The sequence below is a fragment of the Zalophus californianus genome, chromosome 9 (genome assembly GCF_009762305.2).
Source record: "Zalophus californianus isolate mZalCal1 chromosome 9, mZalCal1.pri.v2, whole genome shotgun sequence".
In the NCBI taxonomy this organism is placed as follows: domain Eukaryota; kingdom Metazoa; phylum Chordata; class Mammalia; order Carnivora; family Otariidae; genus Zalophus; species Zalophus californianus.
The window spans coordinates 63,147,868-63,436,225 of record NC_045603.1 but is presented as its reverse complement, the minus strand read 5'-3'; the positions used below and the strand labels follow the sequence as shown (position 1 = coordinate 63,436,225).

At 38.9% G+C, this 288,358-nt stretch overlaps 4 protein-coding genes across 13 annotated transcripts in view; 2 read left to right on the top strand and 2 right to left on the bottom strand.

Annotated features, from left to right (window-relative positions):
* Positions 1–81,034, bottom strand: part of LIMA1 (LIM domain and actin binding 1) — a 92,109-nt gene extending 11,075 nt beyond the window's left edge. Inside the window, exons 1-9 of one of the 2 annotated variants that reach the window (XM_027594108.2) lie at positions 80,910–81,034; positions 47,805–47,944; positions 32,117–32,162; positions 23,403–23,867; positions 9,360–9,444; positions 8,339–8,487; positions 5,565–5,672; positions 2,317–2,374; positions 622–734 (exon numbers count right to left, since the gene is read on the bottom strand). In XM_027594108.2, the coding sequence (XP_027449909.1) occupies positions 622–734; positions 2,317–2,374; positions 5,565–5,672; positions 8,339–8,487; positions 9,360–9,444; positions 23,403–23,867; positions 32,117–32,162; positions 47,805–47,923 (1,143 nt within the window). In that variant the 5' untranslated portion in view covers positions 47,924–47,944; positions 80,910–81,034. The remainder of the gene's footprint in view (positions 1–621; positions 735–2,316; positions 2,375–5,564; positions 5,673–8,338; positions 8,488–9,359; positions 9,445–23,402; positions 23,868–32,116; positions 32,163–47,804; positions 47,945–80,909) is intronic. The other variant, XM_027594109.2, reaches the window with a different exon arrangement.
* A 38,894-nt stretch (positions 81,035–119,928) lies between these two features.
* LOC113922823 (40S ribosomal protein S10) lies at positions 119,929–120,514 on the top strand. Its single transcript, XM_027595145.2, has one exon. It carries the CDS (start codon positions 119,961–119,963, stop codon positions 120,456–120,458), a length of 498 nt encoding a protein of 165 aa, XP_027450946.2. The 5' UTR covers positions 119,929–119,960; the 3' UTR covers positions 120,459–120,514.
* A 7,173-nt stretch (positions 120,515–127,687) lies between these two features.
* LARP4 (La ribonucleoprotein 4) lies at positions 127,688–287,843 on the top strand. 9 transcript variants are annotated; one of them, XM_027592771.2, is made up of 17 exons: positions 127,688–127,815; positions 216,538–216,879; positions 240,026–240,173; positions 240,753–240,905; positions 243,152–243,227; positions 248,000–248,136; positions 249,753–249,856; positions 253,479–253,589; positions 254,818–254,871; positions 266,608–266,820; positions 267,419–267,522; positions 272,263–272,475; positions 273,116–273,164; positions 275,611–275,772; positions 281,548–281,672; positions 281,787–281,955; positions 283,531–287,843. In XM_027592771.2, the coding sequence occupies exons 2-17, from the start codon at positions 216,868–216,870 to the stop codon at positions 283,867–283,869; spliced, it is 2,169 nt and encodes a 722-aa protein (XP_027448572.1). In that variant the 5' UTR covers positions 127,688–127,815; positions 216,538–216,867; the 3' UTR covers positions 283,870–287,843. The 9 variants fall into 9 exon arrangements, with proteins under 9 accessions (XP_027448572.1, XP_027448575.1, XP_027448571.1 ...); XM_027592774.2 differs by lacking the exon at positions 127,688–127,815 and adding an exon at positions 214,682–214,799 and having other exon boundaries at positions 240,029–240,173; XM_027592770.2 differs by lacking the exon at positions 127,688–127,815 and adding an exon at positions 214,682–214,799.
* Positions 141,301–215,599, bottom strand: FAM186A (family with sequence similarity 186 member A). Its single transcript, XM_035729319.1, has 15 exons — positions 215,582–215,599; positions 214,240–214,443; positions 174,717–174,933; positions 173,627–173,797; positions 161,216–164,226; positions 159,884–160,567; positions 159,344–159,667; positions 158,660–158,983; positions 157,946–158,155; positions 156,399–157,747; positions 152,512–152,704; positions 149,734–149,885; positions 148,616–148,618; positions 148,334–148,516; positions 141,301–141,368 (listed from the first exon to the last, which is right to left on the bottom strand). The coding sequence occupies exons 1-15, from the start codon at positions 215,597–215,599 to the stop codon at positions 141,347–141,349; spliced, it is 7,065 nt and encodes a 2,354-aa protein (XP_035585212.1). The 3' UTR covers positions 141,301–141,346.
* Positions 287,844–288,358: the final 515 nt, after the last annotated feature.

Genomic DNA, 288,358 nt, shown 5'->3' with positions numbered 1-288,358 from the left:
GGATACAAAACTTTTGTACATTCCTTAACATCTAATATTATATACCCTAGTATAACTGTCACTTGAATGTCCGATTTTACAGCAAAGGGCTGGCCAACTCCCACTGCAATGTACACAGTCTTTCTTTAAAGAAGCTAACCACCAATCATGTTACAGTCAAGTTCTTCAGACCAGGGGGCCACTCTCTTTAAGTTGACATGCACATCCCCATCCAATGGGCTGATTTAGTTTGACAGATTTCTTGAATTTTCCACTTTGTCGTCTTTTGCCCATTCACAGATTTATGGACTTGGGCATTTTTTCCCCCTCAAACAAACAAACAAACACACACACACACAAAACCCACGTCATTTTCTTTAATTTTGGGTTTCCTTAAAACTTCCATGAATTTTCCAGATTTCAAACTGAGAGCTATTAGTGAACCTCTCTCCTCCTGGCTCAAACATCTGAGCAGAAGAGACAAGATTTCCAGGGAAAGTGACTGGCTTAAGTATGCCCTTACTTGGCGTTTTCATCCCCACAAAAGCAAAAACGGGTTATAATGAACATAATGATATAAGGTGCAATGAGATCTACTTGAAAACTAATGTCTAAAGGTTCTGAGAGAAATTGCCATCATACCTTCACTGCTTTGGGAGGAGAACTTTCAGAGAGGCTGGAGGCTCTCGCATCTGGATTTAGTGGTTTAGGATGGACAGGCTGCTGGACCTCACTCTTGACCTGGGAGTTACCTGCTTGAATTATGAAAGGAAGACATTTTATAGTATCAGGGGAAGTCTCAGAAATGGTTCATCCCCAAAGCAAAGCTTTGGCACCTCTACAATGGACAGGTCTTTTCAACACCAGGGAAAACACAGCTCTTCTAATGCTAAAAGCTATGCTCTTAGGTTCTGAGCTGGGAGGTTTTTTCACACTTTGCCACACACAGCAAGGATCCAAATCATTCTATCTGAAGAACTTTCTGCTCCCCCCCGCCCCGCCGTGGTATTTGTCACTTTTAAAGGCTGTTTGTAGCAATGTGATGTAATGAGCACTGGGCATTATGTAAGACTGATGAATCACTGAACTCTACCTCTGAAACTAATAATACACTATATGTTAATTAATTGAATTTAAATTAAGAAAATAAAGGCTGTTTGTAGATGATTTTTTTTGGTAGTTAGCACCCCCAATAACTCCTCCTGGAGTGCTTGAAGGAATGTGAGGGTATAAATTTCCTATTGCACATGCACACCCACTGGGTGTGGGTGTGTATGTAATTTGACAGTCTTTTTGGTCAGTCCTATAGCAGATATCCATGGATGGAGATTATGGAAAAAGGCTCCATGAAGTTTTTTTCATAATCATTGATGTGTCACCTGCATAAGTTAATTTTCTGCCAATATAGTTACTGTGTGGAAAACTCTGAGCAGACACAGAAAAGTGCTACTAAGGAACCATAAAAGAATTCCTTAAAATCTAGAGTTAAGTCAACAAAGTACTAAAAGATTAAGGCTTATTTTTCAAATGTTTTGCAAACCTAGTCAAAACTCAGAAAAATTTCTAGTACAAGCAAAATGACTACAAAAGGAATATTCTTGGATTCAAACAGCAAATTTCTCTCTAAAATTTTAAGGTAGGATTTACTAGAGATTTGTTAAATTCATCTTTCTACTTTAGTTGCTGAGTTTTCAATGTCTAGTAAAGTAATTAACCTGGAGAGAAGCTAGAAATCCACATATGTTTTAAAAAAATACTGAAAATTAGAATCAAAAGTGGATATAGTAAGAAAAAAAAAAACAAACGTTTTTGTTTTTGGTAGAACTGAGGCTTGAAATGGATGAAAAGCTGATAAAATTCAGTGCCAAAAGGAAAATCTCTAGAAATCTGGCTAGAAGGTGGACTATGGTTCACATATAGATAAGCAGAGAAAGATATTTTTAAAAGGTTACTCAAATACCAATTCTTTATCCCTGTAAATGAATAAAATCCTTCTTGGCCAAACTCCTATTAAAATGAAACTTCAAAATTAGTTTTTATAGCTTGAACCCTGAAAAGGTTTGATACAAAAGGCAGGGTACATTCAATGAGAGAAGCACCACAAGTATTCAGTTTGCCCCAAGTTAATCACACTGAGTTTAATTTCTCCCTAAGCCAGGGAACGTGTGAAGGGTAAGCAAGCATCAGTCCTTAAAACCTAGTGAAAGATTTGATCACCTAAGTTGCTGGGTTTAATATGTTACATTCTCAGCACTGACAGCAGTGGGGACATTCCCGGACGAAATACAGAATACAGAACAAGAACCTCATCCTCCAGATCTAAGAACAAACGCTTACGGGAATCATCTTCAGCAGGGGTGGAACGGACTGCCAGGCTATTCTCAGTTGCAGAAACCTACAAAAGGGGGGGATTAAGAATCACATTAAAAATAAAAGAACACACTGCTGTTAATGCCATAAAAACCTGCTGACTCTAGTCAGTCACTGGCTGCCTGGGGGAAATAACGGGCCCCGGAACAGCTGAGCATTTAAACAAGAGGCAGCAAAATGTCTTTTATGAGGATATTAACATGCCTCTCAATTACACAGTAATGGGAGAAACAGACTGCACTCAACTGCCAAAAGTGTGCATCATCTCCCTTTATAAAAGAACTTCTAAACCACATCTTTCTGTCAATAAATAAATAAATAAATAAATAAATAAATAAAGGCAAAACAAAACCCTCTATCAGAGAGAACAAAGCTTCTTACCATAGAACTATAACACACTCAAAGGCAAGATGAAGTCTTTACATTAGGAACTATTCTTATTCCTTTATCTTCCTAATTCCTTATTTCCCAACCACATACATTCTGCTGAAACAAGCTGGCCAATACAGAGGATCTTTTGATAGCTAAAAGACAAATTGACCAAAAACCAAACTCTGGTGTTATCTTCAAGTCGGTTTTCCGTTTTAATCCCAGTCTCAAAATGGCAGTGTTTAACAAAATGGCAGATCTTATGTATCGGTGCAAATCTCTTCCCCAGAAGCCATCAAATTTAAATAAAAACTTTCTACTTTCTCTCTCTCTCTCTCTCTCTCTCTCCTTTTTAGTGGCCCCTAGGCCTTCCCGGTATCCTCTATCACACTCAAAATCAGGAAGGGTCAATAGGTGACCCAATGTGTAGTCTTCATGTAACAGTCTTTCATTCAGGGGCACCTGGGTGGCTCAGTCATTAAGTGTCTGCCTTTGGCTCAGGTCATGATCCCAGCGTCCTGAGATTGAGCCCCGTCAGGTTCCCTGCTCAGCATGAAGCCTGCTTCTCCGTCTCCCACTCCCCCTGCTTGTGTTCCCTCTCTCGCTGTCTCTCTCTCTCTGTCAACAAAATAAATAAAATCTTAAAAAAAAAAAGTCTTTCATTCAGCTGTCAGGGATTTTATGGGCAATGCTGAGTGTTTCTATCAGGATGTCTAATGTACTGAATAAATGTACAATGGAGATTAAGTCATTGGCTGACTGCACCTGAATTTTTGCATGGTTGTTTTTTCTCATTACTCTCTCTCTCTTTTTTTTTTACAAGTAGGCTCCACACCCAACATGGGGCCAAATGCAGGGCTTGAACTTACGACCCTGAGATCAAGACCTGAACTGAGACCAAGTTGGACACTTAACCAGCTGAGCCACCCAGGCGCCCCTACTCTCTTTTCATTACAGGAATTCTGACATGGCATAGAACAAACCAGTATAATAACAGCCAACATTTACTCAGTGTTTAGTATGTGCCAGGTATTGGAATGATCACTCTAAATACATTATTTCATTTAATGATAGGAAAGAAATTAAAAGCTCTTCAATTCTTGTTAATTAGTAGGTGCATCCATCGCAGGATATTCCTCTCTCACCTCTAATTTTGGTCACCTTGAACCTGCAGGGTAAACTTACTGCCAATCATGACATCATTGCACATGCCCAACCAGCTGACCTCACTGCAGGAGCCGCCAGGAGAGAGCACGTGAGATTTTGCTTGAACATTTTATTAAAGGAAAGCGCAAATTCATTTACAAGAGGAGAAAGGGAAGAACAATACCTTGACAAAATATTCTATTTCAGGCAAGTTTACCCTAGCATTAATGTCCCCTTGTAACAAGCTGAAGTTCAAATAGTTCTTGGGTATCGGTTAACAAAAGCTAGGCAAATAGATGAAAGGATAATTGAAGCTCTGAAAAATTTTACGAATTTGAAGGCAGCCCCAGCTTTATGAACCTGCAGTATGTACCTTAAGACTATGTACTGTCTTTATCTCCTTTCTTCCCCGCCCACTCCTCAACTCATGGTTTAGTTGCACAGATGCCCTTTTAGGCTGTAATTACAGTGTTCTGATACTCCAGTTCAACTCAGAGGTCCAGTTTCAAATCAGTGTGAAGATAATCGAGAAAGAAACACAAAATTAGATTAGGGACAATCCAGGTATTATTTTCTAGATGATCATTTCTGAAACTATGCTCCTAGGATAGATGAGGAGATTTCAATGCTGGGAATATTTTTCTCTTAAGTTTCTTTTTTATAGTATGTAACATTTTAACTCAGTTCTTCTTCTTTTTTTTTTTTAAAGATTTTATATTTAAGTAATCTGTACACCCAACGTGGAGCTTGAACTCACAACCCCACAATCAAGAGTCGCACACTCCACTGACTAAGCCAGCAAGGCACCCTAACTCAGTTTACTCTTTCTTTTTTTTTTTTAATATTTTATTTATTTATTTGACAGAGAGAGACACAGCGAGAGCAGGAACACAAGCAGGGGGAGTGGGAGAGGGAGAAGCAGGCTTCCCGCCGAGCAGGGAGCCTGATGCGGGGCTTGATCCCAGAACCCTGAGATCATGATCTGAGCCGTAGGCAGACACTTAACGACTGAGCCACCCAGGCGCCCCCTCAGTTTATTCTCAAGACACAATCTCCCACTTAAAAATGGGAAAACCAGGTAGTCTAATAAGAGAATTCACCTGATACATGGCATGTGACTCATGGGACTAATGCGTGAGCCCACTGTTGCCAGGACATATGTAATTTATTGGATGATTTTATGATTATGAAACACATGGATGCCAAGTATTTTGTCTTATTATTTCAACATATACTTGCAATATGTTTTTGTAAAATAAAGAGATCTAATTTTTCTGGAACATGAGGAATAGCATGGAGGACATTAGGAGAAGGAAGGGAAAGATGAAGGGGCAGAATTGGAGGGGGAGACGAACCATGAGACTATGGACTCTGAGAAACAAACTGAGGGAATTCAAGGAATTCCTTGAAGATATCATCTCTAATCAAAACAGATTTTTAAAAATCACTTTAGCTCTACACCCTCTGAGCATCTGCCGAGCAAAAGAATTTTCCAGTGAAGGTTCATTATTTGGTCAGCTATAAGTCGCAGAGTTCCCCAACTGAAATTATGTGACCTGCAAAAATGACAATCTGTCCTGGCAGCTGTTACCAAATTCCCAGACACTCTGCAGCCTAGAGTGAGAGTGGTTTCTAATTTTAAGCATCTAATTTAGAACACATGCTTCCTTGGCAACTGGACATCAGATTTTTCAACCCACCTTCTCTCCAACCTGATGGGAGATGCAGACCTCAGGATCTGGGGGCACATTCTCCTTTTGCTCCAATTTATGAGTTCTAATTTCACCGCCACTGGCTCTCAAGTCATTCTACAAAATAAAAATAAATCTGTGAACTAAAATAAAAAAAGCTTACTATTCTGTGCTCTTCATAGCACATCCATTAAATAAATTTGGAACGGTAAAAGAAAAGTTCTTTTAAGAAGCCTCGGGTCAAATCAACCCCCTAATTCTCACAAGCAAAACCCATTGACTAGTGAAATGACAAAAGCGGCTTTGTGGACACACACCTCAGAGTTAAATATTTGTACACTAGTCTAAAACTGGATGCTCATTAGAATACAGGCATATCAACACAGACACACAGAGAAACCACCCCCAGCATACAATGTTCTTGTGATTCACTCCTCTAGCAGCAGAGCTTGTGGGAATGCAAAGCCTGTGAGTTTTATCAGAAAAGACCATTCTGGAGCAGGGGAAAGGAGATGCCAAGTGCCAATAATCAAGAAAATATACTGACCATATATATAAATGCTCGGCCTGGAAAGAGAGACAGGGATGATGCATACATATAAAAACTGAAATTATATTTAATGATACCATAAAACAACCTTTTTTTTGGTGAGACTTTCAAAAACATGCTTCTTTTTGCATAAAACTCAGACATTGTACTAAAGACATACCTTATTCTACTTTCTCAGAACAGAATCTCCACATAAAAAAGCAGGCATTAATACTGTCATAAGGAGTAAGCATAATCACATTTTTTTTCCTTGCAAAGAACACTTGGGGCAAAATATTAAAATTAACTTTATCTACTAGATCCAAAATCAATATAGTGGTAGATGAATATGGACATTTCCTACCTTTAGTTTGCTATCTTTCTAAAAGTCTGGTACCTTTCTGTTCTCTGTGATTCTTTAGGCAGGGCGAGAAAACAAGCCATGTATGGCCACAGGGCCAGGGTTAAGTATGCTGACTGAGGTGTGGGATCCCAGACTAAGGGACAAGGCTCTGGAGGAGCATCGGTGAGGGAGAGCAGGCAGCGAGTGCTGCAGAACACAACAGGACAGCTGAAGGACTCACTCCTGACCCCAACTTGAAGCCTGGCCTCCAGAATCACGCCAGAGCGTGTGCTCCTTGTTACAGCCATCCTCTGTAAGGGGCCTGAGAAATTCTTTTGGGATGAGATAAAATGTACTTTTTACAAGAATTCCTAAAGACTTTTCAACTCTTAAAATTTACAGAGCAGGAGAACTGCAATGCTGAAACTCTATTAGGAGTTAAAAAAAAAAAGTCACTGAACAGGTTTTTCCACTTAGGGAGTCACCTGGTTGGAATGTTTATAGCAGGAGGGCACAGAGAAGCAGCAAAATCTTGAAACAAGGGAAATAAGCTCCAAAGATCACCTGTTTGCTCTACCTCCTGACCTCCTTCTAAGAGAAGTCTAACTTTGCTCACTTTCATGCTGTCGGTGAATAATCAGCCTGTGGTGTTTCACTTTATGACTGAGTTATACACATCATCTCTTCTTAAAACCACAGCGAAAACTCAGGACAAAATTATTCATTGCCCAGACTTAGTCCACCAATAAGTACTATTGGAGAATGCATACTTAATAATGTGAGGAAAAGAAGGCTCAACTCCTGGAATACAAGTTATGATTTCTAATAGGTACTCGTTTCAGTCTGCCTGGGCACAAATAAAAATCAATACTATCTTCCAACAAAAACATAGGACACCTAGAGATTCGCGGCTTGTATTCTGAAATCTCAGAAGGAACAAATGTTTGAGAGATCCATATCTATGTATATGTAGAGTGTTTATATGCATGTGTAGGTATGAATAAATGGTATTTAAAAGGTATCTTTGGTTAAGCAGTTCTGTAGTGTCAGCCTGCCAGGTAAGCCTAGGAAAATCTAAAATGGAAAGACCCTCCATTTGATTTAGAATATCACATTTTTATGCTTACTGAGCATGTCATCTTCCTATTATTTCTCCCTCCCCTTTATCTATCCATTATTCTATTTCTTTAGAAAATCATTACATCGTAAGAAGTAAGGATTAAGTAGGCCATATATTGTATGATTCATTTATATAAAATGTCCAGAATAGGTAAGTCCATAAAGACAGAAAGCAGATTAGTGGTTGCCAAGGGATGAGGGGAGGGGAACTAGTGACTGCACAGGTATGGGGTTTCCTTTTGGGGTGATGGAAATGTTCTGGAATTAGACAGTGATGACGGTGGCATGACCTTATGAATACACTAAAAATCACTGAATTACATGTGAAAGTGGTCATTTTACATCATGTGAATTCTATATCAAGAAAAAACTGCAAGAAACCTCCCCATCCCACATTAATGTCGAATATATCCTATATTTCTTGCCAGTATTCTCTCCTCCTTTCCTCAAAAACAAAAACAAGTGTTTCTGTTAAAACTAACAGACTATAACTTTTTTAGCAACAACAACAACAAAATTAAGCAGAAGAGGCAGGAACACTCTCCATGATATTACTGGATGATAACATCACCAACGAAGGAGTGGGGTGGGAATGAGGACTAGGAAAGCAAAGTCAAGATTAGAACATGATAAGGATTCTGAATGAAGCTAGGGTAGGATTTACGTGGAAGGAGAATGGCTAGGGACCAGGGAGAGAGCAGGGCTCTCCGGTCAGGGTCTGGGAGACATCTCTTGTCTCCGTGTTCAGTGACCACTGGCTGGATGAGTGAATGGATGATGCAGAACACATACTGTGGAGCTGCTGGAGTTGCTCTGCTTGGACACAGCTGCCTGGTACTTGGCCATTCGATCCTTTATGGAGGTTTCTGACAGGCGCGGTAAGTCCAGATTTCGCCTGCTCTCGCTTTTCTCTGCGTTGAACGTAGAAGATGTCGACTCACCTGGAAACACACAAATAATGTGTTCTATCAGAAGATAAAATGTGATTTGAATGGTTTCAAGATTCTAAATTTGGGGGGCGCCTGGGTGGCTCAGTCATTAAGCGTCTGCCTTCGGCTCAGGTCACGATCCCGGGGTCCTGGGATCGAGCCCCGCATCGGGCTCCCTGCTTGGCGGGAAGCCTGCTTCTCCCTCTCCCACTCCCCCTGCTTGTGTTCCCTTTCTCGTTGTGTCTCTGTCAAATACATAAATAAAATCTTAAAAAAAAAAAAAGAAAAGTTTCTAAATTTGGGGCTGTTGGAATCAGATGTAATCCATTTCTTCTATGAAGGGTACAAAGAAGGAAATCAGGAACATAACTGTCACTTAGTAGGTAATAGTTACTCACTTTCCCAACTTTAAAAGGAGAACCTTTAGCATAAATGAGTATTATATATTTAAACATTTTGGCTTACTTAACATTGGAAAAAACTAGATCTCAGTGCCATTTTAATTTGCATTTCTTTACCAGGAGGCTGATGATTTTCCTGTTAATTTTATTTTTTGTTTTGTGAAATGCCTGTATAGGCCCCCTTCCAAACATAATAATTATGCTCTCAAGGTGTTATGTTACCATTGGTAATACAGGATAACCAATCTTGACAGAGGACACTGCCACCTACCCATGGCAGCCCTCAAGCCCCAGATGACCTTAGAGCCAAAACTGTGGGCAGTCTTCCCTCGTCATCCCACAAGGGGACCCCTGGGCTGTCACAAATATAGTTTCTTTTAATTTGTGCCACTCTTCCTCTAAAAGCATCGGCTTTGAGGCCAAAAGGTACTGCTACTAATGAGTACTTCCTAGGGAACCTCACACACACGGAATGCTGCTTACCTGGGCCTATTTCCAAATCATCCAGAGAATAGCTGTTTTCAGAGATCCTCCTTCCACCTGCACTCCGACTTTGGGACCGAAGAATCTGTTCGGGAAAACAAAATTCAGCCATAAGCTTTACATGGAAGGTGGGAAATCCTGATGAATGTTCAGAGAAGAGGTCTGCAAATTTCCTTTATTAATAAAATCCACAAGACATTAGATTTTGTATTAGTTTTTACATTCCACAGAATGTGTTTTTAGCATTATAAATATGAAGCACTACATATTCACAGGTGCCCAGGCAGAAATAAGTAACTCTATAGAGGTAATTCTCTCTGGTAATAATCACTGCCTAACCAGCTTAACCAGAGAACTAAGCACTTTAACCAGCCATGGAGGGGAATCCTCATGTCCCAGACGACAGGGACATGTCTCCTTGAACGTCAAGTCTGGATGACAGTTATCTGCCGTTTGTTTCCCTTTTCCCTCCCACTTCATCCCCACTGTTACAGCCTTGGTTCACATCTTTATCTTTTCCCTGGACTATTGTATTACATTTCTTATTGGTTCCTCTCTACCTTCCAATCAAGTCTCTATGATGCTGCCATTATCCCACATCATGTAATTATTCCCCAATATAAAGCTATATTACTCACTTGTTCAAAATGCTTGGAAAATTCCTATAATCATTCCCTGAACTAAATCTAAAGTGCTTAGTATGTTACAGAAGACCAGTTCTACATCTAGTAGGGACCCCTCCCTGAGTATTCCCTTCCATCCCTTACCTTCTAGTAAAAGCAAACTTCTGGGAGGTCCATGAGCTTGTAAATGAGTTCCTTTCCCCCATCCCCCTTTCATCCTTCTATTTGTTCTTTCAAGACTCAGTGGAGGCTGAGCAACATTCTCTCTGTGAAGTCCACCTTAGCTCTCCTACATAAATCTAAGTAGTCCTTCCTCTGTTTCCAAGGTACCTGGTCACACTTACACTACAATGCTTATTGTGTGTCCCTCTACTGGACTGGAAGCCTGCTGAAGGCAGGGACCATGTTTTTGTTTTTTAAATAGAAACATGGATGGTACAGATTTTTTGAATAAATTATTTTGTGAGTCCTGTAAACTACTACATTTATATCTCTCATATCTAGGGTAGATCTCTAATTAAAGTTACAAATTATAATTTTTAAGACTGGAAAAGTAACTTAAGAGAAGGCCATTTAGTATCACAGAAAGTTCCCAGAAAATAGTACACAGAGTATGTCATGTTTATTCAGCTTGTAATGAGAGCCTTCAATCAGATCTTATCATTCAAATCTCAATTTATTTCCAGATAACTTGAAGTGCAAAAGATATCTGAAATCCAGTAGAACAGAAGAGTAAAACACTTAGCACCCTTCTGAACTCAACATTAGCAAATAGTTATTAAACCTTTAAGTTCAATGGACTAATCAACTCAACAGTAAAGTTTAAGACTGAACTTTTTCAAGTCCTCCCCCACCCCCCACCCTCCCACTCCCCGAGAGAGAAAACATGCCACTTCAGAAATCAGAGCCAAGGCCTGGTTTGTTTGTACCATACCAACAATAGTTTCTTGCAAATTCAATATACATTTCATATAATTTATCTCCAGTCAGCTTTGCTAATTACATTATTAACTGATAAAAAAATAAAATAAGCTGTAGCAACTCTAACCTTGCCACATTATGCTCAGGTCAGGGCACCAACATCAACCACATCCACATGACTCACATGATGCAACAAACTCTTGCTCTGAGAGCAGCCCCCCATCTAGAAATGAAGATCACCAGCCAAAACAAAAAGATAAATTTGACAGGACACCCTCCCCATCCACATTTTTTTATTTTCAAAACATTTTTCATTTGCAGATAATTAAAGTAAAGGAAATTCCAAAGACTTATTCCAAATGCTGCTTGACTGTAGGATGATTACTATAAAAATTAAGAATTTTCTGGGCTCAAAAAAGGGAGAAAGCCTGGAAATACGTTTTTGTTTTTTTGTAACCAAAGGAGAACGGGTTCTGCATCCTTAATAATGAAGCAATATTTCAAATATTTACATTCTGTTAAAGGTAAAGTTCAGCTATGATTCCAAGAGTATGCGTTATGTGTCACAACCTGCAGATAGCTCGGTCTTCTGTCTGTACTTGTAGTCAAATCCCTCTCTGTCTCATGCAGAGTCCCTGCACTGGCATTATTGGGAGCAAGCCCATTTAGAACCAGAATATATGCCTTGCTAGAGCAGAGGCTTACTTTCGTTTTATTTATTTATTTTTAAAGATTTTTATTTATTTATTTGACAGAGAGAGGGAACACAAGCAGGGGAGAGGGAGAAGCAGGCTCCCCGCTGAGCAGGGAGCTGAAGCAGGGCTCGATCCCAGGACCCTGGGAGAGGGAGAAGCAGGCTCCCCGCTGAGCAGGGAGCTGAAGCAGGGCTCGATCCCAGGACCCTGGGATCATGACCTGAGCCAAAGGCAGACGCTTAACTACTGAGCCACCCAGGCGCCCCTTACTTTGGTTTTAGATACATAAAATTCTCCATCTTTGCTAGCTTTCAATTTAAACCTTCAGGTTAAATAAAGTTAAGAGCCTTTTTCTTTTTTAAAGCCTTCTGGTACATGAGGGCATCAGGACTCCAAATTCTTTTCTTCCAAGTACTAAAAAAGTGAATGTGCAAAGCCATTTGGTCTTCAAGAAAAATAGAAATGTCTCTGGAAATCAAAGTTATACTGACACTGGTTCTGAGGAAGAACACAGCTCTGAGATGGGAGATCTTTTAATGAGATCCCAGATGAAGCACTAAGCATTTCTTTCAATACTGGTTCACCTCCAAATCACTCAAATATTAAGAATAACAAGAACTCGGACTACATCAATAACTAATGATGTAATATATGGTGATTAACATAACAATAAAAAATAAAAAAAAAGAAGAATAACAAGAACTCGGGCGCTTGGGCGGCTCAGTCGTTAAGCGTCTGCCTTCAGCTCAGGTCATGATCCCAGGGTCCTGGGATCGAGCCCCGCATTGGGCTCCCTGCTCAGTGGGAAGCCTGCTTCTCCCTCTCCCACTCCCCCTGCTTGTGTTCCCTCTCTTGCTGTCTCTCTCTCTCTCTGTTGAAAAATAAAATCTTAAAAAAAAAAAAAAGAATAACAAGAACTCAAATGCATTTACAATGAATTTTGTGATCCTCATTTTACAAGTGGTAATCTGAGGTACAGGAAGAAGGAGGAGTTTCCTCTAATATTTCTCAAGGAAGTAGAAGAACACAAAAAGAAAAAAAACAAACAGGAATTCTTATACTGAAATACTCTTCTGTAACACATTTTTATCACATTTCAGCCCTGTTTACTCAGATGCCTGAGGGAGCCTGTTAAGAGAAAAGACAAGACACTTCAAGACTTTCTGGAATTTCCTAAGACTTGGCCTCACCCCACCCCACAAGTCCTCCTTCCTGTCAGCTGACTGTAATAACTCTCATTAGTGGGACAGCCCCTTGCAATACTCTCTGAGAATCCATAAACTAAATGCATCAACACATACCAATAAGAGAAAAAAGAGTTTAGAGCCTTTCGCCAGTAGTCTGTAAAATTTCTTTCCTCTGCAAAATTATCTTTTCTTTCTTTTTAAGATTTTATTTATTTATTTGAGAGAGAGAGAGAGAGAGAGCAGAAGAGGGGGGGCACGGGCACAGGGAGAGGAAGAGCAGGGAGCCAGATGCAGGGCTCAATCCCAAGACCCTGAGATCATGACCTGAGCCAAAGGCAGACTGTTAACCAACTGAGCCACCCAGGAGCCCCTCTGGAGAATTTTCTTAAAGGAATAAAGTGAGGTCCCAAATATCAAGTAAAAAGCAGGATTTCCTGTCCCCCCTAATTTTTAGGAAAAATTCTAAAAGTTGATTCTCAATACCTTAATTTACCTCATACCTCTCTCAGCCACTTCCTTCAACCTTTCAACTTTGACCTTCCTTCTGACTCTCATCCCTCCAAAGTCAAGGGTAGAGGATGACCTTTAGGGAAAATGGGACTTTGCTGAACTGTGCATAGGGTGTAGATAAAACCTAGCCTTAATTTCTCAAAGTACTGAAAGACAACATTTCCTTCTCCAGGTAGAAGAAAACAGAAAAAAATGGAGCTCTTTTAAGTAAAATAATACATATAGAAGGAGCTCTTTATATCCAGCTTGTGGGATTTCTTTATATTTTCTGTATTTCTAAGCATTCTATAAAAATTATGTGTTACACTTAAAATTAGGAAAAAAAGAAAAGAAAGGATGGGGCACCTGGGTGGCTCAGTCAGTTAAGTGTCTGCCTTCGGCTCAGGTCATGATTTTAGGATCCTGGGATCCAGTCCCATCGGGCTCCCCGCTCAGCAAGGAGTCGGCCTCTCCCTCTGCCCCTCCCCCTGCTTGTGCTCTCTCTCTTTCTCTCTAAAATAAATAAAATCTTAAAAAAGAAAGGAAAGGCAATACGTATTTATTAATACAAATAGATAAAAATGATAAAAACCAAATGCTGAGAAGGTGCTGGAAAATTAAATATGTCCTTAGATTGCGCTACTGTTATAAAGTAGTATAATTTTTTTTAAAGTTTTTCTATTAAGATTTTATTTATTTATTTGAGAGAGAGAAAGAGATAGAGAGAGAGCATGAGAAGGGGGAGGGTCAGAGGGAGAAGCAGACTCCCTGCTGAGCAGGAAGCCCGACGCGGGACTCAATCCCAGCCAGGACTCCAGGATCATGACCTGAGCCAAAGGCAGTCGCTTAACCAACTGAGCCACCCAGGCACCCCAAATGGTATAATTTTTGAGAACCAGCTGAAAATATATAAGAACATGGTTTTTTGTTTTTTTTTTTAAGATTTTTTTATGTATTCACTTGAGAGAGAGATAGGGAGAGAGAGGGAGAGCAAGAGCAGGGGGGAGGGGCAGAGGGAAAGGGAGAAGCAGACTTTGCGCTAAGCAGGGAGCCCGATGTGGGGCTTGATCCCAGGACTCTGGGATCATGACCTGAGCCCAAGGCAGACACAACAGACTGAGCCACCCAGGCACCCACAGAAGAACGTTTAATGAATTATGGCTTTTGATCATGAGAACATCACTTCAGTAATATTGCCCTTCCCCCCAAATAACTAAAAACAAAATGTTTCTTAGCCAAGATGCTTAGAGCTTTTTATTAGATTAGAAAAATATCTAATTACTGGGGCATGATTAAACCATAATGAAATACTATATTGCCATAAAAGGATAACCACATGAACTGGGAAAATACACAGAAAGGTCTATATAAAAAAGACCAAACAAAAGATAAAGCACACAAAAAGAGTGAGCACACAGGGACGATAACCATGTAAAAATGAATTATGCAATGATAGGATATCATTGTGCACAGTTGTTTTATTCTTTTTTCCTGGTGGAAGTTACTGGTTTTTCCTGGTTTACTTGGCTTTTTCTTTTCTTTTCTGGTTTACTGTGTGTGGCAGGGGAGGGAGGAGGGACAAGCTTCTAACTCAAGGGTTTTAGTACAAATCTCTTGCATTCCAATGTATTTCTTCTCTTCACTGCCCTGATGCTTTTAATTCAGTTATAAGACTATAAAATGTGGAAAGAGGGAAGACAGAGAGCTAAAGTCTTTGAGAATACGATTGTTGATATGTTTAAAAATTTTCCCAGTTTCCTTAGATTTCAGATAAGGAAGGCCATGGCCAGTTGTTTTTACCTAATACACAGTTATTACAATATTAATGAAGACACTGTTCCATGGTAGAGACAGGGTATTAAACAATTTCAGTCCTTGTTCTGGTATTAATTAACCAATCACATTGGGCATGTCAGTTAACTTCTCTGACCTCAGTTGTTTCCACCTGTAAATTAGGAATTTTTTTTTTTTTTAAGATTTTATTTATTTGACAGAGAGAAACATAGCAAGAGAGGGAACACAAGCAGGGGGAGTGGGAGAGGGAGAAGCAGGCTTCCCGCTGAGCAGGTAGCCCGATGCGGGGCTCGATCCCAGGACCCCAGGATCATGACCTGAGCCGAAGGCAGATGCTTAACAACTGAGCCACCCAGGCACCCCTAAATTAGGGATTTTAATATCCTGTCTGAGGATATTAAATAATAATAAATAACCTTACAGTCCTGTACAGTTTTTAGGATTTATGTCAAAGATATTGATAGGGATTTTTCACTCATTGTAACTCACTGATGAGTTAGAAGACTAGAGGAAATGACTAATATACTCATCTGGATATACACCCCTATGTTGTCTAATCCAGGAGTGAGTCTGATTCCAGAAAGATAAAGGCGGTCATACTTGAGGGGGTAAGTGAAGTCTTTCTGGCCACTCCAAACTCTAATGGAGCCAAACTTGCTTACAGAATGTTCCAGTCATCTGACATTCCTTTTCTTTGTTTGTTTTCTTTCTTTTTTCTTTCTTTCTTTCAGATTTTATTTATTTGAGAAAGAGAGAGAACGAGTGGTGGGGAGCAGCAGAGGGAGAGAGAGAGAAGCAGAAGCCCAATGCGGGGCTCAATCCCAGGACCCAGAGATCATGACCTGAGCCCAAGGCAGAGGCTTAACCAACTAAGCCACCCAGGCGCCACTCTGACATTTCTTTTTAACATGTTTTTGTTTTGGTTTTGTTTTTAACTTTTCAACATGTTTTATTGTAATGAAACCAGCTAAGAACCAATAAGTAGTTAAGTTGGCCTGAAAGTAAACAGAAGAGACATGACTGGTCTCCAGTTGATACATCAAGAGCAGCCATTTAGGGCAACAAACAGTGAGAAATATCAGAATTCCTTGACCTACAGCTCTACACCTGGATCCATTATTACCTTACCAGAAAAGACAAAAGAATTACTCAGTTACTAATTAAGGGTAAATAAAACTTAATTTATACTGGTATGACGTCTTTACCAGAAATGATCTGCTAGAGACAGGTCAGTCAAAATAACACTGACAACAGTGTACTTACATTTTAAAATTATAGAAGAAGCTATAAATCATGGATGAATATAATAAATCATCAAAAAAAATTACTTTTAGGGCCCCTGGGTGGCTCAGTTGTTAAGCATCTGCCTTCGGCTCAGGTTATGATCCCAGGGTTCTGGGATCGAGCCCCGCATCAGGCTCCCTGCTCAGCGGGAAGCCTGCTTCTCCCTCTCCCACTCCCCCTGCTTGTGTTCCCTCTCTCACTGTGTCTCTCTCTGTCAAAATAAATAAATAAATAAATAAAATCTTAAAAAAAAAAAAAAGCCTTTAGCAGGATATATGAAAAAGATGGCATTGATAGAAAAATCAAAGATAATTATTGTGTTTATTTAACAAAACCAGTTACTGTATCCATATTTAAAGCTCTAGTAATGTATCTATTGGATGTTTAATGTTGGGTCAATTTAAGATTTATGATTTGCTGATAAGCAAACTAAAGATATACTCTCCTACATTAAGATGAATATATTAGGGGTGCCTGGGTGGGTCAGTCAGTTCAGCATCTGACTTTGGCTCAGGTCGTGATCTCAGAGTCCTGGGACAAGCCCCACATCCCAGGAGTCCCACATCCCAGGGCCTCACATCCCACATCGGGCTCCCTGCTCAGTGGGGAGTCTGCCTCTCCCTCTTGTGCTTTCTCTCAAAAAAAAAAAAAAAGACTACATTAGACCCTACAGTGATGTTGACAGTTATTCAAGTCCCTTTCCTCCCTAAGTCCATCTTAAAATTATGGCTTAAAAATATGCAATTAATACCAATTATGAACATCCTCGGAATTTTATTCTTCTTGGAATATAATTTCAAATGACTTATTTAAGACATTAAGGAAGCAGAAGAAAAATGTTATTAAGATACATTAAGTGTATAAGAGAACACATGTAGTTGTTAATCAAGAAAGGAGAAAATAGGGCGCCTGGGTGGCTCAGTTGGTTAAGCGACTGCCTTCGGCTCAGGTCATGATCCTGGGGTCCCGGGATCGAGTCCCACATCGGGCTCCCTGCTTGGCGGGGAGTCTGCTTCTCCCTCTGACCCTCTTCCCTCTCGTGCTCTCTATCTCTCATTCTCTCTCTCAAATAAATAAAATATTTAAAAAAAAAAGAAAGGAGAAAATAAAATGTCATGGATAATTTTATAACAATGTACAGATTCCCTATGGACACCTACCCATTCTTCAAGAAGGCAAAATTAAATTGTTTCCTTGATGTAGATTACAGATTGGTTGGCTATGGATAAAATATCTAATGAACACAGATCAGACTTCAGCTTGGTTGCCTTATTTTCTCAAGGGCTTACTCCAGGACACCAACACGTATACACTGTTCTGTACGAGTTACAGAAAGCTGAACAAAATACCAAATGTCACTTCCAGGAAATTACACAAAGAAAAACCACAAAAATTTTGGACTGTTTGAAGAAGGATGGTTTTACTCTCATATTAACAAGTATGGCTTTTGTTGGTGTTTTGGTGCTAGCCACTCATATAATGATCCTGGTGACAAGAGGAACAGTTATCCTAAGGGAAGGTTTTTTTTTTTTTTTTTTTAAGATTTTATTTATTTAGTAGGGAGAGAGAGAGGAAGCACAAGCAGGGGGAGTGGCAGGCTGAGGGAGAAGCAGGCTCCTCTCCGAGCAGGGAGCCTGATGTGGGACTCGATCCCAGGACCCTGAGATTATGACCTGAGCCAAAGGCAGATGCTTAACCAACTGAGCCACTCAGGCGTCCCAATTCTAAGGGAAGTTTAAGGGCTTAGAAGTCTAAGGGAAGAAAAGTAGCAAACAAGTGAAAAGGGGGCTGGGACAAGGGAAACTTCCATTTTTATTTTAGATACTTCTATTTTAGCTGAATGTACTGTTTCGCCTTGGTAATACAGGACAAGTTAATACAATTAAAATATGACTAACTGGAAGCATTAAAATATATCATGAATAATGGGGGGAAAAGGAGAAAGAAAAAAAATTCTAAATAGTTTAATTCTTTTCACTTATGGACAAACTTACTATTTTCTCATTGCGACTTCCCATCCATGGTTAGTCTCCAAAGAATGAGCAAATGAGTGAGCTTATGTGTTTTAGGAAACAGTGATTTTTGGTGAGGAGGTACTCTCTCCTCTACTCTATCAAACTCCTCTCCTAGAAATTGGAAACATTTCATGGTAGAAGAAGTACTACACATCTGTATCAAAGTAACAACGGATATCCACAGTCTACTCTTATTTTCTTGCATTACACCCAAGTTGTTCAATCTTGACCCACCAGAAGACAAGAACTGAAATAGGTTATGAAGGCAGAAATATGTCACCCAAATATTCAGTCTTTATTCTCCCATCCAAGGATTTGTGTGAACCAAATATGTTAGGAACCAAACAGAAAGAAGTGAGACTGAATGAGCCTGTCACATGCTCCTTATATGCTCCTGGTCATTCCAGGGCATAAAAGAAGAGGTACTTAATTTTTTGAATAACCACATCCTGGTTTTGAAGATTATGGATTCAAATGTCAACATGATGATAACTGAATGTTGCTTATGACTAGTTAGCAGCTATCTTTTTCATAAGCAGAATAGTTACCTCAGCTACCTAAAATCCAGATCAACATATACATGAAGTTAGGATTGCTAGACCACCTCAGTATATGCCACTAGGGGTGGGGGGGGAAATGTTTCTTTTTCCCAGTAATGATGGTAGGTTATATTAATCCACCCACTGCTCATTTGCTCATAGGAATTAGAGCCATCATGTTCAACTAAACTATCTGACCTGAATAATGTATCTATTCACTAAAGGTAGAGAATAAGTGAGGAAGAGCATTTAATCGATTCTTACTATTTATAAGCTATTTGAACTCTAAGCTTTGTTTCTTCCTTTTATTATGTAAGCGCTAAGAGCTAAGTCCTTGTATTAACCATTGGGGAAGAAAAACATCACTTTGAAAGAAATTAGACTTCGGGAGTATACAAATTTTCCAAAAAAGATTTTATTTATTTTTTAGAGCTAGAGAGTGGGGCTGGGGGGCTGGGAGGGGAGGAAGAGCAGAGTGGAAAGCAGAACCCAGCCCCCTGCCCCAGCGCAGAGCCCAACAGGGGGCTCAATCCCACAACCCTGAGATCATGACCTGAGCCAAAAGCAAGAGTCAGATGCTTAACCGACTGAACTACCCAGGTGCCCCAGGAGTATACTAATTTACACATGATTATTAAGGGAAGCATGATATAAATGCCCAAACAGAAGTAAAAGGAAAATTCTATAGGTATAGGAGAGTAAGAAGGGTTAATTTATCTCAGAGAAGCTGAGGTAAGGTCTCACGGTTTTGACAGACCTTGAGGAGAAAGATTTCAGAAGACAGTAACTGGGGATAAGCATGAATGATTTAGAGAGTAAGGAGTGATCCAGGGTTTAAGTATAAGACTGGCTCTGAGATTGAAAGGTAGGTTGAGCTCAGACTGTGGAAGACCCAAATATTGAATATGGATTAATTCTGAGGCATCAAATTTTCTTAAAGATTTATTTATTTATTTGAGAGAGAATGAGTGGGAGGGGCAGAGGGAGAGAGAATCTTAAGCAGATTCTGCACTGAGCATGGAGCCCTACATGGAGCTCTATCTCATGACCTCAGATCAGGACCTGAACAGAAATCAAGAGTCAGAAGCATTTAACTGACTGCCTGGGTGGTGCCCTGGGTCATCAAAAGTTTCTGAGTAAACTAATTTACAACTCTATTTAGAAAAATAAATAGCAACAGTGTAGAGGATGCATGGGAAGAAAGAAAAGATGCTGATGGGGGAGGTCATAGCAATACTATGGGACCAGACAGAATGGTCCATACTTGAGAGATGTGTAGAGGGCAGGCTTGCTTGCTTGCTTATTTATTTATTTATTTATTTATTTAAAGATTTTATTTACTTATTTGAGAGACAGAGAGAGTACGAGTGGCGGAAGAGGGAGAAGCACTCCTTGCTGAGCGGGAAGCCCGATATGGCGCTTGATCCCAGGACCCTGGGACCAGGATCCGAGCTGAAAGCAGATGCCCAACTGATAACTGAGCCACCCAGACGTCCTGAGGGTAGGCTTATTTAGATGGCTCAGTAAGTGACTGACTGGGAAGAGGAGGCGGGCAGAAGGAAGAACTGATTCCAAGTTTTACGGACAAGAAGATTTGGTGCATGGTAATGCATGAAGGGAACTGGGGTAAAGCAGGTGTTTGGTTGGAAAGACAATGGATTCTTTTTTAGCCTTCTTGAATGTGAGTGCCTAAGGGATATTCAAAGAGAGATGTCTGATCTGGCAGGCAACCAAAAGTATGAGGCTGAAGCTTGGGTTAAGAACTGAGAATTAGGGCGCCTAGGTGGCTCAGTTGGTTAAGCGACTGCCTTCGGCTCAGGTCATGATCCTGGAGTCCCGGGATCGAGTCCCACATCGGGCTCCCTGCTCAGTGGGGGGGTCTGCTTCTCCCTCTGACCCTCTTCCCTCTCGTGCTCTCTCTCTCTCATTCTCTCTCTCAAATAAATAAATAAAATCTTAAAAAAAAAAGAACTGAGAATTAAAATCTAGTTTGGGGGTTCACCTCTTAGAGTCATGGAAAGAGGTGAGATTTCACAATGAGAGAGAAAAAAACAGGAGGGCAGAGATCAGGAAGAAAAGTGGACAAGAACAGAACCATCTCAGGCAAAAGGGAGCAAGAGAGACTAACAAAAGTGGAACTCAAGCCAATTAACTTTGTCTCCTGTAAATAACTGAGAAAAAGATTTAAGAGGACACAGCATTAGAGCATTATTTCCATTATCTATGTGCTCCCTGACCCTGCCCAGCTAGTTAGTTGAGATTCAGTCCAGTTCTCTAAAATTTAATTACGGAACCAAAGATTCACACAATTTGTAACTACTATATTTACTTGTCTTACGGAGGTACTAATTTGTTAGCTCTGAAGTATACACTCTTTCTTGTAGACTCTTGCTCCTAAAGCGATTTCTAGCATCCCTTCCATATTTCTCAGAGCTTCCTTCCAAAGATCCAACTATGTAACTTCCCGATTAAAGCCTTATCCCTGTTAAAGCTGAAATTATGTTAACGATAACTGTTACGTAGTTTTCAAACTAATTTTGTTATTCCTTAAGCTAAAGTAGACAAAACCTTTTAACATTTTTTGAAAATATTAGACAAAACTTTTTAATAAACTATTCATGTTTCTAATATGGATAAAGGATGGTTATTTAGAAACAGCTATAAAACCAAGGGCAGCTCTGTTTTACTAAGCAGTCCATTAAGTGACAAATGACTATTTAATTAGGAAGTTTTAAAGGGCACCTAAAAAAGCCCAGGTCAATCTTAGACACTCCCCCTCCACCCCCCATCTTCCTATACCATTAACAATCAGGCTGCCTGCCCTGTGCTATTAGAGATCTAGAAGGATCTTTCTTTATATGAGGAGTCTTTCTCTACTCTGACCAGCCACAAAGTGATAGGCTTGTTCTGACCCATCTCCCGCCAGACATTTATGAGAAAAAAGTCTCTCACCAGATCCTTACACATAATCAGCATTTTTGTTTGCTGCAATCCCAGTCATTTCCTACCTTAGGCCAGTTTCGACATGCACCAGGCTTTTGCACTGAATCGACATTGTGTGTGCTGGCATGACATCAGCCGTCCTGCCCCTAACAGGGTCTCTGAGGAGGAATCTTACAATGGTGCTTTGAGTCACAACAAAACCCCTTCCTCTCTATTTAGGATTTCTGACATTTTTTCCCTTCCACTTAAAATTCTTCTTCCCATTTAAATTAAAAAAAAAATTTTTTTTTATTAAGACCATAAAGGATAAAGAGGGAGTTGGCAGGCCTAGAGGACTAAAAATTGAGAGGGATGAGAGTTTAAGGAAAGTCATAAAACTGCTTTGTGGTTACATCTTTTGCCAACTGGTTTCAATGTTAAAATAGAGCTAAAACTCATGCACAGGAAAGGCTTCTAGGTTTGCAAACCTTTACAAATTCTTACTACATCCTTCACATAGATGATCCTTTAAACACCCAAGAACTTTTCTAGGTTGGAAAGCTCCAGCCACTGCAAGTTACGGGAAAAGATAAACTAAGTCACGTCAAACATAACTGAAGATTATAGGACGAGTTATCGAATTTTTCTCTCAGAAAGAAGGTCTTATACCATTACTTCATACATGCAGGGATTTGGGCCAAATATTTAGCTTAAAAAATTTCAGCTTTCCCATCTAGATGGAATCTAGAGAAAATGATGGCTTTGCTTCCTGTCAGATCTGTTTATTTCATTATAATGACTGTTGTAACAAACCATCCCCACGTACAAAGCCAGATACGCAGGAAAGTATGAGAAAACTGGAAAAATTTACCAGTTCTGCCGCCCCTGGATTGTGTTATAAGTCGCCAGCATATGTAACTCATTTTCTAGTTAAGTAATTCCCTCTGGGTACCCAGTCTGCAATCCACACGAAGGATCAAATTTCATTAGCAGTTGTAGGAAAATGCAACCCTGAGCATTTGCAAGTCAAAACTCCTGAAGGCTACAGCTAATCTGGCTATCCTCATTGATTTTTCCTGGGAGAGGATTTTAGCTGATAGAAAACATTTGTTGGAAGGCACAGATGAGGAAGTTGAGAAGAGAAGGAGTCAGCTAGCAGAGACAACTAAGTCTCAGTCTTAATGTTAAACTCTGGCCTTAACACAGCCTGCAGCTGTGTCCAAGCAGAGAGAGATTCAGCAGTAATCCCACCCCCCAAAGCTACAAATGACAAAAGGCACAGGAAGACAAATTAAAAGGGCAAGCGTATAAAAACACAAAATCTAATCGGCACCAAACTCTTCATTTCTAGATATTAACCTGAATTCCAGTGTGTGCTTGATTTCACGTGAAACTGGGTCACAGATCTGCAAAATCTTAGCATCTATGTAAATAATTCGAGACCTCTCGTTAATTCATTTAATTTTGAATTAAAAGACATTCTGGCCACCACTCAAACTGTCTAGATCAGAAAAACAGCTTTGTTTAATCGCTTGAATCGGCTTTCTCAAGCCTGCCACTGGCCCAGTCCTTACCTTGGTTTGAGTTGGTTCACCTTTCTCAAACATCATCTTAAGCCTGTTCAGCGGAACATTGTATTTCTCTATTTTGTTTGCGGCTTCTGTGTTTTCACTGATTTCAGGCTTTCCTACTTCATGCCTGGATTCTCCTAGACAATTTTCCATTTTTTTACTTTCTTTCGAGTGGTCTTTAAGATGCTCGCTGCCCTCAATGCGGAGATTCGGCCACTGAGTAAGGGCTTCAGAAGGTGATCCGAGCCTAGGTCTGGGGTGGACTTTTTCTTCCTGGTCAGCTTCGGCCTCAGGGGCAGAGCTTCTAGCCACTTCACCGGCAGGATGGTTGCCTCCGTTTCTGACCTCAGAGCTGCCGTTTCGCAGGGAGTCTGTGTGAGACTCTGTTCCCGGGGCTGGGTTCTCCCACTTCTTCTTTAACACAGTCAGGATCCCCCTCCTGCAGTGCTGGGGGAGATTTTCAGTGTTCTAGAAGAGCAAGAAGTAAGTGCCAGTTATAACTTGCCTGTTGAAACATTCAAACATGTTGTTCTTTGTAAAATGAAAGTTAAAACTCTAAGCTGCTCCTGGTCCACGGGCGTTTCAGACAGCTGTGAACAGTTACAGCCCTGCCACATGGAGAAAGCATCCACCCCGGGAGAGGGGAAGAGAGACAAAGTCAGGAGCTGAAGCAGGAAGTGATAAAACAGGATAGCCTTATAAGGACAAAATGAGGAGAAAAGAGAGCCCAGATCTAATGATAGTTACATTGGAGACAAGGGATTTTTATCCAAAGATTAATAAGGAAAAGAAAGAGGAAGCAAAATACTAGGTACTTTAAACACCGCAGATATGCACTAATACAAGTTCATCATTACATACCACAAAATTACATGGGGAATCCTGCTGGGGTTTTTTTTCTTTTAAATACGACAAAGACACAGTATAGCTGAAACTATGCAATACCGTAATTGTGGATAGTATCATCAAGGATTGAAAGTATTTGTAGAAATTTAGAGAACTCACCAGACTTTTACATGTATTTACATAAATGATAACTCATCATACCTGCCATAATCTACATGCATATGAACAAGTTTTATTTTTACATAAGAACCTACTCCTCTTTTTTTCTTCTGCTCTTCTCTACACGTTTGTCCATGTGTAAATTCTCAGTTATCAGAAAATTTACTATTTCACAGATCCTCTGGTAGAAAAATATCCAGGCTTCATATGAAAACACTACCACTCACTTTCTTGATTGAAGGACACACATTTATACATCTAAGAGAGGTCACTTTCACCTGGGTCAAAACAGAATTAATTTATACATATATGATTGCAAACAACCTGGAACCTGCCACTACTATTCCACAATAACAGAGGAAACATGCTTGATGAAGTAAAATTCAATGTCCCATACTCTGAAAGCGTTCCTATAAATAAGCTGAGCAGCACCAACTCCCAACAAGCCACGAACTCCAATACCTTCGTGCCCTCCGTTCCTGTGGTCTGTGACTCACCCGTCTTTCAACTAAGAAAGAAAGGACAAACCACCTAGGACTGAAAGACTTCCGGGAATTAAACAGGATTAGCAGCTATATTGGGAATTAAGTCTCTCACCCTATTACTCTTCGCTGAATTCCCCTGAATACATAGCACCAAGGTCTGAAAAAAAAACTTACAGAGGACAACTGCTTGATTTTAGTATTTAAATCTTTACTGACAAGATGATTCACTGGTGGAAGAATGAATGGATCAGATACAAGAAGCATGAAAAGTTTTCTTGCTAGAAAAGAATTAAACTGCTCTGGACGCTGGTGCTGCCTTATCGCTGGCAGCATGCTTTGCTGGATGCTACCTCCTGCCACACAATAGATGAGTCATCTGGGTCTCCAACTGCACCTGCCCTGCCCTTGCCCAGCCTAAACAGGAGCCTGACACTCTAAGTGGCATTTTGCCTTGGTAACTGGTCACTACTTTTCTCAGTAATTGTGTGATCCAAGTATATTGACATGGGAAGATGCTCATAAGATACTTTTGAGGGGAAAAAGCAAATTTTAAGACCACAGGGATGCCTGGGTGGCTCAGTTGGTTAAGCGTCTGCCTTTGGCTCAGGCCATGATCCTGGAGTCCTGGGATGGAGCCCTGCATTGGCATCGGGTTCCCTGCTCAGCGGGAGCCTGCTTCTCTCTCTGCTGCCGCTCCCCCTGCTTGTGCTCTCTCTGACAAATAAATAAAATCTTTAAAAAAAATTTTAAGACCACATAATCCCATTTTATAATACAAATGTATATTTATAAGCACAGAAAAGTAGTCTGGAAGAAAAGACATCAGGATGTTAACATTACCTTTGGATCGTGGATTATGGGCATCTACATTTTTTTTCTTCCTTCTTACAATAAGTGTATATTCATTATATAACACAAATGAATAAAAAATAGAACTATACATCATCTTCCTATCACAAAAATCTACAGAATATTAAAACATTCTGATGTTACTATAAGCAGCTGGAAAATGATCATTTCTACTTTACTTGTGATGACCAGGAAGAGAGGGATCTGTGGAATGGAGTACCGGCAGTGACCAAAAAAGGGCCTGGGTGGAGGAAATCCCTTAGGGGGCATTGTAACAAGGAGTAAGTGTGCTCTTTTATTCAGAAGAGTTCTTAAGGGTACATGTTCAAAAGTGTTTAAGTGGGGACAAAAAGGGCTGTCCAGCCTGACAGCATGAAATGCCCCACACCCTGCAATCACTCCTGGCAGCATCCCCAGGCAATGCCAGGCGTGCAGGGCTTTAGGACCCAAGGAGAGAAAAATGGGGAAGCAGTGATTCCAGTCCTTCTGGGGAAGGAAAAGCAAGAAGGTACAGAACCAAAGCAATAGCTAAAAGCAGTCTGGACCACAAAGTGGCAGGAGTATTATATTGACATGGCCTGGGTTATCATTGGAGAAGGGATTACAAGCCACTTCTATTTTCTACAATGAACATGTGTTACTCGTCTACTCCAGCCCCACCCAGACAAGTGACCTTTGGGCAAGTTTAATTTCTGGAACCTACCATACTTGGCTATTGTGGAGAACAGATGTGCCTATATTAAAGCATGTAGTGTAGTATTTGACATAAATAGGCACCCAGTAAGTGGTGACAATTAATATTAAGTGGGTAGTCCTCCCTACTCCTCCAGCCACACCTCATGATGATCAACCACAGTACCCAGTCATCTCTCAAATCCTGAACTTGGGTTACAGTCTCTTCCTGCTCTTTCTAGCCTCTCTATAGTCTCCACTGTTCCAGAGTGGGGGTGTAGGGCACACAATAAGGTGAAATTCTAGTTGGTTTTAACTTTTTCCCAAGTATTTTCCTAGAAGAGGCATGGGAAGTCATGGAGGCTGCAAGTTTTCAAGGGCCCCATTGGTTGGTACACGACCACAGCCTCCTCTCAAACGTGACATCCAGCACACTGTTTGTTCTTCCCAGCAAGGCTGGGAATCTTGGCAGATTTGCCTCTGGACCATAACTGGCTTCCTGAATCCAGATTAGATACAACCTGGAAATGCAACACTATGTCTTTTCTGCAGGAGCACTTAACTTGGAGTTGGGATGTGTCCCAGCACTGTCCATCTGATATGTATGACCATGGATAAGTTCTTTCCTCTCTTTGGGTCTCTGTTATTCCACCATTAAAATGTAGAGGCTGGGTCAAATGAGCTTTAGTGCTGAAATCTTGGCCAGGGGTATCTTCATCTTAAAAGCTGAGGATGTTGGGTAGGAGACAGCAGTGCAGCTGCAAACATGGACTACTGGGATGTACAGCCCCCAAGGAAGGGAAGAGCTTCTCAGAAAAGTGGTAGCCAGTCATTACAGAGATGAGTGCCCAAATTGTACAGATTTCAAGAAGTGGCATATTGCATGCTTGGAAAGGAACCTGAAAATATAACTGATGGCAGTATTCATGGTCTGTGTTTCTGTTTCCTAGATATAAGTGGAAGAGGAAGAAAAAGGGAAAAGTAAATTTCTGGAAAACTACGCTACCATGTAACCCGATCCCACTATTTACTGAAGGAATAAATGTACCCACTTGCTTCTGAATGTTTCTCTAACTTGCTTTCCATGGCAGAATGTAGTATTTCATCTGGTCAGTCACTTTTTTTTTTTTTTTAAGATTTTATTTATTTATTTGACAGAGAGAGAGAGCACAAGCAGGGGAAACGGTAGGCAGAGGGAGAGGGAGAAGCAGGCTCCGCAAGGAGCAGGGAGCCTGATGTGGGGCTCGATCCCAGGACCCTGGGATCATGACCTGAGCAGAAGGCAGTCGCTTAACCAACTGAGCCACCCAGGCGCCCCCTGGTCAGTCACTTCTATAAATTTATATGGATATTTCTCCCTGTTCTTCAGGAGACAATTCAGGCTTCTGGTGGATCTTAAAAGCAACCCTCTGTCATTAGTGGAAAAATGGTGGATCTGAATAAATTCTATAGTTTAGTTAACAGCATTGCACCAGTTAATTTCTTAGTTTTGATAAATGTTTGAGAGTTATGCAAGATAGTACCATTAGGGGGAGGTAGGTGGAGATCCATGGGACTGTCTGTACTACCTTAAGAACTCTACTGTAGATCCGGAATTATTTCAAAATAAAAAGTTTGCTAAAAAAAAGTAATGCTCCCTCAACTTTGTATGTTCCTCTAGCTATTGTTGTCTCTTGCATTTTATAGTTAAGGGTCTTGAAAGCACTGTCTGTATTTGCTGTTTCCACTTGCTTGCTCTCCATTCATGCTAACTCTACCGCCCCAACATTTCTGAAGTAGCTCTAGTCAAGATCACCCATTACCTCTTTAATGTTTTCATTTTATTATCTTATTTTTAACTTACTATTTTCTCAATTACAAAAGTAATAAAAGGGGTGCCTGGGTAGCTCAGTCTGTTAAGCATCTGACTCTTGATTTCGGCTCAGGTCATGATCTCAGGGTTTTGGGATTGAGCCCAGAGTCAGGCCTTGCGCTGGGCATGGAGCCTGCTTGAGACTCTCTCTCTTCCCTCTGCCTTTCATCCCCCCTCAGTCACTCTCAGTCTTAAAAAAAAAAAAAAAGTAATTAAAAAACTTACTGGGGGGAAGAAAAGTCACAATCAATATAGGAATGTATACATGCCTTGAATATAATTTTCCCTATTTGACTTCCCTAACCCTTCCCATCAAGATACCCACTGTCATCAGTTTGGTGCATACACTCTCAACTTTTTCCCCCTTTTTTATATACTATATGTATATTTTTTAGATATTATAAATATATATATATTTACATGGGAAGATATAAAAAAGCACATTTTGTGTTTAAAAGCAAGATTCAGAACAGTATAGTATGGTTACTATACCGTCACTACCAGTGTATGAGAGTTCATATTTCCTCACATACTGAATATTAGCTAATAAAAAAATCTGCCAACTGTTTAGATTACAACTTATATCTCATGGTTACTTTAATTTACATTTTTTTATTATTAGCGAGACTAAGCATTTTTTCCTACGTGTATTATTTCTTCTTTAATTACCTGTTCACATCCTTTTACCTCAACTCGCAAATGCAATGGACACTTCTGCTTTATTTTATTTGCTATCTCTATAGCATTTGACGCTACTGACCACCCCCCCTTTTAAAAATTCCTTCCTTTCATGGTTACTGTGAGATACCCCCTTTTTTCTAGATTTCTTCCCATTTCTTTGGCCACTCCTCAATCTTCTTTACAGGTTTCTCTTCCTCTGTTCCCCCCTCCCCCTGCCCCACATGCTGGGGTCCCTCAAGTTTCCATCTTAAGTCCTCTTTGCTCACTTACCTATTCCCTGTAGATGATGTCATCTACCTTCTGGTTTTACCCACCAGTTGCCTATTGATGACTCATACGCTGTAAGTCTAGGTAGATCTCTCTCCTTACTTGGAATTCCACCTGGGAATCCTACAGGCATCTTCAACTCATCCTTGTCTAAGGCTGAAGTCTCCTTTCTCCTCTTTTTACCCCTCACCCTTTAATCTGTTTCTTTTCCTGAGTCTTCCATCTTGGTGAATGTGACAATTATCTTTTCAAACATCAAATGTGCCTGTTCTCATGTCTCCACGCTGTGCATGTGTTACTTCCTCTGCCACTTCTTTGCTTCCTTTGCTTAGTTAATTCCCACCTGTCCTTTGGATTTAGTCAGGTACTAAATCCTTGACATGGCATAGTCCAGGTTATGAGTTCCTCCTAAATCCTCCCCCAGCACCACAAGTATTTCTCCAACATGGTACTAATTGCACTGGGATTATAGACTCTATTTTCCAAACTCTAAACAGTCCCTTGAAGGCAAGGACCACATCTTATTCTCTTTGTGTCTTCAGTACCTGGCACCTAAGAGATGCTCCACACTCGTAGAAATCTATCTACACTGTCTTGAACCTACTCCAGTCAGGCCTTTATTCCACCACTCCCAAACAGCAAAAGATGACCAATGACCTTCATCTTGCCAAATCCAGTGGTCAGTTCCCAGCTTCTCTGTGTGTTTGACTCTGCTAATAACTCTCCTTTTAGAAGCATTTTCTTCATTTGGCTTCCAGCACCCATTCTCTTGTTTCTACTGCTGTTTCACCAGTTGCTCCTGCCCAGGCTCTTTTGCTGGTTCTTTCTTGTCTATCTAACTTTGAATCAAGGTGCTCCTGAACTCAGTCCTCAGATCTCTTCTCTTCTATCTACATTCACTCCCTAAGTGATCTCATACATCTCATGTCTTTAAATACCACTGATCCTTTGATACACACACATCTTATCGCTAGCCCACATCTCTTCCAGTTCCAGATTTATATATACAAGTTCTTTTTTTTTTAAAGATTTTATTTATTTATTTGAGAGAGAGAATGAGAGAGAGAGCACATGAGAGGGGGGAGGGTTAGAGGGAGAAGCAGACTCCCTGCGGAGCAGGGAGCCCGATGCAGGACGCGATCCAGGGACTCCAGGATCATGACCTGAGCCGAAGGCAGTAGCTTAACCAACTGAGCCACCCAGGAGCCCTATACAAGTTCTTATATAACATCTCTACTTGGATGTCTTTAAGGCATTTCATTTTTAACATGCTCCAAACTGAGCTGCTACCATGTCCCTTCTCTAAACCTGCTTTTACTATACCCTTCTCCATTTCAATTAATGGCATTTTTCCAGGTGTTTGAGCACAAACCACCGTTGCCATTCATGGTCCTTCTCTTTTTCTACTTTCACTATAAATCCTGACCACTTCTCATCACCTATATATCTACTACTCCAGTCCAATCCATTATCATCTCTTGCCTAAACACTGAAATTGTCTTGTAATTTGTCTCCATGTTTCTGCCATTGTTCCTATAGTCTCTTCCTCCTCTTTTTAAAATTTAAGTCAGATCACATCACTCCTTTGCACACAAACCCTCCAAAGGCGCCCCTGTGATCAGAGTTAAAGCCCAGGTCCTCATAGTGGCTCTCTATGACTTTGCTTTTCCTACTCCTCAAACACATTAAGAATGTACCTGCCTCAGGGCATTTGCATATTCCACCTGAATCATTCTTCTCCCTGGTTCATATCCTCAGATCTCTGCTCCAACGTCCTCTCATCAGAGGCTTTTCTGAGGCTTTTCTGGACCACCCTACATTCTATCCCTCTTACTCGCTTTACCTTGTTTCTTAGCACTAATCACTGACACGATTTCTTTATTGTTCATCTGTCCCACTATCATGTAAACTCCATGACGGCCAAAATGTAGTCTGTATTCGTGCCTAAAACAGTGCTTGGCGCATTGTAGGTGATCTGTGAATACTCGCTAAATGAATAAATGAAAGAAGGAAGGAGGAAAGGAGGCAGGGGAAAAATAACAGGAGACAGAGGAGGAGAAAAGAAAAGAAACCAACCTTTGAGTGAAATGATGGTAGCTTTTGCTTACAGTGTGCCAGAGGGGATCCATTTTTTAATTATAGGACAATTAAGCCAAAGACCTGGTCAGCATTACCCCCTTAGAGAGAACAAATTGACAGGGGCATGTTATGTACTAATTTAAATAGGCTGGATACTAAAAACTGCCAGGAGATTTTTGCAATGCCAGTCAAACTAAAGAATTCTTACCCAAATACATGAGTTTCTTTCCCTCATAAGATTAAATCAAGTAAGATTTCAAAAGAAATACACTCTCCTGCCCAGCTGGAGGCTAGCCAGAGGGGAGAGTACAGAATGGTTACGAGTGGAGAACTTGTTCTAAGGTTTTAGCCTTCGATGGATCCTGCAGCTGAGAAATTTGCTAACTAGAGTGGGTCAAGAAGTGTGCTTTAAACAAAGAACCCAGAGGATGACAACAGCTGCACAGCTGCTACCATTTAAATGCAGAAATATAGAAATTCTGGTTGTTTGGTTTGGAACAAGGGCTGAAGCCTAGGAGACCCTGTATTCTAACGTGAGCAGAAGTAGTAAGCCATTTTACTAACCTCAGGCAAAGCACTTGGCCTTCTATCTTTCACTCAACTCAGGGAAGAAAGAAAGGGTTCAAGAGGAGAGCTTCGGTGGAAAAATAAGATTCCTTGCACCCGAGCCACATTCTCCTGAGTAAATGGCGCACAAATCAGAGCAGCTGACACCCATGCCCAGCTCAGCTGACATGGAGCCCAAGCCCCATGGAGGCTGCAGGTGGCTGGGCCACACAGGCTCCGCTTGGGAAGCTCCACAGGCCCTGGGGCTTCTCAATACTTACACTTCTCCTCTTTTCCATGTTTGCTTCTTCAGCTGCTTTCTGGTACCTTCAGAGAAGAGGGGGAGAGAATGTCCTCAAATTAAATTTATATTTTTACTTCTTAAACCTTTAAGAAAACCACTTCTGCCTACATATTTCTGCCAGCAAGTGTCTTTAATCAACTCTATCAGAAGAAACACAAAATCAGAGTGGCTCTCACTTCCGGCACTGTTCCAGTCATCTGGTCTATCGGAAAGGTCCAAGGCGAGGAGGCCAAATGCTGGGAAATAACTAGGTAGAGCAGAAAGTCTGGGGTTTAAGTCCTACTTTAATCACTCATTAACTGTGATCTCTGGCAAGTCTCAGTTTCTTTATCTAGAAAATGGCTTTATATGTTTACTTTCCAGGTTGCTGTGAAGACTGAGATCACATGTATAAAAATGCTTTGGAATTAGTCAAAAGATATAACATTGCATTGATCCGAGGATGCACATTTCCCCCACACTAATACCTCTGTAATCTTGTAAATCTTGCCAAATGAAGGAGAGGTAGTCATACTGCCTGGTCATGTGTGAATTTAATCTAAGTTGTTGGTATTGTCACTTTAGCTCCATGTATTTGATGGTATTGCATGTTTTAAATGCCACTTAAAATGTCTTTAAAGAAATTACACTATGATTTGGTATTTAAAGAAAAACTGTTTTACTGTGTTAGGTATGTATAAGGGTGATGCATGAGAAAAGTTTATGTGCTAAGCAAGCATCAGTCCTTTTAATTGGCAGCATTTTTTCTTAGTGACACATAAAATACTGGCAAGGCTACAGTGGATGGCATCTTAGATTTGATAAACAGGCATGTATGATGTATTTGTTTTTAAAGATTTTATTTTATTTTTTGACAGAGAGACAGCGAGAGAGGGAACACAAGCAGGGGGAGTGGGAAAGGGAGAAGCAGGCTTCCCATGGAGCAGGGAGCCCGATGCGGGGCTCGCTCTCAGGACCCTGGGATCATGACCTGAGCCGAAGGCAGATGCTTAATGAGACTGAGCCACCCAGGTGCCCTGGCATGTATGATTTAATTATTTTAATTTTATTATTACTTTTATCATTTTTATTACTTGGATCAGAAGATCCCTGAGAAACAACTGAAGTCCCAGAGGTTTTCAGGGGTGATCAGGTTTTCTCCATTTGAAGCTAAAGATGGGCTGGGAGGTCTAGACTGTAGCAAATCCCCAGACCACCCAGAATAACCTTCACCTGGCTTCCTCAGGGCCTCTGAGTCAAGCAAGGAAAGGGCCATCACCCAGAGAATCCCCACCCCATGACTCTCCTTGAGCCTATGTGCCTACAACTCAGCACCAATCCTACCCTAGAAGAGGGCCATTTGTTCTTTATCTTAGGGTAGAAGTTCTGAATTCACAAGACATTTGGGGAAGGAAAAGGAGGTGAAACAAAAAGATAAAAAACAGAATGGAGAAGGGCCCATGCCTCTACCAAAACCAACTTTCAATTCAAAAATACCTTCGTAAGGGCGCCTGGGTGGCTCAGTTGGTTAAGCGACTGCCTTCAGCTCAGGTCATAATCCAGGAGTCCCTGTATCGAGTCTCGCATCGGGCTCCCTGCTCGGCGGAGAGTCTGCTTCTCCCTCTGACCCTCCCCCCTCTCATGTGCTCTCTCTCTCTCTCTCATTCTCTCTGTCTCAAATAAATAAATTAAAAAAAATCTTTAAATAAAAAAATACCTTCGTAAGTTCAGAACTTTCTTAGTGTGTGTTAAATAGAATAACCTTATTCAAAATGAAGGCCAGAAAAATGCCCTGGTTCTGGCGCATATATATATTTCAAATATAGTCAAAGGCTTCTCAACAAGGGTGCCACCACTGCTTACCTGCTATGTAACCTGGGTTATATGACTCCATTTACTTGGGCCTCATCTATGAAATTAAATGACTATGTGAGAAGATTTCTAAGGTCTCTTCCAGTTCTGTCACTGTTTAAATTTTAACAATCAGATACTAATAAGCTGGGAATCACTCTGCAACTAAGCAGAGCTTTCTAATAAAGTAGGTTGAAAGACGTCCTTTTTTTTTTTTTTAAAGATTTTTTACTTATTTATTTGACAGAGAGAGACACATTGAGAGAGGGAACACAAGCAGGGGGAGTGGGAGAGGGAGAAGCAGGCTTCCTGCTGAGCAGGGAGCCTGATGGGGGGCTGATCCCAGGACCCTGAGATCATGACCTGAGCTGAAGGTAGATGCTTAACGACTGAGCCACCCAGAAGCCCCAGGTGAAAGACTTCCAAAAATCTCTGGTATTTCATTGACCATAAATAGGTTATGGAAGATAATGGGCAAGTGACAAGCTGGAAAGATACCTTGCAACTTATATTACAGACCAAAGGCTAATTTTCCTAAATTAAAAAGAACTCTTATAAATCAATAAGAAAACCACAAACAACTTAATAAAAAATTGGCCCAGATACAAACATACAGTTCACAAAAAGGATATCAAATGGCTCTTAAACAAAAAAGATGTTCAATTTCAAAATGAAAATTCAAACACTAAAATTCTTTACCTATGAAGTAGGAAAATATTTTTTTTTTTTTTTAAGGCTAATATACTGAGATACCTGGGTGGCTCAGTTGGTTGAGCATCTGCCTTCAGCTTGGCTCATGATCCCAGGGTCCTGGGATCAAGTCCTACATCAGGCTCCTTGCTCAGCAGGGAGCCTGCTTCTCCCTCTGCCTGCCACTCTCCCTGCTTGTGCGTGTGCTCTTGCTCTGACAAATAAAATCTAAAAAAAAAAGCTAATATCCTGAGGGTAAATTAATAAAATATCTATGGAAGGCATTTGGTCAATTTTACAAAAAATCACAAAAGTACAAATGTTGTGATTCATCAATTTTGTTTCAGAATTTGTCCTGTAGATATATTCACACAAACAAAAATGACTTTTATGTTAGATTATTTGTCATAGCATTAATTGTAATAACAAAAGACTGAAAACAAGCTGAATGTCCATTAGCAGAGGATTGGTAAAGAAATGACAATGTAGGGGCGCCTGGGTGGCTCAGTTGGTTAAGCGACTGCCTTCGGCTCAGGTCATGATCCTGAAGTCCTGGGATTGAGTCCCGTGTCGGGCTCCCTGCTCAGCAGGGAGTCTGCTTCTCCCTCTGACCTTCCCCCCCTCTCATCCTCTATCTCATTCTCTCTCTCAAATAAATAAATAAAAATCTTAAAAAAAAAAAAAGAAATGACAATGTATTCCTGTATGGAATACTATGCAGCTATAAAAAGAAAAAGGGATGGTGGTGACGGCCGCAAAACAATATGAATGTTCTTAATGCACTGAATTGTATACTTAAAAATGGTTAAAATGATAAATCATATGTTATGTATATTTTGCCACAATTTAAAAAACACAACAAAACAGTGTGATATTGGCATACAGACAGGCATATAGATCAATGGAATGGAACAGAGCCCAGAAATAAACCTTCACATGTATAGTCAAAGGCTTCTCAACAAAGGTGCCAAGACCATCTAACAGGGAAAGGACAGTCTTTTCAACAAGCGATGCTGGGAAAACTGGATATCCAGATGCAAAAAAAAAAATGAAGTTGGACCCTTACCTAACACCATATGCAAAATTAAGTTAAAATGGATTAAAGACCTAAGTGTAAGAACTAAAACTATAAAACTCTTAGAAGAAAATAGAGACAAAAAAAAAAAAGAAGAAGAAAATAGAGACCAAGCTTCATGACACTGACTTTGGCAATGATTTCTTGGAATAAAAGCAGAGGCAACAAAAGAAAAAGTACACAAACTCAACTTTAACAAAGTCTGTGCATCAAAGGAAACCATCAACAGAGTGAAATGGCAATCCATGGAATGAAAGAAAATATTCGTGAATCGTATATCTGATAAGGGATTAACATCCAAAATACACAAATTTTTAAAAAATAACAAATATGGGGGGCACCTGGGTGGCTCAGTCATTAGGCGTCTGCCTTTGGCTCAGGTCGTGGTCCCAGGGTCCTGGGATCGAGCCCCACATCAGGCTCTCTGCTCAGCGGGAAGCCTGCCTCTCCCTCTCCCACTCCCCCTGCTTGTGTTCCCTCTCACGCTGTCTCTCTGTCAAATAAATAAAATCTTTAAAATAAAAATATGGGATAATATTATACATACTATTCTTTTTTATATACTCTTCTTTTTTTTAAAGACTTATTTATTTTAGTGGGGGAGGGGCAGAGGAAGAGGGAGAGAACCTCAAGCAGACTCCTGCTGAGCATGGAGCCCAACACAGGGCTTGATCCCAGGACCCTGAGATTGTGACCTGACCCAAAACCAAGAGTCCAGTGCTCAACCGACTGAGGCACCCAGGCACCCCTGTACATACTATTCTGCATCTCCCTTTCTCCAGTTTAGAACAGCTGAATTTTCATTCAAGCAATATGTTCTAAGCACTAGGAGAAAAGTAGTAAAAGAAATAACCCAAAGAGATACAGTTCCTGCTCTCAGACAGCTTATAGTTTAGACATTAAACACATAAGCACATGAATATATATATATATACACACACGCACATACACATATATGTGTACACATATATAACAGTCCTTCAAAGAAAAAGAACACAGTATTATGAAACAACCTAACAAAGGAACCAAATTGAGAAGGCAGTGGGTAGGGTGTGTGTGTGTGTGTGTGTGTGTGTGTGTGTGTTGTTAAGTATGAAGGAAAGTCTTGTTGAAAAAATGACCTTTAGACTGAGATCCAGTTTGACCAGAGGAGTTAGCCAGGCAAAACAAGGAGGGAAAAGCATTCCAGGCACAGAAAACTAGCACATGCAAAGGCCCCAAGGCAAGAACGTGTCTCAGGTGTATAAGGTACACAAAGAACTCCAGTGTTGCTGGAGCACAGTGAGAAAGGGAGAGGGCAAGAGATGGTGCGGGGAGGCAGGGGCTTTGCGGGCCATGGTGAGCATTTTGAATATAATCCTAGGTACAAGGAATAGTCACTGATCCAATTCATGTTTTTAAAAGAGTGCTCCACAAAAATAAACTCAAAATGTCTGAAAGCCCTAAATGTGAGACAGGAATTCATCAAAATCCTAGAAGAGAACACAGGCAGCAACCTCTCTGACCTCGGCGCAGCAACTTCTTGCTAGACACATCTCCAAAGGCAAGAGAAACAAAAGCAAAAATGAACTATTGGGACTTCATCAAGATAAAAAGCTTCTGCACAGCAAAGTAAACAGTCAACAAAACTAAAAGGCAGCCTACGGAATGGGAGAAGATTTTTGTCTTATCAGATAAAGGGCTAGTATCCAAAATCTAAAAAGAACTTATCAAACTCAACACCCAAGAGACAAATAATCCAATCAAGAAATGGGCAGAAGACATAAACAGACATTTCTCCAAGGAAGACATACAAATGGCCAATGGACACATGAAAAAGTGCTCAATATCACCTGGCACCAGGGAAATACAAATCAAAACCATAGTGAGATACCACCCCACACCCGTCAGAATGGCTACAATTAACAAGTCAGGAAACAACAAATGTTGGTGAGGATGCAGAGAAAGAGGAACCCTCCTACACTGTTGGTGGGAATGCAAGCTGGTGCAGGCACTCTGGAAAACAGTATGGAGGTTCCTTAAATTTAAAAATAGAGCTACCCTACGACCCAGCAATTATACTACTAGGGATTTATCCAAAGGATACAAACATAGTGATTCAAAGGGGCACATGCACCCCAATGTTTATAGCAGCAATGTCCACAATAGCCAAACTATAGAAGAGCCAAGATGTCCCTCAACAGATGAATGGATAAAGAAGATGTGGTATACATATACAATGGAATATTATTAAACCATCAAAAAGAATGAAATCTTGCCATTTGCAATGATGTGGATGGAACGAAATAAGTGAAATAAGTCAGTCAGAGAGACAAATACCATATGGTTTCACTAATAGGTGAAATTTAAGAAACAAAACAGATGAACATAGGGAAGGGAAGGAAAAATAAAATAAGATAAAAATTGAGATGGAGGCAAACCATAAGGGACTCTTAATCACAGGAAACAAACAGGGTTGCGGGAGGGGAGGGGTAGGGGGAAGGGATAATTGGGTGATGGGCATTAAGGAGTGGACTTGATGTAATGAACACTGGGGGCTATATGCAGCTGATGAATCTAAGTTCCTCCTCTGAAACTAATAAAAGTAAAATATAAGAAATTAGCCTAAGATAAAATAAAAATACAAGAGTGCTCCAGAGACTGTGTGGAGAATGGACTGGAGGGGCTGAGAAAGGAGGCGGCATTAGTGGGAGGTGATGCTGGCCTGGCCCAGGGTGGTGGCCTTGGAGAGAAAGAAAAGTGACTCGACTTGAGATGTATTTCAGAAGTGGAATCAGCAGGACTGGTCATGAGGGCAGGGGGCAGAAGCGGTCAAGAGGGGAGGGGGCAGAAGCGGTCAAGAGGGAAGGGGGCAGAAGCGGTCATGAGGGCAGGGGGCAGAAGCAGTCAAGAGGGGAGGGGGCAGAAGCAGTCAAGAGCGATTCCCATGCGTCTGGCAGCTGAGTCCATGAAATCACTATTTCCTGGGCTGGGGAATTCTGCAAGAGGAGCAAATTTGGGGATGGGAAAGATAAAGAGTTCAGTGTTAGCCATGTTAACTGAAACATCCATTTGGTGGTAGCAGTGATTGGATACATGTGTCTCAAGCTCAGAAGAGAGATCTGAGCTAGCAATATAAATTGAGGACTTGTCTGTCCACAGATGGTAAAGCCATGGGAGTATATGAATGATGTCATCTACGAAGAGGGTGTCGTGCGAGAAGAAGTCCTAGAGACTCTACATTTAGAAGTCAGAAGAGGAGAAGGAGGTGATGAGAGAGAACAACAAGGGACAGACAGAGAGGTGGTAGGAAAACCAGGAAATCGTCAGAGAAAGCCAAGAGAAGGAAAAATGTGGGAAGGACAAGTGCTGAGAAGTCACGCAAGACAAAGGCTACAAGCACAGAAGGCACCCTGGCAATCCTCTTCCATCATAAATATAATGAATTCACCCATACTCCTTTTATTGTATTTATTTATTCATTTTTAAAGATTGTATTTATTTGACAGAGAGACACAGCGAGAGAGGGAACACAAGCAGGGGGAGGGGCAGAGGGAGAAGCAGGCTTCCCGCGGAGCAGGGAGCCCGATGTGGGGCTCGATCCCAGGACCCTGGGATCATGACCTGAGCTGAAGGCAGACGCTTAACGACTGAGCCACCCAGGCGCCCCACCCATACTCCTTTTAATGCGCATTTGGCTTGTTTCCGGTTTTCTACCATTACAAATAGCACTCTGGTGAATGTTCTTGTACATCTATTTTTCCCCCACTTGTACTAATACATCCGTCTGACAGTCCCTAAAAATGTAAATGCAGGGGAAAAAGTGGATTATAGAGGGAAAGGAACTTACAGTTGGCCTCGAACCTTGTTTCCACACTCCTCATCTACAATATACTACAGCAACAATATGATATATGAGGCAGAACCAATCAGCAGACAGGTTTATTCTCACTCAATTGTTCTCCAAGGCAAAGGATTTACACTGTGGTTAGTTGAGTCAATAAGCTCAAAGGCTCCCTTCCCTTTACTGTCTTAACAGAAACATAGATTTAAAGTAAGAAGACCTGAATAGTTTTCATCTTCAATCCTGTCCTTTCAGCACTGAGGCAAGACACAGGTGTATATGCTGGTAGCTGTCTTGAATTATGTTTTGAAACTCCCACACCAATCTCCTCACCCTTTGTTTATAATGAGGTATTGCGAAATAGTAGATACACAGGGAGGAAAGGTTGCATACCTCTGCTTTCTTCCAAGTCAACGCCTTGGTGCTTTTACATTTTGTACTCCCAGGATGCTAAGAGACGCTGAGGTCCCGTCCTTCGGAATTCAGTGTTAGACTAGGATTCAGGCCTCAGACTTTCCTCAAAGGCACTTAGGGCAACTAGCATTATTCTGACTACAAAATGGGAAGGTTGCTGATTTGGCAGGGGTAGAGGAGGGGAAAGGTATTTTGAAGATGTAAATTTGAGGTAAAAAATATATTTTTTAAAGATTTTATTTATTCATTTGAGAGAGAGAATGAGAGAGAGTACATGAGAGGGGGGAAGGTCAGAGGGAGAAGCAGACTCCCCGCTGAGCAGGGAGCCCGATGCGGGACTCGATCCCGGGACTCCAGGATCATGACCTGAGCTGAAGGCAGTCGCTCAACCAACTGAGCCACCCAGGCGCCCCTGAGGTAAAAAATATTTGCAGTGAGGGACGCCTGGGTGGCTCAGTTGGTTGAGCGGCTGCCTTTGGCTCAGGTCATGATCCTGGAGTCCCGGGATCGAGTCCCATATCGGCTCCTTGCTCGGCGGGGAGCCTGCTTCTCCCTCTGCCTGCCTCTCCCCCTGCTTGTGTTCTGCCTCTCTCTCTGACAAATAAATAAAAAAATCTTAAAAAAAATATTTGCAGTGACATTTCTATAATTAAAATCTCATTCCTCTTCCCTTCCCAGATTGTCTTGTCCTCCAGTCTCCTTCACACACACAATTTAATCTTGCAACTGCTCATTAACGCTCAGCTGTGAGGCAGGCAGCTGATGGAGGATGCTAAAATTATCTTGGGAGTAATAACAGTGCTTCAAACTTTTCTAAAGCCAGAATAGAGTTCCTGAGCTATGACTCTTGCTTGTATGCCCTAAAACAGAGCAAAGGGAAAATGGAAACTCCCAAGTTTTGGCAATGTATTTTCCTCTGGAACTATTTCACCACTAAACTATTACAGAGAAGCAAAAATGGAGGGAAAAAAAAAAAGAGGAAGTTAGCCTGGGAGATCTGAGGGTCAATTTTTTCTTAATGAAGGAAGAACAGTCAGAGAAAACTAAATATAAACCATGTTCTTCAGACTATGTTACGGGGAAAGTTATAACTAGAGTGGGAGGAACTGTGACACGGGGGAAAGATGATGGGGGGCAGGGATCTGTGTGCTGAATTCAGCTTTGCCACTATCTTGGGGTGTGAACTTCAGTCATAATGGCTGGATATCAAGTTCCTTGTCTGTCAGAGGAATGGGGCAAATGTTAGCCAGATCAGTGGTTTTAAAACTTTTTACTGCAGAATCCTCTCTTCAAATGATATCTTCTTTAGAAACCTAACATAAAAAGAGATCCAAGCAGGACGGCTGGTGTGGAAGGTCTCAGGCTCAGCCCTTTAGATCTTCCCACCTTCCCAGAACTGGCCCCTGAGGTTCCTCTGAAGAACTCAATTAATGATGTAATGTAGGGTGATTAACATAACATTAAAAAAAAAAAAGGTTGAAAACCACTGAGCTAGATTCCCTTTACTTCCAAAAATGTAAGCGTCAAAAGGAGTCTTCTGCAAAGAAACCAAATTCCACCAAAAGAGTAACATTTTAATCAAGCAAAGGATTATGTCATGCTGGTTAATGGTGAGTAAAACCAAAGCCAGCCGTTTAAATGGACTCATTAATAGGACCTTTCTTACCTCAAATTTAATGATTTGTATAGTATAGAGGTTCAGTAAAAGAAATAAGTCTGGAGCTATAAAGAACTCATGAGAGTTCTAGCTCTGACGCTAGAAAAATTACTCTTACGTACAAATACATGTAAACCGTTAGAAAGCCCCGCTAATTCTACAAACATGAGCCAGATTAAGCTTCCCCCAAATACCACTTTTACATTAATCTCTGATCAGAAACCTCCTAAGGTTTCCTACAGTCTCTTAAGTAGGCTTGTGCAGGATTTACTAATTCTAAACCCTGTAATTGGGAGTGTTTGCAAATAAGAGAAAATCAGGTCACCAGGTATTGGAAGTAGAAATTAGTATTTGCTTTGTGGAACCCAGCCCTACAATCTGCTTTGGGAATCTATGGTGAGTGAACCCTAAAAGCCATAAGCAATATCACCAATGTCAATTCAGGGTCTCTACTGAGCATGAAACAGAGAAGAGGTCCAGGCTGGGTCTCTGGTTTTTACTGTCCTAAGAGCACATCACACCCTGTACTACTTCTGTGCCTTCCACCTCCTGCTGTTCTCTGCAATGTCACCACCATCCTCTCAGCCTATCAAACACAATTCTCTTCATTCCTCAAAACCTGTTCAATATGTCAGAGTCAGACGAAAAATAACAGACAGAAACAAATCCACATATTCCCTGTGTTCTCAGCTATAAAACAGGCCTAAGGTGTCCCCCCCATGCAGTTTTTGTTAGGATTAGAAATAGTATCTGTTTCTGGGGCGCCCGGGTGGCTCAGATGGTTAAGCGTCTGCCTTTGGCTCAGGTCATTGGTCCCAGGGTCCTGGGATCGAGCCCCACATCGGGCTCCCTGCTCAGCGGGAGGCCTGCTTCTCCCTCTCCCACTCCCCCTGCTTGTGTTCCCTCTCTCGCGGTGTCTCTCTCTGTCAAATAAATAAATAAAATATTAAAAAAAAAAGAAATAGTATCTGTTTCTATTAAGAATCTAGCATGGTTGCAGCGCCTGGTGGCTCAGATGGTTAAGCGTCTGCTTCAGCTCAGGTCATGATCCCAGGGTCCTGGGATCGAGCCCCGCATCGGGCTCCCTGCTTGGCAGGGAGCCTGCTTCTCCCTCACCCTCCAGCTGTTCCCCCAGCTTGTGCTCTCTTGCTCTCTCTGTCAAATAAATAAATAAAATCTTAAAAAAAAAAAAAAGAAGAATCTAGCATGGTGCCTGGCACACTGATTCTGTTAATGAGTTTGAGACTTATAGTTTGTCATCTGCCCTTATAACCTTCATGGAGAAAAGACAGTCACCCTCCTATGCTATGAGAAGCTGACCTCTAAGATCGCTTTGTACTTTCTCTCTGCAAGATTAAGAAGGCCCCTAAGATGAATTGCTTTTTCCAACTTCCTAACTCTCATCAGTGCTACAAGACCCAATTCCTCTATCTTGAGAACTGGCTTTCGGGGGAGGGGGATGACAGAATAAAGGGGTGGGAAAGGAACTGAGGAAGGGGTGAGAGTTGCACTGAAGCAACCAACCAAGGTAGGCAGGGAAGGAAGTGAAGCCAGGAAGGAGACTGACATCCAGGGCCTGGGTGTCCTGTTTTGGCCCAAGAGCAGCATCAGTGGGAATAAAAGAGTGGAACAGTATTAGGACAGGAGGCTGCAATCAGAGAGGGTATTCCACATGCACGTTCCAGAGATGGATTCTGTATGATGATAAGGCTGGGACTGGATGCAAGGTCATGGGAGACAACGTGCAGGTTGAAGAAGTAGGGAGGATCAAGAAATTAAGAGTCCAGAGTATGAGACAGGTCCAGTGGACCAGTGATTCTTCACTGGGGCCCTACTGGCCCTGGGGGATATTTGGAAATGTGTGAGGGAATCTTATTGGGGCTTCCCTTCCATCCCATTTTTCTTTTTTGGATGCCACAATGTCACGGGGGTACTACTAGCATTTGGAGGAAGGCAAGATGATGAACATCCTGCAGAAGGAAGGTCTGCCTCCTCAAAATGGTCAGAGCACCCTCACTGAAAGACACTGAGAAGAGAATGAAGCTGGAAGCTAGTGTCCCCAGTGAAGGTAAGGAGCTTGGCCAGGCCGCTGGCACACCACTGCAATGAAGGGGAGGATAAAAAGTGTCTAGTGAGGGGCGCCCGGGTGGCTCAGTTGTTGGGTGTCTGCCTTCAGCTCAGGTCATGGTCCCAGGGTCCTGGGATCGAGTTCCGCGTCAAGCTCCCTGCTCAGTGGGGAGCCTGCTTCTCCGTCTCCCACTCCCCCTGCTTGTGTTTCCTCTCTCGCTGTGTCTCTCTCTGTCAAATAAATAAATAAAATCTTAAAAAAAAAAAAAATCTAGTGAGACGTGAGCCTCAAAGCCCAGGTTTAGAACTTCAGAACAAGGAGTGAAACACAATGGATGGGAAACAGTAGGAGAGATGTAGGAGAGCAGCAACCTTGACTCCTGGCCCCAAAATATTTCGGGGAAGCATGTGCAGAAAGGCAGGTGGCCCCTGCTCAGAGACCAAATGCAGTGGGAAAGCCAAGTTCGGCTAAAGAGAGGTGGGGCTAGCCAGGGTGAAAAGGGTAAGAATGTGGAGAAGTCTCTCTGAAGAACAGGGAGTTTCCAAATCCCATTAATCACATCTCAACAATGTCTCAATTCCTTGTCTTCCTCTCCATCCTTGCTGCCCTCCACCCTCAAGAGCTTTCACTTGGGCTGTCAAGAGAGCCTTACTGCTTGTCTCTATGTTATCAATCTCTCATCTTGCCAGCCTACCTTTTACACCGTTGCCAGAAACATCTTTCTAAAATACAAGTCTGATCATGTCATTCTCTGCATGAAAACCTTCAACTGTTCCCATTGTTCATCTAACTAAATCCTAAACTTAGGATGGCATTCAAGGCCTTCTATCACCCAGCCTAAACTGAACTGTACCAGTCACTTCTCCCTTCTTTTGTGTATCTCCATGCCAGACTGCTTGCTTTCCTATTCCCTTTATTCATGGTCAGTTTCCACGATCCTCTGTTGGAACCTATCCGAAACTGTATTCATTTTGCTTTATGTTCAAGTTCACCGCTGTGAGTTCACAAGTCTATCTCTTCCACTACCAGTGCTTTCTTATCTTTCCCTGAAGGTAAAATTCACCTGGGATACTTGCTGAAAACACAAATTCCTAGGCCCCATCCCAGACACATGGAATCAGAATCTTTTTTTTTTTCTCCAGTTAGGTTAGTGCAAGGACTTTCTTTTACTGTCGATGAGAACAGCCACTAGAGAGTTTTGAAAAATAATGGATGTGATCTGTTTTATGTTCTTGAAGGTCCCCTTGTCTGTATCATGGATAATTAACTGTATAGCAGCAAAAGTGAAGTAGTGAGGACATTCAGGAAGGAAATGAAGGGAAGGAGGAGGTAGCCTGGACTTACCGTGATAGCTGTGGAGGTGCTGAGAAGTGGTCAGATGGAAGCTTCATCTCAATGTAAAGCTGACATGCTGCTAGACAGTTAAGACTGAAATTTGCCTATGAAATTTTAGTGTTAGTCACCTACATAATTGCTCTTTGTTAGTGTGAGTGTGTGTATTTATAAAACTTCTTTCTTAATATTATGTTGCCAGACCTTGCTAAAGAAGACCAGGGCACTACCTGTATAAAATATTTGATAATGCCCCAGAATGCTGGATGGACTACTCTAGAAAAGAAGAAATTATTTCTAAAATAGCATCGTGCATTGTGTAACATGGAATCAGAATCTTTAGGGGAGGGGCCGGGGAAGCCATATAGGATGGTTTTTAAAACATGTCCAAAAAAATCTTTGACATTCCTCCCATTAAAAAGTACAGTCAGAGGGGCACCTGGGTGGCTCAGTTGTTAAGTGTCTGCCTTCGGCTCGGGTCATGATCCCAGGGTCCTGGGATCGAGCCCTGCATCGGGCTCCTTGCTCAGCAGGAAGCCTGCTTCTCCCTCTCCCACTCCCCCTGCCTGTGTTCCCTCTCAGCTTAACCGACTGAGCCACCCAGGAGCCCCACCCCATGTGATTTTTTTTTTTAAATCTACTTTTCTTTTTTATTTTTTTAAAGGTTTTATTTATTTATTTGACAGACAGGCAGCGAGAGAGGGAACACAAGCAGGGGGAGTGGGAGAGAGAGAAGCAGGCCTCCCGCGGGGCAGGGAGCCCAATGCGGGGCTCGATCCCAGGACCCTGGGATCATGACCCGAGCCAAAGGCAGACACTTAACAACTGAGCCACCCAGGCGCCCCTACTTTTATTTTTTTTTAATATTTTATTTATTTATTTGACAGAGAGAGACACAGTGAGAGAAGGAATACAAGCAAGCAGAGTGAGAGAGGGAGAAGCAGGCTTCCTGCTGAGCAGGGAACCCGATGTGGAGCTCGATCCCAGGACCCTGGGATCATGACCTGAGTCGAAGGCAGACACTTAATGACTGAGCCACCCAGGTGCCCACACCCCATGTGATTCTTTAGATGAAGGAAGTGAAGGGACTTCATCTACTATATAAACTATACTAACCTATACCATTAATTTCCTTGAGGTTAGGGATTAAATCTTAAGAGCTTTCCAGATCTCTATCCCTTTTTTCTGAAATATCTTTATTGATTTTCTTGTTTTGATAAGAATAATACATATTGGGGCGCCTGGGTGGCTCAGCTGGTTAAGCAACTGCCTTCGGCTCAGGTCATGATCCTGGAGTCCCTGGATTGAGTCCCACATCAGGCTCCCTGCTCGGCAGGGAGTCTGCTTCTCCCTCTGACCCTCCCCCCTCTCATGTGCTCTCTCTCTCTCTCTCATTCTCTCTGTCTCAAATAAATAAATAAAATCTTTAAAAAAAAGAATAATAAATATTTGCTATAAAGTTACAGTAATACAAAATGCATAATGTGGAAAGGAAAAGGGTTCTCAGTCTCCCTCCACCTTCACTCTACCTTAAACAGTAATCAAGGTTAATAGTTTGGAAGGGCAATGTTTTCCACAGAGCAAGTGCGTGACCCATCTGTTATTGAAGAAAAGGGGACATTGTAGATTACAGATACTTACTTCCTATTGGTATTTAGCTGTATCCTAGATACAGCTCCCAGAATCATTTTCTTCAGATCTTGACCATCTTTTTTCTCTTAAATGTATAATAGCTTCCTATTAATTAACAAACTCTACTCGTGAGTTAAACCTACCATCTGTCCTAAGCTCCTCCCAGTAGGGCATTTCTATTTGAGTGAAGTCAATGTGTTTGCAGTCCCTGGTATATTATTTATATATACCATCCCTTCTACTCTGTTGAGTGCCTACTATATTCCAGTCACTGTGCTATACACTTCTATACACGTGCTAGGCATATAAATTAAGCAAGAAAGAGACCCTCATATCAAAGAACTCAGGGTCCAAGCAGGGGGTCAGCAAACTTTTTCTTAAAGGATCAGATAATAAATATTTTAGACTTTGAGGCCATATGGTCTCTGGTCTCTGCTGCTGTAGCATGGAAGCAGCCATAGACAATGCACAAATGGATGTGGCCATGTTCCAATAAACCTTTATTTACTAAAACAGGCAGCCAGTAGGCCATAGTTTGCTCACACAGTTTGCACTGCATTCTGTTCAACAGAATGTTATGAAATGGTGAAATGTTTCTGTGATCTCCAATATGGTAGCCACCAGCTACATGTAGCTATTGGACGCTTGAAATGTGGCTAGTACAGCTGATGAACTGAATTAATTAAATTTAAATAGGCACATATGTAGTGGCTCCCATATTAGATAATGCAGATACAGAGTATACCTAACACTCCATTCAACTACATCAAAACTTGCCTCAAAACTCATCTCAACTTTGGAAAGCCTCCCTGACTAGCTTCTGCCCATGATGGTCACTTTCTCTCTCTTACTCTGTTTCTAGTCCTTATTCCCATTCATTTTGGACTTGCTGACACTTTGCGTAAGAATTACATGTTTTATAATTAACTTTCGTGTTTGTAACTTTTTCTATTCCCAACTAAAAAATAATTCCAGGATAGAGAATGTGTCTCCTGGTTACTATCATCCTTCTCCACAGTGTCTAAATTTCAGAAGGTGCTCAATAAAGCCATTTTACACCATGTACTTCCTTTACTTATTTCCCTAACAGGTGGTAATGTTTGCTCAAGACAGATGGTCGTTTTGGACCAGGATCAGCACTTACTTGGAGAATATTTCTACAATAGCCGATGACTTGTTCTTGTTGACAAGAGAAAGTTCTTTGGCTGTTACCCTCAATGATACTGAAGTCCATTGCCGTCTATTAAATGGAGATGATTCCATCGTCTACAGATACTGAAACACCTATGCAATAAAGAAAGTCAGAATATTAGACACAGACGAGGATTCTCCAGCATCCAAGGACTGGCAGTGGTGTGCCATGACAGAATAGAAAGCCCTAGACCAGCAGAACCACACTCCTCTACCAGTTCTTTCAAAACCTGTAACCTTGGTCAAATGATTCAATATCTGGGTTGTAGTTTCCTTTAAAATAAGAAGGTTAGACCAGATGATCTCTAAGGTCCCTTCCAGTTCCATCATTTTATGACTGACCTCAGTGTGCAAACATCAGTTGGCCTTCCCCTGAACTTAAGTCTGTTCCAAAGTCACATTTGGAGTGAAATGTTCCACTCTTCTGAGTTATATCCCAGGAGAAGTACTTTGGCATCTCTGTAGATTCAGGTCCAAATTAGGTTCTACCTGTATCCAAGTTTCTTTTGGCTGCTCTCTCTCCCCAAACTCTGCAACACTGATCACTTGGTTTGGAGAGAGAGCTGGGGACACTGTATGGTATCATATAAAGAGCAAGGGCTTTAAGTTGAGATAGACTTTACTTGAAATCATAACTTTTGTTACCATTTTTTAAAAAAGATTTTATTTATTTATTTGATGGAGAGAGACACAGTGAGAGAGGGAACACAAGCAGGGGGAGTGGGAGAGGGAGAAGCAAGCTTCCTGCTGAGCAGGGAGCCCGATGTGGGGCTTGATCCCAGGACCCTGGAATCATGACCTGAGCCGAAGGCAGACGCTTAATGACTGAGCCACCCAGGTGCCCCATAACTTCTGTTACCTTGAACTATATAATCTTTTCAGTTTTACTTTCTTCAGCTGAAAAATGAGAATAATACCTTCCATTATAGGTGTTTTGATATGGATTTAAGAAGAGAATATATTTTAAATCAAAGTACATTATACTATACTATACAAAATACTTATACTAGTATTAAGAACATTTTAAGTATAATATATTAGAATTGGCTTTTGTTAGAATTCTTATTATTTTTACATTTTAACAATCTTAACTGGGGGAAGTATAATGCACTTTATTTTTTGATTTATTTATTTATTTATTTGACAGAGACAGAGAGAGAGAGAGACAGAGAGAGAGCACAAGCAGGGGGAGCGACAGAGGGAGAGGGAGGAGCAGGGTCTCCGCTGAGCAGGGAGCTCAACACGGGGCTCAATCCTAGGACTCTGGGATCATAACCTGAGCCGAGGGCACACGCTTAACTGAATGAGCCACCCAGGCGCCCTGGTATAATGTACTTTAAATTCAGAGGACAAAACCTCTATTCTGAAATTCCTTTCTAAAATCCCTTAAAGTCAAAGAATACATAAAGCCATGCCCCCGAAATCATCTAGTCCCTATCCATTAATCTGGATTGTTTGTTTTTTGTCCCAGAAATTACCAAAGGAGTTTTTGCCTTAGTAATTACCAAAGAAGTTCCAACCTTTGTCCAGAAGAGGTAAGACTAGAAATGAGCCAATAGTTTCCTTATTTGAAGAGTGAAAAATACTACTTGCAGGTCTCTTGACAACCACAAAGCATAACTGACCTGGCAGAATGCAGGGTTCATCAGGTACTGCTTCTAACAACCTTGACAACAATGGAACACACGGTGTGCTTACCTAAGCAGCTTGGGCCACCATTTCACACTAAAAGTCCTCTTATTCAAAGTAAGTGATAAGCAACCCTAAAAGACCACACTACTTTTCCACCTGTAGTACTCGTTCTTCCAACTAAAGCATTGTCTGAAAACAGTGCTAATTTTATTGTTTTTGTTTACTTGTTAATCCCCATGTTGGAAGGTAACATAGAAGCCTCTCATGGTAAGGAGGTCTGGCATTAGAGACAGATGCATCCCTAAAACTTAGGTTTCTCATCCATAACAATAGTACTTCATAATATCCTTATGAGGAATAAATAAGAAAAAGAAGAAAAAGACCCTGACACAGAATAAGTAATAAATGTTGGGTTTTTTTAATAATATCTCTTTTCCTGGATAAAATAATCTTAATTCTACGTTTGTTTTTTTTTAAGATTTTATTTACTTATTTTGAGAAAGAGCGTGCAAGCAGGGGGTGGGGCAGAGGCAGAGGAAGAGAGAGAATCTCAAGCAGACTCCATGCTGTGTGCAAAGCCCAATGTGGGGCTCGATTTCATGAGCCTGAGATCATGACCTGAGCCAAAATAAAGAGTCAGATGCTCAACCAACCAGCCACCCAGGTGTTCCTCTACATATGTTCTTTGAAGTAAACTTGAATGTATCAAATAACGTATATTTGTCTATCTGCTTTCCAGTTTGTATCTGACCCACCTAACATTGTCAGCCCTTATTCTAATGAGAAGAAGACAAAGAAACAACAAACAATTCAGCTAAACTTAGTCATGTAAAACCACAATAATGGCCTTTGGGCCAAGTTTAGGAAATACTGAACAACACTTTAAGACTGTTTGGTACAATTGTGCTTCCAATGTAATTGTGGGTATAAATGCTGTCAGTCCTCCTACAGCAATCAATTCTGGATCAAAGAAAAAAAATATAGAAGATATGTTCTCAAATTTATTTATAAAAAGGAAAAATTATTCATTATTTGAGGGACTGAGTATGGTTAAAAAAAATTAATTCCCAAATCTAATTCCACGGTGTTGATTAATCTTGGCCAGAAATCCAAGAAAAGTTAGAATATCTATCTTGGTATATAAGGCTAGGATAAGCATGCTTTATATTCAAGGAATGAAGTAGCTCACACCCTGACCACACTTCTCTTTACAGAAGCAATACTACTAATTTCTTAACAATGTGATTAGCACCCTATGAAACAGATAAAGGTAAGGATCAGTATATGATTTTTTTTCTTCCAATATTTTATTTATTTATTTGACAGAGAGAGACACAGCAAGAGAGGGAACACAAGCAGGGGGAGTGGGAGAGGGAGAAGCAGGCTTCCCGCCGAGCAGGGAGCCCGATGTGGGGCTCGATCCCAGGACCCTGGGATCATGACCCGAGCCGAAGGCAGCCGCCCAACTGACTTAGCCACCTAGGAGCCCCAGTATATGATTTTTGATAGACTCCGGTATCAGGTTACTGAGTAACTAGCTACTTTCTATAAGGTTTAGGGAGAGGGCCCTGCCCAAATAGAGTGTAAAATATATTGACTTGGAGCGGGTTCCCTGCTCAGCAGGGAGTCTGCTTCTCCCTCTCTCTCTGCCCTTCCCCTGTACATGTTCTTTCTCTCTCTCAAATAATAGAAATCTTTATAAAAAATCTGTTGGCTTGGGACGCCTGGGTGGCTCAGTCGGTTAAGTGTCTGCCTTCGGCTCAGGTCATAATCCCAGGGTCCTGGGATCGAGTCCCACATCGGGCTCCCTGCTCTGTGGGGAGCCTGCTTCTCCCTCTGCCTCTGCCTCTCTCTCCGTCTCTCATGAATAAATAAATAAAATCTTTATTAAAAAAAACCTGTTGGCTTGCTGACATGGACACAAATAATTATAGCACAAAGCAGAATGTGGTTAGAGGTAATGCAAGGTCTAGGAGTAGGGGATCTGATTTTCTGGCTTGATGGGAGGGAAGGGAAGAGACATCAGATTGACTTAAGACTTACGGATGGGCAGAATTTCATCAACTGAGGGCAAGAGGAGGAAAGTGCATCTCAGGTAGAGAGAATAGCTTTACACTCTTAGGGAGCTGAAATAGCACAGTATACTTAGATGGAGTTGACCGTAGGTACATGAGTAGTTGAAGATAAGGTAGGGAAATAATGGGGCCAGGATGGGAAAAACCTTGAAAACCATGTTAAGGAGTCTGGGCCATATTCCAATAGCAGAAAGAACTAGTCTTGTGAGTGAGCAAAGATAAGTACTAGTCTTAACATGCCACTCCCTAGCAGAGGTGTGACCTTCTTGGCAAATCAAAAATGTAAGTTCCCTGAGCCCAACACCCACATCTGTAAGATAAGAGTTTTATAGTGGATCACCCATAGTCTCTATGGTGGAACATGGCAAGTTTCTGAAAAAGCAAGTAACATAATGGAAAGCATGTTTTAAAGCTGATTCTGCAGCAGTGTATAACTTGGTAAGAAGGGAAAAGACTGGAGTCTAATTTACTTGTCAAAAAGATCCTAAAACTGTCGAAGTGAGAGGTAATCAAGGTTTACATTAGGATAGGGGGGAATGGTAAGGTGGGAAAAGAGAATTGACAGTTCTTAGAATAAAATGGACTTAGGGATAGAGAAGGAATCAACTCTGGCATCATCAAACTTGAATAATTAGAAGATTGTTGATGTCTTAACAGAAACAGTAAATACAGGAAGAATGGGAGAATGATGAGTTTTGCTTTACACGTGTTGAAATATAGACATCTACAAGAAAAATCCTAGTGATACACTATAGGAAGCTAAAGATTCAAGGCTACGGGATGCCTGGGTGGCTCAGTTGGTTAAGCATCTGCCTTCGGCTCAGGTCATGATCCCAGGGTCCTGGGATCAAGTCCTGCATCGGGCTCCTTGCTCAGCGGGGAGCCTGATTCTCCCTCTGCTGCCACTCCCCCTGCTTGTGCTTTCTCTCTCTCTAATAAATAAATAAAATCTTTACGAAAAAAATAAAAATAAAAATTCAAGGCTAAGGTTAAAAGACTCTTGGAAAGAAACATTTTACAACACCTACTTACATGAAGTACATATCTCACTTAATTCTCAGAACCACTTTACAAAATTAGTTTTATTGTCTTATATAGATGAAAAACTAAAATTCAGAGATATTAAATAACTTTACGATGATCTCTTAGTTATATAAAGTAGCAGAGCTGGGATTCAAATCCATAATCTCTTTGATTTCCAAAGTCAATTTTCTTTCCATTACAAGTAATGAATAATGATTAAAACCATCACCTTTAGCCATGGTAGAAAATTGGGTAGCAAAATTTTTGAACACCTAGCTGCAAACCCATACAAATTATCTCTCAGTAAGAGTGTAGTAGCAATGATCTTCTCAGAATGGTCAACATCAGAGATAATCATTTGTTCTTTCAGTGAAACTTAGAGTTATCTTGGGCCTACTTGAAATACTCTCCATTTTTAATATTTTTACTTTCACGGGCTTGATTTAAAAGTGTGATAGCTCTCCCTATTTACCCACACTCCCTAAGATGGGAATCCCATTCTCAGACTTTAGGACAATTTCCTTAAGTCTAGAAATCTTGTTAAGAGTGAGAGGCGAAAAAAAGGGGGGAGGAGAGTGCCTGGGTGGCTCAGTCAGTTAAGTGTCCAACTCTTGATTTCAGCTCAGGTCATGATCTCAGGGTTGTGAGATCCAGCCCTGCACTGGGTTCTGTGCTGGGTGTGCAGCCTGTTTAAGGATTCTCTCTATCCCTCCCCTCTGTCCCTCTCTACCCTCATTTTCTCAAAAAAAAAAAAAAAAAAAAAAGAAAAAGAAAAAGAAAAGAAAAAAGAATGAGAAAGGCATGTACTGGAAAGACCCATCTAGAAGGAGGTATTCAGTTTGGGCTCCAGTATCTTTTAATTATTTTTTTTTCCAGAGGCCCATTTGACTTTAAGATCCAATCCACTGCATTACTATGTACAAATAATAAAAAGCGCTATCATTTGCTAACTCATTTAATCCTTACAACAACCCTGGAGTTAGTGTTATTTCCATTAAAACAAACAACCCCCCCCCCAAAAAAAAGCCCCAAAGAACTGGTCCATTGAGGCTGAGTAATTTGCCAGAGGTCACATAGCTAATATATGGCCCAGGCAGAAGTCAGTGTTCAGACTCTAAAACCCAACCTCTTCGGTCAAATGCATTCTACTGCCACTTCAACTGTGATGGAAGAATTGCTGGATTGGTTGTCAGTTGTGTGCAGGAGTGAAAGGAAATGGATATAACAAAAATAACTCTAAGATTTTTAGCCTCAGAGACTGCAAGGACAGTGGTATAACAAATAATAACGGGATAAAAGGTAACTGTTTCCTAAGAAGGAAGATGCCTTCAGTTTTAGATGCAAAGGACAGAGTTTAACATCAAGAGGGAACCTTGGAAATCAAGTAACCAAGTACCCCCTTTTACAGTAAGAGAACTGAGCCACATAAAGGTCCAATAATTTTCCCCAACTCACCAACTAGTTCATATGAGAGCCAGAGTTCTACTTCCCAGTTCAAAGTTCTTTTATCTCATCTGGTAGCTTGAGGTAGAGCTAAATGTCCTACGGGGGAGTGGTAGCCTAGAGATAAAAATCTTTTAAACAAAGGTCCTTTAAAGTTTAAGGGTTGGGCAATGACTCACTGGGAAATTTGGCCCCGGGTATCTGCTTCCTTGAGCTACTGCTGAGGGTGAGGCCTGTAGCTGCTCCAGGAAACCTACTTTAATAAATTCATTTATAGACTTAACCTAACTAAGCAAATTTTCTTGTAGAAACCATGCTTGGAAGAAAGCAAATGAGCTGCCACTAATACAATCCTGTTCTTATAAATCTAATCTAATCTCATCATATCTTTCTCTCTCCCTCTCACTCTCTGCCTCCCCCACCCCCAGGAGATAGTTACTTGTGCAAGAGGCATAGTTGCCTGAACATAGCCTCAAAAAAATGAGAGAACAAAGTACAAACTCACTTGTTAAAAGAAAATGTTATTTTAAGAAACAGATTGTAGGGGCGCCTGGGTGGCTCAGTTGGTTAAGCGACTGCCTTCGGCTCAGGTCATGATCCCATGCTTGTGGGATCGAGCCCCGCATCGGCCCCGCATCGGCCCCACATCGCCCCGCATCGGCCCCACATCGCCCCGCATCGGGCTCCCTGCTCGGCGGGAAGCCTGCTTCTCCCTCTCCCTCTGCCTGCCCCTCCCTTCTTGAGCACACTCTGTCAGTTAAATAAGTAAATAAAATCTTTTCTTAAAAAAAAGAAAGAAACAGATTGTACAGTTTTAAATTTTTTTTTTACTTTCCTTTTTTTTTTTTAAATCAAGAAATCTTTGTGATCTGTCAGAGAGCAACTAAATTAAATGGAAAAAAACAACCTAAAGAACTTCAAGGTGCAAAGGGAAATTTTAAACAAAGGCAACATGAAATATGTTCCCACATAATGTTTTTTTAGGATATAAACTACATTTCTTTCTTTTTAAGTAGGCTCCATGCCCAGCATGGAGCCCAAAGTGGGGTTTGAACTCATGACCCTGAGATCAAGACCTGAGTCAAGAGTCAGATACTTAACTGAGCCATCCAGGCACCCCTACATTTATTTCTAAGGGTGTGGTTTTTTGTTTTTTACAAAAACAGTGACTAAATTCACATACTTGAAAAAGCTTTTGAAAGTTAATAGTTTTAACTTACCTATGATTTTTAGATTTACACGAGTTGCAAACATGGTACAAAAGTTCCCATGTAACTTTCACATAGCTTTATCTTATATTATCACAGCACAACTATCAAAATTAAGAATTTCCACTAAAGTCTTCTTTCTGTTCCAGGATCCTACAGTACATTTATTTTTTTTTTTTTTAAAGATTTTTCATTTATTTATTTGACAGACGGAGACAGCGAGAGGGAACACAAGCTGGAGGAGTGGGAGAGGGAGAAGCAGGCTTCCCGCGGAGCAGGGAGCCCGATGCGGGGCTCAATCCCAGGACCCTGGGATCATGACCTGAGCCAAAGACAGACACTTAACGACTGAGCCACCCAGGCGCCCCCTCCGACACTACATTTAATGGTCATGTCTTCTTAAGTCTCTTCCAATCTCTACAACAGCTCCTCTGTTTTTCCTTGTCTTTCATGAGCAGGATACTTTTGAAGAGTACTGGTTAGGTATTATGTAGAATGACCCTCAATTCGGGTTTCTTGGTTCCTCTGATAAAAAAAAACCTGGGCTTGGGGCGCCTGGGTGGCTCAGTCGTTAAGCATCTGCCTTTGGCTCAGGTCATGATCCCAGGGATGGAGCCCTGCATCGGGCTCCCTGCTCTGCCGGAAGCCTGCTTCTCCCTCACTCACTCCCCCTGCTTGTGTTCCCTCTCTCGCTGTGTCTCTGTCAAATAAATAAATAAAATCTTTAAAAAAAAAAAAACAAAAAACCTGGTATCCTTGAAGAAGTAGTTGATTCCAGAGCTGGGGCGGGGCAAATACCAGATGAACCTGGGACATCGCGCAATCCTCAAAAAAAAAAAAAAAAAAAAAGGTTTTTCCTTTTTAAAACATGATGCTTTCTCAGATTAGATTGAAGTTATAGAATTTTGGGAAGAATACTACAGAGCTGACGTGCCTTCTTCCTCAGTGTATCCTATCAGAAGGCATGTGATGCTGATGTCTTGTTACTGGATCATTTGGTTACAGTGGTGTCTGCCAGGTTTCACCACTGTAAAGTTAACTATGCTTCCCTTTAGAATTCATAACTATTTGCGGGGAGATACTTTAATCCTACTCCTTCTTAAACTTTTATTCATTAATTTTAGCATTCATGGGCTGATCTTGCTTTCAGCAATTATGATGTTCTAATGGTGACTTTCTACTGTCTTCATTTCTTCTGCATTTATTAATTGGAGTTCTATAAGGAAGAATTGTCCCTTCCCTCTTGTTTATTTATTCAATCATTTATTTATATTAGGATAGACTCATGGATATTTATTTTATTCCCTGGGTTATAATAATTCTTGGATTATTTTATTCCCTGGCTAATTTTATTTTTTTGCTCAAATTATTCCCAGCTTTGGTCACTTGGAGCTCCTTCAGCTTGGCTCTAGTGTCCATTCAACGTGCCACCATTTTTTTTTTAAGCACAGTTTTACTTTTTAGCACTATAAGATGTTCCAAACTCGTTTTGTATTTGCCCGGCCCCAGTCCTGAGATCAACCACTTCTCCAAGGAGTCCTGATTCCTTTTATTGGAGAAACCAAATCTGGGCACTACATGTGCTCATTACTACTGAGATGTCACTGCTTCTAGGCTCTTTGGGGGACAGAACCAGGAATATATGTATGTGTATTAACCCATATATATAGCACACATATATATTTCTATTTTCATCTCTATATCTCTCTGTGTCTTGGTATCTATACACACACACACATAATCTAGCACCACAAGATTCATTCTAGCATTCCTCTTATTTGTAACTTCCTTCTCTGATAGGGAGAAGCCTAATGTCATAGAATTTTGACATGAAAAAAGAATCTCCAAAATTATGCTATTACCAGTTTCTGCTCCTTTGACATACCATACATTTTTTCACCCCACCTCGAATGTGATCCCTTCTTCTTTTTTAATTTTTTTAAAGATTTTGTTTATTTATTTGACAGAGAGAGAGACACAGCAAGAGAGGGAACACAAGCAGGGGGAGTGCAAGAGGGAGAAGCAGGCTTCCCGCAGAGCGGGGAGCCCGATGAGGGGCTCGATCCCAGGACCCTGGGATCATGACCTGAGCTGAAGGCAGACCCTTAATGACTGAGCCACCCAGGCACCCCTGATCCCTTCTTCAATCTATTCATCTTTCAAGACTCCAGGAAAGACTACCTCCTCAAAGAACCCTTTCCTGAACTGCCCTAGTCCTGTTCCCAATCAGTATAGGTCACGCCCTTTATTTTACCATAATTTTGTAAATTCTACTCAGTAGAAAGATTCTTGAGATTAGGGGACAGGTCTACTTTGCCTCTTGCCCTCTTGGCATCTAGTATATTGCTTTCTAAATAGAAGGAACTTTATGCATGTTTTGAATGAAATTGCATGAAGCCTTAAATTTTATCCAAAACACTATCAGTACAACAAAATGAATGCTTATTATGTAGTCTTAAGTCTAGTTTTTGAGAAAGTACATATCATTTTTCAGAACTGTGAATTAGCAATTTTAGCTTATTCAAACTTTGAGATAAAATCAAGGGATATGAAAAAAAGAATGGGACCAGTAAATAACTTCAAATACTGTACATAAAAGCCTCACCGCTCTATTATTCAGCAATACTGTGTTAGGCAAGTCTAACGAGTCTGTTAGAATTATCATTGCTACTGTTCTTGGAAGAGTTTTAGCCAGGTCTCTGTAGAAACATGTATCCAGGGCGCCTGGGTGGCTCAGTCGGTTGAGCGACTGCCTTCGGCTCAGGTCATGATCCTGGAGTCCCGGGATCGAGTCCCGCATCGGGCCCCCGCTCGGCGGGGAGTCTGCCTCTCCCTCTGACCCTCTTCCCTCTTGTGCTCTCCATCTCTCATTCTCTCTTTCTCAAATAAATAAATAAAATCTTTAAAAAAAAAAAAAAAAAGAAACATGTATCCAGGACAATAAGAAAATTGTAACAATGATCAAATTCCCAGGGGTCAACAAGGATGTAGATGTTTGCATCAAGACAAAAATCACTTTAGTAACATTTTGTCTCTTTTTAAAAAATCTCCTTTTAAGGATATTTTGTTCTTAAAAAACACTATGATGCAGAGCCCAAGTAATGAAAAGGAGGTTGTGTAATTCTGAGAAGCAATTTTACTTCTGGAAACTGCTCACCAAAGAATCAGAGCCACTTTCACTGGGCGCATACAAAATTCACCCTTAGTGATTCACACTTCACCACTCCAGAGAGAAAAGAAGAAAAGAAAGCACACTTAGATATCACCTTTCCCTCCCTTCACCTATGTCTGGGGGAAAATAACTGTCACGACAGTCTATCTGAGTTTCCAACCTTTCCCTTCTGTCTTTCCAAAACTTCCATTTCACCCCTGCCTCTGACTTTGCCCTCTCCACCTAAATACATGCTCACATTTTTTTAGGGGTGGGAGGGGAGAGGGAGAGGGAGAGAGAGAGAATCTTAAGAAGGCTACACACCCAGCGTGTGAGCCCGACAGGGTAGGGCTCCATCTCACAACCCTGAGATCTTCCCCGAGCCATATCAAGAGTAAGATGCTTAACCTACTAAGCCACCCAGGCGCTCTCATGCTCACCTTTCTGACGTGTGTGTTTGTGTATACACATCTGAAATTTGTACATACAGATTATATAATCCTTTTTTCTCATAAGCCTTTTTCCCCCTCAATCTATCTCCTACCTTCACAGCCAAACCTCAGTCTCCAGATGCTCATTGTTTCCATTTCCTCATCTTCCATTCATCCCTCTGACCACTTGGGTCTGGCTTCTACTTCTACCATCCTACAGATGTTACTCTCCTAAAGATCTCTTGCTATCAAAACCATGGACTATGTCTCAGTTTTTATCATTCTCTGTTGCCATATTAATTGTTGATTAGTCTCTCATTTCTGACATTGTATTTTCTTAACTGGAACTCTCCTGCTTCCTTTCCTATCTTTCAAATCAATTTCAATTTCACTCTTCCTCCACTCACCTCTGTTCCTAGGCATTACCAAAGGGTCAGTTTCTCTCCTCTCTCTGGGTGAGCTCAGCCACTCTCAAGTCATCAAAGGTCACTTACACCAGACGATTCCGAAAGTCTCTTGACTTCCAGCCCTAGGATTTCTACTGCATGCTGAATAGCTTCATATGTCCCATAAATCAACAACATAACACAGTCCAAATCACATGTGTCATCCTCTTATTTCTACTCCTCGAATTAAGTTTATTTCACCACAAATAATTTTTCTCCCAAGATGAGCTGGCATATACATTTTTGCTTTTATTGAATAACATCATACAACATGAAGTATAGTATGATATAACAAAACACGCACAAGTTCTGAAGTTAAAAAGAGGATTTACAGGCTCTTACTCTGCCTCTTTCTAATTGTGTTGACCACTGGCAATTTAGTCACCTTTCAGAGTATCCCACCACCCAACTTAGCTCATCAAATGTTCTACATAAAATGTCTAACACAGTGACATACAGAGGAGAGAAAAAGGCAGAGAAACTAAGAGTATAGGCAATTGAGTAGAATCTAGCTGTTGAAATCTCACACCACTTACTAGCTGTGTGATCTTGGGCAAGTTTTTGTACTTTGTCACAGTTTCCTCATCTGCAAACTGGGGATAAAAGAACCTACTTCACAGCTTTGTTTTGAGCATTAAAACATGTTCTTATATGTCAAGTATGAACAACACTACCTAGCACCTAATAAATGCTCAAAATGTTTATTACTATTATTAATTAATAAGCATTATTTTACATGCACCCTTTCTTTCATATGTGGACTTTGTATAGACCTTTTCTCACATCTTTAGGCAGGCTCAACTTATCTCTCTTGATCCCTTGCCTTTCTTTATACATATTCCCCACTCCGTCTAAAAATGTTTTAGACCCTCCCTGGCCTTATGCTACCAGTCCCAGCTCAAATGACACTTCCTTCCAAATATCTTTCCTGACCACCCAAGCCTAGGAGGTTCCTCTTAAGTCCCCAAAGTACAGACCTATCCCTGACACTGATTACATTGTATTTTTTTTTTTATCACACTATATTTTACTCTCAGAACAGTGCCTGGCACATGGTGAGTACTCAAGTATTTGTAAAATAAAGGGAGGAATACCATTTGAAATTTGAAATCATTTGTTGGATTCAACTATTTTTATAGATTAGTACTTTGGGGGGAAAAATGAAACAGCAGCTGTGTTTATTTATTCCAAGACAAATTATTCCAAATTATAGGAAATCAGTGGATATAGTCATCAAAAAATGGTTTCTAGCACCAAACTCAGGTAGAATAATACTGAGCCCTATCAATACAGATTGTTTTAGTTAACTCCCTTTATTGCCATAATTAGGGTGTTTCTTAAAAATGCTATTTCTGGGGCATCTGGGTGGCTCAGTCGTTAAGCATCTGCCTTCGGCTCAGGTCATGATCCCAGCATCCTGGGATCGAGCCCCACATCGTGCTCCCTGCTCAGCAGGAAGCCTGCTTCTCCCTCACCCACTGCCCCTGCTTGTGTTCCTGCTCTCGCTGTCTCTCTCTGTCAAATAAATAAATAAAATCTTCAAAAATATATAAAAAATAAATAAAAATGCTATTTCTTACAAATAACTATTTGGCTTTTGAAATCCTTAATTTAGGGGCACCGGGTGGCTCAGTTGTTAAGCGTCTGCCTTACGTTCAGGTCATGATCCCAGGGTCCTGGGATTGAGCCCCGCATCCGGCTCCCTGCTCAGCGGGAAGCCTGCTTCTCCCTCTCCCACTCCCCCTGCTTGCGTTCCTTCTCTCGCTGTGTCTCTCTCTGTCAAATAAATAAATAAAATCTTAAAAAAAAAAAGAAAGAAAGAAACCCTTAATTTAGTAGGTCACAACCTTGAGTAAAATAAGAATCACCTAGGAAGCTTGTTTTATTTTTTTCAAGTTTGATATTAATTTTATTCTATTTTCTGTGTAACTTTAAGTACATAAATGTTTATTTCCACAGGCCTCAGGAAATGGATAGAAGTCACAGGACAATCTCTCTTCCCACCAAAAATGTTGCATATTTTGGTAAGTGTCCTAGAGAGAAAAACTGTAACTTATATTAGCAATGCTGTGCAAGATTCTTTTTTTTTTTTTTAAGATTTTATTTATTTATTTGACAGAGAGAACACAAGCAGGGGGAGCGGCAGGCAGTGGGAGAGGGAGAAGCAGGCTCCCTGCTGAGCAAGGAGCCTGACATGGGGCTGGATCCCAGGACCCTGTGATCATGACCTGAGCCGAACAGACAGACACTTAACCGACTGAGCCACCCAGGCGCCCTGCTGTGCAAGATTCTTATATAAGACATAAAACCAGGTTGCAATGGAGATTTTAGTCCTCTGTTCAGGTGCCTGGATAGAAACCAAAAGCAGTTGAGCATGACAGGGCAAAGGAGGTGGTGAAGATGGAGGATAGGCATGGAAAGAGGAAGGAATTCCAGATTCCTTGAAACGGTATATTTTCTTTTTCTTTTTTTCCCTTGTTTAAGTCATCTCTGTAGGAAGGTGCTGGGCAGGGACCCCAGGGAAAGAAAAGGTCCAAGACTCCTTTAACTGGCCTGGGTGCAGGGCACTGCCACAGCAGCTGATACAGGAGAACCTCCTCTCTCTGGTTCAGGCAGACCGAAGATGGAATGCAAAATAAAAGGAATGCTTAGAAGGAAACAATTTTCCTTGGAATGCTAGCTGGCCAAGCTTCAGCCTTTGGTCCAGTGCAACCCCTGCCTCACTTGTCAACAGTGAAAAGAGTCTGGTTAGAAGAACCAGCTAGAATCACACCAGCCTCTGCTACCTTCATGCTCATTGCTAGAAAAAGATGAACTCATGTGAATATTCTGATCTGCTGATTCCTGGGGACTGCCTGATTCTTCCCCAAACACTGTTTTTTGGTCAGATAACCCCCAAAGGCTGAAAGCTAAAACACACCAGTCTGGTGTACAGGTCCTTAAGAATGGACTGGCGGTGTGGTGGAGCTGATAGGGAAAAGCTGCACCTTCCAGGGGAAGATCAGCTGACTTGCTGTCCCACCCTAACTTTCAGCCTGAGGTATATTTTAGTGAGGGCAGATAGCTGTGCTTCTCAAAGCAGAGAAGCAGTTTAAGAGCAGAAAGGTAGAGGAAATCTAAAAAAGAACCGTCTTGATACAGATTTATCCTATGGTACGAAGGAAAGAACCCAGTGGCACTTTGCTTATCCAGCAATTTTTGTCAATGTGGTGACCAACTTCTGCCCATTTCAAAGGGTCTTGAACTTCTCAGGGACTGGGAATTCATTAAAGTCACCACCTTCTGTAGGAATGAGGACCTTCATCTCAGATTTGGCTCTGGCTGTCTCAACCCAGGGAATTCTTGCTCAGGTAAACGTGGCAACCCTGTTTTATTGATGGAAATGGCTGACCCTTTACCCATGACCTGAACTTTGACATCCCTACTATTGATTATCTCCACAATGCCCACCACGTCATTGAGCACCAGAGCAAGTTTCTGACAGTGACCTACTACAATGGAGTTAATTTTGCCCTTGATTTGCAATGACATAGATACACTTGTATATGTAAGCCACCTGTTTCAGCTGTGTCATCCATCACCAGGTTGGAAACATTGTCTTGATTTTCCATTCTCCAGGGAAGTTTGTTTTAAATGCTGATTTCCAGGTCCCATCTCCCATCCCACAATTCTGACTCATTAGGTCTGGAGTAGGGCCTGGGAAGACCACATTTTAACAAGAGCCTTAAAGTGATTCTAGTGTCAGAGTTTACCCCATCACATGTTGGAAAACACTGAAATAAAAGGGTTTAAGACCCATATGTATTCCAAGAAAAATAGAAAAACAGAAGCATAAAAGATTTTTATATTGCTTACTTTCAAATATTGCCATTCAAGGGGCGCCTGGCTGGCTCAGTGGGTTGAGCATCTGACTCCTGATTTCAGCTCAGGCCATGATCTCAGGGTTGTGAGATGGAGCCCTGCGTCAGGCTCTGTGCTCAATGAGGAGTCTGCTTAAAGATTCCTCTGACCCTCCCTCCACTCTCCCTTCCTCCCTCTCTCTCACAAATAAATAAAATCTTCATTAAAAAAACAAAACAAAAAACAAAACAAACACAAAAAAAGCTTGTCTGCCCAGCAAGCACAAAATTACTCTGTAGACTTATGACTCATGATAATAAAACTGTGTTCTTTTTGTTCTTTTTTTCTCCAGCTTGATTTGTTGCTGAATTTGAAGTGCTGCTTGAGAAAAGTATACAGAATTTTTAAACGGTATCTGAGCAGAAATTCCAATTTATTTTTACCTACCGCATATGAGGGCAACTAAATTTGAGATGTCAAAAGTTAAAGCAGGAAGCCAACAGACTTGGGCTCTAATCTTTAATCTGCAACTAATTAGCAGTATCATCTGCTAAGAAGTCATCTCTCAGGGCCTCAATTTCCCCTTGTGTAAAATGAAGGGGTTAAAATAGCCTAGTATTTTTCTAACTGCAGGTCACAATTAGTGAGTTGTGAAATCAGTTTTAACGGGTCAGAACCAAGATGTTTGTGCCAAAGAAAAAGAATAGAATGAAACACAAAATGTCAGGCTGCATCACACAGAGTTTAAGTATTCTTTTATAAAGCTTTTGTTTCAGTTATTTGTGTGTGTATAAACTGGGTAAGAATGTAAAATATTTCTTACTGTGGGATGTGGTTAAAAAAATTATAGTTTGACAACTGTTGGCAAGGATGTAGAGAAACTGAAACTCATATACACTGCTGACGAGAATGTAAAATAATGCAGTTGCTTTGGGAAATAGTTGGCAGCTTAGAGGGTTAAACACACCATTATCATATGATCCTGCCATTCCACTCCTAGAGGGGTACACACAGAGAGAAGTGAAAAAAGAACACATGTTCACACAAAAAGTTGTACAAGACTGTGTATAATACCATTATTCACAACAGCCCCAAAGTGGAAACATTCCAAATGTTCCTCAGCTGATAAGCAGATAAACAAAATGTGGGCGATCCATATAAAGGTACACTATTTGGCCATGAAAAGGACTGAAGTAGCAATATATGCTACAACATGGATGAACCTTGAAAAACTTATGCCAAGTAAAAGAAACCAGTCACCAAGATCACATATTGTATGATTCCATTTATATGAAATGTCTAGAATGGGCATACCTATGGAAGCAGAAAGTTGATCATGGTTGCTTAGCCCTGGCAGGTGGGTTGAAGGGGACCGGACTGACTGCTAGAGGGTATGGGGTTTTTCTGGGAGGTGATGAAAGCATCGTAAAATTGACTGTGGTGGTGGCTGCACAACTCTGCGCATATACCACTGAACTGCACACTTTAAATAGGTAAATCGTATGGTATATGAGTATTTCAATAAAACTGTTATTTTAAAAATTATAGTTTGAAAGTCACTAGACTAGATGAGCGATGATCACTGAGGAACCTGAGAATTCTTAGTGTGCCCCCACCCAGGGCTCACATCACTTATCTTCATATCTTGCTTATTTGGAGGCAGAGCAGTGCCACGGGGATACCAGCTGATTCCAGTGCTGAGTCCAGGGCTAACCAGATGCAAGGCCACCTCTCTGTGCTACACTTTCCTTCTGTGTAAAATGAGGATGACACACCTAAGCTACAGGGTGGTTCTAAAAATAAAAGGAGATAATAAATGCAAAACAGTGCCTGGCACATTGCTTGAGGTCAGAACCAAATCTTGTCGGTCTTTTTGGATGCCCCTGTGTCTAAGACACTGAATAAACATTATTCTAAAGGTTTAGTTAACAGATTACATATTTGGGTTTAGCTAGTTTATATGTCATATTGTCTTAACAAGGCCTATGTCATAAGGCTTTGATTAAAATAATTCATAAACTTAACACAGTCTTCAGCCATTTGACTTTTTTTAGTGCAAAATTTACTCTAGTATTATATAATGGAGGTAGTAATACTAGTTGAAAAGAAATTAGTAGGGCGCCTGGGTGGCTCAGATGGTTAAGCGTCTGCCTTCGGCTCAGGTCATGATCCCAGACTCCTGGGATCGGGTCCCGCATCGGGCTCCCTGCTCCTTGGGAGCCTGCTTCTCCCTCTGCCTCTCTCTCTCTCTCTGTCTCTGTCTCTCATGAATAAATAAATAAAATCTTTAAAAAAAAAAAAAGAAATTAGTAGTCTCTTTAAAACATCAAAATTTTTATTTCACAATTATTAGGAAAATTACCTATCCCTCTTAAATGTTTGTTTTAGACACGTGAGCAATTAGTTTTTATAGCTTTTGCCCAAAAGTCAAATTAAGCATGAATCACTTTTTTAGTATAAATGTAACTAAATTGCAAAAAGGAAAAGTCCAGATATAAATGTGGGGGCACCTTCATAAGGTTCTTGAGCAATTTAAAAATTTTCGATCTTTGATTAAGTCAGTGGTTTCCAAAAAGTGTTTCAGCAGCCAAGGTGGAACTCCCAAGCATCCCTCACATCTCCCCACACCACCACCCTCTTTCAGCCTCCTTCCTTCCTTTGGGGAAACCTCTCCTTCAGTTCTCAACAAGCACTCCAAACTGGGGCTGCCCATTTGTTCGTTGCTTAGCTTCCTTGTCAAGAGTGACTGGTCAAGCGATGGGCCTGCTTATCATAAACAACTACATGGACACATACAATATAAGAAACCAAAGTCTCTGCCTGCTCTTGTATACTCCTTCCCCCAAGACCATTTGACTTGCCAAAGATAACCTCTGTCACACTTTGGAGTATAAACTTTCGCATATTGCCTATACGTGATAATAATAGCAAATGCACAGCACAATAGGTCAGTCACTGTCCTAAGCATTCTACTTATATTATTTTATTCTCACAACAACTCATGAGATACTATAGTGATGCCTATTTTACAAATGAGGAAACTGTGAGGCACAGAGGTGTTAACATCAACATATAAACACATACATTTAAAAAAAATTACAGGGGCACTGGGTGGCTCAGTTGGTTAAGTGTCTGCCTTCAGCTCAGGTGATGGTCCCAGGGTCCGGGGATCGAGTCCCACATCGGGCTCCCTGCTCAGTGGGCAGTCTGCTTGTCCCTCTGCCTGCCACTTCCCCTGCTTATATGTTCTCTGTCTCACTCACCCTCTCGCTCTCAAATAAATAAAATCTTTAAAAAAAATTACAGTGATTTTATGTTAATGTGCTATTCAGCAATTATTTACTTCCTGTTGGACATCTTCCCACACACAAGAGGAGGACATATAGGAAAGGACACATAGGGGCGCCTGGGTGGCTCAGTCAGTTAAGCGTCTGCCTTAGGCTCAGGTCATGATCCCAGGGTCCTGGGATCGAGTCCCGCATTGGGCTCCCTGCTCAGCGGGGAGTCTGCTTCTCCCTCTGCTTGTGCTCTCTTTCTCTCTCTGTCAAATAAATAAATAAAATCTTAAAAAAAAAAAGAAAGAAAGAAAGGAAAGGACATGTAGATGGAGGAAGACATATAGATCTACCTCAGCCTTTCAGTATCAAATACTATTTCACTCTGCAATAGTCTATAACTTATTTAACCTGGCCCTGTCAATGAATATATAGGTTGCTGGAGGTTCTTCATAATTAAGAACAAGATTGCAATGAACATCTTTCTACTATTGCCTACTTGGAGGTGTGTGCATCTATGGTGTAAATTCCTGGAAGCAGCATTTCTAGTTTAAAAGGCCTATGCATTAAAAATTTTAAAATATACTCCCAAATTTTCCTCCAAAAAAGTTGCATCGATTTATATTCATTTTTTGCATCAATTTATATTTGACCCACTAGCTACATGAGAAAGACTATTTTCCACATCCTTGTGAATACTGAGCACGATTAATCCTTTTTATTTTTTCCAATCTGCTAGATGTGTGAAAAATGGTACATAATTGTTTAGTTTTCATTCCTTTAATCATGGGGAAGGTTGAACATATTTTCAAATGTGTGCTGGCCCCTCAATACATTTATTTTTTGAAACTACATTTACTTTTTAAACATTTATAAGTTATTTATTATATCTACAACTTAATTACTTTTTAAAGTTGCCCAAGGACTTTCTTAATATCATGTGTAACTCCTTGTACAATTCAAATTGCCTCTCACAGCAGCTGTCCTTTCCTGGTGTCTGATTCCTATCCAGACCTCATTAATATTCTTTCCAAACAGAAATGTTGCTTGACTATACAGATGAGATCGCTTCTGTAGAGTTCCCTTCTGTAGGGGACCCACCCCTTGACTGTTCATTAATATTCCCACCAGAGCACAGTCCTGTGAGAAGCCTGACTGACACCGACAATCCAAGCATTAAGATCACTGTCTGGGGTTGTGCTTCACCTGCTACCCTTAACTAGCCAATCTAATGCTTCTCAGTTGCGCAGGGGTGGGGGGTGGGTGGAGGGGGTGGTGACGGAGGGATTGAGGAGGGTGGTCTGAATATCTGGATCATCTCTGGAATCTGAATCTCTCATGTGGAGTCCAAACACTTCTAATTTTTCTTAAAAGAGTCCCCTACGATTCCAACATAAAAACAGCTTTGGGAGTTTAGAGTTGGTTTAACCCCAGAGTTATTGGGCCTCAGCAGGGAGGAAGACACTGGCCCTAATCACCCACCATCTAGATGGACTGTGTCAGAATCAGGTAAAAAATCTAGGCCACCTTAGCATAAGCCTGGGGATCGGTTATTGAGCACTGGTTATATGCAAGGTAATTCATTCCATTTGATTTTACTCCCTTAGTCCTTATGATACCGTGAAACAAATATTATTCTCATCTCACAGAGAAAGAAACTGAGGCTCAGAAAGGTTAAATAATTTGCTCAAGATCAAAAAACTAGTTAGTCTGACAAATGCCCATGGCCATGCTCTAATGACTTACTGCAAAACACATGTTCCTGGTATCCGGGGGTGGTCTGGGCCAGTCTCATCCTAAGTGTCTTGAAACTAGACAGGCTAGTTCAAATGCCCCAGCCTGTTCCACATCTAAGCCCACTCTGTCCCGGGTTCCTTTCTGCTCAAGTCGACATCTTCAGTCTACCACTTACTTATTAGATAACACTAGGAAAATTACTCTAAGCCTTAGTCCCATCATCTCTAAAAATGTTCCTTTAGCTCAGTGCTAAAATAAGTGCTTAATAAAGTGACAGTGGTAGTGGTAATAAAAATAGCGAACATTGGGACACCTGGCTGCCTTCAGCTTAGGTCATGATCCCGGGTCCTAGGATAGAGTCCTGCATCAGGCTCCTTGCTCAGTGGGGAGCCAGCTTCTCCCTCTGCCTGCCACTCCCCCTGCTTGTGTTCTCTCTCTCTCTCTGACAAATTAAAAAAAAAAAATCTTAAAAAAAATAAGCAAACATTTACTGAACACTTACCACGTGTCAGATACTATTTTAATTGTTTTGCATATATTTTTTTTTAAATTTTATTTATTTATTTGACAGAGACACAGCAAGAGAGGGAACAGAAGCAGAGGGAGTGGGAGAGGGAGAAGCAGGCTTCCCGCAGAGCAGGGAGCCCAACATGGGGCTCGATCCCAGGACCCCGGGATCATGACCTGAGCCGAAGGCAGACGCTTAATGACTAAGCCACCCAGGCGCCCCCATATATGTTTCTTAAGTTCCTCACAGTAACACACTTGGAATATTATTGTCCCACTTTACAGATGAAGAAACTGAGGCCCAGAAAGGTCAAATAAATGTTAACATACTCATTTTTTAGAAGGCTGGGATGAAAATAAAATGATCTCTAGCACAGAGAATCAACCAGAAATGCCATTCTAGTGTACACTGTATTTCAGGGTCAACTTATTTTTGTTAAATCAGCAATAAGAAAAGAGGATCTTTAATGTCATCTCAGAGAAACTGGCAATGACCACCAGGAACACCAGATCTTCTTAAAACCCTGATACCATTTCTCTGCACCCAAAAGCCTAAATCTCTCTCAAATCTCTCTCTTTCACTGTGTAAGGGCCACATTTTAGGTGTTCTCAATATCTCTGTGAAACTCTACATAGAAAATGATCTATAACTATTAACGTCCTACATGGCTTCTATTACATTATTCATCAGTTTGAATATCTTATCTTCTTGCACTTTTGAAACCCAAATTAGCTTTTTACATAATTGTGGTAACCTTCACATATCTTATCTAGACAGGTAAAAGAGTAACCTCCAATTACAGCCTTTAAAAACTGACTTTGGTCTAAAATTTTTAGGTCACAAAGAACCACCCAAGAACCTTCCTAATCTTTTTTTTCTAATTTTTTAAAAAAAGATTTTATTTATTTATTTGACAGAGAGAGACACAGCGAGAGAGGGAACACAAGCGGGGAGAGTGGGAGAGGGAGAAGCAGGCTTCCCGCCGAGCAGGGAGCCCGATGTGGGGCTTGATGCCAGGACCCTGGGATCATGACCTGAGCCGAAGGTAGACGCTTAATGACTGAGCCACCCAGGCGCCCCTTTTTTTTCTTCTTTAAATTAAAAATTACCCAATATACACCAAGTTTGATTCTACCTCTCAAATCTAATTTGTTATTTATTTGCTTGGTTCTTCTTCCTCCTCTCCCTGCCCAGTTGATAATTAACTTATAGTAAGGGCAAACATAATCCAGTGGATTGAGTTTTTTTCAGTATTATTCACACATAGTAAGGAAAATCTTTATCAGTAAGTAGAAAAACAGATAATTATGTCAGTAACTTCAAATTTAAAGTGAAAAGTAGAGAAAGGCATAGTTAATAGGAAAAAGAATGTGGAAATTTATAGTCGACTAAGACTATTACAGAAAGCATAGGTTTACTCTGAATAGTCTGTTTCTCCTTCAACCTTTGCACCATTCCATGCTTTAACATCAGATGAATCAAATATCAGTGCCTGGTACAGTGTAGAGGCTCAATAAAAATCTGTCATATGAATAAAAAACAGTATTATGTTAGTTCTCAGTTGCCACAGCTTGTGTTACTATTGTTAGTGTTTTAAATACACTTTAATATTTACCTTCTAAAAATTACATCAAATGATGATGCTGTTTTAAAAAGTTTTTGAGAGGGCGCCTGGGTGGCTCAGTCGGTTAAGCGACTGCCTTCAGCTCAGGTCATGATCCTGGAGTCCTGGGATCGAGGCCCACGTCGGGCTCCCTGCTCGGCGGGGAGTCTGCTTCTCCCTCTGACCCTTCTCCCCTCTCATGTGCTCTTTCTCTATCTCATTCTCTCTCTCAAATAAATAAATAAAATCTTTAAAAAAAAAAGTTTTTGAGAGGTATTTATCGAGTAGTGATCTTTTAGTTGGCATGGGAAAGTCAATCAACTTCTTTGGATCTCTGTTTCTTCAACTCAGAAACATATTCACAAGGGATGGCTGTGAGGATTACCAGTTTTTTGTTGTTTTGTTTTATTTTTTAGAGAGGGAGAGAGAGAATCTTAAGCAGACTCCACGCCCAGTGCAGGGCCAGATGATGAAGGGCTCAGTCTCACAACCTTGAGAACATGACCTGAGCCGAAATCAAGAGTTGAACACTTAACCCACTGAGCCACGCAGGCGCCCTGGGATGGTTATGAAGATTAAATGAGAGAATAAAAGTAAAGTACTTTGAGGGCGCCTGGGTGGCTCAGTTGGTTAAGCGACTGCCTTCGGCTCAGGTCATGATCCTGGAGTCCCAGGAGCGAGTCCCGCATTGGGCTCCCTGCTCGGCAGGGAGTCTGCTTCTCCCTCTGACCCTCCCCCCCATCATGTGCTTTCACTCTCTCTCATTCTCTATCTCTCTCAAATAAATAAATAAAATCTTTTAAAAAAAAGTACTTTGAAAACTATAAGATGCCATGAAACTATTGTAATTTTTAATAAAATTTCAAGGCAGTTTCAAGAAAAAATAGAATTAAAGAATAAGTCTACCCAGGGTGCCTGGGTGGCTCAGTCAATTAAGTGTCTGCCTTCAGCTCAGGTCATGATCTCAGGGTCCTGGGATCGAGCCCCGAGTCAGGCTCTGTGTTCAGCAGGGAGTCAGCTTTTCCCTCTCTCTCTGCTTCCCCCTCCGCCCAACTTGTGCTGTCTTTCTTAAATAAATAAATATTAAAAAAAAAAAAGAAGTCTACCCAATGAAGAGAAATTGGAAGAAATTAGAACTGATGATTTCAATTGTCTGGTTCAACTAGATGTTAACAAGAAACCCCTTGTCTGAAGCTGCTGTTAAAAATCTTCCAAATCGATAGGCATGTAGTAAGTATAATGAAAATAATTTCATCTTTCCTTGAGGATTCTAGGTAGCTTTCTTGTTTTTCTTCTAGAAAAGAAAAGCAAAAGAAAACTTTTTGTTGCTTGAGGATTCTAGTTGGTTGGATTCTGGTTTTGCCGTAAGTTGTCTAGTCAGTTGGATTCCAATTTTGCTTGTTTTTTAAAAATGCAGTGAGAGCTAAAGGACTAGTACTGGGCAGCAGTAACAACCCTGGAAATAGATGCTGACAGTGGTAGTAAAATAGTGGCCTTGTCCTGGGAACACCTTGGAAAATCTGCACTCAGACAGAACTGAATCCTGGAGGGGCACCTGGGTGGCTCAGCAGTTAAGTGTCTGCCTTCGGCTCAGGTCATGGTCCCATGGTCCTGGGATGGAGCCCTGCATCGGGCTCTGTGCTTGGCAAGCCTGCTTCTCCCTCTGCCTCCTGCTCTCCCTGCTGTGTTCTCTCTCAAATAAATAAATAAATAAAATATTAAAAAAAAAAAAAAAAAGAACTAAATCCTGGTGATCCCAGCCTCGCTTTGTCCTGTTCCTTCAGAAATCCTCAGAGGCTGCTACCTGTTTTGAACACTGACAGAACTACCTCAGCTGTTGTCTAATAAACAACAACAACAACAACAACAAAACCTTTGGATTGCAAACCAAAACAAGACTTGTTAAAATGACAAGTCTATCTTCAAAGGCTTATTCATGCATTCAACAAATACTTGAGGACTTACCATGTGTCAAGCAGTGCTCTATTTGTTAAAGGTATAATGTTAAAAGTGACAGACAAGGTCTCTGCTCTCATGAAGCTTCCATTCTACCGGGGAAACAGGACAATTAAATACTGTGATTAGTGCAGTGAAGGAAATACAAAAAGAGTAACTGGAGTGGTGGTAGAAAAAGGCGCAGATGCTTTAGACAGCGGTCTGGGGAAGGCCTCTTTGGAAGAATGACATTTGAGCTGAAACCTGAATAATGCAGAGGACACAGGCAGCCAGTCAGGTAAAGAGATGTGGGAGTTTTCAGGATGGAAGAAATAGCAAATGCAAAGGCCCTGAGGCAGGAATAATATGGCTAGGGAGTGAATGAAAAGTATGAGATGATGACAGAGCTGAGCAGCAGCCAGATTAAATAAGGATTTATAAGCAGTGGTAAAAGATCTTAATTTTATTCTAGGTGTGAGGCAAATCCAAACATTTTTATGTAATAGTGCTTACAAGAAGAGATATATTTCATATACTTTATGATATTTAGTTGCCTATTATACGTATAATGGCTACCAAATAGGAAAGGCAGAATTCTCAAACTTAGAAGACTTATAATCTTTAATTTAAGGAAGCAATGATTCATAAATAGTGACAGTATTGAGGTAAAGAAATGAAATAAAAATAAAGTGCTAAGTGAAGACTGGGGAGGGAGCCACTGATTAAAATAGAAGAAATTAGAAAAGGCTTTATTTTTTATTTTATTTTTTTAAAGATTTTATTTATTTATTTGACAGAGAGAGATATTGCCAGAGAGGGAACACAAGCAGGGGGAGAGGGAGAAGCAGGCTTCCAGTTGAGCAGGGAGCCCAATGAGGGGCTCAATCCCAGGACCCTGGGATCATGACCTGAGCTGAAGGCAGAGGCCCAACGACTGAGCTACCCCGGTGCCCCAAGGCTTTATTTTTTTAAAAGGAGCATTTTATTTGAACTCGTAAGGAAAAGGATTTAAGCAGGAGTGGGAGGAGGGAGAGGAGCCTGAGGCTGTGGGAACTGCATGAGCAAAGGCACAGAGGCAGGAAGGGACAGGGTGGGTCCAGGAAACTGTGACTCACCGTGTGGCTACAATGCCAGGTGGGTGGATGGTGATGTGGGAGATAAGCCTGGAAAAATAGGCTGTCAGGGTGTGGAAGTGGGGGTCCTGAATGGCATCCAGAGAAATTTAGATTTAATTTACTTGGACTTTGCTTCCCCTTAAGTGTGTAAATGAATCTCCTGAGGTACTTGTTAATACTGCAGATTCCCAGGCCCCATTCTCCCAAATATATTGATGTGTAAGTCTAGTGGGACCTGGAAACCTACCTTTTTTAACCAACACCCCAGGAGATTCTAAAACAGGTAATCAAGGGAACCATACTTTGAAAACCGGTGTTCTATTATTTTTATGACAACTCTGGACTAAAAGGGAAAAACTGAAACCAATTCTGAGGACTTTAGCAAAAAAGGGGGGTATGAATTAGAACAATGACAAAGAGCCATTATCACTGTTGGGGTAGAATCAACCAAACATGGTGATTGATTAAATGTGGGAAAAGAGGACTGGGGCGCCTGGGTGGCTCAGTCACTTAAGATCTGCCTTCAGCTCAGGTCATGATCTCAGGGTCCTGGGATCGAGTCCCTCATCGGGCTCCCTGCTCAGCAGGGAGTCTGCTTCTCCCTCTCCTACTCCCCCTGCTACTCCCCCCTGTTCGTGCACACACACCCTCTTTTTCTCTCTCTCTCAAAAAAATAGTCTTAAAAAAAAAAAAGAAAAGAGAAGGAATGAAGCATTCAAGACAACTTCAAGCTTTCTCCTTAGGGAACGAGGTGGAAACGTGTCTGGTACATAGGGATATCTACATAGTCTGCCAAGTGGTTGGAAATATGGATCTTGAGCTCAGAAGATATGCCTGCTTTGGTACTCTTAAGTAAATTCAAGACAAATTAAAAAATGTATTATAAAAAGTAAAAATCATAAAAATTAGTAGGCAATCAAAGTGGATACTTAACCCATCTTCAGATGGCAAAAGGCTTCACAACATAAAAGCAACAAAAGAAATCCCAAAGAAAAAGATCTATAGATAAATAATTTACCATATATAAAATTAAAAGGCAAATAACTAGTTAAAACATTTGACCACAGTGCAAATAATTAATATTCTTAAAATGAAGAGCTGGGCACCTGGGTGGCTCGGTTAAATGTCTGCCTTCAGCTCAAGTCATGGGATCGAGCCCTGTGCCAGGCTCCCTGCTCCGCGGGTAGTCTGTTTCTCCCTCTTCTTCTGCCCCTCCCATTCCTGCTCATGCTCTCTCTCTCGCTCTCACCCTCTCTCTCAAATAAATAAATAAAATCTTTAAAAAAATTTAAAATGAAGAGCTTATACAAATGACAAAGAAAAACCCCCACTAAGTATAGCTCCTGTATGGAATAGTGGAAGTTGTTAAATAACCTGGCTTGGCAACTTAAACCTCTTGTCATAAAATGAGATTTGTTGTACATCCATTAGAGATGATGGGGCTTTGTGACATAGATCAGCAGGGCTTTTATGATTTATGTAACTAGGCTGCCAAGTGTCAATCTATGGGAGTGACTCAAAAATGCCAGTCTTTCCAACTTCCATTGTTCTGAGGGCATAAACACATTAAAGTGCCTCTAGGTTCCATTAAGCCTTGCTCCCCCTATGAAAATTGCCTTCACTGAATGCAGTCTTTCTCCCTGGGCTCTATATAACTAAACTGGGTGAAGGGTTAGGGATGGGACAAAAAATAATTTCACAATGTCTAGAGAGCGGTGGCTTGTAAAGCATCCTTTCAGCAGAGAGGTTGTATGGTCTTTGGGATCAATAACCCAACCCATCCATTTTACAGAGAGGATGAATGACTTGCCCAAGATCACCTCAGTGGTTGGTTCCCAACACGAGGTTGGGAATCCTGACTTTCAGGTCAACACCCTTTCCATTTGCCAGCGCTGCTCCAACAATCACAAGCTCTGGCTTCTCACACCAACAGGAATTTAAAATGCCACAATTTCAACTTGTGTACACTTTCTACTTCATCACTCCACTCATTAGATTTGGCCTAATAAAAATCTGTACTCCCTCCCCCAAGGCCCCAAATAAATGAAAGAACCCCAAACAAAAAGCAACATAATTAAAATTTTAAGACCCAAAAATGGAATGGATTAACCAAAAGACAACAATGCACAGAAGAAACTGAAATGGAAATGAACATATGAAAAATGTTTGCTCTCACTAATAATAAAATACAAATTAAATCACTTTTGCTTAACAAATTAATAAAGATTAAAAAATAAGATCCAATATTAAAAAATAAGATGGGCACTCAACAATCACTGCAGGTGAGAATATTAATTTAATCAGTCTAATCTTTATGAAAAGCAATTTGACAGCAGGTTTAGTGTTTTTTAATTTTTATTCCCTATGACCTGATAATTCAGCTTCTGGGAATCTAACCTAAGGAAATAGTGAGTGATTTTTTTTTTTAAGATTTTATTTATTTATTTGACAGAGAGAGACACACAGTGAGAGAGGGAACACAAGCAGGGGGAGTGGGAGAGGGAGAAGCAGGCTTCCCACCCAGCAGGGAGCCCGATGCGGGGCTCGATCCCAGGACCCTGGGATCACGACCTGAGCCAAAAGCAGACGCTTAACAACTGAGCCACCCAGGTGCCCCAATAGTGAGTGATTTGTACAAAGATTTATGCATAAATTTATTCTCAAGTTTTTCACTTGTTAATAATGTAACAATCATAATACCCAAGTATAGAGTTAAATTATGTAGTATCAGTACAATAGGATATTGAACACCCATTATAATTGTTTTCAAATAATTTTGATACCATGGAAAATTATGACATAATGTAAAGAGAAAAAGCATATACAAAACTATATCTACTGTAACAGGATGAGCCCAATTACCTGTGTGTATGTGTGCGTGTGTATGTGTGTGTGTGTATCAAAGGGGGAAAAAAAAAAAGACTGAAAGGAAATATACCAAATAGTTCTCTCTGGAACAGATTATGGAATATTTTGCCTTCTTTATAATTTATTTTTCCTCAAGTTTTCATAATAAGCATATGTAATTCTTATCTTCTAAATGGGTATGCATGTTTGTATATGTGAAAATAAAACAAGAATTATATATATAATATGAAAAGAGGTTTAAAAATAATCTGCAAATCACTCACATGGAGATGTTAGTTGAAGCCATGGAAATAGATCAGACTGCACAGGGAGAGTATAATAAGAACAGGATGCTGGACCATGGCAAACATCCACACTTGAGGGGCAAAAAGACTGTGAGTCAGTGAAGAGGCATCAGAGGAAGTGTTAGATCAGAAGATGGACAACCAGGTAAAGTCATGCCAAGAAAGCCAAATAAAAGAAAGAACCAAAAAAGATGCTCACTTGGTCAAATGTTGCCAAGTGGTTAGGAGGAGGGCAGTGACAGGGCCATTATAGGGAAATCACTGGGTACAATGCAAGGGCAGACAGGTTTCCTATCTAATGCTGGAGGTGGAAGCCAAATCTGAAAATTACCTGTTCAGTGAAACTGACTATGAGGAAAAGAAGTCCTGGGCCATTTGCTTAAATTTCAGTTTATGGGGAAAAAAAAGATTGTGGAAATCTAAAACCAAGTAAAAATATATCAGGATTACTAATCTATGGGTAATGAACCAAAAATTGGCAAGAAAAACATGTTTGAGGGATTGTAAAGTTTTCCATATAGTAAGCTCTGTTATAGGACAAATAAGAGAAAAAATAGCCCCATGCTTGTCATCAGAAATACAAAAAGTAAATCTTTATAAAAGGGTGGGGGGCACCTGGCTGGCTCAGTTGGTAAAGCATGTGACTCTTAGTCTCAGGGTCGTGAGTTTGAGCCCCATGTTCAGTGGAAAGATTACTTAAAAATAAAATCTTTAAAAAAAAAGTACAAAAAGTTGCATCTTTTTCCCCTTAAAGATGGAAGTTCTTAGTTTCATTGTAGCATTACGAAGAAATTCTTTAAAAGCAAATAAAATGAATGTAATATATCATGGTACCTTATTAACTTCTCATGATTGCACATGTGAGGTTTCTAGAAACATTTTCAAGTATAAAGAAATCATTTGACGTGCTAAATAACGGATTGCTTGTTGGGTCAAATCTTGTCCTTTTATAAAAAAAGATCTGCATTTGCACAATAACTTGACTGAGTCTCAAGGACTTTGCATTCAGCCACACAATAAACATAGCAGTATGTTCCTAGGAAGAGTACCATTTACCATAGAATCTCAAGTCCACCATCATTAAGTAAGAAACTACTCAATTTACAACCACTCATTTGTTACTAAAGAACCTTGAGAATCTGTTTTAAGTAATTTAACATCACCTGGAGATTACTATACACAATCCAAAATAAAGTACTGTAACTTCCTATCACAAAACACCCAGTGAAAGACCATAGTAACCTTAAGAAAAAACAAGTCTTTTCTTATGGAAATTCCTGACAAGTCACAAATTTTCCTATCTGCAGAAAGAGTACAATTCCAATCCAAATAAAAGTCACCTATTTCTGAGAGTATGGAATTAAGAATGCCTGAAAACTAGTTTTATTATCAACACAAACAGTGACAAATTCTCTCAATTTGTGGTTAGATGGCCTTTTATGGCAGAGATGTCTAATGATCTCCTATACTCTCAACCTTCTTTTGTGTCTGGGTGTATATGTCTTTGATGAACCTTTCTGGTACAGAAGCCCTAAGTTAATTACAGATGATTGTCAAAAAATATCAGCGGAAAGTCACAAACTTGAAACCCTAAGAAGAACAATCATTAAAATTGTACTTGAAAACTTTTTAAGGAAACAACATAATCATTTTAGATACCCAAAATACATGCAAATACTGACTGCCTTTCCAAAAATTCCCAGTGAAGATCACTTTCCTAAGGTGTAAACAAAAAGAAAAGAGGTAAGTAATGTCAAAGAAATGTGTTCATCAAGTACCATGGCTCAAATTACCGAATGAGACAACCACCATCTGTTTTATTAACTCAGAATCTCCATTTAAAAAATGAAAACAGGTGTCTGGGTGGCTTAGTCGGTTGAGTGTCCAAATCTCGGTCTCAGCTCAGGTCTTGATCTCAGGGTCATGAATTCAAGACTGGCAATGGGCTCCATGCTGTGCATGGAGCCTATGCATAAACAAACAAACAAACAAGAAAAATGAAAAACAATCACATAGAAGGGACTGTGTCATGTTCATCCTCTGTATACTAGATCACTGGCACACAGTAGGCAATTAATAAAAACCTGCAGTTACATGAAGAGTGCTTAAGACTACTACAGACTTCAGGGGCGCCTGGGTGGCTCAGCCGTTAAGAGTCTGCCTTCGGCTCAGGTCATGATCCCAGCGTCCCGGGACGCGTGCCGCATCAGGCTCCCTGCTCTGCGGGAAGCCTGCTTCTCCCTCTCCCACTTCCCCTGCTTGTGCTCCCTCTCTCGCTGTGTCTCTCTCTGTCAAATAAATAAATAAAATCTTTTAAAAATTAAAAAAAAGACTACCATAGACTTCAGATCATCAAAAATGCAAAGAATCTTCAAATACTTCTGACCCCTTCCTCCTTCACTCATTTATCCATCCTGTCCCCCCTTCAAAAAAAAAAAAGAGACATTTTGAAGGCACCTTAGCAAGAAAAAGTGTCCTCTGTCATCAAGATGTGCTGTTAAAGAACTGTTTTCACTTCTAAAGCTTTCTCTTCTTAGAATTATTATAAAGTTGAAAGTTTGCCCACCTTTAACCAGAGTCCGGGACAAAACTTGAATGTAGCAAGTTAAACAAAGTTGCACAAAGAAGCAATTTTACAAAATGGCATTGTTTTCCTAATATTGCCAATACCCTATTCTATTCCCAGAAGCTCTACAGTTCAGGGACTACATGATAACAACTTTGAGGCCCAATACAGAACAGTGAAAAATGGCTCCACCAACTATTTACTGAACTGACACAGAATTAGGGACAGGTCCTTATCCTATCTTCAAAAAGACCGTACCATTGGCAAAACACCCCATAAGGAATATGGGAGATACAAATATATGAAGAAAATAATTCACTATTACTCAAAGTTTTTCGTTATTGTTTATTTTGTTTTGTTTTTAAGGAAAAGTAGAAGAAAAGTCCCTCTTTTTTTTTTTTTAAGTAGGCTCCATGCCCAATGTGGGGCCCAAACTGGACCCTGAAATCAAGACAGCAGAGTCTGTCTCAACTGACTGAACCACCCAGGCATCCCAAAGAGGGACATTTTTTTAAACTGCATTTTCCATGCTTCCACAGCTCTCTGGGCTGATGTCTAGTACACACTGATCTCACCAAACCTGTAAGTTGTAGCTGCTGATTCTGCCTAACCCACTTGATTTTAAATAAGCTTTTTTAGAGTAGGGATGTTCGGAACTTTGAATCCACAATAGGACTGACAAAACAAGAGGCACTCAATAAATGTTTTGTCCAGAAAATGAAATAAGTTCCTAATTACCTAATACCATGTTATGTACTGTTCTGTCAATGCAAAACAAGGAAATATACGTGCATGCAAACCTTTTTTTTTCTTAACCTTCTTTCCTGCTAAATCTGTAACTTTTTGAAGGTCTACCTAAGACACAATCATCCTTCATCCAGTCTATAACTCCACAGAAACTTAAAAAATGCTTGTTGAGGGTCTTTTGTGTCTACATCAGACCTCAGAAGAAAGTGTTATTTCCTGATTCCTAAAATATTTATCATTGTGAATAGTATTAGTAACCATGCGGACAAAAAGTATTCTGTTTAACCACTTCAATCAACAGCAAAAGAAAGAATACTTAACGCAAAGGCCACTCCCCTAAAGGTATTGTCTTAAGGCTGATAACTCCCTAAGTACCTTCGACTAACTCGACAAGCCAAGTCAGTAGAACCAACTGGATTAGGCAGACTTTGGAAAGCTGGAATTAGGTGAAAGACAATAGTAGTTCAAATATCTCTTACCAGGATCAGCTAAACTCCTTGTTGTAAGCACAAGGAAGGACGCCAGATGGTTGGCACCTAGCACCTACAACTTCAAAATTAGTAGGTGTAGCCACGGGTGTACAGTTACCTTATATTAACACCTACGTATGCTGGTGACAGGTGCCAGTGATATATACACTATAGCGATTCGAAGATGACACACCCAGCTGCAAGGACTGCTATATCAACATGCCTCAAAGGGCTGTAGTGTCTTAGAGTTCAGTTGGCAGAACGGAAGGGGGGGGGGAATCGAAGAGGGAGGGAATAGCTTTAAATGAAGATGGGAAAAGAGAAGTTGAATATCAGAATATTTCCCTAGGAGATTATTTTGAATTTTTATGAACTGCCGCGTTCCTCCACCGCACCAAAAATGTATATAGTTAGAAAGGAGTGTTTCCGATGGAAGAGGTGGTCCCTATCAGCTCCCGCCCTCAGGCAGCAAAGGTTCGGCCCTGCATAATTACTCCCAAGCCCAGCGCAGTACCCAGAAGTGAGGAAAGAGCAGAGGATCAGAGGTTCCTCTACTCTCTCTCTCGGGGGGGGAGGGGGAGGGGTTCACCCTCCTTGTGCTCCCCCTGCCCCAGAAGTCGCTGGAGAAAGAGACTGTGGAGGGAAGCCGGGGTCTCGCGCACTCTCCAGCTGTGGAGGATGTGGAGAGAGAAGGCGCTTACCTGGATAAAATCGGTGTTTCGTCTGTGCTGCTACCAGCCCTGCCACGGGTCCTAGGCGCTCTGCCTCGCGCACCTGTCCCGACCCAGCTGCAACACCTACAGCTCCTGCGGCCCCGCCCCGGTCAGGCTCAGAGCCCCGCCCCGCCCCGCCCCGCCCCCCGCTGCGGGGACGCGCACGCCGGCCTCCCGCGCGGCCTCTGGGCGGGCGTGCGCGCCGCCGGGGGCGTGCCCTGCGTTCTCGGCTGTTCGTGTTGCTCCGCCGCGCGCAGCGTTTGGCGTCGTGAGAGGCGTGGCTGCTTTTCCAAGGGCTGCCTCTGATGCTCCCCGCTTCTTTGTGCGGGAGCCACGCTCATTTAATGAAACCTTGAGCTTTGTTCTTCTTTACTTTGGCCTTAACTCTGACCCAGAGTTTCCGCAGTTTGACTTAGGAACGACTGGGCTGTTTGACCTCGGTTCAACTGTGGGTCAGTCCCCAACCAGGTTCCTGGTGCTTTCGGGGTAAGTTTGTGCAGAGAGGGTGTTTTAGAGGAGGCCGTGTGGTGTAGTGGAAAGAGCTACAAATGAATCCTGACTGTACTGCTTGACGTTCATCAGGTCGCTTCACCTCACTAGGGCTGTGTTTTCTTGTAAAAACGAAGTGGTTGGACAGGGCAGATCTAGTTCTACAACAGCTCTAACCGTTATTATTCCTACACCTAGAATTGGAGCTGTGTGAAAGATTAAGTCAAGAGGCCTACCAGTTGGCCGCCCTGTCCCCAAATTCTTGCCCCAGTTCCGTGAGGCAGCATGAGTACCCTCTGATAGTGTCCTTACTTTTCCTGCACCGCAAATGTAGTAAGGTTTCAGATAAGTTTTCTGAAGGTTTTTGGAATTCATGTAGCTTGGTAAGTACTCCAGGGGGCTTCTGGTACTAAATGCCTATACTATACTTCTGGTACTAATGCCTTCCTGAAGCAATTAAGGAAAAAAAAATATATTTTAATTATTTATTTGACAGAGAGAGAGACAGCAAGAGAGGGAACACAGCTGGGGGGATGGGAGAGGGAGAAGCAGGCTTCCGGCTGAGCAGGGAGCCCGACGCGGGGCTCGATTTCAGGACCCTCGGATCATGACCTGAGCCAAAGGCAGACGCTTAACGACTGAGCCACCCTAGGCGCCCCAAGGAAAATATTTAATAGAGAAATTTCCAACAGCAGATGGATAGACCAATCCGTTCCCTTCTTCCTTCAAATACCCAGCCTAAACTGATTTCTGAATAGGTACCAAGCATCAAGACTAGCAAACTGGCAGGAAGCATAGGAATGTAAAAGAGTATGAATATAGGATGGTACTCCAGAAAATGCATTCCCTTGCAGGCTTAGTTTCCTCAATAGATGTCACAAACACACTCAATTTGTAAAAAATAAGCCAATAATGGCCCTTATGCTCCACCAAGAAGGCTAAGAAGCCTAACCTGGGTCAGAGTTTTAGACCTACATTTGAATCTTGACCCAGCCACTTACCAACTAGGCAAATTACTCCAAAATTCTCCCTTAGTGTCCTTTTGAAAATAGAGCTAGAAGTACCTCACAGCTGACTTTTACCAGTTTGCAAGGCTGATTGCTAAATTGGGGGGATTTTATGAGCCAGTTGTTAAACGTAACCACTGTTAAAAATCAAAATTATAAACTTTACAATTAAATATGTTAAAATCAGATAATAAATTACTCAAGACTCATCACTTTTTTTTTCAAAAGATTTTATTTATTTGACAGAGACATAGCGAGAGAGGGAACACAAGCAGGGGGTGTGGGAGAGGGAGAAGCAGGCTTCCCACTGAGCAGGGAGCCCGATGTGGGGCTTGATCCCAGTCCCCTGGAATCACAACCTGAGCTGAAGGCAGACGCTTAACAACTGAGCCACCCGGGAGCCCCTCATCACTTTTTTAAAACTTAGTTTCACTAAGACCTCTGCCCCTGAGGTTGTGTATTTTATCTGTATGATGGGAATATATGCATCTCTTCCCAACTCTGGTCAGAGGGGTCATTATTTGTAGTTTGAAATTGGCTGCAATAGGGATATTTACACCGTGGAGGTTGGCAAATGCTGCAAATAAGGGTTTGGTTTATTGTTTTGTTGGTTTTCCAGGCCCAAGTATCTGCAACTTTTTCTGTAAACAAATAGGCTTTCTAGTACATATGGTCTTTGTCACAACTACTCAACTGTTACATTTAAAATGGATGTGGCCATGTTCCAGCAAAGCTTTATTTACAAAGCAGTCGGTAGGCTGGTAGAGAAAATGTTGATAATGCAGAATTAAAGTTAGTGTATCACATTCCTGGCCTTGACATTGTGAACAGCAGAAAAAATTGAAGTATTCGTTCAGGATTCAGGAACTGTTATCCAATTCAGCAAAGAAATTGCTAATGTCATTGATAAATGAGTGAAGTTTGGACACACCTCTTCGCTGTTTTACTTTTTTTTGTCAAAGAGAGACACACACACACACACACACAGCACAAGCAGGGGGAGAGGCAGGCAGAGGGAGAAGCAGGCTCCCCGCCGAGCAAGGTGATGCGGGACTCAATGCGGGACTCGATCCCAGGTCCCCAGGATCACGACACGAGCCCAAGGCAGCCGCTTAACTGACTGAGCCACCCAGGCATCCCCACTATTTTACTTTTGTCTTACTGGTTAACTTAAGTGAAAGTATCAGCCAACATCCATGTCTGAACTACATACACTTCTTTGACAGTGATGTAAGCATCCTTTTTGCTGAATCAAATTATAATCAAGCATTTGTTCATAGTCTGGTTCATAGTCTGATTTTGTGAGATATTGTTCGAAAAAGTGAATCAAAACTGATGGATTTTCAAGAAATAGCAGGTCACACAAGGTACAGATATAGTCCAAAAAGCAAAGTAAGTATTTTAGTTTAAAATCCTGCCAAAGACTCCATCAAAAAAACCATGAGAACTAATAAATGAATTCAAGAAAGTTGTAGAATACAAAATCAATACACAAAAATCTGTTCTCAGCACTAATAACAAACTATCAGAAAAATAAAAGAATCCCATTTACAATTTCATCAAAAGGAACAAAATACCTACGAATAAATTTAACCAAGGAGGTAAAAGATCTGTATATTGAAAACTGTAAGACAGTGGGCGCCTGGGTGGCTCAGTTGGTTAAGCGACTGCCTTCGGCTCAGGTCATGATCCTGGAGTCCCGGGATCGAGTCCCGCATCGGGCTCCCTGCTCAGCAGGGGGTCTGCTTCTCCCTCTGACCCTCTTCCCTCTCGTGCTCTCTCTATCTCATTCTCTCTCTCAAATAAATAAATAAAATCTTTAAAAAAAAAAACTGTAAGACAGTAATGAAAGAAATTGAAGAGGACACAAATGGAAAGATGTTCTGTGCTTATAGATTGGAAGAATCAATATTATTAAAATGGTCTTACTACCCAAAGCAATCTACGGTTTCAGTGCAATCCCTATCAAAATTTCAATGGCATTTCTCAAAGAAATAGAACAAATAATCCTAAAATTTGTATGGGACTACAAAAAACCTCAAGTAGCCGAAGCAATCTTGAGAAAGAACAAAGCTGGAAGTATGCATCCTGATTTTAAACTATATAACATTTACTATATTATATTTAAAATAGTATGGTAAGGGTATAAAAACAGACACATAAATCAATGGAACAGAATAGAGAGCCCAGGAATAAACCCAAGCATATATAGCCAATCAATGTACAACAAAGGAGTCAAAGGGCACCTGGGCATCTGCTTTCGGCTCAGGTCGTGATCCCGGCGTCCTGGGATCATGCCTCAAATCAGGCTCCCCGCTCAGTGGGGAGTCTGCTTCTCCCTCTGCCCCTGGCCTTGCTTGTGCTCTCTCCCTCCCTCTCTCTCAAAAAATAAATAAAATATTAAAAAAGGAGTAAAAAATACATAATGAGCAAAGGATAGTCTCTTCAAAGAATGGTGTTGGGAAAATTGGACAGCCACATGTGAATGAATGAATAAAACTCTACCACTACTTTACACCATACACAAAAATTAACTCAAAATGGATTAAAGACTTGAATGTAAGATTTGAAACCATAAAACTCATAGAAAAAAACATAGGCAGTAAGCTCTCTGACATAGATCTTGGCAACATATTTTTTTAAGATTTCATTTATTTATTTGAGGGAGAGTACATGTGAAAGAGCACAAGATGGGGGGAGGGGGATGATATTCAGATCTTCCTATTTTTATAATTTTTTTCTTTTTTTTCTTTTTTATTTATTTATTTATTTATTTATTTATTTATTTATTTGAGAGAGAGAGAATGAGAGATAGAGAGCACGAGAGGGAAGAGGGTCAGAGGGAGAAGCAGACTCCCCGCTGAGCAGGGAGCCCGATGCGGGACTCGATCCCGGGACTCCAGGATCATGACCTGAGCCGAAGGCAGTCGCTTAACCAACTGAGCCACCCAGGCGCCCTATAATTTTTTTCAAGATTTATTTGAGAGAGAGAGTGTGGGGGAGGGAGAAGCAGGCTCCCCACCGAGCAGGGAGCCCAAAATGGGGCTCAGTCCCAGGACCCTGGAATCATGACCTGACCTGAAGGCAGATGCTTAACTGACTGAGCCACCCAGGTGCCCCTTGGCAATATTTTTTTGAATATGATACCAAAAGCAAAAGCAACAAAAGCAAGAATAAATAAGTGGAACTACATCATACTAAAATCTTCTGCAAAGCATAGGAAACCATCAACAAAATGGAAAGTCAACCTACTGAATGGGAGAAAATATTTGCCAATTAAGTATCTGATAAGAGCTAATATCCAAATAAAGAACTCATAGAACAAAATAGCAAACAAGCAAACAATCCAATTTAAAAATAGGCAGAAGGGGGCACCTGAGTGGCTCAGTCGGTTAAATGTTCAACTCTTGATTTGGGCTCAGGTCATGATCCTGGGATCCTGAGAACCAGCCCCACATCAGACCTGCTCAGTGAAGGGGTCTGCTTGAGATTCTCTCTCTCCCTCTCCCTCTGCCCACCCCACTCTCTTTGTCTCTCTCTCAAATAAATAAAATCTTTGAAAAATGTATAAAAAATAGGCAGAAGATCTGAATAAACATTTTTCCAAAAGGACATGCTTGAAAAGATAATGTCATTAATCATAGGAAATGCAAATCAAAACCACAATGAGATGTCATTTCACACCTGTTAGAATGGCTATTATCAAAAATACAGGAAATAACAAGAGTTTACAAGGATGTGGAGAAGAGGGAACCATTGTGCACTGATGATGGGAATGTAAATTGGTGCAGCTACTATGGCAAACAGTATGATGTTCTTCACAATATATAAAAATAGAACTCCATATGATCCAGTAATTCCACTTCTGCATATGTACCCAAAGAAGACAAGAACACTAACTCAGAAAGATCTCTATGTTCATTGCAGCATTATTTGCAATAGCTAAGATGTGGAAACAACCTAAGTGTCCACCAATGGATTAATGGATAAAGAAATCATGAATATATGAAATACAATTTATTTTATATAATGGAATATTATTTAGCCATTAAAAAGAATAAAATCTTGCCGTTTGAGACAGCATAGGTGAATCTTGAGCTCATTATACTAAGTGAAATAAGTCAGAGAATGACAAATACAGTATGATTTCTTATACAGAATCTTAAAAACAACAACATAAAACAAGCTCATAGATACAGAAAAGAAATTGGTGGTTTCTAGAGGTGAGAAGTAAGAGAAATGGGTGAAGGGAGTCAAAGGTTAAAAAAATGTAGTTGAGGGGTGCCTGGCTGGCTCAGTTGATAGAGTATGCGACTGGATCTTAAGGTCTTGAGTTTGAGCCCCACATTGGGCATAGACATTCTTTTTTTTTTTAAGATTTTATTTATTTATTTGACAGAGAGAGAGTGAGAGCAGGAACACAAGCAGGGTGAGTGGGAGAGGGAGAAGCAGGCTTCCTGCTGAGCAAGGAGCCTGATGTGGGGCTTAATCCCAGGATGCTGGGATCATGACCTGAGCTGAAGGCAGATGCTTAATGACTGAGCTACCCAGGCGCCCCTGGGCATAGATATTCTTGGGGGAAAAATGTAGTTGATATAAAAGAGACATAGAAATTTTGAATTGTATTCAAAATGTTGACTGTGTGTGTGTGTATATATACATATATATACACACACACATATATATTTATGTGTTTGCTAATATATATAACATTTCCATATCTTAGCTATTGCAATATAAGGTATATTATATGTAATATATTAAAACACTGCTGCATACCTATTATTCCTATTATATACCTATTTCTATATACCTCTTATTTCAAAATAATGAAAGTAAAATAGCACATTCTAAATCTTTAAGATGAAACTAAATATTAGCATATTCTTAGAAATTCGCATTAAAATATTTAAAACCAAAAGCCAAGCAAATCATCTATGACTTATTTTTACCCAACTCTCCAATAATAAGCAGAGTAAAAAAATACTGGTTTAGCTAATTACAATGTAGTAAATATTTTTTTCTACTTAAAAAGTGAAATTTATGCTTTTTCCAAAGGTATATTAAAATTATTATTTTTAAAAGATTTTATTCACTTATTTGACGCAGAGAGAGAGAGTACAAGAAGGGGGAGTGCCAGAGGGGGAGGGAGAAGCAGGCTCTCCGCTGAGCAGGGAGCCCGATGCAGGGCTCAAACCCAGGACCCTGGGATCATGACCTGAGCTAAAGGCAGACGCTTAACTGACTGAGCCACCCAGGTGTCCCAGGCACATTAAAATTATTAACAAAAATTTGGTATTAATTCCCAAGTTGTATTCTGAATTTTACTAACATAACAAAATTATTTTTCAGATTCTGATCCCTAAAATGCCAAGGTAACAGAGTGACTTATTTTTTTAAATCTGAAGAATATATACATTTTTTAATCTGAAGAAGTTTAAAATAGACACAGAAAATGATAGAAGTGAAAACTGTGGGATACCTAAGCTAATGGAAAATTTCAAAATTGTTGAGTGACCCAATCATTGAAGAAACCGTCATGTTCATCAAAGGAAGAAATAGATAACCTTGTGCTTCCAGATTGTTGGAATGAAAAACAAGTGTTTGTTTTTGGAACAGTACAAATGGTTTGAAATAAAAGAAGGTGAACTAGGATGTACGGATGGTTTGATAGTTCAGCACCTAGTAGTGACAGCAGAAAAGTATGTCCATGATCCAGCAAATAGAGGGCATATTTAGTAATCCCAATGGTACTAATAAAACTAGACAGACATTCCTACAAAAAAAAAATAAAGAAAGAAGAAAAAAAGAGAGAATAGCATTTTTCTAATGACTGTACTAAAATCCAAGATTTGTTAGAATCAACTGGCTCAATTTCTAGTGTAAAACTAAGTAATAAAGATATTGATACTATCATAGAAGTTTTTTTTAAGATTTTATTTATTTATTTGACATACACAGCAAGAGAGGGAACACAAGCAGGGGGAGTGGGAGAGGGAGAAGCAGGCTCTCTGCTGAGCAGGGAAACCGACGTGGGGCTCGATCCCAGAACCCTGAGATCATGACCTGAGCCAAAGGCAGCCACTTAACCGACTGAGCCACCCAGGCGCCCCTATCATAGCAGTTTTTAATAGTCTTTACAGTTTAGCGAAACATAATAGGCCTTTATCTGATAGTGAGTAAGGCAATAAAATTAAGAGGAAAAAATGGAGTAGATATAAGTAATTGTTTACATACCCAAATACAGTGCAACAAGAACAACAGGACATATTGCAAAAGAAATTATATGAAGATATTTAGCAATATTGTAGAAGAGAATTTCAAATAAGTGTTATAATTGACTAGGCATCTACACTTCTGAAGAAATGTACCTAGTGAATTATCTGCAGTACACAATTGAATCAGGTTTTGTACTGCTAATATTTGCTGCTTTAAAAGACTTGGTGTCAGTCACAAAGGAGTGTATTTCTGATATGTTATTGTCTACTTCAGATGATTGTGGCTTTGATAATGAATGTTTGAAAGAGAACTTAATTATATTTTGTTCTAATGGTATTTGTACAATAGTGGGAAGGAAGTCTGGAGTCAAGCTATAAATTTGTTAGAAAATTCTGAAGTCATCATTTGGCACTAAGTCATCAATTACAATTCAATATCTGAAATAAAATAAGTCAGTCATTTAAAAATATCCTGGATAAAATTTAGTCTTTTTATCACCAATCCAATACAATTAAAATTGAGTTAGAAACTATAAAGAACTTGAAATTATTAAAACTGGTCAAATACTGAGGTAAGATGGATAGCATGTGGTTTACAAACTGCCACCACTGTGTATTAGGCATATCCTTCACTATATTGCATTTTTCTCATTCTTTTTATTCTGGTTTAGCAAAGAGATTAGCTAACATTAATTTCTTGCAAGACCTTGCTTTAATGATTGATGTTCTTGAAGAATTTTCATTATTTTCAATTGCATTGCAGTCAAGATCAACTAACATTCAGAAAATAAAAAATTAAGTGTACTATAAAAGGTTTGGAAAATTTTAAATTGGTATTAGAAAGCATGAATCTCATGTTAAAGATTTAAGTCAAATATGTTTAAAGACATTCCACTTAATAAATTTGAAGCTCTGTCTAGGAATATATTACTAAAGAGTAATAAATTTATGTCTTTTATTATGTCTTTATTAAAAACAAAGCATCTTTTATTTATTTGTTTGTTTAAGTAGTCTCCACACCCAACATGGAGCTGGAACTCACAACCCTGAGATCAAGAGTCCCATGCTCTACTGACTGAGCCAGCCAGGTGCCTCAGAAACAAAGCTTCTTAATTATTTTGATTTATTAATGCTATCTCCTTGGATTTATGGAGAATTAACTTCACCATGAATAGCTGGTAGGGGAAAATTGTATCATCAAAATAAAAAATTTTTTTAAAGATTTTATTTATTTATTCATGAGAGACAGAGAGAGCGGAGGGGAGAGAGAGGCAGAGGGAGAAGCAGGCTCCCAAGGAGCAGGGAGCCCGATGCGGAACTTGATCCCAGAACCCTGGGATCATGACCTGAGCCAAAGGCAGACGCTTAGCCATCTGAGCCACCCAGGTGCCCATCAAAATAAAATTTTAAAACATGAAATAATTTGAATTTTTCTCCAGAATTTGTAGATAACAATGTAGAATCACACAATGTTACAATCCCTGTAACTATACAGAAAGTTAAAAAAAAAAATAGCACTATTGTAGTCAGGAGTGCTAAAGCTGAAAGTTGTTTTTTTCTTTTTAATTTTTTTATTGTTATGTTAATCACCATATATTACATCATTAGTTTTTGGTGCGAAAGTTGTTTTATTTTAATGGTATTTGCACTGGGTGAGAAATGGTAGCTTAATAGTAGATCACATATCAAACTTAATTACATAAAATTTATTGGAAAAAGCAGATTGGGATCATCAAGTGATGGTTACACCATTACTTTGCTTTTCTCCTGTGTTGGGTCCTATATTTCTTTACTCCTGATTTCTCAACATTGGCACTAATTCACTTTTTTTTCTTCAGCTTTTTTGGTGTTTTATTTAGAAAATGTAACATTCCTGGGTACTTGGGTGGCTCAGTCAGTTAAGTATCTGACTCTTGTTTTCAGCTCAGGTCATGATCTCTTGGGTGGTGGGAGGTGTCTGCTTGAAGATTCTCTTCCTCTGCCCCTCCCCCCACTCACTCTTTCACGCTCTCTCTAAAATAAATCTTTTTAAAAAAGAAAAGAAAATGTAACATTCCATTAGCATGTATCTTTGAGAAATAAGTAGGATAGTTGAGAAATAACTTAGCCTCAGAGAAATGTGCCCATTCTGACGTTTACATCTTGAGCCTCTAACTGTCACATCTCAGAAGGTAAGGTTGAATCATTTTAGCTTGAACTGCTTTGTCCAGTGGGTAACACCGCACTATGAAGTTAAGGAAGTTCTTAACTAAAAAAAATGGTAGCAAGAATGGATATTCTTAGGGCGCCTGGGTGGCTCAGATGGTTAAGCGTCTGCCTTCGGCTCAGGTCATGATCCCAGGGTCCTGGGATCGAGTTCCGCATCAGGCTCCCTGCTCCTTGGGAGCCTGCTTCTCCCTCTGCCTCTCTTTCTGTCTCTCATGAATAAATAAATAAAATCTTTAATAAATTATCCAAAAGAAAAAAAAAGAATGGATATTCTTAGAAAGCTATTGATTTAAAATGCTTCCCCTGGGGCACCTGGGTGTCTCAGTTGGTTAAGTGTCCTACTCTTGATTTTGGCTCATAATAATGATCTCAACCGCTCTGCGCTCAGCAAGGAGTCTGTTTGAGCTTCTTTCCCTCTGCCCCTCCCCTGGTTTATTCTTGCATGCATGCTCTGTCTCTCTAAAATAAATAAATCTTTAAAATGCTTCCCCTTCTCCAATTGTGTTAAAGCCCTTATAAGATTTTTTTTTAAGAGCAGTTTTTAGTTCAGAGCAAAATTAAGAGGATGGTACAGAAATTTCTCATATACTCCTTGCCCCCATATAGGTACAGCCTGCCCTATTAAAATCCCCCACCAGAATGGTACATTAAAAACATTTTTTGGGGGGTGCCTGGATGGCTAAGTTGTTAAGTGTCTGCCTTCGGCTCAGGTCATGATCCCAGGGTTCTGGGATTGAGCCCCACATCGGGCTCCCTGTTCAGCGGGGAGCCTGCCTCTCCCTCTCCCACTCCCCCTGCTTATGTTCCCTCTCTCGCTGTGTCTCTCTCTGTCAAATAAATAAATAAAATCTTCGGGGCACCTGGGTGGCTCAGTCGTTAAGCGTCTGCCTTCGGCTCAGGTCATGGTTCCAGGGTCCTGGGATCGAGCCCCGCATCGGGCTCCCTGCTCCGTGGGAAGCCTGCTTCTCCCTCGCCCACTCCCTCTGCTTGTGTTCCCTCTCTCGCTGTGTCTCTCTCTGTCAAATAAATAAAATCTTTTTAAAAAATAAATAAATAAATAAATACAATCTTCAAAAAAAAACCCCAAAAAACATTTTTTTAAAATTTGAGTATAGTTGACACATAATGTTACGTTACTTTCAGGTGAATAGAATGGTATTTTTTTTTTTCATTTTTTACCAAGGATGAACTTAAGTTAACATGTCATGATCATCCAAAGTCCATAGTTTACACTAGGGTTCACTTTTGGTGTTGCTTATTTTTAGTTTATACCAATGTACAGTGGCATATATCCATCACTATAGCATCATTCAGAGTATTTTCACTGCCCTAAAAATCCTCTGTGCTCCACCTATTCATTCCTCCTTCCACTTCAACCCTGGCAACCACTGATCTTTGTTTTTCTTTTTTTAAAGATTTATTTATTTATTTGAGAGAGAGAGGTTGGGCAGGGGGCGGGGGACAAAAGGAGAGGGAAAGAGAGAATCTTGAGCAGACTTCCTGCTGAGTGCAGAGCCTGATGTGGGGCTCAGTCCCATGCACAGCCCTGCGATCATGACCTGAGCCGAAATCAAGAGTCAGTTGCTTAACCCAACCACTGATCTTTTTGCTGTGTCCATAGTTTTGCCTTTTTCTAAGAATATCATGTACTTGGGATCATATAATATGTAGCCTTTTCAGATTGGCTTCTTGTACTCAGTAATATGCATTTAAATTTCCTTCATGTCTTTTCATAGGTTCAAAATTTTGTGGTTTTTTTTGTTTTTTTTTTTTAAGATTTTATTTATTTATTAGAGAGAGAGAGAGAATGAGAGGTAGAGAGCAGGAGAGGGAAGAGGGTCAGAGGGAGAAGCAGACTTCCTGCTGAGCAGGGAGCCCGATGTGGGACTTGATCCCAGGACTCCAGGATCATGATCTGAGCCGAAGGCAGTCGCTTAACCGACTGAGCCACCCAGGTGCCCCCCATAGGTTCAAAATTTTGTAAGAAACTGCCAAACTACTTTTAAAAATGGCTGTACCATTTTTTAGTCCCACCAGCAAAGAATGAGAGTTCCTATTGCTCCACATCCTCATCAGCATTTGGTATTGTCATTGTCCCAGATTTTGTCCATTCTAATAAGGATGTAGTGGTATCTCATTGTTTTAATTTCCATTTCCCTTCTGACATATGATGTGGAACATCTTGTCATATGCTTATTCAGCATTTGTGTATCTTTGGTGAGAGGCCTGTTCAGGTCTTTGGGCCATTTTGTAATTAGATTGTTTTCTTATCGTGGAGTTTTAAGAGTTTTTTTAATATTTTGGATAATACTCCTTTATTGGCTGTGTCTTTTGCAAATACCTTCTCCCAGTCTGTAATCTTCTCATTTTCTTGACATTGTCTTTCACATAGCAGAAGTTTTTAATTTTATTGAAGTTCAGATTATCCATATTTCTTTCATGGATAGTACTTTTGGTGTTGTGTCTAAAACATCATTGCCATTCCCAAGGTCATCTAGGTTTTCTCCTATGTTATCTTCTTGGAGTTTTATAGTTTTACATTTTACACTTAGGTTTATGATCCATTTTCAGTTAATTTTTGTGAAGTGTATAATGTCTGTGTCTAGAGTATTTTCATTGTGAATGTTCAGTTGTTCCAGCACCATTGGTTGAAAAGACTATCTTTGCCCATTGTAGTGCCTTTTCTCCTTTGTCAAAGTTCAGTTAACCATATTTATGTGAGTCTATTTCTGGGCTCTCTATTCAGTTCCATTGATCAATCTGTCTGTTTTTCATCAATACGACACTGTCTTGATTACTGTAGCTCTATAGTAAGTCTTGAAGTTAGTGTCTATTCTCCAAATTTGTTCAGCTTTTTCAATATTGTGTTGGCTATTTGTGGTCTTTTGCTTCTCCATATAAACTTTAGAATCAGTTTATATATATCCACAAAATAACTTGCTGGGATTTTTATTGGGATTGCATTGAATCTATAGATCAGTTTGGAAAGAACTGACATCTTGACAATAGTGACTCTTCTTATCTGTGAACATGCAGTATTTTTCCATTTTAGTTCTTTGATTTCGATTATCAGAGTTTTGAGGTTTTCCTCAGATAGATCTTGTAATGCTTTATTCTTTATTGTGGGAGACTATCCATATTCATATGTGTGACTCTAGTTCATGCTTTGAAGTGTTCTATTGACACATCTGCCACTGCTGATGGATATTTAGATTATTTCCATTTTTTCACTATTATAAACAGTGTTAAAAAGACATTCTTATATTTGTATGCTGGAGTTTCTATGTACATACCTCCAGTTTACCCTTTTATCTACAGTGTGAGATCTCATTTCTCTACATCTTTGCCAAAAGTTGGTATTATCAGACTTAAATATTCATAAGTTTGATAGGTATGGAATGAAAATATCGTTTTAATTTGCATTTGTTTAATTGAAAATGAGAATAAATATCTTTTTTTGATGTTTATTGGCCATTTGGATTTCTTTGTTTGAATTACTTACTCAAATCCTTTGTTCATTTTCCTCCTTGTTCATTTACTGTGTGGTTATTTTTCTATAGTCTCTCCTGGTACTTGTTCATTGATATACATATTTTATGCTGCATAAATACAGTTTTTCATTATCTTTCCCTTACCTTAATTCATACTTCTAAGTAAAAGTCGTTCATTTTGTTATTCAATTAATATATGCCAGGTACAGTGCCAAGCACTGGGGTATTCACTGGAGAACAAGATAGTGATTTAGTGGGACAAATAAGTAAGTTAGTAGAATGCTTTAGATAAGTACTATGATAGAGGAAAATACAGGAGACTATGGTAGATCTTAGAAGGGGTACTTAACTCAGACTTGGAAATCAGAAATCTTCTAGAGGAATTCATGTCTAACCTGAATAGTAAATAGGAATTAGCAAGGAAGAAGAGTGTATTTGTGTGGTTGGTTAGCTGGAAGAGATAGATGGATAGGGTAGGATCAAAGGGGGAAAAAATGCATGGTAGGGCTATGCTTACTTTAAAAAGTGGGGAGTTCAGTATACTTTAAGCCAAGGGTATAAGAGGTGGTAGTCGCTGATGAAGCTAGAAAGGTAAGCGGGGGCCAAATTTTACAAGACATTGGAAGGCATATTAAGGAGTTTGAATTCTACTGTAGGACAACTGGGGAACCGTTAAACATTGTACCTTAAAGTATGGATTACCTACATCAGAATCATATAGGAATCTTGTTAAAAATGACCATTCCCATATTCTACCCCAGACCTATTGAATCAAAATCACTGGGGTAAAGTCCCCAAATCTGTATCTTTTAACAATACTGCCAAGTAATGTCTTATGCATCTTGAAGTTTGTACAGTAAAGTACTTGAGTTAGGGAATGATGTGATCAAGTGTGTATTCTACAGAGATAACTTTGGTTGCAATATGAATAGTTTGGAAGGTGGTAAAACTGGAGACCAGGCAACCCATTAGGTGGCTGTTGGAATAATTGGAATAATTGGGTGAGAGAAGTTGATGGCCTGAACTAGAGTAGGACTGGAGTTGGAGAGAAGTAGATGAACTAGAGAGAGGTGAAAGTCTTTGGAAGATGAATTGTCAAGACTTCATGGTTTGTTTTGATATGGAGGTAACTTCTGCAACTGGATGATGCTATTTCCTAATCTGGAGAATGTAGGAAAACTAGCAACTTCCTGGGGATAGTGGTGGGAGTAGGAAGGAGAGACACCAAGTTCAACTGTGGGCCTATTAGTTTTAAGGGGGACTTAAAAGTAGAGATATCCAGTGGGCAGATGGAGGATAGTTCTACAGTCACTAAAAGAAATATCTGGCGGCTGGGGCGGGCGGTTGGGAGGCCCACCTGGGTGGCTCAGTTGGTTGAGTGTCCAACTCTTGATTTTGGCTCAGGTCATGATCTCAGTGTTGTGAGATCGAGCCCTGCATCAGGCTCCATGCTCAGTGAGGAGTCTGCTTGAGATTCTCTCTCTCTCCCTCTCCTTCTGCCCCTCCCCCCACTCATGCGTGCATGTGCGCACATGCTCGCTCTCAAATAAATAAGTACATCTTAAAAAAAAAAGAAATATCTGGGTTTAATATATAGCTATAGCAGAGGTAATTTGCTGTGAAGCTGATGAAGTTAAACTTCAGGCCTATCTTGTGAATGTCCTTTTCAAGGCCCTGAGACAAGGGATGCCTGAGTGGCTCAGTCAGTTAAGTGTCTGCCTTTGACTCAGGTGATGACCCCAGGGTCTTGGAATCGAGTCCCGAATCGGGCTCCCTGCTCAGCAAGGAGCCTGCTTCTCCCTCTGCCTGCCACTCCCCCTGCTTGTGCTTGCTCCCTCTGACAAATAAATAAATAAAATCTTAAAAAAAAACATTAATTTTGGGGGCATCTGGGTGGTTCAGTGGATATCTACTTTCAGGTCAGGTTTTGATGCCAGCATCCTGGAATCGAGCCCCACATTGAAGCAGGGAGTCTGCTTGTCCCTCTCCCTCTGCAGCTCCCCCTGCTTATGCTCTCTCACGCTCTATCAAATAAATAAATAAAATCTTAAAAAGGTCCTGAGACAGACCCTAAAAATTCTGTATTTGAAGAGCTATATTAATTTTCTTTTTTTCTTTAAAGATTTTATTTATTTATTTGACAGCGAGAGAGGGAACACAAGCAGGGGGAGTGGGAGAGGGAGAAGCAGGCTTCCCGCTGAGCAGGGAGCCAGATGTGGGGCTCCATATAGGGCTCAATGCCGGAATCGATCATGACCTGAGTGGAAGGCAGATGCTTAACGACTGAGCTACCCAGGTGACCCAAGCTATATTAATTTTTTTAAGAAGGTCTCCCTAATTGTTTAAGCTTCAGTCCTCAGAAAACTTTGGATTTGCCTCTGAGCTATATGTCAAAATCATCAGCATAAAAATGGTAACAAAGGACCCTGGAAAGGATGAGATTGCCTTAGGAGAATATATAGAGCAAAAAACAACAGGGGTTTTATTATATTATAGATTATCTTCCAACCATGACTATTATTTTAAGTTAGGTATAGAGAAAAATCAGGGGAAAACATCTAAAAAGCAAGGTAAGAAAGAGTTTGTGACCACAAAAATACACCATAGTTTAACTTGAAAGCGTTATATATTTATATTAAACTATTAGGTAAATTTGCCTTTTTGGGTAGGCCCATAAGGAATCATTTTGATAACTGTATGAAAATGAAAAAATTAAACTCTGTGTATTTAAAAAAAATTTTTTTTAAAGTAGGTTCTATGCCCAGTGTGGAGCCCAACACAGGGCTTGAATTCATGACCCTGAGATCAAGACCTGAGCTGAAACCAAGAGTTGGACGCTTAACCGACTGAGCCACCAGGTGCCCCTATTTTTTTAAATCGTAATAGAGGGATGAAAATTTAATTTGAGAAGCTTTGTGGTTCTTATCTAAATTCTTTTAGAATTGCATATTTACTATGTATTATATTATATATATATAACATATATGTAATGCATTTATCAGATACTTTTGCCTCAAAAAAAATCTAGTTCAAAAAATGGCGTTCCCTTCTTTATCTTAAAAACTGTAAGGAAAGGATATTATTGAATCTTTAATAATGTCACATGATCAGAAATATGTCTATTCTGAATCTCTGATTCTCACAAAGGAAAAGGACCATTTTAAAAAAATAAGCTTCATAAAAAAATAAGCTTTATTGAGGCATGCTTTACATACTATAAGATTCATCAGTTTTTAAGTATACAGTTTCATATGTTTTTGACAAATGTGTACAGCAGTGTAACCATCAGGACAATTCAGATATACAATATTTCTGTCACCCCCAAATTTTCACTTGTGCTCCTTTTTCATCAATCTCCTCCCCTAATCTCTCACTCCTGCCCCAGACAACCACTGATCTGCTTTTTGTCATCACAATTTTGACTTCACTAGAATTTCATATAAATGTTTGTAGTCTTTTGTGTCTGGCTGTGGCTTCTTTCACTTAGTATAATGCTTTTGAGATTATCCAGGTTGTTTTATGTAACAATAGTTCATTCCTTTTCAGTTGTAAGTAGTACATTCCATTATGTGGACATATCATAATTTATCAATTTACCAGTTGATGGACATTTGAGCAGTTTTAATAATAATAGTTTGGGACTATTATTAACAAAGCTGCTGTGAACATTTACATAACCAGTCTTAATATGGACATCTGTTTTCATTTCTCTGGAGTAAATATTTAGGAGTGGGATTACACTGTAACATGCATTTAACTTTAAAAAATTGCCAGAGTTTTACAAAGTGAGTGTACAAAATATTCCTACCAGCGATATATAAGAGTTCTAGTTGCTCCCCATTCTCCACTGTACTTAGTATTGTTGGTCTTTTAAGCATTAGCCATTCTAATGGGTGCTGTGATATCTCATTGTGGTTAATTTGCATTTCCCTAATAACTAAGGAAGCTGCACATCTTTTCATGTGCTTATTTGCCTTTCATATCTTTTTTTGGTGGGGTATCTGATAAAGTCTTTTGCCTATTTATTAAGTGGATTATTTGTCATTATTGAGTTGTAAATATTGTTTACATATTCTGGATATAATTTTTTATTAGATACATGCTTTGAAAGTATTTTCTCCCAGTATATGATCTGTTTCTTTTTTTTTTTAAGGTTTTATTTTATTTGAGAGAGAGAGGTAGAGAGAGGGAGCATGAGTAGGGGGGAGGAGGCAGAGGGAGAAGATTCCCCACTGAGGAGGGAGCCCGATGTAGGGCTTGATCCCAGGACCCTGAGATCATGTATGGTGATTCTTAATTTTTCTTAATAGTATGTTTCAAAAAATAGTTTTAAGTTTTGATGAAGTACACTTTATCAATTTTTTCTTTTATGGCTTGTGCTTTTTGCATTCTAAGAAATCTTTGTCTTACCCAATGTTGTAAAGATTTTCACTTATGTTTTATAGTTTTAGAAGTTTTATAGTTTTAGCTTTTACCTATAGGTCTCTGATCCATTTCAAGTTAATATTTTGGCATATGGTGTGAGGTAAGGGTCAAGGCTTTTTTCCATATGGATACCGAGTTGTTCTAGCACCATTTATTGAAAAGGCTATCTGTCCCCCATTAAATTACTTTTGTAATTCATTTGTATATTAAATGAATATATTTTTGTTGGTCTATTTTATTTTATTTCTTTTTTAATTTTTAATTTTTTTTTTAGATTTTTATTTATTTATTTGATAGAGACAGACACTGCGAGAGAGGGAACACAAGAAGGGGGAGTGGGAGAGGGAGAAGCAGGCTTCCCTCTGAGCAGGGAGCCTGATGTGGGACTTGATCCCAGGACCCTGGGATCATGAACTGAGCTGAATGCAGACGCTTAATGACTGAGCCACCCAGGCACCCTCTTTTTAAATTTTTTTAAGGAGGCTCTACACCCAATGTGGGGCTTGAACTCACAACCCTGAGACCAAGTGTTGCATGCTGTACTGACTGAGTCAGCCAGGCGCCCTGTGTTGATCTATTTTTGGACATTCTATTCTATTCCATTGAACTATATGTCAACAACAATCGTTCAGTAATGAAAATAATTTATTTTACTTTTGTAAAAAGTATTCTGAAGTTATTCTTGGGTATTATGGAAAAAGGCTGAATCCTATACCTGTGAACAATTTGCATTCTTCCCAACTATTACTCAAACCAGAAATGTATATGTGTATTAAAGGTATTTTCCCATAAGTAATTCCTAGGATAGTAACTTATCATTGTAGGGAATATACATTTTTTTTAAGTAATCTCTATACCCAACGTGGGGCTTAAACTCAAAACCCCAAGCTCAGGAGTCACATGCTTTGCAGACTAAGCCAGCCAGGTGCCCCTGGAATATACATTTTTTAATGTATAAGAAGTAATTAGGCATCCTTTGTTTGCTTATAGCTTCATTTTCTCAGAATGTAGAAGAGGGAGTAAAATAAACTCTTGACATGAAGAAATCTTTAAAGCAACCAAAACTATGTTCTATTAGTGAAGAATGAAAAAAATATTGAAATTTTCAGAGGATAAAACAGAATAAATTCTGTTCTTTGGGAATAACAACCATGAATACCACAAATCAAGGAAGGGGATTTCCTGACTTCTGCTTCCAAGCAATTTCCAATAAATGAAGGAGGAAGTGATTTTCCTTTTTAAAAAACTTATTGTTGGCAGATTAGTATACTTCCTTTCAATCTTTTAGGATTTTAAATACGTGTATACTAAAATTCCTGAACTTCATAAACCTTTGGGTTTTTGTCAAATTCTTAGTTTGCAGGATGTTAAATTGTTTCAGTAAAAAGTTGCTCTGTTGTAGAAATGTTACAGAACCAGGGAGATGATGCATTATTAAGAGGGAGGGAAACACCCATGCATTAACACTTAGCTAGGAGTAATTCCTTGCTCTCCTGCTGGAGCATAGGCTTTGGAGTCAGAATTCATTTGCATTTCATCTCTGACATCTTAATATGAGTCAAGGGGCAAGTTTCTTAGCTTCTCTAAATCTCAGCTTCTACCTTGGCAATAATAATACTTGGGTGACAGTGTTGTCATGAAGATTAAATTAAATGACACCTAGTACTCTGCTTAGCATATAATACACTGAGTAAATATTAGATTCCTTTTCCATTTCACCCAGTCCTTCCTCCTATAGACTTAATTTTCTGGAGGTAACTTGCATACCCCACAGCAGAAGCTGATCTGTTGGTTCTTCCTGTTTCTTTTAGTAACAAAATGATAGAAGTTGGTAGAGTACTGGAAAACAGGAGAACATCTGAGCTCAGGGATCAGACTCTAGGATAAGAAACTAGTTCAGCAGGAAGTATGCACTGTCAACCCCTTAAGGATCATATGCTCAAGGTGTCCAATCCTATCTCACATGTTTAATACCTCAAATGTCACTTGATGGTAGAAGACTCTCTAGGGAACTCTGTGAGAACAGTACTCAGCTGTAGTGGAAGGCTGACCTGAGAACACCCTTTAGACTTTCTCTACCCTTCTTTGTCCTTGTGTAATTTAATTATGTTCTCTCTTGCTGTAGCTTTTAAATTCAAAGACACGTTTTATTAGTGCCTGTCACCTTAAATTACCAGATTCTGGCCCTCTTTACCTTCTCCCACCTTTATCCTGTGAAAGAGATAGTGGTACTGCTTAATTTAAGAGATATTTGCTTCTGGTTCCGCCTCCCTGCTCCCCAACATACCTGCCCTTTCACAATTAACTTCATTCTTAAAGGCAGAAAAAACTTTTTAAAATGTTCTAGCTATTTATTGAGAAGATCTGGACATCACTATTAGCAAACAACAGATTCTCAGTTATGTGTACAATTATCTTAATGTACGTTTGGGATATTGCAGAAAAATTACCAATTCCTATTTTAAGACTATCTGCCAAAACACAAAATACTCTGAATCAATCAGACTGATCATACTAACTTTATTATGTGTGTATCAGTATTCCTATTCTAATGAAGAACAGACTTTCTATAAATTGTTTATGTGCTGTGTGAGCCCCTGAGAATACAAAAGTACAGGATTTGGACCTTAATACTTTAGTCATAAGGAAAGCAAGCTAGGATTAGAACTCAAAGTCACTAATTCTGTTTTTTCACATGTACCAAAATTTAATTGTATAGTGCATTGGAAATCTATCTCAGACACAAAAATATACAGAATTCTTCCTCTGATTCTCTATATAAAATATATTCCCATTTATGTATTTATGTTTAACTTAGACTATAACACCTATCAAATATTTTATTGTTTGATTTTCAAAAGTTCATTCCTTACTCTCCTTTGGTTCATGTACAAATTTGAGCCTGCTCAGTTGGATATACAAACGTTTTACACTTTCTGTTATAGTATCACTCATATGCAACACCCTCAAGAGTAAGAAAAACACTCAGTTGTTAACACTTTTTTCTAGAGAGAGTTCTAGTTAGAAGAAATAATTAAATATCTTTATTGTTTAAGCCGTTGTTATATGGATATTCTGGTATTTGCTGCTGAAAGCACCATTAAATAAATTCAGTCAGTGATTAAAGCACCTGACTTAATCAGAGAAAGACATGTATCATATGACCTCACTGATATGAGGAATTTTTAATCTCAGGAAACAAACTGAGGGTTGCTGGGGTGGTGGGGGGTGGGAGGGAGGGGATGGCTGGGTGATAGACATCGGGGAGGGTATGTGCTATGGTGAGTGCTGTGAATTGTGCAAGACTGTTGAATCAGAGATCTGTACTTCTGAAACAAATAATGCAATATATGTTAAAAAAAAAGAAGAAGATAGCAGGAGGGGAAGAATGAAGGGGAGTAAGTCGGAGGGGGAGACGAACCATGAGAGACGATGGACTCTGAGAAACAAACTGAGGGTTCTAGAGGGGAGGGGGGTGGGGGGATGGGTTAGCCTGGTGATGGGTATTAAAGAGGGCACATTCTGCGTGGAGCACTGGGTGTTATGCACAAACAATGAATCATGGAACACTGCATCAAAAACTAATGATGTATGGTGATTAACATAACAATAAAAATAAAAAATAAAAAAAATAAAGCTTATCTAAGTCAGGTGCTTTTTATTGTTATGTTAATCACCATACATCATTAGGTTTTGTTTTTTTTTAAGATTTTATTTATTTATTTGACAGAGAGAGAGACAGCGAGAGCAGGAACACAAGCAGGGGGAGTGGGAGAGGGAGAAGCAGGCTTCCCGCAGAGCAGGGAGCCCGATGTGGGGCTCGATCCCAGGACCCTGGGATCATGACCTGAGCCGAAGGCAGACGCTTAACGACTGAGCCACCCAGGCGCCCCATCATTAGTTTTTGATGCAGTGTTCCATGATTCATTGTTTGTGCATAACACCCAGTGCTCCACGCAGAATGTGCCCTCTTTAATACCCATCACCAGGCTAACCCATCCCCCCACCCCCCTCCCCTCTAGAACCCTCAGTTTGTTTCTCAGAGTCCATCGTCTCTCATGGTTCGTCTCCCCCTCCGACTTACTCCCCTTCATTCTTCCCCTCCTGCTATCTTCTTCTTTCTTTAGATAGCTTTATTTAGGTGTTTTTCCATAGTTTCAAAGACTAACTTCTTACCTATAATTTATTTATGTATTTATGTATTTATTTTCAAAGACTAGCTTAGTTAAATCTTATGTAAACTTTTCTAGAACATAGGAAAAGTAGAAATATTTACCAACTCTTTACATAAAACTATGATAGCCTTGATACCAAAACCAGATAGGGAGAGAAAGAAAATTACAGGCCAATCTCATTATCACAGACAGAAAAATTCTAAGTAAATTATTAGTAAACTGAATCCAACAGTGTATTAAATAGATAATACACAGGGTCTAGTTGAGTTTATTCCAGGAATGCAAGGGTGCTTTAACATTCAAAACAAAACAAACTTTCAATGTAAATTATCACATTAACAGAGTAATAGGGAAAAAGCTATGATCATCTCGATAGAGGTAGAATAAGCATTTGAATTCAGTACCCATTCATTTTTTTAAATTTAACTTTTTATTTCTTTGTAATATTTTTCAGTTTATTTCTAATTGAAGTGTAGTTGATATACAATGTTATATTAGTTTCAGGTATACAAACATAGTGATTCAACTCTTACATGCATTACAAATGCTTACCACAGTAAGTGTAATTACCATCTATCACCAAAGTTACTACAATATTATTGACTATATTCCCTATGCTATACTTTATATCCTGTGACTTATTTATTTTATAACTGCAAGTTTGTACCTCTTAATCCCTTTTACCTATTTCACCCATGTCCCCATTGCCCCTCCCCTCCGACAACCACCCGTTTCTTCTCTGTATTTATGAGTATTTCTGGGTTTTTTCCCTACATATATGTGAAATCATATGGTATTTGTCTTTCTCTGACTTATTCACTTAGCATACTACCCTTTAGATCTATCCATGTTGTCACAAATGGCAAGATTTCATTCCTTTTTTATGGTTGAGTAATATTCGTGTGTGTGTGTATACACCATATCTTCTTTATCCATTTATATATCTGTGGACATTTAGATTGCTTTGATATCTTGGCTATTATAAATAATGCTGCAGTGGGGCGCCTGGGTGGCGTCATTAAGCGTCTGCCTTTGGCTCAGGTCATGATCCCAGGGTCCTGGGATTGAGACCCACATCGGGCTCCCTGCTCCGCGGGAAGCCTGCTTCTCCCTCTCACACTCCCCTTACTTGTGTTCCCTCTCTCGCTGTCTCTCTTTGTCAAATAAATAAATAAAATCTTTAAAAAATAATAATAATGCTGCAGTGAACATAGGAGTGAATATATCTTTTTGGATTGGTGTTTTCATTTTCTTCAGGTGAATACCCAGAAGTGTAATTGCTGGATTATATAGTAGTTCCATTTGTTTTTATTTTTATTTTTTTGAGAGGGAGAGGGGGGTAGGGGCAGAGAGAGAGGGAGAGAGAGTTTTAAGAAGGCTCCGTACCCAGCGTGGAGCCCCACACAGGACTTGATCTCATAACCCTGAGATCATGACCTGAGCTGAAATTAAGAGTTGGATGCTTAACTGACTGAGCCACCCAGGCACCCCAGTAGTTCTATTTTTAATATTTGAGGAATCTCCACACTTTTCCATAGTGGCTGCTCCCAATTTACATTCCCACCAATAGTGCACAAGGGTTCCCTTTTCTCCATATCCTTGCCAGCATTTGCTATTTTTTGTATTTTGATAATAGCCATTCTGACAGGTATGAGGTGGTATCTCATTGTAGTTTTGATTTGCATCTCCCTGATGATTAATAATGTTGAACATCTTTTCATGTACCTTTTGGCCATCTGTATGTCTTCTTTGGAAAAGTGTTTATTCAGGCCCTCTGCCCATTTTTAAATTGGATTGTCTGGTTTTTCTTGGTGTTGAATTTTAGGAGTTCTTTATATATTTTGGATATCAACCCCTTATCAGAAATATCATTTGCCGATATCTTCTCTCATTCAGTAGGTTGCCTTTTCATTTGCTTGATGGATTCCTTTGCTGTGCAAAAGAGTTTTAGTTTAATGTAGTCCCAATTGTTTATTTTTGCTTTTGTTGCCATGTGTGAGGAGGCAGATCCAAAAAATTATTGCTAAAACCAATGTCCATGAGTTTACTGCCTGTGTTTTCTTTTAGGAGTTTTATGGTTTCAGGTCTTACATTTAGGTGTTTCATCCATTTTGTGTTTATCTTTGTATATGGTGTGAGAAAAGTGATCAAGTTTCATTCTTTTGCATGTAGCTGTCAGGTTTTCCAAACACCATTTATTGAAACTGTGTTTTCTCTATTGTATGTGCTTGCCTCCTTTGTCATAGATAATTGAATTAATTGAACATATAAGCATGGGTTTATTTCTGGGTTCTCTTTTCAGTTCCATTGATATATGTATCTATTTTTGCGCCAACACCATACTGTTTTGATTACTATAGCTTTGTAGTATAGTTTGACATGTTGGCATGTGTTTCCTGCATGTTTTTCTTTCTCACATTTGCTTTGGCTATTCAGGGTCTTCTGTAGTTTCATACAAATTTTACTGTTATTTGTTCTAGTTCTGTGAAAAATGCTATTGGTATGTTCATAGGGATTACACTGAATCTGTAGATCACTTTGGGAAGTATGGACATTTTAACAATATTAATTTTTCTAATCCCTGAGCATGGTATATCTTTCCATTTATTTGTGTCATCCTCAGTTTCTTTCATCAATGCATCAATTATTGTTTTCAGAGTGTAGGTCTTTTCACCTCTTTGGTTAAATTTTTTTTTAAATTTTTTTATTGTTATGTTAATCACCATATATTACATACTTTGTTTTGGTGTACTGTTCCATGATTCATTGTTTGTTCATAACACCCAGTGCTCCATGCAGAATGTGCCCTCCTCAATACCCATCACCAGGCTAACCCATCCCCCCACCCTCCTCCCCTCCAGAAACCTCAGTTTGTTTTTCAGAGTCCATCATCTCTCCTGGTTCGTCTCCCCCTCTGACTTACTCCCCTTCATTCTTCCTCTTCTGCTATCTTCTTCTTTTCCTTTTTTCTTAAAATATGTTGCGTTATTTGTTTCAGAAGTACAGATCTGTGATTCAAAAGTCTTACACAATTCACAGCGTTCACCATAGCACATATCTTCCCCAATGTCCATCACCCAGCCACCCCATCCCTCCCACCCCCGACCACTCCAGCAACCCTCAGTTTGTTCCTGAGATTAAGAATTCCTCATATCAGTGAGGTCATATGATACATGTCTTTCTCTGATTGACTTATTTCACTCAGCATAATACCCTCCAGTTCCATCCACGTCGTTGCAAATGGCAAGATCTCATTCCTTTTGATGGCTGCATAATATTCCATTGTGTATATATACCACATCTTCTTTATCCATTCATCTCCCTCGATGGACAGCTTGGCTCTTTCCACAGTTTGGCTATTGTGGACATTGCTGCTATAAACATTGGGGTGCACGTACCCCTTCGGATCCCTACATTTGTATCTTTGGGGTAAATAACCAGTAGTGCAATTGCTGGATTGAATGGTAGCTCTAATTTAAACTGTTTGAGGAACCTCCATACTGTTTTCCAGAGGGGTTGCACCCGCTTGCATTCCCACCAACAGTGTAGGAGGGTTCCCCTTTCTCCACATCCCCGCCAACATCTGTCGTTCCCTGACTTGTTAATTTTAGCCATTCTGACGGGTGTGAGGTGGTATCTCATTGAGGTTTTGATTTGGATTTCCCTGATGCTGAGCGATGTTGAGCACTTTTTCATGTGCCTGTTGGCCATTTGGATGTCTTCTTTGGAAAAATGTCTGTTCATGTCTTCTGCCCATTTCTTGATTGGATTATTTGTTCTTTGGGTGTTGAGTTTGATAAGTTCTTTATAGATTTTGGATACTAACCCTTTATCTGATATGTCATTTGCAAATATCTTCTCCCATTCTGTCGGTTGTCTTTTGGTTTTGTGGACTGTTTCTTTTGCTGTGCAAAAGCTTTTTATCTTGATGAAATCCCAATAGTTCATTTTTGCCCTGGCTTCCTGTGCCTTTGGTGATGTTTCTAGGAAGAAGTTGCTGCGGCTGAGGTCGAAGAGGTTGCTACCTGTGTTCTCCTTTAGGATTTGGATGGACTCCTGTCTCACGTTTAGGTCTTTCAACGATTTGGAGTCTATTTTTGTGTGTGGTGTAAGGAAATGGTCCAGTTTCATTCTTCTGCATGTGGCTGTCCAATTTTCCCAACACCATTTGTTGAAGAGACTGTCTTTTTTCCACTGGACATTCTTTCCTGCTTTGTCAAAGATAAGTTGACCATAGAGTTGAGGGTCCATTTCTGGGCTCTCGATTCTGTTCCATTGATCTATGTGTCTGTTTTTGTGCCAGTACCATACTGTATTGATGATGACAGCTTTGTAATAGAGCTGGAAGTCTCTTTGGTTAAATTTATGCCTAGGTATTTTATTCTTTTTGATGCAATTATAAATGGGATTATTTTTTCTCTTTCTGATACTTTTTTATTAGCGTATAAAAATGCAACTTATTTCTATATATTAATTATTCTAATAGTTTTTTGCTGGTATCATTAGGATTTCTTCTGTATAGTATCATGTCATCTGCACAGTGAATTTTACTTCTTCCTTATCAATCTGGATGCCTTTTATTTCTTTTTCTTATCTGATTGCTGTGGCTAGGACTCCCAGTACTATGTTGAATAAAAGTGGCAAGAGGGGCATCCTTGTCTTGTTCCTGATCTTAAAAGAAAAGATTTTTTTTTATTGTTGAGGATAATGTTATCCGTGGGTTTGTCATATATGGCTTTTATTATGTTAACATATGTTCCCTCTAAACCCACTTTGTTGAGAATTTTTATCATGAATGGATGGTGAATTTTGTCAAATGCTTCTCCTGCATTTAGGAATGACATAATCATATGATTGGTATCCATCAGTGTGTTAATGTTGTTTGATTGATTTGCAGAGAGTAAGCCATCATTGCATTCCTGGAATAAATCCCATTTGATTGTGGTAAATGTATTTAATTTTAATGTATTGTTGAATTTGGTTTCCTAATATTTTGTTGAGTATTTTTGCATCCATGTTCATCAGGGATATTGGCTTATAACTTTCTTTTTCTTTCTTTCGTTTTCTTTTTTTGTAGTGTCCCAAACATTTTGGACTGTTGTCTTTACAGTTTCATTTGTTTCAAGGTAGTTTTTAATTTCTTTCTGATTTCTTCATTAACCCATTGGTTGATATGAACATGTTGTTTAGCCACCACATATTTGTGTTTTTTCCAGTTTTTCTTCTTTTAATTGATTTCCAGTTTCATACCACTATAGTAGGAAAAAATGCTTGATGTGATTTCAGTCTTTCTAAATTTACTGAAATTTGTCTTGTGGCCTAATATGTGATCTTTCCTGTAGAATGTGCCATGTGCACTTGAAAAAAAATGTGTATTCTGATGTTTTTTGGATGGCAAGTATATATCTGTTAAGTCCATCTGGTCTAACATGTCACTTAAAGCCACTGTTTCCTTGTTGATTTTCTGTCTGGATTATCTATCCATTGATATAAGTGGGGGTATTAAAATCCCCTACTATTATTGTATTAAGTCATTTCTCCCCTTATGTCTGTTAATATTTGCTTTAGATATTTAGGTGCTCCTATGTTGGGTATATATTTATAATTGTTATATTCTCTTGTTGGATTGATCCTTTTATCATATGCAATGCCTTCTTTGTCTCTTTTTATCATCTTTGACTGATTGATTGATTTTTAAGTAGCTTCCACACAGGGCTCCAACATAGCGTTTGAACTCACAACCCTGAGATCAAGACCTGAGCTTAGATCAAGAGCTGGATGCTCAAATAACTGAGTGTTTTTTGCATTTGCATGGAATATCTTTTTTTATTTCTTCACTTTCAGTCTGTATGTGTCTTTATTTTTTTTTTAAGATTTTATTTATTTATTTGAGACAGACAAAGAGAGAGAGAGCACGAGAGGGGGGAGGGTCAGAGGGAGAAGCAGAATCCCCGCCGAGCAGGGAGTCCGATGTGGGACTCGATCCCGGGACTCCAGGATCATGACCTGAGCCGAAGGCAGTCGCTCAACCAACTGAGCCACCCAGGCACCCTGTATGTGTCTTTAGGTCTGAAGTGAGTCTCTTTTAGGAAGCATATGTAGATGGGTCTTCCATTGTTATCCATTCCATCCCCCCATATCTTTTTTTCTTACCAGTTCTTTTCCAGTATTTTTAAATTTTTGTTTGAGTATAGTTAACATACAGTGTTATATTAGTTTAAGGTGTACAATTTAGTGAATCAACAATTCTATACATTACTCAATGCTTATCATGATAGTTATACTCTAATCCCCATGACCTATTTCACCCATCCCCCCCACTCTCATTCCCTCTGGTAACCATCTGTTTGTTGTCTATAGTTAAGGGGCTGTTTCTTGATTTGTCTCTCTCTGCCTCTTTTTTCCTTTGCTCACTTGTTTTTTTTTTCTTAAATTCCACATATGATTGAAATCATATGGTATTTGTCTTTTCCTGACTGACATCTCACTTAGCATTATACTCTCTAGCTCCATCCATGTCATTGCAAATGGCGAAATTTCATTCCTTTTTATGGCTGAATAATATTCCAGTGTGTGTGTATATATATATATATATATATATATATATATATAGCACATCTCCTTTATCCATTCACCTATTTTTTTTTAAGGTTTTATTTATTTATTTGGCAGAGAGAGAGAACAAGTAGGCAGAGAGGCAGGCAGAGGGAGAGGGAGAAGCAGGCTCTCCGCCGAACAGGGAGCCCGATGCGGGGCTCGATCCCAGGACCCTGGGACTATGACCTGAGCCGAAGGCAGCCACTTAACCAACTGAGCCACCCAGGTGCCCCTCCATTCACCTATTTTTTTTTATTTATTTATTTGAGAGAGAGAGAATGAGAGAGAGAGAGAGCACGAGAGGGAAGAGGGTCAGAGGGAGAAGCGGACTCCCAGCCGAGCAGGGAGCCCGATGCGGGACTCGATCCCAGGACTCCAGGATCATGACCTGAGCCGAAGGCAGTCGCTTAACCAGCTGAGCCACCCAGACGCCCTCACCTATTTTTTAAAAAAAGATTTTATTTATTTATTTGACAGAGAGAGAGAGAGTATAAGCAGGGGGAGCAGCAGGCAGAGGGAGAGGGAGAAGCAGGCTTCCTGCTGAATGGGAAGCCCAACATAGGGCTCAATCCCAGGACCCTGGGATCATGACCTGAGCCAAAGGCAGGTGCTCAACCAACTGAGCGACCCAGGCACCCCTCCATTCATCTTTTGATGGACACTTCGAATGCTTCCATAGTTTGGCTATTGTAAATATTGCTGCAATAAACATAGCAGTGCATGTGTCCCTTTGAATTAGTGTTTTTGTATTCTTTGGGTCAATACCCAGTAGTGTGGGATGACTGGGTGGCTCAGTTGGTTAAACGTCTGCCTTCAGCTCAGGTCATGATCTCAGGGTCCTGGGATCAAGCCCCACATCAGGCTCCCTGCTCACTGGGGAGCCTACTTCTCCCTCTTCCTCCCCCTCTCCCTCTGCCTGCTACTCCCCCTGCTTGTGCTATCTCTGTCAAATAAATAAATAAATAAAATCTTTTTAAAAATACCCAGTAGTGTGATTAATGGATCATAGAGTAGTTCTATTTTCTTTTTAAGATTTTATTTATTCATTTTATTTTTTTTAAGATTGTATTTATTTGTTCATGAGAGACAGAGAGACAGAGAGACAGAGAGAGAGAGGGGCAGAGGGAGAAGCAGACTCCCAAGGAGCAGGGAGCCCGAGGTGGGACTCAGTCCCAGGATCCTGGGATCACGACCTGAGCCGAAGGCAGATGCTTAACCATCTGAGCCACCCAGGTGCCCAAGATTTTATTTATTCATTTTATTTTATTTATTTTTTAAAGACTTTATTTATTTGAGAGAGAGAGAATGAGAGATAGAGAGCACGAGAGGGAAGAGGGTCAGAGGAAGAAGCAGAGCCCAATGTGGGACTCGATCCCAGGACTTCAGGATCATGACCTGAGCCGAAGGCAGTCACTTAACCAACTGAGCCACCCAGGCGCCCTATTTATTTATTTATTTATTTATTTTTTTTTTAAGATTTTATTTATTTATTTGAGAGAGAGAGAATGAGAGATAGAGAGCACGAGAGGGAAGAGGGTCAGAGGGAGAAACAGACTCCCTGCCGAGGAGGGAGCCCAATGTGGGACTCGATCCAGGGACTCCAGGATCATGACCTGAGCCGAAGGCAGTCGCTTAACCAACTGAGCCACCCAGGCGCCCCAGGCGCCCTATTTATTCATTTTAGAGAGAGAGAGTGTACATGAGCAGGGAGGGGCAAAGAGAGGGGGAGGGAGTAAGAATCTGAAGGAGACTCTGCACTGAGTGCAGACCCCGACTTGGGGCTCAATCCCACAACCATGAGATTATGACCTGAGCCAAAACCAAGAGTTGGATGGCTCAACCGACTGAGCCACTCAGACACCCCTAGGGTAGTTCTGTTTTTAATTTTTTGAGGAACCTCCATCCTCTTTTCCACAGTAGCTGCACCAGTCTGCATTCCCACCACCAGTGCAACAAGGGTTCCTTTTTCTCCACATCTTTGCCACCACTTGTTTCTTGTATTTTTGATTTTAGCCATTCTGACAGGTATGAGGTGATAGCTCATTGTAATTTTGATTTGCATTTCTCTGGTGATCAGTGATGATGAGCATCTTTTCATGTCTGTTGTCCATCTGGATGTCTTTTTGGGGAAATGTCTGTTCATGTCTTCTGCCCATTTTTTGATTGGATTATTTGTTTTTTTGGGTGTTGAGTTTTATAAGTTCTTTATGTATTTTGGATACTAACCCTTTATCAGATAATGTCATTTGCAAATATCTTCTCCCATTTAATAACTTGCCTTTTAGTTTTGTTGATTGTTCCTTTGCTATGCAAAAGCTTTTTTTTTTTTTAATTTTTTTTTAAAGATTTGATTTATTTATTCATGAGAGACAGACAGACAGAGAGAGAGGCAGAGGGAGAAGCAGGCTCCCAAGGAGCAGGGAGCCCGATGCAGGACCCGATCCCAGGACCCCGGGACTATGACCCGAGCCGAAGGCAGACGCCTAACCATCCGAGCCACCCAGGCGCCCTATGCAAAAGCTTTTTATTTTGATGTAGTCCTAATAGTTTATTTTTGCTTTTATTTCCTTTGCCTCAGGAGACATATATAGAAAAATGTTGCTATGGCAAATGTCAGAGAAATTATTGCCTTCAAGGATTTTTATGGTTTCAGGCCTCACATTTAGGTCTTTAATCCATTTTGAGTTTATTTTTGTGTATGGTGTAAGAAGGTGGTCCAGTTCCATTCTTTTGCATGTAGCTGTCCAGTTTTCCCAACACCACTTTTTTTTTTTTTTTTAAGATTTTTCATCTATTTATTTGAGAGAAAGAGGGAGAGAGCACATGAGTTGGGGGAGGAGCAGAGGGGGAGAGAGATGGATAAGCAGACTCTGTGCTCAGCATGGAGCTGGGCGCAGGGCCTGATCCCAGAACCCTGAGATCATGATCTGAGTAGAAACCAAGAGTCGGACACCCAACCGACTGAGGCACCCAAGTGTCCCATCCAACACCACTTTTTGAAGAGACTTGTCTTTTTTTCATTGTGTATTCTTTCCTCCTTTGTCAAAGATTAATTGACCATATAATTGTGGGTTTATTTCTGGGTTTTCTATCCTGTTCCATTGATACATGTTTCTATTTTTGTGCCAGCACCATCTTATTTTGACTACTACAGCTTTGTAATATAACTTGAAGTCTGGAATTGTGATACATCTGATTTTGTTTTTTCTTTCTCAAGACTGCTTTGGCTTGGGCGCCTGGGTGGCTCAGTTGGTTAAGCGACTGCCTTCAGCTCAGGTCATGATCCTGGAGTCCCAGGATTGAGTCCCGCATCGGGCTCCCTGCTCAGCAGGGAGTCTGCTTCTCCCTCTGACCTTCCCCCCTCTCATGTGCTCTTTCTCTCTCAAATAAATAAATAAAATCTTGAAAAAAAAAAAGACTGCTTTGGCTATTCAGAGTCTTTTGTGATTCTATACAAATTTTAGGATTGTCTGTTCTAGTTCTGTTTAAAATGCTGTTCTATTTTGATAGGGATTGCATTAAATGTGTAGATTTCTTTGGGTAGTATAGACATTTTAACATTTATTCTTCCAACCCTTTTTTATTTTGTGTATCCCTTAACTAATTACTCTGAATATAGTTAATTTTACTACTTTTGTCTTTTAACCTTTATAGTAGCTTTATAAGTGATTGATCTACTACTTTTACTATATGTTTATTTTTACCAGTGAAATTTTTTCTTTCATAATTTTCTACTTCTAGGTATGACCTTTTCTTTTCCACTTAAAGAAGTTCCTGTATTTCCTGTAAGGCTGGTTTAGTGGTGATGAACTTCTTTAACTTTTGTTTGTCGGAGAAACTCTTTTCCTCTCCAATTCTGAATGATAACCTTGCTAGGTAGAGTATCCTTGGTTGTAGGTGTTTTTTCTTTCAGCACTTTGAATATATTATGCCACTCTCTTCTGGACTGCAAAGTTTCAGCTGAATAATCAGCAGTCTTTTGGGTGTTCCCCTGTATGTAACTAGTTGCTGTTCTCTTGCATTTAAGATTCTGCCTTTAAGTTTTGACATTTTAATTAGTATGTGTCTTTCTTTGTGTGGACCTCTTTGGGTTCATCTTGTTTGGGGTTCTCTGTGTGTCCTGGACCTAGATGTTTGTTTCTTTCCCAAGTTAGGGAAATTTTTAGCTATTATTTCTTCAAATAGGTTTTGTACCTCTTTCTCTCTCTCTTTCATCCTTCTGAGACCCCCTATAAGGCAAATGTCAGTGTGTTTAATATTGCCCTAGAGGTCCCTTAACCTATTATCATTTAAATTTTTTCTTTTTGCTAGTCAGCATGGATGATTTTCAGTACCCTGTGTTCCAGATTGCTAATTTGGTCTTCTGCATCCTCTAATCTACTTCCCTTATGTATTTTTCATTTTAGTCATTGTATTCTTCAGCTGTGATTTCTTTTTTACATTTTTCTATCTGTTTGTTGAAGTTCTTACTGAGTTTATCCACTCTCCCCCAAGTTCAATGAACATTTTTATGATCATTACTTCAAACTCATTATCAGGTAGTTGGCTTATCTGTATCTCGTTTAGTTCTTTTTCTGGGGCTATGTCTTGTTCTTTTGTTTGTAACATATTCCTTGGTCTCCTCATTTTGTGTGACTATCTGTGGTTAGCTACATCTCCTGGTCTTGAAGGTAGTGGCCTTCTGTAGAAGGCATCCTGTGAGGTTTGGAAGTGCAGTCCTTTCTGATCACCAGAACCAGGCACTCCAGGTATGTCCTCTGTGTGGGCTGCACTGTGACTGGGCTATAACTGCTGTGGGCTTGCTGGTGGGTGGAACTGACTTTTGGCCTGGCTGGCTACAATGCCTAGCTGCAACTATTGTAGGCATGCTGGTGGTCAGGGCTGGCTCCCAGCAAGGCTCTCTAAGAGGCTCAGTTGTAACTATTGCCAGCATGCTGGTGGGTAGGGTTAGCACTTGGTGTGGTTGGCTGCAAGGCCCTTTAGGACTGTTGCAGGTGTGCTGGTAAGTGGGACTGGCTCCCCTGCCCCCAGGCAGCAGTCATTTTGGAGGTGCACTGGTCCCTACGGAGGGTGCCTAATGGGGTAGGTGGGTTGGGCAGTGTGGGTCTGCAGGGGAATGCCAGTTCAGAGCCAGCCTTGCTAGCAAGGTAGATGAAGACTGTCAGAACTGGCACCCACCAGTGTCAGGCCAGCTAGGCTGAAGGAGAGCAAGAAAAATGGCACCTGCCAGCATTTCGGTTCCTAGAGAAATTTCCTACAGATTCCTGTCCCTCTTGCCCAGGACCTAAAATTAGCCAGTAAATCTCCTTCATATATAGCACAGGTACTTTTTTTTTTTTTAAGATTTTATTTATTTGTCAGAGAGAGAGAGTTAAAGAGAGAGCACAAGTAGGCAGAATGGCAGGCAGAGGGAGAAGCAGGCTCCCCACTGAGCAGGGAGCCCAACACAGAACTCAATCCCAGGACTCTGGGATCATGACCTAAGCTGAAGTCAGCCGCTTAACCAACTGAGCCACCCAGGCATCCCTGGCCCAGGTACTTTTCAAACTGCTGCCTCTATGCTGGGTCACAGACAGAGTGAATTTGTGTGTGGGCCTTTTAGGAATGGAGTCTCATTTTCCTATACCTCTCTAACCCTCCCATAGTTAAGCTCTGCTGAATTTCAAAGCCAGACATTATGGGGGCTTGTCTTCCTGGTACAGATCCCCAGGGTGGAGGGTATCCAGTGTTGGGCTTGAACCCCTCACTCCTCAAGCAGGACTTCCATGCCTATGATAGCCCTCCTGCTTGTGGGTTGTGCTAGGTACTTTTGCAACTGCTGTTTTTTCACATGGTCTTGGGTTGAGTGAAACTGCAGGCAAGCCCTCCAGTGGGAAATCTTAGTTTCCTGGAGCACTTTGGGACCCTGGACATCAGCTCCATTGGTTTTCCAAGCCAGATGTTCTAGGGGTTTGTCTCTCCAGTGCAGATCTCAGGCCCCTGAGTGACCAATATAGGGCACCAACCCTTTGCACCCCCAGGAGAAGTGCCTGTCTGGTGAGGTCCCTTTGTTGTGTGTTGCTGCACTGGGGTTGGGGTGTTTTACAAGAATGTGTCTCTGTCTCTCCTACCCATCTCAATGTGGTCCTTTTCATAGCAGTTCATCTAGTTTTTAAATCTTTTTCTGGGGGAAATTATCCAAATGTAACTATAGATCTGGTGTGTCTGTGGGAAGAGGTGAGTTCCTCTTCTTATGGTACCATCTTGGACCGCCTCCCCTCAGTACCCATTCATGATAAAAGCTTTTAGCAAACTAAAAAGGAAACTTTCCTAATTTGTTAAAGGATATCTATAAAAAACTTAAAGTGAACATTATTCTCAACATTAAAACATTAGACGAATTCTCTATAAACACCAGGAACAAAATAAGAATGTCTACTATTACCACTTTTTAATTTTTTTAAAAGATTTTATTTTTGTTTATTTGACAGAGAGAGACACAGTGAGAGAGGGAACACACAGGGGGAGTGGGAGAGGGAGAAGCAGGCTTCCCGTGGAGCAGGCTCATGACCTGAGCTGAAGGCAGACCCTTAATGACTGAGCCACCCAGGCGCCCCTATTACCACCTTTTAAAAAAAAATTTTGTTTATTTGAGAGAGAAAGCACAAGGGGGGGGGCGGGAATGGGAGGAGCAAAGGGAGAGGGACAAGCAGACTCCCCACTGAGCAGTGAGCCTGATGCAGGACTCTATCCCAGAACCCCAGGCTCATGACCTGAGCTGAAGGCAGACTCTTAGCCTACTGAACCCCTGAGGCACCCCTTTTTTCTTTTTTTTTTAATATTTTATTTATGTGAGAGAGAGATTACACGTGAGAGAACACGAGCAGGAGTGGGAGCAGCAGAGGGAGAAACAGACTCTCCACTGAGCAGAGAGTCCGACCTTTCAACCTCTTGGGCTTGATCCCAGGACCCTGGGATCATGACCAGAGCAAAAAGCAGACGCTTAACAGACTGAGCCACCCAGTCACCCTTTACCACTTCTAAACAGGATTTTACAGGAAGTCCTAGACAGGACAATAAGTCAAGGAAAAGAAAAAAGATATAAGAATGGAAAAGGAAGAATAATTGACAGTAATATACTTATCCTCATAGAGGCCGCCAAAGTATATAATCATAAATTATTAGAAATGATAATTGAGGGCGCCTGGGTGGCTCAGTTGGTTAAGCGACTGCCTTTGGCTCAGGTCATGATCCTGGAGTCCCGGGATCGAGTCCCACATCAGGCTCCCTGCTCAGCAGGGGGTCCGCTTCTCCCTCTGACCCTCTTCCCTCTCGTGCTCTCTCTCTCTTTCTCTTTCTCAAATAAATAAAATCTTTAAAAAAAAAGAAATGATAATTGAGTTTAGCAAGGTGGCTGGATATAAGATCAATATACAGGATCAAATAACTTTCTGTACTTCAGCCACAAACGGTAAGAAAACAATTTAAAATGCCATCTATAGTAACATTACAAATAATGTATGTAGGAATAAATCTAACAAAATATATATAAGATGTGAGGAGAAATTTTAAATTTTATTGAAAAACATTTAAAAAGATATGAATGAATAGAGAAATATACCATATTGTGTATAGGAGAACTGAATATCAAAAATATCTATTTTCCACACACATAAAAAAAAATCTATTTTCCCAAATTTATCTATAAATTCAATGCAATCCAATCAAAATCCCAACAGTATTTTTCCAAGAACTTGACAAGTGATTCTAAAAGTCAAAGAAAGAGGGGAGCCCAATATGGCAGAGGAGTAGGAGACCTTAATTTCCTCTTGTCCCAGGAATTCAGCGAGATTGTTATCAAATCATTCTGAACACCTGTGAACTCAACAGGAGATTGAAGAAAAGAATAGATGCAACTCTACAAATAGAAAAGCGACTACTTTCTGCAACAATGACAAGATGGAAAAACACCTCAAAAAAGAGAACAAGAGGCAGTACTGACTGCCAGGGACTTAATCAATAAGGACATTAGTAAGATGTCAGAGCTAGAGTTTAGAATAACAATTATAAAGATACTAGATGGGCTTGAAAAAAGCATAGAAGACACTAGAGAATCCCTTTCTGGAGAAATAGAAGGACTAAAATCTAACCAAGTCGAAATCGAAAAGGCTATTAATGAGATACAATAAAAATGGAGGCTCTAACTGCTAGGATAAATGAGGCAGAAGAGAGAATTAGTGATATAGAAGACCAAATGATGGAGAATAAAGAAGCTGAGAAAAAGAGAGATAACTACTGGATCATGAGGGTAGAATTCAAGAGATACCATAAGTGATACCATAAAGCGAAACAATATTAGAATAATTGGGGTCCCAGAAGAAGAGGAGAGAGAGAGGGGGGCAGAAGGTACAAATTATAGTGGAGAATTTCCCTAATCTGGGGAAGGAAACAGGCATCAAAATCTAGGAGGCACAGAGAACCCTCCTCAAAATCAGTAAAAATAGGTCAACATCCAGACATATAATAGTGAAACTTACAAATCTCAGACACAAAGAGAAAATCCTGAAAGCAGCTCAAGACAAGAGGTCTGTAAGCTATAAGGGTAGAAACATTAGATTGGCAACAGACCTATCCACAGAGACCTGGCAGGCCAGAAAGGACTGGCATGATATATTCAGGGTTCTAAATGAGAAAAATATGCAGCCAGGAATACTTTATCCAGCTAGGATATCATTCAAAATAGAAGGAGTGATAAAAAGCTTCCAGGACAAACAGAAAGTAAAAGAATTTGTGATTACCAAACCAGCCCTACAAGAAATATTAAAAGGGGTCCTTTAAGCAAAGAGAGAGTCCAAAAGTAACATAGACCAGAAAGGAACAGAGACAATATACAGTAACAGTCACTTTACAGGCAATTACAATGGCACTAAACTCATATCTTTCAGTGGTTGCTCTGAATGTAAATGGGCTAAATGCCCCAAATAAAAGACCCAGGGTATCAGATTGGATAAAAAAGGAAGACCCATTGATATGCTGTCTGCAAGATACTCATTTTAGACCTAAAGATACCTCCAGATTTAAAGTGAGGGGGTGGAAAACCATTTATCATACTAATGGACATCAAAAGAAAGCTGGGGTGGTAATCCTTATATCAGACAAATTAGATTTTAAACCAAAGACTAATAAGAGATGAGGAAGGACACTATATCATAATTAAAGGGTCTTTCCAACAAGAAGATCTAATAATTATAAATATTTATGCCCCTAACATGAGAGCAGCCAATTATATAAGCTATTTAATAACAAAATCAAAGAAACACATCAATAATAATACAATAATAGTAGGGGATTTTAACACCCCGCCCCCTCACTGCAATGGATAGATCATCTAAGCAGAAGATCAACAAGGAAATAAGGGCTTTGAATGACACACTGGACCAGATGGATTTCACAGATACATTCAGAACATTTGATCCCAAAGCAACAGAATACACATTCTTCTTGAGTGCACACGGAACATTCTCCAGAATAGATCACATCTTGGGTCACAAATCGGTCTCAGCCATCACCAAAAGTTGGCATCATTCCCTGCATATTTTCAGACCACGATGCTTTGAAACTTGAACTCAATCACAAGAGGAAAGTTGGAAAGAACTCAAATACATGGAGGCTAAAGAACATCCTACTAAAGAATGAATGGGTCAACCAGGAAATTAAAGAAGAATTTAAAAAATTCATGGGAACAAATAAAAATGAACACTGTTCATTTTTATGACATTTTATGAACATTTTAAGAACTGTTCAAAATCTTTGGGATGCAGCAAAGGAGGACCTAAGAGGGAAGTATATAGTACTACAAGCCTTTCTCAAGAAAAGAGAAAGGTCTCAAATACATAACCTAACCCTACACCTAAAGGAGCTGGAGAAAGAACAACAAATAAAGCCTAAACCCTGCAAGAGAAGAGAAATAATAAAGATTAGAGCAGAAATCAATGAAATAGAAACCAAAAGAACAGTAGAACAGATCAACAAAACTAGGAGCTGGTTATTTGAAAGAATTAATAAGATGGATAAACCCTTAGACCTATCAAAAAGAAAAGAGAAAGGACCCAAATAAATAAAATCGAAATGAAAGAGGAGCAATCAAAACCAACACTGAAGAAATACAAACAATTATAAGAACATATTATGAGCAACTATATGCCAACAAATCAGGCAATCTGGAAGAAATGGATGCGTTCCTAGAGATGTATAAACTACCAAAATTGAACCAGAAAGAAATAGAAAACCTGAACAGACCCATAACCACTAAGGAAATTGAAGCAGTAATCAAAAATCTCCCAACAAACAAGAGCCCAGGGCCAGATGGCTTCCCAGGGGAATTCTACCAAACATTTAAAGAATTAATACCTCCTTTCCAGCTCCGGCCCCGGACATAGAAGCTGCCGAGATGTTGATGCCCAAGAAGAACCGAATTGCCATTTATGAACTCCTTTTCAAGGAGGGAGTGATGGTGGCCAAGAAGGATGTCCACATGCCCAAACATCCTGAGCTGGCAGACAAGAATGTGCCCAACCTTCACGTCATGAAAGCCATGCAGTCTCTCAAATCACGAGGGTACGTAAAGGAACAGTTTGCCTGGAGACATTTCTACTGGTACCTTACCAACGAGGGCATCCAGTATCTCCGTGATTACCTCCACCTGCCCCCCGAGATTGTGCCTGCTACTCTGCGCCGCAGCCGCCCTGAGACTGGCCGACCACGGCCCAAAGGTCTGGAGGGAGAGCGACCTGCAAGACTCACACGAGGGGAAGCTGACAGAGACACCTACAGACGAAGCGCTGTGCCCCCTGGTGCCGACAAGAAAGCTGAGGCTGGGGCTGGGTCAGCAACTGAGTTCCAGTTTAGAGGCGGATTTGGTCGCGGACGTGGTCAGCCACCTCAGTAAAGTTGGAGATGTTTTGTGTTGAATAAATTTGTAGCCAGAAAAAAAAAAAAAAAAAAGAATTAATACCTACTCTTTTGAAGGTGTTTCAGAAAATCAAAATGGACAGAAAACTTCCAAACTCTTTCTATGAGGCCAGCATTACCTTGATTCCAAAACCAGACAAAGACCCCATCAAAAAGAATTACAGACCAATATCCCTGATGAACATGGATGCAAAAATTCTCACCAAAATACTAGACAATAAGAACCAACAGTAAGTTAAAAGGATTATTCACCACGACCAAGTGGGATTTATTCCTGGGCTGCAGGGTTAGTTCAACATCTGCAATCAATCAATGTGATACACTACATTAATAAAGGAAAGGATAAGAACCATATGATCCTCTCAATAGATTCAGAAAAAGCATTTGACAAAGTACAGCATCCTTTCTTGATTAAAACACTTCAGAGTATAGGGATAGAGGTTACATACCTCAATATCATAAAAACCATCTATGAAAAACCCACAGTGAATATCGTTCTCAATGGGGAAAAGCTGAGAGCTTTCCCCCTAAGGTCAGGAACACGGCAGGGATGTCCACTATCACCACTGCTATTTAACACAGTACTAGAAGTCCTAGCCTCAGCAATCAGACAACAAAAAGAAATAAAAGGCATTTGAATCAGCAAGGAAGAAGTCAAACTCTTACTCTTTGCAGATGACATGATACTCTATGTGGAAAACCGAAAAAACTCCACCCCAAAATTGCTAGAACTCATATGGGAATTCAGTGAAGTGGCAAGATATAAAATCAATGCACAGAAATCAGTTGCATTCCTATACAGCAACAATGAGACAGAAGAAAAAGAAATTAAGGAGTTGATCCCATTTACAATTGCACCCAAAACCATAAGATACCTAGGAATAAACCTAACCAGAGAGACAAAGGATCTGTACTCAGGAAACTATAGAATACTCATGAAGGAAATTGAAGAAGACAAAAAGAAATGGAAAAACATTCCATGCTCATGGATTGGAAGAACAAATATTGTTAAAATGTCTGTGTTACCTAGAGCAATCTACACAATGCAATCCCTAACAAAATACCATCAACTTTTTTCACAGAACTGGAACAAATAATCCTAAAATTTGTATGGAACCAGAAAAGATCCCAAATAGCCAAAGGAATGTTGAAAAAGAAAACCAAAACTGGTGGCATCACAATTCCAGACTTTAGTTCTATTACAAAGCTGTAATCATCAAGACAGTATGGTACTGGCAAAAAAAAGACACAGAGATCAATGGAACAGAATAGAGAACCCAGAAACGGACCCTCAACTCTATGGTCAACTAATCTTCAACAAATCAGGAAAGAATATCCAATGGAAAAAAGACAGTCTCTTCAACAAATGGTGTTGGGAAAATTGGACAGCCACATGCAGAAGAATAAAACTGGACCATTTCCTCACACCATACACAAAAATAGACTCAAAATGGATGAAAGACCTCAATGTGAGACAGGAATCCATCAAAATCCCAGAGGAGAACACAGGCAGCAACCTCTTCGACCTCAGCTGCAGCAACTTCTTGCTAGACAGGTCTCCAAATGCAAGGGAAACAAAGGTAAAAATGAACCATTGGGACTTCCTCAAGATAAAAAGGTTTTGCACAGCAAAGGAAACAGTCAACAAAACTAAAAGGCAACCCCCAGAATGGGAAAAGATATTTGCAAATGTCTTATCAGATAAAGGGCTAGTATGCAAAGTTTATAAAGAACTTATCAAACTCAACACACAAAGAACAAATAATCCAATCAAGAAATGGGCAAAAGACACGAACAGATATTTCTCCAAAGAAGACATCCAAATGGCCAACAGACACATGAAAAAGTGCCCAACATCACTTGGCATTAGGGAAATACAAATCAAAACCACAATGAGATACCACCTCACACCAGTCAGAATGGCTAAAATTAACAAATCAGGAAACAACAGATGTTGGCAATGATGTGGAGAAAGGGGAACCCTCCTAGACTGTTGGTGGGAATGCAAGCGGGTGCAGCCACTCTGGAAAACAGTATGGAGGTTCCTCAAAAAGTTGAAAATAGAGCTACCCTACAACCCAGCAACTGCCCTGCTAGGGATTTACCCCAAAGATACAAATGTAGTGATCTGAGAGGTACGTGCACCCCAATGTTTATAGCAACAATGTCCACAATAGCCAAACTGTGGAAAGAGCCTAGATGTCCATCGACAGATGAATGGATAAAGAAGATGTGGTATATATAGACAATGGAATATTATGCAGCCATAAAAAATGCAATTTTGCCATTTGCAATGATGTGGATGGAACTAGAGAGTATTATGCTAAGTGCAGTAAGTCAATCAGAGAAAGACAATTATCATATGATCTCACTGATATGTGGAACTTAAGAAACAAAGCAGAGGATCATAGGGGAAGAGAGGAAAAAAATGAAACAAGACAAAACCAGAGAGGGAAGGGCGCCTGGGTGGCTCAGTCATTAAGCGTCTGCCTTCGGCTCAGGTCATGATCCCGGGGTCCTAGTATTGAGCCCCGCATCGGGCTCCCTGCTCGGCGGGAAGCCTGCTTCTCCCTCTCCCACTCCACCTGCTTGTGTTCCCTCTCTTGCTGTGTCTCTCTCTGTCAAATAAATAAATAAAATCTTAAAAACAAAACAAAACCAGAGATGGGGACAAACCATAAGAGACTCTTAATCATAGGAAACAAACAGGGTTGCTGGAGGGGAGGGTGGTGGAGGGATGGGGTAAATAGGTGATGGACATTGTGGAGGGTATGTGTTGTAATGAGCACTGGGTATTATATAAGACTGATGAATCACGGACCTGTACCCCTGAAACAAATAATACATTGTATGGTAATTAATTGGATTTAAATTTTAAATATCAGGAAAAAATAATCAATAAAGGATTCGGGCATAAAGTAAATAAAAGTCATAGTAATATACAATATGGTATTATTGGTACTAATGTGGGTAAATCAATGAAACAGAAAATAGGTCCTTTTCTACCTTTAAGGATTCATTTGATATAAGATTATAGATGACATTTCAGATCACTGGCTGATGAGTTATTCAGTAAGGAGTGTTGGGACAACTGGCTGTTCAAATGGAAAAATAGGAAATACCATCCCTATCTCATATCAAATAAATTCCAGATTTAGTAAAGTTCTCCTGCAGACAGCACCACAAAGCTAACTATAGAAGGATTTGGCGGGGGCGGGGAGGATTTGGAGCTGAGAGAGAATAACTCAGTAGTTGGTATAGTATGCTCTACTTGGTACCAGCTGGTACCAGTACATTCCATTCTCACATGGGTTAGGCATGCCCAACTTCATTTGTTAGTTTTTCTGTCTTGTCCTCTCCAATCCATTCTCTATACCACTAGAGTACGTGCTCTAAGATGAAAATTCTATTCTTATTCCTCAACTTAAAATCTATCCACAGCTTCTCATTCTCAGTATAAAATTTAAAACCCTTAATATGACCTGATGCCTGTATACATCTCTAGCCTCATTTCTTAGTTCTCTACCTTCACTCCCACTTCCCTACGAGGTAGGTCTCAGCACTTGACCTTTAGATTTTTTCTTTTCTTTTTTTTTTTAAGATTTTATTTATTCATTTGACAGAGAGAGAGAGATACAGCGAGAGAGGGAACACAAGCAGGGGGAGCGGCAGGCAGAGGGAGAAGCAGACTACCTGCAGAGCAGGGAGCCCAATGCGGGACTTGATCCCAGGATTCTGGGATCATGATCTGAGCTGAAGGCAGACGCTTAACGACTGAGCCACCCAGGCACCCTGACCTTTAGATTTGCAAGTACACAATGCTCTATATGGCCTCTGAATCTTTGCATGAAAGTCTCTTAAACTGTAATAATTTTTTCTTCCCTTATTTCATTTGATTAATTCCTTTTCCTCATTCACCATCCTGGTGGTCATTCCTTTGGAAATCTTCCTTTCACACCCCTTCTGTAATCTCTCATTACCCTGTAAATGTACCCATTATTATTGAATTTATCAAAAAATACTATAATTGCAAAGTAAAAGAGACAAATACCATATGATTTCACTCATATGTGGAATTTAAGAAACAAGACAGATGAGATTATGGGAGGAGGAAGTGAGAGAGAAGGAAACAAACCCTAAGAGACTTTTAATGACAGAGAACAAACTGAGGTGGGTGGGGGATGGGCTAGATGGGTGATGGGTATTAAGGAGGGCACTTGTGGGGTGCCTGGGTGGCTCAGTCGTTAAGCGTCTGCCTTCAGCTCAGGTCGTGATCCCAGGGTTCTGGGATCGAGCCCCGCATCGGGCTCCCTGCTCAGCTGGGAGTCTGCTTCTCCCCCTCCCACTCCCCCTGCTTGTGTCCCCTCTCTCACTCTTGCTGTCTCTCTTTCAAATAAATAAAAAAAATATTATTAAGGAGGGCGCTTGTTATGATAAGCACTGGGTATTGTATGTAAGTGATGAATCACTTAATTCTCTCCTGAAACCAATATTGTACTGTATATTAACTAGAATTTAAATAAAAATTTTTAAAAATATGGTAATTTCTTATTTATCTCCCTTACTACTTTCTTCCAATCCATGACAGCAGGGATTATCTGATTGTTCACTATTATATCACCAGTGCTTAGCACATGTGTAGATATTCAAATATTTATTGAATGAATTATCTCAAATACAATTTCCTCATTCTTTTTCCCCTTTAACTGCCCATAGTATGGCTTTGAAGTATATACATCTTAATTATTATATACACACACACGCACACACACACATTTTTATGTTTCAAGTTTTTATTTAAATTCTAGTAACATATAGTGTAATATTGGTTTCAGGAGAATTCATTGATTCATCACTTATGTATAACACCCAGTGCTCATCACAACCAGTGCTCTCCTTAATAGCTATCACCCATTTAGGTCATCCCCCACCCACTTCCCCCCTCAGTTTGTTCTCTATAGTTAATAGTCTCTTATGGTTTGTTTCCTTCTCTTTTCTTTCTTTTAAGATTTTATTCATTTATTTGAGAGAGAGAATGAGAGAGATCATGAGATGTGGGAGGGTCAGAGGCAGAAGCAGACTCCCTGCTGAGCAGGGAGCCCAATAAGGGACTCGATCCCAGGACTCCAGGATCATGACCTGAGGCAAAAGCGGTCGCTCAACCAACTGAGCCACCGAGGCACCCCTTTTATTTTTTCTTCTTCCTTCTCATGTTAATCTGTTTTGTTTCTTAAATTCCACGTATGAATGAAATCATATGGTATTTGTCTTATAATTATATTTATTGAAAAAATATTATTTCTAGAAATGTTTTCATGATAGCCGAGTCCAGTAGAACATAGGTGTCAGCAAGCTATTTATGTAAAGGGCCAATTTACAGTAAATATTTTTGGCTCTGTGGGCTGCATTCCGTTTTTGTTGCTTCTCCTTCCTCTTTTTCTTACCTGTAGCATTCTTTAAAATGTAAAAACTAGGGGTTCCTGGGTGGCTCAGTCGTTAAGCGTCTGCCTTTGGCTCAGGTCATGATCCCAGGGTCCTGGGATCCAGCCCCATATTGGGCTCCCTGCTCCGCGGGAAGCCTGCTTCTCCCTCTCCCACTCCCCCTGCTTGTGTTCCTGCTCTCGTTATCTCTGTCAAATAAATACATAAATAAATCTTTAAAAAACAAAATATGTATAATGCTTTCCCAAGGAGTGAGAAAAGGTCAACAAGCTCATCCAGTCTATAACCATATGGGAGTGACCTCATCTCCAAAGCAAACTGTTTATTCAAATCATTTAAATGTGATAAGAAGCTTGTAGTAATTGTGCTCTGGTTCTAAATAGTAATCCACAGAATCTTTACCCTGAAAGTAGTCCCAGATGTGCTCAATCTCCTCTCTCTGGGAGATTTTTTCATTTGATTTATTAGAGAAGTATAGAATTGTTTTAGGGTTGCTTGATTGATTTTGCTCTTTAAGTATTAGAGAATGCCAGGATCTGGTAAACTTTAGTTTGTTTGTTTGCTTTTTTTTTTAAGATTTATTTATTTCAGAGAGTGTGTGAGCAAGGAAGGGGCAGAGGGAGAGAAGCAGATTACCTGCTGAATAAGGAGCCCAATGCAGGTCTCAATCCCAGGGCCCTGAGATAATGATCTGAGCCAAAATCAAGAGTCAAATGCTTAACCGACTGAGCGATCCAGGTGCCCGTAAACCTGAGTTTTTTAATAGAAGGTCAATAGAATTAGAACTATGAACTCCAGTAGCTATTTACCTAGCAGAATTGGAAGCCAGGGCTTTAGTTCAACACTTGTAATTATAAATTGGTACTTGAAATGAAGGTTGACCATGTTTCTTTATCTTGGTATCTATTAGGTAGTTCATTTATTGAACAGGTAAACTAGATAGAAAAGAATGATAAGGTCTTTCATAAGTAGCTTTTATCCTAGTTGGAAATGATCACCACATACATACAAAAAAGACTTAATATTTTATATATATCCTCTTATGCTGTCCTCTGCTTGAGGCTCTTGATCAAGGCAAAGTCCTTTAAACTGAAGCAGGACCAGGTCCAAATCCTTAAATTGCACTGTTCTTAAAAGGTCTTTGTCTTCCAAACAAGTCAGATAATGTTGGAGCATTCCCATTAGTGAGTCATGCTGACCAAACATAGTTTCTGTGTATTTCTTGCTGTAACTTTTTATCTTCCCACTCTTCCTTTCTTACACCTGTTGAATGACTACTGTGAATGCACGACTCAAAAGTTAACAGGTTCTTAAAAAAAAAAGTTAACAGGCCCTGTGGTAGAGTATTTTTGTGATTTAAGAAACTTCTGTTATCTCGGTATTGACAGTAGACTATATATCCAAAAATCAATTTTTTTATTTCGTTAGAAAAACAATCCAAATACTTTTGGTAGGTACATCATCTGTGGTGGTTTTAAAACATAATTGATGAATTCTTTGGTATTCCTCCCTTCAAAAGGTGGAGCTCCTCCCCTTGAACATGGATAGTACTTAGGGACTTGCTTCTAATGAACAGAATGTGGCAAAAATGACAGTGTGGCACTTTTGAGACTAGGTCATAAAAAGGCATTGTGGCTTCATCCTTTCTGTCTCTCTTGGATCATTTGTGATACTCCCTTGAGTATCACATATCTAGAAGCTCTTTGGAGATGTCTGTATGGCCTTTAGCCAAAAACTACGTGCCTGAGCCAATTTGGAAGCAGATCCTCCAGCCACAGTCAAGCCCTCAGATGACTGCAACCCCATCCAACCTCTTGACTGCGACCTCATGAGAGACCTTAAGCCAGAACCATCCAGTCAAGCCAGTACTGAACTCCTGACCCACAGAAATTGTGAGATCATATATGTGTGTTGTTTTAAGCCACTAAATTTTGGAGGTAATTTGTTATGCAGCAATAGATGACTGATATACCATCATGTAATATTTTATAGTAAAACTGATAAACTTTTATCTGTCTTATAAGACTTGTCTTATAAGACTGTCTGTCTTACAGACCAACATTGTTTAGTTTTCCTAATTCTTACTTTTTTTGTTGCTATTATTTCTTGGATTGTCTTGGACTGAGAGAGATGTATGAAAGTCATGCATTTTCTATTTCTCTAATCTTCTGTAGTTACTACTTTACAAAAGTTGTTGCTATATTATTTATTGCACAGATATTCATGACTCATATCTTCATAGTGAATTGTAGCTTTTAGTACTATAAAGTGTCCTTCTTTGTCTCATTTAATACTTTTTTGCTTGAATGTTACCTTGCCTGATATTGCTCTTTTTAAAATTTGCATTTGCCCAATACATCTTTATTCATTCTTTTTTTAAAGATTTTATTTATTTATTTGAGAGAGAGCGAGTGAGAGAGCACATGAGCAGAGGGAGAGGAAGAGGGAGAAGCAGACCTTCCCGCTGAGCAGGGAGCCTGAGGTGGGGCTTGATCCCAGAACCCTGGGATCATGACCTGAGCCAAAGGCAGATGCTTTACTGACTGAGCCACCCAGGCACCCCTTGTTCATTCTTTTATTTTAGGCTCTCTTATGTAGAGTCCAGAGTTGGGTTTCATTTTGTGAGTGAGTGTGAAAATCTTTTAATAAGTGACTTAAGACCACTTATATGTATATATTTATAGAACTGCTGTTTGATCTCAATTATGTCATCTTTATATATCCAAAACAATGCATGGTCTTCCACTGACTATGTGTTCGGTTTCCTTTGCTCTTTGTTATTTTATTTGTGTGTATTTTTCTTTGTATGTGTGTGTATTTTTCTTAGTGATTACAGAAATTTATATTTTTGTTCTAAATTTCCTTTATAGCAATATTCACATAATACCTTGGTCCTCTTTTTCTTTATACATTGACTATTGATTTCCTACTCATTGTAATAATGAAAGAACTTGACAACACTTCCTTCTCTCTCTCTTCTGTGCCCTCTACCATTCAATTTTAGTTAACAGTACTCTTTTTCTTAATGTTGATTCTTGTCCTGAATATGTTTTGGATTACAGTCTGTTGGCTTTAAATGACCGACTTTAACTCTCACTTTTTACCTGTTAGTGAGCTGTTCCACCTGTTTCTCTCTCCCCACTTCACTCATTTTTTTTTGTTATTACTACACTGTCAGAGCACAGAAAATTTATATGCTATTCTTACTCCCGCTTTTGTTTTAGTCTTAGATGTGTAGCTAGGTGTATTCAGTGCATACCACCAGTATCTTTGGTGAAGTTTTCTAGGTCCTCTCTTAATTGGGTACAGTTTGTCCTCAGGAAAGACTCATGAGTATAATAATCCCAGGTGTTTATCATACTGAAAAATTGCTACTTACAGGATGGTTTGTCTGCCTTTAGAAGTCTTTTCCTTTGATTATATTATAAATGTTGCTTTACTGTTTTTTGGCTTTGAAAATAGCTGGGAACTCTGATGTAAACTGAGACTTGATCTTTTTGACAGAAAGCACAGGTAATTTTTTTCCTTTATATTAAAGTGTAATTTTCTAAGATAAATCTGTGTTGACTAATCTGGCTCTTAGTACATCATGTGCTCTTTCAGTATGTACATTCATGTCTTCTTTCCCTCCACCCTTACAAAAGAAATGTTATTGAATTATAGTTGTAAATATTAATTCTATTTTATTATTTTGATTGCCTTTCTCAGTGCATCCAGAAGTATGTATGTTGGATGTTGGGTGTCTGATTTTTATATTATTTTCTCCTCGATTGTTTTCATCTCTTTATTTCATTTTTCTTGGCTTTTCTTATATCCATCCTCTGTGTCCTATATGATACATTGATCCTAGCTATTCTTTGTCATTTTAGGTTGCATTCTCTGGGACACAGTCTGAGACAGATAATTGTGTGCATGAGGTTTATTAGAGATTGTCTTGGGATCAACACTTATGATGCGAAGGAAGGAGGATTGGATAAAAGGAGATGCTGAACTGTAATTAGTGTTATGCTGCTAAATTTTTAATAACCAATTCTCAGAGGGATAAAAAGCTCTAATTTGTAACATTTTCCAGCATATAAATACTTCCATCCTAGCCAATTTTAAGCTACAAACATGACATCACTGAACATGGATCTGGAAAGAAATGCATAGTAACACCCATACAGAAACAATAGTCGTTACCTCAAGGGCATAGATAATAATAAATGTAGTAAAATAATTAGGAAGTGATGAGTATTTGTTACCTTGGTTTTGAGTAGAATTTATTTAATTTTGAGTTTATATAATTTAAATTCTAGTAGTAGCTATGTTTAACAACCTGCTTGCAAAAATTCTTTAAAGATTTATTCATTTATGAGAAAGGGAGAGAGAGCACAAGCAGGGGGAGGGGCAGCAGGAGAGAATGAGAGAAAATCTCAGACTTCCCGCTGAGCATGGAGGCTGACATGGGCTCCATCCCACAACTCTGAGATCATGATCTGAGCCAAAACCAAGAGTTGGATGCTTAACTGACTAAGCCACCCAGGTGCACCCTGCTTGCAAAATTTTTAAAAATGTTAACAGTTGGCTCTCATGGGCCAGTAGGAGCCAACTCCAGATACCATTGACTGTGATCAATCACAACAAAGGTCAAAAGTCTCAGCTCATCCCATGAATTTTGAAATTGGGATGGCCCTTTAGAATCGTCCCACTTGCTTTTGGGGGACAACAATGGAAAGAGTCTTTGGAGCTGCATCCCCCCCCCAAGCCAGAGCTGTCGCGTCCCCTCCTCTTTCGCTTCCTATTGCAAACTATTAATAAAGGCCGTTCCTACCCTAAAAAAAAAAAAAAAGAATTGTCCCGCCTTGAGGCAAGGCCCTCAGATATCTTGGCATGAACAAGTCATGGGATACAGGTAGACATTGGGAAGAGGGTTTGACCTTGGGTGAAGGAATTTTTTTTGGCTAAAGGAAATTCCCAGAGAAGAACTCAGCCACCAACATTCAAGCAACTTGGAGTATGCGTGCTTCAGTCCTGAAGAGGGTATCGGGAGAGGATTCCACAGGACCTTCTACACTTATGTATCTCCTAGTTTAGTCTTGGTTTCTGCTTTGAGACAGCATTTTTTCTGGTATGCTTTCATCTATCAAAACTCGTGATTGTGTGCGTTTTCTTATAGTAACTTTGTGTGGATACTGAATTTTCGTTGTTATTGTTATTCATCCTTGAACATGCTGGATTTTTCTGAGTTAGTTTTTAACAGATGGATCTTTCAAAGGAGAATGGACAGGATTTCAAGGGCCTCCCTGGTTTTTTTTCAGCTCAAGGGCTCCCTCTTCTGTTGCTATAGTGAAAAGCAGTTTTCTTAAGTGGCTTTTTTTACGGTCAGATTTCGGATTCTATTTGTTTTTTCAGTGGGGTACTTATTACCAGTTACTTCTTTTCTTTCTTTTGTTTACCACTGGCTGCTGTCTTCAAGGAACAATGACTACTTTCCAAAGTGCCTGTTTCTCCTGAAGGTGGCACTTTCCCAAAACTGTACCCTTGTTCCTATTGACTTTTCCAAGCCCATATATTTTTACTCCTGTTGCCAGGGCCAGTCTGCCAGATTTCAGGCCAGCTCTCAGCTGTTCCCACTAATGGCTGGGTAATTTCCTTCTGGGAGCAAACCGTTTTTGATGTTACCAGCAAACCCTTGTTGATGTTACGAACACTAAGACTACATATTCTCCACTCTTTTCAAGCAGATTCTGTGACCTTGACACACTTGGGGGGTTCTGGATGGTCTCTACTTTATCTTTCCCAACTTGCATTTAAATTAGGCATTGTAGGGGAGGCTCAGTACGTTAAGTGTCTGCCTTCAGCTTAGGTCATGACCTCAGGGTCCTGGGATCCGGCCCCATGTCAGGCTCTCTGCTCAGTGTGGAGTCAGCTTCTCCCTCTCACTCTCCCTCTGTGCTCTCTCTCTGTCTCTTTCAAATAAATAAATAAAATCTTTAAAAAAAATAAATTAGAGACTAGGATTTTTTCCCCGCATTTTAGTATCAGTTGTAGGAATTTTTATTTGCTTTCTTTTTTCCTGTGTGTACTTTTTAGTAAGAGCTATGGGAAGAGGTGTGGGAATAATACGTACAAAGGTGTGTATTTGTTTTTAATATGTATGAATAATTTTATGCTTTAAATATCCTTCTATTTTTTTCTCTTTTAACTTATGGGATTAAAATCTACCTGTGCACTATATGTACACCTAGTTTGTTGCTTTTAGTTGCTGCATTTCTTCCATAGTCTGCATCCACCCTCTTTCATGTAACTGTTCCTCTGGTTAAAATGCCTGGATTGCTTTTACCTCCTACTATCTTGAAAAAAGTTGGATGAACTTTTGTATATGTTCCCATGATAACCCACATGACATTTTCTTCTAGGACATATACCAAGAGATGGGATCTTGGGATTCCAAGGCACACACACACTTCAATAAATATTTTCATGTTGCTTCCCAGAATGGCTAAGGCAGCTTACACTTCCACATCCTATGCACAAGAGGCCAGTCTCCCCACACATTTTGCCAAGATTTGGTATTATTAAATTTTGCCATCCTGGCAAATAATCCATCAAGTTTTGGCCTTAAGTTTCATTTTGTTTTTGTTTTAATTTCAGCTTTATTGAGATATAATTGAGGGATAAGTTAAAAAGATATTTTCCTACATTTTCTTCCATTAGCTTGATAGTTTTATTTTTTTATTATATCTTTAAGCCATCTGACGTTCTTTGTATTCAGTGTAAGGTAGGGATCTAACTTAATTTTTCTTCACATATCAACATAATTTCTAAGCAATCTGTTCTTTCCTCATGAAGATGGCTTTGCCACCTTTGTGATGCCACCTTTTTCATATGTCAGGTTCTGTGTATCATGGGTCTATTTATGAGCTTTCTGTTTGTTCGTTTATTGGTTTATTTGTTCTCATGTCTCTATCTTGCTGCTGTTGTTTTTTAAAATTTCTATAGTATGCCAGCTCTTAATAGTTGTATTATCATGCCCTTTTTCATTTTCTTTTTCAGAATTGATTCATCTTTTCATGGGCTACTATTCCATATACATTTTAGAATGAGTTTCTCAAGTTTCTAAAAAAGTTCCTGCTAACGTTTTAAAATAAGATTTGAGGGCGCCTGGGTGGCTCAGTCGTTAAGCGTCTGCCTTCGGCTCAGGTCATGATCCCAGGGTCCTGGGATCGAGCCCCACATCGGGCTCCCTGCTCTGCGGGAAGCCTGCTTCTCCCTCTCCCACTCCCCCTGCTTGTGTTCCTGCTCTCACTGTCTCTCACTCTGTCAAATAAATAAATAAAATCTTTAAAAAAATAAAATAAAATAAAATAAGATTTGAACTTATAGATTAATTTTTGAAGAGCTGACATCCTTACTAAGCTAAGCTGTCTTATCTAAGAATGTACTTTATCAATTTTCTCAGATCTTCTTTTATGTCCTTTAATAGAATTTAAAAATTTCAGGGTAAAGGTGTTGTGCCATGTTTGTGAATTAATTGTTAAATATCTTATAATTTTTGGTGCTATTGTGAATGGTATTGCCATTTCTGGTTTATTATTGCTAGTATAGAGAATTAATATTCCTGTGTTTCTGAAGATATTGTAAATATAAATGTGTAACTTTATCAAGTGCTTTCTACTGCAACTCTTGGAATGATTATGCGATTTTTCTCCTTTAATCTATAAATATAGTCAATAACATTGACAGTTTTCTCATGTTAAGCTATTCTTGCGTTCCTGGAAGAATACCTTGGCTGTTGAATTCAGTTGGATAATATTTCTTTTCATTCATTTATTTTTTTATTTATTTAAAGATTTTATTTATTTGAGAGAGAGAGAGAGAAAATGAAAGAGAGAGCACAAGAGGGGGTAGAGTCAGAGGGAGAAGCAGACTCCCCACTGAGCAGGGAGCCCTATGCAGGACTTGATCCCAGGACTCTAGGATCATTACCTGAGCCGAAGGCAGTTGCTTGACTGACTGAGCCACCCAGGTGCTCTCTTTGCATTTATTTTTTAAAATCTATTTTCATCAGTGACATGGTTTATGATTCTCTCTTCTTGTACTATCTGATTTTGGAAAAATCATCAGGCAGCTTTTTCCCTTTTCCTGTTTTCTGGAGCAATTTAATTGATAAAGGTATTATTTTGTCCCTTGAAAGCTTGGTAAAACTCACTGTAAAACCATAAAGCCTAAGGCTTTTTTTTTCTGGGGGAAAGGTTTTCAATTGCTATTCAATATATTTATAGGTATTTGGTCTGTTCATATTTTTAATTTCTTCTGCCAGTTTTTAAATTTTATAGTTTTCCAAAAATCATCTATTTCATCTAAGTTATTTAGTGTATTAGCTTATAATTGACCGTCATATTCTTTTCTTCTTTTTTTAAAGATTTTATTTATTTATTTGAGAGAGAGAGAGCATGAGCAGGGGGAGGGGCAGAGGGAGAGAGAGAGGCAGACTCCCCACTGAAGCAGGGAGCCTAATACGGGGCTCTATCCCAAGACCCCAAGATCAAACGCTCGCTTCGGCAGCACATATACCAAGACCTCAAGATCATGACTTGAGCTGAAGGCAGATGCTTAACCAACTGAGCCACCCAGGCACCCCAGAGATAGTTTTCTATCTCTGTTGTATCTGTAGCTAGTTCTCATAATTTCATTATATGATTTGATTATTTGAATCTTCTTTTCCTAATTAGCTCTTAGAGAGTTGTCCATCCTATTCATCTTTATAAGATGGCAAAAATAAGTCCCAATATAACTGGAATTACAATAAATGTTAATCAGTTAACTCCATCAATGAGAAGGCAGAAACTCAGGTTGGATCTCAGACTGGATTTCAAAATTAAAGTCTAGCAATATATTATCTATTATAAGACACACTTAAAAGATTGTGGACAAGCTATGAAAGAGATATAAGTAGGTATTCCAGGCTAATATGAACAGAAACACCAAAAACAAAACAAAATGAAAAACAGATAGCTATTTTATATAAGATAAATTGAAGCTGCAAATTCAAGGCAAAAAGTATCATCAGGGACTGGGCTAGTGCTGTCAGGAGCTCAGCTGAGTGAAGATATCAAGTGGATAGTTGTGTATATAGGACGAAAATTCAGGGGCAAAGTTTGGAGGAAAGTCGAAGCTGAGATATAAATTTGGAATCATCAGCATATATATAGTATTTAAAGCCATAAGACTGAGTGAGACCATCAACGGAGTATAGACAAGACAAGAGGTCCAAGAAGTAAACTCTGAATTACTCCAACATTTTGGGGTCAGAGAGATGAAAAGGAACCAGCAAAAAAGATGTAGAGGTGGCCAGAAAGTTAGGAGGCAAACCAGGAGAGTATAATGTCCTGGAACCCATGTGAAACAATTATTTCAAAGAAACAGAGTGATCGGTAGTTTAAAATGTTGGCTGATAGGTCAAGTAAGAGGACTGAAAATTGACCATTGGATTTAACAGTCTGAAGGTTGTTGGTGACCTTGCCAGCAGCAAGTTTGATGATGGAGTAGGAACAAAGACCTAATTAGAGTGGGTTCAGGAGAGGAGAGAAATTAGAGACAGTTTACATAACTTTTTTTTTTTTTAAAGATTTTATTTGACAGAGAGAGAGAGACAGCGAGAGAGGGAACACAAGCAGGGGGAGTGGGAGAGGGAGAAGCAGGCTTCCCGCGGAGCAGGGAGCCCGATATGGGGCCTGATCCCAGGACCCTGGGATCATGACCTGAGCTGAAGGCAGACGCTTAACGACTGAGCCACCCAGGCGCCCCCCCCTTTTTTTGGTAAAGACCCTATTTATTAGTTTACATAATTTTTAAAAGGAACTTTGGTATGAAAGGAAGGGGGAGAAATGGGGCAGTAAGTGGTGGAGGAAGTGGGCCTAAGAGAATTGTTTGGTTTTGTGGGGTTTTTTTTCAAAGTTGAGAAAAACAACATCATGTTATAGAGAGGGAAAAAATGATGATACAGAAGGAGATGGGAGAATTGCTGAAGCAATGTCCTTGAATAGAAGAGAAGAGATAGGATCTAGTGTTCAAGGGAGGGGCTGGCATTAGATAAGAGTCAGATACTTTATCCACAGGTAACAAGAAAGAAAGTAGATATGAGAGGGAGATGTGGTGGTAGAAGTATGTGGAGTTAATAATCATTGCTTCCATTTTCTCATTGTAAAAAGGAATGTAGTCATCAGCCAAGAAAAGATGAAAGAGAAGACCTCAGAAATTTGAGGAGATAGGAGAAAATATAAAATTGCTGTCCAGGAAAGTCAGAGTAAATGGATTAGGGAAATACAGTATGTTTGCCAGGCAGCATTATGGGGCCAGTTGAGGTTAATGATTATTTAATGTAAGACTAGTCAGCAAGTTTGAATGTTTTTCTGAAGATACATTCAGCTTCCAGGGTACAGGAATGGAGTAGGCTGAGAAAATTTGGATTTAAGCTGGGCTGTGGTCAACCAAGGAGTACTCTGGAGCAAGAAGAGGAGCAAGTGAGTTTGAGTTGAGCGCATATGCAAGGGACAGATTATCTATCATTTAAAGTAGATTACAAAGGAATTGAGGACATGAAAGGGTGAGGGGCACTATGAAGGTGGTAGCATCAATGAAGTACAAGGTCTCTGTAGAGATCAAAGGATTGTTAGAGTTGGGGTACTAGCTGGGGTGATCTGTAAAGAGGTGATATTTGGAGAATGAGTTATTTGAAACTGGATTATGGAATGGTTGCAGGGGTTTTTTTTTGTTTTATTTTGTTTTTACAATGACAAAGTCAAGGGTATTACTAAATGGCTAGAGGATTAAGTCACCGAAGGAGAACAGATCAAAACATTGCAAGGCCTGGTGTTGGAAAGAACTAAATGAATATTGAAATTGCTAGGGATTATGACAGAAGTACTGGATAGGGTGACAGTAAGCAAGGAGCAGGCAAGAGACTACAACAGAGAAGGCAATGGGCGGTATACAGTGTTATGACAGGAGATTTAAAGTTGAGTATTATTAGAGAGTAGGGAAGAATGATCTAGAAGTAGAATTGAGGAGTGAGGAAGACCCCCACCTCATTTCCAGGCCAACTGATGAGGGGGGTATAGGAGTTAAGATAGACATCATTTTAAGGATGTCCGCCTGGGTGGTTCACTCGGTTAAGCATCCAAGTCTTGGTTTCTGCTCAGGTCATGATCTCAGGGTTGTGAGATTGAGCCGTGCATTGGGCTCTGTGTTGGGCATGGAGTCTGCTTAAGATTCTTTCTTCCTCTCCCTTGGCCCCTCCTCCTGCTCTAAAAAAATAGACATCATTTTAGAGGGCTGCAGGGAGAGCCAGGGGTCAGTTACTATTTTGTATATTTTGAAGTTATATTGTAATAAGCATCTACGTTAATATAGATGCATTATATTTTCTGTATATTACATGTTCTTTATCTATTGTCTCTCCTTGCCCTTAATGATGCTTTTTGCCTTGAATTCTATTTTTGGTCTGATATTAGACATCTGCTTGGCTTTCTTTTGGTTCATAGTTGCCTTTTCCCATCTTTTTGTTCTAACTTGTCCAACCTTTCTTTTAAATGTGTCTCATATAGACATTATACTGCTAGATTTTGTTTTTTAATCCAATCTGAGAATTTTATCTTTTCTTTGGTGTGTTTAACTAATATATTAAATTACTTCTATGTTAGAACTGTTTAAATTTTCTCTTTTGCTTCTTGTTCATTTCCTTGGATAAATCAGTTTTATCTATGGGTTTGAAAGGCATGCATTTTATATTTGTTTTTCATTGGTTATCCCTAACTTGTTAAGGGATTTACTTGTATTTTTTCCCCTAATTTATGAAATTTATCAATACCTATCTGTATCTTCCTCCTTAGTAGGATAAATACGTTAACACATGGACTCTTCCCTATCTCTGGATATTGCATTCTGTGCCCTACTTTGTTATATCTGGGGTGTGTATGTATGTGTATAAAATGCCTTTTTTTAAAAAGATTTTATTTATTGAGAGAGAGAGAGTGAGTGAGAGAGCTCGAGAGCTTGAGAGCTCGAGAGCGCATGGATGGGGGAGGGGCAGAGGGAGAAGCAGCCTTCCCACTGAGCTGGAAGCCCAATGTGGGGCTCGATCCCAGGGCCCTGGGATCATGACCTGAGCTGAAGGTGGATGCTTAACAGACTGAGTCACCCAGGTGCCCCTAAAATGACTTTTTAAAAAAATATTTATTTATTTGAGAGAGAGAGAGCACCAGCAGGAAGACGGGCAGAGGGTGTGGGAGAGAGAAAACCCCAAGCCAACTCCCCACTGAGGGCAGAGCCTTATGTGGGACTCAATCCCAGGACCTGAGATCATGACCTGAGCTGAAATCAAGAGTCAGCAGGTTAACCGACTGAGCCACCCAGGAGCCCCCTGCTTTTTTTTTTTTTTTTAAGATTTATTCATCCATTCCAGAGAGAGAGGAAGAGAGAGCACAAGTCGGAGGAGGGGCAGAGAGAAAGGGAGAGAGAAAATTTCAAGCAGACTCCCTGCTGAGCATGGAGCCCAATGCAGGGCTCAATCCCATAGCCCGAGATCACAACCTGAGCTGAAAACAAGAGTCTGACAGTTAACTGACTGAGCCACCCAGATAATATTTTTTTTATTTTTAGACAATAAACTTCAGGAAGTTATTTTCTCATCTTATATTTTATAGCATTTCCTAAAATTTTTGATAGATTACTTCCTCCAGGAATATTTTCATAGGGTCTTTATGATGATCTGCTGAGACCTTGAAGGTCTGAGAATATATTTATTGTACCTTCACATTTAATTGATAGTTCAGCTGAATATAAAATTTTAGAGTCAAAGTTTCTGTTTTTAGGGATGCCTGGGTGGCTCAGTTGGTTAAGTGTCTGCCTTTGGCTCAGGTCATGATCCCAGAGTCCTGGGATTGAGTCCTACATCAGGCTCCTTGCTCAGCAGGGAGCCTGCTTCTCCCTCTGCCTGCCACTCCCCCTGCTTGTGCTCTCAGTCTCTCTCTCTCTCTCTCTCTCTCTCTCTCTCAGACAAATAAATAAATAAATAAAATCTTTAAAAAGTTTCCATTTTTAATATTTTGAAAATATTTCTTCATTGCTTTCTTGTTCCTAATGTTGCTCTTGAGAAGTCTGACACATTCTGATTGATTTTCTTTATTGGTGAGCTGCTCTTCTTAGAAAGGTTTTACAATTTTCTCTTTGCCTTTGGAGTTCTTAAATTTCATTAAAATATCAGTAAGTATTCATTTTCCCATATCAACCCTATTTATCACCCCGTATACCCTTTCAGTATCAATCTTTCTTTGGAAGTCCTCACTTTTTTTCATGTATCATCTTCCCTCCATTTACTTTTTTCTCTCCTGTTAGCACTCCTATTATAGAAATGCTGATATTTCTATGTCTAGCCTCTATATTTCTTAATTTTTATATTTTTCATCTCTAATTCCTTCTCAATGTCTTCTGGAAACTTTTTTTTTTAAGATTTTATTTATTTGACAGAGAGAGCACAAGCAGAGGGAGAGAGAGGGAGAAGCAGGTTCCCTGCTGGGCAAGGAGCCTGATGTGGGACTCAGATCCTGGGATCATGACCTGGGCTGAAGGCAGCCGCTTAACCGACTTAGCCACCCAGGTGTCCCTTCTGGAAACATTTCTTGACCTGATCTTGGGCTCTGTCCATTTTGCTGTTTATGTCATCTAATGAGTTTATTTCAACAGTGTTTTGAATATTCAGTAATCCTACCTGTTTCTTTATAATTGTGTCTGCTTCATTATCAGTATCCTCTTTAGGGACATTTATTTGGCATGTATTCTATTAATTCTTGTCATCTAGAGTAGGTTATTTAGTTTATTGCCTTTCTAATTTTCTAGTTATTTTTCCCTGTGAAGTCATTTTCCCTCATGGGTATCAATTATCAGTCATCTTGGTAGGTAATGGATGGAGAAAGGAGTGGGAGGAATCAAAACCTAAGCCTTAGCTGTGCCACCCCTGGTGAGCAGTGTTCCGACTTTGAACATCCTCATTCTCATCAGGAGGCTTTGCCCTTTAGCGAACCTCCCTGTATCTTACCCTAGGCTTTTTCTTTTCTAAGAATGTATCATCTAGTCCTCTGGATGAAAAGAAGGTCTGTGGGTTGGGTGAGGTAGGAGGAAGTCCTTTGATGCTTATTGGTTAAGTCAGCGTTTACTGTGCTTGTTTTACTCTACATCCCAATACTGTTCCCCTATGAATCTGCTTTCCACTCTTGTGGTAGGGCTGATAGGGAAGGCGGTGATCTGAGTCTGGGCAATGTTGAGGGGTAGAGCCCAACTCAAAATTTCTCTGCAAATTCACTCCCCCTGTTTGGAGCCTGGCTTTCCTCTGTACAGGGCTACTATTTCCCTTCTTTACCAAATCACAATCACCTTCTGACCCTGCAGGGGTTTCTGCTGGTTTTCTTCTCTCTCTCTTTTTTTTTTTAATTTTTTTTAAAAGATTTTATCCATTTATTTGACAGAGAGAGACACAGTGAGAGAAGGAACACAAGCAGGGGGAGTGGGAGAGGGAGAAGCAGGCTTCCCGCGGAGCAGGGAGCCCGATGCGGGGCTCGATCCCAGGACCCTGGGATCATGGCCTGAGCCGAAGGCAGACGCTTAACGACTGAGCCACCCAGGCGCCCCTCTTTTTTTTTTAAAGATTTTATTTATTTATTTGACAGAAAGAGAGCACAAGTAGGCAGAGTGGTAGGGAGAGGGAGAAGCAGGCTCTCTGCTGAGCAGGGAGAGAGACATGGGGCTTGATCCCAGGACCCTGGGATCACGACCTGAGTCAAAGGCAGCCACTTAGCTGACTGAACCACCCAGGCACCCCTCTCTCTCTCTTTTTTTTAATATCCATTCATTTCTTATTTCTGAGGCATCTTTGGGTTTAGGTTCTGGGAGGTAGACTGTGCCACTTTGCCATCATGTCAGTGGCCATATTATGTCCCTTTTATGACAGCCTACCACAGTGTTTGTTGTTTTGTGTTTCTAATAATCTAGAGCAAACAATATTCTTTCTTGAGTGCTCATATTAATAGTCTGGAAATGAAGATGTTTAACCTAGAGAACAATAGGCAGAATGTAAAAGCACAGCATAGGCAAAGCAGTTGGGGGTGCCTGGGTGACTCAGTTGGTTAAGCATCTAGCTTTTGGCTTTGGCTGGGGTCTTGGTCTTGGGGTCCTGGGATAGAGTCCTGTATCAGGCTCCCTGCTCAGTGGGGAGTCTTCCTCTCCCTCTGCCTCTCTTCCTGCTCATGCCCTCTCTCTCTCAAATAAATAAATAGAATCTTAAAAAAAAATAGGCAAAGCAATGCATATACATGAAAGAGCAAAATAGGAATTTTACTGCAACACTGAAATTTACTTTCAACATGCTTGTGTTTAATTTTACAGTCACTTGGGAATCTTCTTAAACCTGGAAACAAGACAAGAAAATTAATCTTATTACAAATTGCGCTTAAACACATTTGTAGGAATATAAATGATTCATATGGAAAATAAGAGTGCCTCCAGAACTCACAAAGTTAAACTAGTAAAATTGATGTGTAATCTCTATTTATAAAAATCACCTTATTAAGGCAGAATATCTCCCAGGAAGAGCAGGGCTTGGCAATAGCTTATTATTTATTAGACAGTCTTCTTAAACCTAATGTTAGAACATGACCAAATATTGACAATGGTTATTTCTGGTCACGGACTTCTCTGTATTTTTCAAATTTTCTATGATGAACATGCCTTACTTTTGTAATTGGAAAAAAATTAATATTATTTTAATGGAATTTTCATGGGGAAATCACCATATAAGTATACAAACTTATGCAAGGATATTTGCTGCAGCATTGTTTGTAATATTGAAAAATGTGAAACTTCTATCAGTAGGACAGTTCAATAAATTGTGATAGAACTATACAATGAATATCATGCCGTCAATAAAAATGATGATGTAAGTCTATATTACCATAGAAAAATTTTAAAGATGTACTGTCAAGTGAAATACTTAAGCAGGTTAAAAAACATGTTCCATAGGAGCACAGTTTTGCAACCAAAAAGCAAGTGCACAGAAATCTTTTGAAAAATACATGCAAGAAGTTGCTACTCCATCCTAACAACATGTAAAAAGTTGAACAAACTGAAAACTAGCAACTTCTTAGATCCTTCAGAGAAGGGAGGCCACAGGACAAACCATTGCTCCCCAGATTGGAGAGATAGACAGGCGATACAGAGAATCACAGCTTCCTGGAACAGAAACCCAGGAGCAGACACTTCTGCAGGAACCAGTGCCTGGTAGAAAACTTACACTTTTTTTTTTTTTTTTAATTTTATTTATTTGAGAGAGAGCACAAGCAGGGGGGAGAGAGAGGGAGAAGGAGGCCCCCTGCTGAGCAGGGAACCCAATGGGGGCTCGATCCCAGGACTCTGGGATCATGACCTGAGCCAAAGGCAGATGCTCAACCAAATGAGCCACCCAAGTGCCCTGAAAACTTACACTTTAATTGATGAATTGCAGGAGGCTCAGTATGAACAAGTCTGAGAGTTCAAAACTCCAGGGGTCCCAGTCAAAGGGATCTCTAGATCAGGTCCTCATAGTGAAGACTGGAGAAAAATTCCCTCATGTTTCTCTCAGGAGAAAGGGGAAAGTAACCATTTTGAAAAATACCAGACCATACTGTTCTTCTTAAGTTCTGCCCTCAAGAGAAACTGTTTTACCAAAGTCTAACCTATGGGGGTTTCATTAGGGCCTGACTTATTTGAAAGAAGGTAAATACCTCAACTCTAGCCTTCTATGTGACAGAAGAGAAATACCCGATTCCAGCTTCCTCTAGCCATCTTGTGCCACCAAAGGTGGGAGTGGGGGATATTGAGAAGCACTGGTGAAGTTCACAGACTAGATGCATATGCTCTTCAAAAGACTTGAGACCTTATCATAGGACTATACAATGTTTCCCCTTCTCCCATACCTTACACCACACCATTAAAGGCTTATTTGCCAGAGTTCCTTTCACCTAGTACATCATGTCTGGATTTTAACAAGAATTACAAGCATACCAAAAGGCAGAAAACATAGTTTGAGGAGACTGAACAAGCATCAGAACCAGAGTCAGATATGGTAGGGATGTTGGAATTATCATACTGGGAATTTAAAATGACTATGATTAATAGGCTTAGGACTTTGATGGAAAAAGTGGACAACATAAAGGAACAGATAAATAATGTAAGTGGAGAGATGGATATTCTAAGAAACAAACAAAAAGAAATGCTAGAGATCAAGAACACTAACAAATGAAGAATGCCTTTGATGGCCTCATTATTAGACTGGCTATGGCTAAGAAAGAATCTCTGAGCTTGAGGATATGGTAATAGAAACTTCCAAAACTGAAAAGCAAAGAAAAAAAAAAGGCTGAAGAAAACAAATATCCAAGAACTGCAGAAAATGGAATTATAAAATCTCAATTAAAACTACAAAATACAGAAAAAGTGTGAAAGACAAAAGAACAAGGGCAGTAAATAGAAAACAATAACAAATATGGTAGATATTAATCCAAATATATCAATAATCACCTTAAACGATAATGATCTAAGTACACCAATTAAAAGTGATTATCGGAGTGTATCCAAAACCAAGACCTAAATATATGTTGTCTACAAGAAACTGACTTTATATATAAAGAGGGGTGTCTGGGTGGCTCAGTCATTTAAGTGTCTGACTTTTGTTTTTGACTCAGGTCATGGTGTTGTGAGTTGTGGGATGGAGCCCCGAAGCAGGCTCCATGCTCAGTGCAGAGTCTACTTAAAGATTCTCTCCTCTGCCCCACCCTCCATCTATGTGCTCTTTCTCTCTCTCTCTCTCATAAATAAATAAAATCTTAAAAATAAATAAATATAGAGACACGTAGAATAAATGGATAGGAAAAAAATACCATGATAACACTAATCAAAAGAAAGGAGTAGTTATATTAATTTCAGACAGAGTAGGCTTCAGAGCAGGGAAAGTTATCAGGGATAAAGAAGGGTATCTAATAATGATAAAGGGGTCAATACTCCAAGATGACATAATAATCCTTAATGTTTTGTCTAACGATAGAGCATCAAACTACAGGAGGCAAAAACTGATAGAACTGCAAGGAGAAACAGGTGAATCCTCTGTTATAGTTGGAGACTTTAACACTCAATAGGAAGTGGACAGATACAGCAGGCAGAAAATTATTAAGGATATAGTTAAATTCAACAGCACCATCAATCAACTGGATATAATTGACATCTCTGGACTACTTTATCCAACAATAGCAGGTTACAGGGGTGCCTGGGTGGCTCAGTCAGTTAAGCGTGTGCCTTTGGCTCAGGTCATGATCCCAGGGTCCTGGGATTGAGTCCTGCATTGTGCTCCTTGCTTAGCAGGGAGCCTGCTTCTCCCTCTGCCTGCTGCTCCCCCTGCTCGTGCTCTCCCTCTCTGTCCCTGTCTCTTTCTCTCTCAAGTGAATAAATAAAAAAATCTTAAAAAAAATAGCAGGTTACACATTCTTTTCAAGCTCACATGACTATAGGTAGCCCTGGTGTATTGTAATCACCTGCTAATCACTGTAATCCCTGACTAAGAATGGTTGCAAATAAGGCCGTTTATTGCTCACTTAACAAAAGCCTAGAGAGGCAGGTATACTCAGGGTTGTTCTAGCAATTTGATGTGGATCAAGGGCAGGGTTTTATTTATTTTCCTTCTCTGTATTCCTGGTGTATTGTCTTATTATCCTGTGGTTATCACCTCAGGATTACCAAAGATTGCAGTAGCTCCAAGCAGTAATTCCAGGCCGGAAGAGAAATTTTAGTTCCAGTCACCTCTGTTGGAAATAGGAAGAAGGGGAACTGAGCAATAGGGGGAGGTATTGTTTATTTTAGTTTTGTTTTTGTTTTTGTTTTAGGAGATAAACGAAGCAATATGCTATTGGCCCTGGATCTTTACATATATTTTTTCCTTCTGCCTGGCATCTATGATCTCCTAAACCCTTCCCACATATTGTATCTCAGTGCCTAGTTGTAGTACCTGGTACATACTAAGTAGTCAGTAAATATTTTTGAAAGGAAAGCAGGCAGAGCAAAAGTAGAGTCAGTTCAACAAAACTAATCTCTAAAACATATTGTCTAAAATCAGGGCAGGTAAGTAATGAGGCAATCACAATATAGAATGGTAAGTGCTAGGATACTGTTAATTACAAGATACTGTGGGAGCATATAGGGAGGCGTTAGCTCAGAATAATTGAGATCTAAAGGATGGTAGAAATAACTAAACCCAGAAGGAAAGAAAGTCTCTTGGTTTATACTTTAACTTCCATAAAGTAAAACAAATATAATCCTTTTTGAGGGAGGAAGACCTTGAAGAGATTCTAGTGGGGAAAAAAAGGGGAGGATGGCAAATAGTAATTGATCATATAGTGCCCATTATTACTAATTTAAGATGTCTTAAGACTGCATATTTTCTGTTTCTATTTTTAGTGAAAAAATAGCAAAAATCCAAGACTTCAGTTCTCCTATTTTCTATAATGTCTTAATTTTTTCACTGTTTTTACCATCTCCTACTCTGAAAGTTTTCAGGCATCTAACTATACAAGTTGGAAACTCCTAATACATATTTTGTATGTAGTAGCACATGAAAACGTTTTGACAAGCACAATGGAAAGGTTGCCAGATTAAATACAGGATGCCTGGTTAAATTTGAATGTTAGATAAACAACAAATAAGTTTTTAGTATAAGTATAAAATTGCATGGACCATAGTTATGCTAAATCACTTCTGTTTTTTAAAAAAAATACTTTATTTGAGTGAGAGAGAGAGCACGTGCACATGTGCATGAGTTGGGGGAGGGGCCGAGGGACAAGCAGACTCCCTGCCAAGTGGGGACCCCAACACGGGGCTTGGTCCCAGGACCCTGAAATCATGACCTGAGCTGAAGTTAGATGCCTAACTGACTGAGCCACCCAGGTGCCCCTAAATCATTTTTGTTTATCTGCAATTCAGATTTACCTGGGTGTCCTATATTTTTATTTGCTAAATCTGGAAACCCTAACAATAGATACCAGATTTCAAAGAGGAGTGCTAAACTGGGATTTACAAAGTAATTGACTCTTTTTTTAAAAGATTTTATTTATTTATTTGACAGAGGGAGAGATAGTGAGAGAAAGTACAAGTGGGAAAGAGTGGGAGAAGCAGGCTACCTGCAAGCAGGGAGCCCAATGCGGGGCTCGATCCCAGGACCCTGGGATCATGACCAGAGTTGAAGGCAATTGCTTAACGGACTGATCCACCCAGGTGCCCACAAAGTAATTGACTCTTAATCTTTTAACTCATTCTCAGAGTATGAAATGGTCAAGGAGAAGATTTTAAGAGCACTCCTATCCTTTCTCTACCCTAAGAATTTACCACAGGCCCCTGCATTTTGGAGGCCCATAGAATGGGGCCTGATTCAATCCCTAAAAAAGGCTAACGCAGTGATTGATTGGCTAGCTGCACTAACAGTAGAAACAAAGAAGAGGCTGCTGCTGCATTGGGATAAGCTTTCAACCTCAGAGTTTACCGGGACAAAGTAAGCTCCACTGTTTCCTGTAGACTAGATGTGGGCCATAGATATACATCTACCCAAGAAAGATGGCATAGGGTTGTCATGGATTCTGTCCAGAAAAGCTGTATAAATATGCAAACACATCTCAGCAGACTCAGCAGAGAAAAGCTGGAGGTATCACAAATGTCAACAACCAGTTGGAATAGAAATTATATATATATATATGTAATTATATATATATATATATTTTAGAGAGTGAGTGCAACTGCGGGAGGAGGAGAGGGAACGGAGAGAGAAGCATGGAGCCTGATGTGGGGCTCGATCTCACAACTCTGAGATCATGACCTGAACTGAAATCAAGAGTTGGATGCTTGACTGAGCCACCTAGACGCCCCAGAATAGAAATATATTTGACAATATCAAGAAATTTGCAGATAAGAGATCTCCAGTGATGGCAATCTCCAAGGAACTGACCAAAGTACCTCATGAAAGAGTCAGCTTTAGAAATCTGCCACATCCAGGAAAAAATGGTGTTAGAAAACACAACAGTAATAGTCAATAAGAACTTTCCATTTCTCTCTCTTCTCCAGAGCTCTAATCCCTAAAGGGTCCCATAGTAGCAAGCTAGAAAAGTAGGAACAGAAGCAGTAGGCCAGAAAAAAGAAGGTGTTCATATCCTCCTTCTCTGACTATAAGTTTTAATAGTCTTAGCTGGAAGATAGAAGCCTCAACTTTATTTATTTATTTTTTTAAAGATTTTATTTATTTATTTGAGAGAGAGAGAATGAGAGATAGAGAGCACGAGAAGGAAGAGGGTCAGAGGGAGAAGCAGACTCCCTGCTGAGCAGGGAGCCCGATGTGGGACTCGATTCCGGGACTCCAGGATCATGACCTGAGCCGAAGGCAGTCGCTTAACCAACTGAGCCACCCAGGCGCCCTAGAAGCCTCAACTTTAAAACAAAACAAAGTTTTACTTACACATGGTTCTGGACATTTTACTAACCAGATAAACATATTACTGTGAAGTTGTCAGAAATGTCACAGAACCAACTAAGTTTTCATTCAGAGGCAGGGCAAGAACTAGCCCTGCTGAATAAATGTAGAGATGAAACGTCACTTTGGAAAATAGCTTGGCAATTTCTTATAAAAGTTAAACATAACACTTATCTAACCCATCAGTCTCACTCCTGGGTGTTTATCGAAGAGAAGTGAAAACTTACATTTATCCCCAAACCTGTTTATATGGTGCCTGGGTGGCTCAGTCAGTTAAGCATCTGCCTTCGGCTCAGGTCATGATCTCAGAGTCCTGGGATCAAGCCCCACATTGGGCTCCCTGCTCAGCAGGGAGCCTGCTTCTCCCTCTCCCTGTGCCTGCTGCTCCCCCTGCTTGTGCTCTCTCCCTCGCTTGCTCTCTCTCTCAAATAAATAAATAAAATCTTAAAAAAAAAACACCTGGAATTTTTATAGCAGTTTTATTTATAATTGCCCAACCCTGAAAACAACTTAAATGTCTTTCACTCGGTAAATGGATGAAAATATGTGGTACAGCCATACAATGGAATAGTATCAGTCAGTAAATAAAAAGGAATGAATTAGTGATACATATATAGCTGAATCTCACAGGAGTTACGCTAAGTGAAAAAAGCCAGATTCGAAAGGTTACATACTGTATACTTCTATTTATATGGCATCTGGAAAAGGTAATGTCTAACTTCATACCAAGCACCTGCTTTTGGTCACTCCCTGGTGCTGTAAGGTAAGGTCAAGTTAGGGAAACAGAAGGTATATGACCAAAGGCCCCCTTACCAAAGTGCTCCCATCCCTTTACTTACTGTGATTTAATGGATGCAAGAGATTTTCTGAAGGTAGACTGAACATCTAACTGGAGTAGCATAGGAATATCTGGGTACCCACCCAGCTGGGCCCAGAGTGAATTTATTGATATCTTCTCTGTTATTGGGTAGCTTGAAGTTGACAGATCAGCATTCCAGATAGCTCCTATTTGGTCTTCTTGTCTAGAGAATCAGAGACACTAATTGAAAGTGCCAAACTCTCCTGAACTCCATATCCAATTAAAATGTATGAATCTTATTTTCCCCTTTTCTCTTCCCCACTGTCTTGTCCTATAATGTCCTCTCTGGCACTGAAGAACATTAGCTATGTCCCCTTTGACTGAGAGATGGATTAAAATAGCAGAATTTGCTGAAAAAAGTTTTTTTCTTCCCTGAAAGCTGCATTTTCATGACTTCACCTAGTAATCTATTTTAAACTATCTTCTTAGCTTTATAGACCATATCTAGACTGTTTTTTTTCCCAGAAATGTTCTTTTCCCCTTCCTTCCCAAAGCTCCTACCTTCTGTTTTTTAAAACAGGAAAAAAGTAATGTTTCTAAGTTTCTTCATTCAGTTAAAATAATTTGTTTCATGGTAGGGAAAATCAGTTTAATTTTTTTTTTACAAGACCAGGTTTATTTTTTAATTTATTTAATTTTTTTGAAGTTGAACTAATTTATTAATTGAGCAAAAGTAAAACAATTCAAATTCAAATAGAATATAACATATTAATAAATGTTCCACAAATCTATAAATGTATGTCCTCATATGATTAATGAAATTAATCTTTCATCTGGAAAAAATCTATTGACACTAGTTATGATTCAGTTAGATATAAGTTCAAAAGTGTGATAAAAGAATTCTAATACTTTATTCAAAAAGTTCTGCCTGGTCGAACCGTTTATTTGAAGTCTTTAGCATTCACGATTAATGACATGGAAAAATAGATACCTAGGTGAATCTTTGGGGTAAGCCCCTGCATGTGAGATGAAGCACCCAAGACACATTATAAGGAAGGGATGTCATCAGCTTATCTCCCTCCAGGACCATAATTGTCATGTCACCTGTAGGAACAAGAGAGCCCCTGTCTTGGGAATGTTACAAAGAGGAGCTAGCCACTAAAGGGAAAACTGGACTTACATCATTCCTGGAAAAGAGCAGACAAGGAGCAGACCAGCATCATTTTTTTTTAAAGGAACTCAAAATTAGATGTTAAAGTAGAAATATACATAAATAAGCTTCTTGTTAAATTGGCTAAGAAAATCTATGCTGCTTTAGACTCTCTACTGCACCATATCATAATTGTGGGGAAGGGGAAACTCTTGGGCAGGAAAAAACCAGTATTAGGTCCAACATATCCTCCAAAGAAGGTTTAGTATCAGTCTTTTTCAAGCACATACCGAAATTTCTTGAATGTGTCAGACTTTCTCTCATCTTCTATTAGCAGCTCTAGGAATGGCTGTTGGACAAATTTGGTAGAGGCAGGTATCTGCTTATTATCGATGATCAAAGGGATAGGTTGACTAAGATTCAATTTATACATCCCTTGAAGCTAAAAATAAATAAATCAGAAAAGGAAACCATGGGGAGAAAAAGGTCAGAGTCTTTAGGAAGATCTGAGCTGGCGCTAGCTAAACTATGACTCTTTATTTTCCATGGACTTGCAAATCCTTTTTCTCCATCCTCTTTCTCTCTTCCTCCAATCATACTTCCACTTCCAATACACAATTTCAGAGGTGCCACTATGTTATATAAAAACACTGGTCCTGGGGAGCCTCGGTGGCACAGTCGGTTAAGCATCTGACTCTTGGTTTTGGCTCAGGTCATGATCTCAGTGTTGTGGGATCAAGCCCTGGGTAGGGCCCTGCACTCAGCATAGAGTCTGCTTAAGATGCCCTCTCCCTCTGCCCCTCTCCCCCACACTCTCCTGCTTGCTCTCTCTCTCTCAAATAAATAAATAAATCTTCAAAAAACAAACAAACAGAAAAACCCATTGGTCTTGCATAAGCTGTAGTTCTAGTCCTCTCATTTCCTGTGACTTTGCGGTAGTTGCTAATTTTATCTGCACCTTTCTCCTCATTTCTTTTCTTTTCTTTTTTTTTTAAGATTTTATTTATTTAACAGAGAGAGACAGCGAGAGAGGGAACACAAGCAGGGGGAGGAGTGGGAGAGAGAGAAGCAGGCTTCCCGCTGAGCAGAGAGCCCGATGCGGGGCTCGATCCCAGAACCCTGGGATCATGACCCGAGCCAAAGGCAGATGCCCAACGACTGAGCCACCCAGGCGCCCCTCTCCTCATTTCTAAAACAAGGATAATAACACAGGGTTGTTGTGAGTGTTGGATAAGATAATATATATGGAAGCACCTCATAAATTGTGAAGCACTATGCAAATCTAATGATAGCTAACACTTACTGAATACATGCTGAATGTTACATGCTTTTTATATATTAATTCATTTGGTATTTACAGCAATCTTAATAGGTGGGTACTGTTATTATCCTCATCTTACATTTGGAGATCTGAAGCTCAGAAAAAATTTAGACCTTCCCCAAGGTCTCTTAGCTAATATGTGGCAAAGCTAATTTGAACCCACACAATCTGGTAGGAGAACCAACCTCTTGACCAGTGTAAGGTATTTATTTATTTCTACCCTCTTCTCCCTTTTGCTTTTTCCTCTCCCTTCTTATGCCTTGATAACCACTTCATCATCTAGATTGTGGATCCCCTGACCCCAGACCCTTATTCATCCTCTGAAATGTCCTAGATATGTGATTCCTGTTAGTTCATGACACTGCCAATTCAGCTTACTTTATTCCACATACATTGGCCATATTTTCCAAACCAAAACCTCAAAAATATCCTTTTTTTGGTCAAAGAGCTTTAATATTTGAAATATAACTATTGTGGAAAATTCAGAGTATGTCTGATTTGGATCAGCTACGATAAGAAATCTCTTTGTACCTTCTAAAGCTTCAAGTAATTTTATAAATTAATTTAGTGAAAGAAAAGGATATATAGATATAAAATATTCCTAGAACACCAAGAATGTTCTAGAACTCCATGCTGGAGAATGTAATGGGAGCATGTAATCCCATAGCAAAGAACTCTAATCTCAGCTTTATAAGTTTTTAGAAGGTCACTGTCACTCCCAAAAGCATACTAATGGTTATCTCAGACGAGCTCTGGGACATAATGAGTGGATGTCAGAGTTTAACAGGATCTTCCATGCCTGGTGCTATGTAAGCAAGTTAAATAAACTTTTAACTCCTTTATTGTAAACTCATTCTATTAAATTTTGCTTTCTGATGGTTTGTTTTTTTAAGATTTTTATTTATTTATTTGAAGAGAGAGAGACAGCAAGAGAGGGAACACAAGCAGGGAGAGGGTGAGAGGGAGAAGCAGGCTTCCTACTGAGCAGTGAGCCTGATGTGGGGCTCGATCCCAGGACCCTGGGATCATGACCTGAGCCAAAGGCAGACGCTTAACGACTGAGCCACCTAGGCGCCCTGGGTTTTTTGTTTTGTTTTGTTTTGTTTTTTTAAGATTTTATTTCTTAGTGATCGCCAGACCCAATGTGGGGCTTGAACCCACAACCCTAAGATCAAGAGTCGCATCCTCCACTGACTGAGACAGCCAGGTACCCTACTTGGTGAACTCCTCTAAAGATATGTTTCCCAGAATCTATGAATGTGATCTCATTTGGGGAAAGGGTCTTTATAGATGTAATTAAGGATCTCAAGATGAGATCATCCTGGATTAAACAGGTGGGTCCTATATCCAATGACACATGGCTTTATAAGAGACAGAAGAGAAGACATAAGACACATAGGGAAGAAGGCCAGGGGAAGGACAGAGGCAAAGGCTGGAGTCATGCAGCTACAAGCCAAGGAATGCCAAGGATTGTCGGCAGCTACCAGAGTCCAGGAGAGAGGCATGAAACAAATTTCTCCTTCAGAGCTTCCAGGAGGAAACAACCCTGCCAACACCTTGATTTCATGAACAGGCCTCCAGAACTGCAAGAGAATATATTTGTGTTGTCTTAAGCCATCAGGTTTGTGGTAATTTGTTACAGCAGCCCTAGGAGACTAATAAAAATGGTAGCTCCAGGTAAATGTTATTTTCCAAGCTTACCACTTTCATTTTTCTTACAAGGGAGGGGCAATAGAAAACAAGTTACCTGGCTAAATAAGAACATCATTTTCCCCAGGCACTGATTCCGTTTCTGCTCTAAAGACTTCTGCTTGTTGGTCCAGACCTGCATCATCTTTTTCTGGTAGTCATCAATTCTGCTCAGCATTATGAAGAGTTTCTGGGTCTCATAACCTTTCCCAGTGTTTTGGATGGCTTGTAATCGTCTGATTATGTTGTTTCTTGAAAAAAATTAACAAGAAAGAGATTGATATAACGACTGACCCTAACTCAGCAAACCTGGGCCTAGTTACTTTCAGTTCTCATCCTTAGTAAGTAGAGTGGGATGTGATAGGGGTGGGAGGCTTGCTTAATGAGGCCTTAATCTAGTTTCTTATATGACTAAACTTTCAAAAATCTTTATGACTGTAAAGTTTTCATTAATGTTAGAGTTTTTTAGTGTTATAATAGTGTTGCTTATTATTTTAATAGTTTTATATTTTAATATATTTATTAATATAATATAAATCTATTTAATATATACTTTAATATTAAAATTTTGGTATTGATATGTATAAGACATATAGAAAGCACTTAATACAATTGTGAAAAAGGTATTGTCCTTGCCTTCAAAGCACTTACAAGCCAGAAAAGGAGACTAATACATTAACTATGTCAAAGAGAATGAAATAAATGCTAAATAGAAATATAAACATGCTGTTGGAGCAAAAAGAGCATAATTCATACTAACAAGAAGAATAAAGAAGGCCTCATAGGAAGATGTTGCATAGGATCTTGAGGAACAATCATAAAAATATACTCTCTCTCTTCACAATAATATATACCACCATGTTTAAGCCTTCTGAACAGATAGTGTTTTGCCATCTTTGTTCTACAGGAGAGGAAAAGGAATCTGAGCAAAGGTAAGTAATTTTCTGAAGTTACATAATTAATAAATATCAGATTTTGAAGCAAACCTAAATCTTCTCTATTTCTACAATACCAGCATTTCTCAAAATGTGGACCCTGATCACCTGGACTGAATCATCTGGGCAGGGGTGATGGGGTGGTGATGGTGCTTACTGAAAATGCGGATTCCAGTGAAAGTACAACTTTCTCAGAAAGAAGAATATAAATCTCAGTGGCTAACAACAAAATTTTACTTGTTGCTCATACTACAAATCCATCATGGTTCATTAGGGAGTGAGCTTCATTGTATACTCTCAAGGACACAGTCTATCTTAACAGACATCACCTTGAACAATGTGGGTTATGTCAGAGGAAAAGGAGACTCTGGAGGGTCTCAAACTAACAATGACAAGCTCAACACAGAAATGACATATATCAATTCTGCTTAAATTTCATTGAAAAGTCCTGGCAAATAGCACTAATGACTATCACAAAGATTCCACATCATAATAATAAAACTACAATGAATAATAAAAAATAGAAATGACTCATCTCTATGCAATCAACAAAAAATAATGGAAAGTCTATATATGGACCTAAATGATACAAGAATCTGTGATGAAGGTACATTCAAACCGTAGGGGAAAAGGTAGATTATTTTGTAAGTAGTGATGGGGCAACTGGGTAGCCATGTGGAAAAAAGTCACATCCATATCTCTCAACAGGAAGTTGTGAATCAGAGACTTAAATGTAAAACAAAAAAACTAATAACCAACCATAAAAGTACCAAAAGAAACCTAGAATTTTTTTTATATTTCTCAGAGTGGAGAGGGCCTTTCTAAATAAGGTACAAAATATTATTAAAAATAATGAACCTGGGGTGTCTAGCTGGCTCGTTGGTAGAGCATGTGACTCTCAATCTCAGGACTGTGAGTTTAAGCCCCACATTGGGCATGGAGCCCACTTAAAAAAAATAACAAACCCCAAAACAAATAATCTCATTAAAAAATGGGCAGAAGACATGAATAGACATTTTTCCAAAGAAGACATCCAAATGGCTAACAGACATAGGACAAGATGCTCAACGTCACTCATCATCAGGGAAATGCAAATCAAAACTACAATTAGATATCATCTTCACCTGTCAGAATGGCTAAAATGAACAATTCAGGAAACAATAGATGTTGGTGAGGATACGGAGAAAGGGAAACCCTCTTGTACTCTTGGTGGGAATTGCAAACTGGTGCAGCCACTCTGGAAAACAGTATAAAAGTTTCTCAAAAAGTTAAGAATAGAACTACCCTACAACCCAGCAATTGCACTACTAGGCACTTACCCAAAGGATAAAAAATAGTGATTCAAAGGGTCAGATGCCATGTTTATTGCCACATTATCACAATAGCCAAATTACGGAAAAAGCCCAAATGTCCATCAATTGATGAATGGATAAAGAAGATGTGGGGTGTGTGTGTGTGTGTGTGTGTGTGTGTGTGTGTGTGTGTGTGTCATGGAATATTACCCAGCCATCAAAAAGAATGAAATCTAGCCATTTGCAACTATGTGGATGGAACTAGAGTGTGTTATGCTAAGCAAAGTAAGTCAGTCAGAGAAAGAAAAATACCATAAGATTTTACTTATATGCGGAATTTAAGAAACAAAACAGATGAACATAGGGGAAGGGAAGGAAAAATAAGATACAGAGAGGGAGGCAAACCATAAGAGATACTTAAATATAGGGAATAAACTGAGGGGAGGTGGGTGGGGAGCATGGAGTAATTGGGTGATGGGCATTAATGAGAGCACTTGATATAATGAGCCCTGGGTGTTGTATGTAACTGATGAATGACTAAATTCTACCTTTAAACTAATACTACGCTATATGTGAACTAACTTGAATTCAAATAAAATTTTGAAAGAATGAATAATTAATAAATAAATGTTTTGATTATATCTTGAATAAGTCTGTTTTGTACCTTGTTCTAGACCTTAGTTCCCAAATTAATTCAGTCCTCAAAAATGTAAATTTCATGAGCACTCTAATACAATACTTGCCACATTCAATAAATGTTTGTTGAATAAATGATATAAGTTGTTCCTATAATTAATGATCTATAAATAATAATAAATAATATTAATGATAACCTTTTCTAGTATAGGTTTTTGTTTGGCATCTTACAATTTTAGGTAAAAGATAGCCCCCAAATAATAGGTTGGTAACCTCAAACATAAGTGCTAAGGGTAGCAGGACAATTGTCACTTTCCCTATTTCTGCAATTTTTAAAAATCAAGACCAGGACCTATATCCTCCATGTCAGTTCAGCAACGGAGTTGCCATGGCAACACCTTGTATATAACCTGCCGTCCCATTTTAAGAATCATACATCTTGTGGCGAATCCAAGAAGATTAAAGAAATTTAGAATACTTAGAAATTTTTCAAAAACTATGTACTATACAGTGACTAACTGAACATAATAAAAAAAAGAAACAGCTAAAAAAAAGAATACTTAGAAGTTTAGAATAATTGGAGGGCGCCTGGGTGGCTCAGTTGGTTAAGCGACTGCCTTCGGCTCAGGTCATGATCCTGGAGTCCCGGGATCGAGTTCCACATCGGGCTCCCTGCTCAGCGGGGAGTCTGCTTCTCCCTCTGACCCTCCCCCCTCTCATGCTCTCTCTCTCTATCTCATTCTCTCTCAAATAAATAAATAAAATCTTAAAAAAAAAAGTTTAGAATAATTGGAAGCAAGCTTTTAAAGTTGGTATTTTGGAGATCAACCATGATCCACAAAATACATCTTAGCTAGAGATATAAATTGATGAAATAGATCATGTTATATGACATTTTTTATTTCTGAAAAAGTTTATCTCCTTTTGGTATCTTAAATAGGCTTCATACCACAGACCTTCTATAAGATAATATTTTAGAACATCTAATATGACAGAGATGTATATACTTATAGGACAATGAAGAGAGGATATTTGAAATCAGGACTAAACCAGAAAACTGGACATTCAATATTTACATCTACCTTGCTCGCTGGATCAGCCTGTAAGCAATGTACTTGCGAAATAGGTATCCCAGCCGAACTATGTCCATATGAAGTGTTTCAATTATGAGATTCCTAGCTGTTGCGTGTAGCTGTGAAGGCAGTCTAGAAGATTTTGTGGCCTGATTCAAGAGTATCAGGTTCTTTCTCTGAGCTTCCACATCAACAAAATACCTCTGTTCTTTGAGCTCTTGGGGAGAGGAAGGGGACACCATCATCTTAGGTTTCTTGGTAACTGAATCTGAAGTCAGTATCCAGGACTTGTCTATAGGGGGGAACTGGGTTTTCTGATCCCATTCGGAAGATGAAATTTGTGACGTTTTGGGTAGTTTCATAGTAAGAGGCTTCATGAGAGGGGGAAGGGCCCTCCCACCAATGTAAGGGGTTTGTGATACTGGTGTCCTGTAATCGGTGAGATAGGACTGAAATGTTCTAAATTGTTCCATGGCAATAGGATCATGGCATGTCTGGATTTCTTCAGAAGTGTCAGAGACCTCTGATATTTGGAAGTCCTTAGCAGTAAAAGGGACTGATTTAGACTTCAGAGAAGAAATAATTGCCAATCTTTCCTTACTTTTCTTAGATATAGAAGAAGACACATCTTTCTGGGGCTTCCCAGGGGTTGGGGAGGTCCATAGTGTTGGAGGATGCCCAGGGGTGGGAGGGATCCACAGTGGGGAAGCATGATGCTGCCCAAGAGTAGAAGGAACTTGTAGATAGAGAGATTGCTCATAGGTAGGAGGGGGCTGGAATGCCTGGGGCTGCTCAGAGAGTGTTAAGGGTCTAGATTCCAGGATAGAAGAGGTCCCAGAAACCAAGGGCTTCCTAGGGGAAAGAGGAGCCAAGAGACTGGGAATCTGTGCAGAGGAGAGTGGGACTCCAGATATAAGAGGCTGCCTGGGGGCCAGAGGGGCCTCTGATATCAGAGGTAGCTGAGGGGTCCAAGAGTCTCTTAAGAACTTTCTAGAACTAAGAAGGGTCTCCAGTGCAAACTTCCCAGGGGACAGAGGGACCTCTGGTGCTACAAACTGAACAGAGGTGGATTGACCTTCAGAAACCAGGATCTGTTTAGAGGAAGGAAAAGTCTGTGGTGCCAGGAGCTTCCCAGGGTCAGAAAGAATTCTCATTCCTAGCAATTTCCCAGGGTCTTGGGAAAGAGGAGACCCTGATATCTGCAAAGGAGTAGAAGAGACCTCCAATACAGAGGACTTCTCAGCAATAGGAACAGATGCTGGGGCTTGCCTAGGGCTTGATGTAATGGATTTCCCAGGGAGGACAGAAGCCTTCAATCTTTGAAATGATCTAAGACTGGAAGGGGCCAATGTGGGGAACTGTTTAGAAATGTGAGGAGCACCTATAATGGATTTATCAGTAACAGGAATGATCCCAACTTTCAGGGTATGTTCTAGAGGAGGATGGGCCCCAAGTGGTGAGGTCTGTTCACTTGATTGTTGGTCCTCCTCAGACATGAGAGTAATACCCATGGGATGGGATTGTCCTGGGATGAAGGGGGCTCCCAAAGTTTCTACTTGTTCAAGGGGAGATTCTATAGAATGGAATTTATCTGAGGTGAGAGGGACTCCAAATTTCCAGAAGTGTTCTGGAAAGAAAGAAACCCCTAATGCTTGAGCCTGTTCTAAGGAGAGAGGGGCACCTAAAGCTTGGGTCTGTTCAGGGGTAAGAGTGACAGCTGACAACCAGGCACTTTCTAGAGTAATAGGAACCCCCAATTCCCAGGCCTGTGCAACAGTGAGAGGAGACCCCCGTGCCTCAACTTTCCCAGGGGTGAGTGTGAAACCCAAGCTCTGGCATTTCTCAGGTGTGAGGGTAACCACCAATGCTTTGAACTGCTCAGGGGTAAGAGTGATGCCATGTGCCTGGGTCTGCTGAGGGGTGAGAGTGATCCCTTGTGCCTGAGCCTGCTGAGGGGTGAGAGTGATCCCCAGTGCCTGGGGTTGCTGAGGGGTGAGAGTCATCCCCTGTACCTGAGCTTGCTGAGGGGTGAGAGTGATCCCCAGTGCCTGAGCCTGCTGAGGGGTGAGAGTCATCGCCTGTGCCTCGACCTGCTGAGGGCTGAGAGTCATCCCCAGTGCCTGGGCCTGCTCAGGGGTAAGAGTGATCCCTAGTGCCTGAGCCTGCTGAGGGGTGAGAGTGATCCCAGGTGCCTGGGCCAGCTCAGGGGTGAGAGTGATCCCCTGTGCCTTAGCCTGCTGAGGGGTGAGAGTGATCCCCAGTGCCTCGGCCTGCTCAGGGGTGAGAGTGATCCCTTGTGCCTGAGCCTGCTGAGGGGTGAGAGTGATCCCCAGTGCCTGGGCCTGCTGTGGGGTGAGAGTGATCCCTTGTGCCTGAGCCTGCTGAGGGGTGAGAGTGATCCCCTGTGCCTGAGCCTGCTGAGGGGTGAGAGTCATCCCCAGTGCCTGGGCCTGCTCAGGGGTGAGAGTGATCCCTAGTGCCTGAGCCTGCTGAGGGGAGAGAGTCATCCCCAGTGTCTGAGCCTGCTCAGGGGTGAGGGTGATCCCCAGTGCCTGGGCCTGCTGAGGGGTGAGAGTCATCCCCAGTGCCTGGGCCTGCTGTGGGGTGAGAGTGAGCCCAGGTGCCTGGGCCTGCAGTGGGGTGAGAGTGATCCCTTGTGCCTGAGCCTGCTGAGGGGTGAGAGTGATCCCAGGTGCCTGGGCCAGCTCAGGGGTGAGAGTGATCCCCTGTGCCTGAGCCTGCTGAGGGGAGAGAGTCATCCCCAGTGCCTGGGCCTGCTGTGGGGTGAGAGTGATCCCTTGTGCCTGAGCCTGCTGAGGGGTGAGAGTGATCCCAGGTGCCTGGGCCAGCTCAGGGGTGAGAGTGAACCCCAGTGCCTGGGCCTGCTCAGGGGTGAGAGTGATCCCTTGTGCCTGAGCCTGCTGAGGAGTGAGAGTGATCCCCTGTGCCTCGGCCTGCTGAGGGGTGAGAGTGATCCCTTGTGCCTGAGCCTGCTGAGGGGTGAGAGTGATCCCCAGTGCCTGGGCCTGCTCAGGGGTGAGAGTGATCCCCAGTGCCTGGGCCTGCTCAGGGGTGAGAGTGATCCCCAGTGCCTGGGCCTGCTCAGTGGTGAGAGTGATCCCTAGTGCCTGAGCCTGCTGAGGGGAGAGAGTCATCCCCAGTGTCTGAGCCTGCTCAGGGGTGAGGGTGATCCCCAGTGCCTGGGCCTGCTGAGGGGTGAGAGTCATCCCCAGTGCCTGGGCCTGCTGTGGGGTGAGAGTGATCCCTTGTGCCTGAGCCTGCTGAGGGGAGAGAGTCATCCCCAGTGCCTGGGCCTGCTGTGGGGTGAGAGTGATCCCTTGTGCCTGAGCCTGCTGAGGGGTGAGAGTGATCCCAGGTGCCTGGGCCAGCTCGGGGGTGAGAGTGAACCCCAGTGCCTGGGCCTGCTGAGGGGTGAGAGTGATCCCTTGTGCCTGAGCCTGCTGAGGAGTGAGAGTGATCCCCTGTGCCTCGGCCTGCTGAGGGGTGAGAGTGATCCCCTGTGCCTGAGCCTGCTGAGGGGTGAGAGTGATCCCCAGTGCCTGGGCCTGCTCAGGGGTGAGAGTGATCCCCAGTACCTGGGCCTGCTCAGGGGTGAGAGTGATCCCCAGTGCCTGGGCCTGCTCAGTGGTGAGAGTGATCCCTTGTGCCTGAGCCTGCTGTGGGGTGAGAGTGATCCCCTGTACCTGAGCCTGCTGAGGGGTGAGAGTCATCCCCAGTGCCTGGGCCTGCTGTGGGGTGAGAGTGATCCCTTGTGCCTGAGCCTGCTGAGGGGTGAGAGTGATCCCAGGTGCCTGGGCCAGCTCAGGGGTGAGAGTGATCCCCTGTGCCTGAGCCTGCTGAGGGCTGAGAGTCATCCCCAGTGCCTGAGCCTGCTGAGGGGTGAGAGTGATCCCCTGTGCCTGAGCCTGCTGAGGGGTGAGAGTGATCCCTTGTGCCTGAGCCTGCTGAGGGGTGAGAGTGATCCCCAGTGCCTGGGCCTGCTCAGGGGTGAGAGTGATCCCCAGTACCTGGGCCTGCTGAGGGATGAGAGTGATCCCCAGTGCCTGGGCCTGCTCAGTGGTGAGAGTGATCCCTTGTGCCTGAGCCTGCTGTGGGGTGAGAGTGATCCCCTGTACCTGAGCCTGCTGAGGGGTGAGAGTCATCCCCAGTGCCTGGGCCTGCTGTGGGGTGAGAGTGATCCCTTGTGCCTGAGCCTGCTGAGGGGTGAGAGTGATCCCAGGTGCCTGGGCCAGCTCAGGGGTGAGAGTGATCCCCTGTGCCTGAGCCTGCTGAGGGCTGAGAGTCATCCCCAGTGCCTGAGCCTGCTGAGGGGTGAGAGTGATCCCCTGTGCCTGAGCCTGCTGAGGGCTGAGAGTCATCCCCAGTGCCTGGGCCTGCTGAGGGGTGAGAGTGATCCCAGGTGCCTGGGCCAGCTCAGGGGTGAGAGTGATCCCCTGTGCCTGAGCCTGCTGAGGGGTGAGAGTGATCCCTTGTGCCTGAGCCTGCTGAGGAGTGAGAGTGATCCCCTGTGCCTCAGCCTGCTGAGGGGTGAGAGTGATCCCTCGTGCCTGAGCCTGCTGAGGGGTGAGAGTGATCCCCAGTGCCTGGGCCTGCTCAGGGGTGAGAGTGATCCCCAGTGCCTGCGCCTGCTCAGTGGTGAGAGTGATCCCTTGTGCCTGGGCCTGCTCAGTGGTGAGAGTGATCCCCTGTACCTGAGCCTGCTGAGGGGTGAGAGTGATCCCCTGTACCTGAGCTTGCTGAGGGGTGAGAGTCATTCCCTGTGCCTCAACCTGCTGAGGGCTGAGAGTCATCCCCAGTGCCTTGGCCTGCTCAGGGGTGAGAGTGATCCCTAGTGCTTGAGCCTGCTGAGGGGTGAGAGTCATCCCCAGTGCCTGGGCCTGCTGTGGGGTGAGAGTGATCCCTTGTGCCTGAGCCTGCTGAGGGGTGAGAGTGATCCCCTGTGCCTCAGCCTGCTGAGGGGTAAGAGTGATCCCCAGTGCCTGGGCCTGCTGAGGGGTGAGAGTGATCCCCTGTGCCTGAGCCTGTTGAGGGGTGAGTGTGATCCCCTGTGCCTCAGCCTGTTGAGGGGTGAGAGTGATCCCCAGTGCCTGAGCCTGCTGAGGGCTGAGAGTCATCCCCAGTGCCTGGGCCTGCTGTGGGGTTAGAGTGATCCCTTGTGCCTGAGCCTGCTGAGGAGTTAGAGTGAGGAACTTTGTGGGATTCTGTCCAGAAACTGGAAGGGCCTCAGGTGAGGGTGATTGTGTAGAGGGAGGAGTGGTTGGTATAGGCTGCTTTCCATCAGCAAGAATGTCTAATGCCTTAAGATGCCCATGGAACTCTTTTCTTTGGTGTAACTGGGATGCTACTTTTGGTATGGTCTTCCACCGGGGAGACAATATCATTGAAGTTTGGCTGAACATCTTTTCTTGTTCTTCGGAGTTTTTCTCATTTATCTTCATCTGATCCTTTGTTTTTTTCTGCCTCTGCCTTTCATGGTCCTCTACATTTCTCCTTGGCCTTTGCTTCTCCTCTTTCTCCCAATTTATTTCCAGCTCTTGATGTCTCATTTCCTTCTGAACATGCCTCTTCTGCTGTCCCTTCTCCTTCTCCAGGGGCAGTGCTTGTTTTTCCATTTTTCGATTCCATGCTTCCAGCTGCTGCTGTTTTAACTTCTGATAATCTTCTTCCTCTTCTCTTTGTGTTTGCTCCTCATCTTGCTCAGTCTGCTTTTGCATCCTCTGTTTCTGCTGTTCCTTCCGCATTTCCTCTTCCTGCCTCTGTTTCTGCTTCTGTTGTCCTTGCTTTCCTTCCTTCATCTGGAGCCATGACTCTTCCTCCAGCAGTTTTTTATTTATCATCTCATAGCCCTTCTTCCAGAAATTCCCTTCTTGCAACTGGTGTTTGAGACCCTTACCAAATATTTTTTCTTGACCTTCTTGCAAATGTTCCTCCCGCCTTTGTTTTTCCTCTTCCTTGTGGTCTCTCCCTACTGTTGAGGCTACTGGAGCATCTCTTTCCCCTTCTATCTCAGTCAAGATCATTTGTATTAAATTGTCAGTTAGTGGGTCCATGCTCTTAGATGACAGTAATGTGCTAATTTCAGTCTTTGCACTAATGGGCTTCTGAAAATGCAATCCTGGCATAAATGAGACTTCTTTTTTTCGTTTCATAGGTTTCTCTCCCACTTGTCCTGCACTTTTTATATCTTTGTATTTCCTCAAGGTTTTTGTCACAGTTTCAGCCACATTTTGGAAATATTCCTCTATTTTTGCCTTTATGATTCCTAATTTTTCAACCTCTGCCATTTTTAATAATAACTCCTCTTTTGGCACAGTCTTTTTATCCAAAGGCTTTCCTATGTTATCAATTTTCTCTTTTAGGAAAGCCATTATGGCTTTTTGAAATTCTTCTAGGTTACTCTCTTCACTTTTGCCATCTGGACTTCCCAGAACTCTGGTAGATTCTGAAGTCTCTTCTGTTACCCTAGATTTTGGCTTCACAAGTCCATGAGACTTGACTTTCTTGGTGAGGACTAATATGTCCTCTTCAGTTTTTCTCTGTTTGCTTGTGGTGGTTTCTGAAGTGACGTGGTGTTTCTTTCCTTTTATTTTCACTTTCTCAGAGGAATAACCAAGTTGGGTTAACCCGAATTGCTCTGCTTGGCTGCTCATCTCGCTTTTGGTCTCTTTGTCCATTGACTCAGTGGTGGGTTCCTCTTTATTCTCTGAAGAAATCTGGCTTTTGTCACGTGGATACTCAGGCTTGAGCTTCCTGAATTGTTCCCATATACTGCTTGTTCCACTTCTGCTACCTTGGCTTTTTGTGTCAGTAGAAGGGTAATCAGCAGGGACATGTGGACTTCTTGATTCAGTGGATGACTTTGATTTGTCTTCAGAAATGGATTTTATTTCTTTTCTCTTCTTTTCCAGTGACTGTAGCTCCAAATGGTAATCAAGTTTGGTCTCTGAGTCTCTCTCTTTACCTTTATCATCACTCACATTTAATCCAGAGGTCTCATGCATATATGGGCCTTTAGTTCGCTGTTTATTCTGTGATTGATACTGGTCAGTCCCATCTTTCTGATAGATATCACCTTTCTTCAGTGATATCTTATCTTCAGTGATATCTTCAGAAGACTCTTTTGGTTTTTTTTCAAGTAAAGGATATCGCTCTTCAATTAAACCTGGAGTCATTTCAGCTGGGACTATATATGAAATAGCTGAGTCCCACTTGATCCCCAAGCCTTTGGTCTCTTTTGTTTGGGTCTCATCTATAATATTTTCCAATTCTTTAACCAAAATATCATCCATACTGTTTTCTGTGTCAGCTTTGCTAGTGGATGATTGTGAAGAAAGCTCGGGCAACACTTTCAAGGTTGATGTGGGTAATGCTGTACCTACTTGGGGTTCTACAACACCTTTGGACCAAATAAATTGTTCATATTTTTCTTCTGCATCTTGAAGTTTCTGCTGAAGCATTTCATTTTTTTCACTGAGCTCTCGCATTATCTTCAGGGAGAGCTCTTTTTCTTTTTCACTTGTCTCACTTATATACATATTGGCACTCTGGAGGTTAAAAACTTTTAGTTCATCATTTAGTGTACTCAAAGCTTTGGAAAGGTTTATTATCGTTGATGATATATATTTAATAGCACTGTTTTCCAATTTATTGAACATCGTAGTGTTTATGAGTTCCTGTAGCATATCTTGGATTTCTGAAACCTTTGTATTTGTTGCAAATTCATCACTAATTATCTGATCTGGTCTTAAAGCATGAGCAGTTGCCGGTCGCTTTATAACTCTTTCTTTCCAAGATTTCCATAGAGTACCTCTAGATGCTAAAGGAAAAAAAACCCATAAAACATAAAATAATGAGATTGCATTTCTTGTTCTGTGTTGTGCTCTATCTATGCTAAAGCCTAAGGAATTTAGCCAAAATTTATAGATAGCTATAGGATAAAGATTCATCAGAAAGCCTTGGCTCCCATTGGTCACCTGACTGGGTCAGTCTGTAGAGCATGTGACTTGATCTCGGAGCTGTGAGTTTGACCGCACATTGGGTGTAGAAACTACTTAAAAATAAAATCATAAAAAAAAAAAACCTTTGCCTCAAAATTAAGTAGTATTATTTTTAAAAGAATAACTCTTCCCACAATCACTTAGAACTTTTGCTTCCAAACTAGTCTTTATTCTTTATTTGTAATCTCAATTTACCTTCAGTTACAAGCTTGGGATTAGATATAAACTTTCCTTTGGCTTTGATTATACTTGGTGCTTTCCATTTTCTTTCTTGGCTTTCTGCCTTTCTTTTCTCACTTTTCTGAATCACACTTAATCTTGGTTCCTTCAGAAGAGTCAAAAAAGAGCAGACAAAGTCAAACATTTGAAGGGATTTCTAGAATGGCTGAATGAGAAACTAAGCACATTTTTCCCCCCAAAAAAGCAATGATAGAGCTTGACAAAGCTGCCAAAACCAACCATTTTAGGACTTTGGAAATTGACCAAAGGCATACAACAATTTGGTAAGCATTTATTCAAGAAAAATTACTAAACTTCAGTAAGAACAGTGGAAGTCTGTGATGGTTTAGCCTGGAGATTCTTCTGTCTCTAACTCTCCCACCCAGTGGCCTTGGTGTTCTACTAAAGTGAGGCAGGCTGTGAAGTTTAACAGCTCTACTGCCTAACGGGCTAACTTGATTTGGAATAAAGCAGGGAAAAAAACATGCTTAGGGGCATTGTCTAAAACAATACTTCCTTAACCCATACACAGACCCATTAGCAAAGAATAGAAGACTTACTGAATCAATCTGGATCACTTAATGATTGGCCAATTATTGACCACTAAGCTATGCTGACCCAAAGGTGACCCCTAGGAATTCAGGCCTCAAAATAAAAACAAAAATGAAAAAAGAATAAAAGAATAACTGAGCAGAAATATCAGTGACTGCACATTGTTGGGGAGACAGACTCTACTGAATTAGTCCAGGGAAGTCACTAAAAAGCAAACCAAAAAAGGGACCAAAAAAAGCCCTGGAGGTTATAGGGAAAATCAGAGTCTAAAGTTGCTATAGGGGGCACCTGGGTGGCTCAGTTGGTTGAGCATCTGCCTTTGGCCCCAATTGTGATCTCAGGGTCCTGAGATTGAGCCCCGCGTTGGGCTCCCTGCTCAGCAGGGAGCCTGCTTCTCCCTCTGCCCCGCCCCCCCATGCTGTCTCTCTCAAATAAATAAGTAAAATCTAAAAAAAATTAAAAAAATAAAGTTGCTATAATACTTTATTTAAAATGTCCAGGTTTTTTTAGGCGGGGGAGGGGCAGAGGGAGAGGGAGAGAGAATCTCAAGCAGGCTCCCTGTCCAGCGTGGAGCCCAATGTGGGGCTTGATCTCACAACCCTGAGATCATGACCTGAGTTGAAATCAAGAGTCAGGTGCTTAATTGACTGAGCCACCCAGGTGCCCATAAAATGTCCAGTTTTTAACATAAAAGGAGCATGCAGAGAAACAGAGAAGTATAACCTATACACGGGATAAAATCAGTCAATAGAAATTGTCTCAGGGATTGGGAGGGGAGGAGATGTTGCACTTATCAGAAAAAGACTTTGAAAGAAGAATTATAACTATGTTCAAAGAACTAAAAGAAGCCAAATTTTAAAATAAAGGAAAAATAGAATGACAATTATCATTAAATAGAGCCTATCAATAAAGAGACGGAAATTAGAAAAACCAAGTGGAAAATATAGACTTGCAAAGTACAATAACTGAAATGAAAAATTTACCAAAAGGGCCCAACAGTAGATTTTAAATGACAGAAGAAAATAACCAGCAAATTTGACACTAGATTAGTAGAGATTGTCTAATCTGAAGAACAGGGAGGAAAAAGAATTTAAAAAAAAATGAACAAAGCCTCAGAGACCTGTGGGACACCATCAAATATGCCATTGTACAAGTGATAGAAGTCCCAGAAGAAGAGGAGACAGAGAGGAACATTAAAAATATTGAGGAGTAGGGGCTCCTGGGTGGCTCAGTCAGTTGAGCGTCTGCCTTCAGCTCAGGCCATGATCTCAGAATCCTGGGATGAGCCCTGTGTCAGATTCCCAGCTCAGGGGGGGCCATTTGCTTCTCCCTCTCCCTCTACCCTCCCACCCCACTCATGCTCTCTCTCTCAAATATATAAATAAAATCTTAAAAAATATATTGAGGAAATAATAATGGCCAAATCATCTCAAACTTGATGAAAAACATTAATCTACACATTCAAGAAGCTCAGTGAACTCTAAGTAAGATAAACATAAAAAGATCCATACCTAGATACATCATAGTAAAACTGTTGAAAGCTACACAAAGAGTCTTTAAAGCAAAAAGAAAAAAATGACTTATCACAATCAAAGGAGACTCAAAACTCAAAGTACAGGGGAACCATAGTAAATTTAACAGCTTACTACTTATTAAAAACAATAGAGGCCAGAAGACAGAGAGATGACAAATTCAAAGTGCTGAAAGAATAATTCTGCTAACCAAGAATTCTATATCCAGGGAAACTACTCTTCAAAAAATGAAGGTAAGACATCCATTCCCTGAAATAACACTCTTCCCAAAGTAGCATGCACATGCAATTCTCATAACCATCCTCATTACATGTATCTTTTAACATTTCTCTAAATGCATTACAGAATTTCTATTACATCCATTCCCTGAAATAACACTCTTCTCAAAGTAGTATGCACATACAGCTCTTGTAACCATCCTTATTACATGTGTTTTTAAACAGTTCTCTAAATATATTTCAGTATTCACTGAAATAACACTCCTGCAAAGGAACTTGAAGTGAACACTCATATATCCATAGTTAATGCATGTGTTTTCACAACTTCTCTAAATGTGGTACAGAATGTCTATTACATCCATTCCCTGAAATAACTCTTTTCAAAGTACCATACATGTACAATTATTTTTTAAAATGAAGGTAAGAAATAAGACATACAGATGACAACTAAGGATATGAAAAGATGCTCAGTATTGTCTGTCATTAGAGAATTGCAAACTGGTGCAGCCACTCTGGAAAACAGTATAGAAGTTCCTCAAAAAGTTAAAAATAGAACTACCCTACAACCCAGCAATTGCACTACTAGGCACTTACTCAAAGGATACAAAAAATAGCCATTTGAAGGGGTACATGCACTATGATGTTTATCACAGCATTATCAGCAATAGCCAAATTATGGAAAGAGTCCAAATATCCATCAACTGATGAATGGATAAAGAAGATGTGGTATATATATGTGTGTGTGTGTGTGTGTGTGTGTGTGTGTGTGTGTGTGTGTGTGTGTACAATGGAATATTACTCAGCCATCAAAAAGAATGAAATATTGCCATTTGCAATGACGTGGCTGGAACCGAAGTGTATTATGCTAAGCGAGATAAGTCAGTCAGAGAAAGAAAAGTACCATATGATTTCACTTATATGTGGAATTTAGGAAACAAAACAGATGAACATAGGGAAAGGAAGAAAAAAAGAGGGAGGCAAACCCATAAGAGACTATTAACTATGGAGAACAAACAGAGTTGCTGGAGGGGGGGTGGGCAGGGAATGGGCTAAACAGGAGATGGAGATTATTAAGGAGGGCACTTTTTGTGATGAGCACTTGGGTGCTGTATGTTATATTTAGTGGTGAATCACTAAATTCTACTTCTGAAACCAGTATTACACTGTGGGTTAACTAACTAGAATTTAATTAAAAACTTGAAACAAAAAAAAAAAAAGAGAGAGAATTGCAAATTATGAGATACTGTTATGCATATATGAAAATGGCTAGAATCCAAAAAACTGATAATGCCAAATGCTAACAAGGACATGGAATGACAGGAAATCTTGTTTGTTGCTGGTGGGAATGAAAAATGGCACAGCTACTTGGGAAGAGAGTTTGGCAGTTTTTTACAAAGTTACTTATGAAGTAATATAGTCTTATCGTATATCTAGCAATCATGCTTCTAGGCATTTACCTAATTAATTTGAAAACTTATGTCCATGAGAATGTTTATATATAGCAACTTTATTCTTAATCACCAAAACCTGGAAGCAATCAAGTGTCCTTCAGTAGGTAAATAAACAAACTGGTGAATCTATACAATGGAATATTATTCAGCAGTAAAAAGAAATAAGCTATTAAGCCACAAAAAGATAGGGAGGAACCTTAAATGTGTATTGCTAAGTGATAGAAGCCAGTGTGAAAAAGCTACATACTGCATGATTCCAATTATATGGCATTCTTGAAAAGTCAAAACTATGGAGACATTAAAAAAATCAGTAGTTATCAGGAGTTTGGGGAGAAAGGGGAAGGATTAATAGGTGAAACACAGGGGATTTTTAGGATGGAGAAACTATTCCATATGATGCCGTAATGGTGGATACATGAAAAGATACATTTGTCAAATCCCATAGAACTCTATAGCTCAAAGAGTGAAACTTCATGAATGCAAAAATTTTTTTTAATTTTTTTTTAGATTTTAATTTATTTATTTGAGAGAGAGAGACAGAGATAGTGAGAGAGAGCACAAGTGGGGAGGAGAGGGAGAAGCAGGCTCCCCGCAGAGCAAGGAGCCTGATGTGGGACTCAATCTGAGGACCCCCGGGATCATGACCTGAGCTGAAGGCAGATGCTTAACCGACTCAGCCACCCAGGCACCCTGAATGCAAAAATTTTTAAATACCCATTTAGGAGGTCAGGGGATCCCAGGAAAGAATGTTGATTGTGATAAGAGAGTCTAACTGTATAAGAAATGTATGACACAACCTCACTGAAAGGAATGAAGCGGGAGGGCAGAGTGCTGACCTAAGTAACTGGAAATGGAGTTTGTAAGACTGCAGGCAAAGGGAACTGCATGTAAGTATTGTACCCTAGTTGATAAGTTATTCCTCACTGGGGTATGGGTTAATAATTCTGATACTGCTATGCATGTATACTGGAATTGAACAATTAAGTAAAACAGATGGTAGGAGGAAGTTTCTCATTGAGTTATAATTTATAGATAAGCAAGGGGAAGAAACTAAAATGATCCATGTGCGTGATAATGAATTAGAGTTAGAGAAATCAGTATGAACTTATGTTTAAAGTATTAGATTTGATTGATTGATTGATTTATAGGTAAGTGTATACACATTGGTTCTATACACAAACATTTTTTTTTGCTCTGTCAGATGAAAGAACTGAACAGAAATGATACCCCAGTAGCAATGAGCTCTCCTAGCAACCAGACTTTGCTTTTTAATACTATTCTCCACTAAAAGGAACCAGAAATCCTTGGAGAAATGGCAGATTCTAGGATTGGGGCAGGACATATTTGAGATGAACCTGAAGCATCTTGTAGTGCCAGAAAGTAGGGAAGTGCCAAAAAAATAAAAAAATAAAAACCACATTGATGGGGGTTATGTTAAAGGGGCACAGGAACCAAGTGAAGAGGTCCCAATGGCCAAAACTAGAACAACTGGAGCAAGAAAATAGTAGAATTGGATTATAACTCAAAGTACAAAATAAATATCTGTTGAGTTCATTTTGATATAAATAATTGAGTAAATTAATAAACAAGGAAGAAGAGATAAACTCTAGTGCATAAAAACTCCAAATAATTTATGTAGATATTCATCCTAAAAGAAAGGGAGCATAACTCCCCATTCCTAAGTGTGGGCTGCACATACAGACTTACTTTTAAAAAGCACAGCATGGAAAATGAGGAAAAAGAGTAACTTTACAGTGGAGAAACCTGACAAGCACTACTTTAGCCGGGTAATCAAGGTCAACATCAATCATTTGATAGTATGTGGCCTTGAAATTATATGATGACAATGGTACTTTACCTCTGTGATCTTTCCTCTCAGAACCCATAACCCTAGGGTAAGCATGAGAAAAACATCAGACAAATTCCAACAGGGGAGCATCTTATAATATATCTGACTGGTACTTCTCAGGCCTGTCAGGAACATCAAACAGAAGGCAAAGTCTGAGAAACTGTCACAGTCAAGAAAGCCTAAGGAGACATGACAACTGTGTAATCAGGTACCCGGATGGGATCCTGAAACAACACAAGGACGTTAGGTAAAAACAAGGAATTATGACTTCAGTCCAAAATTATGGACTTTAGTTAATAATGTTTCAATACTGGTTTGTTGATTGTCACAAATGAATCATACTAATGTAATATATTAATAATAAGGGAAACTCTGAAGAGATACATGGAATTCTCTGTATTATTTTCTCAATTTTTCTCTAAATCTAAAACTGCCTTTAAAAAAATGAAAGTGAAATAAAGACATTCCCAGATAAGCTAAGAGGGAAAGAATTTGCTTCTAGTAGACCTACCTTACAAGGAATATAAAGAAGTCCTTCATACTGAAAGGAAATGATACCAGAGGATAACTCAAATTCACACAAAGAAATAAAGAACACCAGTATATATAGGTAAAAATAAAAGAAAGTAAAAATAATTTTCTTTTTCCTCTTACTGATTAAAAAGACAATCTATAAAACAATAATTATGAAACTATATTGTTGGGCTTATGATACATAAAAATGTAATATATATGACAAAGCACAAAGGAGGGGAAGAGAATGGAGCTATTGAAGCAAAAATTCTATATTTTGCTGGTATTAAGTTAGTACTAATCTTAAATAGATTATGATAATTTATGATGTATACTGCAATCCCTTAGAGCAGCTACTAAGGAAATTACTCCAAAAATATAGGGGGAAAATGTAATTGAAATGGGTCACTAAAAAATATTTGTTTAACCCAGAAGGTAGTAAAAGAAGAACAGGGGAACAAAAGAGATGAGACATGAGAAACAAATAAAACGTGGCAGGTGAAAATCCAACCATATTAATAATTACATTAAATATCAATGAATCAAGCACTCCAATCATAAGTCAAAGATTGCCAAATTTTATGTGTGTGTAGGTGTTTGTGTGTGTGTGTGTGTGTGTGTGTGTGTATTTAAAAGCTGACAAGATCCAACTAATAAGCAACACATCTTTGATTCAACCTTGCAAACAGTAACTGCAGGGGAGCTGGAGATAATATACTTATATCAAACATAATAGACTTTAGGACAGAAAAATGTTTCTAGAGACAATGAGGGACATTTTATAATAAGAAGGTCAGTTCATCAGGAAGCTATCACAATTATAAACATATATGCACCTAATAACAGAGACTTAAAATATTGGAAGCAAAAATTGAAAGAATTAAAGAGAGAAATCGACAACTCAATAATAATAGTTGGAAAGTTCAATATCCCACTCTCAATAATAGAACAACCAGCAGAAAATCAGTAAGGATATATATATATATATAGAAGACTAAAACAACAACATAAATCAATTATAGAACACTCCACCCAACAACAGCTAAATATATATTCTTTTCAAGCACACACGGAACATTCTCCAGGATAGACCATATGGTAAGCTATAAAGCAAATCACAATGAATTTAAAAGGATTGAAAGAATACAAAGTACATTCCCCAAAATACTTTGTAATGGGTAGTTAGATAATATATAATTTCCTAGTGATTCTGCTTCTCTGGTTCAACACTGACTGATACAAGTTTTTAATACAACACTAAAACCATGATCCATAAAAGAAAACATTGATAAATTGATTTGACTTCATCAAAATCCAACACCATTAGGCTTCAAAGACCCCATTAAGAAAGTGAAAAGACAAACCACAGATTGAGAGAAAATATTTGAAAATCACATTTCTTTTTCTTTTTTTAAGATTTTTATCTATTTGGGGTGCCTCCCTCTGCTTGTGTTCCTTCTCTCACTGTGTCTCTCTGTCAAATAAATAGATAAAATCTTTTTTTTAAGATTTTATTTATTTATTTGAGCAAGAGGGAGAATGAGCAAGAGAGTGAGAACACAAGCAGTGGGAGAAGCAGAGGGGGAGGGAGAAACAGGCTACCCATTGAGCAGGGAGCCAGATGCAGGGCCCAATCCCAGGATCCTGGGATCACGACCCAAGCCTAAGCAGATGCTTAACAAACTGAGCTACCCAGGCACCCTGAAAATCACATTTCTGATAAAGGGCTTGTATCCAGAATACATAATGGACTCTTAAAACTCAAATAATAAAATGGGTAAATATTTGAATAATCATTACATCAAAATAAATATAAGAATGGCTAATAAGCACCTGAAAAGATGCTCGACATCATTAGTCTTTAGGGAAATGCAATTTAAAACCACAGTGGGATACCACTTCACACATCTTAGTAAGGTTATATTAAAAAAGACTGTAACAAGTGTTGTTGAGAATGTGGAGAAACCGGAACCTTAATACATTGCTGATGGGAATGTAAAATAGTGCGGTCACTTGGGCAATAAGTTAACAGTTTCTTAAAAAGTTAAGCATAAACTTACCAGCAATTGATAAATGACCCAGAAATTCTACTCCTGGGTATCTACCCAAAAGAAATGAAAACATATGTCCACACAAAGACTTATACATGTGTGTTCATATCAGCATTATTCATAAAAGTCAAATGTAGAAACATTCCAATGTCCATGAACTGGTGAGTAGGTAAACAAAATGCGGTATATGCAAACAGTGAGATAGAATTGGTAATAGAAAGAAACTACTAATACATCCTATAACATGGCTGAATCTCAAAACCATTATGTTAAATAAAAGAAACCAGATATTTTAAAAAATAAACACATATTGGGGCGCCTGGGTGGCTCAGTTGGTTGGGCGACTGCCTTCGGCTCAGGTCATGATCCTGGAGTCCCGGGATCGAGTCCCGCATCGGGCTCCCTGCTCAGCGGGGAGTCTGCTTCTCCCTCTGACTCTCTTCCCTCTCGTGCTCTCTGTCTCTCATTCTCCTCTCTCTCAAATAAATAAATAAAATCTTTAAAAAAAAATAAAAAAAATAAACACATATAATATGATTCCATCTTATGAAACATCCAAAAAAGGCAAACCTATTGAAACAGAAAATAGATTGGTACATGTCTGGGACTGGGGTGGGAAAGAGGATTGACTGCAAATGGGCATGAGGGATCTTTTTGGGATGAAGGAAATGTTCTAAAATTGAATTGTGGTGAGTTACACAACTCTAAATTTATTAAAAGTCATTGAATTGTACACTTAACATATATGAGTTTTATGGTATGTAAATTGTACCTTAATAAAGCCATTTTTTAGAAAAAGTCAAATCTGTTTCCAATGTCTTAAAGCACCCTTACTTATTTTTTTCTTTTGTCTCTTCTTTTCTTCAAGCAAAGATACACTAATTCTACTCAGTATCTTGACATTGTTCTCAATAGCTTTGAACTTTTCTGGTAAAAACTCCATTTGTGCTATCCAGTGGTGGTGGTCCTCAATATCCACTGCAGTCATCTCAGACAAAATGGCATCTTGAAGAGAGTAAAAAAATACTTTTGTGCAGAAAAATAATTATAACCATATAGGCTTATAATATTGGCTAACTACTCCATATTGTAGTATTGGGGAATGTAGATATCTCACACTTATTGCTATTCTGAAGCTTTTCTCTATGAAGAAATGAAAAAGGAAGAGACTTGGAATAGAAAGCTGAACAATAAATCTTGGACATGAAAATACTCTGGTATCTAAAAATGTGAGCATGTGTTTTAATATTGAGGAACTAAACCCAATTAACTCCTTTCATAAGTTATTTAGTATTTTAAAACCCTCATTACATGTTATTTCTTGCAACTTAATGACATCCCCTTTTTGTATTCTAAGCTTATTCGTTCTTTCATTTAACCAATGTCTCCTTTGTCATGTATTGTTCTAGATACTGAGGATACAGCACTAAATAAAACAAATTCCCTGACTTCATACTGCTTGCATTCTAGTGAAAGGAGACAGACAAAAATTAGTTATGTAGTATGTTAGATGGTAAGAAATGTTACAGACAAAAATAAAGAGTAAGGAGTAATGGACAGTGCCCAGGAGTAGGGAATGGAGATGGTCAGAGAACACATCATTTTAAAGTGAGATATAAACAGAGAATGAGCCACATGGCTACTTGTGGACAGTGTTCCAGGCAAAGGGATAGCAAGCACGAAGACACTGGGTAGGGGCATGCGGGCTTCTTTGAAGAAAAGCAAGGAGCCCAGAATAGCTGGCATTAAGTGAGCAGGACTATATTTTTCTTATTTTATTCTTACTGAAACAGTGGATAACTGTTTTCTCAATAACCTCATTAGTCTTCTTTAGTCTGATTAATCCTTTAAAATTTATAGATCCTGTTCTCTAGCTTTTTCATTAACTTAATGGTTTTCCTTTGAACCACCTCTGGAAACTCACTCCATTCTTCCAACCAGGCCAGGATGTACACAAGAGTCTTTTCTCTAATTTCAGCATTCTTAGCATAAGTAACTATTTTCTCCAGGAAATTTCCTCTCCGTTTCTTATATTCTGTAAGGGAGATTTTTCTTCCAGAGTGCACGTTCTCATCAAGAGTGTAGCGATTTATTATCCGCTGCACATTGAGCATTATGTCAGTCAGCTGCATGTTAATGTCCTATAAGAATAAGAAGGGGGATATATTAATAAATTCTCAGTTTGCTCACATAATTGAACATCTGTTCATAAAAACTCTCAACAAAGTGGGTTTAGAGGGAACATATCTCAACATAATAAAGGCCATATATGAAAAACCCACAGCTGGGGCGCCTGGGTGGCTCAGTTGGTTAGGCGACTGCCTTCAGCTCAGGTCATGATCCTGGAGTCCTGGGATCGAGTCCCACATCGGGCTCCCTGCTCAGCGGGGAGTCTGCTTCTCCCTCTGACCCTCTTCCCTCTCATGCTCTCTGTCTCTCATTCTCTGTCTCAAATAAATAAATAAAATCTTGAAAAAAAATCCCACAGCTAACATTATACTCCATAGTGAAAAACTGAGAGCTTTTCCTTTAAGATCAGGAATAAGACAAAGATGTCCACTCTCACCACTTTTATTTAACAAAGTACTGGAAGTCCTAGCCACAGCAGTCAAACAAGAAAAAGAAATGAGGCATCTGTATTGGTCAGGAAGAAATTAGACCATCAGTATTTGCAGATGACATGATACTATATATAGAAAACCTTAAAGACTCCACCAAAAAAAAACTATTAGAAGTACTAAATGAATTGAGTAAAGTTACAGGATACAAAATTAATACCCAGAAAATGGTAGCATTTCTATAGACTAATAATGAAGTAGCAGAGAGATTAAGAAAATAATCCCATTTAACAATTGTACCAAAAAGAATAAAACACCTATGAATAAACTTAACCAAAGAGGTGAAAGACCTGTACTCTGAAAACTTTAAAACATTCATGAAATAAATTGATGGCACAAATAAATGGAAAGATATTCCATGTTCATGTATGGGAAGAATTAATATTGTTAAAATGTCCATACTACACAAGCAATCTACAGATTCAATTCAATCCCTATCAAAATACCAATAGCATTTTTCACAGAACCAGAACAAATAATACTAAAATTTGTATGCAACCACAAAAGACCCTACATAACCAAAGCAATCTTGAGAAGGAAGAACAAAGCAGGGGGTAAAATTTCAGATTTTAAGTTATACTATAAAGCTGTAGTGGGGTACCTGGGTGGCTCAGTCAGTTAAGTGTCTGCCTTCGGCTCAGGTCATGATCCCAGGGTCCTGGGATTGAGCCCCGCTTTGGGCTCCCCACTGAACATGGAGCCCGCTTCTCCCTCTCCCTCTGCTGCTCCCCCTGCTTGTGCTCTCTCGCTGTCTCTCTGTCTCAAATAAATAAAAAATTTTAAAATATTTTATTTATTTACTTATATGACAGAGAGAGAGAGATTGCGAGAGCAGGAACACAAGCACGGGGAGTGGGAGAGGGAGAAGCAGGCTTCCCGCCGAGCAGGGAGCCCGATGTGGAACTGGATCCCAGGACCCTGGGATCATGACCTGAACTGAAGGCAGATGCCTAATGACTGAGCCACCCAGGTGCCCCTCAAATAAATAAATATTAAAAAAAATAAAGCTGTAGTAATCAAAATGGTATGGTGCTGGAACAAAAATAGACACATGGGTCAGTGGGACAGTATAGAGAGCCCAGAAATAAACCCACAAATATATGGTCAATTATCTTTGACACAGTGAGAAAGAATATGCAATGAGAAAAGACAGTCTCTTCAACAAATGGATTTGTATCAACCTACATTTGTAGCTTTCACGCTTACTTTAATTCTACATGTAGGTGTAAGCCTGTCTACTTCTTTATTATGTCTTCTAGTGAAGTTTGACCTAGAATTTACAAATTGAAATACTTGTTATTAGAAATTACTTTCCTAAAAAAAAGAAATTACTTTCCCTTTCTTTACCCTCACACTTATATTAATTATTTAAAGTATGAGTATAGATGTTTTATCTATGAATTTCATCCCAGGAATGAAAGGGATGTTAAAATATTTTAAAAGGGCACGGTGAATATGAAGGATAATGAACCACCACTCCACCTTTTCCAACTTTATTACTCTTTCAATTTGGTTTCAGACAAACAGCTCTTTCTATACTCCTTACAATAAGGGTAAGATTTGGATTTTTGCAAACCAATCATGGAAAAGGAATAATCAGATATTTAGGTGCTGGAAATATTGCAATTGGAAACAGAGATGATGCAAAAGAAAGGAAGGGAGGGAGGGAGGGAGATGCAATTGCAGCAAATAATTTGAGTCAGGAACACAGGAGAGTGGAGACAAAGTTTGATAAGCCAAGTGATGAAAAAATAACACTACAAGCTAACCCATAGCACAGTGGTGAAGGAAAAAAACAATACCAAGTCCTCATAAATTCTTCCAGAAAACTAAAGAGGCAGTAGCAGTTCCTAACTCATTCTTTGAGGCCATTACCCTGATACCAAGGCGAGATAAAGACACTACAAAAAGAATGAACAAATGAATGAAAGGAAAGAAAAAAGAAAGAGAGAGAGAGAGAGAGAGAAAGAAAGAAAGAGAGAGAGAGAGAGAGAGAGAGAGAGAAAGAAAGAAAGAAAGAGAGAAAGAAAGAAAGAAAGAAAGAAAGAAAGAAAGAAAGAAAGAAAGAAAGAAAGAAAGAAAGAAAGAGAAAGAAAGAAAGAAAGGGAGAGAGAAAAGGAAGAAAGAGAGAGGAAGAAAGTAAACTATAGACCAACATCCCTGATGAATATTGACACAAAAATCCTCAACAAAATACTCTCAAACAGAATTCAACAGCACATTAAAAGGATGTGTCTTACATCCTTACATACATTATGGGTAAGTGGAATTTTTTCCCGGAATGTAAGAATCGTTCAACATATGAAAGCCAACCAATGAAATATACCAAATTAACAGAATCCTAGGAAAAACACCACATGATCATTTCAATTGATGCAGAAAAAGCATTTGACAAAATTCAACACCTTGTCGTGATAAAAACATACAAAAAACATGGAATAGATAGAAACTTCCTGAACATGATAAAAAATATATATGAAAAATCCAGAGGGGTACCTGGGTGGCTCAGTCGGTTAAGTGCCTGACTCTTGGTTTTGGCTCGGGTCATGATCTCAGGGTCCTAGGATTGAGCCCCATGTTGGGCTCCCTGCTCAGTGGGGAGTCTGCTTGTCTCCCTCTCTCTCTGCCCCTCCCCCTACTCAAATAAATAAATATATATTTTTTAAAAGCCAAAGAAAAATCCAGAGGTAATATTCTCAATAGTGAAAGACTGAAAGGTTTTCCTCTAAAGTCAGGAACAAGGCAAGGATACCCACTTTCACTACTTCTAGTCAACATGTTACTCTGATTTTTAGCGAAGAACAATTAGGCAAGAAAAAGAAATAATAAAAAACATCCAAATTGGAAAGGAGGAAATAAAATTGTATCTGTTTTCAGATGATATAATCTTATATGTAGAAAACCCTAAAGATTACACACATGAAAAAACTGTTAGGGAGTGCATTGAATGTGTAGGTTGCTCTGGGTAACATAGACATTTTAACAATATTTGTTCTTCCAATCCATGAAGCATAGAATGTTTTTCCATTTCTTTGTGTCACTCTCAACTTCTTTCATAAATGTTCTATAGTTTTCAGAGTACAGATCCCTTACCTCTTTGGTTAGGTTTAGTCCTAGGTAGCTTATGGTTTTTGGTGCAATCGTAAATGGAATTGATTCCTTAATTTCTCTTTCTTCTGTCTCAGTGTATAGAAATGCAACTGATTTCTATGCATTGATTTTATATCCTGCCACTTTGCTGAATTCCTGTATGAGATCTAGCAATTTTGGGGTGGAGTCTTTTGGGTTTTCCACATAGAGTATCATGTCATCTGTGAAGATTGAGAGTTTGACTACTTCTTTGCCAATTTGGATGCCTTTTATTTCTTTTCGTTGTCTGACTGCTGAGTACTATGTTGAACAGCAGTGGTGAGACTGGACATCCCTGTCATGTTCCTGACAACAGAAAAGCTCTCAGTTTTTCCCCATTGAGAATGATTTTTGCTGTGGGCTTTTGCATATGGCTTTTATTTTATTTTAAGGTTTTATTTATTTATTTGACAGATAGCGAGAGCAGGAACACAAGCAGGGGGAGTGGGAGAGGGAGAAACAGGCTTCCCACTGAGCAGGGAGCCCGATGCGGGACTCAATCCCCGGACCCTAGGATCATGACCTGAGCCGAAGGCAGACACCTAACCGTCTGAGCCACCCAGGTGCCCCTGTATATGGCTTTTATGATATTGAGGTATGTTCCCTCTATCCCTACACTGCAGAGAGTTTCAATAGAGAAAAAATGCTGTATTTTGTCAAATGTCCATCAACAGATGAATGGATAAAGATGTGATATATATATATATATAATGGAATATTAGTCATCAGAAGAAATGAAATCTTGGGACACCTGGATGGCTCAGTCAATTAAGCATCTGCCTTTGGCTCAGGTCATGATCCCAGGGTCCTGGGATTGAGTCCCGCATTGGGCTCCCTGCTCAGCGGGGAGCCTGCTTCTCCCTGCTTGTGCTCTCTCTCTCTCTGCAAATAAATAAATAAAATCTTGAAAAAAAAAGAAAAAATGAAATCTTACCATTTGCAATGATGTGGATGGAACTAGAGGGTATTATGCTAAGTGAAATAAGTTAATCAGAGAAAGACAATTATATGATTTCACTCATATGTGGAATTTAAGAAACAAAACAGAATCACAGAGGAAGGGAGGGAAAAATAAAATAAGATGAAATCAGGGAGGGAGACAAACCATAAGAGGCTCTTAACTATAGGAAACAAACTGAGGGTTGCTGGAGGGGAGGTGGGGTATGGGGTATGGGGTAACTGGGTGATGGGCATTAAGGAAGAAACGTGAAGTAATGAGCACTGGGTGTTATATGCAAATGATTAATCACTGAACTCTACTTCTGAAACCAATAATACACTATATGTTAATTAATTGAATTTAAGTAAAGTAAAATTAAAAAATAAATAAAATTCAAATTATCTAGAGGGGAAAAAAACTGTTAGAACTAGTAAATGAATTCAGCTAAAGTTGTGGGATATGAAATCACACCCAAAAATCAATTGTGTTGTTATACACCAGAAGTGAACAATCTGAAAAGGAAATTAAGAAAACAGGGGCACCTGGGTGGCTCAGTCATTGAGCATCTGCCTTCGGCTCAGGTCATGATCCTGAGGTCCTGGGATTGAGCCCCGCATTGGGCTCCCTGCTCGGCGGGAAGCCTGCCTCTCCCTCTCCCACTCCCCCTACTTGTGTTCCTTCTCTTGCTGTCTCTCTCTCTGTCAAATAAATAAAAAAAAGAAAGAAAAAGGAAATTAAGAAAACAAATCCATTTACAATAGTATCAAAAGAATAAAATACCAGGAATAAACTTAACCAAGGAGGTGGATGACTTGTACACTTGTAATTTTCACTACAAAATGTTCAGAAGAAATTAAACACAAATAAATGGAAAGACATTCCATGTTCATGGATTGGAAGACTTAATATTGTTAAGACATCAATACTACCAAAACTGACCTACAGATTTAATGCAATCCCTATTAAAATTCCAATAGTATTTTTTGCATAAGTAGAAAAATCCATTCTAAAATTCATATGGAGTCTCAAGGTACCCTGAATACCCAAAACAGTCTTGAGAAAGAAGAATAAAATTGGAAAGCACACACTTCTCATTTTTAAATCCAGTACAAAAGCAATGGTAATTAAAACAGAATACTGACATAAAGACATATATAGACCAAAGGAACAGAGTAGAGTGCCCAGAAATAAACTTCTGCAATATATGGTCAAATGTTTTTTTTAAAAAGATTTATTTATCCATTTGAGAGAGAGAGAAAGAGAGCAGGGGGAGTGGCAGAGGGAAATGGAGAGAGAGAATCCCAAGCAGACTCCCTGCTGAGCTCAGAGCCTGACACAGAGCTCGATCCCACCACCCCAAGATCATGACCTGAGCCAAAATCAAGAGTTGGATGCTCAACTGACTGAGCCACCACATGCCCCTCAAATGATTTTTGATAAGGGTGCCAAGACCATTCAATGGGGAAAAAGCAGTCTTTCAACAAATAGTGTCAGGAAAACTGGAGATCCATGCAAAAGGATGAAGTTGGGCCATTACCTTACAGCATATACAAAAATTAACTCAGAGCGGGTAAAAAAACTAAGCATAAGACCTAAAGTTATAAAGCAGAAGAAAATGTAGAGGGAAAATCTTCATGATATTGGATTTGGCAATGGCTTCTTGGATTTGACACCAAAACTACAGGCAGCAAAAGTAAAAATAAATTGGGCTAAATCAAATATAAAAGCTTTTGTGCATCAAAGGACACAATCAACAGATTGAAAAGGCAACCTATGGAATGGAAGAAAATATTTGCAAATCATATCTCTGATAAGGGGTTAATATCCATAATACATAAGGAACTCCTACAACTCAACATTAAAAAAAATAATGACTCAATTTGAAAATGGGCAAAGGATTTAACAATTTATTTTAGAGAGGGGGGAATGGTCAGAAAAAGTCTCAAGCAGACTCTACTGAGTCCAGAGCCTGACACAGGGCTCAATCCTGAAATCACGACCTGAGCTGAAACCAAGTGTTGGATGTTTAACCAACTGTGCACCCAGGCGTCCCAAAAATGGGCAAAGGATGTAAATAAACATTCAAAAACAATATACAAATGGCTGACGAGCACATGAAAAGAAGCTTAACATCATATCTTTAAGGAAATGCAAATCAAAACTACAATGAGATATCACATCATACCCATTAGGATGGCTACTATTAAAAAAAACCAGAAAATAATAAAGGTTGATGAGGATGTAGAAAATTGGAACTCTTGTGTACTCTTGGTGGGAATATAAAATGGTGCAGCTACTATGGAAAACAGTATGGTGGTTCCTCAAAAAATTAAAAATTAAATTACCATATGATCCAACAATTCCACTCTAGGTGTATAAAGAATTTATTTTTTTTTTTAATTTTTTATTGTTATGTTAATCACCATATATTACATCATTAGTTTTTGGTGCAGTGTTCCATGATTCATTGTTTGTTCATAACACCCAGTGCTCCATGCAGAACGTGCCCTCCTCAATGCCCATCACCAGGCTAACCCATCCCCCTACCCCCCTCCCCTCTAGAACCCTCAGTTTGTTTTTCAGAGTCCATCATCTCTCATGGTTCGTCTCCCCCTCTGACATACTCCCCTTTTCTTCCTCTCCTGTTATCTTCTTCTTTTTCTTTTTTCTTAAAATATGTTGCATTATTTGTTTCAGAAGTACAGATCTGTGATTCAACAGTCTTGCACAATTCACAGCACTCACCGTAGCACATACCCTCCCCAATATCTATCACCCAACCACCCCATCCCTCCCACCCCCAACCACTCCAGTAACACTCAGTTTCTTTCCTGAGATTAAGAATTCCTCATATCAGTGAGGTCATGTGATACATGTCTTTCTCTGATTGACTTATTTCACTCAGCATAACACCCTCCAGTTCCATCCACGTCGTTGCAAATGGCAAGATCTCATTCCTTTTGATGGCTGCATAATATTCCATTGTGTATATATACCACATCTTCTTTATCCATTCATCTGTCGATGGGCATCTTGGCTCTTTCCACAGTTTGGCTATGGTGGACATTGCTGCTATAAACATTGGGGTACACGTACCCCTTCGGGTCCCTACATTTGTATCTTTGTGGTAAATACCCAGTAGTGCAATTGCTGGATCGAACGGTAGCTCTAATTTCAACTGTTTGAGGAACCTCCATACTGTTTTCCAGAGGGGTTGCACCAGCTTGCATTCCCACCAACAGTGTAGGAGGGTTCCCCTTTCTCCACATCCCCGCCAACATCTGTCGTTCCCTGACTTGTTAATTTTAGCCATTCTGACGGGTGTGAGGTGGTATCTCATTGAGGTTTTGATTTGGATTTCCCTGATACCAAGCGATGTTGAGCACTTTTTCATGTGCCTGTTGGCCATTTGGATGTCTTCTTTGGAGAAATGTCTGTTCATGTCTTCTGCCCATTTCTTGATTGGATTATTTGTTCTTTGGGTGTTGAGTTTGATAAGTTCTTTATAGATTTTGGATACTAGCCCTTTATCTGATATGTCATTTGCAAATATTTTCTCCCATTCTGTCGGTTGTCTTTTGGTTTTGTGGACTGTTTCTTTTGCTGTGCAGAAGCTTTTTATCTTGCTGAAATCCCAATAGTTCATTTTTGCCCTGGCTTCCCGTGCCTTTGGCGATGTTTCTAGGAAGAAGTTGCTGCGGCTAAGGTCGAAAAGGTTGCTACCTGTGTTCTCCTTTAGGATTTGGATGGACTCCTGTCTCACGTTTAGGTCTTTCAACCATTTGGAGTCTATTTTTGTGTGTGGTGTAAGGAAATGGTCCAGTTTCATTCTTCTGCATGTGGCTGTCCAATTTTCCCAACACCATTTGTTGAAGAGACTGTCTTTTTGCCATTGGACATTCTTTCCTGCTTTGTCAAAAATAAGTTGGCCATAGAGTTGAGGGTCCATTTCTGGGCTCTCAATTCTGTTCCATTGATCTATGTGTCTGTTTTTGTGCCAGTACCATACTGTCTTGATGATGACAGCTTTGTAATAGAGCTGGAAGTCCGGAATTGTGATGCCGCCAGCTTTGCTTTTCTTTTTCAGTATTCCTCTGGCTATTCGGGGTCTCTTCTGGTTCCATACAAATTTTAGGATTATTTGTTCCATTTCTTTGAAAAAAGTGGATGGTATTTTGATGGGGATTGCATTGAATGTGTAGATTGCTCTAGGTAGCATTGACATCTTCACAATGTTGATTCTCCCAATCCATGAGCATGGAACGTTTTTCCATTTCTTTGTGTCTTCTTCAATTTCTTTCCTGAGTATTTTATAGTTTTCTGAGTACAGATCCTTTGCCTCTTTGGTTAGATTTATTCCTAGGTATCTAATGGTTTTGGGTGCAATTGTAAATGGGATCGACTCCTTGATTTGTCTCTCTTCTGTCTTGTTGTTGGTGTATAGGAATGCCACTGATTTCTGTGCATTGATTTTATATCCTGCTACTTTACTGAATTCCTGTATGAGTTCTAGCAGTTTTGGGGTGGAGTCTTTTGGGTTTTCCACATACAGTATCATATCATCTGCAAAGAGTGACAGTTTGACTTCCTCTTTGCCGATTTGGATGCCTTTGATTTCTTTTTGTTGTCTGATTGCTGTGGCTAGGACTTCTAATACTATGTTGAATAGCAGTGGTGAGAGTGGACATCCCTGCCGCGTTCCTGACCTTAGGGGAAAAGCTCTCAGCCTTTCCCCATTGAGAATGATATTCGCTGTAGGTTTTTCGTAGATGGCTTTTATGATATTGAGGTATGTACCCTCTATCCCTATACTCTGAAGAGTTTTGATCAAGAAAGGATGTTGTACTTTGTCAAATGCTTTTTCTGCATCTATTGAGAGGATCATATGATTCTTGTTCTTTCTTTTGTTAATGTATTGTATCACGTTGATTGATTTGCGGATGTTGAACCAGCCTTGCAGCCCAGGGATAAATCCCACTTGGTCGTGGTGAATAATCCTTTTAATGTACTGTTGGATCCTATTGGCTAGTATTTTGGTGAGAATTTTTGCATCCATGTTCATCAAGGATATTGGTCTGTAATTCTCTTTTTTGATGGGGTCTTTGTCTGGTTTTGGGATCAAGGTAATGCTGGCCTCATAAAATGAGTTTGGAAGTTTCCCTTCCATTTCTATTTTTTGGAAGAGTTTGAGGAGAATAGGTATTAATTCTTCTTGAAATGTCTGATAGAATTCCCCTGGGAAGCCATCTGGCCCTGGGCTTTTGTTTCTTGGGAGATTTTTGATGACTGTTTCAATTTCCTTAGTGGTTATAGGTCTGTTCAGGTTTTCTATTTCTTCCTGGTTCAATTTTGGTAGTTGATACATCTCTAGGAATGCACCCATTTCTTCCAGGTTATCTAATTTGCTGGCATAGAGTTGCTCATAATATGTTCTTATAATTGTTTGTATTTCTTTGGTGTTGCTTGTGATCTCTCCTCTTTCATTCATGATTTTGTTGATTTGGGTCATTTCTCTTTTCTTTTTGATCAGTCTGGCCAGGGGTTTATCAATCTTGTTAATTCTTTCAAAGAACCAGCTCCTAGTTTCGTTGATCTGTTCTACTGTTCTTTTGGTTTCTAGTTCATTGATTTCTGCTCTGATCTTTATGATTTCTCTTCTCCTGCTGGGTTTAGGCTTTCTTTGCTGTTCTTTCTCCAGCTCCTTTAGGTGTAGGGTTAGGTTGTGTATTTGAGACCTTTCTTGTTTCTTGAGAAAGGCTTGTATTGCTATATACTTTCCTCTCAGGACTGCCTTTGCTGTATCCCAAAGATTTTGAACAGTTGTGTTTTCATTTTCATTGGTTTCCATGAATTTTTTTAATTCTTCTTTAATTTCTTGGTTGACCCATTCATTCTTTAGTAGGATGCTCTTTAGCCTCCATGTATTTGAGTTCTTTCCAACTTTCCTCTTGTGGTTGAGTTCTAGTTTCAAAGCATTGTGGTCTGAAAATATGCAGGGAATGATCCCAATCTTTTGGTACCGATTGAGACCTGATTTGTGACCTAGGATGTGATCAATTCTGGAGAATGTTCCATGGGCACTAGAGAAGAATGTGTATTCCGTTGCTTTGGGATGGAATGTTCTGAATATGTCTGTGAAGTCCATTTGGTCCAGTGTGTCATTTAAAGTCTTTATTTCCTTGTTGATCTTTTGCTTAGATGATCTGTCCATTTCAGTCAGGGGGGTGTTAAAGTCCCCCACTATTATTGTATTGTTGTCAATGTGTTTCTTTGCTTTTGTTATTAATTGCCTTATATAATTGGCTGCTCCCATGTTCGGGGCATAGATATTTACAATTGTTAGATCTTCTTGTTGGATAGACCCTTTAAGTAGGATATAGTGTCCTTCCTCATCTCTTATTACAGTCTTTGTTTTAAAATCTAGTTTGTCTGATATAAGGATTGCCACCCCAGCTTTCTTTTGGTGTCCATTAGCATGGTAAATGGTTTTCCACCCCCTCACTTTCAATCTGGGGGTGTCTTTGGGTGTAAAATGAGTCTCTTGCAGACAGCATATTGATGGGTCTTGTTTTTTAATCCAATCTGATAGCCTGTGTCTTTTGATTGGGGCATTTAGCCCATTTACATTCAGGGTAACTATTGAAAGGTATGAATTTAGTGCCATTGTATTACCTGTAAGGTGACTGTTAACTGTCTGTTGTCTGTGTTCGTTTCTGCTCTTTGCTGCTTTTAGGTTCTCTCTTTGCTTAGAGGACCCCTCTCAATATTTCTTGGAGGGCTGGTTTCGTGTTTGCAAATTCCTTTAGTTTTTGTTTGTTCTGGAAGCTTTTGATCTCTCCTTCTATTTTCAATGATAGCCTAGCTGGATATAGTATTCTTGGCTGCATATTTTTCTCGTTTAGTGCTCTGAAGATATCTTGCCAGTCCTTTCTGTCCTGCCAGGTCTCTGTGGATAAGTCTGTTGCCAATCTAATGTTTCTACCATTGTAGGTTACATATCTCTTCTCCCGAGCTGCTTTCAGGATTTTCTCTTTGTCTCTGAGACTCATAAGTTTTACTATTAGATGTCGGGGTGTTGACCTATTTTTATTGATTTTGAGAGGGGTTCTCTGTGCCTCCTGGATTTTAATGCCTGTTTCCTTCCTCACATTAGGGAAGTTCTCTGCTATAATTTGCTCCAATATACCTTCTGCCCCTCTCTCTCTCTCTTCTTCTTCTGGGATCCCAATTATTCTAATGTTGTTTCGTCTTATCGTATCACTTATCTCTCGAATTCTGCCCTCGTGATCCTGTAGTTGTTTCTCTCTCTTTTTCTCAGCCTCTTTATTTTCTATCATTTGGTCTTCTATATCGCTGATTCTCTCTTCTGCCTCATTTATCCTAGCATTTAGTGCCCCCATTTTTGATTGCACCTCATCAATAGCCTTTTTGATTTCGATTTGGTTAGATTTTAGTTCTTTTATTTCTCCAGAAAGGGTTTCTCTAATAACTTCCACGCTTTTTTCAAGCCCAGCTAGTATCTTTAAAGTCATGATTCTGAACTCTAGGTCCGACATCGTACTAATGTCCGTATTGAGTAGGTCCCTGGCTGACGGTACTACCTCTTGTTCTTTTTGCTGAGGTGATTTCTTTCGTCTTGTCATTTTGTCCAGAGGAGAATAGATGAATGAGAGAACAAAAGGCTAACAGGTTTACAACGTCCCCAGCAAATATACTGTATACAAATCAGAAAAGACCTGAAACCAGGGGAAAAGAAAGGGAAAGAAAGAAAAAAGAAAGAGAAAAAGAAAAAAAAAAGATAAAAAAGATAAAAACAAAAACAAAACAATTCAAAAAAGGCAGAATATGATCAAATATGATCAGGCTAGTGCATAGATCAGTGCCACACACTAGATTTTGGGCATATTTTGGTCTGTTAGAAAAAAGGGCCTCCTAAAATTTTAAAGGAAGAAAGACATATATGTACAAAATAAGGGTTGATACAATGAAGGGATGGAAGATGACTATAAAGATGAAAATTATAAAAGATTTTATAAAAGGACTTGTTAAGATAAGTTGTTTGAAAAAAGAAAGGAGATTTAAGGAAAAAAAAAAAAAGGAAAAAGGGAGAGAATGTGATCAGGCAGGAGACTAGAACAAAGCCATACACTAGTGGTTTAGGGTATATTTTGATCTGTTAGAAGAAACTGTACCTCAAAATTTTAAAGAGAGAACAACTTATATATATATGCCAAAAACAAGGATAACTACTATGAAGGGATAAAATATGACTCTAAAAATGAAAAAAAAATAAAAAATGTTTTTTTTTTAAAAAAGGGATTTATAAGATGTTGGTTGAAAAAGGGAAAAAGAAAAATAAAAAAAAGTCAACAAAAATTAACTTTGATGAAATAATGAATCATGGTAAAAAAAAAAAAAAGAAGCCATGAATCTATGTGCAGTATTCTCCTAGCGCTGGAGTTCTCCTATTCTCCTTGATCGATCAACTTGGTCTTGGCTTGCTGGCTGTTTGTGTTGATCTTCTGGGGGAGGAGCCTGTTGCTGTGGTTTCCAAATGTCTTTGCTGGAGGCGGAATTGCCCCGCCCTTGTCGGTCCGGGCTAAGGAAGCTGCTCCAGTTTGCTCTCAGGAGCTTTTGTTCCCTGCTAGCTCTCGGTACAGCTTTGGAGGACCAGGGCGAAAATGGCGGCCTCCCAGTCTCCGCCCAGAGGAGCCGAGAACTCGGGGCCCCACTCCTCAGTGCGCCCCCAGAGAAAAGCAGTCACTCCCGTGTCCCCGGTCTCTGGCCGCACTCCGTGCTCACCCGGCCTGTGACCGAGCGTTTGTATCTCTGGCACCCGACCCCGCTCGGAGTCTCCAAACCCAGCAGATCCCTGCAGTGCGCTCCCGCACCGCTCCTCCCCGGGAAGGAAGGGGAGTCTCCCCGGATCTGCTGCTTGTTGGGTCCTTGCTGGGGGAGCCGTGCCCCGACTGGGCCGCAGATCACAGTTTATGGCCACCCCGAGCTGAGAGCCCGCGACTCTGCTCCGTATCTGCAGCCGGCTTCCCCACCCCGACACCTGGGAGCTCTGCCGCACTCAGGCACCCCCGGTCTCTCTGTGACCCCAAGGGTCCTGAGACCACACTGTCCCGGGAGGGTTCCACCCCCCCGCTTAGCCACTGGAGCGACGTCCCTCCGCCGAGCCAACTTTTAAAAGGTCCGATTTTGTGCTCCGCGGCTCTAGCACTTGCCAGAAGCGGCCGACGGAGGCCCCTCCCCCGCTGTCTATCCTCCCGAATATCGCCTCGGATTCACTTCTCCGCACGTCCTACCTTCCAGTAAGTGGTCGCTTCTCTGTTCAGAGAGTTGTTGCTACTCTCCTGTTCGATCTTCTGTTGAGTTCGTAGGTGTTCAGAATGGTTTGATCCCTATTCAGCTGAATTCCTGAGACCAGACAAAATCTAGGTCTCCTACTCCTCCGCCATCTTGCCAGGTGTATAAAGAATTTAAAGCAGGGATTTGAACAAATGTTTGTCCTCCTATGTTCATAGCAACATTACTCACAATAGCATAGATGTGGAAGCAACCCAAGGGCCCAGTAATTAATGAATGGATAAACAAAATATGATATATACACACAATGAAGAGAATTTACAAAAAATGTATAGTTAGCATCATACTTAATGGTGAAAATCTAAAGTGCTCTAAGGATTCTGCTCTAATCACTTATGTTCAACATTTTTATAAAAGGTCCTACCTATTGCAGTAAGGAAAGAAAAGTAAATAAAAGAATAAAGATTGGAAAGGGAGAAATAAAATGGTTTTTATTTACAGACAAAAATATTGTTTATGTAAAAACTCCCAAAGAATCTACAAAAAAGCCATCATTAACATGTTCACAGGATAGGAGATCAGTATACAAAAATCAAAACTGTAGGGGCACCTGGGTGGTGCAGTTGGTTGAGAATCTGACTCTTGGTTTTCTCTCAGGTCGTGATCTCATGGGCTGTGGGATCAAGCCCTGACTGAGTTGGGCTCTGTACTCAGCAGGGAGTCTGCTTGAGATTCTCTCTGTCCCTCTTCCTCTGCCTCTCCTGCTGGTGCTCTCTCTCTCTCTAAAACAAATAAGTCTTTAAAAAAAAAATCGAAACTGTATTTCTATAAGCTAGCAATAAATTGGAAATTGAAATTTAGTAAAACTACCATTTGCAATTACACTAAAAACATGAAATATGTAGGTATAAATCTAACAAAATAATAGTTAAGCCACTTAAGATAACAGTTTAGCAATTTCTTGTAAATGTATGGTTCCATATGACCTAGCAATTGCTAGGTATTCACTCAAAAGAAATGAAAACTTATGTTTATACAAGAATTAATGCATGAATGTTTGTAGTGACTTTATTCGTAATTGCTCCAAACTGGAAACAACCCAAATATCCTTCAACTGCTAAATGAATATTTTATGCTAAAACAGATTCAAATGACTACATAGGGTGATTCGATTTATAAGGCATTCAAGAAAGGGAAAACTATAGGCCAGAAAACTAATGGCTGTCGGGGGTAGGGGAGGGGTTGACAACAAAAGGGCACAGGAGAATTTTTTGAGGAGATTTTAAATATGGATTTTGGTGGCTGCACATCTGTATGCCTTTGTCAAAACTCCCAGAACAAGACACCAAAAGGTGAATTTTATTGTACATGAATTTTACCTTAATTTAAAAAAAATTATCCAATTAAAAAAATGTATGGGAAGTAAAATCAGACTATCTGGATTTGATTCCAGTACACACCATATAACAACTATGACTTTAAGGCAAGCCTCAAAAATCTCATTTTTCTCATCTGTGAAATAGGATTAAGAATAATACCTATTCATATTGGATTATCATAGGGATTAAATGAGATGATCTATAGATAAAATTTTACCATAGGTAACATGGTAAACACTATAAATATTACTGGTTATTAAGTACTTACTATGTGTCACAGGGGTCAAAAAGTCAAAGTAAGAGAGTGGGCAGAGGAATCACCATAATTTGAGCATCTTATCTAAAGCAGGATAGAACCTGAGATGCAGGTGAAAGCCAAATGAACATTTGTGTATCCATTGTCCAGCTGAAGAAACAATGTTTTTAAAGGCTCCTGTGTCCCCGGTATCAACAGTATCCCTTTCCTAATGCCCAGAGATAACTACTATCCTGAATTTTATCTATACTTTTAATACTGTAATAGACTTAGTGATGACCCTCCCCCAAAGGTATCAGGTCATAGTCCCTGGAATGTGCAAAATGTTACTTCATATGGAAAAACAGTCGCTGCAGATGTGATTAAGTTAATGATCTTGATGTGGAGAGATTGTTTTTTAATTGTCTCAGGGAGCTCTATTGCAATCACGAGTGTCCTTCTAAGAGGGAGGCAGAAGTTGAGATCATACAGACACATACAGAGAAGGCTCAATGTGAAGATGGGGCAGAGAAAGATGTGAAGCTGCTGGCCTTGAGGACTGGAGTGATGCAGCCACAGCCAGGGAATGCTGGCAGCCACCAGAAGCTAAAAGAAGCAAGCAATGGATTCTGTCTGAGGGAGAATCCATAGAGAATGCAACCCTGCTGACATCTTGATTTCAGCCCAGTGACCCACATTTCAGACATCTGATCTCTAGTACAGTGAGAGAATGAAGGTCTGTTGTTTTATACCACCCTGGTTGTAGAAATTTGTTTTAGCAGAGAGAAACCAGACTTTGTTACCCCAAAATATACCTCTTTGACATAAAAACTGTTGAACTGAAGGCAAATAAGAAACAGCAAATGCAGGAAAACCTCCCTCTACCCTACTTCTTTTCTTTTTTTTTTTTTTAAGATTTTATTCATTTATTTGAGAGAGAGAGAATGAGAGATAGAGAGCACGAGAGGGAAGAGGGTCAGAGGGAGAAGCAGACCCGCCGCTGAGCGGGGAGCCCAATGTGGGACTCGATCCTGGGACTCCAGGATCATGACCTGAGCCGAAGGCAGTCGCCCAACCAACTGAGCCACCCAGGTGCCCTACCCTACTTCTTTTCTGCCTAATGGCAGGATAAAACTCTTTGTATTGAAGACAGATTTATCAACACCAAAGGAATCTGCAAATAAGCCTGACTCCATTAGTTTTCTCCCATACCTTCCCATAGTTCACTGCCATTGCTTTCCTTTGTCTTGTCATTTCTCCACAAATTTATTATTCTTTGTTGAAGATGCCATTATAAGCCACTTTGAGTTACCAAAGAGTAAACCTAAACAAAGATTTAGGTTTCTTCTATATGCTGTGTACTGCACTCGTTAATAAACTGTTATTCTTTTGTTAATCTGTCTTTTCAAGAGTCCTAGCTGAAAAACCTAAAATGGATAAAGTTTTGCCTCTCCTACAGCAGACACACACGCACATATCTCTAGAGTGTAGTTTTGCCTGTTCTTTTGAATCATTCTCTATATATTTCTGTAACTTGCTTTTTTCCCTCAACATTGTGTTTTCAAGTTTATGTTGAAGTGTATATCTATAGTTCATCCATTTTCACTGATTCTGGGTTTTTTAAATATTTTATTTATTTATTTGACAGAGAGAGCAAGAGAGGGGACACAAGCAGGGGGAGTGGGAGAGGGAGAAGCGGGCTTCCAGCTGAGCAGGGAGCCCGATGCGGGGCTCGATGCGGGGCTCGATCCCAGGATCCTGGGACCATGACCTGAGCCGAAGGCAGACACTTAACGACTGAGCCCCCCAGGCACCCCTCACTGATTCTGTTTTTTATTGTGCAAATACACTTATTTACTTATCCATTCCTGTATTGGTTTGTTACCAGTATTTTGCTTTTATAAATGATGATACAAACATTTTTGAACATTCCTCCTGGTGCATATATGCAAGAGTTTTTCTAGAGCTGTGCTACATGGAGCTACAGAGCAACTGTAACAAGGCAAGTGTGACAGGAAATACATTTTAAATTAAATTAAACTAATTTAAATTTAAAAACTAACATGTTATACATTTATTGGAAAAATTTTAGGTTTGGAAGAACTTGATATGTGGATCTACTTTTTCAACTATAAATTTTATGAAATCTAAATATAGACCAACTATTTCTAATGAAAATTTACCATGCAATTTGAGATGTACTTATAAGTACAAAATACATGCTAGATTTCAAAGACTTAGTAATGAAAACAACGTATATCTCATTACTAATTTTTACATTAATTAAATGTTGAAATGATAGTATTTGGGATAAAATAAATTATTAATTTCACTTTTATCTCCTTAGTTTTTATATTGTGGTTTCTAGGAAATGTTTAAAATATTTTGTTTTAAATTCCAGTATAAATAACATACACTGTTATGTTAGTTTCAGGTGTACAATATAGTGATTCAACAATTCCATACATCACCCACTGCTCATCATGACAAGTACACTCCTTAATCCCCATAGCCTATTTTACCAACCCCCCTCCCCCTCTGGTAACCATCAGTTTGTTCTCTATAGCTATGAGTCTGTTTCTTGGTTCATATCTCTCTCTCCTTTTTTTTCCTTTGCTTGTTTTTTTGTTTCTTAAATTCCATGTATGAGTGAAATCATATGGTATTTGTCTTTCTCTGACTGACTTATTTCACTTAGCATTATACTCTCTAGCTCCATGTTGTTGCAAATGGCAAGTTTTCATTTTTTATGGCTGAATAACATTCCTGTGTGTGTGTGTGTGTGTGTGTGTGTGTGTGTGTGTGTGTATCACATCTTTTTATCCATTCATCGGCTGATGGACACTTGGGCTGCTTCCATAGTTTGGCTATTGTAAATAATGCTGCTATAAAAATAGGGGTGCTTGTATCCCTTTGAATTAGTGTTTTGTATTGGGGGGCAAATACCCAGCAGTGCAATTCCTGGATCCTAGGGTAGTTCTATTTTTAGTTTTTTGAGGAACCTCCATACTGTTTTCCACAGTGGCTGCACCAGTTTGCATTCCCATCAGTAGTGCAGGAGGATTCCCTTTTCTCCACAACCTCACCAACATTTGTTATTTCCTGTGTTTTTGATTTTAGCCATTCTGACAGGTGTGAGGTGATAGCTTATTGTAGTTCTGATTTGTATTTCCCTGATGATGGGTGAGATTGATCATCTTTTCTTGTGTCTGGTGGCCATGTGGATGTCTTTGGAGAAATGTCTGTTCATGTCTTCTGCCTATTTGGTAATTGGATTATTTGGTTTTTGGGAATTGAGTTGTATCAGTTCTTTCTATATTTTTTATTCAAACCCTTTTTTGGATATGTCATTTGCAAATATCTTCTCCCATTCTGTAGGTTGTCCTCTAGTTTTGTTGATTGTTTCCTTCACTGTACACTCTTTACTTTGATGTAATCCCAATGGCTTATTTTTTATTTTATTTCCTTTGCCATATATCTAGAAAAATGTTGCTACAGCTGATGTCAGAGAAATTACTGCCTGTGCTCTCTTCTAAAATGTTTATGGTTTCAGGTTTCACATTTAGGTCTTTAATCCATTTTGAGTTTATTTTTGTGTATGGTGTAAGAAAGTAGTCCAGGATCATTCTGTTGCCTGTAGCTGTCCAGTTTTCCTAATACCATTTGTTGAAGAGACTATCTTTCTTCCCATTACATATTCTTGCCTCTTTTGTCAAGATTAATTGACCATATAATTGTGGGTTTGTTTCTCAGCTTTCTATACTGTTCCATTGATCTATGTGTCTTTTTGTGCCAGTACCATGCTCTTTTGATTACTACAGCTTTGTAGTATAACTTGAAATCTGGAATTGGATACCTCCAGCTTTGCTTTTTTTTTTTCTTCCCATGATTGCTTTGTCTATTCAGGGTTTTTTGTGGTTCTATATGAATTTTAGAATTTTTCCTTCTAGTTCTATGAAAAATGCCCTTGGTATTTTGACAGGGATTGCATTAAATGTGTGGATTGCTTTGAGTAATACAAACATTTTAACAGTATTTGTTCTTCCAACCCATGAGCAAGGAATGTCTTTCCATTTCTTTGTGTCATCTTCCATTTCTTTCATCAGTGTTTTATAGTTTTCAGAGTACAGGTCTTTCACCTCTTTGGTTAGGTTTATTCCTAGGTATCTTATTATTTTTGGTGCAATTGTAAATTGAATCATTGTCTTAATTTCTCTTTCTGCTACTTCATTATTTGTGTATAGAAATGCAACAGATTTCCACACATTGATTTTGTATCCTGCAACCTTACTGAATTCTGATAAATTATCAGTTCTAGCAGTTTTTTGGTGGAGTCTTTAAGGTTTTCTTTTCTTTTTTTTTTTTTTTAAGATTTTACTTATTTGACAGAGAGAGAGCACAAGCAGGGGGAGGAGCTGGCAGAGGGAGAGGGAGAGCCAGACTCCCTGCTAAGCAGGGAGCCTGATGCAGGGCTTGATCCCAGGACCCTGGGATCATGACCTGAGCCAAAGGCAGATGCTCAACTGACTGAGCCACCCAGGCATCCCTCTTTAAGGTTTTCTATATAGAGTATCATGTCATCTACAAATAGTGACAGTCTAATTTCTTCCTTACCAATATGAATGCCTCATTTCTTTTTCTTGTCTGGTTGCTGTATCTAAGACTTCCAATACTATGTTGAATAAAAGTGGTGAGAGTGGACATCCTTGTCTTGTTCCTGACCTTAGGGGAAAAGCTCTCAGTTTTTCACCATTGAGTATGATGTTAGCTGTGGGTTTTTCATATATGGGCTTTATTATGGTGAGAGATATCGCCTGTAGCCCTACTTTGTTGAGGGCTTTTATCATGAATGGGTGTTGTACTTTGTCAAATGCTTTTTCTGCATTTATTGAGGTGATCATATGGTTTTTATCCTTTCTCTTATTAATGTGATATATTATATTGATTGATTTGCAAATATTGACCACCCTTGCATCCTGGGAATAAATCCCACTTGATTGTGATGAATGATTTTTTTTAACATATTCTTGGATTCTGTTGGCTAGTATTTTGTTGAGGATTTTTGCATCTATATTCATCAGAGATATTGGCCTATAGTTCTCCTTTTTTATGGTGTCTTATCTGGTTTTGGTATCAGGGTGATACTTCCCTCATAGAATGAATTTGGAAGTTTTCCTTTCCCTATTTTTTGGAGTCATTTGAGAAGAATAGGTATTACCTGTTCTTTAAATGTTTGATAGAATTTGCCTGTGAAAATGTCTAGTCCTGGACTTTTGTTTGTTGGGAGTTTTTTGAATTACTGATTCAATCTCCTTGCTGGTAATTGGTCTGTTCACATTTTCTATTTCTTCCTGCTTCAGTTTTGGGAGGTTATATGTTTATAGGAATTTATCCATTTCCTCTAGCTTGTTTAATTTGTTGGCATATAGTTTTTAATAATATTCTCTTACAATTGTTTGTATTTCTCTGGTGTTGGTTGTTATTTCCCCTATTTCACTGGTGATTTGGGGTCCTTTTTTTTTTTTTTAGAGGAGCCTGTCTAGAGGTTTATCATTTTTGTTGATCTTTTTCAAGAACCAGCTCCTGATTTCATTGAGCTGTTCTTTGTTGTTGTTGTTTTTGTGGGGTTTTTTTAGTTTCTGTATCATTTATTTCTGCTAAAATCTTTATTCCATCTGCTGGTGTTAGGCTTTTTTTTTTTTTTTTAGATTTTATTTATTTATTTGACACACGGAGAGAGAGAGAGAGAGAACACACAAGCAGAGGGAGCGGCAGGGGGAGAGAGAGAAGCAGGCTCCCTGGAGCCAAACCTGGGGCTCTATCCCAGAACCCTGGGATCATGACCTGAGCTGAAGGCAGCTGCTTAATTGACTGAGGCACCCAGGTGCCCCTAGTGGTCATGAATTCTTTTAACGTTTATTTGTCTGGGAAACTCTCTCCTATTCTGAATGATAGCCTTGTTGGGTGTAGTCCCTTCCAGGACTTTGAACACATCATGCCACTCCCTTCTGGTCTGCAAAGATTCTGGGAAAAAATCAGCTGTTAGTCTTATGGGGTTTCCCTTTTTATGTAACTGTCTTCTTTCCTCTTGCAACCTCTAAAATTCTTTTTCACATTTTTTTGCCATTGTAATACTGTGTCTTGGTATGGACCTCCTTGAGTTGAATTTTTGGGGGGATCTCTGTGCTTCCTAAATCTGGATCTGTTTCCCTCCTCAGATTCAAGAAGTTTTCAGATATTATGTCTTCAAATATATTTTCTGTCTCCCTTTCTCTCTCTCCTCCTTATGGGGTCCTTACAATGCAAATGTTATTAGTTTGATGGAGTCACTGAGTTCTCTAAGTCTATCTCTATGTAGTATTTGTTCATCTTTCACCTGCTCAGTTCTATTGCTTTCCATTATTCTATAATCCAGGTCACTGATTTGCTCCTCTGCTTCCTGTAGCCTACTATTTATTCCATCTATTGTATTTTTAATTTCATTTACTGATTTCTTCTTCTCTGAGATGTTTTTATCTCTTTGTCAAGGGTCTCACTGATGTCCCTCACCCTTTCCTAAAGTCCAGTGAGTATCTTTATGATCATTACTTCAAATTCTATATCAGGTATAGTACTTATTTCTCTTTCACTTAGATCACTTGCTGTGATTTTTGTCTTGTTCTTTCATTTGGGACATATGTCTCTGTTTCCTCTCTGTTTCTCTCTGTTAAGAAAGTCAGCTATGTCTTCTGCTCTTGAAGGTAGTGATTTTTATGAAGAGGTGGTCCTGGAGTGCCCTGCAGTGCAGTGCCCTGTTCACCAGAATCTGGCACCTAAGCAGAGTCTCCTATGTGTGTTGTTTGTGTCCTGCTATTGTGTCTGAGTCACTTTTCCTTGCAGTCCACGTGACTGCACTGACTCTTTGTTGTGGGCTGTGCTTGCTCTCTGTGATGTTAGTGAGATCCAGGCAGGCTGGCTCTGAGGGGATGTGACAGCAAAAAGCCTTGAGGGTGGGGCAGTGGTGTTAGCAAAATTTGCACTGAGGCTAGTCCTAAGCTGGATCCCCCACAGTTGGTTGGTTGCTTGGGGCACAGTGCACAGGGATAGTTGTGGCAGCCTGGGGTGACAGGCGTCTGTGTGGGCAGTGGCTGGGCAGGGCGTGTGCACAGCATTATGAAATTTGCACTGAGCCGCTAGTCCTGGACTGGCTTCCGCCAAGTACAGCAGCATCTGTGTTGGGGTGGGTGATGTCTGTGCACGAGAGAGCTGGGCAAGGCACATGCCGCATTAACAAAAATTGTGCTGAGGCCACTGCCCAGGCCAGTGGACTTCTAGTGGGTGGGCCTCAGGAGAACTCATGGGTGGGGTGCACTGCTAGCAGGCTAGGTTGCAAGCATCTGTGCTGTGCTGCATCCTGCAGGTGACTCTGTATTTATGCTGGGGGGTGGAGGAATGGTGCCTGCCAGCTCCTTGTTCCCAGAGAAGCTCCCCCCCAACAAGCTCCAAAATCAGTATAAACAGATCTCCCTCCTGTTGTGCAAGCTGTAGTTTCTATGTTGCCTCTCCTCAGGCTATTGTTTCTTTAAGGGTGGGGACGTAGCCATTACTGGCCCTCCTGGCTCACTCAGTGCTGACTCAGCTGACTTTTAAAGTTCCAGGCTCCAAGTCCCCCTGGTTATACAAACTGTTGGAATTCAACCCCTCTGATTTTCAAGGCCAGACATTACAGGGATTCATTTTTTCTGTGTGGGCTCTCTGGTGCTTTCCCCTCTCCATGAACACAGCTCCCTCCCCTTGTAGGCAGTCCTTCCTAAACTCTCCTGATGCAGCTTCTTCTGTATGTTTAGTTATGAAGTTTGTTCTGCCAGTCTTCAGATCACTCTCCAGTTTAATGACTTGGATGTGAGTGATAACTAGTTGTAAACATGTGACAGGGTAAGCTTAGGGTCCTCATACTCTGAAATCTTTCCCTTGCCTCCCCGTTTTTAGGAAATTTAAAGCTACATATGTAGTTCACTTTAAGGGGTGCCTGGCTGGCTCAGTGGGTAGAGCATGTAACTCTTGATCTTGGGGTTGTGAGTTCAAGCCCCACATAGGGTGTAGAGCTTACTTTAAAAAATAAATCAATAAAAATAAAAATAAAATTTCTACTCAATAGTGCCATCAGGATATACAACTAATATTTAAAAAGTAGGATTATAAAAAAAAAGGTAGGGTTATAAATGTGTGCATCTTCAACTTTCCTAGATTATGCCAGAGTGGTTTTACAAAATAATCATACCAATTTATTCTTCTATGGCAAGGTATATCTATTGCTTCACATACCTGCCAACATGTAGTATTATTTTTTTTTAAAGATTTTATTTATTTATTTGAGAGAGAGAGAATGAGAGATAGAGAGCACGAGAGGGAAGAGGGTCAGAGGGAGAAGCAGACTCCCCGCTGAGCAGGGAGCCCGATGTGGGACTCGATCCCGGGACTCCAGGACCATGACCTGAGCCGAAGGCAGTCGCCTAACCAACTGAGCCACCCAGGCGCCCAACATGTAGTATTATTAAACTTTAAAAATTTTTGCCAATCTGGTGGGTGTGAAATGGTATCAATTATGGGTTTCATTTGAATTTCCATGATAATCAATGAACTTGATTATCTTTTTAAGTGTTTATGAAATGACTAATTCCTATTCTATGAAATGACTTTATGTCTTTTGTTAATTTTTCTGTTGGGTTATTTTTTCTTATTGATTCATAGGAATTCTTTATATATTCTGAACACTATTTTTTAATTTGTTATATGGTGTTAAATATCTTCTCTCAGTTTGTGGTTTGTTTCTTCCTGTCTATAGTGTTTTGATCAATAGAAGATCTTCTTTTTATTTATTTATTTTTATTTTAAAGATTTTTTTTTAAGATATTTATTTATTTGACAGAGAGAGACAGCGAGAGAGGGAATACAAGCAGCGTGGGAGAGGGAGAAGCAGGCTTCCCGCTGAGCAGGGAGCCCGATGAGGGGCTCCATCCCAGGACCCTGGGTTCATGACCTGAGCCGAAGGCAGATGCTTAACGACTGAGCCACCCAGGCACCCCGAAGATCTCCTTTTTAATGTAGAGGAAGTCATCGGTCTTTCTCTACTCTAGAGTCATAAAAATACTCTCCCTCACATTTAAGTGTGAGATAAGGAACTATTTTTTCAATAAACTTAACCAGTTGTCCCAACATCATATATTAAGTATTATCCACTTCCCTCTCAGATACTCAGTGCCAGCTCTGTCATTTATTACATTGCTTGACAGTCTGTTTCCGAGCTCTCTGTTTCATGTCCTTATTTATCTAACCCTGTGCCAATGTTTTAATGTTTTAATGTTTTAACTAGAATAGCTTTAGAATAAATCTTTATCTCCCTTAAGAATAGTACCATACCTTGTTGTACTTCTTTAGCATTGTCTTGGCTATTCTTGGAATTTAGCTCCTCTATTAAATTTTAGAATCACCTTGTCATGCCTCATGAGTTACCTTTCTGGGATTCTGATTGGATTTGCTTTAAATCTCTACTTTGGTTTGGGGATCATTGACATACTTGAGTCTTCCTACCCATGAACATGGTTTGTCTCACAATTTATAGTCTTTCATTATTTTTTCTTCTATTTTTTTTAAGTATAGTTGACACACAGTGTTATATTAGCTTCATATGTACAACATTAGTCTTTCAATAAGGTTTTGTAATTTTTTGTCAGTTTTATAATTTCTACATAAATATCTTGCACATTATTTTTTGCTATTTCTAGTTTCCTAAATGTTTGTATACCCTCAAAATTCATCTATTGAAATCATAACCCCCAATGTGAAGGTACTAGGATGTGGGGCCTTTGGTAGGTGATTAGGTCTTGAGAGTGGAGCCCTAATGAATGGGATTATAAAAAAGATTATAGAGAACTCTCTTCTTTCCACCATGTGAGGACACAGTAGAACATCAACAGTCTGCAACCTGGGAGAGGGCTGTCACAAGAACTTGACAGTTCTGGCACCCTGATCTTGGACTTCACAGCTCCAGAACTGTGAGAAATAAATTTCTCCAAAAGCAATTGTATATTCAGAGGAATTTAGAAAGTCATTATGCATGCCCAGAAAAAGATGCAGACTGACTCCTGGCACATAGAGATAAACAAAAACAAAACAGAAAAGAAAAGAAAGGAAAAGAGAAGAAAAGAAAAGAAAAGAAAAGAAAAACCAAACAAAAGCCAAAAACCAACCAAACAAACAAAAAACAATCCTGGGGGTGGGGGAGAAGGAGAATCTGATTTTCAGACTTACCAAATTATAAGATTCAGAAGTTCAATTTTCAATAACAACAAAAAAAAATCACAAGAGATACAGAGAAATAGGAAAGTATGTTCTATTCAAAGGGAAAAAAATTATGAAAACCATCACCAAGGAAGAACAGATTGCAGTCTTCCTAGACAAAAACTTTAATAAAATAAATAAAATTATAAAATAAAATAAATTTTTAAATAAAACAAAACAACTGTCTTAAAGATACTTAAAGAGTTAAAGGAAGACATGGACAAGGTCAGGAAAATTATGTATGAACACAACAGAAATATCAGTAAAGAGATAAAAAACATAAAAAGGATACAAGAGGAAATTCTGGAGTTGAGAAGTATATCTGAAACTTGAAAGAAAGAAAGAAAGAAAGAAAAAGAAAGAAAGAAAGAAAGAAAGAAAGAAAGAAAGAAAGAAAGAAAGAAAGAAAGAAAAAGAAATCTCCACTAGAAGGATTCAAAAGCATTTTTAAGCATGCAGAAGAAAGAATCAGCAAACTTGAAGATAAGACAATTGAAATGATAAAATCTGAGGAACAGAAAGAGAAAAGTGAACAGAACCTGAGGGATCTGTGGGACACCATTAAAATATCAATATACACATTGTGGGAGTCCATAAAGAAGACAAGAGAAAGCGACAGATAGATTATGTAAAGAATTAATGGCTGAAAACTTCCCAAACTTAAGGAAATACATGAATCTATAAATCTAAGAAGCTCAATGAATCCACGTGGGCTAAACTCAAAGAGACCCATGCTGAGACAAATAATAAACTGTTGAAAGCCAAAGAGAAAATGTTGAAAATAGCAATAGAGACACAACACATCACATACAAAGGATTCCCATTAAGATTATTATTAGTAGAATTTTCATCAGAAACTTTGGAGACCAGAAGTCAGTGGGTTGATGTTTTCAAAGTGCTGAGAGGAAAAAAATGTCAACCAAGAATTCTATATCTGGCAAAACTGTCTTTCAAAAATAAGGAATTAAGACATTACCAGACAAACAAAAGTTGAGAAAGTACATCACCACTAGACCTGTCCTATAAAATATGCTAAAAAGAGTCCTTCATGTTGAAATGAAAGTATTCAAAATTCTGTGGAGAAATAAAGATCTCTGATAAAGGCAAATACACAGGCAATTACAAAAGCTAGTAGTATTGTAATTTTGATTTATAACTCCATTTCTTATTTTCTACATTATTTAAAATACAAATGCAGGGGCGCCTGGGTGGCTCAGTCGTTAAGCGTCTGCCTTTGGCCTGGGTAGTGATCCCAGGGTCCTGGGATCGAGCCCCACATCCCCCTGCTCAGTGGGAAGTTTGCTTCTCCCTCTCCCACTTCCCCTGCTTGTGTTCCCTCCCTCACTGTGTCTCTGTCAAATAAATAAATAAAATCTTTTAAAAAATTATAAAATACAAATGCATAAAAAACAATTATTAGTCTGTTTGGGGGCACACAATGTACAGATGTAATTTGTGACATCAGTAACTGAAAGGAGTGGGGACAGAACAGTATGGGGCAAAGTTCTTTTATGTGATTAAAGTTAAGCTAGTATAAATTCAAACTAAGAGTGTATAACTTTACAATATTATTTGTAACCACAAAGAAAATATGTATAGAATATACACAAAAGGAAATGAGAAGGAAATCAAAACATTTCACTAAAGGGGCACATGTCTGGCTCAGTCACAAGAGTGTGTGACTCTTGGTCTTGTGGTCGTGAGTTCAAGCCCCATGTAGAGATTAGTTAAAATAAATAAATAAAATAAAATAAAAACATTTCACTAAAAAAAATCATCTAAACACAAAAGATGACAATAATGCAAAAAATACGTGGGGAAAAGATATAATGCAAAGAGAAAACAAATAACAAAATGGCAAAAATTGAGTCCCTCGTTATTAGTAATAACTTTAAATTTTATGGATTAAACCATCTTATCAAAACATAACAATTGGCAGAATCGATTTTTAAAAGCTATGATTCAACTATATGCTGTTTATAAGAGACTCATTTTAAATATTTTTATTTATTTGACACAGAGAGACACAGTGAGAGAGGGAACACAAGCAGGGAGAATGAGAGAGAGAGAAGCAGGCTCCCCACTGAGCAGGGAACCCAATGTGGGGCTCGATCCCAGGACCCTGGAATCATTACCTGAGCCGAAGGCAGACGCTTAATGACTGAGCCACCCAGGCGCCCCTAAGAGACTTGCTTTAAATCCAAAGGTCCAAAGGGGTTGAAAATGAAAGAATGGGAAAAGATATTCCGTACAAATAATAACAAAAAGAGATCTGAGTGTCTATATTAAATATATCAGACCAAACAGACTTTAAATCAAAAAAGATCACAAGAGGGTCACCTGGTGGTTCAGTCAGTTAAGCGTCTGACTCTTGACTTTGGCTTAGGTCATGATCTCAGGGTCGTGAGATCAAGCTCTGTGCTAGGCATGGAACCTGCTTAAGATTCTTTCTCCCTCTCCCTCTGACCCTCCCTCATCTAAAAAAATATTACAAGAGATAGTAATAATAGGTTCAATTACAAGAGATAGTAATAATAAGTTCAATACAGCAAGAAGAAACAGTTAAAAACATTTATGCACCTAAATAACAGACTGTCAAAATTTAAGAAGTGAAAACTGACAGAATTGATGGGAGAAGCAGTTCTACAATGGTGGGAGCCTTCAGTACTTCACTTTCAATAATAGAACAACTAGACAGAACATAAGTTAGGAAATAAAGGACTAAAACAACACAGTAAACCATCTAGATATAACAGATGTATACAGAACACTTCATCAAACAACAGAATACACAATTTTCTCAAGTGCATGTGGGACATTCTCCAGGAGAGACCATATGTTAGGCCACAAAACAAATCTCAATATATTAAAAAATATATCATACAAAGCAGTTTTTTCCAACCACAATGAGAAAAAGTTAGAATCCAGTCACAGAGGAAAAAAAAAACTAGAAAATTCACATGTGTGGAAATGGACACATTCTTAAGCAGTAAGTGGGTCAAAGAAAATCACAAGGAACAGAAAATACATATGGATGAAAATGAAAACATAACCTACCAAAATTTATGGGATGTATCAAAAGCAGTGCTAAAAGGGAAATTTGTAGGAAAAAATTTCTAGGAAGTTTACATGAAAAAATATCTCAAGTCAATAACCTAACTTTACATGGTAAGGAACTAGAAAAAATTAAAAACCCAAAGCTAGCAGAAGGAAGGAATTAGTAAACATTAGAGCAGACATAATAAAAGAGTAGAGAAAAACAATGAAACAAAAGTTGCTTCTTCTAAAAAAAAACAACACTGACAAACCTTTAGCTAGACTAACTAAAAAAAAAAAGAGGGAAGACTTAAATTACTAAAATTAGAAACCAACATGGGGACATTACTACTGATTCTACAGAAATAAACAGGATTATTAGAGGGTGATATGAATAGTTGTATGTCACATGCCACCCAATTGGATAGCCTAGATGAAATGGAAAGATTCCTAGAAGCACAAAACATATGAAGACTGAAATACAAAGAAATATAATATCTGAAAAGACTTCTAACTATAAAGGAAAACAAATCAGTAACAAAAAACCTTTCAGTAAAGAAAAACTCTATGCCAGATGACTTCACTAGTGGATTCTACCAAACTGGAGAGTAGATATGTCCCTGATAGGCCAGTGAAAGTGTATTGAAACTGCTTCTAGTGGTCTTATTGACAGGTATGAAGTAAAACCATTTGTCAGATCAGTAGCTACATACCAGATACCAGAGGATTTACTCAAGCAATGAAACATCTGGGATACAGCTGCAATTGGAGTTACCACTTGGTTAGTTAATTTTACAATAATCCACTTTTAGTATCCAAGATCCATCTGTCTTCTGCACAGGCCAAATAGGCAAGTTGAATGAAGAGATGATAGGAATCTATACTCTTGCATCTTTCCTTGATGGTGGGACTTATCTCTGCAATCTCTCTAGAGATGCAGTATTGCTATTGGTTTACTATTTTCTTAAGTAAAGGAAGTTCTAGTGTATACACTTGGCATTTCCCACCATAATAACCTTTACTCCACAGGTCAAGGAATCAATGTGGGGATTCTGCCAGCTGCTGACTATGTCTATTCCATCTATGCATTTCAGATCTGGTGAAATAAGGGTCTCCTTCAGAACACACACAGGAGCTTTCAGGTCATTCATGTGGTGCTTGAGCTAGAAAGTCAAATCCCTGAGCTCATCCTTTTATTCCTGCATCCAGTGACATTAGGGGCAACCAACCAGTCTCATTATATTTATTAGTTGGCCAAAAATGTTTGAAAGTATCATATACACAGTTCCCAGATTCCTGCTTCTTATAAGCAGTTGATTAGGAGTATCCAGTAGTGATATTTTACATATCTTAATTGACGGACCATGCCAAGGACTATCAATGCTCTCTTTAATACTGGAAATGGAGTCATTCATATCTTTAAGTCTAATCAAATTAGAAAGCCAATTCTAGAAATCCTAAACCCAATTCAGAAAACTTATCCTTAAGATTCTGTTTCTCCAGAACCACTCTCTCTATACCAGAATCTGTGTTAGTAGCATTAGTCAGGTTTCTCCAGAGAAACAGAAACAATGGGATATATATGTACACAGGTAGATAAATATATATGAAGATATATTTAAAAAATACATATATATGTGTGTATATATATGTATATACACACATATACACACACATATATATCTCTATACTTATATATATATATACACATATATGTATAGAGATTTATTATAAAGAATTGGTTCAGATGATTATGGAGGCTAAGCAGTCTCACGATTTTCAGTTGCCAAGCTGGAGACTCAGTAGAGCCTATGGTATGGGTCCAGTCCAAAAGTCAGCAGGCTCAAGACTCAAAAAATGCTAATGTTTCAGTTCAAATTTGAAGGCAGGAAAAGACTGATGTCCCAGCTCAAGGAAGACAGGGAGGTAGAGCTCCCTTTTTGTTCTATTCAGGTTTTTAATTGATTGGATGAGACCCACCCACATTAGAGAAGACATTCTGCTTTACTTAGTCTGATTCAAGTGTTAATGTCATCCAGAGACATCTTCACAGACTTACTCAGAATTTTGACTAAATGTCTGGGCACACTGTAGCCCACTCAAGTTGACACATAAAATTAACTATCACAACTATCAACACAGCAACAAGCCAATACACAGAATGGAGGAAAATATTTGGAAATCATATGTCTGATAAATGGTTAATATCCAGAATATATAAAGACTTCCTAGAACTCAACAAGAACAAACCCAGTCCCCAAATGGGCAAAGGATTTGAATAGACATTTCTCCAAAGAGTATATATACATGGCCAACAACACATGAAAAGATGCTCAACATCACTAGTCATTAGGGAAATGCAAATCAAAGCCACAATGAGATACTTCACACCCATTAAGATGGCTGTTATCAGAAAGAAAAAAAAAATAACAAGTGTTGGTGAGGATGTGGAGAAATTGGAACCCTTGTGCACTGCTGATGGGAACGTAAAATACTGTAGCCACTACAAAAAAAGTAAGGCAGTTTCTCAAAAAATTAAAAATAGAATTACTATGTGAGCCAAAAATTCTACTCCTCTAAGTATACAAAGAATTTAAAGCAGGGACTTGAACAGATATATTGTACTCCTATGTTTACAGCAGCATTACTCACAACAGCAGAGGTGCAAGTAGCCAAAATGTCCACTGATGAATGAATGGATAAACAAAATATGATTGATATACAATGGAATATTATTTAGCCTTCAAAAGAAAGGAAATTCTGATACATACTACAACATAAATGAGCTTTGAAGACACGTTAAGTGAAATACATCAGGCACAAAAGAACAAATACTTTATGATCCCACTTATATAAGGTATCTAGAATAGGCAAATTCATAGAGACAGAAAATAGGAGGGTAGTTTCCAAAGTTTGGGGGAAATGAGTGGTTATTGTTTAATGGGTCAGAGTTTCTGTTTGGGTTGATGAAAATTTCTGAAAATATATAGTGTTAATGTTTACACAGCATTGTAAATATACTTAATGCCACTGAATTGTATAATTCAAAATAGTTAAAATCATAACTTTTATGTTATGTATATTTTACCACAATAAAAAATTGAAAAATAGGTAACTCCCTATTTAAAACAATAATTGAGGGTGCCTGGGTGGCTCAGTTGGTTAAGCGACTGCCTTTGGCTCAGGTCATGATCCTGGAGTCCCGGGATCGAGTCCCGCTTCAGTCTCCCTGCTCGGCAGGGAGTCTGCTTCTCCCTCTGACCCTCCCCCCTCTCATGTGCTCTTTCTCTCTCATTCTTTCTCTCAAATAAATAAAGAAAATCTTTAAAAAAAAACAATAATTGAAATGTAATAAATATTTATAACATATGTATTATATGAAGTATGATATGAATACCACAAAGGCCAGGAAAGGGAAAAAGGTAGAATATTGCTGTAAGGCTCATACACTATTCAAAAGTGGTAGGATACCACTTGAAGGTAAATGGTGATAAATATGTATACTATAAACCCTAAAGCAACCACTAAAAAGGTGAAACAGTGTTATAGCTAAGAAGCTGATATAAGAGGGTACCTGGGTGGCTCAGTGGTTAAGCATCTGCCTTCGGCTCAGGTCATGATCCCAGGGTCCTGGGATCAAGCCCCACATCGGGCTCCCTGCTCCGAGGGAAGCCTGCTTCTCCCTCTCCCACTCCCCCTGCTTGTGTTCCCTCTCTTGTTGTGTCTCTCTCTGTCAAATAAATAAATAAAATCTTTAAAAAAAATTTAAAAATAGAAGCTGATATAAGAAATAAAATGGAATCGTAATAATACATTCAATCTAAAAAAGTCAGAAAAAATAAAAAGGCAACAAAAAAACACATGGAACAAACAGAAAACAAATAGCAAGGTGGCAAATTTAAACTTAACCATATCAATAATTATATTAAAAATAAATGGTCTAAACATTCTATTAAAAGGAAGAGATTGTCAGTTTGGATTAAAAAAGAAACCCAATTAAATGCTTTTCTATAAGAAACCCACTTTAAATATAATAACCCAAATATGTTTAAAGTAAAAGAACAGAGAAAGTACAAAGTTGGTAACACTCATCAAAAGAAAGCTAGAGTGGCTATATTAGTAACAAACAAAAGTAGATTACAGAGAAAAGAATATTACTAGAGATAAATAAGGTCATTTCATAATGGTAACGTGGACAATTCATTGAGAAGGCATAGCAATTCCCTATGTTTTGGCATCTAAAACAGAGCTTCACGGGCGCCTGGGTGGCTCAGATGGTTGGGTGTCTGCCTTTGGCTCAGATCATGATCTCCAGGTCCTGGGATCCAGCCTGACATTGGGCTCCCAGCTGGCTCAGTGGAGAGCCTGCTTCTCCCTCTCCCTCTGCCTCTCCCCCTGCTTGTGTGTTCTCTCTGTCTCTCTCTCTCAAATGAATAAACAAAATCTTTAAAATAGAGCTTCAAATTACATGAAAAAACTCTGACAGAACTATCAGAAGGACTAGACAAATTTGCAATTATAGTTAAATATTGCTATACCCCTCTTTTGATAATTGATAAAGTTGAGAAAAAAAATGGAAGACTTGCACAATACTATCAACCAACTTGATGTAATCATTACTTATAGAGTACACCACTCAAGAACAGAATACAAATTGTATTCAATGCATACATGACAATTATTAATATAGACCAATATAGAAAAAAATCTCCAAATATTTGGAAAATAAACACCCCTCTAAATAATCCATGGGTCGGGGCGCCTGGGTGGCTCAGTCGTTAAGTGTCTGCTTTTGTCTCAGGTCATGATTCCAGGGTCTTGGGATCGAGCCCCGCATCGGGCTCCCTGCTTGGCGGGAAGCCTGCTTCTCCCTTTCCCACTCCCCCTGCTTGTGTTCCCTCTCTTGCTGTGTCTCTCTCTGTCAAGTAAAAATATATATATATTAAAATAAATAAATAAATAATCCATGGGTCAAAGAAAAAAGTCAAAAGAGAAATTAGAAAGTATATAAAACTGGGGCGCCTGGGTGGCTCAGTCATTACGTGTCTGCCTTCCGCTCAGGTCATGGTCCCAGGGTCCTGGGATCGAGCCCCGCCTGGGGCTCCCTGCTCTGCGGGAAGCCTGCTTCTCCCTCTCCCACTCCCCCTGCTTCTGTTCTCTCTTGCTGTCTCTCTCTCTCTCTCTCTGTCAAATAAATAAATAAAAATCTTAAAAAAAGAGAAAGTATATAAAACTGAATGAAAATGAAAACACAGCATTTTCATTTGACAAGGGAGATATATATTGAAAAAAACCACTTCTTACAAAAGAAAAAAGTTCTCAAATCAATGACCTCAGCTTCTACCTTAAGAAACTGAGGGAAAAAAGAGTAAATTATATCCAAAGTAAATAGTGTAAATGAAATAATAAAGGTCAGTGTGGAAATCAGTAAAATAGAAAACAGAATTAAAGAAAATCTGTGAAATCAAAAGTTAGTTCTTTGGGGCTCAGTCAGTAGAGCATGTGACTCTTGATTTGGGGGCTGTGAGGTCAAGCCCCATCTTAGCTGTAGAGATTACTTAATAAAATCTTTAGGGGCACCTGGGTGGCTTAGTCAGTTGAGCGGCTGACTCTTGATTTTGGCTCAAGTCATGATCTCAGGGTCCTGGTGGGATCAAGCCCTGCATCAGGCTCTGCGCTCAGCTGGGAGTCTGCTTGAAGATTCTTTCTCCCTCTGCCCCTCCCCTTGCTCGCTTGCTCTCTAAAATAAATAAATAAATCTTAAAAAAAGTAAATTTTTTTTTTTTTAAGATTTTACTTATTTATTTAAGAGAAAGGGAGAGCGAGCATGAGTTGAGGGCAGAGGCAGAGGGAGAAGCAGACCCCCGGTGAGCAGGTAGCCTGATTCCAGGCTTGATCCCAGGACCCTAAGAGGCAGACATGTACCGACTGAGCCACCCAGTTGGCCCCCAAAAGTAAAATCTTAAAAAAAAAGTTGGTTCTTTGAAAATAACAATAAAACTGATAAAAGAGGCAGTTTGATTCCCCTTTTCATATCTGTGTGCATTTCAAATTAATTTTTGGGGGGAGGGAGGAAAATAAATAAACTTCCTTTTTAATTTATTGAGTAGTCAAGGAACTCCAGTATAAAGTTGAATAGAAGTGATTAGATAGATTGCTGTCTATATAGAAAATCCCAAAGAAAGTATGAAGAAAATCTATGAGGACTAATAATAGATTTTATTATATAAGATGAACACGCAAAAATCTATTGTATTTCTATATATTAGTTGTGAACAATTGAGAATGGAAATTAAAAGCAATACTATTCATAATAGTAAAAAAATATGAAATATTTAGGGACAAATCTAATAAAAGATATGCAAGGCCTAGCATTTCTGAGAAAGAATTAGACCTAAATAAAAACAGACATATGCTGTTTTCACAGGTCAGAAGACTCAAAATTAAGTTCTCAATTCTCCCCAAATTGATCTATACCAGCAGGCTTTTTCCCCCAGTAGAATTTGACAGACTGATTCTAAGTTTTATATGGAAATGCAAAGGGAGAAAGCAGTGTGGATATAGACAGTTTTTAGGTTATGAGTGTTTGAGTGTGTCACACCAGAGAAAGAAGCCCAAGAAGAGGAAATGAGGGAAAAAGGAAGATGTGAGAGAAGTTGGGCATAGTTGAAAAGGAACAAAGTTGGAGAACTAAAAGTTTATGATTTCAAGAATTATCATAAAACCTCAGTAATAAAAAAAAAAGATCAAAAACCCTCAGTAATCAAGACATTGTAGTATTAGCATAAACATAGATAAATAGATCAAGAGAACAGACTAGAGAGTCCATAAATTCATACATATATGGTTAATTAATTTTCAATAATGGTACAATGCAATGCGATGGAGAAGGGATAGTCTTTTCAACAAATGGATTTAGAATAATTGTCTAAAAAAACCCCACAATATCTCAATCAATATCTGATATAATATACAAAGATTAAGACAAAATGAACCATAGACCTAAATGTAAAATTCCTAGAAAAATACATAGGAGAAAATGTTTGTGACCTTGGGTTAGTGAAAGTTTGCTTTGAAAGAAAGAAAACATTGATAAATTGGACTAAGGAGTTTTGTTCTTTGAAAGACACAATTAGTAGAAAAAGACAAGCCATAGAATGGGAAAAAATATTTGCAAATCGCTTATCTGATAAAAGTTGCAATCAAAATACATAAAAATACTCAAAACTCAATAATAAGAACCTAGACTAATAAGCTTTTAAAATATGGTCAAAATATTTGAACTCCAAAGAAGACATACCGAGTGCAAATAAACTTGTGGAAAGTTGCTCAAAATCATTAGTCATTATGAAACTGCAAATTAAAACCACAATGAGATACTATTGTATACCTTTTGGAATGGTTAAAATTAAAAAGACCGACAACATCAAGTGTTGATAAAGATATGGAGCAATTGCAAATCTCATATATGGCTTGTGGGAATATAAAATAGTATAACCACTTTTTAAAAAGTTTAATTTAACTAAATTCCAGTTAGTTAACATACAGTATAATATTATTTTCAGGTGTACAATATTGTCATTCCACACTTCCACAAAACACCCGGTGCTCCTCACAAGTGCACTCCTTATTCCCTTTCTCTATTTAACCCATCCTCCCACCCACCTCCCCTCTGGTAACCATCAGTTTGTTCTCTATAGTTAAGAGTCAGTTACTTGTTTGCCTCTCTTCCCCACTCCCAACCATGTTCATTTGTTTTGTTTCTTAAATTCCACGTATGAGTGAAATCAAATGGTATTTGCCTTTCTCTGACTGATTTATATCCCTTAGCACACTACTCTCTAGCTCCAGCCACATTGTTACAAATGCAAGATTTCATTCTTTTTTATGGCTGAGTAATATTCCATTGTATGTGTATACCACATCTTCTTTATCCATTCATCAGTTGATGGACATTTGGACTCTTTCCATAAATTCCAACAATTTGGCTATTGTTGATAATGCTGCTATAAATATAGGGGTGCATGTATCCCTTCAAATCAGTATTTTTGTATCCTTTGGATAAATACCTAGTAGTGCAGTTGCTGGGTTATAGGATAGTTCAATTTTTAACTTTTTGAGGAACCTCCGTACTATTTTCCAGAGTGGCTGCACCAGTTTGCATTCCCACCAACAGTGTAAGAGTTTTCCTCTTTCTCAGCAACCTTGCCAACACCTGTTATTTCCTGTGTTCCTTCTTAATTTTAGCCATTCTGACAGGTGTGAGGTGATATCTCATTGTAGTTTTGATTTGTATTTCCCTGATAATGGTATTGGCACAAAAATAGACACATAGTTCAATGGAACAAAATAGAAAACCCAGAAATGAACCCACAACTATATGGTCAATTAATCTTCGACAAAGCAGGAAAGAATATCCAATAGAGAAAAGATAGTCTCTTCAAATAAATGGGAAAACTGGACAGCAACATGCAAAAGAATGAAACTGGACCCCTTTCATATACCATATACAAAAATAAATTAAAAATGGATGAAAGACCTCAATGTGAGACAGGAATCCATTAAAATCCTAGAGGAGAACACAGGTAGTAACCTCTTTGACATAAGTCTCCTGAGCTAAGGGAAACAAAAGCAAAAATAAGGTATTGGGACTTTATCAAAATAAAAAGCTTTTTTTAAAGACTTTATTTATTCATTTGACAGAGAGACAGCAAGAGAGGGAACACAAGCAGGGGGAGTGGGAGAGGGAGAAGCAGGCTTTCCGCCGAGCAGGGAGCCCGATGCGGGGCTTGATATCAGGACCCCGGGATCATGACCTGAGCCGAAGGCAGACACTTAAGGACTGAGCCACCTAGGCGCCCCAAAATAAAAAGCTCTGCACAGCAAAGGAAACAATCAAAAAAACTAAAAGGCAACCTACAGAATGGGAGAAGATCTTTGCAAATGACATCTGATAAAAGATTAGTATCCAAAATATATAAATAACTTATAAAACTCAACACCCTCCAAAAAATAATCCAGTTTAAAAATGGGCAGAAGACCTGAATATACATTTTTCCAAAGAAGACATCCAGATGGCCAACAGACATTTTAAAAGTTTGGTAGTTTTGTTTTTTTTTAAAGATTTAAAAAGTTTGGTAGTTTTGTTTTTTTTTAAAGATTTTATTTATTTGACAGAGAGAGACACAGCGAGAGAGGGAACACAAGCAGGGGGAGTGGGAGAGAGAGAAGCAGGCTTTCCGCTGAGCAGGGAGCCCGATGTGGGGCTCAATCCCAGGACCCTGGGATCATGACCTGAGCCAAAGGTAGATGCTTAACGACTGAGCCACGCAGGCGCCCCAAAAGTTTGGTAGTTTTTTAAAAATTGAACATTTATATACCATGTGACCCAGCCATTCCAACCTAAGTATTTATCCCAAAGAAGTGTTTATATAAATACGTCTATAAAATAAGTCATGAATAAATATACAAATATTCATAGCCAATTTAATTTTGGGGGGCAGAGGGTGAGGGAGTAAGAATCTTTTTTTAAAGATTTTATTTATTTGAAAGTAGATGCTGTATGATTCCACTTATATAGAATTATTTTAAAATGCAAAATAATCTATAGAGACAGAAAAAGCAGATTGGCAGTTGCCTAGAGATTGGGGTGGGGGGTAGGGAAGGGCATGTGGGAGGAATTGTAACTAAGCATAAGGAAACTTTTTGGGGTGATGGGTAAGTTCATTATGTTGATTGCGATGAGGTTTTCACAGGTGTTTATATATATCAAAACTTGTATGCTTAAAAACATATACAGCTTATTATGTGTCAGTTATACCTCATTAAAGGTGTTAAAAGCAAACACCAGGTTATTGTTGTTAGTTGTGGGGAATTGGAACAGGAGTAAGTTTATTTGGAGAATGAGAAAGTACAAATATTTAGCACTCCTTAAACATAGGAAAAAACTTACTTGAATTAATTTCTTTTAACCTGACTGATTTTGTTGTATTCTGAGAGAACAGAACGCAGTATACCCTTAATTGTTTGGAGTTTATTGGATTGTTGTATTATTCAAGCTTCTGTTCATTGTCCTCAGGTTTCTATTGGCCAATAAATCCCCCTTCCGGAGCTGGAATTCAAACCAAACTATATTTCTTCATGTTAAAGCTATTTGATAAAAGTTTAGTTGAGAACAAATGAAAACTATTGACTGACATTAGATATCAATATTAGCTATAGATTTTTTTCTTTCTATCCCAATCACTCAATAGCACATGTGATTTATTTCTTAAAAGGCTTATTTAATTCTGATAGGAAAGTAAAAGGGACTAAATTGGAGGATGTTATCCACAGAGTCAGGTGAAATTGTCATTTGAAATTAAAGTTACCTCAAACACAGTCAAAAATCATGAAAATAAAATGAGTTCAAAAAATGTAGCTTATCATTGAAGGTTAAAAAACAGTTGTAATCTGTAAACTTCTCATTGACGACCTACCTCTCTGGCTCGATAAAGCTGTGCTTGCTCAATCCTAGAGATGACATTCTGTACTGCAAATGGGATCTCCAGCTGAGGGACCCCTGATTTATAAAGGGCTTTTCTGGACATGAGGGTGGAATCTTCAACTTCTTTTTCTGATTCAGATTCGCTGTCTATCCCACTTGGCATTTTGATAAATACTTTGAAAAGTTGAGTGATTTTCTTTTATTTCTTCTTTTTTTACGGAATATAGGCAAATGCTAATAAAGGTGTCCACAAGCAAGCTAGAAGAGGTCTTTCTGCTCCCAGAGGTTGTGGTTTACCCTAATTTGTTGCTAACCATGGTATTGCAGTCCTGGTGATGTCATAGTAGATCCATTGTGACATCAGTGACTCAAACATCTCTAGAGTGCTTACTATATGCAGAGAACCCAGGCATTCTATCTATATGCTGTGATGGTAGGGGGGAGGGAGGGTAGGAAATAGACAACAGGAATGCTAAAAGAAATAGAAGATATAGCCTTGCTTAAATAAGCTTATAATCTAGGTGTTAGAATTCAAGATCCAGTATATCAAATGTAACTCCTGATTCTTCTCTCTTCCTGAGGTTTTGCTTAAGAATTTTTAAACCTGTAATTGACTAGTTGTGTTACAAGGTCCTCAGCTGCCCCTCAACTTGTCCTAGACATGCAATAATTTGGAAACTATTATTTGGATGAAGATCACACTCTTTGTACTGCCTAGTTATTCATTTTTCTAAGGAACGTGACTGAAGAAGGTTTTGAAATTCCATAGCTGGCTGGAGAAATTGAAGGGAAAACTGGACGCTGCTTTGTTACTGAGAGGAGTACTCTGGGCAGCTCCTTTGATTGCAGAGGAGGTGAAAGGATTTAAGACACTGGAGCAATTAAAGGACAGGGTAGTTTTGTTAGCTGTGTAGCATTTTTATTTATTAAAAAATATGAAACAGTACAGAAAGTAATATAACAGATAGCCATGTGCCCATTACATAGAATGAACAAATATTAACATTTTGTCATATTTGCTTCAGAAATTTTTAAGATTTTTTTAAAAATTTATTCATTTGAGAGAGAGCATGCACGAGAGCATGAGCACGAGCAGAGGGAAGGGTCAGAGGGAGAGGGAGGAACAGACTCCCTACTGAGCAGGGAAGCCCCATGCAGGGCTCAATCTCAGGACCCCGAGATGATGACCTGAGCCAAAGGCAGCGGCTTAACTGACTGAGCCATCCAGGCGCCCCTGCTTCAGAAATTTTTAAATAAAATAAAGCATTAGAGATAAAGTTGGAGTCCCTTTTGGTGTTCTCCCTAGACTCCTTCCTTCTCCTCTGTCCCTTTACAGAGACAATGACAGTCATGAATTTGATGTATTTATGTCTAGTCTCTGTTTATACAGTTTTACTACAGGTGCATGTATTCACAAACTACATAATATCATCTTTTAGGTTTTTGACTTTATACAACTTCCTATGTTGAGTTCTTATTGTAAACTTAGTCCTATGTTGAGTCCTTGCTGTACACTTGTGAAGTTAAACAATTTATGTATTTGAGTCCTTCAGAGAATGGGAGACAGGGGAACATAAAGTAGTTGTCTTTTAAGAAATGAATCAATATAGAGAGAGCAAATTAAATATTCGCCCTTCTAATATCCCATTGTCTAAATTAACCCCTCCTCTATGTTCCCAAAACACTTTGTAAACTTTCTATTATAGTACTTATCTCATTGGAATGTAACTATTATTTGTCTCTGTCCATTAGTTGGTGAACTTCTCAAAACCAGAGGCTGTGTTTTAGGGGTTTTGTTTGTTTTAAACCTTTGACATATTCTTCCTCAGTTCCTCCTCAGAAATTTTCTAAAATTTGGATATTCATTATCGTTTCAGACTCAATTCCTATGGAAACTTAGTTCTAAGCCCCAGAATACTTTCTTTTATTGTTAATTGCGTCCCCTCACACCCAGTCATAAAAATTACTCCCTCCTTTTCTACAAATCACAATTAAGTCCATTCAAGGAAGTTAAAAATGTTTTCTGAAAGGACCACAATTAAGAATTATTTTGGTAAATGTTAAGTTTGATTAAAATATCCATCATTATCCAGCATTTCTTGAACTTATCAATTAATCTGTTTAAGCACTTTGTTGATAATATTAGATTGTGAGATCCTTAAATCACTTTCTCTTGATTTTTTTTTACATTGCTTATCCCAGTAGGCATTCACAAAGCAGCCTGCATGCTTGTCAAATAAACTAATTTAGCATTATTGTGCTCTCTCCCTCTCTCATATTTTTTATGCAGCATGGGATTCATCAGCAACTGGAAATGAAGGCTTTTTAAAGCAAAATTTAAAAGCTCCCTCCTTACCTTTCAATTTGGCAAGCATTTGTCAAGTGATACTACAACTATGTGGCCACCATTATCTTAGAATGTGAAGAATATACTATAGGGCACCAGTGAAGAAACTAAAAAACGAAAAAAAAAGAAAATAATTTAAGATAGACTATTCAAGTGCTAATAAGGGACATGAAGAAGAAATCTGTGGGGAGCAGTGTCTTTGGGAAAACCCTATGGAGAGAGAAGGTTGACTGACAAATGAAGGCATTCCAGATAGTGAAGAGACCTTGAACCATGGCTTTGGAGGTGAGTGTTGAGTTTTGTCTTTCAGGGGAAAGGTGAGGAGACTGGTTTAACTGAGATGAAGTAATGTTGTCTACTGTAGATCAGATTAGGGAGAGGATGGAACACAAATATCAGGAATTTGATGGAGAAATTAATTTGATATTCAAGTAAAATGAGTAGATTCATTAGAGATAAAGTAAGGGAGATTACATGGGATCAGAATGGTAAGGTCTTGAAAGCAAGAAAGTTTGGTGAAAATGAAACCTTTAATTTAGAAAGATTTTTGAAATACTAGAATGGGAAAAATCAGTGGAAAAGATCAAGACATAATTATTTCAAAAGATAAGTGTCTGAACTAGGATATAGCAGTGGGACTGATAGGGAAGGATAAAGCTTACTAGGTATTGCTGAAGATAATAAGGAATTTGGATCATCTAACAGAAAAGTATAAAGACCATTTTTAAAATTTTGTTTTTATTGTACTTCATTTGAAGTGACAGTGACAACATCAACGATGAGGCTAAGTGAACACAGGGCAAAGTTCTTTAAAGGCGTTTTAAAGGGAAACCCGCACTTCTAGAGAGCTCCTTCAACTGTAAAATGAGGATAATAAGTATTGCATGCGGTTTTTAAAAGATTAATTCTCATAAAATACTTAGAATAATGCCAGGCACATAGTAAGCATTCAATATACAGCAGCTGCTATTAATATATTTACTATAACTGCTACTCGCTTTTTTTCTTCTCTACTTTTCTTCTCCGAGCCGCCAAATTTTCGGAAGGATTGGGCGTCTGTCCAGTACACTTCACACAAGCTCGGCTTTTCATCAGATCTAGATTTTGAACTATGAAAACTGCGTAATTATAGCAGTGGTAGCCCGCCGTTTGTCGAGGGATAAAATGCGTCAATAAGATTTTTACACACCCCCGTAGTACAGAATGGTGCTTTCCTCTGATAGGTTCCCTCCTCCCCCCAGGACCGATGATAGTACCTTCCATGCTGCCGCTGGAAAAGGTAGCGCAAAAGTTGAGCGCGCCGAGAGGTTTCTCTTCTCCCGGAAGCAATTGTTCTCTAGAACCGGAAGCAGTTGCTCTTTCAAGGGAGGTGGGACTGGGCGGGTCAGGCCGCAGCGGCTGACGGCGGGGGAGGAGCCGGGTCCACTGCCGGGTGGAGGGGCCAGGCGAGTGTCCTTATCCTAGCAATTGGGGCTCGGGCCTGTAAGCCCGTTGGAGTCGCGGCGGCGAGAACGATTGGGCTGAGCGGAGGAAGACATGTTGCTCTTCGTGGAGGTGAGTGGACTTGGTAATGTCGTCCTGCTGTGAGAAGAGCAGGAGTGGAGGCGCCGGCCGGTCCCACCGCCATGTGACTTTCCAGGCCGTACACGCCGCGGAACCGGCAGCTAGGCTGACACAGCACCTGGGCCGTGCAGGCCCGCGGCTCCACTGTGCGCTCTCACAATACTTTAGGAACCTGTGGGAAGTGAGGGCCGTAGTGGGGGAGAATTGAAGGTGGAGAATCCAGGCTTGTCTGGTGTGAGGTGCGAATCTGAGGAAGGGGAAAGTGTCCCATATGGACATCCTAGAGGAGGCACACAGGCGGGGGGGGGGACCGGGCGGGGGCGGGGGGAGCAGGGCGGGGGCGGAGTCTGCAGAGAAAAGGGTAATCAGGTGGGCGCGTTGGGCGGGGGGGCTGGTGGAGGAGCGAGGTCTCGCGGGGCCCTCTGGGAAGCAAGCAACATGTGGGGCCGCGGAGGAAGGAAGGTGAAATTCTGTATAAGTGTGTTGAAGAGAAAGTTGAAAGCTGCTTTTTAGCAACCCCCACCAAATTTTGTTTGGTCCCCGTCCCTAAGTCTCTGGAACGTTCTGTGGGTGGAAAGCGAATTACTGTGAACGGAGGAGACGCCAATAGGCTTTGGAAGCCTTGAAAGGCACCACTTTGACCTTTTGTAAAAGTTACTCAGGCAGTGGCTCCGTGATGAGGGTTTGGCTTTATGGACGGATAAAAGCCCTTATACGAGGAAAATTCCAAGAATGAGAGAAACCTAGTCCGAATGAAGCCGGGTTGTTTTTTTTTTTTTAATATTACTTAACAGTAGAAGTACTTTTATTTTAACTGGAACGTGTGCTGCTGGCCTATTTTAGTTTTAAAGGTAGTGGATACCTACCTTACACAAATACGAGGTTTAGTTTCTCTTATTTGTTTCTCTTGTGTGCAGTGAGCATCAGCTGACTGCCTGGCTAATGCTTTGAGTAGATTCCAGATCATATTGTTCTTGAATTGTGAAAACGTCAAACCAGCAAAGCTGCAACTTCGCAACTTGGCACTTGTTAACTATGCCCATAAAAAGAATCTTTTCAATGAGGGAAGGAATTTACAGGTTGTATAATGGATCGAGAAGCCAGGACCAGTCTATGGCAGGTTTTTTTTTACCCCCTCTCTCTAGGAGGGAGGGATGGATTTTACTCCGTAATACTCCGGCATAAAGTAAATACTGCTTTAATTTTTTTTTAATCTAACCGACAATGTGTAGCTGATAAATTTGAGATCTTTAAATTGGGTTTTAAAGAAACCTAGCTACCTTAGAGTATGTCCGACATTGGTAATAAATATTCATTGGAACACTGCCAAGTGAATCATGAAAAGATTTGAGATTACTGACCCCATTCTGTTTACCGTTTTTTATCCTCATTGTAGGTTTTTTTCAGCAGGATAAGAAATCAGATATGATTTTAAACAGTGCCAGTTTGTATTAGGAACGTTATGCCATGCACGTGCTTCATATTTTAAGTGTGATGTGTTTTGCTGGGCAAGAGAATGTGAAGTTTTATTCATATTAACATGAATTCCAAAATATACTTTTGAGTTCCAAATTTATTCCTTTGGCTTTGTTAAAATGTGAACTTTAATAATCGCTCCATTTATTGAGTGTTTAAGCTAGATCCTCTCTTGTTTCTAAAACAACATTGCAGTGTTTTACAGATGAGAAAAACTGAGGTGGAGAGGTTAACTTAGAAGTAAAGTAGTGGAATTGGTATTTAGATATAGGTCATTCTAGTGCCAAATCATGGCTTTTATTAAACTGTTAATATTTCCACTAATCATTTTCTTTGTGAATCAGTATGTGGTTTTTAACTTTTCTCCTATAATGAGTTACTGAAAATTAACAATGTCACTAAACATTTGGGGCTGAATATATGGTATTAAAATCAGTTAAAAAAAAAAGTAACACACTGGTTATGTGGCATTTTGTTAGCTAATATTTGATCCTTAGAACTATAGGAATAACCTATAGGATTTATTTAATTTTTTTAAGATTTTATTTATTTGACAGAGACACAGCAAGAGAGGGAACACAAACGGGGAGTGGGAGAGGGAGAAGCAGGCTTACCCCCTAGCAGAGAGCCCAGTGTGGGGCTGGATCCCAGGACCCTGGGACCATGACCTGAGCCGAAGGCAGACGCTTAACAACTGAGCCACCCAGGCGCCTCTAACCTATAGGATTTAGAAATTATTCTAAATGAGTGAACCAAAGCTCATGGTTTGATGCCTGAGGTCATTCAGGTGCAAATAATGTGGGGACTGAAGTCTGGCGTGTAGAACACAAGTCTCTGGCTCCAGAACTTATTTTTGCACTTTCCCCTAAGCTAAGAATTCTTAATCTGGGTCTCTGGTTAGAATTGACGAAGTCTGTGAACTTCATTGAGGGAAAAAAAAATTGCCTCTTTATTCTGACTAGCTTCTAATTAAAATCTAGAATTGAAGAGAATTGAAAATTCTTGAAATTGCAATGGATTCAACAAGAGAAATATTTTCATATATTACAGTTTTTGCAGTTATCTTGAAATACTGTTAATGTTCATTATACCTTGTTATATGTTTAAAAATCTTGTTATTTAATGCATTAGAAAAGCACATTTATTACTAAAGTAGAAATTTAAAAATATTTTGATAACTATAATTGGTTTATTTTGTGATCCTGTGCATTTCAAAATTTAAAAACATTCTGAGGGGCGCCTGGGTGGCTCAGTTGTTAAGCCACCTAAGACCTTTGGCTCAGGTCATGATCCCGGGGTCCTGGGATCAAGCCCCGCCTCAGGCTCCCTGCTCAGCCGGAAGCCTGCTTCTCCCTCTTCCACTCCCCCTGTCTTGCTGTCTCTCTCTCTGTCAAATAAATTAAAAAAATCTAAATAAAAAATTAAAAAAAAAAAACATTCTGAGAAGAGATCTATAGATTAGTTAGACTGCTAAAGCGGTCCATGGCACAAGAGAGGTTAAGAACCACTGCTGTAAACCAAGTTGATTGTGAATCATCTTTGGTAGGACTTCTCTAATAGGGAATCTGGGCCCTTTGCAGTTGTGTTCAAAATCTTTTTCTTGTGTGCATTTTTCTGGAAAGACCCCAGCTTTTAGTTTATAACTGGAATCAGTGGGATAGATAATAGTAATGATAATGATACTATAATAATTGTGATATACACATATATTGTACTTACCTGTGCATGAGGCCTATTAAGTGTTTTTGCATGTGAACATATATATACATCTACCCAGTCCTACCTACGAGGTAGACGAGGTAGGTAGAATTATTATCTCCAGTTTAGAGATAAACTACGCCACAGAATTTAAGAAACTTGCCCAAGATTATACAGCTAGTGAATATTGAAGCTGGAATTAGAACTCTGCTGTCTAGCTATACTGCAATAGAAATCTACAGGCAGACAGGGAATCCTGTTTTAAGTAATACTTAGAGGTAACTTTGGGGCGCCTGGGTGGCTCAGTTGGTTAAGCAACTGCCTTTGGCTCAGGTGATGATCCTGGAGTCCTGGGATTGAGTCCCACATCGGGCTCCCTGCTCAGCGGGGAGTCTGCTTCTCCCTCTGACCCTCCCCCCTCATGTGCTCTCTCTCTCTCTCATTCTCTCTCTCAAATAAATAAATAAACTACTTAGAGGTAACTTTTTTTTAACTTAGTCTTGCCGACAAAGGGCTATATTGATTTTAGTAGTTTATTGGTTTTTTTTCTCACTCTGTTCTGAAGGAAACATATACAATGTCTGGCTCTCTGAGAAGAGGTAAAAATGTTTGGATAATTCACAGAATTTTCAGACATGTACCGACATAAATTCCCTTAAAACACATTCTGTAAGTTCAAAACAGCATCATGCTACCTTCTATCAAATTACTTAAATGACAGGTTACACCTTTTTTTAATGATTTTTATGGTTGCTAACATTTTTGTTTTTCAGATCATTTCCCCCCCCCCCCCAATATTTTTAGCGGTTACGTCTGCTTTAGTTGTTTGGCCATGTTTTAATTGGGTTTCTGTCTCAATTTGAGTTTTTCCCTGAAAATGAATACTTATAACCACTTATTTAGGTAATAATGACTTTTATGCACTCTAGGATGCTTTAATAACTCTTAGATAACTTTTAAAATTCTTATTTAAAAATACAGATAACATAAAATTTAATGATCTTAAACATTTTTAAGTGTATAGTTCAGGGTTATTAAGTATTTTTACATTGTTGTGCAACATCACCACTATCCACATCCAGAACTCTTTATCTTGCAAAACTGAAACTATGCATTAAACAATAACTGCCCATTCCCTTCTTCCCCCAGCTCTTACATAATTTTTAAAATAATTTATTTGACTTCTAAAGTTTTCTGCTTTTTTTAGGTAATAACATTTCAAATTTTGGATTAGCCTTAGAATCTGAAATCATTTATATTATGGTAATCATAACATTGTGCCTTTCACCCCAAATATAGTACTGGTTTTTCCCTTTAAATAATTTATTTGTAAAATGTTAATAGATGTCACTAAGTGAAAATGATTTTTTAAAAAAAATGATTTAGAGGGACGCCTGGGTGGCTCATTTGGTTAAGCGGCTGCCTTCGGCCCAGGTCATGATCCCAAGGTCCTAGGATCTAGTCCCACATCGGGTTCCTTGCTCAGGAGGGAGCCTGTTTATTCTCTCTCCCTCTGCTTGTGCTCTCTCTGTCAAATAAATAAAATCTTTAAAAAATAAGAAAATAAAAAATGACTTAGAAGAAGAAAGTGCCTGGGACACCTGGGTGGCTCAGTCGTTAAGCCTCTGCCTTCGGCTCAGGTCATGATGGGATCGAGCCCCACATCAGGCTCCCTGCTCGGCGGGAAGCCTGGCTTCTCCCTCTCCCCTTGTTTGTGTTCCCTCTCTCGCTGCCTTTCTGTCAAATAAATAAATAAAATCTTTAAAAAAAAAAGTGCCTAAACAAATTGTGAAATGATTGCCAAGAGAAATTATAAATAAGTGAATAGTGGTTTCTGAACAATTTGATTCTGGAATATTTATTGGAGGTAGATGCAGAATTTAAAAATGAATAAGAATATTTTCAAGTAGAAATATTTTCAGATACAATGGATTGAGAATGAAGTAGGAATTATCTTTGAAATGTGAAAAGTAGAATAAAATGCTTAGAAATGAACATAAAGCTGTAAAAGTACCTTTTGGTGCTTCAAATTACAGTGAACTGGTTTACAGTTTTCTGAAAAACCAGAAGCTAGGAATATTGATGTTTAACTGTTTTGTATCAATTTGGGTTTGGGCTATCAGGCAGCTCCGTATTACTTCCCAGGTAATGGAAATGATCCTTGATAGTAGTCATGAACATTTCAAATCTGTAATTTTGATTTTCTACCTAGGAGTTTTTTTTTTTTTTAAGATTTTATTTATTTGACAGAGACACAGTGAGAGAGGGAACACAAGCAGGGGGAGTGGGAGAGAGGGAGAAGCAGGCTTCCCACTGAGCAGGGAGCCTGATGCGGGGCTCGATCCCAGGACCCTGAGATCATGACCTGAGCTGAAGGCAGACGCTTAACGGCTGAGCCACCCAGGCGCCCACTACCTAGGAGCTTAAGAAAAGATTTTGACCCTGTAGTTGAAATGGGGTCTGAGTCTATATTGCAGAGGAGCAGAAAGCAGAGGAAGTTGAGAAACTATAATACAGCTATCATTGTGAAGTCATTAAAAAGATTTTTAACCTCTTTGAAGATCCTTAAGTGAAAATGGAAAATGACTCTTTAGCTCTGATGGTATTCATAGCATTTTCTTTTATTTTTTCTATATTCTGTATTTTGCTTAAATTTTGTTTTCTTTAATGTTTAGTTCTTGAGGAAGGTTTCCAGTCTTGAAAACATTATAAACTTTTGCATTATGCACTGTGATTTTCTGTAAGGATTTTGGAATCCTGGGTTCAAATGTTAGTTGTATGACTTTAGACAAGTGACAGCTTTTTGGAACATCAAGTTCCTATCTGTAATTTGGGAATAATAATTTCTTCTGACAAAGTTAGTTTGTGTTCTTGATGTTTATGCTGTTTATGATGTTTATGTATTAAGCCTTGTAACACAGTCTAGAGAAGAGCTTAACCGACAACTATCATTTGATCATCATGGCAACTCTATTGTGTAAATTGTCCAGTATATAAATAGTAGCCTTCCAAAATGACTGTAATTTGTGCCTGATTTGTTGAACAATTTTGGAAAATTTATTAAAACTACATCATAATGGCACTGGTAATTGCAAAAGCTGTGAGATAGCACTGATTTAAGAGATATATACCTTTAAAAAAGAGAGAGAGAGAAGTGTACCTTTTTGAGTTCTAATCTGAGCCTTGTTACTAATTTACCCTGATTCTGGGTAAGCCAAACGGGGTAATTACCTTATCTTAAATTTTTTATAGCTTAAGAGTATACTTTTAATTGGGCAAGTAAAACTTATAAAACAAGAGAGAAGATTTTAATATGTTAAAATACAGACTCATTTATATGCAAGATTTAAAGGAATACAAATGATAAAATGCAAATAGATGATTTCCTCTTTTACGAAGAAAATTTTTCCTAATGTGCAACTATAGGTAAATGTAAGAAAAAGAAACTTTTGAATATCACTCATGTGTCTTCTCTTGTCTGTTTCTTGTAATAGAGCCAAACTTTTGAGCCAAACTTTGGTTCAGAAAATATCTGTATTTATAAATGACTGACTCTAAACCAAAGACAGCGGAGTTTGTTTGTTTGTTTGTTTGTTTTTCTTTTTTTCAGAGGAGTACTTTAGATGAATATTGCTAGGGGTAGAATATGAAGTGTAGACTTAAAGCCAGACTCCAAGGATGAGGAGTTAAGTTTTGTTTGGTTTATGTATTATTGAGGGACGAGAAAAGCATTTTGTATTTCAAAACAGAAAGTCAGGAGTAAGCCAGGGTTTGTGTTGTACATAGGTGGCCAGTACTTCATACCATTAGATATTGCAAACTACGAAATAGGTTAGTGTGATCATACGTCCCATTTTGTCCCAGATAGTTATAGTGTACACCTATTTTCTGGAACAGATGTCCCATCTTGTTTCATGCTCAAAAATGTCCTGATTTGTATAACTTTTAATTTTTCAGAAGAGACTGTATGCTTATTGGCAGTATTTTTCCGCATATCACTAACAGTGCACATAAGTTGGTGCTAAAATATTTGTTGAATTAGCTATTAGAAATTAAATTTCTGGAATTTACAAAAATTTGCAGTTAAGCAAGGTAAGAGAAATATAGGATTATTCTAGCCTTTTGAGTTAGGTAAAGGGAAAAAATGGGGCAGTGATTGAGTAATAATGATAAGATACATTTATATACAGGGTTGCACAAAAGAGTGGTTAAGGGGCGCCTGGGTGGCTCAGTTGTTTCAGCGGTTGCCTTTGGTTTGGCTCGGGTCATGATCCTGGAGTCCTGGGATCGAGTCCCGCATTCGGGCTCCCTGCTCAGCAGGGAGTCTGCTTCTCCCTCTAACCCAACCCCCTCTCATGCTCTCTCTCTATCTCATTCTCTCTCTCTCTCTCAAATAAAATAAATATAATAAATAAAATATTTAAAAAAAAAAAAAGTGGTTAAGAACTGGGGGCAGGCTCAGCCCCTTTCTATTTGTATGACCTTGAGCAAGTTGTTTAACATCTGCTTCTCAGTTTTATGTATAAATTGAGGATAATACTAATAACATATGAGGATAAAATTAATTTGTCTCACATAAGATTGTTAAGATAGTTAACGTAAAGTGCTTTGAATAGTATCTGGTGCATAATACTACATGTGAGCTGCTGCTTTCATATACACTTAGGAAAGATAAGTCTCATCTTAGTTTTCTGGTCCTTTTTATTTAAAAATAAGAGTTTGCTGGGGCGCCTGGGTGGCTCAGTCATTAAGCGTCTGCCTTTGGCTCAGATCATGATCCCAGGGTCCTGGGATCGAGCCCCGCATTGGGCTCCCCGCTCTGTGGGAAGCCAGCTTCTCCCATTCCCCCTGCTTGTGTTCCCTCTCTCGCCGTGTCTCTCTCTGTCAAATAAATAAATAAAATCATTAAAAAAAATAACAGTTTGCTGACTTGACTATACACATTTCTGAAAAGGATTATTTTCATATTTAATATTGATTTGAAGTTGGAATTTTTTAAAATTTCATTTGTATAATTAGCCATTGGCTTTATCAGATGACAGTTTGGAGTAAAATGACTCAGTATGTTGAGGACTATTTAAATTACTTGAATGCTAAATATCAATATAGAGTTCTTAATTTTAATAAGAGGGTTCATGAATATCCTATAGAACTTTCTAGGGAGAAGTCTGTAGTTCTGATTATATTTTCAGATAATCCTTGATGCCTCCCCCCCAAAAGCTAAGCCATTAATCTATGGAAGCCTATTTTGTTTTGTTTTTTTGTTTTTAAACAGTCAACAGATGCCATCTAACTAAGGTATAGTGGGAATTTGGGGATGTAAGTCTTTCCTTCTGATACCAGAGGATCAGCAGTAATAGCTTTATTGATGAATAAACTTCAGATTTTCTTCCACAGTGGAGAGTAAGTGAATCCTGATTCTTGACTACTTGAAGAGTTTGGGAGAAATGACCTCGGGTGGTCCAGTTACCTTGCTATTCAGTGTGAGCCATAGACCAGCAGCAAACTTAGTTACCCAGGGGCTTCTTAGAATACTCTTAGCCTCTGTCCCTGAACTGCTGAATCAGAATCTGCTTTTTAGCAAGATCCCTAGATGATTCTTTTTTTTTTCTTCCGACGCACAGTAAAGTTTGAGAAACACTCATATAGCATTTGTTCATCCACTGATTCATTTAAATGTTATTTGTTGGCCTCCTGTGTGCTAGTCACTGTTCAGGGTGCTTAGAGAGCAGTAAACCATACATAAGGTCATTGCCATTGTGGAGCTTGCTGACAAAATAATTCAGATAAAGATAAGTGCTTGTGATAGAGGGTAATTTTATTGCATAAACTGCTATGAATATTATCTTTTTTATTTAATTAAAAATTAGCTATGGCCCTAGGATAGAAAAATACCTTGGCCCTGAGATAGAAATCAGTGCAGAGCTGAATTGACTTCTGCTCTGAGGACCCTAGTTATCTGGTGGCATACCCTGTTTTTTCTGGATTATTAACCACTCTAGGCAGAACTGAGCCAGGGACCATTTGCCTTGGTGAGGGGATTTGTAATATTCCTTAAATGGTATGTAACTGGTTATCTTTTTTTTTTTTTTTTAATAACTGGTTGTCTTAAAACTTTTCTCTAAGGTAACTGTAGTGTATGGTTAAGAACCACTGTAAAAATGTATTGGCAGACTCCCAACTGCCTAGATTCAGATCCTGCCTCTGCCTTATTAGCTTTGCAATATTGGGCACATTACCTTCGGGTAAAGTAACTTTTTAAATTTTTTTTTAAGATTTTATTTTTAAGTAATCTCTACACCCATTGTGGGGCTGGAACTCCACAATCCCAAGATCAAGAGGCACACACTCCACCAGTAACATTTTTCGTATCTGCAAAATGTGGATGATAGTAGTATTTAACTGAAGTTGTTATGAAGGTGAATTAAGTGTTCCATAAATGTTAGTTGTTGTTCTCTGTCAGAATGGGTGAGAAATTCCCAGTTTAATTTTCATTTTTGTTTTCATGAAATACCCCTAGGCATCTTATAGTAGAACCCTGGAGTTTTATCCTAGATGAAATGACAGGTGTTTGTTTTGTGTCTTTTTTTTTTTTTTTTAATATAAGTACTTGTCATTTGGTGTTCCTCTCAATATTGGAGATGTAAAAATTAAACCTGGATGATTGATTTGCCATGAGGCAAATAACTTTAATTAATTTATACACTTTGTTTTTCAGCATTTGTAGGGTTAAGTGGCTTGGGATTTCTGTTTCTGATAGTAAATAGGTAAGTAAAACAAATGGTTAGATGTGACCAAAGAGATAGTTTCACCATATTCATGATGACTTTTTCCTGACTTGGTTCTTTTACCTTAAAACTGCTGTCTTTTGTGACCAGAGGGTATCATTTTGCCAGGAACTTGATATCTCTCTTCCTTTCATTTAGATCACTCCCCACATAGGAACTGGCATAAAATGGACGAATAATGAAGACTGCTTTTGGCTTATTTGGTGATGACATATATTGCCTATATATAGAGGTGGTGATTGATCTGTTTTATGGACTGACAATTTGGATATTTTTGTGGTGGTTTTGGCAGATAGTTTCAGAGTGCACTTGGACAGTTTACATCCTTTAACAGGTGTTTTATGTAACTGTGTAGCCTTGGGCTTACTTCTAGTTCTGTGGAAGAGATAAGGATTTTGATGGAATTCATTATTATAATCCTAAACAAAATTAATCGAACATGGTTATTGAGAATTTAAATGAGAAAAATAAGCCTTTGTTGTAGTTAAACTGTCTTGTCAGATTCATTATTGTGTCATTTTAAAGACTATTTATCATAGAAAAACACAACTTTTTTGTTGGATGTTTTGGTTTCCAATTTTTCTTTATGTGGAGTAATTCGATACAGGACACTCTTGTATAAAGCTTTTAGGTTAAAATTTACTGCAGTAGGTCAAAGAGTGAACATTTTAAAAGTTTTTCATACCAACATGTCAATATTGACAGATTGCTTTCAAAAGTGTTTAGGACAGTATTGTTGCCCAGTTTACTGCATCTTTGTCATCAGCCGGCATTCTAATTTATAAAAGTTCACCATATAGGTTAAAATGAAACAATTGATCTTTTTTGCATTTCTTCAGTGACTAGTGTGATTGAATGTTTTTCCATGTTTATTAACTGTGAATTGGCTTTTTGTTTGTGCTTTTCTTATCTTTGAAGGCAATAGTCTTATATCACTTGCCTGGAATGATTTTCCCAGTTGATGTGTCTCTTAATTTGGATCTTAAATGTTTCATTATATATTTACTGATTGTGAAAACAATTGATGTTAATTATATGAAAATACAGAAAAGTACAAAAATGAAAATAAAAAATGCTCAGAGATAACCAGTCATAACACTGATTTTGTCTCTCCAGTCTCTTCTGTGCCTTGTGCATTATTTCACAAATTCAAAATTTCTATATTAAGGTAGCATCTTGCTTTTTTCTCAAGTTTCAATGAACGCTTTCAATGCTTCTACAATATGTTCCCCCATTTATAAAAATTTTATTTTGGAATAATTACGGATTCACAAGTTGCCAAAAAAACACAGGGTGGTGTCATGTACTTTTATGCCCAGTTTCCCCCAGTAGTAACACCTTGCCATAACTATAGTATGGGGTATAAAACTAGCAGATTGATATTGGTGCAATCCACAGAACTTACTCAGATTTCACCAGTTTTATATACAATCTGATTTTAAGGCTCTGAGATATTCTTTATATGGCTGGACTATAGTTACTGAACAAATCCTGTGGTCGGTGCCTTAGTCCGCACAGACTGGGTAGCTTGTAAACTCAGAAATTTAATTCTGGGAAGTCCAGGATCGTGGAGTCAGCAGATTTGTACTTGGTAAGGGCTTTCTGGTTCATAGTGCCTTTTTGCCAATGTCTTCACATGGTGGAAAGGGCTAGGGTCTGGGATCTCTTTTAGAAGAGCACTGACCCGGGGTTCCTGGGTGGCTCAGATGGTTAAGCGTCTGCCTTTGGCTCGGGTCCCAGGGTCCTGGGATCGAGCCCCACATCAGGCTCCTGGCTCAGCAGGGAGCCTGCTTCTCCCCCTGCCTCTCCCCCTGCTCGTGCTCTCTCTCTATCTCTGTGTCTTGAATGAATAAATAAAATCTTAAAAAAAAAAAAAGCACTGATCCATTCATGAGGGCTTTGGTCTTCTGACTTAGCACTTCCCCAAAGCCCTACCTTCCAAGTCCATCACATTGGGCATTAGGATTTCAACAGATGAATTTGGGGGGCACACAGACATTTAGACTGTAGATAGCAATTAGATGATCCTAATTTTTCACTGTTATGAAATCAGTGTGGTGAACATCCTTGTACTTACATAGTTTTGCATATCTCTTTTGAGTAGATTTCACAAGTACATTTCTAGATAAAGAGTTTATTTTTTCTGTTTTTTGATTGAAGTATTATTAACATACAGTGTTCTTTTAGTTTCAGGTGTATGATATGATGTAGCGATTCTAACATTGCTTAGTGCTTATCACATTAAATGTACTCTTAGTCCCCTTTATTTCACCTATCCTCCCACCTACCTCCCCTCTGGTAACTACTAGTTCTCTGTATTTAAGAATCTGGTTTTTTGTCTGTTTGATTGTTTTGTTTCTTCAGTTCCACATATAAGTGAAATTATATGGTATTTGTCTTTCTCTGTCTGGCTTATTTCACTTAACAATTCTCTAGATCCATCATGTTGTCACAGATGGCAAGATCTTACTCTTTTTTATGGCCGAGTAATATTTCGTTGTGTATATATATCACATCTTCTTTATACATTTGTTTATGGGTGGACACTTGGGTTGCTTCCATATCTTGGCTATCGCAAGTAATGCTGCAATAAACATAGGAGTACATCTTTCAAATTAGTGTTTTTTCTTTGGGTGGATACCCAGTAGTGGAATTACTGGATCATACGGTAATTCTATTTTTATTTATTTATTTTTTTAAGATTTTATTTATTTGGGAGAGTACGCGCGCTAGCACGTGTGCACGAGCTGGGGGAGGGGCAGAGGCAGAAGCAGACTCCCTGCTGAGATGTGCAGTAATCCCAGGGAACAGGACCTGAGCCAAAGGCAGACACTTGACTGAGCCACCCAGGCACCCCTGGTAATTCTGTTTTTAAAAGAATGCATCTTTTTTTTTTTTTAAGATTTTATTTATTTATTCATGAGAGACAGAGGAGGAGAGAGAGAGAGAGAGAGAAGCAGAGGGAGAAGCAGGCTCCCAAGGAGCAGGGAGCCCGATGTGGGACTTGATCCCAGGACCCTGGGATCATGACCTGAGCCGAAGGCAGACGCTTAACCATCTGAGGCACCCAGGCGCCCAAAAGAATGCATCTTTTTAAGGCTATTGATAAACATTGTTAACTCTTAGAAAAATTGTATGAATTACAGCAGTGAACTGATAGCTTTCTTTTATACTTGTCAAAATGACATTAAGTAGTTCAATAGGTAAAAATGATATTTAGTAGTTAACTATTCCTGCTTGTTCTTTGTACATTTTCCCTCTTTGGTAAATATCTTAGTAATTTATAGCTCTGTTGTTAATAAGGTTGGTGTTGTAACCTTTTAGACCTTTTCTGTTTTTACGTACTTATGTGTATATCTGTACAGTGATTTTATGTTTGTTAACATAAATGATAAAGTGCTTGTTTTGCAACTTGATTTTTTTCACTGTTAGTATATATAGGCCTATCCTTTTTTTTCCCCTTAACTTTTATAGTATTCCTGTTACAAAGTATACTACATTTTATTTAACCATTTCCTATAGAGATTTATATTTGTTTTTAGCCTTTCACTTAAGGAATCAGTGCTGCAGTATACATCCTTATATGTGTGTTTTTGTGTACATTAGTGGCTTTTAAAGTGTATGTTCTTAACTAGTCTGGTGAAAAATGCAAATATTCCCAGCAGTAGTACTGCTTGTCTATATGCTATAGACTTTACACTTTGATTATTCTTGATACCATTAGCAAGGGACACATCAGATTTATGGATAGTATGCTGCTGAAAGGTATCTAATTAATTATTTTGATTTATTATTAAATACTTAATGAAATAGGGTATCCCCTTTTCCTTGGGCAAGCTTGGTAGTCTTGGAGTAAGAAATACCAATGGGCTGGGTCAAAGGGGAACATCCACTAGCAATACTTGGGAGCACTGATCCTGACTTCAGACATTGTGGAAAGGCATCAGGCTGTCACAAATTTTCTATATCTTTACTTCAGTGGTAGAGGCAGTGGTGATTTGGGGGCTCTTGTCTGACTCCTGGCTGACTCCCCAAGTTTGCAGAAATGGGCTCTTGTCCTTCAGTTATTGAGCTGATTTTTTTCTATCCTCACATGCTTAAGGTATGGACTTCACATGGGCAAACCATTAGTGCCTCAGAAGGTAGGAAGCTCAGGCATTCCAGGAGGTGGGTGGAAAGCACATAACAGCCATTGTGCCAACACAGTCCTGCCAAGCACTTAGTTCTCAGTAAAAGAAGGACAAGCTTTCTTTCTCAATATCACAAATTAATTTTGCTGTGTGGTAGGATAACACCTGAGCTTACCAGGAATTTCTTGGCACTGCCGGAGCAACAGCCCCTTCACTCCTGACTGGCCCCTGATCTCAGTCTCTTCTCGCCCCTGAAGTGAGGTGGGCTCTTTCCCATCACCACCTGCACTGAGACACATTTGGTTTTTATATTCTCTACTGTGTTTAAAATCTAACCCGATTCTTTGGAGCATATTTCTTTGAATTGCATTAAATACATAGGAACATCACTCTTTATATCTTTAGCTATATGGAGATTATAATAATTTGTTTGACTAAATTGGGAAGCCTACCAGAGGTTGAGCTTTGAGTAATTATGTGTGATCTCCAAAGGAGTAACTGATTTCTGACACAAAATATAGCAACATCTAAAATCACTTATAAGACAGTCTGTCATTTTTTATTCCTTGATTTTGTCGTTCTGCTCTCACCTAGGAATGAGGAGTTTGAATATTTTTAAACACTTCTGATTATAAAAATGTAATGAAACATTGAAACTTCACGGTCACAAATTCTGTTCTCATTATTTAATCTAAATGTAGAGAACAGGAAAATAAATATAGAGAACAAACTGATAAGTTAACAAAGATGGGGGGTGGGGGAGGTTGGGTGAAATAGGTGATGGAGATATTTATCATGATGAGCACTGAGAATATAGGATTATTGAATCACTATATACTATATTGTACACCTGAAACTAATACAACACTGTATATTAACTAAACTAGAATGAAAATAAAAACTCAGGGCGCCTGGGTGGCTCAGTTGGTTAAGTGGCTGACTCTTGGTTTCAGCTCAGGTCATGATCTCAGGGTCATGAGATTGAGCCCTGTGTTGGGCTCACACTCACCTTGGATTGTGCTCAAGATTCTCCACCTGCCCCATTCGTGTGCACTTCGCTTGCACACGCTCTCTCTCAAAATCTTTAAAAAATAATAATAAAATTTAAAAATTAAAAATTAAAAAAAAAAGAAATAGTGCATCCCATCAGTAAAAGGTAAATTTTTCATCATAATCCCACAATATTTGGGTAATTATTTATAAATTATATACGATATAATACATTTTGTATCTTAAATATTAACCTTAATCTCTTATAGTGAATATTTGGCATATTTGGAGCCCCCAATTTTTGAGTAGCTTTCTATATTTGCAGAAATGCCCATATTGTGAGTCAGGCCTCTCCAGTGTATGTACTAGTCAAAACTCAAATTCCCAGATGCTCTTGTACCTAGATGGATGCATCTTAAATAACATTAAGAGCCACTAAGTCATACACACCCACAGATCATTTTTGCCTGAAAATACACAATGTAAGGAAATGAGGATTCTATTCATAACTTTTGATTTTGCAGGAAGGAGTGGCAGCTTTAAGTGACGGTTTTTATTTAAACTAGGGGGAAAAAAGCAAACTTTCCCAAAGAAAAGGCAACTTCTCAGTTTTTGCTTTGGGTCTGGATTGGTGTGGCAGAGATCTTCCCTAATAATTCTAACCACAGATGCTCTTCTTGCCAAAGTAGAGTGAGAATTCACACTATGTGTTGTTACAAAAAAAAAAAATGTTGAAAATTAAAGGAATCTGGAATACCAGATTGGTAGTTTTAGTATGCAGTCATCTAGCAGAGGGAAAACAAATCCTCTCCTGAAGAGCTTATTTTAAATATAGTCTTCAGAATTCCCACAAATAAAGTTCCAAGGAAAACGGGATTACAATATAAAATCTTAAAGCCAGTAAGTCATCATGAGCATGGTTTAGCAGAAACAACAGATCACAAAAGCAAACCCTCAAAGATTGCAGATACTGTAATTATCAAATACAGACTATAAAATAAGAATATTTAATATGCTTGAAGGAAGATACTGAAGAGATGATCAAGAAACAAAACGGGGGTGCGTGGGTGGCTCAGTCGTTAAGCGTCTGCCTTCGGCTCAGGTCGTGATCCCAGGGTCCTGGAATTGAGCCCCGCATCGGGCTCTGCTCCGCGGGAAGCCTGCTTCTCCCTCTCCCACTCCCCCTGCTTGTGTTCCCTTTCTTGCTGTGTCTCTCTGTCAAATAAATAAATAAAATCTTTAAAAAAAAAAAACAGGGGTGCCTGGGTGGCTCAGTAGGTTAAGTATCTGACTCTTGATTTCAGCTCAGGTCATGATCTCAAAGTCATGAGATTCAGCCCCACATCAGGCTCCATGTTGGGTGTGGAGCCTGCTTAAGATTCTCTCTCTCCCTCTCTTAAAAAAAAAAAAAAGAAAAGAAACAAAGCACTGGTCAGATAGATTTGATAAAAGAACCAAAAAGAATTTTAAGAAATGAAAATTATTTAAAAAGAACTTCGAAACTTAGTGGACAAATTAAATTCATCTTAGAAACAGATGAAGAGAGAATTGATGAACTGGAAGAAAGAACTTAAGAAATCGCTCGGGATGTAATTTCCTAGACAAATGGAAAACAGGAGAGATTGATACAAAGAGAGGTGGAACATAGTATGAGAAGGTATGAGTATTTTGTTGGCATTCCAGAAGGAAACCATAGAGCAGTTAGTTGATTAAAAGGCAGAGTTTGAAGAGCTTAATGGCTGAGAATTTTACAGAATTGATGTATCAGATTTCAGAGCTCAGTGAATCCCAAGTGGATTAAAGAAGAATTTCACACTTGAACTGGTGATTGGAGAACTGCAAATCACCATTGACAAAATTTAAGGAAAGAGATTAAGAATGACCACAAGAGTGATCAGCAACTTTTGTACAAAACAGAAGGCAGTGGGGATATCTTTAATATGCTGAAAGGGAATATGTGCCTCATAATTCTTTATACAAAAAAAAAGTCTTTATACAAAAAAAAAGTCTTTATACAGCAGAGGTAGAAGGTAAAAATAAAGGCATTTTCAGAGAAGCCACAACTTAAGAATTGACTAAAAAAAATGTGAATGATGTCCTTGCGGAAGAAGGAACATGATTCCAGAAGAAAGGCGTGAAATGTGAAAAAGAATGATGTTCAAAGAAAATCATCAACATTTATATAAATTTAATAAAATATTGACTGGTATAAAACTAAAACAGTATATATTATATATATACAGGCACAAAATACATAAAGTAATCTTTGATAATGTACTACTCAGTGTAATATTCATGCTGTAATTTGAAAAAAAGGTTTAAGTTTTATATTTTTTTATGACTCAGGATTTAAGGTAATATTTCAATGGAATGCTTTATTAGAGAAAAAAAAATCCCTGATCTGAGTATTGCAGCAGATCATGTTCCCCTCTAGCCCATATCCATGCTTATGTATTTTTTTGCAGTTGTAATAATCTGTGAGCTGTAATCATTTGTGGTTAATAGTACATACTTAATTTCTGTATGTCTTTAGTTGGGTATATTATTTCACATACAGGATAATCTGGAAAAGGGAGAGAGTAATATAAGTACTAATTCCCAACCCACAGAATTGCTTAACATACTTGCTTTTGTTATTGTGGTGGTTATGGTTTTTTTCACTTCATTTTGTGAAAGCATTTTCCATTTTGATGTTTTCATATTTCATCAGCCCTACCATGCACGTTGTTGCACATTGTAATTTCTCTGGAAACTGGGATACATACATCAATACAATATTTGATGTCATAGTTTAATAAACAGCAATTTTTTCTTTGATATAGTAGTACCCCTTTAGATTTTATAAAATATGGTGATGTATCTTTATAATTTTGAATGACTATGTCATACTTTACCTAGTGAGTGTCATGATTTCCCTTATTCCTTATTTGTTTGGGTTATTTCCATTTGTTGGCTCTTATAAATAATGCTACTATGTGAGAATATGAGATGCACCATGTTATACAGTCTCTGTTAAAGAATGAGTTTGCAGGCTGCCTGGGTGGTTCAGTCAGTTAAGCATCTACCTTGAGCTCAACTCATGATCCTGGGGTCCTGGAATCAAGCCCCACATTGGGCTCCCTGCTCAGTGGGGTGCCTGTTTCTTCGTCTGCTCCTCCCTCCTACCCTTGCTTGTGCTCTCCCTCTCTCTCTCAAATAAACTTTTTAAAACAATGAGTTTGCAAATTTTATGCTGATGTGGGCATTATTTTTAAGTGCTTTGCTAATCTAATAATTGTTAAGTGGTACTTTATTTTCCTACTTGCATGCATATATGTATTTTTTTCTAGAATTTTATTTTCCTAGTCTTTATGTTTTGGGTTTTTTTTGTTGCAGTTTTATGTTATTCTGTAGTCATCAGTTTATCCTTTGTGATTAGTACCTGTTTCTTCATAGCCAACTTTCTATGAAATAATAGTTTACATTTAACTTTTAATTTCACCTTGTAATTATTTTGATATAATGCATTAGTGTTTGTGTTAGTATTCTTTTGAGACTGAGACAGTTGATTACATTCTGTTCAAAACCAACATATAAAAGGATTTTGGAGTATTATACTGAGTATTAATTGCTTTTCCGTTATTAATATAATTTAGTTCTTGGGGCGCCTGGGTGGCTCAATCGGTTGAGCATCTGCCTTCGGCTCAGGTCATGATCTTGGGGTCCTGGGATCAAGCCTTGTGTGAGCTCCCTGGTCAGCGGGGAGAGGCTGCTTTTCCCTCTCCCTCCCCCCGCTCATGCTCGCTCTCTTTCTCTCTCTCTCTTGCACGCACGCATTCTCTCATAAATCTTTGAAAAAAAATTTTTTTGGGCGCCTGGGTGGCTCAGACAGTTAAGCGTCTGCCTTTGGCTCGGGTCGTGATCCTGGGGTCCTGGGATCGACCCCACATAGGGCTCCCTGCTGAGCAAGGAGCCTTATTGTCCCTCTCCCTCTGCCTGCTGCTCCACCTGCTTGTGCTCTCTCCCTGTCTAATAAAAAAATAAAATCTTTAAAAAAAATAAATAAAAATTAAAAAAATTTTTTTTTGTTCTTACCACAATTTATAGTTGTGAAAAATCGAGAGATAGGAGTTAGGTTTTCCCACAATCATACAATTGTTAATATCAGGGGCACCTGAGTGGCTCAGTCAGTTACACGTCTGCCTTCAGCTCAGGTCATGATCCCAGGGTCCTGGGATCGAGCCCCGCATCGGGCTCCCTGCTCAGTGGGGAGCCTGCTTCTCCCTATCCCTCTGCTGTTCCTTCTGCTTGTGCTCTCTCGCTCTCTCTCTCTTTCTGTCAAATTAATAAATAAAATATTTTTTAAAAATTGTTAATGTCAGAGCTGGGTTTTGAATTCAGGTGTGATTGTAGAGCCTCAACCATTGTATGTTTAGGTAATAATTATTAACTACCTTGAAATAATTCTCTCTTGCTTTATTAAAGCCACATGCTACTCTGCATAACAGTTCTATAAATGAGGGGTATTTCTAGTATTTGCCTCATTTGCTTTATCTTCTTCATGTACAAATCTTACTAAATGAATTTTTTTATTCTTTCATTGAATTTATCAAGATTCAGAAATCTGATTTCTCTTTCTGAAAACTGTAGTCTTTGTTAATTGCCATTTCCTTGGGTAGAGACATAACTGGTATTCTCAGAATTGAGGAAAGTGATGCAGGGTAAGTTTGTAAATACATTTTATTCTATTGAAGTTCTTAATATACAGTTAAATGCTGTTCACTAACAGGAAGGCTAGGCTGTCACAAGCTCTTCACAGTTCTTTCCTGCCATTAAGCTATATACTTAAATTACTAAATCAAAATCAGCTTAGCTCCAGAGGCAAGGTTCTGGGAGGGTATTGCCGTAGTAAAGGCAGAAAGGGGGTATATTATCTGTAGAGAATTTTTAGAACAATAATGAAATTGACTAAAAGGGCTATGCTTGTTATTATCCTATAGCTGACAATTCTAAACAGCGTCAACAGTAAAATACTGCCCACTGCCCCCACCATTTTAAGGCTCAGCCGTTGCTCCCAAGAGATGAATGAACCTTGACATGGAAAGGGACACTGTGGGGGCGCCTGGGTGGCTCAGTCGTTAAGTGTCTGCCTTTGGCTCAGGTCATGATCCCAGGGTCCTGGGATTGATCCTCACATCGGGCTCCCTGCTCACTGGGAAGACTGCTTCTCCCTCTCACACTCTCCCTGCTTGTGTTGCCTCTCTCACGGTCTCTCTCTGTCAAATAAATAAATAAAATCTTTAAAGAAAAAAAAAGGAAAAGGACACTGTGTTTGAGCTTTCTCCTTTTTCCCAGATTATGTTTCAGTTGATAAAAGGAAGCAATCAAAAAATATATGGCAAGTTGTAACAAGGAAACAATGTTTCATTGGTTCATACATGTAAGTCATGTTGGTCCTATTAATTGCACGGTATGGAAACTCAAAACTCATGTAAAATAATGGTTTATTAGATTAAAAGATTGCAGGGGAATTTCGTGGACATAATTAATTGCAGAAGTACAGTCAGGCCTCCCAAAAACCCTCTTCTCAGCAATTCTGCCTGGGAGCTCTGCGGTTCTGCCTACCCAGAGTCCTGCTCTGGTTGCCATCTTTAGTGTTGGTGATACCTTAAAGGCTTTTTTTTTTTTTAAACCACCCCATGAGCCCTCCAGGTAGACAGAATTTCTGACAAATTTAAATGATAAATTCAGTGTGTGCCAGTTATTTTTCATGAAAGCTGAATTCCCAGTATCTGCAGGTCATAAACTTGAATAATTACTTCTTTGCCCTTTGAATCTACCTTCTGGTGCCTGCCATCCAGGGGAGAGGCCTAAGGCTGAGAGGACAGTTAAAAGTAATGTTCTAGACACGGTGTAAACTTTTTGAAAGGTCATTAATGTACTTGAGAAGGATCAAGTCCGGTTGTTTGGTAGAATGAGGTAAAAGAAGTGTATTTGTGCCCTGCTTTCTTCCTCTCCTTTTACCTTTTGAATACTCTTCTCCACTCCCCACACCATGATCTGTTTCTGCTTTTCACCTCTACATGTTTGTGATTAAATGATGTATGCAGAAGATTACTTTAAATGTCAATTAGTTATGTTGTGGACATTAAGAATATACACTTTCAGGACAAATGGAAAAGCACAATCTAATATAAGGCATATTGCTGTTTTGTTGGTTTTTTTTTTAAGATTTTATTTTTAAGTAATCTATACACCTAACATGAGGCTTGAACTCGTGACCCCAAGATCAAGAGTTGCATGCTCTATCTACCAACTGAGTCAGCAAGACACCCCAGATTGCTGTTTTTGACTTGGGAAAAATTTCCAGTGATAGAATCATTCAGACTCAAAGGTCTGTCACAGCATAGATGGCAATAAAAATATTCCCTGGAAAATCATTCTAGATAACTCAATTTGCTGTAAATACACAAAAAAATAATGCCAAACATCAGTGAATAGTTTGAATACATTTTATGACATTTGCAAGTATATTGGGGTAAAGCAGCATTTCTGTGTTAATTGTTTATAGAAATGTGTTTCTTATTGTATAGGTAGCTAAATTTTATACATGTACATTTCAAGTCTATCTCCTTAAAAAGGTTTTCAAGATGAGCCCAAAACTTTAAAATATTATTTAATATTTGTTATTAAATTACTTAATATTTTGGGGTTTTCTTCATGTTTAAAATAAAAGTCTGTTATCTAAATTTGTAATTTTAATGCACTGACTTTTAAAATTTACAAATAGATCGTTTGGTTATTTAGCAGGTAACATCTAAAGGAACTGGTTTAAATCCTAATGCCAAAGTATGGCAAGAAATTCCTCCTGGAAATACTGAAGCCACTCAAGTAACTCATGGAACTGAAAGCTCTTGGCATGAAACAGCAGCCACATCAGGGTCTCATCCTGAGGGTATGTCCTAAATACTTCATCAGTACAAATCATATTTTGGTTAAACATATGGCCAAATTCATTTATAGAACTTTGGGGTATATCTTTTGATTATTTGATTAAATACATTTATAAATGTTTAACATGTAGTTTGTACACAGTTCTTTTAGTATGAATGGATTGTCACTAATTTCAAATAGTAGCTGTATCTCTGGGTCTAGCATCATTGGCAGTGCTGTTTACTCACTGTTTGACTTTGGGTAAATGACCTAACTTCTCTGTGCTTGTTTCTTTCATCTGTAAAACAATAATAATTACTTTTGGCATAGGATTTTCTGAGAATCAAGTGAATAAAGAAGCTGCACATAGGTAGTACATAGATAGTGCTATATGAGTTTAAACTATTGATAATCATTTTAGCTTGTCCATAATGGTAAACTTACCTTCCTCAGGAAGAGAACTCTTATTACAACCATGTGGACATTATTCCAATTGGTAGAATTCCTTAAAATCTTATTATAGAAGACCTAGTGCCCAGAGTTCCTAAAGATAGGATTTAAAGAATTCCTGTTTACTTTCAGTATGTTTTCTTTAATACAGGTAATACAGAGCTTTCAGATGATATGTGTAAGGAATATGAAGTAATGTATTCATCTTGTGAAACCACCAGAAATACTATAGGCATTGAAGAATCAACCGATGGAATGATTTTAGGGCCAGAAGATCTGAGTTACCACATATATGATGTTTCTGGTAAACTTTATGCTTTTATTGGTAAAACGAGCATATTGTACACTAATGTTTCTCCCCTTACATTCTATCATTGTTCTAATAAACCTTTGGCATTGATCAATCTGTTTTCTTATTTGAAAAGAACTGTATGTTAATGAAATGCTATGTTTTTATAAATACTGTTTTCAGGTGGACAAACATGAAACTTGTGATTTAAAAAGAATGTTTAAAGATCCTATTAAAAGAGAGTATGAAATTAAATATAAAAAAAGTAGTCAATATAGTTAAAAGAGACCTAAATTATAATTTTTCAGAGAGCCCAAATTTCTTGGTCTTTTAGTTGGGATCAATGCAAGTTCTGTCGATTTCCCTTTTTTTTTGTTAGTGTGAAATGCATTTATAAATGTGAAGTTGCAGGGATTAATTTTGAGAAAATGGCTGTATTAAAAATATGGTTCTACTACAGTTCAACTTGTGAAATATTTTTTTTCACATTTATTTCAGTAGCATCAGTTAGTAGTTGGCTTGGATTTAAAATGGATGAGATTTAAAAGAAACTAAAAATGGACCAAAGACCCCAACCACCTAACTTAATTTTTCTGATTTAAAGGATCTCTTTGGAAAATAAATGTAATAGGGAATACTCTTTTCTGTTGCTGCTTAGTTCTGTTCTGTGACTTTCAGTCAAGATACATAAACCTTTGTCCTCAATTTCCTTATTTATTATAAATATTTGGACTAGATTTCTAAGTTTTGTCAGCTTGTAAGTTGATTTCTGAAGTGGCATGGGTGATATTTCCATATAATAATTTAAGGTGGCAGGTTCTTCTCCCTATTATGGTCATAATATACCTAACCACTGGGTACTTTAAACACAGAGTTGGTTTTAGTAATGTAGCAACCACTTGGAATTTTAATAAGTTTCCTGTAATGACATTGAAAAGTTAAATGAAGTTATTGTTCATTTTTAGGTAGCACATTTGGGTGGTTGGATTTTGTATTAGAATGATTGCATATACATAGAAATAGAACGCTTCTTACATTCATTTTTAATGAAGTTAATATCTGCTATCACTTTGAATCTTGAGTACTCAGACAAGGTAGTGTTAAAATCATGCACAAAATTTATTTATCTTTATATACGTTCTGTCGTCTGTATTTAAAGGAAATTAGCCTACTTAATCACTAATGCTTTTTTTAAGAAGAGGACAAATTTCATGCTTTGAGTCTGTAATGTTTTGTGTAAGATTCTAATAAAAGGGTGATGGTTTTCCAGGCTTGAGTTCCGAAAAAAAGTCTCGTGTTTTGGGTTTAAATAATTGAAGGCATAGAGGGTTGTTAGAGTTGATTTGATCCTTTGGATGTTTGAGTGTTTTAAATATTCCTAGGAAGATAAAGAGCTCTATAATCAAGGAATGAAAAGAAAACAGTATTAAGAGATAACAGTTGAAGAAGTATGACTAACATCAGATTTAGTACCAATTATAAAGATATATATAATCCCAATTTGTTTAGTTCCTTCAAATTTAGATTAACTATTACTTTTGTTCTTTGAGCTTTCATTAAAGGAATAAGTAGTTATCACAATTTTTTTTTTTATTTTATAAATAAAGAGAGACACAGCGAGAGAGACACAGCGAGAGAAGGAACACAAGCAGGGGGAGTGGGAGAGGAAGAAGCAGACTTCCCTCAGAGCAGGGAGCCCGATGCGGGGCTTGATCCCAGAACCCTGGGATCATGACCTGAGCCGAAGGCAGACACTTAACGACTGAGCCACCCAGGCACCCCAGTAGTTATCACAATTTTAAAGATTTTAGGGTAGTGTTTTACATAGGGTAGCCAGGTACCTTTAGTATTAATGGTGCTTTGTTCATTACTTGATAAAGTAATTTCAAACTGGGCACCTGGGTGGCTCAGATGGTTAAGTGTCTGCCTTCAGCTCAGGTCATGATCCCAGGGTTCTGGGATCGAGTCCTGCATTGGGCTCCCTGCTCAGTGGGGAGCCTGCTTCTTCCTCTGCCTCTCTATCTCTCACGGATAAATAAAATCTTTAAAAAAAATTTTTTTAAACTGTCTGAACTCTAAAGAAAGAATAGATAGTTTGAAATTAGACTTTGTTAGAATTCAGTTGAACTCTAAAAATAATAGTTTTGTTGTGAATTTTAATTTGTGCATACTTTGTGATGTATTCTGAGTACAACTATATGTAATGTTTACTACCTCTGGTAATTTGGTATTAACTTTTTCCCTCTGTTTTCTACCTTCAGGGGAAAGCAATTCAGCAATTTCTACAGAAGACCTAAAAGAATGTCTGAAGAAACAATTGGAATTCTGTTTCTCCAGGTATGTTATTCATATTTTTTTATTGAGATTTCTCATTTTTTGAATTGTTTGGTTAGTAGATGTGAAATACCTGTGAAATAGAGTGGAAGAATGGTGGTTTTAATTTCCTTCAGTGAACTAAATTTAAAGATGTAGCCTCTAATTGGATATGCAAAGGATCTAGTTTTAGTAGAAAGATAATGAAATACTGGATTGGATATTGGATACTTTTCCTATAAACATATTCAAGTTTAGGGTTCTCAAAACAGTGGTTATCTCTTAATATATCTTTTTAGTAGCTAGCTTGTGTAAGCTTTGATCATGGAGTTATAGGCATAGAATTTATGTTACTAGTGTCTTCTATTAAATAAGGAGTTCTTTCAGGCAAATGTTTCAAGATGTCTTTTTTTTTTTTTAAGGTTTTATTTATTTGTCAGAGAGAGAGCACGTGCACAAGCAGGGGGAGTGGCAGGTAGAGGGAGAAGCAACGCCCTGCTGAGCAGGGAGCCTGATGCAGGACTCAGTCCCAGGACCCTGGGATCATGACCTGAGCTGAAGGCAGATGCTTAACTGATTGAGCCACCCAGGTGTCCCTTTTTTTTTTTTTAAGATTTTATTTAATTTATTTATTTTAGGGAGAGAGTACATGCGTGGGGCAAGGGGAAGGACAGAGGCGGAGGGAGGAAATCTCAAGCCAACTCTGTGCTGAGCACAAGCCTGACATGGGCCTCAATCTCCCAACTCAGATTATGACCTGAGCTAAAACTAGGAGTCAGACACTTAACCAGCTGAGGCACCCAGGTGCCTCTCAAGATGTCTTGTTTACAGATAACAATTATGTAGGTACATTTATAGTTTAGATGTCATAAAACTTCACTATTGTAAAACTGCCCCTTCCAAAATAAACAGAAGTTTGGATATGCATGCAAAGGTAATGCCTTCTATTTTTCTTATACGTGGTGAGAGGTAGGACCAGTAAACTGATTTTTCAAGCTAGAAACCTGGATTTTATTAGACTTCTTTATTTCTTTTTTATTTTATTTTATTTTTTTTAAAGATTTTATTTATTTATTTGACAGATACACAGCGAGAGAGGGAACGCAAGTGGGATGGGTGGGAGAGGGAGAAGCAGGCCTCCTGCCGAGCAGGAAGCCCGATGCGGGGCTCGATCCCTGGACCCCGGAACCATGACCTGAGCCCGAAGGCAGACACTTAACAACTGAGCCACCCAGATGCCCCTCTTTTTTTCTTTTTTTAATTTATTTACCTTTTAAGTAAGGTCCATGCCTAGCATAGGACTTGAACTCATGACCCTGAAATCAGGAATCATGTATTCTACTGACTGAGCCAACCAGGTGCCCCTAGACGTCTTTATTACTTTACACATAATATATTCTTGACTCAGGTTTAATTGATTCTTTATCCTAAATAGTTCCTCCTTTTTTCCCTCCTTTTTATTCTTTGCCTTTATAGTCTAGTACAGGATAAAATGATAAAAGCAGGACTTTCTGTCTGTCTTTAGTCATTTGTTCCTGCAATACAATTCATTTTCTGTAATATATTTGTAATAGTTATTTAAAAATCTTTGCCTACTAACTGGATCATTTGTGTGTCTGCTTATATTTGAGTTTTTTTCTCTCGGCTCTCTCATAATTTCCTGCCTTTTTTGAATGTCTTACAAATTTTGATTATATGCTGGACATTACATGTAAAAGCACCTAGGAGCTGCAAGTGATAAGATCTTTCCCTCTAGACAAGATTTAAACTTTCTTCTGGTGGGCAGAAGCAGATTGATTGCTTCAGTCCAGTCAGGAATTGAGCTGGGTTAGGACTGAGCAGCCACTTTAATTAGACTCAGTCTACCTCTGATTTATCTCTGTTCCTTAGGCGTGACCTTTTCAGTCTTGATTTGGAAGTTGTCTGTTTTCTGTTACTTCAGTTCTGAAACACCAAGGGAGATTTAGTCCTTTTCTTGAGAGGTTTGAGATTAGCTCTTTAGTCTCTTACCCTGTAAGCTTCAAAATCTGGCAAATGTCTTGTGGGGGACACCTGTCTTGTGTTTGATGAGAGTTTCTTCCTTCCACTGGAACTTCAACAAAACCACAGAGATGTTACTCTGCCTTTTTAGCCTGGCTCCCAGTATCCCACCTTCCTCCTTAGAACTCAGGAAATGTTATTTGGGGGGAAATCTGCTGTATGTTAGGAGCTCCTTTAGTTTCCAATTCACAGTGCCAGTCCTGTGCAGTTGCCTAAAACTCTGCTGGTTTCCCCCTGGTCCCATATCTATGGACCCCCTCAGGAAAGAAAGATCATCTTTCTGGAATTCCATTTTGTTCTTGTAGCTTCTTTCCTTCATCTCCAGAACGTGATTTTTGTAATTTAGCCACGCTTTTTTAGTTGTTGGAATAGGAGCACTGGTTTGTCATGATCTACCACATCCTACTCAGAACTCTGATACAGTTTAAACAAACTCTGTGATTGATGCTTGTGGCTCAGCGAAATTGTTATTAGCACATATAAGGTATTAATCATGAATAGTCAAATCATAGATGTGAATAGATGTGATTTATATCCATTAATTTGACTTCTGATGAGATACGGTTTCTTTAAGAATTTAAAGAAGGTTGGGGCACCTGGGTGTGTCAGTTGGTTAAGCATCTGACTTCAGCTCAGGTCATGACCTCAGAATCATGGGATCAAGTCCCATGTTGGGCTCCATGCTGAGCATGGAGTCTGCTTCTCCCTCTCCCTCTGACCCTACCCCTGCTCATGCACGATCACACACATGCACGCTCTCTCACTCCCTCTCAAATAAATAAATAAAATCTTTAAAAAAAAGGTTTGGGGCGCCTGAGTGGTTCAGTTGTTAAGCACCTGCCTTCGGCTCAGGTCATGATCCCAGGGTCCTGGGATTGAGTCCCACGTCAGGCTTCCTGCTCAGTGGGGAGTCTGCTTCTCCCTCTACTCCTCCCCCGTACTCGTGATATCTCTCTCTCTCTCTCTCTCATGCTCTCTCTCTGTCCCAGATAAATAAAATCTTTTTTTTTAATATTTATTTATTTGACAGAGAGGAGACAGTGAGAGAGGGAACACAAGCAGGGGGAGTGGGAGAGGGAGAAGCAGACTTCCCCCAGAGCAGGGAGCCCGACGTGGGACTTGATCCCAGGACCCTGGGATCACGACCCAAGCCGAAGGCAGACGCTTAACAACTGAGCCACCCAGGTGCCCCGCAGATAAATAAAATCTTTAAGGAAAAAAAAAAAAGTTTGACTAAGGTTTTATAAGAACAGACATGCTGCAAGTCAGAGTTCATTTAGGCTACAACTTTTTAGTTGTGTAAATATTATATGTACAGGGGTGCCTGGGTGGCTTAGTCAATTTAGCGTCCGACTCGATTTCAGCTCAGGTCATGATCTCAGGGTTGTGAGATTGAGCCCATGTTGGGGTCTGCTCTGGGCATAGAGTCTGCCTAGGATTCTGTCTTTTCCTCTCCCTCTATCCCTCCCTCTCTAATAAATAGCAAAAAAAGAATATCTTGATGAATATGTTATTACTATGTTCCTCCATTTATGCTAAAGTGAGTTTAACCTTTGCTGGTATCTTCTCTATTATTTTTTCCCCCCAAAACAACCTGTTGGCAATTTTAATTTTTAAAAAGTAATTACTACTTTATTTTAATAAAACTTGAATGTAGAGAGGCCTTTGGCCCTACCCTTTGCCAGGCACTAGGGCCTTGAAATACATTTTGAACAACAAAGATTCTTCATGGAACCTGTTTTCTGGCTGGAGGAGACAAAAATAATTTTTTTAAAAAGCATAATAAACTTAGAAGTGTGCTAAGTGATAAGCACTGGAAAAAAATTTAGAACACTAATCAAGAGAAGGGGAATCAAGAGTGCTTGTGTGGTTTCAGTTTTAAATAGGGTCATTGAGAAAAAGGGGCTTTTAAGCAGACTTCCAGCTATTTATAACTAGACTGCTTCAAAGATCTGTTGTGAATAAGACAACATGAGTATGATTTTACTTCAATTTGTTACATAAGATTTTATATGTAAGAAGCGTTTCTATCTTTTTAAGAAATGTATCTTTAAGAATCTTTTAATTTTAAATGTTTTAAATTTAGTTTTAAATTTATTAAATTTAAAAAGTCAAACATACTTTAAAAATACATTTAGAAATTTTATTTATTTATTTATTTTAAAGATTTTATTTATTTATTTGACAGAGACACAGCAAGAGAGGGAACACAAGCAAGGGTGGCGGGAGAGGGAGAAGCAGGCTTCCCACTGAGCAGGGAGCCCGATGCAGGGCTTGATCCTAGGACCCCGGGATCATGACCCAAGCTGAAGGCAGGCGCTTAACGACTGAGCCACCCAGGCACCCCACAAACATTTAGGAATTTTTTTTTTTTTTTTTAACATTTAGGAATTTTAAATCCTTTACAGTTAAACTCATGCTTGAAGCTACAATTTTCCACATATGCATATTCTAACATCAGTGATAAAGTGTTTATAAGATGGAACTACACTGTATGTAATATTTTATTAAGCCTCTTTCCATATCAACATAATTCCATAAAGTTCCCTTGTTCAGAATTTTGGGCATGATGATGTATTTGGGGATTCAGAAACTTTTTGAAAGTTGTTAGAGTATATTTGTTGTGTATTACGTATTTTCATAGTTCACTGTGTTATTTCTGGTAGCATAATTTTAAGTGACAAGTGAATAAGACACTTGTTTAGGTGCTTTTTAAGAATTCTTTGTTTTATGGGACTCTTGTTTATTCCTTTCAGAGAAAATTTGTCAAAGGATCTTTACCTGATATCTCAAATGGACAGTGATCAGTTCATCCCAATTTGGACAGTTGCCAACATGGAAGAAATAAAAAAGCTGACCACAGACCCTGATCTAATTCTTGAAGTGTTGAGATGTATGTAAATCATACCTTTTAGCTATTTTTTTAAGTCAAAAAGCTAAATATTCTTTTGATTTCTGATCATACAGGGAATTTTTTGGTTTTGTTGGCCATTTTATTTTATTTTTTTTAAATTGTAGTTGACATATAATGTATTTTTTCAAGTATACAACATAGTGATTCCACCATTCTCTACATTAAGCTGTGCTCATCAGGCAGGGAATTGTTAACTCCCTATTTTTTGTTATTCTGTTCCAATAATTTATCTTTGTTTTTACTGACTTGGTATATAGCTTCTATATCACTTCTGTACCTTGGTTGTTCATCACCCACTTACTTCAAGTATAAGCAATTTTTTATTTTCTAGGCTATTAGAAAGTTGTATGTATCATTATCACATCTTCTAAAGCATTGTTTCAAACTTTTGAACCAAGTATGAAGTACATTTTACGTTATGGCCCAGTACATACACCACATACCCACACACAACTGAAATGTTAATTACTCAGATTAATACTAAATGCTTGGAATTAACTCTTTTTTCCCCCCTAAATTGATTTCACAACCTGTTAAAGAATTGCAGTCTGTAGTTTGACAAATACTACTCTAAAGTTTAGTAAAGAATTTGAGGTTCTAAGCATTTTTAATGGTCTTTATGTCTTATATCAGTATTTCTTGCTAACCTTTCTTAGCAAAACCTTACCAAGTTTTTAACTACTTGACTGAATAAAGGCAGCTCTTCATTTTTATATGAAATGTGTTGTTGAAAATGTTTAAAAGTTAAATATACCAAGTACAATAATAGGCTTATATGAGAGTAGATTTCCATTCTCAGAGGGCTAAAAACATTTATGAAATCTCTGGTTTGTGCAGTGGTTTCTTAAAACAACCCAGTCTTGTAATCAGAAAAAAAATCAGCCAAGACACCAGCAGAATCCTCCACTGAGGGCTAGAACCTAGTACTTAAACCCAACTCTTCTTCTCTGTTTCTTTTATTCTCACTACTTAACCTGTTCAGAGAGGTGTGGCATATTATCTCTCTGAAGGGACTAGGAATAAAAGTTTTGGTTAGATGGTACTATCTTCATTAAATATTTCCTCAAAATCAGCATCTAGAAGATGGCCTCTCAGTGTCTGTAAATAGTATGGAAGAATAAATATGTTAAAATCAAGGGAAAGTTATAATCATTTGAGTTTAATTCTTGGTTTAAGTGCTTAGACTTGAATTTTAAGAATTTCTTCGCATGTCAGAATGCAATACTGTCATCCAGTTACAAGAGTGGAATGCAAGTACACTGATTTTTATTATCTCCAGAAATCCAGAATTCAGTAATTATACACAGGATAATTTTACCTTGTTAGATACGTATTGTATACTCTTGAAAGTTTTTCAACTCCAACACAGTGCCAAGATACAAAGTAGGTACTCTGTATATTTGTTCAAAGAATAACACTTGACAATGTTTCTTGTATATTAATCTCAAAATATTTTGTTACAACTGTAATCTTTCGTTCTACAATTTAATTTCTCTGCTAATTTATTCACTTGGAAATAGAAATGAATAGTTTTTAATGGCAATATTAATATCTCTCCTTGTCACTTTTGAATGAAACACTTTTTTAAATTTCAGCGTCTCCTATGGTACAAGTTGATGAGAAGGGTGAGAAAGTGAGACCAAGTCATAAGCGTTGTATTGTGATTCTTAGAGAGATTCCTGAAACGACACCTATAGAGGTAAATTATTAAGCATTGTTAAAGCTAAGTGTTTTTTTTTTAATTTTACTTTATTATGTTAATCACCATACATTACATCATTAGTTTTTGATGTAGTGTTCCATGATTCATTGTTGGCGTATATCATCCAGTGCTCCATTCAGTACGTGCCCTCTTTAACACCCATCACCAGGCTAACCCATCCCCCCACCCCCTCCCCTCTAGAGCCCTCAGTTTGTTTCTCAGAGTCCATAGTCTCATAGTCCAATCGTCTCCCCCTCCAATTTCACCCCCCTCATTTTTCCCTTCCTGCTTTTTTTTTTTTAACATATAATGTATTATTTGTTTCAGAGGTACAGGTCTGTGGTTCAACAGTCTTACACAATTCACAGCACTCACCATAGCACATACCCTACCCAATGTCTATCACCCAGCCACCTCATCCCTCCCACCTCCCACCACTCCAGCAGCCCTCAGTTTGTTTCCTGAGATTAAGAATTCCTCATATCAGTGAGGTCATATGATACATGTCTTTCTCTGATTGACTTATTTCGCTCATCATAATACCCTCCAGTTCCATCCACGTCATTGCAAATGGCAAGATTTCATTCCTTTTGATGGCTGCATAATATTCCATTGTATATATATACCACATCTTTATCCATTCATCTGTCAATGGACATCTTGGCTCTTTCCATAGTTTGGCTATTGTGGACATTGCTGGTATAAACATCAGGGTTCACGTACCCCTTCAGATCCCTACATTTGTATCTTTGGGGTAAATACCCAGTAGTGCAATTGCTGGGTCGTATGGTAGCTCTATTTTCAACTTTTTGAGGAACCTCCATACTGTTTTCCAGAGTGGCTGCACCAGCTTGCATTCCCACCAACAATGTAGGAGGGTTCCCCTTTCTGTTTTAGCCATTCTCACTGGTGTGAGGTGGTATCTCATTAAGCTAAGTGTTCTTTAACTGTTTAAATTGAAGGTAAACAAAGTATAAGTCAGTGCCCTCATATCAATTATGTGAATAGGTTAAATTTTGTAAATTCTGAAACACTGGAAGAATGGTACAGAGGGAGGAGGAAGATATAATTCCATGTTCTTAGAATGGTAGACTGAGTATTGCAGTGTTACTAGTTCTCAATTTATTGATTTGACTGGCAATTAAAATATAAATAGGCTCTTTTGGGAACTTGAGGATTAATCTGAAAGAATAAACTTAGGAATGAGGAAGAAAAATAAGATTCGAGACTAATTCTACTCTCTAGCAAATATAAAGCAGAGTTGCAGTCATAAAGATGGTTTGGTACAGGTAAAGGAATAAAATAGTATTTGAATGAAACAATATAATCCTGGAATAGACCCTTTTATATAGTAATGTATCTATGATAACATTTATTTAGTAATTAGGTTCTACCAAGTATTGTGCTGTGTACTTTATGGTAATTTAAAGCCTAAGGTTTTGTTATCTCTGTTTTACAGATAAGTAACTGAGCCTTAGTATGGTTAAATAACTTGCCTAAAGACACATGGGCTGTTTAAATGACCGAATCTGATTTGAACTCGCTCTCTCTGATTCCAAAGCCCATGTTTCTTAAACAGTAAACCACAGGACTTCACACTAAGTTGCCATGTTAATGATAATAAGTTAAAGATGGGGAGGATTAATTAGTAACTGATATATGGTAATTGGTTAGCCATTTAAAAAAGAATTTTTAGACTCTTGCCACCTAACAAATGTAGCACATTAGTAGTTAATCTTTTTGCCCAGATTCATTCAGTATTAACTCTCCAGAATGAAGATTTCCTAAACTTAGAAACAAAGAAATTAGAAAAGAAACTGTCACTAGATAGATCTTTTTAAAAATTATGAACTATATGTCAAAACTAACAAATTGAAAGGAAAATTGCAGAATGGGAAGAATATTTGCATTATTAATAAACAGTGTAGAATATATGAGCCTGCACTCTAGAACCAAGCTGCCTGGATTTAAATTCCAACTTTTTACTTCATAGCTCTATGACCTTGCATAAGTTACTTAACCTCTTTTGCTTTGTTTTTTTTTCATCTGTTAAATGGGATAATAGTAATAAGTAACTCATAAAATTGTGAAAAATAAATGAGTTAGTATATAAAGAACTTAGAGCAGTACTTGGCATGTAAAACAAATCTAATATTAGCCAATATTATCATTTTTATAATTATTGTAATTTATATTCTGAATACATAGGTCACACACGAAAAGCAATAAATAAAAAGGAACAAGGCAGCAACATACTGTTCATTAAAAAAAAAGTAAAGTGCAGATGACTAAGATAGCCAGAGAAAGTCAGCCTAGGCAGTAATCACTGAAATTCAAATTAACTTAAGGGATTTGGGCTGGTGACTTTAAAGGTGCCTGTCAAGTGGAACAAATTACTTTAGATCCAGACTTCTTTTTTTATACTTGGGAAAGTAAATCTATGAACATAATTCTTCCTAAAGAATAATAAAGGCTGAAAATAAAAAGATTTAAATAAATGAATCAATTCATTATACATTTAAGAGAATTAGAAATATCTGGAGAATATATGGATTTTTGAAGGTAGAGATCAGTGGGTGGCAGTCTAACAGTTCCACAGATAGTTCTGTGATTATGGAAATGTAATTCTGGACTGGATGAGAATTTTATTAACTGAACTTGGTGATATTTCACCACTTTCACAAATGTCACAAAACTCAGCTGGTTGCACACTATTTATTTTGAGTAGTATTTGACCCAAGCAAATTTCATCATAAGTAGAGATGTAATTTTTTTTAATTCAGTGTAGCAAAAATTTGAGGGAATTAGAATACAGGTTAGACTTCACTGTTACCATGTTGATTGTCCCATCAGCTTAGTAATTGCCTTTTTAAAAATGGATACCTTGTGATATTTTGGTATTTTGTGGGCACTTTAACCTAATAAGATTCTTCAGTATTTAGGAATTAATGGTTATTATTGAATTTCTCCTTGAACTCAGGTAGGTATTAGACAAAATGGAGTTTGGAGGCATACAAATCTGGATTTGAGTTCTTTGTGATAGCGTGAGTAGGTTAAACAGTTTGAGCTACCATTTCCTCAGCTGTAAAATGGATATGATAAAATCTTTAAAACAGGGTTGTTTTCAGGTTAAATCTGTGTCTCACCCTGCATGGGATTACAATAAATGTTTCCTTTCTCTCTGTAACCATTTAGAGATACTTAATGTTGACTTCTAGTTGTTTTCTTTCTTTTCTTTTTATAAATTTCTACACAGTTCTGAGTTTTGGTAATCATCTTTTTTGAAATGCATATATTTGTTTTAGGTTTCAGTTACTGAAATTTCAGTTTCGATTATGGAAAAGCGAAACTATCTTTGCACAGAGTTCATATCTGTGACTCTGATGTAGACAGCATCTGGATTGAATGAGAATGCATGAAAATAAATACTAAGCACTAGAAAATGTTAATGGAGGACATACTTTTCCTTTTTTGGATAATGGCAGGTCTAGAGAGATTTTACTGTTAAGGAAAATTTAGCTTGCCACTAAGAGTGAAATGCTTCAGTTTTGCTGATATTAAAATAAGATTCTATCTATAAATCATATTCGAAATTTACACTAAAGTTTTTCTTTTTTAGGAAGTTAAAGCTTTGTTCAAGAATGAAAACTGCCCCAAGGTGATAAGCTGTGAGTTTGCACACAATAGCAACTGGTATATCACTTTCCAGTCAGACACAGATGCACAACAGGTGAGAAAAACTTTTCTTCTGATTTGAAGTCCTGGTGATAAAAGAAGTAGGAGAAAATATGTGCTCACAGCAATATTTGTAAAAACTGTTGAGCTATTGAGCACCTAGTTCACCTTTTTGGTTGTGCTTCTTAATTGGTTTCCTTTTTGATCATTTTCCTAAAGCTTTTTCAATTTCAATTTAAGAAGTTTGTTTCCTATCAATAAAAAAATTAACACACGGGCGCCTGGGTGGCTCAGATGGTTAAGTGTCTGCCTTCGGCTCAGGTCATGATCCCAGGGTCCTGGGATTGAGTCCCGCATCGGGCTCCCTGCTCCTTGGGAGCCTGCTTCTCCCTCTGCTTCTCTCTCTCTCTATCCCTCTGTCTCTCATGAATGAATAAATAAAATCTTTAAAAAAAAAAAAATTAACACACAATTTTAGAATTAATTTAAAGATTGGAAACCACATACTCAGTAGTTGGTATTTCTAGTATATACATACTAGGCCCACAATAAATATATAACTTCCTTTCTGATTCTTGGAATTTTGACATTAATGATTTTACTCTTGTTGTCATGTCCAACTTAAAGAGAAATAATCCATTGAAACATAACAAAAAATACAGCATTTTAAAACCACTCACTGATTTTTTTTTTTAAGATTTTATTTATTTATTTGACAGAGAGAGATAGCGAGAGCAGGAACACAAGCAGGGGGAATGGGAGAGGGAGAAGCAGGCTTCCCGCTGAGCAGGGAGCCTGATGTGGGGCTCGATCCCAGGACCCTGGGATCATAACTTGAGCCAAAGGCAGACACGTAATGACTGAGCCACCCAGGAGCCCCGATTGATTAATTTTTAAAGTAAACTCTACCCCCAGTGTGGAGCTCGAAGTTACGACCCTGAGATCAAGAGTTGCATAGTCCCATCAACTGAGCCAGCCAGGCACCCCACTGATTTTTTTTTTTAATTCTTCATCTTAGAAGACTGTAAATATGTAGAGAAATTTGGGCTCTGTTTTTTGTGCATTTTTTTTTCCTGCATTAATCTATAGTAAATGTGAACTTCAACTGGAGTGTTTTTACTTTTTTATTCCTTATCACCTGCATAATGGAGTTGACTTCAGAATTTTTTATTGTTTAGCTTGGAGATGGTTGCTAATACCAAACTCTTGATAGAATAAAGATTACTTTAGTTTTAGTGAAATGTTTGAATGCTAATAAAAGTTCCTTTCTGCTTTGTTAACAGGCTTTTAAATACTTAAGAGAAGAAGTTAAAACATTTCAGGGCAAGCCAATCATGGTAAGAAAATGTTTGTAAGTGAGCTAGTGTGAACCAGAAAATTTTTGTTGCTTGTCTATTTGAGAATTTAAAACACGTCTGGATAATATTTTATAAAACCTGTAATGATTTTAAAGAAATTTCATATAATGTGCTAGAAAATTAGTTAAGGTAGCAATTCTTTTTAAAGGCCTACCTTTAGACAGCATGAAGTTTTAGTTAGATGCTGATTGACAACTTGTAAGATACTCAAAATGAGGAGCGGGAATAATTTTTTATTTTTTTATTTTTTTTTTTTAAGATTTTATTTATTTATTTGAGAGAGAGAGAATGAGAGACAGAGAGCACGAGAGGGAAGAGGGTCAGAGGGAGAAGCAGACTTCCTGCTGAGCAGGGAGCCCGATGTGGGACTCGATCCTGGGACTCCAGGATCATGACCTGAGCCGAAGGCAGTCGCTCAACCAACTGAGCCACCCAGGCGCCCGGGACTAATTTTTTAGTAACAAAGGTGGAAAACATTCTCAATACTGTCATCCTCATCTCAAAATTAATTGCATTACCACATTTATGTTCACCTGTTTGGGCATCTGGGAATTATCATTGATGACACTTGCTCACTATCTTTACAGGTCTTATCTTTTCTCAGATCCCATGGAATCTACTTTTAAAACTTGTTTCAATTATTACTGCTATTGTTTAGGCTTGAACAATTAGAGTAACCTTTTAATTGTTATGCCTTCAGCTTTCCCCCCACTTTTCATTCTCCAGTTGCTACCAGAGCTACCATCTAAAATAGAATCCTAGGGTACCTGGGTGGCTCAGTTGTTTTAAGCATCCAGCTCTTGTCAGTGTTTGCTTTATGTGTCTTCAGACTCTGATGGCAGATACATATATTTATATTCTATCTTTTTGCTGGATTGAACCTTTTATTAGTGTATAATGTCCTTTGTTTCTTGTAACCTTTTGTAACTTAAAGTCTGTTTTGCCTAATAATAAAAAGTCAGTTGACTCTTGAACAGCAAGAGGCGTGGCAGTGCTGACCTGCCCTTTCCCAGGCAGTTGAAAATCCATGTATAACTTTTTCCTTTTAAGATTTTATTTATGTATTAGAGAGCGAGCTCAAGCAGGGAGCAGCAGAGGGAGAAGAAGCAGGCTGTCTGCTGAGCAGGGAGCCTGAGGTGAGGCCCAAACCCAGGACCCTGGGATCATGACCTGAGCCAAAGGCAGACAGTTTAACCAACTGACCCACTCAGGCACCTCCACATAAACTTTTGACTCCCCAAAATTTAGAACTAATAGCCTACTCTTTTTTTCTTTTTTTTTCTTTTTTTTTTAAGATTTTATTTATTTATTTGAGAGAATGAAAGAGAGCGCAAGAGGGGGGAGGGTCAGAGGGAGAAGCAGACTCCCCGCTGAGCAGGGAGGCCCAAGGCGGGACTCGATTGCGGGACTCCAGGATCATGACCTGAGCCGAAGGCAGTCGCTTAACCAACTGAGCCACCCAGGCGCCCCTAATAGCCTAGTCTTGATGGGAAGCCTTACCAATAACAGAAACAGTCGATTAACAAATGTATGTTACATATTGTGTGTATTGTATACTGCATTCTTAGAATAAAGTAAACTAAAGAAAAGAAAGTGTTATTAAAATAAAGGAAGATGCCTTAGAGTCTCAGTTGGTTAAGCATCCACCTCTTGATTTCACTTCAGGTCAGGCTCTGTGCTCAGCAAGGAGTCCGCTTGAGATTCTCTTTCTCCCTCTACCCCTCCCCCAATTCATGTGCAGGCATGGATTTACGCTCTCTAAAATAAATGAACAAAAATCTTGGGGCGCCTGGGTGGCTCATTTGGGTAAGTATCTGCCTTCGGCTCAGGTCCTAATCCCAGGGTCCTGGGATTGAGCCCTGCATCGTACTCCCTTCTCCATGGCAGTCTGCTTCTCCCTCTCCCTCTGCCTGCTGTTCCCCCTGCTTGTGCTTTCTTTCTCTCTGTCATATAAATAAATAAAATCTTCAAAAAAAGTCTTCAAAAAATACATAAATAAAAATCTTTAAAAAATAAAGGAAAAGAAAATACATTTACAGTACTGTACTGTATTTATTGAAAACATCTGCCTATAAGTAGACACATGCTGTTCAAACCTGTGTTGAAAGGGTCAACTGTATAGCCGTCTTAGGTGTATTTTGGTTGCTATTTGCTTGGAATGTCCTTTTCCATCCTGTTACTTTCAGTGTCTTTGAATTTAAAATGAATCTGTTATAGATAGCATATAGATGGATCCTGTTTTTTTAATTCAATCTGCTAGTCTCTGCCTTTGAATAGGAGAGTTTAATTCATTTACATTAAAATAATTACTGATAAGGAAAGATACTTCTTCCACTTTTGGTATTTTCTGTATGTCTTTCATGGGTTTTCTTTCTTCTCCTCAATTTTTCTTTTTTTTTTTTTCTTTAAGATTATTTGAGAGAGAGAGAGAGAGAGCACGAGCAGGGGGAGGGGAGGCAGAGGGAGAGGGAGAAGCAGACTCTCTGCTGAGTAGGGAGCACAACGCAGGGATCATGACCTGAGATGAAGACCTGAGCTGAAGGCAGACGCTTAAAGACTGTGCCACCCAAGTGCCCCCCCCAGTTTTTTCTTTTGTTGCCTTTTTGATTTCCAATTTTTGATTTCCTTCTTTCCTGTTCCATATGTTTTTAAATATATAAAGTGTGTGTGTGTGTATAGTTGTCTTGGTGAGGATTAAATTTATAACAACCTCATGTGAATAATACCAGCTTAGTTCCAATAGTATACAAATACTCTGCTTCTATACTTCTCTGTTTTATTAATTTCTCTTTTAAATCTGATAAGAAAAAAGAGGAATTGTATACCAAACGTATAATAATATTTTTTGTATTTACCTATGTAATTATCCTTGTCAGTGTTCTTTATTTCTTCTTAAGGCTTTTAGTTACTCTCTGCTATCTTTATTTCACCCTGAATAACTCCCAGTAATATTTCTCATAGGATAGGCCTATTGATTTCCTTTACATTGTTTTGTTCATATGTCTTTTTCTTGATTACTCTTAGGTTTGTCCATGGTTTCCATTAGCTCATTAAGCATATTTAAGATAGTTGATTTAACATCTTTGACCAGTAATTCCAATGTCTGGGCTTACTTAGGATGGTTTCTATCAAATTCTGTTCTTCCTGTGAATGGGCCATAGTTCTCTATTTCTCTGTGTGTTTTGTAATTTTTTGGTAGTATATTCTTTTTTATTGCCAAATAGTAGAAATGTACTTAGTTCGATTATCTAGTCACTTTGTGAATCTTCTTTCTATTTAAAAAAAACTTGTTGGTCTTATTATTGAATTATAAGAGTTCTTTATATATTCTGGGTAAAAGTTCTTTGTCAGGTATGTTTGTATTTCAAATCTATTTCCCCCTAGCCGGTGATTTGCCGTCTTATTTTCTTAACAGTGCATATTTGAAGAGCAGAAGTTTTAGAGGTTTTTGTTATTGTTGTTTTTAAAGGAAATGTAGCTGATGTACAATATTATATTAGTTTCAGGTGTCCTACATAGTGATTCAACATTTATATACATAGGAATTGATTGCCATCATAAATCTAGCTACCTTACATCACCATACAAAGTTGTTACAATATTATTAACTGTATTCTCTATGGATACATTACATCCCCACCACTTATTTTGTAACTGGAAATTTGAACCTTTTAATTTTCCCATTTTGTCCATCCTTCCACCCAGTCCTCCCCACCCCTTGGCAACCACCAGATTTTTCTCTGACTACATGAGTTTGTTTCTGTTTCGTTTGTATTGTTTTTTAGATTCCGCATGTAAGTGAAATCAACCAGTGTTTGTTTTTTCCTGTCTGACTTATTTCACTTAGCATAATATCGACGTTGTGGCAAATGGCAAGATTTTGTTCTTTTTTATAGCTGATACTCGTGTCTCTGTGTGTGTGTGTGTGTGTGTGTGTGTGTGTACCACATCATCTTTATCCATTCATCTATCGATGGACACTTAAGTTGCTTTCATATCTTGGCTGTTCTAAGTAAGGCTACAGTGGACATAGGGATGTGTGTGTTTTTTCAAGTTAGCATTTTTGTTTTCTTTGAATAAGTACCCAGAAATGGAATTGCTGGATCATGGTAGATGTATTTTTAATTTTTTGATACTTTTTTTCATACTTTTTTTAGATTTTATTTATTTGTCAGAGAAAGCACAAGCAGGGGGAGTCGCAGGCAGAGGGAGAAGCAGGCTCTCCACTGAGCAGGGAGCCTGATGCGAAACTCAATCCCAGGACCCTGGGATCATGACCTCAGCCGAAAGCAGTTGCTTAACTGACTGAGCCACCCAGGTGTCCCGAGAAACCTTCATATTTTTTCCATAGTGGCTGCATCATTTTGCATTCCCACCAGCAGTACACAGAGGGTGCCCTTTTTCCCATATTCTCACCAACATTTGTTACTTCCTTTTTTTTTTTTTTTTTTTTTAAATAAAGCCTGGTGACAAGTGTGAGGAGATACCTCATTGTGATTTTGATTTGCATTTCCCTGATGGTTAGTGATGTTGAGCATCTTTTCATGTGTCTTTTGGCCATCTGTATGTCTTCTTTGGAGAAATGTCTCTTCAGGTCCTCTGCCAATGTTTTAAATTGGATTGTTTGGGTTTTGAGTTGTGTGAGTTATTTATATAATTTGGATATTAATCCCTTATCATTTTTATCATTTGCAGATACCTTCTTCCATTCAGTAGGTTGCCTTTCCATTTGGTTGATGGTTTCCTTTACTGTGCAAAAGCTTTGTAGTTTGAAATAGTCCCATTTGTTTATTTTTGCTTGTGTTTCCTGAGGAGACACATCCAAAAAAATACCGCTAATACTGATGTTAAAGAGCTAATTGCCTTGGTTTTCTTCCAGGAGTTTTATGGTTTCTGGTCTTAATATTTGAGTCTTTAATCCATTTTGAGTTTATTTTTGTATAGGGTATAAAAAAGCAGTCCAGGGGCGCCTGGGTGGCTTAGTCGTTAAACGTCTGCCTTCGGCTCAAGTCATGATCCCAGGGTCCTGGGATCGAACCCCACATCAGGCTCCCCGCTCCGCGGGAAGCCTGCTTCTCCCCCTCCCACTCTTCCTGCTTGTGTTCCCTCTCTCCCTGTGTCTCACTCTGTCAAATAAATAAAATCTTTAAAAAAAAATTAAAATTAAAAAATTAAAAAGTGGTCCAGTTTCATGGTTTTGCATGTAGTTAATTTTTCCAACACTGTTTATTGAAGAGACTGTCTTTTCCCCATTGTATATTCTTGCCTCCTTTGTCAAAAATTAATTGACCAAAGAGCAGAAGTTTTTAAAAAAATTTTAGAAGTTTAATTTTAATAAAGTCTGTTTTTAAGATTTTATTTATTTACTTAGCAAGCACGAGCAGGGGACCTGATGCAGGGCTTCGATGCGGGGCTCAATCCTAGGACCCTGAGATCATGATCTGAGCCAAAGGCAGACGTTTAACTGACTGAGCCACCCAGGTGCCCCTAATAAAGTCTGTTTTATCTCACTTTTCTTTTAGGGTTCATTATTTTTTGTCTTATCTGAAGTCAATGTCTTCTAGGTTCTTGAATATTTTCTTTTATGATTTCTTCTAGAAGTATTATACTTTAACATTAAGATTATACTCACATTTAGATTTTATGATCTATTTCACGTTTCTTTTGTGTGTTGTGAAGAGTCAGGGTTCTTTTTTAAAATGTATGTACATTTGTTCCAATGTTACCTGTTGAAAAGACTCTTGGTTACTTTGTTGACTATTTGTTGATCATATATGCTTTGGTCAATTTGTGGACGCTGTTCTGTTCCATTGATCTGTATGTTTATCTTTAAATCAGTTCCCTAATGTCTTGATTACTGTAGCTTTATAAAAAATTGTAAGATTGGGTAATGTCTAAGTTCTCAAATTTTTGACTTTCCAAAATTAGGTATTCCAGGTCCTTAACATTTCCATATAAATTTTCAAATGAGTATGTCGGTTTTACAGCAACGCTTGTTGGGATTTTGATTGGGATTTCATCAACTCTAGTTTGGGAGAATTGCCACCTTCATAATATTTAATCTTCTAACGTGGTATCTCTCGTCATTTATTTAGGCTTTGGTTTCTGAGCATTGCCTTCTAGTTTTCAGTGTATAAGTCTTTGCCTATTTTGTCAAATTTATTATTAAGTAAGAGAAATACCATTTTTGTGTGTTTGGGCCTTTTAAATTTTTGTGTATTTGTTGCATTAATTTAGTCTACTTTATCTAATACAGGATCTGTTTGTAATTCTTTTCCTGAATCTATAAAGCATAATGTATTAAAAGTAAAACAAAACAAAACAAAACAAAACAAAACACTTCTTGCAGCATGTTAACATGACTTATTTACTACTTATTATTCTTTGATGGGGTAAATTAATTTACTATATATTGATTTCTGCTTTATAGGTACAGTATATACAAATACAAAATGGAAATATTAGTAATTCTGTTCTTAACCTAAGAAAAGTGATCTTTTAATGGAGAGTTACTTTTATTTTAAAGTTTAAAATATGTGAAATTAAATTGATTTTTTTAAATGCCTTTAAATAATAAACTCCTATTTAGACCTTAAACTTTTCTCTCTTAGGTTTTGTCTATTGTATATAAAGAATCTGCTGTGTTACTGTTTTCTTCTGAATCAGTTATCTAAATTTTTCACAAAAATTTTAAATACTTATAAAACTTATAGGAAACCATAATGCTACATTTTATTAAAATATCTTTGTGCACAATTAATTGGCAAATTATTTATAATGGCCATGATTCTAAAATTACCCATGATAATTTGGGAGAATTCAGACTATTGTGCAATGGATATCCAAGGTCAAGAGTACTTGCAGACTTTGGCCTAAAGACAGGCTTCTGGAAGAGTCCCATAGAGCTTTTATTATATGAGCTCAAGTAAACTGCTTCCATTTCATCTTTTTTCTCTTGTAATTAAGCAGGGAAGCTTTTTTTATTGCTGTTCTTCCTGTAGATGAGGTCTGTCTCGTATTAGTTCCTTCAGCCTAAAGAACTTCATTTGATGTTTCTTATAGTGCCTACCAGTAATGAATTTTCTTAGTTTCTACTTATCTTAAAACTGTTCTATATTTCATGCTCATTTTTGATGGGTATTTTCCATGGATACAGAATTTTAGATTGATAGTTCTAATTTTTTCTTTCCTTTTAAGATATTCTGTTGTCTCCTGGCCTCTCTTGTTTCTGGTGAGGCATTATTGTTACTCTCTTTATATAATGTGGTCTTTTTTGCCTGCTATCAAGATATTTTTTTGTTTTATGTTTGGTTTTCAGTAGATTGACTATTGTGTTTCAAGGTACGGGTTTTTTTATATCCTGCTTGGTATGTGCTGAACTTCTTGGCTTTGCACATTGATGTTTGTCTGCTGGATTGGGGGGATTTTCAACTACCAGTTTTTCAAAAAGAATTTCTGCCTGATTTCTCTACCCTTCTTTTGAGACTCCATAATTACTGCTTGGTGTCACTGAGATTTTGTTTTTCTTCAATCTCTTTTTCTTCTTTGGATTGGATAATTTCTATTCATCTTCGAGTTGTGTTCTGGAACTTCCAGGTTTAAAAATATTTCCCCTCTGCTGAGATTCCCCTTCTTGTTCAGCTCCTTAAGAACACAGTTTCCTCTTAATCCATATATATTCATAATGGCCGGATTAAAATCTTAGTCTGCTGTTTCCAGTACCTGGTTATCTTGGAGTTGTTTTCTTTGGGCTACTATTTTCTTGATAATGGACCACATTCAAAAAATAATGTTACTTGGTTTTAGTTTCTTATGGGATATATTAAAATTTAAGTAGACTACAGTGTATGACATTACTTTAGTAAAAGCAACAGCTGAAAATTTTTTAGGTCATATTAAAGTCAGTTTGATATTTTAAGGATTTTTCAAGATTGGCCATTATGGATTTCTTATTGTTTGATTGGTTACAATTTGAGGGAAGGAGAATTCCTGGCTTATAAGGATCATAAAACATACCCTTCGTTCATTTGTTAAAGTCATGTTTTTATGCTTTAAAATGCATTATTTCACTTGATATTCCTAACAAGTTAGTGAGGCTGATGATTCCTAATCTAACCCTCTTAATACCTGTTTTAGGGTTTTTTGTTCGTTTGATGCAAATAGGTGGTTTTATTATAGCATAGGGACAGGACCCATGAGCAGAAAGAGCTGCTGTTTTATTTAGTTCTTTTACAAAGGTCAGTAAACTTTTTCTTTAAAGGACCAGAAAGTTAACATTGTAGATTTTGCCAATCATGAAATCTGTTGTAACTACTCAACTCTGCCATTATGGCACAAAAGCAGCCACAGGTAATATGTAAACAAATGGTCTGACTTTTAGTTTTAGAGCATTGCTTTCTTTCCTTTTTTTTTTTTCCTTAAACTTAGTATAGGAAATTTCAAACATATATAAAAGTGGAGAAAATAGTATCAATCACTGAGAATCCCATCAGCCAGTTTTAACAGTTTGTAGAGCATGGCCGGTCTTGCTTCATCCATATTCCCACCCATTTCTCCATGCCCCCAATTATTTTGAAGCAAATTTGAAACTTAATTTTATCTGTAAATAAACTCGTTTTAGTAGCTCTGAAAGAGGGATTTTTTAAAAAATCATAGCTATAATATCACATTTTCCTGATTCTCATTTTTTTGTGTTTTTTCTTTATATCTGTAGTTTCATCCTTTACTTATTTATTTTTTCTTTTGAAAATATGTTGAAATAACTAAGTTATTTGTTTTATAGAGTTTCTCATTTTCTAGCTATATTTTTTATTGTGTTAAAATACATATATATAAAATTTACCATCTTTTAAGTATATAATGCCGTCGTACTAAACACATTCACCACCATCCATTCACGTTAACTTTCTTCATCTTGTAAAACTGAAATTCTGTACCTATTAAACAATAACTTCCCCATTCTCCCCTCCTTCTAGCCCCTGACAACCACCATTATTCTTTTAGTCTATGATTTTTGACTACTGTCATTACTTCATATAAATGAAACCATACAGTATTTCTTTGTGACTGGTTTATGTCACTTAACAATGTCTTCAGAGTTTATCCATGTAGCATATTGCAGAATTTCCTGTCTTATATATTGTCTTTGGAGAAATGTCTATTCAAGTCCTTTGCCCATTTTTGAATTGGCTAATTATATTTTTTAGTGTAGTGTAGCATCATCCTCTGTCTCCTGTACTTCATGCAAATTGGTAGCTAGATTTAGAGGCTTGATCAAAATTTGGTTTGATTTGGGAGCAGCAGAGAGAGAACAAAAGGCCTGTATGTTTTTGTGTCTGTCTCTTTTATGCTAGGTGCTACTGATCATTGACTAAATCTATTAATTAAAGGCTGCAAAGAGGTGCTATTTTCAGGCTTTCTTTTTTTTCCATTTATTAGTTGAAGGACTTCTATAAAGGGAAGCTTGCCATCATCTTTATTACCCTGAGGTACAGCTCATATTTGGAGTGCATGATAAATGCTTGGTTCTAGCTTTTATTACCAGTTTTTGAAAATGATGTGTTGGTTCCCTAGGAACCTTCAAAAATGACCATTTCGGTATTTTTTATTGTTGGGTATTTAAACATATTGATGTGTCTGTTGTCCTTATTGATGCATTGTGGGCTCTTTTGAGTTAACTTATGAGGCCTTTTCTCATGGCCTTAGTAATTTTCAGTGGTTTGCTTGCTCCCTCGTGTGACAAGATGTTCCAATGTCTTGTACATTTTGTGTCTTAGGCCTGGGGTCAGTCAAGTCTCCAGGGTTTCCATTTTACTTTTATGGGGAGATGATATTTTGCAGCCCACTGGCTAGGCACAAGGAGTTCTTGTGTGTGGTCATTGTCTAAAAGCCATTCATTGGTCAGAGCTATGAAATATGTGTGTGTTTGTTTATTTGTTTTTAAAGATTTTATTTATTTGACAGAGAGGGACACAGAGAGGGAACACAAGCAGGGGGAGCAAGAGAGGGAGAAGCAGGCTTCCCTCAGAGCAGGAAGCCCGACGACGTGGGGCTCGATCCCAGGACCCTGGGATCATGACCTGAGCCGAAGGCAGACACTTAACGACTGAGCCACCTAGGCGCCCCTGTTTGTTTTTAACAAAAATATATCATGAGTTTATACTGAGGCTACATGCTTTTCACTTCTTCGATCTCACATCTGTCTTCTTTCTCCCATGTGAAAATCTCAGATCTCAGTGACCCCAATATAATTATTGATTTGCTGTATCCCATAATCACATGCAAAGTATCAGAATAACAATACCAATAGGAATATAATTCTGGAAACTAAGAAATTTTTTTGCTATACTTTGCCTTGTGGTTTATTCCTAAGGAACATTCATAACAGTTGATTTTATTATGGCTCAAAATCACTTAGGATTTCTCTGTTATATTACTAATATAATGCAGATGCACATTTAGGTTAATTTTGCTTTTAACTTTTACAATTGATTTTTTAAATTTTATTTTCAATGTGTGTATGGTTTAAAAGTAAAACAGTATATGAGGGGCGCCTAGGTGGTTCAGTCGGTTAAGCGTTTGCCTTCGGATCAGGTCATGATCCCAGAGTCCTGGGATCTAGTCCCATGTTGGGCTCCCTGCTCCACGGGAAGCCTGCTGCTCCCTCTCCCGCTCCCACTCCCCCTGCTTGTGTTCCCTCTCTCACTGTGTCTCTGTCTGTCAAATAAATAAATAAAATCTTTGAAAAAAAATACAACAGTATATTAAATACATACACATATTTATGTGTGAATGCAGGTATATCTTAGATCGTTACCTGACTTAGCTAAACAGTAGCTTACTTATACCTATTCTTACCCTCCTTGCTTTGCCTTTTTTTTTTAAACAATAATGTATTCTGGAAATCACTCCATAATAGTACTTAGAGCAGTTCCTCAGTTTACATCTGCGTGATACTCAATTGTGTGGCTGTAATATAGTGTATTCAATCATTGATGGACTGTTCAGTGTGTGTGTGTGTGTGTGTGTGTGTGTGTGTGTGTGTGTGTGTTGGGGATAGTTTTTTCCCCTTCCTGTTACAGTTAGTGTCAGTGAACAGCCATGTGCATCCTTTTTTTAAAACTTCTTTTTGTTCAGTGTGTATTTGGAAAAGATTCCTTGAACTGGAATTGATGAGAATGTGATAAATGCATATATGATTTTTGGAACATATTGCTAAGTTTTTGTTTATAAGGGTTGTGCTGTTTTACATTCCCATCATCAGTGTATTTTGCCACAACCTTATCAACAAAGTATGCTGTCAAATTTTGGGATTTTTTGCCAATTCTGTAAGTAAGAAATGTTAATTCCATTTTTAATCGCATTTCTCTTATAAGCAAGGTTTAGCATCTTTTCATATGTTTAAGAGCCATTTGCCTTTCTTTTCTCTGTGAACTCTGTTCATTTCTCTAACACATTTTTTGATCTTTTTTTTAGAATTTGTAAGTTGCAGTTAGTTTTACTATTTTGACTTTTGTGGTTTTACTTTGTTCATTGTTGTATTAGCCATGCAAAAGTTTTTTAAATAATTTAAAGCTATCAATCATTTCCTTTTGCTCTACTGACTGTATAGTAGGCAGAAATAACATAGTCATGTAAAATATGTTTAAAATGTAAATTAAATATATTTGTGAAGATACACAGTCCTTCATTATAATTTGTTCCTCTTTCTTCTAGGCAAGGATAAAAGCCATCAATACATTTTTTGCTAAGAATGGTTATCGATTAATGGATTCTAGTATGTATAGTCAGCCCATTCAAACTCAAGCACAGTATGCCTCACCAGTTTTTATGCAGCCTGTATATAATCCTCACCAACAGTACTCGGTTTATAGTATTGTGCCTCAGTCTTGGTCACCAAATCCTGCACCTTACTTTGAAACACCACTGGTAAGTGAGATCCTTACAGAATTATAAAATTTTTCACTCAAGCTGAAATTTGAAGAAATCAGCTAGAGTAGTTTATTTTTTTATTTTGTTTTGTGTTCATATTGGTTTCTTTCTGGCTTTTAAGTAGTGATAAAGATACCTAATCCCCATGTGACTAAGACTTGAGCTATTGGTTCCTATAATTTTATTCTTTAGATTTTGCTGAATGAATTAAAAATAAGAGAGTGGGTAAATCCTGATTAGTTTAAAATGTTTTCAGTTCAACTTTTTCAGAGAGAAATGTACTTTATTAAGTAATGACCTAATGATTCCTTCTGTAAATCAAGTGATATTTGAAGTGAGTATTACAAAATTGAGTAAAATGCTTAAAATTATTTTTGCCTTGTAAAAGAAATTGAGGGGGATCCTGAGTGGAGCATGTGACTCTTGAGCTCGGGGTTGTGAGTTCAAGCCTCATGTTGAGTGTAGAGATTACTTAAAAATAAAAAATCTTTAAAAAAATTTGATGCTAGGTTAGTTCATCAGGAGTTTCTTACAGCTTTCACACTAGGTTTTGCCCTTTTCGTTAATTGTTTTTAAACATTACATTTTCTTTTAGGCTCCCTTTCCCAATGGTAGTTTTGTGAATGGCTTTAATGCACCAGGATCTTATAAAACAAATGCTGCTGCTGTGAATATGCCTCGACCATTCCAAAAAAATCGGTAAGATAACAATCATAGTGGAATAGGGGTGCCAGGGTGGCTCAGTCAGTTAAGCATCAACCTCTTGATTTCAGCTCAGGTCTTGATCCTCAGGGTCATGAATTCAAGCCCAGGCATTGGGCTCCATGCCCAGCATGGAGCCTACATAAAAACAAAAACAAAAAACAAAACATAGTGGAATTTATTGTACACAGTTCCCAGTAGTTCTTTTTTTTTTTTTTTTTTTTTTTTATAATTGCTGGAAACATTCTCCCAGTAGTTCTTAAAGAATTACTGTGGTAATCACAATGCTTATTTATAAAGCTTAGTAAAAAGCTTAAACGATTTACTCTAGAATTAATAAGCACACTTTGACCTCATAGTGGATAATTTGTATAAAAAAAAAAAGATTTAGAACTAAGATTGTACATACTGATTTTTTAATAACAGAGATAATAGAAAATTATGATAGTAACATAAGATCTGGTGTTTAAATACCATTTAGTGTGTTAAATAGGTAATATTTTAGAGAATGAGAGTTTTTTTGAGGATAGAAAATGTTAGCTGATTTGAGTATTGAATGCTGGAAAAATGAGTTACTTAGGATTTTTGAAAATTGACTTTTGAAATGATTTCTGTGAACTATAGTGTTTGGACAATGGCTACCATTTATTGAACATTAATATCCAAAGCTTTGTTTTAAGGGCTTTAAATATTTTATCACAGTTTTCATAACCCTGTAAGATAGTTATATCTATTTAAGATTAGGAAATTGAAACATAAAAGGTTAAATATCATGTCTAGAAGCATGTAGCTAGTAACTGGGAGAGCCAAAATTTGAGCCCAGTTTGACTTAAAAGCCTATACTTAAAAAACGGTGTTCTAAATAAATTATTGAGAATTCTGGAAACTATTTGCTATCATATAAAAGGTAAGTCTCTTAAGTGTTACTCTTTTTATGTAAACATTAATTGATAATCTCAGTAATTTGGTATATATTATGGCTTTTGAAAGTATGAGTATCCAAAGAAAAAAGGGATTATATAGTGGCTTAGATTTATTTAAGAGTTTCACATTTATTGTTTTTTGTTTGCTTATTTTGTGAGTCTCCTAGGTTTGGGTTTTTGGCTTTTTAAATGATTTCTTCAGTGATTTTCCCTTGCCATAGTTCATTCTCCCAGTTGGTTCTTTTTTGGCAAGAAGACCACATGGGGTATGTTCTTCTAAAATGACTTCTAGGAACTTAATTCTTTTTTATAAGGTTTACCTGAAACATGCTTCACTGGAGAAAGAAGCCTCTCGGTATTAAATATTCTTCTCAGTGGATTCTGGAAGCATTCTTGTGTACCATTCTCTGTTGTCACAATTTTTTGTACTCATTTAACTGACAAAATTGGTTAAAGCATTTGAAGATCATTTTTGCAAACATTTTACTACATATACCCATTCTTACTGCTTTATGAAGTTTCAAATCTGATCTCTTCATATTACAAGGATGAAGGATTCTTCATAAATGAAAGGATTATTTTACTCTTGTAGATGATTCTTAGTTTGGTAATAAAGTAACAATTGCACAATTCAAGTATTGCCAGGACATATGAGTAGAAGTTACAGGGAGCCTCACACATTGTCCTTTAATCCCAGTCCTGTTGTTCAAAAGATTACTTTCCATGAGCACATAGAATGGTGTTTAAATCTGGAAAGACCTTTATTATGGTGTAGTTTTAACTCATTTTACAGCTGAAGAAAGTGAAAGCCGAAGAGGACAAAAATCTTGCTAGGGTTACATGGCTAGTTATTATCAGCAGACCTGAGATTAGAACGTTTCCTTTCCTCTAACCATAGCTGGTGAAGTTTTCTCTTAAAAATAATTTAATTAGAGTAAATGACAGCTTGCAACTTCCCTTGTTAGAAAATACAGATTTCCCTGATTAGAAATAGTGGCTTTGTAGAAATATGTATAATATGTATTGATTTCACCCTTTTTTTTTAAAGAGTGAATTTTGCTTTAAACAGTTAAGTAGAATATACATCTTTCTTATAAGGTAGACTAAAAGCAATTTTTAATAAGTAAAAGTACTGGTGGTTTGCAGATTCTTGACTAAAAAATGTATTAAATGGTTCATGGTGTTCCTTTATTGTCACTTGTTTTTGTTTGCTGTGCTTCCTTGGTGAAAAGGTTGAAATCACGATAAGAAAGCCAAGAATGACAGTCCAATCATCCTTACTTATAAGGAGGTGTGCCTATGCTTTTGAAGGCACAAGGCTAAGGTTTAGTATAATTTTGCTTGTTACTCAAAACCATTCATGTACAATCCTTTTTCATATGTTTGACCAGTACAGGTTTTTAATTTTAGGTACAAAAACTATACATGAGTATTTTCTTCTTAAAAAATGCAAATATTACAGATAAAACTGGGAGCTTTTTGACAGACCTTAATCCTTGTTTCTTTTCGTCTAAAAAGTGACCACTTCCAGACCTTTATTTTTATTTGTTTGTTTATTTATTTGAAGTTATTAGTCAAGGAGAAAGTAACTTTTAGGAAGTACTTTTGTAGTTTACTATATGAACCTTGTAACAGCCCAGTGATGATCACTAGACCTACTTAGAGAGACTAGGACTAACTTTCAGAAGTCTGGGCATTTTTCTACCTTTCATACTTTCTCTTTCTGTCACTTCTTCCTTTCCATCTTTTATCACTTATCTCTCTTTTTTTTTTCTTTTGCCTGGACTGAGATTGTAAGTCCCTCTCAGTGAAGGGTAAGATTATGAGATCTGAGGGCTGTTTAAACCTAGTAACTTATCTGTTAGGTATATTGAAATGCAATGAGAAAATTTAGGCGAATGATAGTTTCTGAACAGATAACAAACAGCATATCTACCTCATGAGGTCATTTTCAGATATGATGGATAATAAAAATATTTTGAAAATGCTTTGTGTTGACATTCTATAATTTTCATTGCTATTAAAAATCTATTTTGTGGGGCGCCTAGGTGGCTCAGTTAAGTGTCTGCCTTCAGCTCAGGTCGTGAGCCCGGGATCCTGGGATCGAGCCTCACGTCAGGCTCCCTGCTCATGGGGTGCCTGCTTCTCCCTCTCCCTCTGCCATTCCCCCACCACCACCCGCTTGAGATCTCTGGCTCTATCTTTCTGTCAAATAAATAAATAAAAATCTTAAAACAAACAAGCAAAAAAAAAAACAAACTACTTTGTGACGTAATTATTTCATGTAATCTTAATGAAACTCAACCCAACTTTTTCACCTGGTTTTTTATTTAAGGTTTAATGGCAGTAACCTCTTTTTTTTATTTTCTGTAAAGAGTAGGGTAGCTGGAGATGTTGTTGGAATTAATGTTAAATTGTTGGGCTTTATAATTATTTTGAAGTTTTAAATCCAAATTCAGAGAACCAGGAATTGGCAGTGTGTTTATTGATATAAATTTGTAACCATGAAAATAGACTGTAAAAATGGAATTTTTAAACTACAAATAAGGGGCCAAATATAAATCTCATACTTTCTTGTATAATCTGTTATAGAACCAAGATCCTTAGTTGGTTGGGCTTACTTTGTTTTTTGTTTGTTTTTACTAGATTCTATACCTAATTCATGAAGCCATGCCAGGCTATTAGTTGCATTATATTTTCCTAGCTTTTTTTTCACATAGGATCTTTGAACAATTAATTTAAAAAGCTGGGATTTTAGGGCACCTGGGTGGCTCAGTTGGTTAAGCGACTGCCTTCGGCTCGGGTCATGATCCTGGAGTCCTGGGATCGAGTCCCATGTCGGGCTCCCTGCTCAGCAGGGAGTCTGCTTCTCCCTCTGACCCTCCCCCCTCTCACGTGCTCTCTCTCTCTCATTCTCTCTCTCAAATAAATAAATAAAATCTTTAAAAAAAAAAAAGCTGGGATTTAGTATATTGCACTGTTTCTCTGGTTTTCATTGTCATTCCCGTAGAGAGCCTTTTTAGACATCCCCCCAGTTTTTCCCTATGAAAATTTAGTACTGGAGATACTGTATATGTATTTATGTAATGTATGTATATCCGTGCTCTGTGCATAAAAGGAGTAAGTTGGGATTTTTTTTTGTTCCTTCTCGGCCCCACCCCCACCCCACCCCACCCCCACCTTGAACCTTTTTTACTCCCACTAGGGGTGATGTTGCCCCATTCAGAATGTATGGCATAAATTCATTAATAAGCTTAAAGCCTGGCTGATTCAGGTATGTCAAGACTGCAACTGGTGTTAAATTATCTAAAATCCTAGTTGTATTTTGAGTGTTGAAATAGAAGTAGCTTTATCTTGAAGAACTTTGGATTTTACCCCAAATCTCTCCAAACAACTTTTTTATTTTTTTAAAGATTTTATTTATTTTTTTGACAGAGAGACACAGCCAGAGAGGGAACACAAGCAGGGAGAGTGTGAGAGGGAGAAGCAGGCTTCCCGCAGGGCAGGGAGCCTGATGCGGGGCTCGATCCCAGGACCCTGGGATCATGACCTGAGCCGAAGGCAGACGCTTAACAACTGAGCCACCCAGGCGCCCCCAAACAACTTTTTTAAATGTAAAAGTCTGAGACATAAAAGGGTTAACATTTTTATAATGTGACACTTTTATGTGTAACTTAATTTGTGGAAAATCAGAATACAGTTAGAAGGCAATTTTTAACTTGTCCCATTAAATACAGAGTTTTTACCATTAAGGGGAAAGATTTTGTCTGTCTGGATTTATCCTCTCATGTATGTGATCTTATATTTCTTATAGTGTGAAGCCTCATTTTAGGTCATCGAGTGGTTCAGAACACTCGACAGAGGGCTCTGTGTCATTGGGGGATGGACCATTAAACAGATCTGGTTCAAGGAACTTTCCAACTGAACGGCATAATCCTACAGTAACAGGGCATCAGGAGCAAAGCTACCTTCCAAAAGAAACTCCTGCTGTACAGATGGAACAGAATGGGGACTATGGTAGGGGCAGGTAAGGAAATAGGGTAATAAATATGGATAAGGTATATGACAACTCTTTGCTCGTAATGTGAATATTTGAAGACCTAGTGATTATTTTTTGTTTTAACTATTGGTGTATGGTTGTACTAATTGAATACAGTGTTCACATAATATGGGTTAATAGTTTTCATAATTATTTAGAAATTTATAGTGCCCATATAGAATATAGCTCTGAGTCAGAGGTTCATAAAGTTACTCTGAAGTTCTTTATGGGTCACTGAGGAAAGAATAGCTTAGGAAGATAAGATGTTATCTGCATTCTAGTTTAATTTCTTACAACTTCTTAACTATGGAAATGGGGTTATACCTTATTGCCTACTCTGCTCGAATGAAACAAAAAACCCTGATATACTTCTGGTGTGGAAGGAACACTACTTAATAAAAATGGCCCAACTTATTTAGTGGTGGTGGTGGTAGTAGATGAAGTTTTTGGTAGATTAGTTTAGGATCCCTTCAGAAGAATATATATTCATCTCTTAATAGTGGAGATATAGAAAATATAGTTAATTAAACTAGAAATTCACCCATCTTTGATAGAGTGTATTATATATTTGAAGAAACTTATGAGTTGTCCCTCACATCATCCCCACCTTTTTTATTGTTGTTAAAAGGAGAACTCTTTTCAGAGGTCGAAGACGACGAGAAGATGAGAGAGTCCAGGTAAGTATTTTTTACCTTTATTACATCTATTCATTTGTTTTTTTCTTTTGTGATTTAGTATGGCATTGGCTTGTGGTCGGTCTTTCCAGGTTTTTGTCTTATTGATTATAGTATTAGACAAAGGTAAATAGAACTTGTGCTTTGACCCTAAAATATCCACTGCTACCACTATGGCCCACCCTTAAAGCACATGTATAGTTAGGAATTTGATCTGTGTTGCTTGTGTTTTTTAAAAATTACTTGAATACCTAATATATTCACATGGTTTAAAAATCAAAAAATGAAAATATTCAATGAAAAGTTTATTACATTGTTAATGGACATTTAAGTAGTTTCAGTCTTTCAGTCTTGTAGCTATGGTAACTTCTTTCCTATGTGTGTAATAACACCTGAAGGAGAATCCTTAGAAATGAGATTTCTGGGTCACAGTTCAGTAAGTTGCTGCCAGCTTACAGCTTTCTGTAGGGGTTGTGCCAGTTTACACTCTGACAGACATTGAACAAAAGTTCCTATTTATCAATAGCCCAATAAAGATAGGACTTTTTGCCAACTTGATAAAGTTTATCATTCACTTAAAAAGCTCTCTGGATGGTGTTGGAAACTTATTACTTGGCAGGGGCGGGCAATTTTCTACCTACTACTTACTCTTCTATCCGCTAATCTTATAAAATTGCTTATAAATTAAAAAAATTTTATAGTTCTAGACATGTTTTTATTTGAATTTTGACTTAAGCTTCAAATTAATCATGTTTTTATTTTTTTGTGGTTAGTTCATGGTGAATGTTTGCCATGTCTTAACTGAGAGCAAAAGGAGTTGAGAAATCAGAATGATGTGGGAACCCACAGAGGTCTCAAGAAAACCCTGCCTAGAATTTACAGATAAATCATAAATTATAGTATAATACTTACTTTATGTGTATAAGTAGTAGTGAATTGTATACACATATAAGTGTACTATACATATAGCATGTAGGCTACATCTAATATAATATACAAATACTACATACATAAGTAGTGAAAAGATAAGCATTTCCAAAGAAGAAAACATATTGCATTATAACACACAGAATGGTCCTCACGGCAAACTGTGAACCTTTTAAAATAGTATTGTTTTTTCATTTATAGCTTTCTGTACCATGGGTAGCCATCATGACATAGCAACAACTTTTTTAGAAGGATACCATTGCAACAGTCCATATGAATCCTCAAATGGCCCTGAACAATTGAGAGAAGAGATTAGTTTTGAAGTCCATTTAATATGTTGAAAATATATTGAGGATTGAGGACTGAAGGGGTGAAGAAAAAGGAGACAAACATGCTTTCCAGTAGGAAAGGCAGAGTGGAAGTGCCTTTGTGCAGGAAGAAGATATTAGCTAGAGATAAAATTTGGGATTTGTCAGCTTACACAAAGTAATTGAAATCATAAAAGTAGATGAAATCATTCAGGGGACTCTGTAAGTGATTTAGAGTGGTCAGGAATGGAACTTTGGGAAATAGTAGCTTTGAGCTGAAGAATGAGATTACTTATTGTTTGAAGTTTCCAAGCAAAATCTGAGCAGAGAAGGCTGATAGACAAATGGATGTCTAGGTTTTCAGGTAAAGGTCTGGGCTGAGAATATTGAAAGTGTACAATTCAGTGAGTTTTGTTAAATTTCCAGTGGTGTGTAGCCAGTCACCAAAAGTGAAAAAGATTGTTGTAAAGGTTGTTTGCATATAGGTAGTAGTTGAAGCCATGAATAGTGGCTATCACACAGGGAGAGTATGGAAGTGAAAAGAGTAGTAACCACATAGAAATTATAAAACTGTCAAAGGGAGTAGGTAGAGAGACACAAGCACCTGATTGTGAGATCTGAAAATCCAAGAGAAAGAGGTATCACAGAAGCTAAGGGAGGAATGAGCTCCCAAAGGAAAGAATGTTTACCATGCCAGGTGCTATACGAGGTTAGGGAAAAAAGTCTGTCAGATTTTGCATTGTGGAAGGCATTGGTGACTTGTCAAAGCAATTTTAGTGGTGATGAATACAGAGGTGAGGCTTGTAGAGGGTATAGGATGGTGGGCAGAAAGGCAGATCAGGAGATTTTTCAAGGAAAGGTACTGTTCTCTTGAGACTATATGAAAGGAGAAAAGCTGATGGCAAATTAGGTCACATAGGGGTTATTTTTGTTCTGGAAGGGAGTATCACAAACTTAGCAAATAGTGGAGATTTGGTTAGCAGGCTTAAGGAGTATGGCAAAGTTTGCAAAAGAAACAGGTGAGGAAGTTGACGAAAGGTAAGAAGGATTGATAAAAAAATAGAGCTCAACTGAGATGAGAAGCCAGGAATTTATAGAACAAACAATTCTTGCATTAGTGTAGAGTTTTGTTTCCTTACAGCTTTCAGCTTCTGTGGTACAGGATTAGGGAATGAGATAGGCATGTGACCTGTTTTATGATTTGTGTCTTTTAGAGACCTCAGTCTTCATCAGCTGAAGCAAAGGCTCCAACACCAAAGTTTGACTTACTAGCCTCAAATTTTCCTCCTTTACCCGGAAGTTCATCAAGAACTCCAGGTGAACTTGTTTTGGAGAGTAGGATGTCTGATGTTGTTAAAGGTGTCTACAAAGAAAAGGTAAACACTGAGGCATCAATCTTTTACTTATGGGACCATAGTTAGCCTTTGTTTGCAGGGTTATAATTTGCAATTTTATTTGCACTTAATATGTATTTCTGTCATAGTTTTTACTCATGGGATTGTCAGCTTGCTTTGAGTATTATAAAAAGATTTATGATAAAGCTACACAGGCCAATAAAGTGCTGGGTGTTCTGTAAGACTAATGAATCACAGACCTGTACCCTTGAAACTAATACATCATATGTTAATTAAAAATAAATAAAATAAAAATTTAACCAATTAAAAAAATAAAATGTTTCTTCACGTTTGCATGTCTTTGGTGTCAGCCAGCTCAGTTTGGTAGAACCAATTAATGCAAGCTGGTGGAAAGTGTTGTTTGCCTGTAATTAGTCAATGATGTAAATGAATTCTAAGTTAGTTTGGTAAATTCAGGCTTTCAAATAATGGAGAGTTGATATCAAAGAGTTAGGGCATCAACCTTTAGGATAGGTACCCCATCCTAAAAAAAAAATTTTTTTTTAAGATTTTATTTATTTATTTGACAGAGAGACACAGCCAGAGAGGGAACACAAGCAGAGGGAGTGGGAGAGGGAGAAGCAGGCTTCCCGCGGAGCAGGGAGCCCGTGCAGGGCTCGATCCCAGGACCCTGGGATCATGACCTGAGCCGAAGGCAGATGCTTAATGACTGAGCCACCCAGGCGCCCCTCCTAAAATATTTTTGAGTGTAGACCTCTTCCTGTGCTAAATCTTTACACCCACATTTTTTTCTCATTTTCTTCCCTTTTTTTCTTAATTCAATTTTTATTTTTATAGTATATACACATAGTACATCTAGGCTTATAGTGAAAAATAGTATCCCTGTGCAACCATTTCAACTAGCTTTTTCTCCTGTTTTCCAAACCCTATATTTCTAACTAACATGGTTATGCTGCTACTTTTCTTTTCTCTTCTCTTTTCTTTTCTTTCATCTCTACACCCAATGTGGGGTTGAACTCAGGACCCCAAGATCAAGAGTTGTGTGCTCCCAATATACTTTATTTCTTGGCTTTCCAATTTTTGATGTTGTCTATTACCTTTCCATTTAGAACCTAAGGATTTAGCTCTCTTAAGCCAACATAATTTTCTTATCTCTCCCTGTATATTGTACTGCATCATATCTAGGATACCATCCATTATAAGATGCCCTATTGATTTAGTATCACTAAAAAAGTAAAAAGCAGGGGCAGCTGGGTGGCTCAGTTGGTTAAGCCTTCAGCTCAGGTCATGATCTCAGAATCCTGAGATCCAGCCACACACCCCTCCCCCATGTCCAGCTCCCTGCTTAACAGGGAGTCTACTTGTCCCTCTGTCCCTCCCCCTTGCTTGTACTCTCTCTCTCAAATAAATAAAGTCTTAAAAAAAAGAAAGTAAAAAGCACTGCCAGTTAGATTCGGATATGCCATCATTTGTAAGTCACATCTTGATATTACCATTTTTTTCCATAACCAAACCTCATAGTATACTGCCATTATTTCTCCTTTCTTATACTCTCAGTGGCCTACTGCACAATTGTGTAGCTGGGACTTGACTTTACCGTCATCCTGAGAATTTTCCTTACTTTCTTTTGTTGGATCCTCACTCTTACTTTCCTTTCCTTTATTATGGTGGGTCACATCTTCCTGAGCTTCCTGAATTAGTGGTTTTTAGTATAAATTTCTTGAGATCTTGTGTTCCAAAAATGTTTTTGTTTTCACATAGGATAATAGCTTATCTCTGTAGAGTTCTGTTTTAGAAATCATTTTCCCATGGAATTTTGAAGGTATTTGTCTTCCCTTGTTTAAAAAATTGTGCAATATTTTAGTTATTTCATCAGCCTTAAGATAGACATTTTTTCCACCTTTGAAAATCTATAATTAAACATTACCTAGTTTAAGTAGTAGTGTTTTTCTTAGTAATACATAAAATAATGGTGCGTTTTACAGTTTATGACTTCTCCCATTTGGTGAGGTGTGATTCACACATACATGCGTTTTTAAAGAAGAAGAATAAAGTGTATTTCCCCTTGTAATCCCAACCCACAGTTGTGGACAGTGAACATCACCAACATCTTAGCAGTGCCATGTGTCTCCCCTCACTTTTTAAGATTCCTCTTATTCCTCCCCTTCAGAGGAAACATCCTGACTGCAGTAACAATTTTGTTGCTTTTTCTATAATTATACCATTCCAGGTTGGGAAACTTTTTCTGTAGAATAGGGCCAGAAAGTAAATATTTTAGGCTTGTGGGCCACATGCTATAAAAACGTAAAAACCACTTTTAGCTCATAGGCCATACCAATCAAACTCAGAGGCTGGATTTGGCCAGCAGGCCTTGGTTTGTCAACCCCTAACCTAGAGAGTATACTGTTCAGTGTGCCTGTTTTTGAACACAACACAAATGGAATGTGTATTCTTCTGTTATTTCTTTCATTCTATATTGTGTAAAATTCATTGGTGTTGATAACTAGTTCATTTTGCACTGTTGTATTCTTTTTAAGAATATTATTCAACTGTTGATGGACACTTGAGCTGTTTTTTTTTGTCTGTTTGACATAAGCAATTCTGTGAATGTTCAAACTACACACACACCCTGTTTTTAGGGTATATACATAGTGGAATTGCTGAGTGATAGGGCATCTTTTAAAATTTACTGTTAAGGTTAAGTTACTTTTTCATGTTTTTATTGGCCATTTGAGTTTCTCTTTATAGAGTGCCAAGTATTTTTTTTTTTTTAAGATTTTATTTATTTATTTGACAAAGAGACACAGCGAGAAAGGGAACACAAGCAGGGGGAGTGGGAGAGGGAGAAGCAGGCTTCCCGCTGAGCGGGGAGCCCGATGTGGGACTCGATCCCAGGACCCTGGGATCATGACCTGAGCTGAAAGCAGACGCCTAACGACTGAGCCACCCAGGTGCCCTAGAGTGCCAAGTATTTGGCACTTTTTTTTTTCTATTGGGTTATCTCTTTATCTTACAGATCCATGGAATTTTTAAATTTATTTTGGATACTAATCCTTTGTCAGTAATGGATATTACTAATTGTGGTTTGTTTTCAGAGTTTAGTATTTGTGAGTGAAAACAGGCTCTTATTTTAGTATGGTCATATTTATCAGTCATTCTTTTATGGTTTGTTCTTTTTTATATCTTGCTTAGGAAATGATCTGGCTTCCCGAGATCCTTTTCGGAAACCTATCATTCTGATCCTCCTGTGACCTTTCCCCCCCTTCTGGAGGCCTTTAGGATCTTTTATTTATCCCTGGTATTCTATGAAGTTATGAAGGTGTATCTTGCTATGACTCCTTTTTAATTCATTGCACCGGATACTTGGTAGACCTTTTCAGTCTGGAAACTTGTCCTTACATGCTAGAAAATTTTCCTGTATTATCTCTTTGATACATTCTTCACTTCTCTTTTCTTCTCTTTAACTCTTAATTGATATTACATCTTGTAGGTCGAACCTCAGATTTTGTTTTGGCTTTCCTAATTTTTATTTTTGTACTTGTCTGTGGTTTCTACAAAGGTTTTCTAAATGTTACCTTTGAACCGACTGAAATTTGGAGGTGCCTGGTGGCTTATTGGTTAAGCATCTGCCTTTGGCCCAGGTCATGATCCCGGGGTCTTGGGATCAAGCCCCACATCAGGCTGCCTGCTCAGTGGGGCATCTGCTGCTCCCTCTCCTACTGCCCTTCTGCACAACCCCCCCAACTCATGCTCGCTTGCTCACTCTCAAATAAATAAAATCTTTAAAAAAATAAATAAACCCACTGAAATTTGTACTTTATCAATCGATTTTAATATCCAGGGCTCGCTATTAGATTTTTTTTGTGGGTTTTTTGTTTGTTTGTTTTTAAGATTTATTTATTTTAGAGAGCACAAGCAGGGGGAGGGGCAGAGGGAGAAGCAGGCTCCCACTGAGCAAGGATCCCAATGCGGGACTCAGTCCCAGGACCCTGGGATCATGACCCGAGCCGAAGGCAGATGCTTAACTGAACCACCCAGGCATCCCTTGCTATTGTTTTTATTTTACTTTTTAAAATTGTGGTGGGGCGCCTGGGTGGCTCAGTCATTGAGTGTCTGCCTTCAGCTCAGGTCATGATCCCAGGGTCCTGGGATCAAGCCCCGCATCAGGCTCCCTGCTCAGGAGGAGGCCTGCTTCTCCCTCTCCCACTCCCCCTGCTTATGTTCCCTCTCTCGCTGTGTCTCTCTCTGTCAAATAAATCTTAAAAAAAAAAAAAAATTGTGGTAAGGGGCGCCTGGGTGGCTCAGGCAGTTAAGCATCTGTTTTCTTTTTTTTTTTAATTTATTTATTTGAGAGAGAGAATGAGAGAGAGAGCATGAGAAGGGAGAGGGTCAGAGGGAGAAGCAGACTCCCTGCCGAGCAGGGAGCCCGATGCGGGACTCGATCCCGGGACTCCAGGATCATGACCTGAGCCGAAGGCAGTCGCTTAACCAACTGAGCCACCCAGGCGCCCTAAGCATCTGTTTTCAACTCAGGTTATGATCCTGGGGTCCTGGGATCAAGCCCCACATCGGACTCCCTGCTCAGTGGTGAGCCTGCTTCTCCCTCTCCCCTCTGCTGCTCTCCCGCCCTTATGCTCTCTCTCTCACTCTATCTCAAATAAATAAAAATCTCTAAAAAAAAAAAATTGTGGTAAATTGCACATAATATAAATTTTACCGTCTTAAGGGGTGCCTGGGTGGTTTAGTCAATTAAGCATCTGACTCTTGATTTCAGCTTTGGTCCTGATCTCAGGGTGGTGAAATCAAGCCCCACATAGGCTCCACGCTCAGCGTGGTGTCTGCTTGAGATTCTCTCCCTCTGCCCCTCTAAAACATTTGCCATCTTAAGCATTGTTCAGTGTATGCAGTTCATTTGTGTTAAATACATTCACATTGTTGTGCATCTAATCTCCAGAACTCTCAATCTTGTAAATATAAAATGCTGTAGGGGACCTGGCTGGCTCAGTTGGTAGAGCATGCAACTCTTGGTCTCTGGGTTGTGAGTAAAGGACCACCTTGGGTGTAGAGATTCCTTAAAACACAAAATCTTTTAAAAGTAATAATAAAATGCTATACCCATTACACAGTGACTCCCATTACCCATTCCCCCTTCCCTCAGCCCCTGGCAGCCACCGTTCTACTTTATCTATATAAATGTGAGTACTCTGGGTGTCTCGTGTAAGTGGAATCATATAATATTTGCCTTTTTGTGACTGGCTTATTTCACTTAGCATGATTTTCTCAAGGTTCATCCATTGTGGTAGTGTGTACCAGTACTTCATTCCTTTTATTGCCCAGTAATATTACATTATATGGATATACCACAGTTTGTTTATCCATTTACCAGTTGATGAGTATTTAGGTTGTTCACAGTTTTTTGGCTGCTATGAATAATGCTGCTATGAACATTTGTGTGTAGACATATTTTCTCTTGGGTATATACTTGCTGGGTCATATGGTAACTGTGTTTAACTTTTTGAGGAACTGCCAGACTATTTTCCAAAATGCACCATTTTGCATTACCACTTAGTGTACGAGAGTTCCAGTGTCTCCATTATCATCACAAACATTTGTTACTTACTGATTATAGCCACCCTGGTGAGTGGAAAGTGATTTCTCATTGTGGTTTTGATTTGCATTTCCCTAATGACTGATGATGATTGAGCCTCTTTATAAGTGCTTATTGGCAATTTGGATATCTTCTTTGGAGACCAAGTGTCTATATGAGTTAATTTTGAAATATGTTTTTACTTTAAGGATAATGAGGAGTTAAGAGTTAGCTGCCCAGTGCCTGCAGAGGATGAACAGACAGACTGCACCTCTGCCCAGCAACTCAGTATGAGTACCAGTCCTCCATGTACAGCTGAGCTTCCTGCATTAAGGTACAGTTTCAGTATAGAAGGTCTTCCACATTAAGATTACTTTCTCTTCTGATCATTCGCTCAGCTGTTTCTGTGTGCTGTGCTAAGTCTAATGTCAAGCTCTCTTTTCCTTAGCACAACTCAGCAAGAAAAGGATCTAGTAGAGGATTCCTCTGTTCAGAAGGATGTTCTCAACCAAACAGCTATACCAGTTTCTTCCCCAAGTAGTGCAAAGCCATCAAGGACAAATAGTGCTTCACCATGTAATAATAACATAAATACAGCTGTAGCTGTGGCCCTACAGGTAACTTGATGAATTTAGTATGTGGGGGGAAAAAAAATAATAGGTTAAATAATGAGATTTTTTTTTCACATAAGTCTTTGCTAGAGCAGAGTCATTTGGAAATAGCCCAAACTGAGGCTGCCTGCCTCAAATGAAGCTCAAGGAGTTTAAAGTCACTGCAAAGAAATGGGAAATTTTAGCCATGTTGAGATAGTGAAGAATAATTATTCATTCTGAGAAGTTTTGGTTTTTGTTGGGTTTTTTTGTTTTTGTTTTAAGATTTATTTGAGCAAGAGAGAGAGCATGAATAGGGGAGAGGGAGAGCCCACACGGGGCTTGATCCCAGGACTCTGGGATGACAACCTGAGCCAGAGGCAGATGCTCAACCATCTGAGCCACCCAGGTTGCCCCCATTCTGGGTTTTGGATTTTTTGTTTGTTTGTTTTTTGTTTTTTAATGGCTTTTTTTCTGATCACCTTATCTAGTTTAAATGAAGCTTCTTTTTTTTTTTTTTTAAAGATTTTTATTTATTTATTTGAGAGAGAGAGAGCATGAGAGGGGGGAGGGTCAGAGGGAGAAGCAGATTCTCCACCGAACAGGGAGTCCGATGCGGGACTCGATCCTGGGACTCCCAGGATCATGACCTGAGCTGAAGGCAGTGGCTTAACCGACTGAGCCACCCAGGCGCCCCGAAGCTTCTTTTTTATTCAAGTTATGATGAATGTATTTTGGGGCTAAAGAGGCTTTGAGCCCCCTTGAAATTCTTTTTTTTCTTTTTTTTTGTAATGTTTAACAAGTCTTATGAGGGCTACTTCCATTTTTATTCAGTTTCCAGAAATCATTTTTATAATTAGGGAAATACAGGAAAGCTGAGCAAAAACACAAAATTTAATAATCTTTTCATTCATTAATATAACTAGTTGCATTTTGGTTTAGTTCCTTTTTCCTAGGTTAAGGGCATTTTATTTTGTTACTTAATAGTACAATAGCAGCTACCGATTACTGAATGCCTGCTATATGCTAAGACCAGTGCTAAGTACTTCTTACATGCTTTATCCCATTCTCATAACACCCCTGTTGTCCTTTTTTTTCCAGATGAGGTAATTAAGACCTTTAATTAGTCTTCTATTAATATATTATTGGTTCCCAGCTGCTCTGTTGAGATTCTTGTGGAATCCATTTCAGGGTTCTTTGTAGCCATGGAAGAGAGAACAGATGTACATTCATCATACGAATGTACATTATTAACTTAACCTGAAAGTACATTATTAACTTCATCTGTCTTTCCTTGTTAGACATTGAGGTTATTTCCAGTTTTTTTCATCACCATAAACAATGCTGACATGAACATCTTTCACATAAATTCCTCAAGTGAAAATACTGTATCATTTATAAATTGCCAAGGCTTTTTATTATTTCAACAAAATTTTTTATTTTTAAGATTGTACCAATACACTTTAATAGCAGTGTATAGGAGAATACCTGTTGCACTCTCCTAGAAGATAGCTTCCTGATTTTCTTGTGGGTCACACTATCCTTTTTGTACTTTACTTAGAGAATGTTCCATAAATTTGTTTTCTTATCTTCACTTCAAAGGAACCCCGAAAGCTAAGTTATGCTGAAGTGTGCCAGAAGCCCCCTAAAGAGCCAGCTCCGGTTCTTGTGCAGCCACTACGAGAACTTCGCTCCAATGTAGTGTCTCCCACCAAAAATGAAGAGAATGGAGCTCCTGAGAAGTCCATTGAGAAATCGCATGAGAAGCCAGAAGCAAGGGCTAGTAAGGAGTATTCTAGCTTCCGAGGCAATACCATTCCCAGGGGAGCAGCTGGAAAAATCAGGGAACAGAGACGCCAGTTTGGCCATAGGGCTATACCTCAGGGAGTGACTCGACGTAATGGCAAAGAGCAATATGTGCCACCCAGATCACCAAAGTAAAACAAACTATTCAAAAACTTCTCTCTCTTCCCATTAAACTTGAGCCGTGGCTATATTGAACTGTTCTGGAGGGGAGGGGGTAGCCAGGAAGGAAACAGGAGAAAAGTGTATGTCCTTAAATCATTATGGATTTTGGAGTTGTGAGCAGTAGAATCCCAAAATTCATCTCTAAAGTGATTTTAAAATGCTGGAGGATTCCAATCAGTATAAATATATATATATATATATGTATACATATATAAAAATATAATTTTTCTATTTTTGTTTTTGATTTTAATTTGCAGAGATCTTCTGCCTAGAATCAATTTTGAGGGTTCAGATTTAGCTTGAGAAAAAAACATATTACACATCCTTCAGTACAGGAGATGAGGGAGTGAGAGAAAATATTTTTTGAAGAAGCATTTCTGTAAAATTAGAAATTACTTTTTTTAATCTATTTAAAGTTTGGCTTGGAGAATGCCATTTCTGCCTATATGGCCTTGTGTTGCAAAGCAGATCAGTGGCTGGGGTGCCTGTTGTGTGAGTGTGTGCAAGAGTGATTGAAGCCAAATCTGTTGTCATGTTAGAAAATGATTTGAAAACTGAATGTAATACTTGAGTAGATTTTTTTTTCCATTTTGAAATTGTCTGTCTTTTTGACCTTAATATTTCATCAAGCTCTGATTGTACTTAGAGATGTGACTATCAATCAGTTTGCTACTCAAGGAAAGAAAGGGGGTTATTCAAAAAATCAAAAATTTGTCTTAGATCTGAGTGGATAGGTCAAATGGACTTCAGAGGTTTAAACTGCTTTGTGATTTCCTGCCCTCCCCCCCAAATAGGAGACAGGTTTTTTCGTTACTTCATTATTCTCTGTTGACTACCCACCCCCCAAAAGCAAAATAACCAACATCCTACAGAATTGTATGTTTCTAATTGCCTTGACCAGTCTAGTCAAATCATATAACTGTTCTAAATCTCTGATTGAACATTGAAGTAGTTTACTCTTCTGTTCATGTATTTAAAACTTTAGATCCCAGAATGGTAGGTCAGACTGACCCTACAGTAATTTATTTGTATTCGTGTTAAAGATGAAACATTGTAACTGATTTCTTAAAGTGTTAAATAGTGTAGAAGTTAAAAAAAAAATTAAAGGCTTAATTTGGGGGTGACTTTTTCTGTTTACAATGTGTTTTATCATCTTCCTTCCTTTTCTCCGCCCACCCCCCCAAAAATAACAGTTTGGAATTCACAGAAACAGAACCAGCAAGTCATGAGATTTTTTTACTTAAGGTGAGAAAGATAGTTGAAGAAAATTAATACATACTTTCTCAGTGAATAAAGTTGTAGCTGTCATATTAAGTAGGCAAGTTTACATGCTGGTGTTTAGAAAATGGCTAAAATATTAAAAACCATGTTGCATTAATCTGTGTTAAGTCATACCATTTTCAGAGTTCCATGTAAGGTGGGGTTTTGTTTTCTTTTTAGGGATAGTTTGTAATAGTCATAACTGTCCCTTATGTTAGTGAATTACATATGTACAAATTGAAACTGTAAATTGTGAACACTGGAAAGCACCATTGTGACATAGAGTAAACATCTTAGTAATATATTAAAATGAATGTAAATGGAGGTTAAAATTACATTACTGTGAAACTCATCTTCCAACTCTAAGTTAAGCTTTAGAGATTTGTATTAGTAGCTAACTAAACACTGCACATTTCTGTACAAGCCAGGATTATCCTTTCTTTGTAACTTATTATTCAGCTTGGCAATTGCTTTTGATTTGGTGGATTGATAACATGGTATAATATATTTAAACAGTTTGAAACTATTCATTTCTACACACTATTTTTAAAAATCATCTGCTAGATGAAACATACAATAAAACTACCTGTGCTGAAATTTGGGGGAAGTTTAGGTCCTTTAAAAAAAAGGTATTAATAATCATTGACTACATCTATGATAAAAGTGCTTATTTTGGTTTACTTAGATAATGCTGCAGTTGGTGGAAATGATAAACATTTAAAGTGTTAACACTCTGTGAATGCATTGGATTTAAGAGAATAAACATTTTATAAAAATCACTTGGTAAGGATTATAAACTTAATTATTGCACTTAAAATGAAACATTACTTTTTTACAATGTGTGTCACATTGTGTTGTATGCTTGTGTGACTTACTGTTAGTTCACCCAACTTCTAAAAGCTATATGTTCTAATTGAAACACAAGAAAAGAGTCTTCTTTTGAAGAAAGCAACTGTGTTCTTGCTTTTTTACCCAAAATGTTACTGAAAGTAGAAATTTGAAGACATCATTTTTTAATTTCTTATATATCGTGTTTTTAATTTAATTTGCCTCATTACAGCTAATAGTTCCCAGTTTGGTGGGATGTATAGGGAAGAAGGAGTGTGTGTGTGTGTAATTATATATATTCACAGTATGTATTTAGCATTTATTTTATTACAGCAGATTTAAGGTTTGTATCTAAATGATGCCTGTGAGTTGTGTGAAAGTGGATTTCTTTTTCCAGCAGTTCTCTGTAACTGATGCAGGTTAGGCGTTTATTGTAGTTCAGCTATTTATTTGGTTCTGTAGAGGGAGGAATTTAAATGTCAAATTTTTCTCTTCATCCTTATGACTTAACATTTCCTTGGGTTATTGGAGGCTCAAAGTAGATACAAGTGATAGTGAGTGTATAGTATGGTGGTTTTCTGTCATAGTTCTTACTTCATGAAGAGAACAAGAGTCACACAAGTTCATCACTTAGCACTTCATAGAGAAGGTATTTAGAGATACTGCAAAACCTGTCTCCATTTTCTATCCTGATAATTGAGGTTTTCATAATATCTAGGGCCTGTCTCTACTCAGTGATTTCATTTTTTTACAAATATAGACATTGGCATTCAAAAGAGTGATCCATCTAAATTTTATTCACTTGGATTTTGCAAGAGAGGATCTTTAATCAGGATTTATTGTTGTCATCTTTTGTGCTCCATTTGCATGTGATCTCAAATTACATGTGATTTTTAATTTATTTTTGGTTCCTAAAATTAAGGTAGCTTGAATATTGTTTCACATTCCTTTTTAAATAACCAGGTTGGCTTTGCAAAAGGCTTAATGATGGAGTATTTGCGTCTGCTGGAGCAGAAAACAGTATTGAAAAGTTACTGAACGCTTTCTTTAGCTTTATTAGTTATGGCCTTAATATTTAGTCTTTTGGCTTAAATGTCCCCTGGTTTTACTTTGACACAGTTGAACAGCACTGGGGTTGTCTCTTGATATTTGTGTTGGGCATGTATATTAACCATATTTTAAAAGTACCCATTTTGTTTGTTTTTACAGAAAAGATAAAATGCAAGAGGACATTGTATTCCTTTTGAGGGTTTTTATAAATTATTAACTATATGGTGAGGTTTTTTCCTAATTTTTTATATTTCCTTACAATTTTGTGGCCATTAATTTAACTTTAGGCTTTTCTGGTATATCCTAACTTAGCTAGTCTGAGCTTCCAAGAAGATACATAGACATTTCAGTTTTTATTAACTGAATGAGACATTTTAAGAAGTTGAAAGAGAATTTGTGTTCAAGTTGAAAGTAAACTCTCTTTCAAAATCACCTGATTATTAAATAATTTATTTTTAAAAACTAACAACTTTTTATGAATTGTTGAGTAGACAGTTCCTAAAAGTACAACTCAGATGTCAACAGGTTGTGTATAAAATAAAATGGCTTTATTTTCAGTTTTGTAGCACAAAACACTGATTAGTATAGATAAAGAAACATCTACATCAATGTTGATTTTTTTTTTTTTTTTTTTTTGCCTGATTTACATGTCTTTTGAGTGACCCCTGTTAAATGTTCAGGGTCAGGGATCAGAACCAGTTACCCAGCTTCTATTTTGTCCATTGCTTAGGTTTGTTCCTGTTGTCCAAACCGCCCCCTCCCCCCCAAAAAAGATGGTGTGACACATGCTCATGCATATTATGTTAAAATGAGTACATCTTGTATTTGTATTTCTGTTTTCAACATTACCAAGGTGCTATGGGAAATTAAAGTAACACAAAATTAGAAAAAATAAAGTTATTTAAAAGCAGAACTGGTTTCCTTTTCTCCAGGTGGCTTATGTCTAATGACTACTTGTATTTATTTTTCCACAATCTTTTATGTTGCCTAGTCTCTGAGTTCTATCATTATTATGGTCTCAGCTCTTTTTTTGGTTTGGTTTGGGGGAGTGGGGTACAGGATGTGTGATATTTCATCTGTAAAGTGAGGGAAGAGAGCCAGAAGTTTCAGCTTTATGGTCTTAGGGTTGTCTTAAATTCTTTTAGTGTTGGAAGCAATGGTGATGTGGGGAAAAAAACCATAGGGCAATGTGTAACTTAAGGATTTTGCTTTTCTGGGGCAGATTATGGCCTGACCTGGGTATGTAAATTCTAAGCTTTTAAACTTTTATTTCCAAGAGAAAACCATTAGGTTATTTTTAGCTTTTACCACATCTTTGTTTTGT

Excerpts from the sequence above, each read along its gene's own strand:
- FAM186A (XM_035729319.1), bottom strand. Across the intron at positions 174,934-214,239 it reads AGCTTTATCGAGCCAGAGAG|GACATTAACATGCAGCTGAC; the intron begins GTAGGTCGTCAA and ends TTATTCTTATAG. Across the intron at positions 159,668-159,883 it reads TCACTCTCACCCCTCAGCAG|GCTCAGGCACAAGGGATCAC; the intron begins GCCGAGGCACAG and ends TCCCCTCAGCAG.
- LOC113922823 (XM_027595145.2), top strand. The coding sequence starts at position 119,961 with ATGTTGATGCCCAAGAAGAACCGAATTGCCATTTATGAACTCCTTTTC.
- LARP4 (XM_027592768.2), top strand. Across the intron at positions 240,906-243,151 it reads CCACATATATGATGTTTCTG|GGGAAAGCAATTCAGCAATT; the intron begins GTAAACTTTATG and ends TTCTACCTTCAG. Across the intron at positions 243,228-247,999 it reads TTGGAATTCTGTTTCTCCAG|AGAAAATTTGTCAAAGGATC; the intron begins GTATGTTATTCA and ends TATTCCTTTCAG.